We start from the raw sequence: 288358 nt of genomic DNA, 5'->3' as shown, positions 1-288358 counted from the left end.
TTGCTCTGGCATTGTCAGCTTGTACTGAGCTTGGGTACCACTATGACCTCCAGATTCTTTTCATACAAAAAACTATGAAACAAAGAAACTATGAAACATATAAAGAACCTCATTACTCTACACTCAGGCAGTCATTTTTCAAACCCATGTTTTCAAACATGGTATCTTTGTAAATTTTGGGTCTTCCAGCCAGCATCTCCACTCTCTTCTGGCTCCATGAAGTTAATAACTGAGTGTAGCCTAAGCAGCCCTGGCTGAAGGCAGAGCCTTGCAACACCTCACTGGAGACCTTCCTTAGTTACAATCTTTCAGTCACTGAAAGGCAGTGAAGCAGTAATCTGACCACTGTTCGTTGCTGGCTTTAAGGCACTGCTATCCATTGGTGCTGAGTGGCCAGAGTCCCTGGGCTGGCTCTCAGAAGGCATTGGAGACAGGCAGGAAAGGAAGTCAGAAAGACAGCCAGGGCATCAAGCCTCCCACCAGGGACCTCAAGAAAATACTGGTGGGACATGTGATCAGCCTCCATGGTCCTCAGAAGTCATGGCCAGACAAAGACATATTGTGCCTCTGCACAGTGGGTCCGCGGGCTGCAGGCCACCCAGGCCTTCAGTCCAGGCAGCCTGGGGAGGCTGCTCTGGAACTCACAGGATACCAGTGAGGCCCTACTCACTGCTCCTCACTGCAGGAAGATGCCTTTCCAACAGCCAGGCCACATCACACACACACACACACACACACACGCACGCACGCACGCACGCACATGCACGCACATTACCAAGGTCACCCAGGGGCTGAGAAGAGAGTATTAAATGAGAAAGGAGAAGGTTAGGCTCACTGTGAACTCTGCTAGGGGGCATTGAGGACAAAGGAGCAACTGCCATGCTAGAAGTGAAGGCTGAGCTCCCTGGATCCACTTCTTGCTAACATGCTGGCAACCCAGATTGGGCTACCTAACCTCTCTGGACCTCCTCTTCACTGCCCCTCAATTCATAGGCAGGAAGGCTGAGCCCAACTGAGCAGCATATCTGGACTGGAACTCGGTCCCCATCACCAGCCCCCAGCCCACTCTTTCCACCACACTGTGCTGCCTCACCAAGCCTGCACATAGTAGGTCATCGTCTCTAAGCTCTAGAAGCCTGCAGCCCAGAAACAGTTTAGCAGTTTCCTCAGGCTGTCATAACAAAATACCTCTAACTGGGTGGCTCAAACCACAGACATTTATTGTCTCAGTTCTGGAGACTAGAGGACCAATCAGAGTGTCAGCAGAGTTGGTGCCTTCTTGAGGGCTGGGAGCAAGAGTCTAACCATGCCTCTCCCCAAGCTTCTGGTGGTTTGCTGGCAATCTTTGGCATTCCTTGGCTTGTAGAAACATCACCCAATCTCTGCTTTCATCTTCACATGGCATTCTCTCTGTGTGAGTCTCTGTCTCCAAATTTCCTCTTTTTATAAGGATGCCAGTTGTACTGGAGTGGGGCCTACCCTAATGACCTCATTTTAACTTGATTACCTCTGTGAAGACCCTGTCTCCAAATAAGATCACCTTCTGAGGTACTAGAACTTAGGACTTCAATATATGAATCTGGGAAGGACACAATTCAACCCATAACATGGGGCTTCTGCAAGTCCTCTCAGGATACCTACACACACACACATACACACACACACACACACACACACACACCTACACACACACACACCTACACTCATACACCTCCACATACACCAAGGACTCCACCTCATCTCCTGGATTCCAAAAGGCCACTGTTCTGCCAAGGAAACAGAAACAGCTGGGATTCCCAGTGAGCCTTCAAACAAGCCCACTCACTCACTCACTCCTTTCCTTCACTCACACATCACTTGTGCTACCTATTTACCCAATTCATTCATCCTTTAAATTAATTCAGATTATTTACTTGCCAATCTATGCATTCATTCATTTATGCTAATCACAGATTTAAACATTGAATCCATCTCATTTATAAATTCAATAAACATTTACGGTCAGTGCCTGCTATGTGCTAGGCACTGTCCGAGGCTCAGGTGATACAGAAGTAAGCAAGACAAATAATTTCTGCTCTCATGGAGCTTCCAATACCAATATTTCAAACACTGACAAGTACAAGGAAGAAAATATTTCAGGGTAAATGGCCTGAGACTTTACCTCTGGGGTTCCCTTTGGCTAGAGGTGAGGGGTTCCACTTGTCTAGAGGTGCAGGGTTCCACTTGTCCCTCACTGGGAACGCTTCTCTGAGAAAGTGCTGGTCAGGCTGAGACCTTAAAGTTGAAAAGTAGCTGCCCATGTAAAGACTTGAGGGAAGAGCATAGTAGGCAGTGGGAACAGCAAGTACGGAGGCCTTAAGACAGATGATGCATCAGTCAGCATCCAAACAGGGAAGTAGGTAGCACATGCAAAACAGGAGAATTCAAGGAGGGTTTCTTTACAGAGGAGCTATTGCAAAAGACAAGGGTGAGGGTGTAGGGAAACACAGAAACAGCAAAGCTGTTACCACTCTGAAAGGAAGAGGGAAGAGGGTGGCTGGAATTCAGAGACGGCCTCCTTGAAAGACTTAATGGCCTTGGTCAAGGGACACAGTTAGCCCAAGATAGGGAGAGAGTCATGGGAATAAATATCCTTACCCCTCTGCTCCTTCCTTCTGATCTCCTGAGGGTGCCTCCCATTGACCAAACCCAGCTGGAGGCCCACTACAAGGGAAGTCTCTGTTGGACCGCACAAGTCAGCCCCCCTCTTCCCCCCTCCACCTCCCCACCGCCCTGGGCAGGCTGGAGAAGGGTGCATCTGGAGGGGGCTGCAGAAGCCACTCCCAGGCAGGAATGCACTTACTGTCCCCCCACCCCACCCCCCCACCCCACCCCCATCAGAGCAGCCAGTGTGTCTGGAGTGCAGGGGTGAGCAGGAAGAGGTAGGGCTGGAGGGCGAGCAGGGAGGGCCCCAATCATGTAGGGCTGAGGTAGGAGCCTGGGATTTTAATCTGCCTGCAATGGGAAAGACATTGAAAGGATCTCAGCAGAATGACATGGCTGACGAAATGCTCACCTGGCCTCTGTGTGGGAAGTCCACGTGTTCAATCAGGGGTTGCTCCCATGTATTCACCCATCCCTTCCTCACTCAACCTTTCCCCCCTCTTACCATCTTTCACCCCTTTGTGGTTTCAACAAACCCATCCCTGCTCAGTCCTCTGTGATGGCCCATGCCAGGTCCCATTCTGCACAGAGGTAGACGCAGGGACGCACAGACCTGGCTTGGTCCTCCAGAAGCTGCCATCTGACCTGGTGACCCCTAACACAAAGAGGAAATTGGGAAGCCCCCCTGCCGGGAGGGGTGGAATCAGGCTGAGGTGGCTGGGCTGTTTCCTGCTGGAATGCATATGCTATAGGCCAAGACACAAGGTCTCTGCCACCCACTCTCTATGTGACCTTGGGCAAGGTGGGCAGCTGCTCTGAGCTTACAAAACAGGGGTGCTAACACAGCCTGCCCGTCCTGCAGGCCTGTGAAGAGAAAGGAGTGGCTCTGGAGGTTGTGGCAGGGACTGCCTAGCTGTTCACCAACCACATTTCCGAGTCACCCTGAGCACACAGCTGGACCACATTTCCCAGCCTCCTGTGGCGTCAGATGTGCCACATGACGGTTTCAGTGATGGAATGTGAGTAGAGTGATGTTTCCTGCCCCCAAGGCCTGAGCCAGAAAACCCTCCATGCTTCTGCCCCATCTATCAGTGGAGTGCAGAGGGTCCAGCACCCTAGGGCAGTGGTTGGCAAACTGTGGCTTGGCAAACCACGGCTCGCGAGCCACATACGGCTCTTTGGCCCCTTGAGTGTGGCTCTTCCACAAAATACCAGCTCTTCCACAAAATACCGACTTCTGCGCATGGGCCACGAAGTTTCAATCACACTGTATATGCACGCCTGCACGTGGTATTTTGTGGAAGAGCCACACTCAAGGGGCCAAAGAGCCACATGTGGCTCACGAGCCACGGTTTGCCGACCATGGCCCTAGGGCAGGGGTGGGCAAACTTTTTGACTCGAGGGCCACAATGGGTTCTTAAACTGGACCAGAGGGCTGGAACAAAAGCATGGATGGAGTGTTTGTGTGAACTAATATAAATTCAAAATAAACATCATTACATAAAAGGGCACGGTCTTTTTTTTTTTAGTTTTATTCATTTCAAACGGGCCGGATCCGGCCCGCGGGCCATAGTTTGCCCACGGCTGCCCTAGGGGATGGCTGACCGATAGAACAGAAGGCTCCTGGGTCCCTGAATCACCACAAGGACCAGGAGAATGAAAGCAAGAAATCAACCGTTGAGCTAAGCCACAGAGATCTGGGAGTTGGATCAGTTGTAGCAGCCCCGGGGGCCTTCACTAATGCAGAAGCTGCAAGGGCTGCCTGATGTGAGGGGATGCTGAGGGCACTGGAGAGTAGGAGGAAGTGAGGTCAGAGGGTCAGCAGGGGCCCAGCCATGTAGGGACAAGGTAAGGACTATGGATTATATTGTGATTGGAGGATTTAAAACAAGAGAACATTCTGGCCCTAACTGGTTTGGCTCAGTGGATAGAGCATCGGCCTGCAGACTGAAAGGTCCCAGGTTCGATTCCAGTCAAGGGCATGTACCTTGGTTGCGGGCACATCCCCAGTAGGAGGTGTGCAGGAGGCGACTGATCGATGTTTCTCTCTCATCGATGTTTCTGACTCTCTGTCCCTCTCCCTTCCTCTCTGTAAAAAATCAATAAAATATATTTTTTAAAAAAAAGAACATTCTGCCCCAATTCCCAATCCTCCTCTTTAACATCAAGCCTGGCCCACCTACAGCAGCCCCAGAAGTTGATTCAAGTGCCAAATTGTGAGTCTCCATGCCTGCCGTGAGTCTTAATCCCTCCAGACTGGAGCAGTGAGAAGTCCAGGGCAGGGACAGGTTCCAAGGCGTCCAGGCTGGAGGAGCCCTTTCCCAAGGGGTGAGGCAAGAAGGACAATCCACACTATTTAAGGCAAAATAAGAGGCAGTCCTGCCATTGCCCAAGCCTACTGTTGAGGGGGTTCAGAGAGTCAGGCAACACAGACTGTCTAAGTGAAGGGACCTTCAGGGACAAATGACTTTCACCATACACGTGGGGAACTGAAACCCAAGACCATAGACATGCCCAAGATAACAGGAGAGTGAGGCCACGGGGGTGAGCTGAGGGGGGTCCAAGGACCTGGCACTGAAAGCAGGTCTTCCCTAGTCTACTCGTGACCTTGAGAATAAGACAAGTCACCTTGAATGGAACTGTGAGGGTTATGTGAGTTAAGGTGGGACGTGCCTAACAAATGCCTGACATGCAGAAGGTACACTGTACATAGAAGATGCTGCAATCTCTGCACTTCGGTGGGTCACCTTAAACCCACTGCTGCCCAGCTGCTTGATGGGAAACATTTGTGAGGCCTTTCTCCCCCCTCCTAGTACTCGAAAGGCTACCCGGGGTCAACCTGACCAGAGCACTTCCTTTTGTGTCCCCCCCCCCCCCCCCCCGCCTGCTTTACTACACTTTTACTGATAGGAGAAGGAGGAGGTGCAGAAAAAGAAGAAGGAGGAGAGCCAGGCTGGCATGCCTCAATGGTTGAGTGTTGACCTATGAACCAGGAGGTCACAGTTCGATTCCAGTCAGGGCACATGCCTGGATTGTGGGCCCAATCCCCAGTGTGGGGCGTGCAGGAGGCAGCTGATCAATGATTCTCTCTCATCATTGATGTTTCTATCTCCCTCCCTCTCCCTTCCTCTCTGAAATCAATAAAAATATATTTTTTTAAAAAGAAGAAAAAGGAGGAGAAAATAGAGGAAGAAGAAAGGCCCGCTGAGGTTGCTGACCAACAACTATTGAGGACAGTTTGCCCCTTTTTGAGAAATCACAGGAGACTTCTCTCTCAGGCCTCAACACCATGGGGATTTGTGCTTCTTCTAAGCAAAGGGCCTGTGTTTACCTCCGGACACAATAAATCGCATCCCTGCTTGTGCCCTCTGCTGGGAAGCCTGCAATGAAATGCATGACCCGCCTTTACAAGCATGCGGGACCTGAGGGCAGGAACCACTGAATCCGTCCTACCCTCCTACACTTTTTCACCTTTGCCCTGATGGCTTATTTTTCTCATATGTTAGTGTATATTTCTTTGTATATTACTTTCAGTCCGTTCTGGGAAATGGCTGTGAAGGGAGGAGGAGAGGACTCCACTCCCTGCACTGCTTGGACCAGCAAGACTCGCCTCCCTTACCAGGCCCCCTGCCTCTGTGAATGCAGCCACCAGCTGGCCTGCTCTCTTGCATGTGTGTCTAACTCAGTTTGCTCTGGACCGAGTTCCCCAAAGACCCCAGACTATTAGTTAGGCTCACAGAAGATCACCCTGCAGGAGACCTTCTAGGAAACTTTGGAAGGATGGCAGGAAGCAGGTTTGTGACTCAGCCAAGAAACCAGAAACTCCCCATAGCTCCATCCACCTCCATGACCTCCAAAGCCAGCCCTATACCCTCACCTGATGCCAGGAACTTACCATCCCCGTCCAGGCCTTGCACATGGATTTGGCTGGGCTCCTCTGCTCCCCATTCTTAGGCAGTGTATTAGTCCATTTGGGCTGCTATAACAAATTACCATAGATTGGGGGCTTAAACAACAGAATTGTATTCTCATGGTTCTGGGGGTTGGGAAGTCCAAGATCAGAGTGCCAGCACGGTTGGGTTCTTTGAGAGCTTTCTTTATGGCTTGTAGACAATGAGCTCTCTCTGTGTCCTCACAGGCAGGGGTGGGGGAAGGGGAGGAAGCTAGCTCTCTGGTGTCTCTTCTTAGAAGGGTGTTAATCCCATCACAAAAGCTCCACCCTCATGACCTAATCACATCCTAAAGATCCCACCTTCTAGTGCCATCCTTTTGGGGGTTAGAGATTCAACCCATGAATTTTGGAGGGGCATAGTCATGCAGTCCATGACAGGTATGGAGATGACAGATTGTAGGAAAGGTTCCATTTGACCCTTCCCCAGAAAGCCCAAGCAGGCCCTGTTCCTCTCTAGAATTCCACTGGTACTAATGGGCAAAACTAGGCTGATCCCTTCCACCTCTGAGCTAAAACTCTTACCTTTAAATGCAGGGCAGGTGATGGATAACCTCTAAAGGCCATGCCAGCTCTGCTCCTCCCCATCCAGCCTCCAGTATTCATTTCCTGAACACCAACCCTGTGTCTGGCCCAACTGCTAGAGATATGGGGACAACACAAGGGCATGAGAATGAGGTGCTGTTGTGGTAAAGAATACACACTGACAGATTGCTTAGGGAATCAGAGAGGCTTCCCAGAGGAGAAACATTTGGCAGAGCCTTGACAGATAAGTAGAAGTTTGCCAAAATCATAGAAAAAATGAGAATTTTTCTATAGCATTTTATTTATTCACTTCCAGGGTCTCTTCCAGATCCATGACTCAGCAAGCAGAGATTTAGAATCTATATACATATAAAAGGCTAATATGCTAAGTGTCTGTCTGACCAGTAGCTATGACACACACTGACCACCAATGGGCAGGCGTTCAATGCAGGAGCTGCTGTGATGCGCACTGGCCATCTACAGAGAAATGGCACCACAGACCTGGCACCCACAAAACAACACTCAGCTTCCCCCAAGTGGGACACAGGCCCCACCACCACCTCAGAGCGACACCCCACCAAATCACAGCCGACGCTGCCAAGACCCCATGGTACAAAATGCAGCCCAGCCCCAAAAAAACGGTTGCTGTGGGCGCTGGATAATGACATCACATAGCAACTCCCAGCTTCCTCTCCCTAGCAACTAGCCTCCTTGCAGTTCCTTCAGCCCAGGAACACCACTTGCTTTATAGCCAGTTGCAAACATTTTACACTTTAACCAAATGTCTGTGAAGCATTTTCCCAGGCCTCATCTCATTTGATCCTCACAGAAGTCCTGGAGTAGGTAGATAGGAGGCTTGGTGGAATCCTATTTTCTTTTCATTAGCCGGAAAACAGAGATTTAGAAAGCTTCGAAACTTAACCTGACTGAAAAGAAATAAGAAATGATGGAACTTGAAAATGACTTCAGGTTTTCTCACTGCCCAGAATATAGTCAAACACTGCTGCAGTTAAATATTTTACCCGTTGTTCTCCCTGCATGATCTACAATAATAATCTTCTTTGTGTTGATATTTACTGCTGTGTTGCTGACAATTACCTAAAAGAGAAGTTGGGGTGCTTTGCTGGGCTGGAAAAAGTTTAGCTACATCAGAAAGCAGGTCTAATTAAGCAAATTTATTCTATATATATATAAAAGGCTAAGTTGACTCGCACATGCATGATACATATAAAACTCTTGCTGGTGCCAATCGCACTCGTGTGTTTTAATCTGTCACTGTCGATCGTGAATTTGGTTGACACTTCTATTGTAGAGAAAGGGCGAATAGTGATATTAAAATAGTTCTTCTAATTAATTTCCTTTCAATGTGCACAAATTTGTACACCGGGCCACTAGTATGTAAATGTTTAGCTCTGGAAATCTCTTTAGATATTATTCTCATTTTCTGATTGAGATCATTGGGAACCAGAGAGGGAAAGAGACTTTCCCAAGGTCACACAGGAGGGGATTACTGAGCAGATCCTGAAATCTGAGTCTCTGGACTTTCAATGGAATCTTGTTCCCTCTGCAGTAGCCCACTCACTCCTTTTCCTTTTCCGACCAACCATCTGGCCTGACCAACTGCCCATCCCTCCCAGCAAGACTCAGGACAAGTTTTATAGAGAGGTAACTGATTGGGGTGGGGAGTGGGGAGAAGAAGGGAGAGTTTAACCCCACAATGTTTTCATACTTGAGATCTGAAAACATGATTTCCCCAGCAAAGAAGCTTAGCGTTAAGCGGAAAATCGGCTTGGAAGGATGTGATATCATTTATAACAGTACATTAAATGCAAGCTGAGAACCTGATATATTTTAGGAACATTCAGCACACTCTAGACTAATAAACATTTTACAATATTATTGCACATGTTCATTTCACTTTGTACAAATAATCATTCCCTTCACATCTAATAAGTCTGTTTGACACATAAGTGGTCTTGGGCAAACACCTCAGAGGGCCTTGTTTTTCTGTGCATCGATCATTTATTTGTGTAGCCCGCCGGGACAGTGACTAATGATTTTGAGGGTTTAAACGTCCTCAAACATCGTCTTTGTCTCCCCGCCTGTGATTGTATAAATGTAAAATAATTTCATTTTGGCCCCAGAATGTATTGTTTCTCATGTATGAAAAATGCCTGCCCCTTCCCTGCCTGGCATGGCATCAATCAGTTTAGAACAATATTTGGAGGAGCTCTGTTCTGCAGGTCCTCCAGCAAGCTCGCAAGGTCCCTGGGTGACAGGCCCAAGAACACCACTTACTGGGGAATTTCCAAACAAACCTGCCGCCACCGCTGCATGGGCCCAGAAGCCTTCTCTTCCTGACAGGTAAGAGCGGGTCCTGCCCCTCTGGGGCCCAGAGAGTTGAGGTTCACTCCTGATAGCCCTCTCTTGTCTGCTTCTCCTCTGTCTTTCTAGCCAAGAGCATTCACAGAGGTCTCTGGGGCCTGGTGCTGCTGTGCTAGGAGCTGGGGAACAGGGATGCATCCAACATGGTCCTGGCCCCCAAGAACAGAGAATCAGGGCAGGCTACCAGCAGCTCAGATAACTTCTGCGTGGGAAATAGAAAAAGGTGTCCCCTGTATGTGGGCTCAGCCACCTAAACTTGTCACTTCAAGAGCTGGTGCCCTGGTATGAATTAGATAAAAAAGCACTCTTTCCTCTGGGCAGAGGCAGCCCCTGTCTGGGCACATCCCTCAGCTGGATGTTCTCGGGCAGCGTGCAACCTAAACAACTGTACACACAGTCCCCCTTGGTGGGGTGGGAGTGGAGGTCAGTGGGTAATAGATAGACCCAGAAACAATGCTATGAAGTATGTGTCCCATAGTGAGACGAGCCATTAGGAGTGGAAGCCCAGAGGGATGTCAGTTGATAAGGCTGGAGGCCTCAATTCTAGAGAAGAGTAGGAAGTGATGGGCAAAGAAGGGGAACAATAGCCGCCCCCCACCCATTGAACAGAAGGAAGAGCTAAGGCAAGAGGCCAATGAAGGCCATTTAAAGATGCTGAGCATAAGGAGAAAGGAAAGAAGTAGGGGAGGGTGAGACAAGAAATGGGTGTTTGTTGAGTGACTAAGTGGCTGGATGGAGGGATAAACAAATGGATGCATGGATAAAAGGATGGATGGGAAACAGATTATATTAAGAAGTCTGGGATTCCTTGAGTGCCTTACTAAGAAATCTGTGTTTTATTCCATAAGCAGGGGGATGAGGAATTATTCCTAAGGCTCTTGACAAGGGGATGACACATTCAGAACTGTATTTTAGGCAAGCACTCTGACCCAAATGAACCGGAAAAAGGAAGTCTGGGTACTGAGGGGTCACTCAACTAGAATGACCATTTGAAGTCATCCCGTAAGAAAAAGAGAAGGAAGAAAAGTAATGTTTATTGAGCATCAGCAGCACTTTAGGGTGAATGATATATTCCCAATGAGCCATGGGAAAATGAGTCTGGGAAAGTGACTTGCCCGAGGTTACTTGTCTGTGCAGAGTCAAGAGTGGGCCCCAGTTGCCTGACTCCACAGTTTGTGCCTCAGGTTACCCGTGTGTGTCTGACTGGTGTGAGGCCTGAAGCTGGGCCTCCTCATCCCTCTTGCCCAAGGAAGCCCAAGCCTTAGTCACATCTGGTTCCAGCTGCTAAATACAGGCCACACTGGCTCTGTAGGGCCTCCATCTGCACTCCCTCCCTGTCTCCTGCCCACCATCTCCAGAAGAACTTGGAGCAGATTCACTGGTCAAGAAATCTGGGATAGGCTCTAGCTCTGACCTCTCTCCCCCAACACTCCACGCACACCCCCCACCCCCAACCACACACAGTTTGCAAAACAATGTGACATGCTATATTACCCTCAGTAGGCCTTTGCATGTGTTATTCCCTCTACATGACTCTTCCACTCTTTCTGTCTAGCTAATGCCTTCTTGTTTTTCAAGGTCAGCTCAAGTGTCCCCTCCTCCAGGAAGCTTTCTCTGACTCCCATGGGTGGCTTAGGGCCACCTCTGTGCTCCCACAGCTCCAGGTTAGGAGACTTTTTTCAAGATAGCACTTACATGTTTATATGTTTATGGTCTATTTGCATAATATCTGTCTAACCTACTGTGGGCTTCTAAAGAACAGGGATTATATTAGATTCTCTCTGGGTCCTCAGTTCCCAGTGCAAGGACTGGACCAGAATAGAATCAGTATTGGAAAGACAGATAAGTGGTTGGATATGTGGATGGATGGGTGGATAAGTGATTATATGAATAGATGGATAAAATGGATAGATGGAGGGAGAGAGACGAAGGGAGGGGGAGGGAGGGAGAGAGGAAGGAAGAGAGGGGAGGGAGTAAGGGAGGGACAACTTCTCTCCCTTAAGGGAAATAAACTTTAGCCTTGAATCCCCCACTTCCAGTAAGAATCCCCAAACCTGGGGAAAAAAATGTCATTCATAAAAACTGAGGCTCATGAGGGCATAGAGTAACTAAAGATAACAATGTATATTGTATAGGCACATAGACCTGCAAATCCAATTCATTCAACTTCAGTGAGATGAAGGCAAATGAGATGGGTCATTATTATGCAGGTTAGTGTTCAAAGGGTCTCCTTGACGTTTATCATGAGGCTGATGAAGAGCTGGTGGAGGGTTCGCTGGTCATCATAAGGAGTCATCAACATCTTTTGAGTTCTCTAAATGAGGATGAGATCAACGAGTCAGAGGCATCGCCCAGCTAGTGTTGCTCAGCGGTTGAGCATTGACCTATGAACCATGAGGTCATGGTTTGGTACCCAGTCAGGGCACATGCTCAGGTTGTGGTCTCCATCCTCAGGAGGGGGCCTGCAAGAGGCAGCCGATCAATGATTCTTTCTCATCATTGATGTTTCTATCTCTCCCTCTCTAAAATCAATAAAAATATATTTTAAAAGAGTCAGCAGCATTAACCTTAGGTGTTCCTCCCTGTCCGTTCTGTAAAAGCTAATCAGAAAATCAGAAGGTTTCCCAGACCTCAGGTCCCCATTCTGGGGCAGAGATGGATATTGTCAGAGTGACTTGGACATGAATCCAGGCCAGCCCCCAAATTTCCCCACAGCCCCATTGTATATTCTCCCCCAGTTCCCTATAGTTCTCTAGCCCTTTCTAATCCCTCTTGGACACAGATGGACATGCTATGTCGATGAGGGCTGGGAAACATACTGTCTTAGAAGTTGAGCCCAAGTCCTGCTCCAGCCTCCAAGCAGGTAGAGATAGGTGTCCACCAGCAGGTACCACATACAGGAGGACTACTCATATAAATCATTTCTTAATTCATTTAATAAGTATTCATTGACTACCTATGCATCCATCAGGAGTTGATCAGAGAAGCAGAACCACCAGATGATACATAGAATGAAGGATTTATTATAAGGACTTGATCTTACCCAATTGTGAGATCTGGTAAATGGTCTGCATGCTTCTGTGTCTGGTCTAGAACCCGAGGTCCACAGGGTAGACAGTGAGGAAAGGAAGATAATGGAAATAGAAGGAAGGGCATGCTGGAAGCACACAGATTCTTCCCATCTGGACCTCTCACTGCCATGACTGAATGTCCTCTAGGACAGCGGTCGCCAACCTTTCGGACCTCATGGACCACCATGGTCCTCGGACCACCTGTTGGCGACCTACCACTGCTCTAGGAGAAGTGGGTGCCCTTTGTCACGGAGCTGGACACACACCAGCCCTGGGATTCCAGGCAGCAAAGGGAGGAGATGGGGTCAGAGCTGGTGGAGCTGCTGGGCCCGGTCGCTGCCCCTCGCCCACAAGTCCAGCAGCAGAGAAGCGACAAAGAGCATGCGCTCGGGCCTTGCACTGACCTTCCCTGCACAAAAAGGAACACAGCTGCCGCTTCACTGCCACCTTCCAAATCTCACAATACCTCCGGCCACCCTGGCTAACCCAGAACTACCAGGGAAGGGAACTGTGGGAAACAGGGTTCCGGCTGAGCTGAGCTGATGATGGAAAAACCACGAGACCTGCTGGGTCCTGGCAGGGACTTGTCAATGGAGCCCCAGCAGACAAAAATCAGAGGCCCTGCCATTATAGAGCTTGATCTCAGGACAAACAGTCTTTAAAATGCCACCATCAGATTCATGTAACTAACTGCAAGGCACGTTTAGTTACTGACCGTCCACCACTGAGAAGTAGTGCATTCCTTAAGATTATGTTCATACACAATATAACAGCGTCTTGAACAGATTCAAGTTTCTCTCTGACTTCAAAGATGAACTGATGTGATGGCTCCTACATGGTCAGGGACCCAGGCCCTTCTGTCTGGTTGCTACAGCACATATGGCTTCCTTCTCCTGCAGTCACTTCATGATCCCAGATGTCTGCTGGCTGGTGCTGAGGCTCTTAGGTCACAATCCCAACCACCAGGGAGGAGGAAGGGGAGGGGAGAGGAGGCACATGCCCATTCCCTTTCAGGACACCTCCTGGCGGTTCCACATCTAACTGCAATTCACGGGCCAGAACCTGGTTACACAGCCATGTGGCTCAGCTAAAAATACTCTGAAATAGGGAGAAAGTGGGTGCTGTGGCTCCACCTCAGGTAGAGATTGCTACATAAGAGTGGTCAATACCCAGATTCTGGAGCCAAACAACCATGGGTTACATTCCCAGCTCTGCTACTTTCTAGTTGCATGACATTGAACAAAGCAATTACCTTCTCTTAGTCCCCGCTTCGCTAGGCACATGAGATCATTATCATCACAGCCAGGCACTATTCCAGGCACTTTTCACGGATTGTTATTCTTAATCCTCACAAGGAACCTATGAGTCAAGTAGTATTATCCCTGTTTTACAGATGAGGAAACTGAGAGAACTGAAATAACTTAACCGAGGTTATGTTCATTCATAAACACATACTAAGTGGGCGCCTGCTCAGTGCCAAGCTCTGTGGTGGGCTCTGCAGATACAGGAAGAAGTCAGAATGGCCCCAACCCTCCAAGGCTCCCAGCTGGGGAGAGGTGGTGCCTGGCCTGCTTTTTCCACTCTCACAGACTGCCCCGTGGCCCGTGTGCTGCCCGCAGGGAAAGGACAGGAAAACAGTACAGTAGATCCTCAGTTACGTCGGAGATCCGTTCCTACGGCACGACGTAACGCAATTTTCGCCGTAAGTCGGAACCCACCTACATAAGCACTTATGTCACTCACTGTGTATGCAGCATATACACAGCAGTAATGAAGTGAAACAGTAAAAATAATTTAAAAGAAAGACAACAATTCCTGACCTTTACTTGTGGTAAATAAATAATAAAAAAAACATAAAGCACATCTGTACATACGTCCAAATGACGGAACTTTTTTTTTTATAAATAAATGGGATGGGAGATGGCGACGTAACCACGAAACGGCGTACATCGAGTCCGACGTAACCCGGGGACTGCCTGTACTTTGTGTTGCCACTTCCCAGGGCTTCTATCCTGTGCCCACATTGTTCCAGAGCATCTTTCCGGCCCAAACTCAGCACAAACTGCTCCCAGACAGGCTGGCTGGGGTGAGTAGGAGAAGCCAGTCAATCAACTGTCACTCAAAAGCAGCTCCTGGAACAGCCAGCTGCAAACAGCATTAGTGACAGCAACCCGACATGCACCAGCTTAGACTCTCGGTCACAAAGCACTTTCACATCCACTATTGCATAAGGTCCCCGCTTTGTAGATAAGGAAACTGAAGTCACTTGCCCAAGATGACACAGGAAGTATTCCAGAAGGTAGAGCCGGATGTGTGGGAATGCCTAGTCTGCGTAAGAAATGACACGCCACTCCAGTGGCTGGGGCACTGCCTAGGGCAGTGGTCGGCAAACTCATTGGTCAACAGAGCCAAATATCAACAGTACAACGATTGAAACTTCTTTTGAGAGCCAATTTTTTAAAACTTAAACTATATAGGTAAGTACATTGTTATTAACTTAATTAGGGTACTTCTAAGGCTTAGGAAGAGCCACACTCAAGGGGCCAAAGAGCCGCATGTGGTTCGAGAGCCGCAGTTTGCCGACCACGGGACTAGGCAACAAGATGGGCACAAAGTCCATAAAGAGTTTGATTTCTTCCAGTTGGCAGCAGAGAGCCAGCCTCGGAGGTAGATAATGCCCAGTGGGAACCATGCAGTGGGGGCTGCACAGTAGAGGGAACTTGGAAAAAACAATCAAAATGTTTGCGCCCCACTTCTTAGACAGCACCTCGGGGGACTGGCTTGAGCTCTCCCAGTCACAGCTCTCGGTTTGCCCATCTGTGACCCCACGATGGTGGAGGCCGGGGAGAAAGGACTTTTGCAAGCTCTTAGAGACCCAGCCAGGCCTAGCACTTTGGTCCTCTGACACCCACTGAGGGACCCTAGCCCAGACCATGATGCTTTGGGGGTTGGGAGGGGGTGTTGACCACTTGGTGCTACAACCTGCAAAGTAGGGGATAGAGTCTGTCTTGAACATTCAAGAAAGCCGCCCAGCCACATCCCCATCGCATCTCCACTGCCTTCTGCTTTGAGGAACAACTGTGTTATTTGTGATTTCTGACATTTGCCCCCTCCCCAAACCCCTACCCCTTTCCTGTTTGGCCTGTGAACTGGAAAGGGCTGTAAACAGGCAAGCAGGCTCCTCGCCCCTGGGGCGGGCCTGTCAGCCAGCCAAGGGAAAGGTAGGGCCCAGGGGACCCCCACCCCCACCCGCCCCACGCAGCCCAGCTGAGGAGCTTGTAAAGATAGGATTTGTTTGTTTTTTTGGATCTGGCTCAGAATCTGGCTGAGGCTGGGCCCTTTGGGGAAAAGCAACTTTTAAATAAATGCTTCAAGATTGTGCAAACATTTCAGTAGTATTGGAGGCCTGGCGTTCTGGGTCAGGGAGGGAAAAAAATACCTGTCAATCATTCTAGAGATGAAAACCTGATAGCAGAGCAGTTGGTGAGGACAGGGGCTTGGGTTGCAAATCTCAGCTGTGGCTGGCAGGGACCAGCTACACTTAAAACCCTCTCTCAAAAAATCATTTGCATGTTAATCAATAGAGCAGCCCTGTTTGACAGGCACAGAGAACACAAGCAGCTAGCAACATGATCCATGTGAGGCGTGCCGAAAGGACCCAACTCGGAGGCACAGGATTTTAGCCCTGGCTCTGCCGCTGATTAGCTCTGTAGTCTTGGGTAAGTTATTTGGCTTTACTTAGCCTCAGTTTTCTCATTGGTAAAATGGGGTTGTAACATCAATCTCATAAAGATGTTGTGTGAATTAAATGCAGATTACAAAGCAAGAGCCAGTGAGAAATCATGGCACTATGAGCTGCCACTTACCGAACATCTTCTTGAGTGGGGACTTGCATACATTTTCAATGATCCTCAAAGCATGCCCTGCTTGGCCAGCCATGCACAAGCATATCCTATGCCCCTATTCCTAGCTCTCTCTTGGCCAAGGGTAGGCCTCAGCCCCCTGACCACAGGGACTCATGCTCAAGAAACAAAAGAGCTCAGAGGTGACATACTGCACACTGGGCCAGAGCGTGGAACAGAGAAGAGAGATGGGGTGTTCTGAGCAGAGTTCAGCCAGCTGCAGTGAAGAGGAGCTTTGGTCTAGTCTTAAAGGATGAGTAAAATGTCCACAGGCTGGCGTTGGGGCAAAGCATTCCAGATGGAGACCCGCTTAAGCAAAGGCTCTGAAGTTAAGCCCTGTATGCAGAAAGTTAGGATGTCAGGAAGAGGGGCATTAGGGAACAAAACTGACAAAATTAGGTCAAAGTGCAAAGAATCCTGTACCAAGAGGGTCCAACTCGGTTCCTTGAGCCAGGGGAGTGTCTCCTGCTCCCTGGCTTCTCCTTGTAAGTAAGGAAGTGGCCCCATCTCTCTGTCTATCCCTTCCCGATTACCTCAAAGGGCTTCTGGAGGCGACAGTTTTGAAAAGGTTAAAGTGCTCCACCGAAACTGGATACCAGGATTTTACATGTGCACACACACAGACACATATGCACACGTGCATACACATGCACACCAACACACACATGCATAGGCTCAAGAATCAGAAAGATGTGGCTTCAATCCCAGCTTCTGCACTACTTCCGCAGGGCCTGAGCAATGCAGGTATACAGTGTATATAAAGAGCCAGTAGGGCCTTAGCTGGTTTGGCTCAGTGGATAGAGTGTCGGCCTGAGGATTGAAGGGTCCTGGGTTTGATTCTGGCCAAGGGCACATGGCTAGGTTTCGGGCTCAATCCCCAGTAGGGGGCACGCAGGCGGCGGACAATCAATGATTCGCTCTCATCATTGATGTTTCTATCTCTTTCCCTCTACCTTCCTCTCTGAAATAAAAATATATTTTTTTTTAAAAGAGCCAGTAGGAGGCCAGGCACTTAGTAAGCATTCACAATATGGCTACCAGCCAATACATTGACAAATGAAAACTATCTGTTTCTACTTCAAGAAGAAACTGCCACCCACCCCAGTCAATTCACGAGACTGTGTGGCCCAGAGACCAGCTCCCGACCCCCTCATTGGACAAATAAATGGGGAAACTGAGGCTCAGAACAGGAAGAGAGCATCCAGCTTAGAAGCAGGGGCAGAAGAGTGCCTGGAGCGAAGCCTTCCTGGACGGCCCTTGTGCTGAGCCTTGGAGAGTCAGTGGACTCCAAAGGCATGGCCACGTGGAAAGGGCACTTCGAGCGGAGGGAACAGCATGAGCAAGTGCCCAGAGCCATCCCTGCGAAGCTGGGGAAAGACCAGTCACCTGTCTGTCAGAGTCTGTGCTGGAGTGGGACAGAGACGACGACGGGGCTGGGGAGGTGGGGTCAGGTCCTTGAGTCCAGGCAGGGAAGGCCAGGTGGGACGTATCTGGGAGCAGCAGGGCACCCTGCAGGGCAGCCCCACTGGGCCAGCGCTTGTGGAAGAGTCCTACAGGGTTAGAAGCAAGACTGGAGGCTTGACCCAGGGCCATGCCCAGAGGGAGGGTAGCAAGTGGGTGGATTTGGAAGACACTGGGGAGATACAAGACTCCTCCATGAGCGTTTGTTTTCTGGAGGAGAAAAGGGGAGATGGAGAGAGGGTGGACACAGAAGTAGACATAGTTGATGATTATAAGTCTGGCTGATTAAAGTGCAAAGAGCCACCTTTAACTCATCAGCTGTGGCTACATATGGGATTGTGAACAGAGGAGAGTACTCAGAACAGGGACTTCCTGAGGCCCACCCCGCACAACCAGCTGCTGCCCCACCTACATCCCACCCCATCCCCAGAAGCCCACCCACACTCCACTCCCTCTGCCCAATCCCAGAGAGGAAGGTGGAGGCCTGCAGGACAGGATAGAGGAGAAACCCAGCTCCCTTGAGGACTGTGCAGGGGTCGGGGACAGATGTAGACAAATCAGATGGCAGCGGCCCGACTTTTCCTCCAACTTTGTCTCCTTCCCCCTTTCTTCCGGTCTCCATCTGGCTCCATGCCCAGGGCTGCCCTCAGCCTCTATGTGTCTTGGAGCCATCCCCTCACCTCTCTGACCCTCAGTCTCTTCCTCTGTAAAGAGGAGATAACAGCACTGAGCAAGCAGGCGGCTGACATTGCTGGCAGGTGCCATCCCCAGAGGAGAGACTCAAAGGGCATCCGTTCCTTTCTCACAATAAATGAGCCCGTATTCTCCCTGGTGTGGCTGCCCTTACAAACCCTTTCATTTGCTTCAGCACAACAGCACTACGAGATGAGTATTATCGGGCTCTCTCAACTGACCATCTAGTGTGGGGCGAATTGGGATTTGAACTCGGGTCCCCATGACTCTATCCACACTCTCCCAATTAGTCCCCTTCTTCTGCACCCCGCTGTAGCCGCCTGCTCCCTCCTTTCTCCACCCCGCTTCCTCCAGCCCCCAACCCCCCCACTCCCTCGGTCTCCACCCCCTCCTCCCTCCCTTCTTCCCCACGCGCCCTTCCCTCCCCTTCCTCCTCGGCGCCGCCCCCTCCTCCTCCTCGGCGTCCTCCGAGCCCAAATACGCGACACCTGGAGCAATAGCAGCCGCCCGCGGCCTGGGCCTCGTTACCGCCGGCCCTTATCGCGGCGTGCATCACATTATTTCATTTCAAAGAATCCGCAGAGAAACCCGTCCCCGGCCGACAACAGAAAGTAAAAACACAGCTGACTCCCATTAGGGCCCTCTCACAGGCTCCGCGTGAGGTAATGAAATATGGAAGCGGTGAGATATGTAACGCTTTATTAAGCGGTCTCAGCTACAACGGCGTGCATGCCAATTACGCCTGCAGGCTACCGCCCGCCCCCGGCCGCGGACCACCCAGCGCGCGCCCGGCCCGCGCCCCCGCCGGCTGGCGGAGGGGGGACCAGGGGGAAGGAGAGGAGGGAGGGGCGAGGGAAGAGTGGGAAGAGGCAAAGAAGGAGGAAGGACAATGGGGAAAGGAGAGGGGTGGGTGGGGAGGAAAGAGGATGATGGGGAGGGAGTGGAGGGAGGGAAAAAAGGAGGGAGGAGGAAGAGGAATACCGTGGAAGAAGAGGGACAGTGGCTGGTGCCCAGCGCCATCTCTGGGTTCTGGAAAGGAGCAAAGGCATTATTAGGGGCGCGCACAAACACACCCACAGAGAGCCAGGCCTCTTCTCTCCACCGGACCAATGGGACCCTTGGCAATTTTGAGTGCCCAGAACAAAATTTAGAGGACTCGGGTTCCTAGAAGACCCAAAAGAGAATGGCGAAAACTGCGGCTCAGAGAGGGAAAGACACTTGTTGAAGGTCACACAGGTGAATCCTGGGCAACATTGAAGAGAAGCCAGGCCTCCTATTTCCTAAACTAGATAGTTTTGATCCTACCAGCTACCTATTATTCCCCCTCTACCCCACCCCCACCGCCATCCCCCAGTGATGACTAAATGGCAAAGTTCTGGTATTATTGTGTGGAAGAGAAACATGTTCTTTTTTTACATCTGACTCACATCCCTGAAATCCTCTACCCCCTCCCTCTAAGGAGCCTTACATGTTTGCCAGCCTTTGCACGGTTTTCTGACCCTGCCACTGCCTTGCGGTCTCTGAGAATCAGTTTCCTCATCTGTACAAGGAGGATAAAATTCCCATCTCCTGCGGTTATGATACAGAGTAAATGAGATAGTGTACAATGTGTAAGCACCCTGCAGTGACAGCTGTGGCTGTTCAGTATTACTTACCATGACAGTCATTCAACAGATGGTTCCCGCGTACCCACCTGGTGCCCAGGAATGTACTGGCTAATGTCCTTGCAAGGAAAAGGCAAGCAAGGTAATCGGACCCCCTTCCGGAAGCTCTGGTAAGGGTTCAGCTGCAGAGAGGAAAGTGAAAATTACTGGCTAATAGGGAATTGGGGATTATCTGGAGATTTGCATTATCCATACCAGGAGTTCTCAGCCATTTGTTCTCAGTACAAACAAGGGATGGTTCACTGCCTTAGGAGAGGGGGGTGGAGGGTGCATTGCAGTAGATGAACAGGGCTGCAGGGCCCCATGCCTATTCCTGATGCCTAAGCAAGCATTGCAAAAGGCAAGGGAGTTGGAGAGCATTTTTTAGAGTTAAGTAGAAATTCCCCTGAGTTTCTTAAAAGAAAAAATAAAATCCTTTGCAAATCTGGGTTCTTTCATTGGTTTTAGCAGCAAATTCCTTGTGAATCAGCATGCAGAGATTCCCAAGCTAAGATCTAACGGGAAGGAGTTTGCCATCAGTGCCCTCACCTCTCATTTGACCTCACCCTCTGCCAGCCCTTCCCCCACTTCTCTGATGCCTGGGGCTTTCCTTCTTCCTACCTATGGTATGTCTACCAGGAAGGAGATAATACACTGGCAAATACTTATGCACTGGTTAACCTCATGCAGGCACTAAGTTTTACATATATAGGGTGTCCCCCAAAAATGTATCACATACTTTGAATAATTATAAAGGCAGTGTTTATTAAAATACATTTCATTTTCAAAATTGAACTATCAGCTATTAAAGTGTGTATACATTTTGGGGGATAACCTATATCCTAATATATAAAAACCTTGGGTCCGTCAAGACCGGAGGCTCGACCAACCAGAAGTCAGTCCTGCAGTCAGTGCTGGGTTGCCATGGTGACCCAGCACTGACTGCTGAGGGGGCTGTGAACCAGGCCCGTAGAGAGGCCTGAAGAAAGAAGCAGGGTCTGATCCGTAGCCTCTATGGCAGCTATTGATCAGCACTTGCCTCTCCCTTCCTCTCCAGCAGCGGCACCTCCATTTCTCTCCAGGCCTCCACCAGGGCTGCTGATCAGCCCTGCCTTTCTGATCAGCCCCCGTTGATAGGCCGAGAGATGCTGACTGGCATAGAAACCAACCAATCAGAACCAAATCTGGGTGAAGTGTGAGAAGCCAATGGCTGCCCAGGAGGCAGAGCTTTTGACACTGACTGGCATAGAAACTGACCAATCAGAACCAAATCTGGGTCAACTGTGAGAAACCAATGGCTGCCTAGGAGGTGGAGCTTTTGACGTTGACTGACATAGAAACTGACCCATCAGAACCAAATTGGCCAGCAAAAAAGGGCAGTTGAGGGCAAGATCAGGCCTGCAAGGGAGGGCAGTTAGGGGTGATCAGGCAGGCAGAGGCAGTTAGGGGTGATCAGGCCAGCAAGGAAGGGCAGTTGAGGGTGAGATGAGGCCAGCAGGGAAGGGCCATTGGGGGCAAGATCAGGCCGGCAGGAAAGGGCAGTTGGGGGGGACCAGGCTTGCAGGGGAGGGAAGTTGGGGGCGACCAGGCCAGCAGGGGAGGGCAGTTGGGGGAAATCGGGCTGGCAGGAGAGCAGTTAGGTGTTAATCAGGCAGGCAGGGGAGCAGTTAGGAGCCAGCAGTCCCGGATTGTGAGAGGGATGTTGCAGATGAGGAAACTGGACCACAGAGAGGTGAACTGACTTGTCCAAGGTCAACAGCTTATAAGTGGCAGGTAACCCAGACAGTGTGGTTCAAAACACCACTCTTTTTTTTTTTTTTTTTTATTAAATCTTTATTGTTCAGATTATTACATTTGTTCCTCTTTTTTCCCCCCATAACTCCCCTCCTTCCAGCTCCCACCCCACCCTCCACCCTCACTCCCCACCCACTGTGTTCATCCATAGGTGCATGATTTTTGTCCAGTCACTTCCCGCATCTCCCACACCCCTTTTCCCCCCAAGAATAGTCATTCTATTCCCTTTCTATGTCCCTGATTCTATTATAATCACCAGTTCATTCTGTACATCAGGTTATTTATTCACTTGATTCTTAGATTCACTTGTTGATAGATGCATGTTTGTTGTTCATAATTTGTATCTTTACCTTTTTCTTCTTCTTCCTCTTCTTAAAGGATACCTTTCAGCATTTCATATAATACTGGTTTGGCGGTGATGAACTCCTTTAGCTTTTCCTTATCTGTGAAGCTCTTTATCTGACCTTCAATTCTGAATGATAGCTTTGCTGGATAAAGTAATCTTGGTTGTAGGTTCTTGGTATTCAGCACTTTGAATATTTCTTGCCATTCCCTTCTGGCCTGCAAAGTTTCTGTTGAGAAATCAGCTGACAGTCGTATGGGTATTCCCTTGTAGGTAATTGAGCCTCTTTCTCTTGCTGCTTTTAAGATTTTCTCTTTGTCTTTTGCTCTTGGCATTTTAATGATGATGTGTCTTGGTGTGGTCCTCTTTGGATTCCTTTTGTTTGGGGTTCTCTGCGCTTCTTGGACCTGTAAGTCCATTTCTTTCTCCAGATGGGGGAAGTTTTCTGCCATTATTTCTTGAAATAGGTTTTCAATATCTTGCTGTCTCTCATCTTCTGGCACTCCAATAATTCTGATATTAGTCCGCTTAAAGCTGTCCCAGAGGCTCCTTACACTATCTTCACACTTTCGGATTCTTTTTTCATTTTGCTTTTCCAATTGGGTGTTTTTTGTCGAATCTTTGTTTTGATTATTGTGCTCCTCTGGTCTGCTATTGGGTATAATATTCTTTATTTCAGTCCGTGTATGCTTACTTTCTAATTTCTTTATCGTAGCATCGAGGGTCTCATTAGTTTTCGTGAGGCTCTGCACAAATTTATGGCAAGCCCTCAAAATTGCGATTCTTAGCTCCATATCCTCCATTTCTGTCATGTTTTTTTGTCTCCGCATCTTTTATGCTTTCTTGGTGCACCCCCTTGTGGTCTCTGTGCACCGTCTTGTTCTAGCCAAGCCTTAATTGTTGTAGTTAACACTAGAGGGATTTGACCACCAGGCCGACTGGCTATAGGAATCAGCTGTATGGAAAACGTCTGCCTTCTGGGGAGGCGCTAATCCAGCCTTTGCCTGAGGCGATCGGCAAATGGCTGTGCGCAGGGTTTGGGCGGGGCGGGATCAATAGGGCGGGCGGAGGGAGCAGTTATGGCCGCGCTCAGTCCCGTTCCCAGAGGCTCTGCTTCTCAGAACCCCGGCAGCCGCTGCAAACCTCGGAGAGAAAGCTGCCCTCAGGTTCCAACTGATGCCGGATAATCCCGCTTCTCCCGTTTGAGTCTGGGTCCCTAGAGACTCGCCCGGATCTGGAGCCCAGAGTCTGAGACTCACTCCCGACAGAAAACGACAACCGCGCCCTCAGCCACCAGCCCGCTTTGCGCGCGCACCTCGGTACCTTTGTATTTTCCACACTGCGCCGCCTCTGAGCCTCGATTTGCTGTTCTCTTTCCTTCTAGTTGTAGAGTCTCTCTTCAGCCAGCCTTCCTGTGGTTCTGGGTGATGTCCGTTCTGTCTTTTAGTTGTATTTTTGAAATGGTTGTTTGCGGCAGCGGTCTCTGGTGTTTACCTACGCCGCCATCTTGGTCTCCTCTCCCGATGCATCAAAACACCACTCTTGATAACCATCCGATCAGGAATGCACAGGGAGAAAGCAGGGACAGGGAGCACCTTGAGGGATATGATTAACAGCAATAATATTTCTACAAAAGCCTCTGAGCTGCTATAACACTTATTTAATTCTCCCAAGACATTGAGAGAGATTGTTTGTTGCCTCCTTTACAGCTGAAGAAACTGAACCCCAAGAGGCAAAGCCTTAGCCCAAGTGTATTCAGCAGGTCAGTGCAGAGCTGTGATTACAAGCCAGGTCTGACTACCAAGCTGGTGTTCTCTTGCTCTCCCAGACCACCTTCAGACTCTCCACCACCAGAAAATAGCATTGTAAGAAGGCCAAAAGAAGGAATGTGGCTATCTAAATGGCAAAGTGCAGCATTATTGTGTGGATGAGAAAGATATTTTTTCTTTACATCTGACTTTCTAGCATCCCCAAAATCTACCACCACCACCCCCAACTGACCCTGCATGTTTGCCCAAGAATACCTCATTCATTAACGAATGCGGACTGAGCTCCTGCTCTGGCCAGTGCTGGGGAAACAAAAACGAAATACTCAAGCTCCTGCCCTAAACGAGCTCACAGTCTGGCAAGGGAAAAGGACACTTGCACCAATAAGAAGAAGGGGTATAAGGCCCTGATGGAGATCCCTGCTAATCATGGAGAGCCAGGGAGATCTGCCCAGAAGGTCAGGGAAGGTTCACCCAGCATGATGTCTGTACAGAATCTTACGGGATGAAGTTACCTTGGAGGAGAAAGTACTGAGAAACCTGCCTATGAGAAGTATGAAGTACTTGTTGGGAAAATTAGAAAAATACATACAAAAAAATGAAAATAGCCCAGCCAGTGTGGCTCAGTGGTTGAGTGTCAACATATGAACCAGGAAGTTATGCTTTGATTCAAGCTTAGGGCACATGCCCAGGCTGTAGGTTTAATCCCCAGTAGTGGGTGTGTAGGGGGCAGCTGATCAATGATTCTCTTTCATCGTTGATGTTTCTATTTCTCTTTCGCTCTCCCTACCTCTCTGAAATCAATAAGATATATTTATTTTAAAAATGAAACTAGACCACCATATACAAGAAGAAACACAAAATGGACTGAAAGACTTAAATGTACGACTTGAAACCATAAACCTCCTAGAAAAAAACCTAGGCAGTAAAATCTCTGACCTTTCTGTTAGCAATATTTTTCCTGACGTATCTCCTCAGGAAAGGGAAACAAGAGAAAAAATAAACAAATGGGACTACATCAAACTAAAAAGTTTTTGCACAATAAAGGAAATCATCAACAAAACGAAAAGACAGCTCACTGTATAAGAGAACATATTCACCAATGATACATCTGATAAGGGGTTAATATCCAAAATTTATAAAGACTCATAGATCGATATGGCTCAGTGGTTGAGTGTCGCCTTATGAACCAGTAGGTCATGGTTTGATTCCTGATCAGGGCACATGCCCAGGTTGCAGACTCAATCCCCAGTAGGGGGTGTGCAGGAGGCAGCAGATCAATGATTCTCTCTCATCATTGATGTTTCTATCTCTCTCTTTCTCCCTCTCTTTTCCTCTCTGAAATCAATAAAAATATATTTTTAAAAAAGAGCTCATACAACTCAACACCAAATAAAACAATCCAATTAAAAAATGGGCAAAGGATCTGAATAGATACTTCTCCAAAGAGGACATACAGATGGCCAATAGACATATGAAAAGATGCTCAAGGTCACTAATCATCAGAGAAATGCAAATTAAAACCACAATGAGATATCAGCTTACACCTGTCAGAATGGCTGCCATCAATAAATCAACAAGCAACAAATGTTGGTGAGGATGTGGAGAAAAGGGAACCCTTGTGCACTGTTACTGGGGATGCAGATTGGTGCAGCCACTCTAACAGTATTGAAGTTCCTCAAAAAATTAAAAATGGAACTGCCTTATGACCCAGCAATTCCACTTCGGGTATATATATCTCTGAAGAAAGCCAAGACACTCAAAAATATTTGCACCCCTAGGTTCATTGCAGCTTTACTTCTAATAGCCAAGATATGGAAGCTACACAAGTGCCCAAGCAGTGGTACATATGTACAATGAAATATAACTCAGCCATAAAAAGAGAATGAAATCTTAACATTTGTGACAGCATGGATGGAGGGTATTATGCTAAGTAAAGGGTATTTTGCTAAGGGTATTATGTGAAGTAAAATAAGTCAGTCAGAGAAAGACAAATACCATATGATTTCACTTATATGTGGAATCTAAAGAACAACATAAAAGAACAACCAAAATTGAAACAGATACAGAGAACAGACTCATTATTGCCAGAGGGGAGGAGGGTTGGGGAATTAAGTGAAAAAGGTGAAGAGATTAGGAAGTACAAATTGGTGGTTACAAAATAGTCACGGGGATGTATAGTACAGCATAGGAAATATAGTCAATAATATTGTAATAACTATGTATGGTGCTAGGTGGATACCAGAATTATCGGGGGGGGGGGGCACTTTTTAAAGCATATGATTGTCTAGCCACTATGCTGTACACCTGAAACTAATAGAAAATAATAGTGAATGTGATTATAATTAAAAAATTAAATTAAAATATATATATTTCTCAAAAGAGAAAAGTATGGAATATTAAATATCCACAACTCTTTCCAAGAAGTACTAATATTTTGGGGGGCCCACCAAGCAGGACAGGTGTTAGCTGGAGCTGAGTGAGAGGAAAGCACCAGAGGTTTTAAGTTGCACTATTTAAATCAGTGGGAAGGCAGGGTATTCAATCATTCCCAGGCATTGTTTTTCTTTTAAATCTTGCTCCCAATAGAATTTCTCCAGGTATTCATACTCCTTTGCACAGAAAGACCTTTGCTCATACATATATGTGACATTATCCCCACTTTATAGAGGGGAACGCTGAGAAGTCATTTATATCATACAGGAAAAAATATGACTTCCATGTATTGAGCACTTAGTATGTGCCAGGTATTGTACTCATTTGATCTCATTTGATCCTCAAAAATATCCAATGACAAAGTTTCCTAAAATTTTCTAACTTCTTTCACCTGTGATGTCTTTTATTTCTTCTGCCCCATAAGTATGCCTCTATTCTTACCTGGTGTACTATTTAGGCTTCAGACTAAATAATAGGCTTCAGATAAGAGAGCCAACAATACAGTGGTTCAACTAGGATAGAAGTTTATGTTTCTCTCATCTAAAGGTCTGGAGGTAGACCTATGGTCCAAGGTCAGTAGGACAGCTATGTTCCCCAAGGTCATCAGGGACCCAGGTCCCTTCTGTTTTGTTGCTCTGCCTCTGCCACCCCCTCATGGCCAAAACTAGTTCACCCACACTGCAGCCATATTCCAAACATGGAAAGTGTTAGCAAGCAATTTCAACTCTACTAACAATTAATAAACATAGTACCATCACTGTGTTGTTCTGCATAATTGCTGATAACCTAAAGGGGTTCAACAGAACATCAATGTTCCAGGGTACACCCAAACATTGATTGTGATTCTGAGAGAAAAAAATGAGCAATTGTACAGATAATTGTATGTTATCAGTTACTATTCTTAATTATGTACCTGTAATATAGCAATTCTCCCCCACCCCAAAGTGTAATTAAGTTAATAGGACATCTTATATGTAGTAGTGTCTTAGTATCAAGAAACTCCAGTTTGCACTTGACCCTAAGCTGTTCATTAGAGAAGAGGTGTTAAATGTGTCCTTAGCACCAGTCCTGACACTCTTTTCTAGCATTAAGTTCTCCCACCAGGATGTAGTAATTATAACACATCAATAGTATTAATGAATATTGGTATAGTATTTTATTGTTGCCCAAAGTACTCACACACATTTTCTTATGTCATCCTCAACTGCTTCACAAGACAGTTCTATTGATGTGGAAATGGGGCTCCAATAGATGACCTGACCCAGCCAAGGTCACACAGTATGACTAATTCCCCCCTCCAACCCTTTGCTCCTCTCCTCCTTCCCCTTACAACCCTGCCAACTTCCTTTCTCTCTTGCTTCATCCTTTCTCTGCCTGTTTCTCTTATCTCTCCAAGCATCTGTCTCCCTGTCTCTGTTTCCCTCTACCCCTGTCTTAGGGCTTACTTTTCTCTGTCCCTCTCTTTTCTCCTTATCCCCATCTCTCACTGTCTTAAACCTCGATGTCTCGTTAATTTTCTATCTTTTTATTGTTTCCCCTCTATTGTTACCTTCTTAGGCCTCCCTCTTCTTCCTTCTTCCTGAACCTTTCCCCTTTCTTCTACTTCTTACCCCCTGGCCTCCCCATTGTTCCTCCTTCTTCTCCTTTCTCTCCTTCCCTCTTTCCCTCCTCAACCCCTCCTCCCTCCCCTGGTTTCTTAGTGCCTGAAGATGACAGTTTTCTCTCCTAGTGGCCAGAATCTCCTCTCTTCTCAAAGGACAGACATAGGCAAGGAAGGAGGGAATGGGGCACGGGCAATGAGAGGGCGCCCAGGTCTTTGTCTCCCCCTAGACTAGAGTCTGTTCATGTTGCCCAAACCTCCTGCCCCAGGCTCATCCCCTGCAGCCCAATCAGCAGTTCCAGAGCAGGATTCCTTGGAGAACCCAGCCAGGGACCAGTCTCCACATATCCTGCCTGTGTGTGTCTGAAAAGGCCAAGTGAAATGGAAAGTTCTGGGCATCTTGACAGGGAAAGTAAAACTAATACCAAACTTGGAATTCCTGGGTCTGGGCTGGATCCTGGCTCTGCCAGTTACCAGCTTTATGACTTTAGGCCACCACCTCGTCCTTCTGAGCCTCTGTCCTCATCCGTGAGGTGGCTTACCATGCAAGGGCTGTTGTTGGGGATTAATGAAGGCCGTGATGGTGAAAACACCTGCCACATAACCTGAAATCCAGAGGTGTAGACTTAACAAAAGGGAAGCTGCTCAAGCGTGAAGAAGTGGAGAAGGGAAGGGTGTTGAGGGCACTGGGCGATTGTACATGAACCTCACATCGTTGCAAAAAGTGGCCACAAGTTCTCCCTTAGCCATCAAGAGGTTGAGTCTGTTTCCTCACACCTGGAATCCAGTTTGGCCATGTGATACTTTGGCCAACGGGGCATTAGCAAATGTGGTGCAAGCAGAGGCTTTAAAAGCACTGACACTTTGGTCTTGGCTTCTCTGGCTGTTTTGGGGAAGCCTGTGACTGCCACCATGTGAAGACCCTCGGGCTGGCCTGCTGAGTGATGAGACACATGGCCAGGTCCCCTGTCACCCCAGCCTTCAGCCAGCCACCCACCAGACATGTGATTGAGGTCATTACTGTCATCTAATCATAGATGCATGCGTGTTTTAGTTATTTATTGCTGCATAACAACTTACCCCCAAAGAAGCTTAAAATAACATTTGTTATCTCACTCAGATTCTGAGGGTCAGGAGTCTGGGTGCCAGCATGAGCAGGAGAAACCCGAGTCCACACCAGGCACACCCTGCCTTTACAGCGGAGCCCCATGGTGCAGCCCGGTTTACCTCCTGTGCAAACCTGCCTCCCCTCCCAGAGAACTGAACAGCAGCACCCCAGAACCCGAGGATCCTCGGCAGCCAGCCTCCCCAGCCCCTCATTAAACCTCTCTGTCACCCCCTATATATGCACTTGACTTCTCCTCCTCCTCCTCCTCCTCCTCCTCCTCCTCCTCACCTCCTCCACCACAAACGTGCAGCCGCAACGGGATTAACCTGGGACTCCTGCTCCCCACTCTGAGCTTGTTTCCCTGCAACCCTGGTGACACTTCTGTTTGGCACTGAATGGATTTTTAAATATCGCCCATCTGGGGCTCAGAGACCAGGCGAGAGCAACAAGGCCAGGAAGGGGAGTGGAGAACCCATTACCTGACCATCTCCCCCCACCCCCGGCAAACCCAGGACTTTGACCTCCACCCAAACCCAGACCTCACTGAGGCGCCCACCCCAGCTCTACTTCCCAAGAGGTACATGTCAACTAGAGAATATCCAAATCAGAACCAAGATCTAGTCTCAGAATCTTAGCATCCCAGGACTGGAAGGAACCCCCTCCTGGAATGTACTCCCTCCATGACGGTGACCATTCACCTCTGCTTACATGCTTCCAGAGACCAGGAACTCACTTCCGCCTGAACTGGTTGGAAAGAGCTTTGGGAACAGATCTACCTACATTCAAGTCTCTGTGACAGGCAGCTGTGCATCCTCTGATAAGTCATTTGACCTCTCTACACCTCAGATTTCTCAGCAAGACAGGAATAATGCCCCCTGAGCAGGGTTGTTGTGAAAATTAACTGAGTTTATAAATGTATGCAAATTTCTCAGAAAGTAATTGATATACAATTCTGATTGCATAGGCAGAAGGTGAGAACGGATCCTGCCTCTTAGCAGTGCCAGCTTCCCACCAAGTTTCCCCTCCCCCCACCCCAGGCAGTCAGGGCCATAAGAGATTCGGATCTCCTACGGTTTCTCCCCAGACATAGTCAGACTTCACCCATCACCTCGGGGACACAAGAAGGCACTGGGTAGCAGGGCAGCAGAGGGTGAGGGGGAGCTCTCAGGTGGATGGGCTGGGCCTAGGATATTCAAGGATGGAGCGGGGGGAGAAGGGAGAGAGAAAGAAAGAGAGAAGGAGAAGAAAAAGAAGGAGGTGGAGGAGGTGGAGAAGGTGAGGAGGAGGAGGAGGAGAAGTCAAGTGCATATATAGGGGGTGACAGAGGTTTTAGCAAGAAGTCGGTTCACGGCCCAGGTATTGGTGAGAGGAATCAAGAAATACCTCAACTCTGATGTGAAAATTAAATGAAAACCACTCATAGCATGTTCTTTCTCCAACATCCAAGTTACTCTGTATCTCTGGGAGGTGGAGGACGGGTTGGCAGAGGTTAGCAATGCTGCTGTTGTGAAATCAGAGAGTCTCAGGCCACACGGATGGAGAATTCAACACAGGGGGGCAGGGAACACCTCTCAGCACGAAAATCATCTGCCACAAAGCAAAATAAATTTGCATCAAATCACTGAGTGTGAGAAGTTGTTAGGGAGCAAGGGACAGGAAATGGAAATTCCTTATACCTTCCCATTGTCCTTCTACAATATGCAACTGCCACCAGATCCTTGGAATTTAGTCACCGCCTTTGCTGCCTCCATGGTTTATTGTGGTGCAATTAAACAGCTCTGGGGTTTTCCATGGGCTTGCTTTGGAGCTACCTCTCTTTCACGGTCCCTCCACAACCATTGCCCCTGCTTGTCCGGTGCCCCTGCAGGCTGCTCCCAGCCTTCACCTCAGGTCTAGGAGAGATAGCAGCTTCCTGAGTTCCCAGCCCCAGGCCACTGCCCCATACCTCGATGCTAAACCCTCCCCACACCTTTGTAAATAGCCCCTTTTAAAACTAACTTCCATACCTACCTAAAATAGGCAAATTCATAGAGACAGAGAGTAGAACAGAGGTCACCAGGGGCCGGGGGAGGGGTGGGCATTAGTGTTCAGTGGGTACAGAGATTCAGTTGGGAATATGGAAAAGTTCTGGAGATGGATGGTGGGACAGCTGTGCACAATGTAAATGTACCTAATGTCACTGAAATGAACACTTAACGTGGTTAAAATGGTAAATTTTATGTTATATATTCTAGCACAATATAAGAAAACAAAAACCTCACCTCCACGGACCAGCCTGAGGGTGCCCTCTGTTTCCTGCTGGGACCCTTCCTGACAGATACTTCTCCCAGCCCCGGTTTCCCAGTGGGTCCAAGACCCTGGATTTCTCCTCCCAGGGAGCTGACCCCAGAGGTTGGGCGAGGCAGCTGGATCCCCACCCTCACCACCACCACCACCCCCACCCCCGACACTCATGTTGAATGCAGTGGAGGCCATGTTAACTGAGCTGAAGAAATGCAGAAAACTGAGGTTCCTGGGAGGGTGCATGTTTCTGGGGGTCCCACACACACCCCTGGACGGGCAGCTCACAGGGAGGCAGTCATGACCTGGGACACCATCTGCACACCTGAGGCACTGAGACCAGTGTTTCTTGTTCTCCGATGGTTTCACATACTTGTTCTCGCTCCTCACACAACGAGGGTCCAGGAGATGGGGCCTTACTGTGCTAACATCTGTGTGAACTTAGGCAAGTCTGGCCTCTCTCTGGGCCGCAGTTTCCCCTTTTATACAATAAAGAGTTCACCAGTGGTATTCAAACTTCTCTTTTAACTAGCACAATCCTTGCTTCCAATAGGACCTTACAAAGAAGCCCAAAGGAAAAATACATTAAAATCTGGCTGCTTGGGCTAAGGATGGGATGGCAGACCCAGAGATCCCCTTCTTCTCTACATTCTGAGGAACCCTTAAGGTTCCATGAGGCACAGTTTGATGACCATTGTTCTAGATCAGTGGTTCTCAACCTTCCTAATGCCGCGACCCTTTAATACAGTTCTTCATGTTGTGGTGACCCCCCAACCATAAAATTATTTTCATTGCTACCTCATAACTGTAATTTTGCTACTGTAATGAATCGTAATGTAAATATCTGATATACAGGATATATTTTCATTGTTATAAATTGAACATAATTAAAGCATAGTGATTAATCACAAAAACAATATGTATTTTCTGATGGTCTTAGGCGACCCCTGTGAAAGGGTCGTTCGACCCCCAAAGGGGTCGCGACCCACAGGTTGAGAACCGCTGTTCTAGATGGTCTTGAAAGTCCTCCAGGCTCTGGTAGTGTCTGTGATGGGGACAATGCCGAACACGTGTACTCAGTGTAAATGTCTGTTAAATGAATGAAAGGCTAGCCTAGAAGGGTACCCCTCCTTCCCTCTTGCCTTCTGCATCATTTCTCTCCCCTAGCACCCAGGCCTGAAGCCCACTAACACCAGACCGCCCCTCCTCACCCTGCCAGTGACGTCTATGGACGAGAAATTGCTGAGCCCTCATGCCTACTGCCTGCTTGATGGGAAGCTTGCAGTTTCTTGGCTGGGTCAGCCTGTTGCCTCTGAACGCGAGCCGAGGGTCTGAGCTGAGGCCAAGAACAATATTGTGTCAATGAGTCTATTACGAAAATAATGGAATAAAAGAAGCCACCCTCAATGAGGCATGGGCAAGCATCCCTGCGATCCACCTCGGCCTAATGAGGGCTGAGCTAGCCCTTCCTGGATGGACGGTCAGCCAAGAGCTTTAAATAATCATTAAAAGCATGTTTGTGATTTATCGCTGGGGATCAGCCAGCAGGGAGCTAGCTGCTCACAGCCTGTCCTCTCCCCACTTCAGCTCTAGCACATGGGGACATGGGCATGGCCACCTTCCCCGTCCCATATGCCCCTGAGCTGTGGACGTCCCCAGGAGAGGAAGAATCTGGCTGTATAAGGTCTAAATCCCTCTCTCCGAGCCAAGATAAAGCAAAGCATGAGCCTATCTGATGTTCTCTGGGTGTTTAAGTGCATTGCCTCATTTGTCCCTCTTGGGCAATGCAATGAGTTGGGTTCTATCATGATTTGGCCCATTTTAAGACTGAGAAACTGAGGTGCAGAGATATAACTTGCTCACAGTAGTGGGTGGAGGAGTGGGAATTGGAACCTCTTGCGCTTGGCTCCAGAGTGCCTGAACTGGGATGCTTTGCTACCTCCCAGAGGAGGGCAGGCAGGTCTTTGCACCAGGATGACCACCAATCACTGCTGTCTTTGGTACCCTATGGCCTCTTTGCAAAGGGAGGCCCTGTAAGCCTCCCTCAGCCTCCAGTCCCACTGACCACTTACATCCCATGTGTGTGAGACATTGAAGTCCATTCTAAGCCCAGCTCTCCCTCCACAAAACCTCAACTTCAGACCCCTTCCTGAGCCTCTGCCAAGACAAGGGGCAGAGAAAATCCTCAAAGTGGAGGCTGGCCAACCAAAGAGTGGAGATTAACCCAAAGGCCACTGAAGCCAATGCACCTGCCACCTTGGGGCTCTCCAGGAAGCTCAAGCTCATGACCTTGGGCAAAGCACTCCCTCTTCCTGGGCCTTGGTTTCCTTTTCTGCCAAATGATTGCAAAAATTCTACTTTACTTCCCAAGGCTGGTAGGCAGATTAAGTGGGAAATTAGTTAAGTGGTGTCGCCGGTAGATGACTCTGTTTGCTCTATGGCTCCTTGCACAAATGGACAGACATTCCTGTCTCCCCCAGACACTGACCTGTCCCCTGGGAGGATGGAGGGACGCTGTGAGGCTTGAGCAGGCGATGCTTGGTCTGCCATAGTCAGCAGCGCCAGCCCCATTCCAGGAGCTCATCCTACTTCTTTGCCCAAAAGCTGCAATCACTGTTCAAGGTGCTTTGCTTCTATTATCTCATTAAATCCTCAAAGCCACCTGTGTGGTCTGTACGGTTAATACCCCATTCTACAGCTGAAGAAACGAAGGTTAAAAAGGATTAACAAACTTGGGCAGAGTTGAGGCTGTTCCTCCTTCTCCCAGAAGTCCATCATCCATTCATCCATCCTCCCTCTTACCCTTCCAGCCACTATCTCCATCATTCATTCCTAATCTCATATATTCATTCAGTCAGTCATCCAACATTCTCAGGTGCAGGACCCTCTGCTCAGCCCACAGAGTTGAATCAGACAAGGCCCCAGCCCTCGGGAAGCTCATAGTCCATTGAAACACACACTGAACTTTTGAGATCACAACTCTGAGCAGCACAGGGTGTGGTCAAAGACCTGGGTCCTGGTTTTGACTCTACCCTTTTATACCCCATTTTGGGTACCACCTCCCCTTATAATCATTTCCTCTTTACAGGCCATTTCTTCCATGAGATGCAGGGACCCTAAAGGACAACCATTAAGCTGAGCGCCATGGGAAGAGTCACATAGAACTGTGCTGAGCTCAGCTCACCACTTAATGTGGTGTTAGTGACTGAATTGTACCCCCGCAAAATTCATATGTTGAAGCCCCCAGTGTGACTATATTTGGACATAGGTCTTTAGGAAGCAATTAGTTCAATGAGGTCACAAATTAGTTAAAATGAGGTGGTTCCCTGATTTGATGGGACTGATGCACAAAGGCAATGTGAGGACACAGCAAGAAGAAGCCATCCACAGGCCAAGGAGAGAGGTCCCTGCTGGCACCTTGATCTCGGACTTCCAGTCTCTAGAACTGTGAGAAAGTACATTTCTGTTGTTTAGACCGCCAGTACTTTGTTATGGTGGCTCTAGCAGACTAATACATGGATTACCCCATTCATTTTCACAGTGATCCTAAGACATAGGGCCATTATTTTCCCCTTTTTATGGATGTGAAATCTAAAGCTCAGAGAGGGTAGATCAGTTGCCAAGGTGACACAGTTATAAAGTGTCAGAATCAGGACTCATACTTTGATCAGGCAAACACCGAAGTTACTGCTCTTAAGCCTCCCTGCACTGTCTCCCGTCGGTTGGTCCAGCACCAGCCAAGGGCCTGGCCAGCGTAGGAGCTTAGTGAATGTTTGCTGAGTGAGTGAGTGAGTAAGTGAGTGAGTGAGTGAAGGCATGAATAGTTGCCCTCCACAGAAACCATTTGAAGATGTTTCTTCTATCCCAGACCCTTTAAAAACATACCCACCCCATCTTGGGGAAGAGCCATAGCACCCAGACCAGCTAGGTCTCAGAAGGTGACATCCAAACCAAAAGAAGAAGTTAGAGAGAGCTGGATGGAGAGTGAAGGGGAGGCTGCTCCAAGCAGAGGTATGAATGTGAGCAAAGGCTGGGGGGCAGGAAACCAAGTAGAGTCCCACTAAGGGGACAGAGATGAGGGAAGGTGGGAAAAAGAGTATTAACAGAGAGGCTTTCCAGAGAGAAAAGTGGGGGGAGTGGGGGCCTGTGAACCTTGGAATCAGGAAACAAGAGAATTAAACAACTTTGAGAGTTGGCTCCCTGTTCCCAAATCCAGGAGCCACTGATCAGGAATCAGCTGACAGCTAGTCTGCAGCTCCAGAAAGATCTAAGGCAGATGGAGTTGTCGGCACATGAACTGTGTTTGGAATCATAGAAGGATCTATGATCCCCAGGTGGAGAAACAAGATGTATAAGGATGGGATGAGGATGAGGGATGGCCATCATTTTCCAAGCACTCCCTTGGGACAATTGCTTTACAACCCTGAGAAACAGCGGGTTTTATGCCCATTTTACACATAAGGAAATTGCAAACTGAGGTTAAGAGTAAGCCATTTGTGGAAAGGCACTGGGCTGGCAGGTGGTGAGGCTGAGACTGGCCCCCAGCCTGTCTGATCCTGAAGCTTGGCCCCTTATGTATACATTGTGCACAATTGAATGAACTTGGAAACTGTAACCCAATGATCCACGATGGGTCAGAAGACAGAGCTGTTAGAGACACTGTGCCTGGCACTGTGCTCATTGCACATGGTGCCCAGTCAAACAGCTCTGAGGAATCCAATGGCCTCCTAATTGCTTCCCTGACCTCTCTCCAACCTACATCTAGCCCTCCATCATCTCCAAGTGCTCCACCCCAGGAAGTCTTCCCGAAAACATTACAGGATCATTCTCAGGTGACATGTGAGCTCCTTGTCACTCAAAGCAGAGATGAGTGCCTTGGGAGAGGCTGGGCGAGCTGTGTAGTGAAGCTCGTTCTTGGGCTGCCTGGGTGCTCTCCCTCACTCTGCCACCCAGGAACCCACCACAGAGCCCCATTGCCTCTCTCATTGAACCTTAGTGCGTGTCCAGCTGTGGCTTATAGCTCCCAATTTTGAGCATCAAGGGGCTCCACTCCAGCTGTCTGTGGCTCCCGTGGCCTCTCTGCCACCCCAGTGCTGCCTCTGACTGTCCTCTCACCCCATTCTTCAAGGGTGAGCTCAGCTCCCACTGTCCAGGAAGCTGTTCCAACAGACTAGGGATAGCAGACCCCAGAAACAGCCTGGACACCCACCATCTGGATGCTTCACTGGGGTCCTTAAGATATTCTACCTTAAGGGCCTCATAGTCCATATGTATCCAACTTTCGCCAAGTACTTTCTTTGGGAGACAGCTCAGTGGGGGGTGGGGGGAGGGCAGGAACCCTGTCCTTGAACAGAGAAGCAGGGAGGAAGAGGGGGGAAAGGGCAGATGTGTAGATAAAAAACAAAATGGCAGCATGAGCAAGACACATGTCCTTGAAGATGAGAAGATAAGAGGATATATCATAACAAATTTGTGCATATAAATATAAAAATGTAGGTGAAATGAACAAGTTACAATTTGCCAAAATGGGCTCAAGAAAAAAATAAAACATCCAGATAGGGAAATAGTCATGAAATATTTTTAATCTCCAGTTTAAAATCTTTCCTCAAAAAAAGAATCCAGACCCAGAGATTTTGGTTGAAGGAACAAGTAATTCCAGTCTTGCACAGCTGTTTCAAAATACAGAGAAAGAGAGAATATGCCCACATGTCATATGAAGCCATCATAAGCCCAATATCAAGGCCTGATGAGAACAGTATGAGAAAGGATAACTACAGTTTAACAAAGAGGCAAAAATTCTACACAATACTGTAAAGCTGAATGAAGAATTTATAAAAAGGATAATGCATTATGACCAAGTGGATTTATCTTACTCATGAGAAAAATGGTTTGCTCATTTCATGAGATGCAGAAAAGGTGTTTGATAAAATTTAACATCCATTCATGATTTCAAAATGAAAAACTTCTTAGCAAATTAGGAATAAAAGAGAAATTTCTTAACCTGAAAAAGTTGATGTGTCATTCCATTAAGACTGAGGACAGCTCTGTTCACAAGTGCTGACTGGCTGACTTTGTCTCAGTTAAGGGATCTATTTCGCCAGGACCTCCTGGGAGCAGCAACTGCATGCAGAGGAGTGAGTCTAATGACAGGCATTTCTAGGACCACTGTAAGCAGGCAGAGGAAGTGATTTTGACAAGCCTTATGATGCTCTTCAGATCTTATTAATGTGCATAGACTATTATTTATGCACTTTAATTTATCTAATATATACTTATTAAATACAAAAAAGAACAAAATGTCAAACATATTGTACATTAATGCCTGATCTATGCTGCTCAAAATGGTGATATAAAGTCTATTCCTGCATTAGAAAAATATCTAAAGGATAAATTCTTTGTGGTAGAATTACAGGTAAATGTTATTTCTCATTAGAGCTGTTCCTTCATTTACTAAGCAAATATTTATTGAACATACCTATGCTAGGTCCTGGAATGAAAAGGAAATATAGAAAATGATTAAAAGTGAAGACTTTGGTGCCAGATTGAGTTTTCAGCTAGACTCTGCTACTCACTAGCTGTGCAAGCTTGGGTAAGTTATTTAACTTCTCTGTTCCTCAGTTTGTCCATCTGTAAAATGAGGACATAAAAAACACATGTAAATTGCCTGTACATGAACAAAAACAGAATTATTATTATTACCTGGAAGGAAAAAGTGACGTGTAGCCAAAGAGAGGGGCAGATGGAATGCTCTCAGTGCTCAGAGAAGAGACTGAGAAGACATCAGAGACAAGGGAAGGATGAAGAAAGGCTTCCTAGAGGAGGCAGAATCAGAGCTTTGCCTTGAAATTAAGTATTCCAATAGGCAAAGAAGAAGTGCAAGGGCATTCCAGCTTGAGTGCACAGCATGAACAAAGGCCCAGAGATGCGAAAGTGTTTGGGTTAAGAGCACTGGTCTGGTGTAGCTGAAGCACAGGGGTTCATTTGTATTGAGGCTGATTCTGGAGGCTTTGTTACGCTCCATGCTAAATGTTGCGTGGCAACCACACTCTTCCCCTTAGTTTCACCATCTGTAGATTGAGGCAGCTGGAGTCAGTCACCCCTGGGCCCCCAGCCCCTCCAGGACATTTTATTCACAGTGCCCAAGCCCCCAGACTCCTAAATGCTTCCACATGTCAACCCTGACCGGGCTCCTTATCTTTGCCAGCAGAAGCAGCCAGCCAGCCCTGCTTCCGGGCCTTGGACAGCCTCCCCACGGTCCTGGAGCGCACAGCTATTCTAGGGCCACCAGTCATGTGGCCCCTGCTCCAACAGAAACACTGCATTCAGGCCCTATGGAAACATCAGCCTCCCTTCTCCCCAGGAGCCTCGGCAGTGCCTGAGGACAGTGTGGTTTATTTGGGGTCTGCGGGATGCAGAGAATGTTATCATTCTCAGGGAACTCTGAGTCCCGTCCTCACTGCTTATTCTGGCCCCTCTCGGCAGATGCTGCAGGCTTTATCCAGCAAGGAGGTCTCTCTCCAGCTCTCATACCACCAAGGGTTTCCAGTTCCAAGAGAGGTTTCAGGTTTCAGAGAAATGAAGTAAGTGCCTTAAGGGGCAGCAGTGTCTAACTGCTGGAGTGAAGGGCGGAGGGTTTAAGCTGTGTCATTCCCCCTTGTGTCCTCTGACCCCCAATCCCACAGATGGCTGGCATTTGCTTTTTCAACTGGAGTCTGACAATTGTAAGATCTTCAAGCTAATGGCATCTTACGCTCCCAGGACCTTAAGAGCTGTGGAATCTTACATTTCCTAGAACCATGAAATTCTAGGATCTCAGAATCAGAATCATTCTGTCCAGGGAAGAGCTGAGTTCCAGCACTTCCTAGCTGTGTGACTTTGAAAAAGTTATTTAACATCTCTGTACCTCCATTTCCTCATTTGTAAAATCCTATATAATAAAGAGGTGATATGCAAATTAACCCTCATGCCCTCACAAAGATGGCTGCCTACGACCAGGCCAGCAGGGGGGTTAGTGAGGGCTGACCAAACGACTAAACAAGCAGGCTGCATGGGGCCACCAGGCCAGCAGGGGGGTTAGTGAGAGAGCAACCAGGCTGGCAGGGCAGGCAGTGAGGGGTAACTAGGCCAGTGGGGGGGGCAGTAAGGGGTGACCAGGCCAGCAGGGGGGGGCAGTGGAGGGTGACCTGGCCGGCAGTGGGGGGCAGTTAGGGGTGACCAGGCCAGCAGGGGGGGGCAGTTAGGGGTGGTCAGGCTGGCACGCAGAGGCAGTGAGGAGCAATCAGGCTGGGGGGGGGGGGGGGGGGGAGGGCAGTTAGGGGTGACCAGGCAGGCAGGCAGGCAAGCAGGTGAGCAATTAGGAGTCAGCGGTCCAGGATTGTGAGAGGGTTGTCTGACTGCTTGTCAGGGATCAGGCCTAAACCGGCAGTCAGATATCCCCCAAGGGGTCCTGGATTGGAGAGGGTGCAGGCTGGGCTGAGGGGACCCCCCTTCACTGTGCACGAATTTTGTGCACCGGGCCTCTAGTGGGATAATAATTGTACCTATTTCCTCAGGTCATTGTGTTGAGTTAAAACGTTATTATGTAATAATATGTGTGAAGCACAATAATACCCAGCACATGGAGAAAGCACCAGAGAAGTGATGTCTATGGCCCTAAGATCAATCTGCAGGGAACAGCAGAGTGGGTGCAACAGTCCAGGCCCTGGCCTCCCTGTCTAGAATGTTTTCCATTCAGCCACACCAACTCTCAAGGCAGTTAGGAGGGGACCAGCCTTGGGACCAGATAGACCCTTCAATGTTGGCACCAGCTCCCACAATAAAGATTCCACTGTGGAGAATTCCATGCAAGAGAAATTTTCCATCACCCAGAAATATACTAGGGAGAGCTGTATTTCCTCCCAGAACAAGGAGCATTTGGCAGGTGGAATCAGTAAAAGGCTCTAGGACAGTGGTTCTCAACCTTGGCTGCACATTAGAATCACCTGGGAATCTTTTTAAAATCCTGATTTCTGGGCCTCATCCTCTGGAAATTCTGTTTCTTTGTTACTAATGTTGTGGCCTCACCCCATAACAAAGAAACAGAATGTGATGTGACAAGTCTGCCTACCCTGATAAAGAAACCTTGTGGAGAAACCACTTGGGGCAGGAGAGGCCCTGAAACTCCATGAGCTAAGAAGCCCAGGATCCCTAGTGGCCAGCCCAGGTTCAATGTGAGTGTGGGCCACATCAGCTGTGAATACCAGGGGTGCTTTATCTGGGGCCATCTTTGGATACAAGTGGTCACAAATCTAATCAATTCCCTAAGGCCTAGACAGACCCCTGTGTCTGGCTACCAAGTTTCTAAAAGGCAAAGTATACTGCCATGGGAGGTAAACTGTTTCATGAAAGTTGCATTTGAAATCTTACCCTCACCCCTCTAGCTGAAATTCCATGCTATCGACATATATAGAAGCCTAAGCAACCGTATGACCAAACGACCAGTCTACTGGTTGCTATGATGCACACTGACCACCAGGGGGCAGGCGCTCAATGCAGGAGCTGCCCCCTGGTGGTCAGTGCGCTCCCACAGCCAACCTTCCATGGTGGGCCAACCTTCCATGGCCAACCAGCCAACCTCCCACAGTCCCTCCCCCTGGCCAGACGCCCAGCCCCCCCTCCAATTGGCCTGATCACCGGTCAGTCCAAGCGACCCCACCTGTGCACAAATTCGTGCACCAGGCCTCTAGTTTTATATTAATTCAAATCGAGCATGTTCTAACTAGAAGGATTCACAAGAGTCATCTAGTTTAAACTTCCCTATTTAGAGGATCTCAAGAGGGGAAGGGAGTTTTCTAGGTCCCACAACAAACCAGAGATCAGGGTTAGAACCTGGGTGTGTGGATTCTCAGCCTCCATTCTGTTCATTTTTCCTTGGCTCTCCACCTGTCCTGGTCCCTTGAGGGTTCTAAGTCTCATCTTTTTCACTCCTTTGTGCCTGTGAGACTAAAAAAAATCAGGAGTCTCCAGGAACTGAGCCCCACAATGCCTTCACCTCCAGAAGAGAACTGACAGGGTGGGGAGCTTCCCCCACACAGCCCACCCACAGCCTGGAGCTTCGGAGGGTACGCACCAGGAGCTGATTTCCACACTGTGTCCTAGTGTGAACCTCCCCTGACCCACCCTAGGATCTTGGGCAAATCACACTCTGTCCCCATCCTGCTTCCTTACTGTAATTGAGGACAGTGTCCGACCCATGAGAAACACAAAGTAGATAGCCTCTGAAGACTACAAAGAGTTGATTTCCTGGGCAGAGTTTTTTCCAAGGGAAACCTCAGCTCCTGCTTCATGATGAACTATCTCTCTCTCTCTCTCTCTCTCTCTCTCTCTCTCTCTCTCTAAAGGGCCCAATCCTCCTATCATTCCAATCTCCTTGCCCATCTCCTTCCCTTTCTCCAGGGAATTAGGAAGCCAAGGGCTAGGGCCTCCATCCCCAGGAATTCCCAGGAATTACTGTCCTTGCCCAAATGTCACCTTCTTAGAGAATCTTCCCAATGTTCCTATCTAAACTAGCATCTTTTTTCCTGTTTTGTCCTCTTCTCCAGCTCTTTTATTTTAAATTACATTTTTCACTACCTAAAATTATATTAGGCAGGTTAATTCATTCTGTTCATTAGATTCCACATATGAGTGAAATCATATGGTACTTTAGAGACACTCATAGATAGAGAGCAGGCTGACAGCTGTCAGGGAGTGGTTGGGGGGCTGGGTAAGGGGTGTAGAGGCAGGGAGAGAGAGAGAGAAAGAAAAAAAAAACCTCCTGGACACAGACAACAGTGTGTTGATTGCCAGAGGGAGGGGGCTGGGGTAGGTGGAGGAAGGTATAGGAGGGATAATTGGTGATGGAAGGAGAATTGACTTGGGGCGGTGAACACACAATACAGTGTACAGATGACTGAGGAATTGTGCACATGAAACATATAATTTGTTAACCAGTGTCATCCCAATAAATTCAATAAAAAGATAAAAGTCAAAATAAAATAAATTATATTAGGCATTTATTTGTTTATTTATCCTATTTCCTACAGTAAATGATAAACAAGGATCTCTCTGTTGTTCACCACCATAAAGAGTTTGAACCAAAGAATGAATTAATAGAATCAAGACTAATCACAGTGCAAAACTTCACTATTGCTCTAGGGAGGATCATGTCTGAGATACCAGTTTGTAAAATAAAGACAATAACATGCAAGAAGCCTAACCTTAGCAGCCCACTCCACACTGCCCCTCTCCCCTCTGGGTCCTGGTTGTACTTAGTGCCTGAACCTCTCATTGAACACTGATTTACAAATTGCTGATCCACTCCCTAGATTGTTGATGTTTTGGAAGGAGTATGTCTGTAGGTGTGAGTCTGGTCCCTCTTCCAAGTGTATTGAGGGGCATATGCATCTTTATGTCCCTCCTAGAGGGCCTAACGAATGCCATTTGCATCGTTTTCCCTCAATGAATTAATGAATTAGTGAATGAGTGAGTGAGTGAGTCAGTGAGTCAGTGAGTGAGTGAGTCAGTGAAATGATAGATGGCATGATTGGACTATTAAATGGATGGATGGATGGATGGATGGATGGATGGATGGATGGATGGAGAGAGAAAAAAGTGGGCATATTGATTGATGGGTGGATGATGTGTAGATAGTGGTGAATGAATAGATAAATGATAGATGGATGGGTGGATGGTGAATGCATGATGAGGTGATGGATGGATAGATGGATCAGTAGATGGATGGATGGATGGATGGATGGATGGATTGACAGATTTGATTTACTGTTTCAAAACCTCCAAAGTCATGGAGCAGAGGAAGCAGATTTGCTCTGTGGCCCTACAGGACAAAGTTAGAATCCCTAGGTCAAAACTACAGGAAAGCTGTTTTCAGGTCATTATAAAATAGAAGCTTCCGGTCCCACAGATGTGCACATAGAAAGTAAGCACCCTCATTAGGGAACTGGGGCATGCAAGAATTTAGATTTTGGTTGGAGTTTGAGCTAAGAAACTATGGGATTCTAGCAGAATCAGAAGTGAATGCCCCCATCATCCGTGTTTGGTGAAGGCTCAGCCCTCAGTCTCTACCCTGAATCCTGGGTTTCTTTATGTTGATACCTCTCCTCAGACTAAGGACAGATTCAATGACAATTAAGCTAAAAATGTGACTCCTTATTAGGTACACTTCTAAAAACAACCTGGGAGGTTGGGGTTGCTTCTCACTCTGCATCTGTCTGCTTCTTCCACTTTGTCTTGGCTGCCTTATAGACAAGCATACTAAAATCCCAGGATCTTAAAAAAACACAGATCAACTGTATAGCCTTGAATAAGTTATTACCCTCTCTGATCTTCAATGGCATCATATGGAAAATGGAGATAACAATGCCTTCTTATAGGAGAATTAAATGAAAGAATTACATAGTGCCTCATGCAGTGCTGAGTACATTGAAAGCCCTCAATAAATGATAGTATTGGAATGGATATTGGTTTTAGCATTGATGTCATTATTAAAATCCACATGTATATTTGTGTGCATATTACCATGGTATTATATATACTTTTAGTATTATATTATTACCATAGGCTCATAAATTTAGGACCACAGATTCAGAGATTGAAATAACAGATTATTAGAAACTGACCATTTCAGAAGTTTAGAACTTTAGAATTACCAAGCCTTGGAGCCATCAATGATTCATTTCTGCAACTCCCAGAAAAGGCAGGACCTCTGAGGTCATGAGTGCAGCCACCCCAAGCTGTCTCTCCCAGGGCAGATGCCTCCCTCCAATGTCCTTCATCCCACATCTTCAGGCCAAAACACCCTCTGAGCCACCTTGGGGTGCCTGGCTGGACCCCTGGGCCTCGTGCTCCTGTTCTCAGACAACTCAGAATCCCAGGAATTTGCAGCCACAGTGAGTGGGGGCTTGGGATTGGGCCCGGGGGATGATGAAATATGGAAGCTCCCAGAGTCGGGCCTGGTGGGGAAGGCCACATTTTCTGTGTCATGTTCTACTGCACGCCAATCAATTACAGTGTGCCCTATATAAACACATCATGAGGGCTTTGACAGGGGGCCGGGGTGAAGTTGGGTGTCAGGGTAAAACAGGGGATAATAAAATCACTGGAGATTTATTTCTCTAAATTGGAAACTTCATGCTTACACCTGACTAAATCATCAGGCTGAAATTGGAGCCGACTCCCACGGAAAACACATGTAACCTTATCCCATCTTTGTTTAACGGCGACCCATCAAGCCGCCTGATGGATTCTGCAGATGCGGCCAGCGTCCTCCTTTGGCTCCTTGGGTTCTGGGGTTCTCAATCAGATCTGTCTTCACTGTGCCCACCCTGCTCTCTGGTTGCTCTTCCAGGGCTGGCCAAAGCAGCCTCTCCTACAGGCGGGTGTCCATATGGATCTCCTGGCCTCTAGATAGCTTCCTTTGCACCAATGCCCAAAAGTACCCATTTGTATGCCCAAGATCCCACTACCTAAGATCCTCCTTTTCCATGAAGTCATTCTCCCTGAGGAGAGGAGAATGTTGAATAACAGGTGAGACAGCTGTGACATCAAGGAAAGAGCTCAAGCCATGGCCGGTGTTCTCAGTGGTTAGAGCCTCGGCCTCTGCACTTAAGAGTCGCAGGTTTGATTCCTGGTCAAGGGCATGTACCTGGGTTGGGGGTTCGCTCCCCACCCCCCGGCCAGGGTGCATGCAGGAGGCAACCAGTCAACGTGTCTCTCCCTCATATTAATGTATTTCTCTCTCCCTTCCCTCTTTCCACTCTCTCTGAAAAGCAATGGAAAAGAATATCCTCAGGTGAGGATTAACTAATAATCTATAATAATAAAAGCATAATATGCTAATTAGACCAGAAGTCCTTCCGTATGTCCTTCCAGTAGGGGCCGAGCCCCTTGCATGAATTTGGTGCATCAGGCCTCTAGTAATAATAATAATGAGAGTTCAAAGCTAGACTTTGTCTGCCCTGGGTTCAAATCATGGTTCTGTGATAAAATCCCTCTATCTGTCTGGGTAAATTGATTATGCTACTTCCTTTGATCCTGTTTCTTCTCTAATAGAGCTTTTATGAGTATTTGATGAGCTAATGGTTTAAAAGTGCTTTCCAACTTAGAAGTTGATGGTGTATAGTCATATAGAATTTTCCTTGAGACTCATGAAGCCCTAGATGTAGTACTGGGAGGCAGCATGAGTCACCCACCCTGTGTTAGAAGTTTCCCCTTTTCCAGGAGTGGCCAGTGAGGGGCTCCAAAGAAGAATCAGAAAAGAATCTAATCTTAAACCCCTTCTGTGTGCTGGGCATTGGGTTAGTACACCTCATACAATATTTCATGTGATCCCCACATCCTAATAAGAATTACACCCACTCCAAAGATGATGAATCAGGGGTCAGAGAGGTTATCTAACTTTCTCAAATCACACAGCTGGAATAGTAACCAGTATGTCAATCTAGATTCGTCTGACTCCAAAGTTCATTAAAATATATGACAAGTGCTCTGGGAGCCCTGAGGGAGAAAAGGTGGGCAGTATGTTTCAGGGCTCAATATGGGCCCTCCTCCTCTCCCAGCCCCTCCCTTCAAGTCCATAAATTCTTACACAGAGACACACTCACTCCAGTGCACACTGCAGGTGGTCAGTGGCTGGGAGGCTGCGGGCTAAGGCTCCCTGCTCAGAACAGGACTCCAGGCTCACACCTCCTCATGGCCCTTTGGGTGGAGCGAGGCAGGGAGAGCAGGAGGAGCCCCTGTGTGTCATTTTCGGCAGCAGTCAGCAGAGCCTTGCAAAGTGCAAGATGGCTTTTTTAGCCCAGCATAAGGATCTAGTTAAAAACCAATAAATCAGCAGTGAAATGTGCATAGCAGCCTTCTCCGTAAAATCAACATGGCTTGCTCCTCTGCAGGGAGCCCTCTTCCCACCAGGCTGAAGCCTGGAGCTCAGGCAGAGCCCTCCTCTGTCCCTCGGGGATCTTTGAGGACAGAGGTCTGTCCACATCCCCTGAGAAGGTGGGAGCCAACCAACCGGGGCCCTGCCTAGGAGGTGCCTACACTTGAGAAATCCTCTTTCTAGAAGCAGAGATCCAGAAACCTGTGAGCAGGGCCCAGACAGCCCTCACCTCCTCCACACCACTCGGCCCTGACTCAGAAAATCAAATTATGAGATGGATGAGCTGGGGCGTGGATGAGCCTGGAGAGTCCCAGGGCGGCTCCCCAGCACCAAATACAGAAAACCGACTGCAGACAGGGGCTCGGGACCCCCTTTCCAAGTCCTGTCCGGGGAAGACACCCGACTGACCTCTGACAGCACGGATGACCCAGGGCCTCCCTGCGCCCAGGCCGCCCGCCCCCGCGGGGGTGGGGACTTAGGGGGGCCCAGATCACCCTGAGGACGGTATTTAATATCTGTAAAACTGCCACTCAGGCAGCCAAGGTAAACAGCGTCCCTGGCAGTTCAAAGGTGAGCGGGTTTTAAATGTTTCCCCTTCGCCTGAAAGGAATCCGTGCTGGGCCTGTGGCAGCGGCGGCCCCCAGGGAGGCCGGCCCCCCCGCGCGCCGGCCCACGGCATCTGTGCACACAGAGGCTGCGTCTCCCACACAAATACTCAAAATTTCTCATTAAAACTTATGACTGTGTCAACAGCGCAGCCTGGGCCCCTAATCTGGAAAAGCCATTTCACCGCCCGCCCAGCCTGTCGCACGCGGGCCAGGCCCGGGCTGGCAACAGCTCCCCGCCTCCTGGGCTCCAGGCCACCGGCTCTGCGGTTGGCTCCCGCGCCCAGAGGCCGGCAACGCGGTGACACCGCCCGACGCGGGGTCCGCGGCTTTGGGCGCTGGCCGCAGGCGCCTCCGTGCTCGAGCCTGGGAAAGAGCTGGGAGGGGAGGCTTCAGGGTCGTTAATAACCCCGCCCCCAGCTGCACCCTCCAAACCCGTCCCCAGGGTTTCACTCTGCTCCTCTGGGAAGGATTAGCTCCCACCCACCTGATGCCACAGCGGAGCTGGCGGGCTGGGGAGGAGCCCCGCCTGGGAGGTGTGGGCGCACCTGAGCCAGGGGTGCAGGGGAGAGGCAGGCTGCTCCGCAGAGACGGGGATGAACTCCGCTCTCAGTAGGTGTCCACATGCAGACTCCAGTGGAACAGGAAAATCAGAGGAAGATTCCACCCTGGAATCCCACCTCTGACGTTCATGGTGCTCCTCTCTCTTCCTCTTTGAAATGGGACAACAGAAAGTCACTACCTGGACCCACCTGCTCCATCCCTGGCGAACAGTAAGTACCCCTACACCATAGTTACTGGTTAACCTGTATTTGTGAAGGTCCTCCTACCTAGAGCCATCAAAACAGCTAGCAGCTGAGGGGAGACAGGCAAGCAGTGAGAAGGAAAGAGGCTGCATGTTATGAAAGGAGACAGAGGGTGCTGAGTGAGTGCTGGAGGCAGAGATGGAAGACATTCCAGGCGAAGGAAGAGCCTGTGTAAAAGCCCTGAGGCAAAAGAGAGCCTGTGATCACTGGTAAAAGCACAGAAACAGAAATGAGGCTGAGGAAGAGGCGTTGGGAGAGTGTAAGTGCTTACATGGTAGGGGACTGCCAAGGAGCACTTTCAGATTTGGTGTGTGTGTGTGTGTGTGTGTGTGTGTGCGTGCGCACGCACTGATACACATGAGTTCACACTTAATGTACTTGTATGTGTATTTGAATATGCCCACAGATGTGCACCCACACAGTTGCCTGTTTGAAATGTGAATGTCGCCTGGTCAGTATTGCTGAGTGGTTAGAGCGTCGGCCTGTGCACCAAAGGATCCCGGGTTTGATTCCAGGTCAAGGGCACGACTTCAGTTTTAGGTTCCCTCCCTGCCTCTGGTGGGGTGTGTGTGGGAAGCAACCAGTCAATGTGTCTCTCTCACAATGATGTTTCTCTCTCTATCTCTCGCCCCCCCTCTCTTCCACTCTCTGAGAGGCAACAGAAAAAAATATCCTCAGGTGAGGATTAACAACAACAAAATGTGAATGTCTTGTTATATGTTAACTATAATTTTAAAAATAAATTTTAAAAATAACTAAATAAATAAAACAAAGACACAAAAGGTTAAAAATGTATATGTCCTTTAGGATGTGTGTACCTGTGCTTGATTAAACATTTAGATATGAATACGAGTGTATTTGTGAGTGTCCCTCTATATGTGACTGTGCATCCAGGCTTGTGAGTCTGAAGAAGGACACACAGTAGTGTTTGCATAGGCACTTGTACCTATTGATGCAAGTTTTTGTGTATGCACTTGTGCTTACTTTCTCTGGTATCTATATGTGGGAGCTGGTGTGGTCTGGGTCCTGAACACATCCTAACCTCCCACTGGTACTCATCAGCCTGAGGCCACACAGACATTCTGTTTGCTCCCCTCCAGGGAATCAAGAAAAGCATATTGAGACTTCCCTCCAGAAAGCTGAAATTCGGGCACCCACCATTCCCACCCCACCACCTACCTAAGTCAAGGTCTATGGGGACACTGCCATGTGGAAAGCAAGAATAACTCAGCACTGGGCATGGGAACTGCTGCCCCAACCCAGCCCAGCTGTGTTGATGAGCTGTGTGACCAGGGACAAGTCACTTTGCCTCCCTGAGCTGGAGAAAATAAAGACCAGCCTCCCTGGCTCTGTGGGTAGCTCAGTTGGCTAGAGTATCATCCTGATACGCCAAGGCTGTGGGTTGGATCCCCAGTCAGGGCACATACAAGAGGCAATCAACGAATGCATGAATGACCAGAACAACAAATCAATGTCTCTCTCTCTCTCTCCCTCTCTCTCTCTCTCTCTCTCTCTTCCTCTCTCCCTCCCTCCCTGCCTCTCTCTCCCCCCCTTTCCTTTCTCTAAAATAAATAAATAAAATTTTAAAAAATATAAATAAAGACCATGTTCCTTGACTCCTATATCTTTGGCTGAAAATGAACACAAACAGGAATGTGGCGAGATGGTGACCATCCCTCCATGTTTTCCACTGGATTAGCACCTTAAAAGAACAGAAAAAAAGAATCCTCAGAAAAGCCTCATGAAGTTCAAAGGGTCCAATACCCATGTTGCTTCCAAAAGGGCAAGAATTTTGCCTTTGTCACCTCTGTCTTCCCTACCCAGAACAGTACCCAGTGCATAGTGGGTGCTCAATAAATATTTGTTGAATTGATAAATTTGTTCATTGAGCTATTTGCTCATTTATTCACTCAAAAAGAATCCCCAGCCCTTGTTCTGTGACAGGCCTTACTTGTCCCCACCATAAAAGAAGGAACTCTCTTGCATAACTTCACTAAAAATCCTGGAGAAATCAGCACTACCTTAAATCCATGGCCGCCCGCCTCCATCAAGATTCAACGTGCCAGGAAAAGCAACTGTTTTCCTACTCCATCTCCTCCCCACAGTGGCTGTTCAAAACTTCCCCTGTCTCCTCAGAACCTCCAACTTCTCTCTTCCTCCCCCTGCCCTCTCCACAGGTGACCTGCACAGAGAAAGCAAAAACCAGCAACTCACAGTCACAAAACCTGTGTATTTACCTGTGCTTCTTCCAAAGCTCACCTCCTTCCTTCCTATTGGAATGACAACTGGGATCTCTCTTCCACGGGAAGCCAAGCACCTTCCCTCACCACTGCAGATGGCTCACCCCGCTGACTCCCTCCTCTCGGCCCATATATTCCTTCTACCTCCAGGTCTCTCAAACTGACCCTGGTGAGCCATTCAAGAAAGTCACAAATTCTAATTGAGGTAATATGACCAGCAGTTTTAAAAAGTAAAATAGTCTCTCGGCCTTCTGAATGTCCTCTTTTGAAAAGTGTCTACTTAGGTTCTTTGCCCATTTTTTGATTGGATTGTTTATCTTCCTTTTGTTAAGTTGTATGAGTTCTCTGTAAATGTTGGAGATTAAACCCTTATCGGTGATAACATTGGCAAATATGTTCTCCCATGCAGTGGGCTTTCTTGTTGTTTTGCCGATGGTTTCTTTTGCTGTGCAGAAGCTTTTTATTTTGATGTAGTCCCACTTGTTTATTTTCTCCTTCATTTCCATTGCCCTAGGAGCTGTGTCAGTAATGATATTGCTGTGACATATGTCTGCTATTTTGCTGCCTATGGAAAACATGCCCAAAGTCACTAATCGTCCAAGAGATGCAAATCAAAACAACAATGCGGTACCATCACACACCTGTCAGAATGGCTATCATCAACAAATGGCAAGTGCTGGCGAGGATGCGGAGAAAAAGGAACCCTCATGCACTGCTGGTGGGAATGCAGACTGGTGCAGCCGCTGTGGAAGACAGTATGGAGTTTCCTCAAAAAGTTAAAAATGGAACTCTCATTTGACCCAGTGATCCCACTTCTAGGACTATATCCAAGAAACCAGAAACGCCACTCAGAAAGGATATGTGCACCCTATGTTCATAGCAGCACAATTTACAATAGCTAAGATCTGGAAACAGCCTAAGTGCCCATCAGCAGATGAGTGGATTAAAAACCTGTGGTACATCTACACAATGGAATATTACGCTGCTATAAATAAGAAGGAACTTTTACTATTTGCAACAGCATGGATGGAACTGGAGAGCATTATGCTAAGTGAAATAAGCCAGTCGGAGAAAGATAAATATCACATGATCTCACTCATTTGTGGAATATAATGATCCACATAAACTAATGAACAAAAATAGATCCAGAGACAAATGGCAGGGGAGGTGGGGGAGTTAGAGATTAACCAAAGGACTTGTATGCATGCATATTAGCATAACCAATGGACATAGACACTGGGGCAGTAGGGGCTTGCCCTCAGCAGGGTAGGAATGGCTGGGGGCAGTCAATGCGGGGTGGGGAGGAAACATATGTAAAACTTTAGACAATTAAAAAAAAAGTAAGCCCTAACTGGTTTGGTTCAGTGAATAGAGCGTTGGCCTGCAGACTCAAGGGTCCCAGGTTTGATTCTGGTCAAGGGCATGTACCTTGGTTGCAGGCACATACCCAGTGGGGAGTGTGCAGGAGGCAGCTGATTGATGTTTCTCTCTCACCGATGTTTCTAACTCTCTATCCCTCTCCCTTCCTCTCTGTAAAAAATCAATAAAATATATTTTTTTTAAAAAAGTAAAATGGGCCCTAGCTGGTTGCTCAGTGATTAGAGTGCCAGCCTGCAGACTGAAAGTCTTGGGTTTAATTCCAATCAAGGGCACATATCTCAGTTGTAAGCTCAATCCCCGGCCCCAGTTGGAGCATATGCAGGAGGCAACCAATCAGTGTCTCACATGGATGTTTCTCTCTCTGTGTCTCCCTCTCCCTTCCACTCTCTCTAAAAATCAATGAGAAAAAAATATCCTTAGGTGAAGATTAACAAAAAAGTAAAATAGGAGAGGAAATACCAGAGTGTGTCAGACCCTTTAGTAAAGGTATTTGACGTTTTTGTTCCATGTGCATCTGTGTTTGTCCCGGGTCTGGAGGGAAATGTAGGTCTGACTGTGGACCACAGTGGGAAAGGCGCCCTCTACCTCTTTTCCTACTGCCTCCTTCTATTCAGCCATTAAACATCCTTAATCTCACAGCCTCTCCCTTAAGCCCATATTCTCCTCCAATTACTGCACCCGTTCTGTCCGACCACCCCCAAATCTCTTCACAGCCAGTCTTCTTCATCGAGTTGTCTGCACTAAATATCTACACAAACACCTCCCATTCAGTGCAAACGAGCACTCCTGCTGGAGCCTCCAGCAGCCCGCCCACTGCAGCTGCTAAATCCAGGGAATGCTCTGCCCGAGGCTCTCAGAGCACCGTTTCCTTATTTCCTTCGCTCCTGCCCTCCTCTTCTCCTGGTTTTTTTCCTCCCTCCGTGGCCTGCCTTCTTCATCTCCTCTGCGGGCTCGCCTGCTCGGGCCCAGATCTTCATGTGGGCATTCCTGAAGGTACTCCTACACCCTCTCCTCTTCACACACTCCCCTCAGATAATGCCCAACTACATCACTGTCTCCCAGCTCTCTTCCAGACCACAGGCTCATCTCTGCCTTCTGGCATCTCACTGAGTGTCCCCCAGGCCCCACTACTTCTTCCTGCACCCTCTCTAATGTGCCTTGTCTTGGCATCAGCATCTCTACCCACCACATCACCCAATCCAGAAAGTTGACATCATTCTGAGCTCCTCTGTGACCTAGCTGTCCCATCACCACCTCCCAACCTCTCTGGTATCCTTCACTCCTGTCCACCTTACATCACTCTCAGAATCAGAGCTGCCATCATTCTGCCTGAATTTCATCCCGGTCTTCTAACAAAGAAGCTCCAACCCGTCTTTCTAATAGGACCAGCCATGCTGCTCCCTGCTTTAAACCCTCCAGTATCTCTTTTCAGCTGCTGGAATAGAGTCCAGGCTCCTCACACACGCTTGGAAAGACGTGTCCATGTTGACCCCCTATCTCTAGAGGCCCAGGACTGGCTGGCCCCTCAACTTGCTTGGCCTCCCTAAATGCCCTTACTCTCAGGTTCCTCTGGCCAAGGCTGGGCTGACCCAGGGCACCCAAGCTCACATTCAAAGACTTAGCCCAGGCCCAGCTGCTCAGTGCCATAAACGGGGATTAGACACCCCCCTTTGAGGCGGGCGGGTGGGCTGTGAGAAGAGCTGGTTTGGTATAGATTTTATGACAGGATCACATTTCATCATCAGACCCCCCTCAGAAGCCAGCCAAGGGCAGGTCAGGGGCAGGGGAGCGGGAACTTGAGCCGCTCCATGAGTCCACAGCACAGAGCTGCTGGCCCGGGCAGGAGGGGGTGGGGGGGACGACCGTGGCTGGGACTCAGGGGCCCTGAGTTCCAGCCTCCCCTCTGCTGGACGCCCCCTATGTGAACTTGGACATGTCCTTTCATCCTCTGGACAGTAGTATGTAAAGCAGGTGCCTAGACTTCCATTTCCAGGCCCTCAGGCTCTCTCCCAGTTCAAGTAATAGCCCAAAAGGTTGCAGAGCTCTCATATGCTTACAAACTCACAGACTAGGCTTGCCAGATAAAATACAGGACGTCCAGTTAAGCCTGAATTTCAGATAAACAATAAATACTTCTCAGTATAAGTATATCCCAAATACTGCATGGACATACTTATATTAAAAACTACTTGTTGTTGCCGCTGGTGTAATTCAGTGGTTGAATGTTGACCTATGACATTCATCCAGGGTTGTAGGCTCAATCCCCAGTGTGAGGCGTGCAGGAGGCAGCTAATGAATGATTCGCTCTCATCATTGATGTATCTCTCTCTCTCTGCCTCCCTCTCCTTTCCTCTCTAAAATCAATAAAAATATTTTTTAAAAAACTACTTGTTGTTTAACTGAAATTCGCATTTAACTGACCATCCTGTATTTTTATTTGCTAAATCTGCCACCTATAACTTAGATTCACTGGGGTTTAAGGGCCATGGCTTCATGGTCCATCTAATGGACATGGGTTTTGACGGGTTAAGTGGCCTTGGGAAAATTATCAAGTTAAGCAGAGATCTGTGGTCAAGAGCCAATTTGGATTTGGTGGAAGGGTGCTCCAGGCAAAGGGAACAGCATAAGCAGAGGCCTAGAGGTAGGATGGTATTGGGCATGTTCCAGGAAAGGCTTACAGTGGCCCAAGATGTGGGATAAAGGCTATAAGTGGCAGGAGACACACATGGAAAGAGCAGCTGGAGTCAGATCACACCATATACAATCCTTAGTGCTACTGATATTAGGGGAGGGGGCCCAGAGGAGGTGTGAGCTGAAGTAACATCAAAATCAGACCTTGGGGTACAGGGAGCAGGATCTAGCCTCCCAGAAATTAGGAGAAGGGAAACTGGCATGGCTTAGAGCAGTGGTTCTCAATCTTCCTAATGCCGTGACCCTTTAATACAGTTCCTCATGTTGTGGTGACCCCCAATTTCATTGTTACAAATTGAACATAATTAAAGCATAGTGATTAATCACAAAAACAATATGTAATTATATGTGTGTTTTCCGATGGTCTTAGACGACCCCTGTGAAAGGGTCGTTCAACCCCCAAAGGGGTCATGACCCACAGGTTGAGAACCACTGGCCTAGAGGAAGTGACCTCCAGGACGGTGGCAGGGAACTTGGACTGAGATCTGTTCTGTGTACCAAATAAACAATAAATAGCAGTCAGTAAACAGTAGCTGTTGGGCTGTCATTTTTATCAAGCACTCGGTAAATGCTGTGGTTTGATACCAGCTGACCTCGCCCCAGACCGCCCCCTGGGGCCAGGGCCAAAACAATGGTAGCTGGACAATTCCCACACTTTTCCCAGCTGTGCCATCCTCTTTCTCTCCTTTGTCTACTATCAGTGATAGGTAAGTCATTACGGAGAATATTATGGGTGCAAGGGCATTTCAGAGGCCCCGGGTAAATTACCTAGGAAAGAGGGGTTGTTTTATAAGAGCCACTTCCATGAACATGAACCTCTCATGTCATTCTCACAGCAACTCTAGGAGGCATTTAAGTTCCATTTTAGAGATGTGAAAACCAAGGTTCAGAGTAGGAAAGTCTCTTGTCCAAGGTCCTTAAATAATAGTAGGCAGCAGCCAGGTTTAAATTCAAGAGCTCTTTTCCTTACTTAAGACTGAGTCTGTGGATCGAAGCAGCAAAGCCTAAACCCAGTGCCCATGTTGGGCTGTGCAGACACCACACAACGGCCCAAACCTCCCACCACCTGGTCCATCTTACCTCCAGGTCACATGTATGCTTCTTTCCACGCTCTGTGAGAAGACTGGAGAACCCAGAAACTTTGTGTCCAGTCTCCAGTTCCCCAGTTCTTGGCTACATGGTTCCAACTTTCTGAGCTTGCAAAAGGGGATAGCATTTAGCACAAGGGGACAACAATGCCTTCCCCCCAGAAATGTTGTGAAGATCCAAAGTGATAACATATAGCAAAGTGCTTTCTGAATTTGAAAGCATCGTGCAGACTTGTTTTATTATCCAAATCACAAATGACATCACCCTACAAACGTAAGAGATTTTTTACTTCAGATCTTCCACATTCTCGGGGAGGCCTTAGCTCTCTAACAGACAAGCCTAGCTCACAGCCCATTTGCTACACAAGTGTGATTGGTGACACTTCATTTGACAAAAATTTGCTAATCTCTTCTGAACAGAAACAAGTCCTTGCCCTTGGGCAGATGGTCAGGGGAGAGACAAAGACAGACAATAATGATACAGTTAAAATCAGTTAATATCTCCTTTGTAGAAATCTTAACTGACAGCCTTCTCTGATTCTCAGACAGGTTCACTTCACTTGTGTAAAATGTCCCCCAAATAAATTGATGTATTCAATACAGTCCCAATCAAAATCACAGTAGTCTCTTTCGAAGAATTTATATGGAAAAGCAGATGACCTAGAATAGCCAAAACAATCTTGAAAAAGGGCAGTTACTAGACTTAAGACTATTTGATTTCAAGAGTTACCAAAAAGCTATAGTAACCAAGATAAGTTGGCCTGTATAAGGATGGACAAATAGACCAATGTAACAGCATGGAATCTAGAATAGATCCACACATTTATCACCAATTGATTTCTGATCAAGTAAATTCAATAGGGAAAGGAAAAGTCTCCTCAAACAAAAGGAGTGCTAGTAAAAGTGGGTATTCACTGGGTATCCATACTCACTTCATGAAGAATTCATTCAAAATTGATTATAGTCCTAAATTTAAAAGGTAAAACCATAAAACTTCTAGAAGAAAACATAGGAGAATATATTTATGACTTTGAACAAGGCAAAAATTTCGAGCACCAACCATAAAGTAAAAATTTTGCAAAAAAAAAATTGCCAAATTGAACTTTATCAAATTTTAAAAACTTTGTTCATCAAAATGTATTAAGAAAATCAATATAGCTTGTCTATTACTTGTATCCAGAATGTATAAGAAATTGCTAACAAAATGACAAGCAATCCAATAAAAGCTGAGTAGTCACTTCACAAAAAGAAGACAAATAGCCAATAAGTGCATTAAAATGTACTCGATATCATTAATCATCTGTAAATGCAAGTTAAAATTACAAAGTGATACAGCCACACAGCCAGTAGAATGTCTAAAATGAAAAAAGACTGACCATTGCAAATGTTGGCAAGGATGCAAAGCAACCAAAATGCTCATACAGTGCTGGTGGGGCTGCAAAATGGTAGAACCATGTTGAAAAACTTTTTGACAGTTTCATATGAAGTTAAAAATGCATCTACTCCATTCTCAGGTATTTACGCAAGAGAAATAAAGACATGCCCATTTCTCTTAGAATAGATGTTTATAGCAGCTTTATTCATAACAGTCTCCAACCATAAACTACCCAAAGAAATGAATAAACAAACAAAAAAGGCATATCCATACAATGCAATACAACTCAGCAATCACAAAGAACAAACCACTAGTCCACCAATGACATGGATGAAGCTCAAAAACATTATGCTGAGCGAGAGAAACCAGATCCAAAAGAATACACACCGACTCCACTTGTGCAAAGTTCAAGAACAGGCAAGAATTCAAGTATAGTGTTAGAAGTCAGAACACTGGTTGCCTCTGGAGGATGGAATTGATTGGGAAGAGTCATGAGGGAGCTTTTTGGGTGATGGAAATATTCTATGTCTTGATTTGGGTGGTGGTTACATAGGTGCATACGTTTGGCAAAACTCATCCAATCACACTTAAGTTTAAAAAGATTTAAAACTTGTGATGAGATCCATGAAAAGCGTGCAAAGGGAGCACTAAGTGTCCAGGAAAAGGGGTGACCAGGGGAGGCTGCAAAAAGGAGGTGGCATTTGTACCTGAGTCTTGAAGAGCAAGAAGGATCTGGAGAGGAGTGTTGTGAGAACCAGAAGAGACGTCAGCTGTGAAGGAACTTAGGGAATGGCTAAATGTAAGGGTTTGCTTAGCTCAATCACGGATACCTCCTCAGAGCAAAAGAAAAAGACCAGAATAGGCATTTGGGGTGGGCAGTGGGGGTGACCACATGGAACTCAGTGCTGCTGGAAAGAAAGTGGTGAAGGCCAGATCCCGGAGACAGGGGTATGTGTACTGTTAGTGGTGTGTAGCAATGTGCCAGGGGTGATTTCGGCACCTCGTCCACTTCTGGGCGCATAGAAAGTACTCAATAAATATTTTTCAAATGAATGAAACATAAATAAGGCGCCGCTAACAGATCTGAGCCTGAACAATTGCTCGAAGCCCCAGAGAGGACTCGGGCTGGCTCTGGTTCACCCTGCAGAGAAGCCAAGCGCAATCCTGGAGTGCTGAACTTGGACACATTCTATCACGCAGCTCAAGCCGCCCTGGGGGCGCCATATAACTTTATTGTAAGCTCGTGCAATAACACAGGCAAATGTAATAACAATGTAAAGTTGGCTTTAATTAAAATGAAGGGTGTTTGCTTCTCCCTTCTTTTTGTCCTAAGCCAGGGCAGCCTGCTGAGCTGTGCTTAGCAATCAGAGAAATGTTCCCAAAGCAGGAGGCAGCCCCTACCCCCAAAGTTTGACTGGCCCTTCCCCCTCCCCAGCCTCCACACTCCTGCCTTATACGATCCACATGGCAGAAGGGCAGAAAGAAGGAGAACAGGAGTGGTGACGCTTTTCTAAGGCCACCGGGAAAGGGGAGAGGACACTGTCAGGCGGTGTGGGGAAGAGGAAGGTTGCAGCTCCAGAGGTCCCATCCACTGAGTCATTCTACAGATGCCTCCTGAGCTACTGTGGGCTAGACTTGTGTGTGTGCTGGAGCCATCCTCAAAGGATTCGCTGTCAGGGAGGCACTCACCAGGCCAGAGGAGGTATCCACCCAGGGAAACATACAGAGCCACGAATCAGGGCTTCATCTACATGTCCGGACAGCTACAAAATAGAAAAGTTGATGCTAAGACTTCGCATAACAACCCAATTAAATAGATACTCCTGTTACCCCCATTCTACAGATGAGAAAACTGAGGTTCAGAGAGGATAAGTTACCTGCCTGAGATCGCAGAGCTAGTAAGAAGCAGCAGCACGTAGCTATCATTTTGAATGCCCTCCTCTATTTTGATTATTTCCTGTATTAATGACTCCAACATTCTCCAGGTAGAAACCAGAAAAGCCTCATCCTCAGACCTCTTTGTGGCTCAAGTTTTCAGACTTGTGACCCAGGCGCCATCAATCAGACACACCTATGTGAAACCTGGATTCAGAAGGAGGAGGTGGTCAAGAGGAGTGACTGAGCATGTGGCCAGCAAAGTGGCAGAGGCTTCCAGTACTTTAGGGACAGGAGTGACAGAGCCTCTGACATCCAGCCCCACATGCCACAGGGACTGAGGGACAGGGCAGTAGTATTTTCATAAAAAAATGCCCCAGAGATTTTGCAGCCCACCAGAGATTCTGCAAGCTGGCCAACAACCTAGAATAAATTCTTCCTCTGCTTCAGCCAGCTAAAATGAACTCTGTTGTTTGCAAATCGAAACTCCAATAAAATGGTGGATACAAGGTTCAAACTTGGCTCCCTCTATTCCATACAGCTGCATTTTCTCCTCTTCCCAACTCTGTAACTGAGACTCTACTCCCATGCACAGATGAGGAAACTGAGTCTAAAGAAAACCAGACCAGCTGCCTGGTTTTAAATTGAGCCACATGAAACGGTTGCTAGTCAATAGTGTTTGGCTTAGGAATGGCAATTGCAGATGGTTGAACCCATCAGAAATAGGATTGCAGTCTAGATTTGACTGACTCCAAAGTACTTGCTGTGTCCACTGCCTGTGCTTTCTCACAGTCAAACTTGTTCATGGGATCTCGTGGGTGAGGAGTGCACTCGGGTGGTACAAGTAGAGGAGGTGAGAAATGGAAGGGTCTGCCTTCCTTCCAGTGGAACCTGAAAAACAGAAGAAGACAGCAGACTGTGCCTTCATCCTGACTCAGTACCCCTTCACGTGCATCTCCTTGTGCCCAGCCCTGAGCCTATCACTTCTGGAGAGGACACTGAAAAAGAGGACGTGGTCCCTGGTCAAGGGCTCTTGTTTAGGAAGAATTACGGGAGAAATAGCACAGGGCGAGGAGAAGAACAGGGATCCTGGGACTGTTGGTGTGCAGAAGGAAGGCCTCCTGGAGGAGGGGAGGCTGGAGTGGAGCCTTGAGGGGTGGGCAGGTTGGGGATGAGAGGAGGGGAGGGTGGGCAGTTTGAGGATGAGAGGAGGGGAGGGTGGGCAGGTTGGGGATGAGAGGAGGGGAGGGTGGGCAGGTTGGGGATGAGAGGAGGGGAGGGTGGGCAGGTTGGGGATGAGAGGAGGGAAGGGTGGGCAGGTTGGGGATGAGAGGAGGGGAGGATGGGCAGGTTGGGGATGAGAGGAGGGGAGGGTGGGCAGGTTGAGGATGAGAGGAGGGGAGGGTGGGCAGGTTGAGGATGAGAGGAGGGGAGGGTGGGCAGGTTGGGGATGAGAGGAGGGGAGGATGGGAAGGTTGGGGATGAGAGGAGGGAAGTGGCTGGGCATCAGGTTGCAGAAACAGCAAGACAAAGGCACAGAGGCTGGAAGGAGTGTGACTATGTGAAGGGAAATAAGAAAAGCAGCTTAGGTGACACATACATGCGTGAAGGGAAATAATAAGGGACCGAGTGAAAGAGAGCCTGAGTATGTCATTTGCATATTCTTCAGCTTTTCCTGGGCACCACTGTGTGTCAGGTGTTGTGCTAAGGATAAGGCTGGAAACTTTACAGACCCAGGTCTTGCCCTCATGGATCTTATCACCCACAGGGAAGCCATGTGCTGATTAGTAAGGACCCAGATAATTAACTAATTGCAGTTCACCTAGATTTTGTCAACATGAAGAGCATCTGACAGGGTGATGAGGCCTGGGAAAAGAAGGCTTCCTGAGGACATGACATTTAAACTGAGATGAAGAATGATTCAAACCTGCAATGAGGGAGCATTCAGCAGAGGAAGCAGCACCTGACAGGCCTGAAGTGGGAGGAGCTTGTCACGCTTCCAGACTGAAAGCAAGCTGGTGTGACTGCAGTGAGCTGAGTGAGGGCCCCAGGACCAGTCAGGACGGGCGCCCAAAGCCATGCTGTACACAGCCTGGGAGGTCATGGTAAGGAGTATAGATTTTATCCAGAAATCATGGAATGGGATGCAATCAGCTCTGAATTTCCTTAACAATCACCCAGGCTGCTCTGGGAAGAATGAACTGGAGAGATGGTGATCAGAGACCAGTAGGGAAACAGGTTTGTTGTTGTTGTTTTAAACAGTTAGAAGTAATTCAAAGAGCAGGAATCTGACCTGGGTGGGGAAATGACCGGGAAGATGGAGGGATGTGGAGTCTCCAGGTAGATTTTGAAGGTGAAATTGACCTGGTGCAGTATACTGTCAGTGCGATGTGATGTCACCTCCTTCTTCCCTAATTCTCAGTCTGTAAAATGGGGCTATAATAGGAGCTAACTGAAAAGTATTTGAGTTGATACACTATGAAGTATGTGAAATGGTGAGAGTCAGCTGTGATTGACACGGGCAGATTTGGAGAGAGGATGAAAGTCCCGCTGTGGATGCATTCAGTTGGAGAGGATGGTGGGACATCCTGGTGGGGACGTCAGAGAGACTGTGGGACCACAAAAGTGTACAGATATCTAAAGTCTCGGAAAAGGACGGCTTGTCCCAGGGGGAGGGTGCGGAGTGAGGCACACTGGCACACAGCTGAGTCCTGAGGCCTCTCTCAGCTTTGCATGCTGGGCTAGGACATCGGGGCTGCTCCTCAATCCCAGGGAGACTACTGAGAACAACAGGAGCTTTGGCAGTGCCCCTGGAGGCACCAAGCAATTCCTCCTGACTCTGAGGTCCCTCCCCCCCCCCCCCCCCCCACACACACACAGAGCAGTCTCAGCTGGTGGCCTTTCCTCGATTCCTAAGGGAGCCAGGCCTGAGTCAGCTCCTCTAGGCCCTGAACCTGTCTGAGCCTTCAGACCCACGGCTTAGGCCACTAAGCCCCAGCTCGTGCTGACAAATCCCTTCTAATGGGGAGATCAACCTTTCAATATGACTGCCGCTGCTTCTAGAGACACGTCCCAGGGCAGCAGTGGGCGGCCGGCACCATGGGTCTCCCCGGCCTCTCTGGCTTGTCACCACCCACTCCTGCAGCTGCAGGGCTCCCAGGGCCATGGCTTATCAGACTCACATACTGGGAGCCCTGGGGGGAGATGAAGAAAGCAGAGGAGCAAAACTCTTGTCCCCGCAGGGCTGAGACCAGGCTCCAATCAAAAGGAGCTCCAGAGCCCTGGGACTCTGCACACTCCCACACGCCTACCTCAGGGCCTCTGCTCTTCCCTCCACCCAGGTCTGAAAGACTTACTCCATCACCTCCTTCAAGCCTTCATTCAAAAGTCATCTTCTCGGGAGGTCGTCCCTAATTTCTCCACCCAAACGGTAAATAAACCCTCCACACTCCCTGTCCCCTTCCCAGCTTGACTTTTGTCTATAATACGATCACCATCTGCCATACTCTATATTTTACCTTATATTTGTGATTGTCTATCTCTCCCCCCCGCCCCCGCCACTAAAGAGAAAGTTCCACGAGGACAGATTCTGTCTGTTGTTCGCAGATGAGCCCCCAAAGCCTGGAACAGAGCCTGACACACAGTAGACAGTCAATAAATATCTGTTTATTGACTAATTCTTTAAAAGGTTATCTCTTGAGCAGGTCATGAACCCAGAATCAGAGTCCAGAATTTGAGTTATAATTCTCTCTTATACCTTTTGTCAAACGCTCCCCCTCTCAAAGCCTTAGTCTCCGCATCCATAGAATGGGCATTATGACACCACACCTGCTCTGGCTCCCATATAAAAAGAGGCTTTGAAGCCCTCTTTACTATATTAAATTATTATATTTTATCATCACTATTTAAATAATATTATTAAATATGTAAAGGAGGAACAGAGAAAGAGAGAAGGCAGCAGGAGCTGGGCCAGAGACTGTAAGGTCACCGTGCAGAGGTCTGGGGCACCCTGGTGGCTGGCGTTGTCAGCCAAAGGGTCAACTGGCCTGAATAAATTGGGGCGGGCTTGACGGGAGCTCCTGGAGGGCCGTCTGATTCATCTCTGAGGCCCCAGCATCCAACACTGGGGAGGTCCCTTCCTGGGTCCCAGCCCACTCGGAACACAATGTGCTCAGCAGGCCTGAGTCATCCTCCAGGGGGACTTCCTAGGAGCCGGGAGAACCCAGATGCCACATCCAAATGGCCCAGGCCTCTGGGAACGTAGGAGAGCTTCAGGGCAGTGGCCCAGCATTCTGAATCCCAGACACTAAAGAATTGCCGGCTCCATGCGCTAAGGCAGCTGTGGGGTTAAGCAGGACCCAATGCTCTAACCTGCCCACTCCCCTACCACCTGCCTGGTAGACACCCACTAATCTTTAGGATTTGACTCCAACATCACCTCCTCTGGGAAGTCTTCCTTGACAGCTCTCCCACTCCCCTCAGTGTACCCTAGACAGAACTGACCACTCCCTAATTTGTGCCCCATTCAGTTCAGTTATTCATCCCCCTCACATACACACACAAAAAGCTATTAATGGAGTGTCTACTATGTACCGGGATGTTCATTGACCAAAGACTGGGGATACAACAGTGAAGGGGACAGGTGAATGCAAGGCCTGCCCTCACAGAGTTTACAAACGCTACACAATGCTCTACCAGCCTCCTGGACCCATGCCTGTCTCTCCCACTGCACTATGATCTCTTGAAGGCCAAACCTCTGCCTGAAAATTCTCTGCACCATAGCCCAGGGCTCTTATATAACTGGTTCTGAATACTGAGATGTTTCTGTACTCAGCCTCCCCCCGCCCTGGCCAAGTACCCCCAAACTCCTTGGCCACCCACACTCTCCCCCGAGACTCCCTGGACCGGCCTCCATCATCTGAAGCATCAGTGGCCTTTGCCATAGCTGGTGATCTAATGATCTGATTAGTCAGCACTATTGGCTGTTGCTAAGTATTTTTAATGTCACTCATTCCTGCACCTAGAACCACGTCTAGCACACACGGTAGGCACTTGGTTGGTATTTGTTGAAGGGAGAAAGTTAAGAAGGAAGGAAAACAGGCACAGCTTCTGGCTCTTTTTATCGATGCACACATTGAGTTTCTCATTCTCATTACTCATGTGGGCCATGGACCTACAGCACCAGCCTCATCTGGGATCCTGCTAGAAATGCAGGTTCTCAGACTCTCTGATACAAGATCTGCATTTGAACAAGATGCCCAGGTGATCCGTGTGCCCGTTAACATCTGTGAAACACAGTTGTAAGCTATGAGGACGATAATGCCAGGCCTATTGACCTCCCAGGAGAGTTAAGAGGGTCAAATGGGATGACGAATGTGAAAACATTTTGAATATATTGGAACATGCTGGGCAAATGAAGTAGACAGCTATGATTTTTCTTATGATTAATAATAGTCCTTGCAGAAAAACCACTTTATAGTTCTGTCTTAAACCTCATTAAATTCTGTTCAAATGTGCTATTAAAAGTTATGTTCTAGTCCACTTAGTTTTGTAAACCCCAAGCCTTTTAAACAGAATGGAGTCTGGGCTCAAGGACAGGAACATAGGCCGTGCTCACGATGGTTGCCATGGGCATGATTGAATGCAAATTTATTTCCCACAACACCCTGCCAACTGATTGATCCTGGGGCAGGAGGAGATGTTGGGAAGGCAGATCCTCGGAGAAAGGAAAAACTAAGTAGAGGCAGAGGGTGGAAAAAGACAACCATGGGGTTTCACGCTGGTTTGTGGGGTGGAACTGCATGCCTGTAATCTTCTGTCTTTCAGCCTCTGCCAAACCACGTGGAAGGAAAAGAAGGGCGCTGAGGAGCTGGGAGCAGACTCCGGTGGGGAATTACCTCAGCCACAGGCTCGGGCAGTGGGCGGCCGCGCAGAGGCTCCCTCAGCTGAAGCAGCCACAGTTGCAGCTGCAAGTCAGTGCGAGGGCTTTTGATGAGGGGCTGGCCTGCAGCCCGGGGCCTGCCAACGGCCCCACCGGCTCTTGGCCCCAAGATAAAGGCTAAGAGTGAGTTAGGAAGATGCATGTTAGACTAAAGTCTGAGCAATGGGCAAGAAAAAGTAAGAACCAGGATTAAATTAGGTGGCAATTGATAACCAGTCAGGACTGGTGAGAAGAGCAATAAACACCAGGTGGGAGGCGCCGGCTCCCCGGTGCTCCCAGCTAGGTCTGCGAGCTCAGCCACGGCTGGCCACCACAGAGAGCCTCAGTGGGGGGACTTTCTAGCTGGGTCTCCAGACCGTGGCCTACCAACTTTGAATCTAGTGTTCCAGTCTCCTGCTCTGCTTACTCCTGGTTGGTCAAGTTCTGAATCTTCCGGCCCTCCACCTGGCTCACACAGTCCCCTTCCAACATGACCTCTCAACCCTTCAGACAACACTGATTCTCTCAGCCAGTCAGTCTTCATACATTCCCTGGACCTGGCCCTGTGCCACGTGCCAGGGGCATAGAGATAAATTAGCCCTGCATGTGACCCTCAAGGTCCCCACAGTAGTGGAGGAGAGAGATGATTACTACCCACTAAGATAAGCTCTGTTATAATGGAAAATGCAAGGGATTAAGAGGACAAAAGGGGAGGCAGAAACTAAGTGAGGGGAGCAGTCTTCCCAAGGGATGTGTACCTGTACTAAGACCGGAAGGACTAGCTGGACTTAACTCAGATAAAGAGGAAGGGGGAATGCCAAAAGGGCAAGCAAGTATAGGGGTGATATTCCACCTCACTCGTAATCAGAGATTTGCAAATTAAAACTATGAGATACCATTTTACACCCATCAGATTGTAAATGTAAAAGCTGAATAATGCCAAATGCTGGCAAAGACTCGGGGAAACCTGAACCCTTGTGCTCTGCTGGGGTCCAATCAGGCAGGGCTGGGGGAAATTAAACCCAGGCAAGAGCCCTCTGAGCAATGCTCCTCCTTGGTATTCACCACAAAGAAACTCTCGCCCTGACCCTGAGGGCACAGGTACGAGAATGTTCATTAGGGGACCGTTTGTGGTGGTGAGGGGAAGGGAAAGTGTCACTGGGGAGTGAGAGGGTAAGAAAAAGGCAGCGTTTGCATGCAGCACACATGCAATTAGAGGCAATGAACGAGACTAGAGGGACATACAATGATATGGATAGATCTTAAAAACATGTGTTAAGTGGGGAAAAATAAGAAACAGAAGGTGCTCTGAAGCAAAATACCATTTATATAAATTAAAAACATACACAAAGAAAACAACACCATATATTTTTCAAAGAAACGTGCATTTCCAAGGTCATATACCAAACACATTAGAGTGGAGACCTATAGGGTAGAGGGAAGTGGGAGGAGGGATGGGGACTGGAGGGGGGTAGGAAAGTCATAAATACAATAAAACAAGAGCAGGGGCTGGCAGGAAAGATGAGAATAATGGCTTTCCATGTGGAGAAGGTCATTAACTAAGCTTGGGTGCTTACCTGAGAAAGAGCAGGGAGGAGTTGAAGTCTAGGCAGAGAGAACCACGGTGCAGAGACCCAGAGGCTGTGGGGAGGCGGACGGAAGGAAACACAGGAGGCGCGCAGTGCAGAGCACGGAGGGCGAGGAGGCAGAGAGGAGGGAGGAGGCTCCCTGGGCCTCAGGTGAGGCGTTTGAACTTTGAACTTCGTCTTACATCCACTGGGCAACGCTGGGAAGGTTTCAGACTGGGGAGGGACTTGCTCAGATTGGGGTTGTAGACATTCTCATAAAACCACAGACCTGTGGAACGTTGTGAACAAGAGGGATCTAACCATCACACAGTCTGCCCTCCGTCCCCCTCATGCACACATTTCCAAGGACAGGAAGTCATCCCAGCACTTGCTTGTCCACAAAGCACTTTCACACACAACCTCACCAATCCCGGTAACACCCACAAAAGGGGCAAGGCAGGTGTTGCTATTCTCCTTCAATAGATGAGTTCATTGAGACTTAGGGAAGTTAAGAGAGCCTGGTACTCTTCAAATCATAGAACTGCAGCCTTCTTTTCCAGAGGTTACAAGATACAAAAAAAGGCTTGTCAAAGTTTAACTGAATTAAAGTGCAGTGAGTTAAATATGCTAATTAGGGTTCAATCAATTTGTATCATACCCAGTGGGATACATTCATTTAAAAAATAGTTTTTTAGGTGCTTACTGTGTGTCGAGTGTGCCAGGCGCAGGGTGTGCTCAGTCTTCTTGGACACGAATGGCACATCACAGGCTCCGGCAGCAGCGCCCGGTCCTCGGGGGCCATCAGGGGCTGCTAGAGCAGCTGCCCGCAGTGTCCCACCCAGAGCACCAGCAGCAGCTCCCCTCCCAGCTGAGCCCTGAGCAAAATCACAGCCATGCCTGGGCAAGGGGGACTTCAAGGTTGGGAGGGCCTCTTCTCAACCCCGTCTCCTGCCATCCACATGCTAGCCCCAAAGCCTGAGCAGGGCTGAGGGCTGGTTCTCCAACCTCCAGCCTCCTGACTGTAACCACCAAGACCCACTCTTGCCCACAGTGCCTTCCACCCATCCCAATCTTTGACAGGGTCTCCCCATCAACTCATGGAACTGGATAGGATTTCCTTGGGACCTTGTGGAGACCATGACTTCATGGAAGACATACACACACACACACACACACACACAATTACAGATGAGAGATGTGGTCTAGGAGCCAGGGAGTGACACCCTGGTTCACACTCAGAGTCAGTGGTGAGTCAGAACTAGAACTCAGACCCCCCTTCCCCCCGCCCCCCACTGCCAACTGCTGAGCCGGGGACCAATTCTTCTCCCACATCTGGACAAGCTGGTGTGGTCTCCAAGCAGGGGTACGGGAGTAGAGGGGTAAGCTCTAAGGCAGAGACTGATGTAAATTAGGGCTCCCTACCTCGTACTCCCTCCCTCAATTCTGAACTTCTCTCTTCCCAAAGTCACTGCCAAGGGCTGGGGCTGTAAACCCTTCCCAGCCCTAGTCCAGAGCATCGCCATCGAAGCCCCACTTGATTACCCGCTGCAGAATGACAGGCTTGGAGCAGGAAGTACCGAGCCTTCTGTGTATCAGAAACAACTATTCTGACAATTAATTCTGACATCCCAGCCTATGGAGCCCCTCCTCTTCCCCTCACTCTACTTAGAGGTGTCCATCCACTAGGGGCCAGGTCTGCAAGGGCATTTCCTCATTTCATCTTCATAAGAACAGACGGAGGTGGATACTATTATTCTCCCCATTTTACAGATTAGGAAATTGAGGGTTAAAGAGGTTAAATAGCTTGTCCAGAACCAAGCAGCCAGAAGGAATCAGGTAGGGATTGGAAGCCAGATCTACGTGACTCCAAAGCCAGTGTGCTCCACCACCTTCTGTCCCGCTTCCCTGAGCTTAACACCAAGGTCAACATACAGTAAATCTCACGGATCAGGGGGCCCCAAAGCCTCCATGAAAATATCAGGGGACACTCTAGAGCAGAGGGGAAACCTGGATGGTCAGAGCTTCAGAACTCAAGCCCAAGAACGTAGCTGTATATGCACATAGACTTGTACACAGACATGCACACGCACGTGCGCACACACACATGCACATACACACCCTGCCCTCAGTAAAAACACAGCCATCTCCATTGCTTTTCTATGAAAAATGTGTCTGACCAGAAGGTTCTGCTGCTAAAAATCATATGAGGGGCAAACCATCGCCTCCTGAGCCTCTCCAGGGAAGGGTGCCTGGTTCCCTCGTGGTTTCCTAGGGGGCAGGGCAGGGTAGCCTCGCCATGCCTCCCATTCTGGTCCCTTGGTGCCAGAGCAGGACTTTCGCTGACCCAGCCGATGGGGCTGGGGCTGGGGCTGGGCATTGGTGGAGAAGCAAGATCTGGTGAGGTCAAGGGCAAAGCAGGGGGCAGCAATGTGGGTCGATGATCCAAAGAGAAAGACAGAGAGGCTGGAGGCAAGAAGGGGTGTATTCCTGCCGAAAATGGTTATCTCAAATCTAATCTTAAGGAAACTCAGACAAATCCATTGGATTCACTTGTTCACTCATCAATATTAGTTGAGGACCTACTATGTACTGGGAGCTGGGATACAGTGATGGTCCCAGTCCTTGTAGAACTTACATTCTAATGAGATGTTTCACTAAATAACTGAGCTAGACTCCTCAAAGATGTCAATGTTGCCCTAGCTGGTTTGGCTCAGTGGATAGAGCATTGGCCTGTGGACTGAAGGGTCCCAGGTTCGATTCCAGTGAAGGGCACATGCCTGGGTTGCAGGCTCAATCCCCAGTAGGGAGCGTGCAGGAGGCAGCCGATCAATGATTCTCTCTCATCATTGATGTTTCTATTTCTCTCTCCCTCTCCCTTTCTCTCTGAAATCAATAAAAATATACTTTTTTAAAAAAAAAGATGTCAGTGGCATGAAAGATAACAAAAAAGGCTGGAAAATTATTCTAGATTAAAAGAGGCTGAATCAGTATGACAACTAAAATAAAATGCTCTAGAGGACATTATGTAGAAAATTGGGAAAATTTGAATGTCGACTATGTATTAGATAATAACATAGTATCAAAGTTAACATTTCAGAGCAATAATTCTATGGTGGTTACATAGGAGGAGGTATTTTTTTAAAAGATCATACTCAGCTGGAGGGGTGAGGTCTGCTATTTACTCACAAGTGGTGAGGGAAGGAGAGTGACAGGAAAGGAGGTGGGGAGAAGGAGGGAGGGAGGAAAGGAAGGAGGAGAGAATCGCTTCGTGACTGGTGGATCTAGATACAAGGGACCGGGTTTTTGTTGTGTGACATGGGGCAGCACGGGACTTGGTTGGAAAGTCTATAAGGAGGAATCTCCGAAAGGTCGGGGGCCTCTAGGGGGATCGTGCCAAAGGCAGCAGACCCTACTTTGACTTTTTCAAACAAGCCCCGTGCTTCCCCACAGTATGATTCTTCCTACTTATCTGTTCTTCACACATTTTCACAATAAAAGGAGAATGGCTACACTAAGAAAATGGGAGAAGGCACCCCAGAGCAGAGATGTGAGTGACCACCAGGTCGGTGGGGGAGACCATGGGGCCTTCATTAGGGAGAAGGGGAGTGAGAGGGTTGGGTTTCCTGAGCCAGATGACACAGGGCTTCGCCACCCAGGGGCGAGTCCAGCCCTGGACCCATGGAGCCCTGGGCGAAGGAGAGGAGAGAGACAGGTCTAAGTGTGGCTCACAGGGCAGCAGGGTGGGTGGAGTGATCCTGAGAGAGAGGGGCCAGAGCAGAGAGGAGCTGAAAGGGGAAAAGAGGCCTGGCCAAACCTATGGGACACAATGGACCAGGTGGGTCTGCGAGCTCCTGCACAGACAGGCCAGTCCCAGGGACAGGTGGGGAGCCCAGGGGGTGGCGAAGGTCCTGGGCTTGGACACCAGCTCACCCACAACACTGGCATTTTGTGGCACATGCACTCAGGGCAGCCAGGACCTGTCCCCCACCATTCAGTGCCTCCGTCTCCTCATCCAGGAAAGAGGATGCCATGCCATCTTAGGCATTAGTGATGTGAGCATTTAGTGAGCCAGTGGACGTGGAGTGCTCAGAAAGCAGGTAATAAATATTAGCCAACGCACTAACCGCCCCACTACCTCTCATCTTCGAGGTGAGGATGCCACATTCACTCAACACAGCACGGTTGGTTCTAGGTGCCCAGGACGCAGCAAATGCAACAGGCAGAAATCCTGCCCTCAGGAGAGACAGACACTGAACGAGATAAATGATGCTGGAAGGTGGTAGCAAATGCTAAGGAGAAGGATAGAGTGGGGGCAGGGAGACAAAGTGCTGGGTGGGGGTGGGGGGCTGCTGTCCAAGAAAGGGCTCACTGGAAAGGTGACCTTTGGGCAAAAATAACAAGGAGGGAGGGAGGGGGTCTGTCAGGTCCTGGGGCAACCAGTCCAGACAGAGGAAACAGTCGGTGCAAATCTCAGGCTGAGATGCCACCAGGAGGCCAGTGCGGCTGGAGCAGAGCCGCCAGGAGTGAGGAGGAGAGGAGGTTGGGAGGAGAAGGCGTGGGCCGGGCGCTGGGGACTAACACCACTGCAAGAATTTTACTCTGGCCCAGCCAGCATGGCTCAGGGGTTGGGCTCCGACCTATGAACCAGGAGGTTTCGGTTCGATTGGCGGTCAGGGCACATGCTGGGATTGCGGCTCGATCCCCATTGTGGGTGTGCAGAAGGCAGCCAATCAGTAATTCTCTGTCATCATTGATGTTTCTATCTCTCTCAATATATTTAAAAAAAATTTTTTTTACTCTGTGGCTAGGAAGTCATTGGAGGGCTGGGACCACAGGAGTGGCATGGTCTGAAGAACATTTTAACCGACCACTCTGGCTCCAGTGCTGGGAACATATTGAAGGGAGCAAGGGCAGAAGCAGAGACCAGTTAGGAGACTGATTTAATCATCCAGGAGTGAGAGGATGGTGTCTCTGACCCGGATGGTGGTGGTAGAGCCTGAGAAGTGGTTGGACTACGAGTAAGTTTCTACGTTGGGTCAGCAGGGTGTCTGACAGGCTCACACCTCCCCTGCCTGGTTACTGTGACGCCCAGAGAAAGTGTCTGGAGGGCCTCCATGTTTATGCCCTGCGGCAGGCCTGACCCCCCTCACCCAGGTAGCAGACACTCAATAAATGGGGCTGTTGGGACCAGTGGACGGCACCTGATCAGCAGCAGCATCCCACTGAAAGCCTCTATTGCAGCCAAGCAAGAAAGGGGTGTCCCCGGGGCCTCGAGGCCCCTCCCCGCCACTCCCTGCCTGGACAGATCTGCAGAGGCCACAGGTTACGGAGAGGGAGCTCCCACCCCGGCAAAGATTGATGCCTTTTAAACAGACCCAGAGTGAGAAGGACAGAGAAAGTCAATATTTGTCCGAGCAAGCCAAACAGGCAGGCTGGCCCAGGAATGTGAGGGAGGGAGGGAGGCCCAGCGCCCGGAGAACATTATTTCAACAGGCAGATATTTGGAAACCATCGCTGTCCTGGGTGTGGGGGAAGGAGCAGTTCATCCAGCCCTCATTTCTCCCCAGGGATGGATGGGACCAGGCCAAGCAGCCAGGTCTCGAGGGGAGGCAGGGACGGGGGAGACAGACTCACACAGTCCCCACAGAAGAGCTGGCCCACTGCTTCCCTTGACTAGAAATCAAGGTTCAGGGAGGGGAAGGGATTTGACCAGTAGATACTGGTGAGCCGCCCTCACACGCCCCGGTGATTCATCACAGCCTTCAGGTTAAACTGCAGACATCAGACATCACAGCCTGCTCTGTGGGGCTCCCCGTGCTCCAGACCTGCCAACTGTCCCCTCACCCTCACTCCAGCCAATCAGTGCAATTTATGGCCCCAAACACACCAGCACTAAACTCATTTTCACCACTGCTTTCGCCCACACCATTCCTCCACCTGACACACCTTTTGTTAACCTTGATCCATTCTTCAAAACCTGGTTCAAGTTTTGCCTCCACCAGCCGGCTTCTTGTATTGAGGTTAAGAGCTTGAGGCCTGAGACCAGGGAGTGTTGGATTTGACAATTATGGCTGAATGATTTAGGCAAGTTCTGTGACCCTTGTAAACCCTAGTTTTTCATCTGTAAGATGGGATGAGGAAATAAATAATGCCCCCCTCCCCCCAAAAGATGTCCACATCCTAATCCCTGGAACCTGTGAATGAGTTGCCTTACATGGTAGAAGGCAGTTTGCAGGCGTGATTGAGTGGAGGATTTTCAGGGGAGGAGATTAGCCTAGCGTATCCAGGTGGACCCAATGGGATCACAGCGGTCCCTACAAGAGGGAGGCAGGAGGGTCACAGGGAGAGCGAAGGATGTGAGGACGGAAGCAGAGATGGAAGTGATGCAAGGGCCGAGAGCTGAGAAATGCGGGCAGGGAAACGGGTTCTGCCTTCGTAGCCTCCAGCCCTGCCAACACCTTGACTTCCATCCAGCGCAACTGGTGATGGACTTCTGACTGCAGAACTGTAAGATAATAATTTTGTGTTGTTTTAAGCCACCGAGTTTGTGGATTACCAAACAAACTTGTTTGTTGTTACAGCAGCAGCAGGAAATGAATTCAGATGAGGGCAACATTCATGTCTACCCGCAGGGCCTCTTGTAAGGACCAAATAACATTTCACATAGAGAGCCTGTAGCGTGGCACCTGAGGCAGAGAAAGGGCTCCAGTTGGTGCTACCGTAAGTCTCTCCCCCTTCCCAGTCCCTGACCACGTGATCTTTTATTTTTTTTAATATATTTTATTGATTTTTTACAGAGGAAGGGAGAAGGATAGAGAGTCAGAAACATCCATGAGAGAGAAACATGGATCAGCGGCCTCCTGCACACCCCCTACTGGGGATGTGCCCGCAACCAAGGCACATGCCCTTGACCGGAATCGAACCTGGGACCCCTGAGTCCACAGGCCAACGCTCTATCCACTGAGCCAAACCGGTCAGGGCGACCACGTGATCTTTAATGGCTTGTTTATACCTTTGTCTGCCCCTCCCGACTAGGAGCAATTTGAAGACAGGCTCACAGTGTCATATCAGTCTTGATATCTCCAACTCAGCCACAGAGCAAGTGCTCAGCAAGCGTTGAATGAATGAGTGAATGAATGCTAGCATGTATCCATACATACTGTGGCTTTAATCATGCAATAGAATCCCAGAGTGAGACAAAATTCTAGAATCCCTGGGACCAAACCTTAGAACCCAAATACCAGAAGAGATCTCTGGAAATGGCTGGGTCCTTCCTGCAGGGCAGATGGGTGGATGTCCAACCTCCCAGCTGCTCCTGTCTTCACTGTACACTGCCTGAAGGCTTCTCCTTGCTAGCAGTGTTAGAAGCATTGCCCGGACACAATTTACTACCTCTGGATGCAGGTTCACACAACTGGCTGCTGCCTCCAGGTCAGAGGCGGTGGCTGTCAGGCAGCCCCCATGCTAAGCAGCTGCAGGCCTGGATCGTGTGGTGGTGAAGTAGCTGGCCACCACCTTCACTATGTGCCCAATATGGTGTGAAGCACTTTCCATCATAATTTCATGCTCAAGTGTCTAGTATTACTCCCAGTTACCAGGGAAATGGAAGTTCTGATAGGTTACACAATATGCCCAAAGTCACCCAGCTCACAAATAGCTGGGCCAAGATTCAAACCGCAGGCTGTTTGCCTTGAGAGTCTGTTCTTCTAACCACCAGGCTCCATTGCCTATCAGGCTACCATGTTCTCAGATTGTGTTGCCCCTTCTCTAGAAGCTGATGGGACCTCAGGTGAGTCAGCTCAGTGTACTTGTCTGTGTCCCCCTGTAGATTCATTCAACAAACAGAATTGGCCAAACTCTGGGTCAGGACTTACTCTGTGTACTGGGAACAGAGAGGCGACCCAGCTCAGTGAGGGACACAGACCCTGAACCATCACCGCCTGGTACTAAGGTCTGTGATAGGGGGAACCAAGAGGTCACGAGGACACAGGTGTGGGTATCAACATCTGATGGGTGTCAGGAACAAAGCTTCCTTGGTAACAGTTAAATACATGGTGGGGAGGAGGCAGGGGAGGGAGGCACAGCTTTGGAAGGGGCACTCCGAGCCAAGGAAACAGCATAAGCAAAGGCCCAGGGGCAAGAAATGCTACATTCAGGAAAACGCAGGTTAATTTGGGATGGCCAAAGGATAGTGCATCGGGGAGTGACAAAGCTGAGTGTGAGTAGGAGCCAAATGTAGACCCCAGCTCCGAGAATGCACTTGAGCCTGAGGACAATAGAATACTGTGGAAAGGGTTTAACCAAGGGAAGGACTTGGTCACATTTTATTATATTTCTATAATAATAATAATAATAATAATAACAATGACATCTATCACTTATCCGGTACTTGTTGTATCTCAGCCACTCTTCTAAGCACCCTACGTGGATTAAATCACATAATCCTCACTGCAACATCATTACTATCATACAACAGCACCAGTTTACAGATGAGGAAACTGCAGCACAGACAGGGGCAGTAACTTGTCCAAGGTCAGAGAGCTAGTAAATAAATAAGAGACAGGAATTAGATTTGAACCCATGCAACCTGACTCCAGAGCCCAGGTGCTCTCTTTGCCAAAATCTCCTCCTTAGGAGGCAGGGTTTAGTCCTGTCTGGATGACACCAGACCCAGAACTGGGCAAAGCAAAGAGGAGGTGTGCAGGAATTCTGTACCAGGTGGCCCAGCAAGTGGGCCTGGCTCAGGGAGAGAGATCCTTCTCTTCAAGCTGCTCCCAGCCCCAGGCAGCCATTACCTACACACATCCCAGCCTCCCAGGCACTTACTGCCCCAGCGCCACCAGCCCGCCAGCCCGCCAGCCCGCCAGCCCGCCCACGGTGCTGCCAGTTCTCAGGGCAGCGCCTTATCTTCCCAGATTTCTTTGGGGTTTCTCCCAGCTCCGCTTTTCTGGAAGGCCTTTCCGCTTGGCTACAGATCCTATCTCCCTGTATGTTTCCTATTAGCAAAGCGATTAGCACTCATCCATTTGCATAAGCACCGGACCCCCCGGACCCAAGTGAGCAGTGGCCTCCGCTTGCCTGGAAAGGAGCTCCTCTGCAAAACCTGCCTGGTGCCTTGTCAGTAGCTGCGTGTTGTCTGAGGTGCCTCGGTGTCCTCATCTTTAAAATGGGGACAACAATGTCATGCGCTTCACAAGGCTGTTGTGAGGACTACGTGATGATAAATATGAATGATATATAATCAGTAAACTACTATGCATAGGTGTATTATTATTATTATTAATGCTGTTGTCACTGCCATCCAAATAATCACTTCAATTAAAGAAAAAGAGGCAGCCCTAGCCGGTTTGGCTCAGTGGATAGAGCATTAGCCTGTGGACTCAAGAGTCCTGGGTTCAATTCCAGTCAAGGGCACATGCCTGGGTTGCAGGCTCAATCCCCAGTGGGGGGCATGCAGGAGGCAGCCAATCAATGATTCTCTCTTATCATTGATGTTTCTCTCCCTCTCTCTCTCTGTCTCTCTCTGTCTCTCTCTCTCTCTCTCTCTCTCTCTCTCTTCCCTTTCCTCTCTGAAATCAATAAAAAATATTTTTAAAGAAAGAAAAAGAGACAGAGTGAAAATTCAATTCTGTCATAGCCATTCTGAACAGCAAAAAGGACTACATTAATCACTGAGAGGCTGTTGACTGACAGGTGGTGAGCCAGGAGCTTTCACATGTTCTCCCATCTAATTCTCACAATTTCTCTATGAGGTAAGAACTATCCCCATTATACAGATGGGAAAACTAAGATACAGAGGTGTGAGGTCACTTAATCAAGGTCACAAACCTTGTAAGTGGCTTTGAACCCAGGTCTACCTGGCTGATGGCTCTCCTAGACCATGCTACCCGCAGACCCAGGTGTCCTCTGAAATGCAGTGAGGTCAATGAACATTTGTGGAGCTGCCCAGTCCTAAGACTCATAAGACAGACTGATAGAAAAAAAATAAAAAAGACAGACTGATGGGAAGTCTTGTGCAAAAGAATAAAAATGAGAGAGCCAGCATTTATTAGACTCTTAATAGAGTCCAGCATTCTCATGAATTCAATCCTCACAGTAACCCTCTAAGATAGGTTACCCCCCATTTTACTAATGAGAAAATTGAGGCACAAAGGGGTGGCATGACTTGCCCAAGGTCATACAACTAAAGTCAGAGCCAGGATTTGAAGCAGGATAGTCTGGCTCCAGACTTTATATCCTTAACCTTAACCTCTATACACAATACTGAAGATGCTGAGAGGTAAGGCATGTTCCCCCTGCACACACACACACACACACACACACACACAGTATTCCCACTGACCCAGGCCACTATGTCTGCTATGGTCCAGCCCCACCTTCTCTATTATACACAGGATGTCCCTGGATGTGAGTACCTGAGGGTGGTAAGTGCCCAGGTTCCAAGGCACCAGGTTCCCAAGGCCTACTGTGGAAGGAGCATCCCCCATACACAGGAGGTCAGGCAGCCTCGGGGCCCACTTCCCTGTCCGGCCTTGCTGCTAGATAGACACCATGGGCCTCAGATTGTGCCCTGCTCTTCTTCTCCAGGGATAATCCTGGAACCTGGCAGGCCCACCCAGAGCCATCTACTCCCATCCTCAGCATCCTAGGAACTGGGCTCCTCCCAGACCCAGGGGGTCACCTGAGAACTCCAGCACAGCAGCTCCAACACTAGTGGCCTTTCTAAGTGACAAAGCTGTTCTGGGACTCTGCTTCCAGGGACTTCACTGGCAGAACTGAACAGCGGAGGCCCTATCTACATCAGCAGCCCAGTTTGAAAAATGGAGCAAAAGAAACTCTTCTGCAGGTGTGAACACAGCTGCCAAGAAAATAGCCTATAAAGCGCTGAGCCCAGAAGCCCAAGCCTCCATCATCTCATTTATCCATTTCTTCCTCAGATCAATGCCCACTGGACAAAGACGCCAATGAACTGAGCCCAACAGGCGATCAGAATTCTAGCATCTGAGTCCTGTCCTATGTGACCTTAAGAAGAACCTTCCCTCCTGGGACCCCTGTGAAATACGGGCTTGGCCTCTGCACCCTCCTAGAACTGAAGATACAGATGTCAAGGGCTCTGGTCCAGCATGACTGCTGTTACCAACTCCAGATTCTTGCAGAAGCACTCACTAGAGGCCAGACATGACCATAGAAGGTGGTTCTTCCCCCATATCTCATTCTAGTTTGCCCACATCCGGTCCGTTCTGACTATGAGGCAGGCTAAGAGAACATTCATAGGCATCGTGGATCTGCCAGAGGGTGGACCTGCTGGCTGGAAGCTCCCAGCCCCTAAGCCAAGCAATTGTTCCCTTAATTAAAGACATGACCTGTGTTATGGAGGGAGCCAATGGGAACTGACTCATTTACACTCAGACCATGAGCCAGGCTCTGCCATGGAGGATCCTCTAGCTTAGGAAAGGAGGTGGGCCTTTTTATGAAAATGATTTGAGCTTTTTTCTCCTCAGGAAAAATAAGTGTGTGTGTGTGTGTGTGTGTGTGTGTTTGTGTGTGTGTGTGTGTGTGTGTAAACAAAACAGGATTCTGCTGTAAACTCCAAATCAAGAAGTTCAAGTCTCATTCCAGCCTCCTTCCCTGGTTTCCCTCCTCTGTGGGCATACAGGCTATGGGGACAGTGAGTCATAAGGGGACAGAATTCCTCAGGTAAAGCTGCAGCTTCTATAACCAGAAGCCCATGAGATATTTCAGAAGGTGGTGGGTCAGGATGGGTAAGAATCACCCCCTTCCTATGACCCATTGCCTCAGACACCCCATTGCTTCAGCTGCATGGTATGCTGTCCCCTTCTGAACCTCACTCTCTAGTCTAGAGAGGCCTAGACAAGGCCTCAAACTCCAGCCTCCTAGGAGCACCTCCAGATGTCCCACCAACACCTCAAGCTTAGTCCATTCAGCATTGAACCATGTGCCTCCCCAGGGCTCCCCACTGTCCTGCCAATCATCCCAGCCAGAAAGCCTGGCTTTCTCCCCAATTTCTCCCTCTCCCTTACACCCCACACCAAGTCCTTTCAATTCAGTTTACAACAAGCTCAAAGCTAAGTTGCCTGGGGCACTGCTGCTCCACCACACCCCTTCAGATCCCTCTGGCCTTCTAGTGCACCTCACACAGGACTACAGTAATTGGGCTACAGCCTTGATAGATGAAATGAAGCAGCTGCCATGGCTTGACAGGCCCTGTGGACATCTCCACATCTGACACATGCCATCCCACTGCATGCCCTAATAACGCTCATGTGTTTTGTAGCTCCCCACATCCTGTGCTTCCCATCTTATGCCTTTCCACATGCTGTTTCCTCATCCAAGAATGCCTTTCTCCCTCCTCCCATGAGCTCTATGTGGTAGATTCTGTGTTATGTATACAAAAATCAGTCTCTTTAATAGAATTACAGAGTGGAACCAAGAATGACAAAGTGATACCTAGCACTCAGCAAAAATGCCTGGAACAGACTCAGTATTCAATAAGAACTTGAATGAATGAGTGAATGAATTAGTGAGTGAATGAGTAAATGAATGAATGAGTGAATGATGAATGGAGTAGTAGAGGTAAACTCCAGCTATCTTTCCCCAGTGAACCACTAACCATCCAAGAGTGACCAATTTTAATCTCTTTATTAGTAAGTCATACTTAGAACTGTCCCTCTGTTCTTAATCTGTGATATATAAGTAATTTATTCTCCTAACAATAAAAATGGCCTTGCTGTGTAACCAGAATCACACTTGCTCCCTTGGATCCTCAATCCATCTTTTTCTTTCTAGGAAAGGCACGTTCCTCCCTGTGCAGTTCCCTACCCCTTGCCTCCTTGCTGCACAGTTGGACCTATTTGAACTTAATGAAAAGAACTAGACCCTTCCCTGGCCAGAAACTGGTCCCTGCCGACACAGCCATGAGAAGAGGTCTTCCTAACATCCTCACAGGACTTAGCTAGGGTCCAGATAAGCTAGGGTCCAGATCAGCATCTCTGCCCCAACTTTCCCTTGGGGAGCCCCCAGTCTGACAGGGAAGACATAGCCAGCCCACGCTAAGGAGAGGATGATAAGAAACCCAGCTCCACACACTCACTACAGAAATAGTGGCTGTAGCTGCAGTCACACATAGAGATGATGGGCCTTGAGGGAAGAAGGAGAGGGGAAAATGGGTAGGGAGAGGGTCCCTACTCATCCTATTCCCAGTGACCCAGGCAAGAGGCTTGCCAAGGGCCCCCTTCCACTGAAAGAAGTAATCAGGAGAATCACATGTGAATTTGCATAATGTTTGCATTCAATTTGCTTCTGATTTACATAAGTGCCCTAGCCTGGGCCCATCTTGGGCAGTTCTCTAGGTGAATGTGTCCCTTCTGTCCTGGAAAGTGCCAGCCTCGTCTCAGTACCTCTGAAGGCTCCTCTCTCAGCCTGCCTAAGTCACCAAGAGGGGTGGCTTCTAAAAAAATCAAGCCTGCCAGGCTGACCAAGGTTCTGTATAGGGACCCACAGCTATGACAGAGCCCATGGAGAGGTGGGAGGGAAGAAGAAGTGCCATCCGTCACCACATGCCACCTCTTCCTACTCCCCCTCTCCATCTCCTCTTCAGCAAAGTACTGAGACCAATAGAACAGGGGGTGGAAATTCAGACAAAATCAAGGGAGATTTCATGAAGCCAAGGAAGAGTAAGATGTGAATAAAGAAATGGAGACCACAGTGGTGAGGGACAGAGGCCATTCATCCACAGTGTGACTTAGTGATTCATTCAATGAATTGGATGGCTAGATGGGTGGATGGATGGATGGATGGATGGATGGAGAGAGATAGATGATAAATGATTGATAAGTAAAAAATAGATGATTGATAATAGATAAATGATAGAAAATACATAAGTAGATGATAAATGATGGCTAGATGCTGATGATCATAATGATAGACAGACAGGCAGATAGATAGACAGATAGATGTTACTGCTAGCCCAGCTCTCTGTACCAGGTATCAGAGATTCAGTGATGGGTTAAGTATGCTCCCTTCAGCCACTGAGACAGACAAGCAAGCAATTAATTAAAATTCAGAGTGGTGAGTGCTATGCTAGAGAGATGTACAAATTGTTGTGGGAGCACAGAAGAGGGGACTATTAACTCAGCTAGGAAAGGGGATGTGCAAGAGATAGTGTCACAAAAGACTGACATTTGAACTGAGTGTCCTGAAATAGATCACCAACAGGAGAGGCTGTAGGGAAGAGCACTCCAGAGGAAATATGGAATCAGAGGAAATGATCTGAGACAAAGCATGAAGGTATGAATTAAATACAAAAGGCCAAAGAGGGAGAATTCAAGCAAGAGACAATGAAATTGAAACTCTGGAAAGCAAACTAGACCAAGGAAGTCCCTATGGAAGGACAGCTGCAGAGTCCAGAGAAACCTCTGAGCTAGAAAAGGTGGTTACAGATGCTTTGTAGAAAGTACCTTCAGTCTCAAAGGAACATTTCTAAATCAGAAGGCTAGAGACTGGGAAGGTCACTCAGAGAAATAGAGTATACGAGGTGAAGAAATGACATGGAAAGGAAATGGTGACACATGGCTGGATGGAAAAGTGGATAGATGGATGGAAAATTAGGTTCCTTACCTAGCATATCATCTTATAAGTATTGGATGGGTTAAACTGGTGAATGAATGGTTGCTAGTGGATGGATCAGCATATATGTATGATGAAAGAGGAAAGAAGAAAAGATGGAAGCAAAAAAGAATAAAGAAATGAAGGAACAAAGGAACACAGGCCGATTAAAGAGTTGAGTGGGGATAAATGGATGACCCGGTATGGGAGAGGAGCCTACTCATTTATCAGGAGATCTAGGAGAACAGCAGATCCCCAGTGGATAGAAAAAATAATTTCTCACCTTGCGAGAGATAGAGACCCTATTCATAATAGTAATGGTGATGATGAAAGTTTACCTTTGAAGATAACTCTTAAATTTGCAAAGAATGCCTGCATACTTGTTTTGTTTAATAAACTTTTCAAAGATGTGAAGCTCCGGTTTAATGACCTATAATTACTGAATTTCAGCATACCTGGCTTACTCCAGCTCTAGGGAACAGAGTGACAACAGAATGCAATGTATGACATAGGTATTGTTCTGGATAATCTGGGAGTGGTAGTGGCTGTCAGTGTGGCTTCAGTCCACAACCAGTGACAGCAAAGTTCTGATCCACAGGGACTCTTTAGGTCAGGATGTGGGTGTGGGGAGGAGAAAGAAGTGTAGTGAGCGATGAGGTTATATGAAAGGACAAGTGGAGGTACATGCATACACCCTAGACCAAGTCCAGTCCAGGTAAGCCTGACATGACCAGAGCTTGGCAGAGTAAACTGGGGAGGCATCCTTCACCTAAGCTTAGGTGAGGGCTGGTGCCTTTTGCTGCAACAGGACACCAGAGGAGGGGGAGTTGGTGGATAGGCAGGATAGCGGGAGCTGAGGGGACACAGAGTTGGGAAATTATAAATTCACTTAGCCACCAATTGATCCTGAAGTCCTTCTGTCCATGCCTTTGCTTATACAGAATTTGCCACCTAATGGACCTACCCCACCCCCTTCTTTCCATCTGCTCCTTCTACCTAAAATCTTCCCATCCTTGGAGCTTGCCAAGGGCAAGGATGAACTGGTAGGAGGTGACAGGGACTGTGGAATAACAAACCCACAGCGGGAGGAAGGAGGCTCCACCCACACCATGGCTCCGGCTGGAGCTCACATGTCTTTTTGCACGTCCTGGGCCAGCTCAGCTGCCTTCCCTCTTCCTCTCCACCAGACTTCCCAGTCAGCATCCCAGCTGCCACACTCCCCAGCTCTCCTGCCCTAATTGGAAAGAATTCCTGTCTCCTCCCTCCAGAAAAACAACAACAACAAGGTTAGCTGGGTGACTATGTCCAAGTCAGGAACCTCTCTGGGCCTCAATTTCTTAGCCTATAAGACACATTTATTAATCCCATCCCTGCCTGCCCCACAGGGCTCTTATGACAATGACATAAAATGCAAATTGTCACCTACTATACATCTGTTAAAAGTAAACAGGTTTTTAATGTTTCGGTAGAAACCAAATACAACATAAGTACATTCCACTGATTTTTTTTCATTTATTTTCTCTTTGCTCATGGTAGGTTTTAATATTTTTACAGTGATTAAGAGTTATTTCAATAAGGTGGAAAAATTAAAGTTTGAAAAAATAAATTATACTTAGGAATTGAGAAAAGGTTAGCATTTTAAAATTATACCTAGGCAGTTCCTATTTTTCCACTTCTTGGATTCTCTGTTATAGCTCTTTGTATTGTTACCATCGTCATCATTGATTATACTAGGAGGTTATTATCCTCCTCTCACAGATGAGGAAACCGTGACTCAGGAAGTTTAGGCTACCTGCCCAGACACACATAGCCAGTCACTGGCTGAGCCAGCACTCAACTCTTTTGTCTCCACATCTAGTGATCCTCACATTAGAAACAGACAGACTTGTGTATGCCCTCTCCCTAGGGCTGACAGTGCTGGCATTCCAAGATTTCAGCCTCACGTGTGTCCAACTGCCACATGTCTAAATATACGGAATACACAGAAACTTCCTCTACCTAGAACCTTTGATTAAATGCATTATTCCGGATACCTGAGCTTTTAGATAGCTACAGATTCAAGCATCAACTCTTTTTTTAATTAACCATTCTCAGAAATTGTTCTTTAAAAATATGACACTCTTTCCATAACTTCTTAATCAGAATATACAGAAAGTCGTGTAACTTTCCTTAATGCCTCAAGGCAGCCATTCCTGCCCCAGCTTGGCCTGTGTGTGTGTTATCTCATCCTGTCCCTTCCTTCTCTGCCTCCATTTCCTCAATAGTAACAACTAACATTTATTGAGCACTTACCACGTGCATTGTCCTAAGTATCAGCGCGTGAGATTGTCCTAACCCCCGGAGGTGAATGTGGTCACTCTTGTTTTATAGACAAAGAAGGGGAAGCACCAACGTTAAATAACTTGGTCAAGGTCATGGAGCTGGCAGGCCATGGTGCCAAGATTAATTCCAGGCCGAGTGGCCCTGGTGATAGGACCGGGAGCTTCCAAGCCCCAAGAGGAGTTTGATGGGCACAGATGCCCACCCCCAGTGTAGCCAAGACTCTGGGGAGAGAGTGTACACCCTCCTCCAAAAACTCCACACAGCCTTCCACAGGCCACGGCAGAGGCTTCATGGAAATTCTTCTTTCTTTTTTACCCCCAGTTCCCAACTGTTGCCATAGCTGATGAAACTCAGAGATTCTCAGTCCTTCTGTCGGCCCTCTGGCCCTGCCAGTTCTGAACTTTACACCTTCAGCCTCTTTCTGGCTCTTCACAAATGGAAAAAAAATCATTCTTAGGATGTGTGTGTGTGTGTGTGTGTGTGTGTGTACCTGCTCATAAGAAAGAAAAAAAAAAAAAAGACATGTTTGGCCCTTTCCTCAACTCCCAGTTGCATAACACTGGAAGAGATGGGGGCTGGACAGAAACTCAAGGAGGCAGCCACATACTCCTGCCCACCCACCCCCCCCCCACCATGGGCCACACAGCAAACCCCTCTGCCGCCCAATCCTTTCCTCTACCCTTCTGCAGGGAATTACTGTCTCGGCCTCAAACCCAACCTGGAAAATGTAGCATTCCTGCCCACCTTCCAACCTCATCACCGCAATTCCCTGGCACAGGCCCTTTTTTCCAGACAAACCAGGCTCCTCATTGATCTCCACACATGGTTCATGCTTTCCTACCTCTGTGCCTTTGCCCACACTGCTGCTCCTCCAGGAATGCCCTCCCTTCTCCTCTCCCCATATCCAAATCTACCATTCTTCAAGGCCCGGCTGAAGACAAGCACCAGACTGGTACCTACTACGTGCTGCAGCACTGAGGATACACTGACAAATAAGGCAAGTAAAGTCTTGCTCTAAAAATAGTCATTAAAAAGTAATTCCTCAATTACAAATGGTGAAAAGTGTTCCCTGTATCCCCTCTGCCTAGAGTGCCACCACCATCACCTGGCAATGCTCAATAATAATGCCAGGCCAGCTGGCGTGGCTCAGTGGTTGAGCGTTGACCTATCAACCAGGAGGTCACAGTTCAATTCCCGGTCAGGGCACATGCCCAGGTTGCTGGCTAAATCCCCAGTGTGGGGCGTGCAGGAGGCAACCAATCAATGAGTCTCTCATCATTGATGCTTCTATCACTCTCTCCCTCTCTCTTCTTCTCTGAAATCAATAATAAAAAATATATTAAATAATAATAATAATAATAATGCCAGCCTCTGCCTTCCCCCACCATCTCCACTTATGGAGATGCTCTTAAATCTTCAACCAATGCCCACCTCCTCCAGGGAGCCTCCCAGAGTTCCCCTGTCCAAATGCAATCACTCCCTCCTCTGAACTTTACCCTTCGCTGGTTTAGGTGGACCCTCTCAGTGGGCAACCCTGAATCTCAGCCTTGCGCTTACACAGTGGGTGTGATCCCTGATCTCCACAGCTCAGGGCCTCTGACCATATCCCCTTCCACTTACCCTAGCATGCCAAACACAGACCATGATGTTGTGCGCCTGCCATGTTGTTGAAAGGTTTGGAAGCACATCGGTGAAGCCATGATGTTTATAGGGCCTGTCTGATGCTGCAGTGTGCTGCTGGTCAAGCCTTAAATGTCTGAATGTGAACTGCAGGCATCTAGAAATCTATGCTGCGCAGTGTCATTCTTATGGTGAAAGTCAGGTCATTTTTAATTTTTCTATTTTGTTCAAAATTGTCACCTTGGTCAGTTTTTTAAAAATATGTTTTTAATACTTTGTAAGTGGGTTGCTTGACAGACAAAACACAGTGTGGCAAACAGACATAGCTTCAACCAGCAAAAAATCAATTTGCCATTTACTGACCCCCAAATTGTTCAGAAAATGACATGATGAAAATTTTTACTAATGACTGTTGTTCCAAGATAATTTGGTAAGGCAAGGTAAAGTCAGGGAGGTAAGGCAGTGTTCATTGTAATTTTAAAAAGAGATGAAAGCTAAATCAAATTCTGTAAATTATGACAGGCCCTGAGGACAGGCCTTGCAAAGATAATGAAAAGCCAATCTGGGATGCAATCATGTCCCATGATCCTTGTTGTCTTTAAGGGGTTTTAGTTCTGCAGAGGAGATTACTGCTTGGCCCTCTTTTATTCTTATTTTTTTAACATATATATTTTATTATTGATTTCAGAGAGGAAGGGAGAAGGAAGAGGGAGAGAATGAGATGATAGAAACATCAATGATGAGAGAGAATCATTGATCGGCTGCCTCCTGCACTCTCACATTGGGGATCAGGCCTGTAACCCAGGCATGTGCCCTGGTGCTGAGTGAAGTGGAGGTATATGTTGCTGCCAGCTCAGCAGACTCCCCTGATGATCCCATGAGATGACCACCCAGGCAGCTGCAGGGGGTGTGCATGGACAGCATTCTGCTTTAGAAGCCACTGTCCAGATGTCAAAACACTTGGTCCCACATCGGAAGAGCAGGTCTTGTGATCTGGGAGTCACCTCCCTCTATAGACTGTACTTGAAACACCCCACACCTGTCTCTACAGGCAAAGAGGGCCCAACACTCATCCAAAAGACCTGTGACCAAAGGTCCATAGGTTGTGGGGAAGTAGAACACACCTGGAAGTCCTCTAAGATAGAAGAACTCCCTTCTGCTGCTTCCAGCCAAGCACCTGTCCATGATACCATAATCATAGACAGGACTCTTCATGGGTGAATTCTACATATAAAAGCCAATAATTGGAAAAAAAAAAAGCAGGACCACTCACATGAGCATTAAGAAAGAGGTCCTTGGGGAAAATGGAAAGCTGTAGAAGATCATAGTTATTATCAACTATTCTCATCATTATTAGCTTGAGGAAGAGGGTCAGAGAGATTCACTGCATCCTTAGGAAAGCTAATACTTGGTGCCCATCAAATGACTTGAGTCACGGGGAATGGGGTGCTGGAGAGCATGTTCTCTTCCATTTCTCTATGAACATCTTTCCTGGAATGAGTCTGATCAGGAAACATTGAACATGGCACAGGAGGAAGCCAACAAGAAAAACAATGCAATCATAAGACCTAGAGGATCTTGTAATAACTTTTCATAGCAATGGAGGGAAAGATGCTTGTTTATAGTAAGTGGTAACATATCAGGTTCTTTTGAATAAAAACACCTCAAGGAGGTATACAGTTCCAAGGGTGATCACAGTGCCAGTGTAGATAATGCAACAATCCCTCTCTTGTAAAATTAAAACAGGAGCTCAAAAAAAGTTGAGAATAGATGAAGCAAAGTCTTGGTAATAGCTGAATCTAAGTGGTGGGCCTATTCAGAATACATTGTACTGTTCTCTCTACTTGTGCATTTAATTGAAAATGTTCATAAGAAAACGATTTGAATAAGTAGTCTCAAAACTTCAGAGGCCTGATACAGCCACTGCTCCTACTTTTTTCTTTAATCCTCACCCATGAAGTAAGCATATTTTTTTCCCATTGATTTTTAGAGAGAGTGGAGGAGAGAGAGAGAGAGAGAGAGAGAGAACAACAACAACATCAATGTGACAGAGATACATTGATTGGTTGCCTCCCATACACAGCCTGACCAGGGGCAGGGATCGGACACTGAGCCATGCCAGCCAGGGGTACTCCTACTTTTTTGTGTGTTTTTTTAAATATATATATATTTTAATCCTCACCCAAGGATACTTTCCATTAACTTTTAGAGAGAGGGAAAGACAGAGAGAAATATTGAGGTGAGAGAAACACATCGATTGGTTGCCTCTTGCACATGCCCCAACCAGGACCTGGACTGAGGAGGAGCCTGCAACCAAGGTACGTGCCCTTGACCAGAATCAAACCCAGGACCCTTGGGTCCACAGGCCGACGCTCTATTCACTGAGCAAAACTGGCTAGGACTTAAATATATTTTTATTGATTTCAAAGAGGGAAAGAGAGATAGAAACATCGATGAGAGAGAATCATTGCTCAGCTGCCTCTTGCACGCCCCACACTGGGGATTGAGCCTGAAAACCAGGCATGCGCCCTGACCAGGAACTGAACTATGATCTCCAGGTTCATAGGTCAATGCTCAACCACTAAGGCAAGCTGGCCAGGGCTGCTCCTACTTTTTAAACACTGTTGAAATTTTTGTGGTTTAGGTAACCATTAGTTACACTAGCTTAAAACTACCCTCTTTATAGTAAATGTAAAAAAGATTATTGTGTGATTGCAGGAAAAAAAAGGAGGGGAGGAGAGAAGGAGAGGACAAGGCAATGCAGCGGAGGGCACAGCAGAAAGAACACTGCTTTCATATGAGCGGGTCCAAATTCCCATCCCAGTTCTGCCGCCTCCTAGCTGTGTGACAAGGGGCCAGTGTGTGGCCCTCTCTGTGCATCTTCTTCTGGAAAATTAGGACACTCCTCCACAGGCTTGTTATGAGTTTATAATTAAATAATAGATGTTGGCACACAGTAGGCACTCAAAACATCCTATTGATATTTTATAAATATCTATATGTTATGAAATGGATACAGTCAGGAGATTCTTTGCTTTACAAAAGAATTCACCACAGGGGCCCTTTAAGCCCTCAGGCCTGCTAGTGCATTTTCAATGGGATTGAGTTTGGAAAAACTCATTTACACATGACTTTTCAAGAAAGCAGCAGCCAAGGCGCTAATGAAGACAGACTCAGATCCTGTCCAGCAGGATTCTCTGAAAGACGGGAGTGAAAACATCTTCTCTGAAAGCCCACAAAGACCCCCTGGCCTCCCTCTGGGAAGCCTTTTGTCCATTCACATGTGGAAGGGCTGTGGTATCTCCAGCTGTGGTATCTCCAGCTACGGGTCCAGCCTTATGAAGACAATAGCAATAGGTTAACAACATTAGCTAATATGTATTGAGGGCTTCCTATGTGAGAGGCACTGTGTTAATTCCCATGCATTATCCTGCACGAGGCAACGAAAGCTAGTGTCTGTATAACCACAAGTGCTTTCAGATAAAAGAAGTTCCTATAATTCCTCACAAAGATCTCATGGAGTATTATGATCTCTGTTGGTTGGTTGTTGTTTTTCTGTTTCCGGATAGAGGAGCTGAGGCACAGAGTAGGTAAGGCATTTGCCCAAGGTTACCCAGGTGTGAGTGATAGATGATCAGAAGCAGTCTGAAGCCCACCCCATTACAGACCCACTGCTCTGTGCCCCATATCCCCTCTCCACCAGGACTAGATCCAGCAGAGAGAGGATTGTAGGGCAGAGTCTCCCTGCTGGAGGCACTGCCCCTCTCGTCAACCCCTCCCCATCTCACTTAGCCCTCCACAAGCTGTTGTCAATTGCACTGAAGTATTTACAGCAACCAGCGCCCGCTGACACCTCTGTCCACGTGGGCTATAATTTGATGCTCAAGTTGTTAAACAGCCGCTTTTGAGTGCTGAGCTCTTCATACATGAGTATCCCTCCCAAGAGCCAGGCTGGCTGCCTCTTGGCTGCTCCTGATGCTTGCACACCTCTCCTGCTGGCCCCAGGCGTGCACACATACCAAATACACCATTGCACAAACACCTCCTCATAATTCCCAGCACAAAACGATCCCAATTCCCTGTTCAGGACACATCCACCGATATACTTGATATGTATCCAGACTTCCAACCCACCCAGTTCACACGCCTCTTGTCATCAACACACATGACATGACAAAGGTGATGGCTGAGGGTATTCTGTGTAAAGCAGACTGCACAAGTGAGTAGTTACTAGTAATGCTCATCCCAGGCATACTCTCCCCACATCATGATTTATGGCAAAACCACCACATGCTCAGTTCTGCAATAGTGTCACCAGAAATATACTAAATACATTTTCCACTTAGTTATGCTAAATGCAGTTTTATCTAAGTGGTGGGTGTATAGAGTCCATTTCCAATACTGTGTCAGTGCCTGCGTGTGCTGGGGGGCAGAGGGGCTGTGCATGTGCTCACACACTAACACACCTGCCCCCATGTGTCTGTTTGCACAGAGCAGACCCAGCTCTTCAGCTCTGTTGAAGGCCCTCTCCCCGGGGAGTCTTTGCAGAGTAGGGCTGCTCTCCGCATAACTATCCAAAAGCAAATACGTGGAAACCAGATCCCCACAGAAAACCCCCTCTCATTAATGTAGCAATGGGGGGAGGCGGTTCTGAAAGAAGTGAGGTTATGGGGGTAAGGGAGGGGAATGAGATGGGGTGACGGCCGAGGAAGAAACTGGGGCCCATCATCCCAGAAGAGAATAGATTTGGAACACTTGCTCATCCATAATCACTGAGGAGATGGCCAAGGGCAGTGGGAGCTGACAGTTTGAGGGCCTGAGGGGGGACACAGGTTTGCAGCTCATCTTGGACCCTTCTGGGTGCCCTGGTCAGTGAAGACAGGGATCAGCCTTGGCCCACTTCCTGGAGGTGCTGAGTAGGGGTGCTGAGAAGGTTCCAGGGGATGGAGGCAGCAGAATGAGCCTGTGCTGAGGCGACGCCCTGCAGAGCAGTCTGCTTATAAAAGTCAGGCCTCCTGAGACAAGGAGAGTCAGACTGGCACAGAGACAGGTCTGAAAGGTAAATGGGGAAAGAAAGAGAGGAAAGAACAAGGGAATGAAGAGAATGGGAGGGGAGAAAGGATGTAAGTAGGGTGGAGGAGAAGCTGAGGCCAAAGGAGACTCAGGGCTGCCCTGAGAGATAAGTGATGGGGACCCTCTTGCAACAGGAGCCAAAGGGAGGAAACAGCTCAGGACCAGGGTGTGTCCTGCCACCTTAGCGAGCCACTGATGAGAAGCAGCCCTGCCTGTGCAGCTAAGCTGCTGAGTCCTCAAGGAAACCTCCCTGGGGCCTGATCCAGGCAGAGCAGGGGTAGGGCGAGCATACCTCCCTCAGCCACCCTGCAACAGGGCCTGACTGGTGGCCCAGGGAGGAACAGCAAGCTGGTGGGGAGAAGAAAAAGAACACCTCAGAGTGGGAGCGGGAAGCATGGGGACCCATGGAGTCAGAAGATCAGAGTTCAAGTCCTGATGCTATTTACAGTGGGACCAGCCATGGAATTGCAGCGTGTCTCATCCGGAAAATAGTGGCTCCATGCCCATCTGAAGGCGCTGTGAGGACTAAATGAGACAACTGGGATAGGAATGCCTTCTGATGAGATCTGTGAGCCGCCTCACTGACGGAGCTTGCCAGTAGGGGAGTAGTCAGGAGATTCAGGTAGAGATGACAGGGAGCAGTTACCTGCCCACATGGAGATTTTATTGTTAATACGTATGTGTGCTTGTGCGGCCTGCCTCATCCCACAAAGGAACTGAGTTGGCTGAGAGGGAAAAATTACTCACAGGCCAACTGCAGAACAGATGGATGGGTAGAGGAATGAAAAGAGAGGTGATAAGAGGCGCAAGAGACCTCCAGGGAAAGAAGGTCATTCATTCAGAAGTTCAAATCAGCATTTACTTAGTAAGCAGCTACCAGGTTTGGTTTCTGGTGACTTTACCCAGGGACAACAGTGTGGCAAGTGTGAGCTTTTCTTCTCCCTTCCGCACACACTCACAGGAGCCTCTTTCATGGACCGTGTGCCACATTCCAAAAGATGGATCAGTCCCAAGGAATCCTGATGAAGAGAGAGAGCAGCAGATGGAACAGTGTTGGTCCATGGGCGGGTCTCCATCTGGGCATCCCACAGCCTGCTGGAAGCCAAGGCTGTTCTGAGTCACCTCTCTGCACAGGGTGGGACATGGCAGGGCTGGGGTGAAAGCGGGGAGGGGAGGGCTACTTGGCTCTAGAAGCCACTCAGCACAGACAGAGCCAGAGATCTCTGTGCCTCCAGAACTGGGCTTACTAGACTTCAGACTAAGGAATATCTCTCTTCCTCCATTTTCCTTTCTCTCCTTTTCAAGATAAAGAGATGATGCCCTCTGTATTTTCCAACAAAGCCAGTAGCAGCCTCTGACCTGGATCTTTAGAAATGGGACAGAAGACTCAAGAAGGAGGTGTGGCACGTCCTAGCTGGCTTTGCTAAGTGGATAGAGTGTCGGCCTGCGGACCAAATGGTCCCAGGTTCAATTCTGGTCAAGGATATGTACCTCAGTTGCAGGCCCCTCCCCAGCCTGGGCCCTGGTTGGGTCTGGGTCCTGGTTGGGGCCCATGCAGGAGGCAACCAATCAATGTGTTTCTCTCACATCGGTATTTTTCTCTGTTTTTTCCTCTCTCTTACACTCTTTCTAAAAATCAATGGGAAAATATCCTGGGGTGAGGATTTAAAAAAAAAAAAAAAAAAAGGAGGAGGAGGTGTGGCAGAGGCAATGTTGTGTGGTCACCAAGCCCCATTCCTTTCTTCCTGCACACGCAGCTAGAGGAACTTTCCCAGTCTCTCTTGTGGTGAGGTAGAGCCATCTGACCGGGTTCTGGCCAAGGAAAGTGGTCAGAAGTGATATTTACCACCTGCAGATCTGGCTCTTTTTAAATCCCCCTCTCCCCCAATATTCTGTTCTTTCTCCTCCTCTGTTAACTGAGGTAGGAAAATCCAGTGGAGGATGCCCAGGGCCTAGAACTGGGGTCCACAACCCCCAAGGGATCAGTAGATAGAACTTGTTGGGTGGGTGCTCCATAAATTTGGATGGAAAAAAGTTTTATCTTTACTTTTACAACCTCTAAATTGAAATTCAGCATTTTATTCAATTATTGAGGGAAGCAATAAATCACAGTAGTATTCCCCATACCTGTAAGTTTGTCACCCATAGAAATCGCAGGTATTTTTCTATATCATGTTAAGCTGTTACAGACATATCCAAAGGCCATTTATGTTGAACTGTAATTGTACTGTTAATCTTGTTGCTATTCTATTATTTAGCTTGTTATATTATTATTATATCATGAATTATTCTATTTTTTATCACATGTACTGTTACAATTGATTCCTTTTGCAATCCTATGAACTGGATGTTATACATTGAAAATTTTTTATTTTTAGGGGTCCTAGGCTTCACTTATCTGCCCAAGGGGGTCCACAGCACACACAAAAAAAACATAAACACTCCTCCTCTAGAGAATGCTGGAGTCCCGAGCCAGAAGGCCCTGGGTCTCTGAACAACTGTGTGGAACAAAGTGCCCCACCCCTGCTACCACCAGCACTGAGCATTTGGATTATGAGATGGATGAAAAATAATCTTAATTTGTTAAACTACAGGAGGAATGCAGGGTACACCTCTCAGCTCAAGTTAACTTTGGGCTCACTTTTAGCTCTCCTAAATACCCTTGCTCATAAAGGATGGGATGCCCTGGATGCCCACACCCACGCTTCTACTGTCAGGTTTCTCCCCAACCTTCAGGGCGCAGCTCTCATGCCACTTCCTCCAGGAAGTTTCCTGTGCCTCCTCCTGACCTGAGCACCAAGAGCTAGCAACATCAGCCTGTGAGTTTCCCCAGGGGTAAGAAGTTGGATAAATTCCCTTGTTGTTCCCTACCCTACATTCCAACCCTATGGTGAGCCTAGTCCAGTAGGGCCAGTAAAAGTTTGCTGCATCGCCGAAACTGGTTTGGCTCAGTGGATAGAGCGTCCGCCTGCGGACTGAAAGGTCCCGGGTTCGATTCCGGTCAAGGGCATGTACCTGGGTTGCAGGCACATCCCCAGTGGGAGATGTGCAGGAGGCAGCTGATCGATGTTTCTCTCTCATCGATGTTTCTGACTCTCTATCCCTCTCCCTTCCTCTCTGTAAAAAAATCAATAAAATATATTTAAAAAAAAAAAAAAGTTTGCTGCATGGGAGGCAGGTGGGTGGTCAGGGAATTATCTGATTCAGCTCTATCCAACCCCGCCCCCCTCAGCCTGTTCTAGGTCCACATAGAATATGCATATTTTTAAGGGAAATATAGGGGTGGGTAAACGTAGGTTTACAATTGTGATTACATGAAACACAGAGTTTAATCTTGTATTATTTATATGTTTACTATTGTCTTATTATTATTAACCTACTTTTGCCCACCCCTGTATATGATGGGAGGGGGAGACTAGTGCTTTCCCACATTGAGGTCTTAATTTCCTTTTCTGAGATGAGTTCTGCCCCAGTCTGGATTTCCAACCAATATTGTCCTCTAGGTCTGTGTAGATTGGGTAGCCAAGGAGACTGGACGTCACAAAGGAGTTAAAAACAAGATGAATCCTCTCCAACCCCAGTTGAAGGATACCTCCTGTGGGTCCCAGCTGAGTCAGCCTCTTTGTCACACACCCTTGAAAGCCTCTCCCTCTGCCCAGCCCCCCTTCCTCTCCCACCCTGCCCCACCCCCAACAAGCACTTGGAGCCTCTGCCCTTGGGCCAGGAGAGCTCATCTTTGTGCAGCTCTGGAAACCCCGACAGCTGCGGCACCATGGGCAAGCGGGGGTGTTGGGAAGGTGGCTCTCTGGCCCCCTCCTTCAGAGGGTGTCTGTCAGCCCTCAATCCTTTCGGAATGGAGATGAGAATAGATGCAACTGAGCTTGAGTAAAGGCCCCCACTCTCCCTTCAGGTTACCTTGCTACACCGAGTTCAGCCCCTGCCTCAAATACTGCTGTGTTACTCCCTCTCTCCTACTACACCTGTTTTACTAAGGGTCAGACTTCTGAAGAACTCCACTTGCCTTTGGCAATGTGACACACTTTTGGAGCCCTTCAAAACACGCGGTTGATTTATTCACTCACATGCTAGGCTTTGCACCAGGACAGAGTGATTGATGTATTGGACTCAACTCTTGCCCTCGAGGAGCTCCCAGGCTGGTGAGGAGGGTGGATCAGCGAACAGAAAATAATACAGAATACGTTCTTTAAAAGTGCCAGGTGTTGTAGGAGCCCAGGGAGAGAATCTAACCCCCAGTTTGGGAGGTAGGAGTCAGGGCGGAAGGAAGGCTTCCTGGAGGAGGTGACACCTGTATTGGTGGTGAGCCGGTTAGAAAGGGGGAGAAGGGACAATCAGATTCATGAACCACAGAATCATTGGTTCTTAGGCTCATCAGAGGGTTGACTGGACTCCTAAAATTTTTCTTTTAATGAACAACTATTTATTATGTCAGATACCATGGTGGGTAAAAAGATCTCAGACACAGGAAGGCACTCCTAGGCCTGGCCCCCAGGATGTCCCAGCCTCCATGGGATCAGATCCCTTTAGGAATTCTCTCTCCCCACTTTCAGTCATCTTCTAGACATTATACACTCCTTGTCCCAGGGCTGCAGGGCCTGCCCAAGCTTCTCTTCAAAAGGAAGTCGCAGAACTGTCTTAAAGGGCCAGATGGGAGAGGGAGGGAACAACAACCAGTGTAGGAGGAACTCTGCTTTTGTGCCCGAGCTGGGAACCTACCACAGGGACTCAATCTGTGAAGTGAGCCTTGAGAGGGAGTGCTCAAAGCCCGCCCGGTTAGCCCACGCACTCACAGTCAGCGTGGATCTTCCCCAGTCAGGTTAGGGACCCGCCTGTGAGCACAGCACAGGTCAGGCCCGCTCAGAACTGGGTCACCCCGTTAGCACAGGGTCAAACCTTTCAGCGCTAGGTCGACTCACTTTGGAACCAGAGCGTCCTGGGTTGCAGAGTTGGCCTCTAACAGAGGGTCAGACCCAGCAGGGCGGGGCGGGGTCACCTGGCTCGGCGCCGGTGAGCTCCTGGTACTTTGGGGCCAGCGGCGCCCCCAGGTGGCTGGGTCCCGACAGCGATCGGAATCCGAATCTGGAGAATTTCAGGAACCTCGCTGCTCTCATGCTCGCTCCTCCGGCAGGAAGCCGCGGGGACTCAGATCCCGGGCCTCAGCCCTCCGAATTGCTTCTGCTTCCAAATTTCCTTTGCACGCATGTTTGGGGCTCTTTCTGTTCATAGAATGTAATTTGGTGCGTGAGCGCATCTGAGAGCGAGCATCACAGATGCAGGTGGAGAGACCCTCATCAGGAAACTCCAGCCCCAGCGGCAGGGGAAGCAAAGACAGAGCTTGGCCCTTTCTGTCCCGTCCTCCCCACTCCCTGGGTCCCTGTCTGTGAACCCACCCTGAGAGCGGCGGGTTCGTCCCCCACCCCCACTTCCTGATACAATCTCACAAAACCTGAAATTCTGTTTGTTTTCAGAGGGTGACATTGGGAAAGAGGCAGAGTCCCAGCCTCTTCCCCACTCGGTTTGGAGACTTTGGGGACTGTCTCCCCACACCAGGACCACCACCTACAGAGGCTGAGTTCTCCAGCTCCTATGAAGTGCCAGCTGCTCTCACCTCCTGCTAAACAGTCAACCGCTCCCCAGGGCTTCCCAGAAAGGGGACGAAGGGGCTGGGTGAACAGAGACCGGGAGTCAAGGGAGCTGGGGGAGGCTCCCTTTCACATCTCTGGCCAGCCTTCCCCGCCCCCCCCCCCATGCCACCCTATCCCAGTGCCCACATAGAGACACAATTTACTTGCAAATTCTGATCATTACCCGGAATCCTTCCTCAAAGTCAAGCTGGTGCCCAACCTCCTTCGTGGCCTGGGACTGGGGGAAGGATTCAACCGCCTTCCCCAGCCCAGGAACCCAGAGTAGGGTGGAGTGCAAGATGCTACTGCTCACCCATGGTCCTCCCAACTGCTGCCAGCACCCCAACCACATGAGGGCACCCTATTTCATGCCTGCTTTATCCAGATAATTGTCTGCTCTTTCACACCTTGACCAACTTTCCTCCCATCCTGCCACTGGAAAGGAAGGATGACTCAGAAACTTCCATAGCCCAGACAACACTTGAGATTTCCCTAGAGTACAAAGAGAAATGCCAGGTTTTAACTTCCCTCAAAATATCTAGTCAAAGGCTTTAATGATCCATGCTGGTCCACAGAGGCTGCAGGTTCTAACGCTCCATCTGCATCCTGCTGTGCAACTTGGGACAAACCCCACCCTCACTCCTCCTCCAGACCTGTCTCCCCATCCATTCCATGTGAGCTGGGAACCTTGCACGCTTTAGTGTTACAAGCGGCACCCACCCTCTCGCTGCAGAAAGTTCAAGACGGAGGGGAGGATCCCAAACCCTCTGGGATCACTGGCCACATCCCTCTGTGCGGTCTGGGAGGGAGGGTGCTTGCAGCACTGTCAGGAGAGCAGTCCAGAGTCCAGATAATGGGGCCACTTGGTCACTCTGGCACAATCTGGATCCATCCCGAACCCCAGGCAGGCTAAGGGGGCTGGACACCCGCAGGAAAGGGAGGAAGCGGGCGCTGTGGGAGGAGGCCAGCCTGCTCCACTGCTGGCCAAGTCTCTGTGCCCCTCAGTGACTTCACTCACTGAGTGCTCTGAGTTCCAGCTTTATCTGCAGTGGGGAAGGAAGTAGGGAAGGTGGGCAGGTCCCAGTCTTTGCTAGAAGAATAATGGAAGAGGCTCAGAAATTGGGGCCTCCTCCTCCCACCCCTGCTAAGACCCATTTGTAGTGCTTTAACCCCAGTCCTCCATACCCACAGCCCTTTAACCTCTGCCCCAGCCAACTCAAGAAGAGGGGACCACATTCTAGGATTCACACTGATACAGTCACAAATATACGCAGTAGCACACACAGTCACTCACAAATACTCACTCGCAAGCACAGTCAGCCATACACGCTGACACATACCGGTCCCCTCTCACACACAAACATATACACAGTCACAGACCCTCAAGTATCCCAAAAGCACACACACCTATGAACTGTGATACCTGGAACCATCATCATAAAGTGGAAATCTACCATCATTCACCCTTAAAACACCACTTTTGTTTTACCTCAAATATTGTGGTAATCAGTTGTTTTGCCTTTGCTTCGGCTCTCAACTTCCAGAGTTAGACCACGTGTAATGAGGCTAGGCAGATGTTTGCTGCTTGCACCTCCAGTACAAATGCCTAGCACACAATAGGTGCTCGATAAATATGTGTGGATAGAAGGAAGGAGTCAGACAGGAAAGAGCTCTCCCGGACTAGAGGCAAATTAACTCTCCTGTGTTTGATTCTTACTACGCAATTCTCAGACGAGAAAACTGTTCTTGGACACAGACAGCCCAAATGCTGGCCTCACACTCTTTAGATGATCAGTAGAGACACCAAAGTGCGAGGTGCGGTTCAGAGGCCAGAGGTACACCCAGAAGTGGCCTTGCAATCCATCGGCCCTCGCATTGCCATACCAACCACCCACGGGTTTGCAAAAGGATACTCCGAATGGTCCTCCATCCCCAGCCTGTCTGGCCTCCACAAAGCCTGACTGGTTGGGAGAGGGGGTGGGAGGACGGAGGTATGGATCTGGGCACAAAACCCACCCACCAGAGCTTGGAGCCCTGAGATCCAATTCCTTGTAAGGAGAGCCCAGGTCCTTGGATCCACTCCTCCGCTCTGCGACCGACCCCCTGTGAGATCTCAGCCTGGTAAGCAGAAAGTGGAGCCGTTGGTCTTCAAGCCCCTCTAAACTGCTGCCTTCTGCGCCTGAGATTAATTTAAGCGATAACCTCACCCGCTGCCCTTTGACTGGGGTGACGGGGCCAGCGGGAATAGCTCAAAAACATGGGGGCATTTGCATGGCACTCGCCACTGAGCCTCGAACCCACAGGGCCCTAGGGAAGGGCGGCACACAACGCTTTGGTAGATCAGGGGTGGAGGGGCGGTGGGCTCCCCTAACCCTGCCGGACCGACACTTCTGCATCTGAATGGGAGGGGCATCTAAGCAAGGAGTCCTAAGGCACCGACACCTGCTGGGGGAGAGGGCAGAAAAGCAAGGCCCCTTTGTAAGCATCCCGGGAGTTAATTGGGACAATAAGACCCACTCCCATACCCGCCCTCACACACACACACACACACACACACACTGGCAGTGTCAACACAAATCATTTGAAATACACTTTTCAGGACCTCCGTGATTTTTACGGATCAAAGAGACGAATTTAAATGTTTTGCCCCCCCCCCCCTCCATAATTCGTTCTTTTCAGTCCTAAGATCCGTGCAACCGCAATTCCAAATATACTTCTAACTGCACATGGACAGACAGAAATGCCCCTAAGGTGAGACCAGCCTGAGGCGATTTTCCATTTTCGGGAAACGAGCGCGAAGGCCCCAGCTCCCCGCGACAAAACGCGCGGGACTCCTGTAGCGGCAGCTCCGCGCGCCCAGCCTGCCGCCGTGGTCCCGGGTCTGCTGCGCCCCGGCCCGGAGCTGCGCGCGGCCTGGGAGCTGGGCTGCGGAGGGGCCGAAAGGGGACCGGGGGCGGGGGGGGAGGAGGTCAAGCCCTAGAGCCTGTCCACCACCTCCAGGAAGACGAAATTACCGCGAGGAGGCTGGCGTGGCCTTGGGGAGGACACCCGGCGCAGACCCCTGCGGCACCCAGAGAGGTAAAGGCGCGGCCGGCGAGCGACTTCCGCTGAGTCCGCGTGGAGCGAAAAGGGAGCGCTCCGCAGACCCGGGACTCGGAGCTGGGCGCCGGGCTCCGAGAGTGTCGGCAACAGCCCGAGGGCATCGGCGCCCTGTCCAGCCCGGGGGCGCAGACTCCAGAGGGGTCCCTTCCTTCGCAGCGGCCGAAGCCTCGAAGCCTCCGGCCTCCGCCGCGCCGCAGCCTCCCGCCGCCAGGCTCGCTCCGCTACGACAGGAGGCGGTGCCCGCTCCGCCCCGCGCCGCGCCCACCAACTGGCGGAAAAAATCATTCTCGAAACCGGAGCTGGGAACCTCTGTCCCCCTTACAGTTTTATGTTGATACGTGTCTATGCCGACCTTAAAGAACAGAATAATTTCTCTCCAAAACTCCAGTTAACATTTGGTTTGCTCTCAGGTGCCCCGATAGACAAAAAGCTTAGGCGGCTTAAGTATCCTGCGCTACCTCTGCCCACCGTTTCTCTAGAAATCACCAGCCCCCAGGACAAATGTCAGCTGGGTCTCATCCTTCTGGATGGTCCTCCTGGACGCATCTCCAGGTCCCAGCCTACGCAACCCTTTGAACCACGTATCCGAGTCATTTAGGCGCAAAACCAAACTCTCCTCGCTTCTCTTGGGCCGGATGCAAGAGAAATTCCGAACCCGGTCCGTAAAGACCCTACACGAGCTGCCCTCCTCCCATCGCCTCCTAAGCTCAAAATCCTATGAGGCACGCTCCACACTCGAAATCTTTCCTCCCTTTCTTCTGCAAGGTCCCTCGTTTAAACAGCGTCGGCGCCTTTATTCGCCTAACCCGACGCGGTGGAAAACCCCACTGATCGGTCATTGTCTGGTCCGCGACCGCTCCCATCCCCGCCGCAATCAGTGTCACAAAACGCCCCTTTCAACAGATTCCAACCCCTCTTCACCCGGGCTCACCGAGCCTTCAACTTCATTAAGTGCGCGCTGCGGCGGTGCTGGAGGAGGCGAAGTTTAAATAAACCCGAGGGGAGAAGGAGGAGGGGCGGGCCTGGGGAGGGTTGCTCGCTGAAGGGGAGAGAGTGAAGTGTTTTTGAAAAGGGGAAAAAAGTCATCAGGGAAAAAGCGCTTTGTAACCACGAAGACGCGCCTGCTGTGGCGAGAACAAATTGGATCTGGAGGGGAAGTGTCCGCCCCCACCTCGACTCCCGCTCCTGGGTGGTCCGGGGTGCCCCGGGAGAAAGAAAGATGGGGAAGAATCGGCGGTGAAAAGAATTCACCGCTTTAATTGGGCTGCAAGAGAGAAGGGGGAAGAAGAGGCTCATCGGTGTGCCTCCATCACCCCAACCAGATATCCTTCACTGAAATAAAATAAAACAACTGCCCTTCGCCGTAACTGAAAGAATATCAACGTTTGAGAATCAAGGCTATACTTGGCCATAGAAAGTAAACCTGCAGGATGGGGGAAATTCTGCCCGGAAAGACCCCCTCCCCTTTCTTGTGGCCTGGGGCCTCCCGGCGCAGGATGAAAAGGAATGAAATTGAACGAAATTGAACGAAATGAAGTGAAATTGACCAGTGAAATTCGCCAATTTTCTTCCCCTTTAAACTGCCCGCTCGGCAGCACTCTGTGAACCCCCCAAGCTGATTTCTTAGCATTTTTTTTCTCACCTCGAGAGATGAAGGTGTTCCCTGGATATTTTCTTATTATTGTCACCGATTGTTGGGGTCTACTGGGGCAGCGGCTCAGCTGTCTCCACACAGACAGTGGGGGGAAGCTACAGGAGCCGCTGGAAGTGGGATGGCCTATTTCTCCTCCCGGAAGGCTGGCCTTCACTGAACACCCAACCTGTGCACCCACAGGCTGGGAGGGAGCCACTTACCAGCCAGTCTGGCCTGCAGGGGGTGGGGTGCCTGAGGATGCTACCAGACAAATCTGCAATTCCCTCATTCTTCTCCTTGCTTCTCCTCACAGTCCAGGTCCCTGGTGGGTCCTTGCCATCTTCTAATTAACAAGTTTCTGGCCCACACAACCCGAAGCGGTCCCAGATTCAAAACACCCTCCTTCTCTCCTGCCTTCAGCCCACAGATCGCTCAGCAATCTTTTTCTGATGTTTGTCAAGGCCAGTTGGACACAGGTGGCTTCTATCTGGACCCCGGTACTCAGCCATTATATCTGGCCTGTACTTGGCCTTCTGGGAAACTCCGGTTGAGTCATGGGTCTGAGGTCCCAAGCTCCACAGAAGCCCCTGAAAGGGTGTGTCTCACTCATCCCCAATCCTCTTATCTCTGCCTTTTCCTGATATGGACGGACCCTCTGACACCAAGCAATACACTCAGATAAATTCACACACACTTTCACAAAGACAAATTGAGGAAACTGGGAGGATTTGCTGCTTCTTTTGGAAAAGCAGTTGTGGAAGTATCTCATCTATCCATCATCATATATGAATTCTGGCTGACTTGATTTTTCTCTCTTCTAGAGAGGACACACCAATTGATAAAACCTTTACTTGAAGCTCCAAACTAATATCTGGAAGTGACCTATTCATGGTAAACGGGATCGTGTAAGCCACAAAGTGCTTTATTGTGGGCAAACGCACGGTCATGTTCAATCTTCCTCAAGTGAAAAGAAATGAAATAAAACTCAGCAATGGAAATCAACCAAGCAGCCAGCCAGGGGTATCCAGGTATCCATAGTCAGCCCCTCTTGTGACCATTGCATTTAACCTTACTTCTCCTGGACTGCTTGATAAAATCATGGGGAGGTGGCCCACTGCATGCACTCATTTTCCCTCCACTTCTCAGTCTCTCAACAAGATGAAGGAGAGGGCACCTCAGCCCCTAGCCTTGTCTCTCCTCCACTGGGGAAGCGGCTGAGACTTAGCAGTCCCAACCACTCTCCCTCAGCCCTGTGCAGTCTTCCACCCTGACCCCCTTCTATAGGGCACTGTCCACTTTCTCCTCCTTCTTTCCTACTATTGTCAGTGCCCAGGAATCTGGTTAAAGAGACCTGTATGGCTTCTCCCTGCCTGCCCCTCTCAAGTTCTCTCCATCTGTCTTCTTCCTTCTCTGTCTGTCACTTGTCTGCAAACCCTCTCCCTCTCCATGTGTCTATTTTCTGTGAAGGCTGAACTTCCTCTTTTGCACCTCCATATCACTCCTCCTCGCCTCTGACCTTAGTTGAATGTAAGAGAAAAGACCTACAAAAGCATCTCCTCTAACCCAACATGCTTTGCCAGTCTGGCCACAGGGAGTCCCAGGCGCAGGCAGTGAACTGGAGGCTCAGTTGGTTTATGGAAGACACTAGCCTATGCGCAATGGCTTTGCACTCAAGCAATAGGTTCCAGCTATAGTCATGGGTCAAGGATTGAGGAGGTTGTCCCTAACAGAATATGACCACACTGACTCTCTACCACATAGCACACCTCTAATCCCCTCGGACTGGGAAAGAGAGTTTCTCTTTTCAAGCCATTCACTCTATTACGTGGGTGGATCAAGGAAGGCGCTACAGTGGCATCAGAAACCTCTCTCCTTCTAGGGACACAGAAATAGACAGTGACAGAAGACCACAGACACACGTTCATGGTCACACATATAAATTAAAACACAGATATCCTGAAGTACAATCCATCTCCCCTAAAAAGGACAACAAAACACAGATCACAAGCTCCTTAAAAGTCCCCACACATAGAAACACGCAGAAAATGCATCAAGAGACACAGACACTGAAACTGTACTTAATGAGTACAGTGTCCATGAGTACTGGGCACTCAGACCTGCCCCAGGCTAAAGTCTGAACTCAGAGAAGATGAGAGTCCCCAGGTGCATTTGAAACAAAACCTCTCTGCAGAAACCCTCCTGGACCAGAGCGAAAATGAAAGCACTGGAGGGGTCACAGGCCTCCCAGAGTCCTGGCCCATTAACAGCAAAGGCCGAGGCCATAGTTTCCCCCACACCCAATAGCCCAAGCCCACTTCTGCCGGCCTGGGCTGCCCAGGACCCTTCCTCAGTCCACCTCTGCCCGCCTGGAAGCTGGTGGGGGGGGGGGGGGCCTTCTGGGAGAACCCTGACTACGTAAAAAGGGGAGTGCAGGCAAGCAGACAGAGCTGGTGACTGCTGGAGTTCACATACATTTATTCAATTGACACCAATGGGGAGGAAAGGGAGACAGGTTTTTCTTTTCTTCCACACAAACCATCAGAGGATTTCACAGTCTCCCCACAGTGGAGAAGTCTAAATCAATGCACACCCAGTGGACAGAGAACGCAGATAGCAGCCGGCTGTACAGATATTTACACATAATTACAGGACCCCCTGCCACAGGATGTGCCCTCACCCACCCCACCCCCACTTCTCCAGTCCCTGACCCAGACCCTCCTCTCCCACCCTAAACTCATTGCCTTTAGCGATAATAAATATCCCAGGGCCTGGGACAGAGTAGAACGCTGACGCTGACAGGGCGGCTGGCCCTGGTTGGCGGGACCCAGCCAGCTCTGGGGAAGGGGAACTGTTCCTTCAAAGGCACCCCAACACAAAAGGGGAAGGATGCTCCCCAGTGGAGTGGGATCCAGGGTTTCCAAAGGGATTTCGGAGACACCTCGCTTCTGCTCTCTGCTCAGCTTCACCTGTGTAGACACAGCTTTGGGCTTCGGCGAGAACGAACTTCCTGGGAGAATAGCAAGGAAAAGAGTTGAATTTTTCTTTTAAGTACGAAGCAGATAATAGGTGTCTTTAAATTATAATAATGAACAAGCAAGATCTCAAAGTCGGGGAAGGACTGAAGGAGATACAGAGAGGAAGACCTCTCTGCGCGGTTGGTGTTTCTGGCGGGATCCGCAGGGCCTGGGAAGGCACCGGGAAAGCCTTCTTCCGGGGCTGCCAGAGGCGCAGAGGCCGGGGAAAAGCGAAGGCTCCCCCCATTCCCCTCTTGCTGCTCAAACTGGAATGGAATCAAAGCTTGCGACCTCGTCGCGGAGACCCGGGCTCTCCCTGAGCGATGGAGCCCGCTTGGTCCCAACCATCGCCGATACTCTGAACGCAGAGCCAAGTTGCGCGCGCCGGCCCAAGGTCTGGAGACTCTTCACGCATAGACTCCCTGAGTTCCGCGGGGACCGCAGGAGCTGCCGGGAGAGGCTGAGTGCGGGCCCAAGTGGCCCAAGTGGCCCTGAGCCCGGCGCGGTCAGAAGTGGCAGCCGCTGAGACCGGCAACTTTGCCGGCAAATGGGGGCCCTGAGGACAGGAGGGCTTCCCCGGGGTGCGAGAGGCGGATGTGGCCAGCCACTGGAGCCAAGGCAGGCGCAGTCAGCATGGCCAAGACTTGGGCTTGACCTCCAGGACCCGCCGCCGCCGCGAACGGCGATCCCGGCGAGCCCTCGCCTCCGCCCGAAGGTGCAGTCCCGCCGCCACCGTGGCCCATGATGTGGTCTATAGAGAAGGAAGGCCTCTGCCCAGCCCCGGCGCCCCCGCCGCCCGCGTCTGTCTTGAGGCCCTGGCGCAGGAGTGCGGTGGATAGACCGGTCGCGGTGCCGGCTGCGGGAGGGCTCAGGGACGCGGGGTAGAAGGCTTTGGCGCAGCCCAGCTCTGCGCCCAGGAAGGCGGGAAGGCCTGCGGGTCCCGAGCCCGGCCCCGACGCCGTCCCTGGCGCTGGGGCCTGAGCCGAGGCCGCTCCCGCGAACACCGAGGCCGTCGGAGGTCCGGGTGGAGGCGCAGCGGCACGGCCAGGGGGGACCGACAGCTGGCAAGGCGCGGTGGCGGCGGCGGCGGCGGCGAAAGCGAAGGCGTGCGGGTGTGGATGCGGATGCGGGGCCGGGCCGGGCGGGGGGGCGCCGTAGGCGGGGAGCGCCAACCCATAGCCGTAGCCGTAGGCGCCGTAAGCGGCGAAGCCCGGCAGGAAGGCGCCGGGGTCCCCCGCCGCCGCCGCCCCGCCACGCAGCAGCAGCTCGGGGTGAGGGTGTGTGTGTGGATGCGGCGGCGGTAGGGGCTGCCGCTTGAAGCGCTTGCGGCGCCGCAGGAAGCTGCCGTTGTCGAACATGTCGGCCGACTCCGGGTCCAGCGTCCAGTAGTTGCCCTTGCCCGGGTTGCCCGGCTCGCGGGGGATCTTGACGAAGCAGTCGTTCAGTGAGAGGTTGTGGCGGATGCTGTTCTGCCAGGCGGGGAACTTCTCCCTGTAGTAGGGGAAGCGCCCGCTGATGAACTCGCAGATCTCGCTCAGCGTCAGGCGCTTCTTGGGGCTCTGCAGGATGGCCATGGTGATGAGCGCGATGTACGAGTAGGGTGGCTTCACCAGCGGGCTCCGTGTCGCCGCGCCCCCCGACGGCGGTCCCGGCCCGGGCCCCGCCGCGCCCCGGGCTGCCGCCGCCCCTGGCCCGGGGCTCCCCGCTGCGGCCGCCGCCCCCCGGGGCGCTAGAGCGCGGGGCTCGCCGTCAGAGCAGCCGCCCGACTCCTCTTCCTCCGCGGCGTCCGCCTCGGCTTCCTCCGAGGGCGGCTCGGGGCCGTTCGGGAGCGCGTCCCGTGGGACCCGGGGCCCGGAGCGGGCGAGGAGCTCCCCCCCACCGCTGCTGCCACCGCCGCCGCCCACCACGTCTATGTCTGCGTCCGCCTCGGACAGCGCGGCCGGAGAGCTCTCGGAGGACATGATCTCGCAGCAGCAGCTGCCCAGGGTCATGGTGCCGCCGCCGCCGCCGCCGCCGTTCTCCGGCTCCGCTCCGGCCGCGGCTCCGGCTCCGCTGCGCTGCCTCTGGGGCGAGTATGTTTTGCGCGCGGGCGGGGAGGGGGCGGGGGACTGAGGCGGACAGGGAGGGGTGTCCCCCAGCTCCGCAGCGCCCCCTCGTGGCCTAACTCCGCGGCTCTCCCCTCTCGGCGGGCACCCGACTGGCGGCCCTCTCCGCCTTCCCGGGAGCCGGAGCGAGGCCTGCACCCGGAAGGAGCTGAGGGGTCCTTCCACCCTAACCAGTCTCGGCCCCGGGTCCACCCGTGCTGGGGGGCTGGGGAATTCGCCCTCCCGCCTAGAGGCTGCCCAAGGCGGAAGAGCGCGCGCCGGAGGCGGAGCTCCCCGAGCGGGTGGGGCGGGGCGGGAGGGGGCGGCCGGAGTGGCTCCGCAGAGGGGCCCGGCGGGAACCAACAGCCGCCGCGGCTGGAGCTCCGCTCGGGCGGGAGGTGGGGTCCTCCTTGTCCCCGAAGACCCCGCCAGTCCTCCGTTCCCTGGAGCCGCGGCCGCCTTCAGTGCGCGCAGCCCCTGGATATTAAGGTTCACGCGGGTGCCAGCCGGAGCCAGAAGAAGTGGCGACAGCCCCCACCCATCATCTCTCCCCGAGGCAGAGCCGGGGCCACCGAGGCCGAAGTTCGGTTGGAGAGCGATCGGGGCCCTGCGACGCCAGGACGGACGTCACGGGAGCGGGGCAACTGGAGCCCAGTGGCTGCCGGCCCAAGGGAAGACGCACAGGAGTCATCGCGAGGAGCAAACTTTGGAGCTCTCAGCCTCGGGCCTCGGAGAGGTGAGAGATTCCGACTTTTCGGTCTTTTTCTTCCGCAAGGCTGGGACCCCGCCACCTTCCGCTCGCCGCGCCGCTGGACTCCGAACGGGGGATGGTACCCCGGCGACCCAGGTAGTGCGCCGCCTGCCCGTCACCCCCCTCCCCAACCTACCCCCACGCTTCTGTGCGGCGCCCGTATTCCCGGGAGCGCGGTCCGCGCCTTAGCTCCGAGTTTGCCTGTACTTTTTCTGTCTCCGTATCCGTTGTGATTCTGTGTCTTTCTCGCCTTCGGTGAATCCTTGTCTCCGTCTTCTGCGGAAACCCTGCATTTGCCTGGATGTCTGTTTGTGGGTCCGGGAAACCCTGGCTCAGTTTTCCTCTCTCCCCCAACCCCAGTCGCACTAGAGGGCTACCCCCCCCCCCCCCCAACTTTCTAGCTGGACTTGTAGGTTCTACAGACAGGCAGCAGGACTGCCATGGAGACCTTCTTCAATGAACCCTGACCGCAGTCCGGGCCAGTGTTGCCTTCATCTCTCACGGGTTGGTCCTGTGCCCTTTTTCTCGCCAGCTGGGTTCCTTTCCATCTCATTAGGCCTGTCTCTCCCCGCGTGGTCTCCCACCAGGAACCCAGCAACGGATAGCACCCGCTCAGACTGGGCCCATCTCAGCCTCTGAGGGGTTAAAGGGGAGATGGGCCCTGGAAGTAGGCACGAACTGAGCATACGGGCTGGCTGCTGTCCCGACAGCGCCGCGCAGTGGTCAAAGCTCAGACGCTCGCGGCCTGAGACCCAACTGAACTCCACAGTCTCGCTACTGTATATGACAGCCAGCAGGTTACCTTCCCTTCCCAGCCTCCGTTTCCTTCTTTGCTTAGTAATTAAAAGCAGGAAGCCTGGAGTCAGGTTTCTGGAGTCCCAGTCCTGTACTTACCAGCTCTGCCATCTTAGATAAGTTTCCTAACTCTTTATGCCTCTGTTTCTTCTTCTGTAAAAATAAGATTAACAACACCCTGGTCATGACTAATATGTAAAAGTAACCAAATCATTCTGGGTTACTTTTGAAGAAGGTATTGTGAGCACTTGGAAGACTCCTGGGAAGAAAAGAAAAGGAGCCAAAGGTGGTGTATTCTCCCACCTCATCTCAAGCCCTGGTGCAGCCCTCTGACTCGGTGGGTTACCACTGCCACACCAGTCACTGTGCAGAATTAGGCCCCTTGCAGATAAGCACTGAGAAGAGAGTGGGAGGCAATTTGCAGCCCCTGCAGGCTGTATCTCAGCAGAGCCTATGTGAGGGTGGGTGAATTCTCACTTTCATCTAACAGCAGCCTCCAATATATGGAATAATCTAGTGTAAGTCTAACTTTTCAATTCCACAGGTAGGGCAACAAAGGCCCCAGGAGAGAAGGGACTCCCTGAGGCTCTCCAACAAGACAAACTAGGGTCAGATGCAACTCTTGTTACAGAATCCTCATGATAGAGTTCTCCATCCTCCTGAGCCAAAGGAGGGTAGAAAGCAGGGCTGGCTGCTCATATCCTGTGAGAGCAACTCCTCTGGGCTCCTCTTTAGGCCCTCAGACAACGGGGGTCCACCTAGTGTGCTGGGCTGCATAAATACTGTTCTTGGGGAAAAGAGAAGAGGTCTAGTCCTTAAGCCATGGACAGGAAATTGGGCATGGACTAGTGGCCCTGGAATCAGAATTTCCTAGGTGATAAGGCTTTGTGGCAGTGTGGGGGCCCTTTGGAGAAAAATTCTTTCATGACTCCAGAACTCACATAACTAGGGTTGCTAGATTTAGCAAATTAATTTTATCTGGCAACTTACACATACTCCCAGCACGCTCAATCTCTCTCACTTCACAGACACTCTACACTGTCTACCACACAACTCCAACCCAGCTCAGTTCTGCGAGTGTCTAAGTAAACGGAGAGAAAAACAAGACTGGCACTATCCTATTTTATCTCACCTTCTAAATGTCTTCATTTCTAAAATGGCAAATATAAGTAAATACGTAGCTTCCTTCCTTGCCAGAGTTCTCCTGGTTCCCCAGGCTCCAGTCCCCTACCCAGCTTCAGGAAAGACTGGCTGAGGCATTTGCTTCCCAGATAGCCTGGTTCTAATGCTGCAGGCAGAGCTCTACAGAGCAGCTGCAGCTGCCACTCCCTGCCTCTGCCTGGCCCTGCTCCTCAGGACTGCTGCTGGGACTCAGATTGCAGAAAGGGAACCCATGCCCTACCCTCCTCTGCAAAGTGGGAGTGGTGCATGATCTTAAGGAATCATCACCCAGACCCTCCAGAAACACACACACACACACACACACACACACACACACACATACACGAGGCCCAGGAGATCACATGACTTTCCAGGCTTTTGAAGGCTCCCATTCCCCCAATTAGGTTGGACCCAGGTGTCTGAACTCCCAGCCCAAACCTGATCCGTTTACCCCAATGACTGCTTAGCCCCTGGCCAGGCTCCATTCTTGCCTGAGGAAAGGTTTTCTGGGAGCTTCTCATCCCTTCCAAGGTTCTGGGCCTATTTGTTTTGAACAATGCACTGGGGGCTGGGAGAAGGGCCACCTAGGTTTGGAGATTCCTTTTGTTTCTGCCCTTCTCCCCTGGCTTCAGCCCTTCCTACTTCTGCAACCTGTGTGAGCTTGTCACTCCCACCTGGAAAACCTGGGTGCTTTTCCAGAAGATTGGGGCCCAGCACCCATGCCTGCAGCCTCAGAGAAACGGGTGACAAGGCTTGTGCCCAGCCTCTTTCTTTGTCTGCCTCACTATTTGGCCACCTCTCATGAGCAACCCAGAAACGACTGGGAGGAAGCATTTGCCGGGGGTGGGGGAGGGGATCCTTTTGGCAGTTTTCTACTGTAAAATGTTCTGATAACCTGGAGAGGTTGTTATGTGTTTATTGAGATGTGTTGCTATCAGCGGGTCTCTCTCCATATGGCTCCTCCCTCCCCTCCTTGTGGTCCATGTATGTAGACATGCTCTTAGAGCTGGGGGACAGGGGGACAGAGAGTCTTCCATGATTTTGAGAATATAATTAAATCAATCGTGAGACTGGCAAAGAGTGACACTGAGCAAGCTAGAGGCGGGTGGCTGCATTGCCCTCGGCCGGTCCAGGTTGAGTTCAGTGAGCGCGGAGATCCATCCCTCAGTGTGGCCGGGCTGCAAACCGTGGCCTTAGCTGGACCAGGGGACAGACACGACGTCTGCACACTTCTCTCATTTTATTCACAAACCTGACCAGCCTGGGGGGAAGTGGCGGGACTTGCCGCAACCACCCTCTTCCCGTCCTTCCACCGGGCTGCCGCTCTGGAACTAGATGGTGTTTGGACGGAGTTGGTAACATCTTTCCACCCCAGATCTCCGCCTGCTCCAGGGTGATGGTGCCCTCAGCCTGGCTAGGAGGCAGGAGACTCGAGGTCTGCAGGGCTAACCTTAGGCGGCGGGCTCCCTACACACAGGAGCGGGACTCAGATCAGGGTTCTAGAAGAGGCCTGGCCCTCTGCAAGCACACCACTAACCCGGCCTCCATATGCGCCTGCACCGCTGAAGCCCACCTCCCATCCCTAGGCGCCCGCTCAGGGTCGGGCGCTTCTGCGGCACCCCCCACACCGGTGTCTCCTCCACTTCTAGAAGGAAACGTCTCCTTCCTTCCATTACGCCTGACCACAGTCCCCTCCCAGCCCCACCTACCCGGGACTACGTGGTGGGGGCTCGCTTGAGCACCCGATGGCCCGTGCAGCGTTGAGACCAGGGCGAGCAGCGGGGCCTATGGACTTTCGTTCGTGGGAAGAGGGTTGCGAGCTCAGGAGACGGTGAAAACAGCGCGGCTCCCAAACCGCCCGACCTGGGGACCGGCTTCGCAACGACCATGGTAGGGTAGGCTCCACATGCTTGGGAGACCTGCGAGGGAGTAGGGGACGCTTCCAGGTGTATGGGAGCTAGCGCCCCTATGTCAAAGTGTGTCCCGGGCTTCCGGGTCAGCGGGTCTGTTTCCCTGTCCGCGTGTGAGTTGTTTGTTGGGTTGATGTGCCCCTCGGGGCAACAGTGGCTCTGGGTGCCCCACTACTTCCCAGAGCAACCAGCGCCCGTCCTGAGTCCTCCCCTTCGGGACGCACGATCTGTGCGGGGACTGCCCTGGAGGGCTTGCCTTTAACCCCAGGGCCTGCAACGGCGTGACCTGGTTGGGGGACTGCAAACCCACTCCGAGCCCGCGGCGAGACTCTGGCAGGGAAGGAGGGCCTGAGAGGGTGCGAGCCTGCATAGGTGTCTGGGACGATGCGTACAGGGACTACGCTGTGGACAGCCCGGCCCACTGCCGCGGCGGCCTCCTTCCGACCAATTACATGCTGCCTGCAGGAGCAGCAAACTTCGGGAACCTGACGCCCCTCCGGAGCCCTGAATTGGGGCAGGGCAGGAGGGAGAAGGGTACAGAGCTGTCCGAACTTGGCCCCCTTATTTCACACGCGCACGCGCGCACTTAGCCTTTCCGATCCCGAAGCAGAGGTGGAACCGGTAACGCTCCTCTGGCCAGGTGTCCGAGGCCTCTGGAGCGGCCCCGAGCCGCCGAGTCCCACTCCAGCGGAGCGAGGAACCAGCGGGAGTCCTGGCCTTGCAGACGCTGATTGCGGATTCCTGGGGAGCAGCGCCCCCTGGAGGAGCCGCGCATCCACGCAGTCACAAACTGGACGCCGAGGTCCCCTTCCCCATCTACTTTTGCAAAGTCATTCAGGGACTCATAACCTCCGGACCCTTTTTTTGCGCAGGCTTACTTCCTTTCCCAATCTGTACCTGTACCTCAGAACCCTGCTCACATCCCGCCTCTTCCAGAAGGGAGCCTTCTCCAGAGCCCAACTATCTTCCCCCTTTCCTGCTCTGAGTACCCCAGAGCCTAAAGCCTGAACCCTCAGTTCCAGCACTGCACAGCACAGCAGAACTGCTTCCAGCCTCGCCTTTCTCCAAAAAGACTGTTAATTCATCCATTCCACTCACCCTTTACGTGGGTGTGCTGCTGTTCTTCTCCTCCCCCTCCCAGTAAAATAAGACTGAAGTTTATCTGCACTCCACTCATACCTGATTTGCTCTCTCTCCCCTCTTCACCTTTGCACTCTTCTCACTCCTAATTCTTTGTCCATTTCAAATGTCAAGCTTTCTGCACAACTTTCCCCCGCAGCACCCCACAGTGGCCAGGCTGAGAGGGCCTCCTGCCTCTGTGCTCCCCAAGACTTAACTCACTCAGTTGTCATGATTTGTTTTCCAGTCTGTCTCCCTCTGTCCACTGTAAGCTTCTTGAAAACAGACACTATATTGTTTTCATCTTCCCTCCTCCACAAAATCAGGATAAGAATTGTACCTACCACGTTGAGTTGTTGTGAGGATTAAGTGAGATAATGCATATAAAGCACTTAGCCCAGCACCTGATACTTTGAAAGAGCTCAATAAATATGTATCATCATTATCATCATTATTAATCACTCTACCTTCTGCAGGCACAAAACCTAACACATAGTAGATACTCAGTGTTACATATGTGACTTGGTTAATGTTACCTATGTGACTAATTAATGTTAGATAATGTTAGATATATGAAGGAATGGTGCAACATATCTCTTCCTCATGTCTGAGACTCACCAGAAAGCTAGCTTACATCGCCAATAGAAATATGTGCTCTGAGAATAGACATTGCTTCTATTCTGAAGGGAGGAAAACCTATCTCCCTATCAGAGAGAGTTTTTCCATGGTCCCCGATTCCAGCAATCATTGAATATCTCTTTTGTGCTTCAGTTTCCTTCTTTGAAATGACAAACTTCCAGTTATAAACTAGGTAATGGGGATGTAATGTACAGCATAGGGAATAGCATCAATAACATTTGTAATAACTATACAGTGACAGATGGTTATTAGACTTGTGACCACTCTATAATGTATACACTAGTAAATGTTGAATCACTGTATTGTACACCTGAAACTAGTAAAATACTATATTTCAATTATAATTTTAAAATAAAATAAAATTTTAAAAATAAAATGGTTGTGACCAATCATACCAGCCAAACCCTGCCAAAATCTTCCAGAGGCTCCCATGCTTAAAATTTAAAACTCAATCTCCTTAATATGGTGAACTGAGCATGTATACAATTTTGGGGTGTCCCACTTCTCTGTTGGGAAAGACCTCCCCTCCCATATCCTTGTGGTCCTGATGCGACTGTACAATCTCTGTCCCGCTCACACTTACCTCCAGGAGAGGACAGGCAGCCCAGCTGGATGGAACATAGTATTGCAAGTCCAAGGCCCAGTAATTGGTCCAGGCAGGAGTAAGTGACCTAACTGAGCCAATCACTCCTTCTACAAGATGTGATATATGGACTCTGGGACTCTGGGACAGAGGGTTCTCCTTTTGAATCAGAAGATAAGCACATGGGCTTAGCTGCCAGCAGCCATCCTTCCTGCCATGTAAAGTGCTGTTTGACATTGAAGCCCATCCACTGAGGGAAACAACCCGAAAAGACAGAGTTTAATAAAAGTATTGAGTCCCCATGCTTTGCCTGAAACTAGATCCTTAGACTTACCGGGCATTCTAAAGATATTCCCCTTTTTGCTTAAGCTGGATTGAATTGAATTTCTGCTAGTTTGAGTTGAATTTCGCAAACAGCAAAGCCACATGAGAGAAGGATCCTGGGTCCCTGTGACCCCTGAGGTGCTGTTTCACCCCGAACTGCCTGCATAGACTTTTATTCAAAAGGGAATTACACTTCAGTTTAATTTCATAGACTCGATTTCTGTGACTCTCTGTAAGGAAAACATTCCAACTGGGCCGTCCCTCAGATAAGCGATAGGCTTCTTGGACGGTACCATCGCTAGAAATGCGTGAGTAGGCAAGGTAGTCACTGGGTAGGAATCTTGGAGGCAGCAGAAAGAGTAAGAGATCTTAGAGCTGGGTTCAGATTATGCTTCCCCCACTTATTAGCCTTAGACAAATATCTATCTAACCCTCAGTTTCCTTATTTGTAAAATATTCAGATAGCTGAGTTGGAGACAGAGACCAAGGAAACCTCCTAGCCGCCACCTCTCAGGGACTGCTGACACCTAGTACTCTAGTTGGAGCCTAGGTCAGGGTGCCTCAGTGAGGTTCCTCGCTCTCCTCTCCAACCTTAACATTTTTTAAGATTCCTGCTCCAACCTGCCAGGAAAATGCACCTCCCCTGGTTTGTTCATGCAACTAAAGACAGTGGTGGAGCCTGAGTTGAGAGGCCTGGGATCTACTTCCAGTCGTGCCCCTGCCTTCCTGTGCAACCTCTGACAGCTCCTGCCCCTTCCAGAGTCCTCAGTTTCCTCATCTGATCTGTGCGAAGTACATCCCTTCTTCTGGATAGTCTGGCTCCCGAACCAGGGCTCTTAACTACTGTGCCTAACCCACAGTTCCAAGTGGGAGCAATTGCCATCCACAGCAATGATAATAATCATGCTCTGCACTGCCTTGCCCTGTCCAGGCTCCTGGTCATCCTAGCCTGGGTCAGCCCCAAAGGGTGCCACCTGCCACATGAACTGACATCACAGGTGCAGGCCAATCCAGAGCTTCCCAGGCTTCTGAGGATCTTGTTTGCAACCATGGAGTTTGGCTCCCCCTTAGTCATGTGCATGCCTCTCACAGGGGGCTCTGCGTAATGGTCCCTCCTCTACTTCCTTCCACAAAGCTGGAGCCACTCAGATCTGGGGGGTTAGAGGCAATGAAATGGGAAATCTGAGGCCAGAGAGGAGCAAATCTTAGAACATGATCCTATGATCAGAAGAAGGAAGTCACAGTTGGGGCCCATATGGGAAGGGTAAAAAGGGGGAGATGGTAGCATTTGGCAGGAGGCCTGGAGGCCTGATGGTGGAGATCCAAAGGTCTAGCTCCTTACACCTGCCACTGGTGCCCAGGCCTTGGAAATAGAAGGGAAAAGGAGCCATCACCCCGGACAGGGCACAGACCCCACCTAGGATGAAGGTGGCAAGTGCCCAGGCTTCCCAGACCCAGAGGCCAAAACACTTGGGAGAAGCCCTGGTGAGATACTGATGGGAAGGCTACTTGGGAGGAGGGCAGTGAGGTTTGAAAAGGAGAAATTCTGAACCCACTCTCCAGGGTCCCTTTGGGAAATAAAAGAGGACAGCTGACAAAAGAGCCAGGATGAACACACAGGGAGCTTGGTGCCTGGCCAGGGCTGCGTGGAAATGCACTTTAGGAATTTTCCTGCAGATCTACCTGCACACAAAATGTATGCACAAGGTCTCATTGCAGCCGGTTTGGGAATGTCAAAATGTTGTAAACAATGTAAGTGTCTATCAGTAGGGGGCTGGTTAAATAATGGCACACCTATGTACGGGGATAGTATGCTGTGTAAAATAGAATAAAGAAGTTCTTTATGTGTTGATCTGGAAAGAGCTCCAAGACATATTGTGGAGTGAAAAAAAATCAAGATATATAACATTGTAAACATTATGCTTTCAGGTGTGTGTGTGTGTGTGTGTGTGTGTGTGTGTGTGTATTTAAAGGAGAAAATAATGTATATTTTTTTTGGTTTATATATGCAAGAAAAATAGAAGCATGACTAAAAAACTAATTATCTGTTGGGGCAGGGGTAGTATCAGATGCACCTCTGAGTCATCAGCTGAGAAGAGGGACACAATCCAGGAGCTTGGAGAGAGTTGTGACTTGCTGTGGACACAGAAAAGAAAGGCCTTGCCTAAGTGTTTGAACAGGGACTTAGACCTCAGATTTCCTGACCCCCAGCCCAGCACACTTTCCTCTACTTCCTTTGTATAGAGTGGATCTCTGCACCTAGGACTACCCTCCCCACCCCTTTTCCCAACCCCCTACAGGGGAAGGTTACCAAAGGCTTCCAAGAAGAATGGGGAGGGGGGGATCTGGGAGGACTTCCCAGTGGAGGTGGAAAATGCAGCAGTTTTCCTCTCACACACCAAACATTTGGGCTCCCACTGGAGCAAATGCCTTTCAATCACCAGAAGCCACCCCTGGCCCCAAATACCACCCAAATGGATCCTGGCTTCATTCCACTGATTTCCTGATCAAATCAGGTGCATATAAGGTGGCCAATTGGTGGCGCTTTTGTCTCCACAAAATTGTTGAGGGGCGAGGAAGGGAGGACAAGAGTACAGGGAAAGGGGAGGGAGAGGAGAAGCATGTAAGAGGGAGGAAGAGGAAAACTGAAAGCAAAAGGAAACCAAAACCTGCCACTTGGCTTGGAAAGGTACCTTTCCAGATCCAGATGGTGGGTGTGAGTGGTTGGGGAATATTGGGATGATCTGAGGAATTTTATCGGTACCTAGAGCTCTCCGTCCAAGTTTCTACCTCCTGGCCTCTTCCTCAGAGAAGGAGGATGACCGGAGTCAGGCGGACGTGGATCAAGTTCTGAATCAGTCATTTTGCAGCTTGACCTGGTAAGTCACTTAGCCTTTATGAGCCCCAATTTCATTATCTATAACATTGAGTTAACATTTCTAATGCTACCCTGCAGTCCAGGATAAACTGTATTTGATCATGCCTTTTTGTAATGTACCACCAGAATCAATTTGCTGATATTGAATCTTCTTGTATATGTGAGACTGGCTAGATTTTGTTTGCTCAACCCTCTATCAGGTTTTGATAATGTAATTAAGTAGATAGAATTGGGGTGACTTTTATTTTTCTGGGTTCTGCAACTGATTGTTTTCCTACCTTTGGATATCTACTTTTCTCTATCACTACTGCTACCTCCACCAAACCAGCATCCTTTCCTGCTTCGATACTGCAGTAGCCTTTTAATTGGGCTCCCCACCCTACCCCAGATCCCCTCTAATAGCGTATTTGGAGCTATGAAATTTCCTCTGAGCACATCCTATGGGTTTTAATATGTACTGTTCTCACCTTTATTAATTTATAAATAGCCTATAATTTCCATTTTTCTCTAACTTAAGAGTTATTTTGATAAAAAGTGTTTTTAAAATTTCAAGGGCTTAGTTTAAAATGTGGTCCAAGAATGTATTCTTATACACGTAGGAAATATGAACACGTTTAAATGTTGTGTATTCATTGCAATAAAAATCTTAAAACACATTCACATAAGCCCATTCTGGATCACTTAGATGACCTCCTGATATCATAAATATCAGAGATCAGATATTTGGAGTCCTCATTTGCATTTGTTATCAAGTAGTGCTACTTTAATCTTGAGATAAGGCTAAAAACAATGTGGAATGAAGGAACTGCTGTGTTTGGGCCAGTTGATGGCATGACTTGCTGCTACCTGAAGGAATGTGGACAGTTCACTCAAAAGACAAAAAAAATGTTGGACGAATTTACTCCTCACATGGCTCCAGGCACACCAAACTCAAAAGACCTGAAATAGAGCAGTCAGGGTCACATTCAAGGTGCAAGTGATTTGGTTTCAGTAAAACAATATTTTATATTTTATTAATATTATGAATTTGAAAGTTTATTTTGTAGCTGTTTGCATTTAATTTATAAAGATTGTTTTATAGTTGCATAACAGATACAAGTCTAAGGATTTTATATCTGCCCATACTAAATGGCATTAAAATTTTTTAAAGTTAAAGTCAATACTTGAGGTCACCAGAATTTTTTCCTTTTAAAAGGAGACTACTTTAGCCCCTGTATCTTGCTAAATTGTCCTCCACCCCCACCTCATACTTCTAAGATCTCCCAAAGGGGTACTGCACATGGGCTTAGCACCGACCCACGCACTATGGTGAAGAGTCCACATTGTTTGTTTGGCCTTCTGCCTTCCAGGTGAAGCCCATGGCCTGAAGAAGCCTCTCAGCTGTTATTCTTCCCGTTTCCCTGCCAAGGAGGTCACTTCCCTATGTACTCAGTTGTCCATGTGTAGGGTGGTCTTGGCCTTTCTCCAGCAGCCCCTCTAACAAGCTCAGCACCATCCTGGGCCAAAAATCATCCTTCCTGTGCTCCAAGTCCCCCCAAATCAGAAAGCAACCCCCTCAGCTCACTTACTCCTATGAAGAACTCAGAACCATCCCCCTGCCTTCATCCTCTAACCAAAACATGCATCCCTCATTTCCATAACACTGAGCCACCTTCTCACCTTCCTAGGAGTTAGTGCACACTGAACCCAGAAACAACTTCCCATTCTCCTCTTCCTCAGTCCCCACTCCCAAAGAATATAAGGCTACAAAAACACAGCTTTAACTCAACCATTTCATTGTCAAAGTGCACACTTAGCTTCTCACGCTAAAATAATCATCTTAATTTCAGATGTGCAAAATTTCCCCCCAAACTGACCTTGACTGAAACAAAGAGACCAGCAAAAAGGAAGATATGGAATTCAAGAAGCAGAGAATCCAACACAGGATAGAGATGGAGGGAATTCCAAGGAAAACAGTGAAGGGAAACGTCCACATCTGTGCAGCAGACATGGAGAGCCATCAGCCCAGGCTGGAGCTGGAGGACAGAGGGCCACGGGAGAGGTGCCCCCAGGAACAGAAAACACAACAACCCAAAGCAATGATAGATTTCATGATAAGTTTGACCTCATGAAAATTAGGGGAGATTTAGCTATGGATACAAAGAAAGGTAAGTAAATGAAAAAATAAAGCACTGAATGAATTCCAGAAAAAATGAAAAGTTGTACTCTCCCTCCAAAAGGAATTGTAGTCACGGTACACTAGCAGCTATCAGAGAACAATATTTATATAGTAATAATATGTGAATTATTATTTTAACCAAAAGTTGGTGATTTGGGTGGGAATAAGAAGGGATAGAGATTTCAGAGGTAAATGACAATCTATCATAACAGGAAGTTAATCATTACCGTTGTGAGAGAGTAGTACTAGTATAAGCATGGAAATACAGAAGTGTATTCAAAAAGAGACAGATAAGAATTGAAAGTAGATGGTTCTAGGATACAAAACAGGGTCCTGAAAATTGGGCTAGGCACCATTAAACCCTTGTCATTGTTTTTTGGACTGTTAGATTATATGCTTGTTTCAATTCAATAAAAACAAGAATTAAGTGTTAAAAACCGTGTCTTCAGATTAAAGATGACTTCCAGGTTTCTACAAAAATGAAGGGGTATTCCCTTAATGTTTCTGAAACTTCCATTCAGATTATCCTCCCCCCTCCCCCCCCCAAAAAAAAGGAGAGAGAGGGAGAAAAATAAGACTTCCATATTGAAATCTTGCTTCTAGATTAAAAGTGTTTAGTGCTGCAATCCACTTGGGTCCCCTCCCTGCAGCAGGGAGCTTTTCTGTAATAAAACTTTACTTTCACTCAAAAAAGAAGAAAAGTTTTTAGTGCTTTGTAAAGACAGAATTGGAGTAGAGCTTTGTTTTGTGTTTTCAACATCTACCCAAGTGTCAAAATTCTTAGGGCATTCTATGACATATAGGTTTCCAGATAATGAACTTTGATGGCATCAACAGTCTCATATTTGTATCTGTAGGGGCCCAGCACAGGGCCTGGCACAGAGTAAGCCCTCTATGCTGTAGAATGGAAGAACATTAAAGAGGCATTTCAAAATAAAATCTTTCTTACTTTCCAGTTCAGTGGCCTTTCTAGCATTTCCATGCAGACACTTCCCACCTCCTCATCACTGTGCCAAGATCCCAGGGACAGAGACCTGCAGGGCCATGGTGGCAAGAATGAAATTCAGAGCTCAAGAAGCACTTCCTGGCTTCAGCAGAGTGAGAAGGAACGTCTCCTTACCTGGAAACTTCTTGGATTTGGAAGGAATTTATCAAGAGGAGCTTTGAGGCAGGAGGAGAGGCTGTAACATCATTTGGAGCAGAAAACGTTTGCATTTTGATCTTTGTAGAGCTATACTCCTTAGAGAACCAGGTTGAATCTTTGCTACCTGCTGGGTCCCAGGGAAGGGCAATTTTTTCATTGGACAAATGGGGAAGTAGCCTTCACCTTCACCTCTTTTGAAGGTCACTGTGAGGATTGCAAGTGAGAATGGAAAGTGCCAGAGTACTGTCAACCCAGTCATTAGTCACTAAGTCAGGCACAATCGACACTAGGGATTCATTCAGTGGGCCAGTCGTTCAACAAATACTAAGTGAAGAGATGCTATGCATCAGGCAAATGTGATCTGACTCTTGCTCAAAGGGGTTAATAGCTGGGGAGGGAGTCTAACCAGGGTGTTTCATACCAGACTGTGCAGAACTACTGTCCTATCTCTAAAGACTGTCTTCCCTACCTCATATTTCCTGCACCTTTCTCCTCCATGAGCTGCCCACTTTCCACCCTCACCCTGCATCACCACCCCAGAGGTTTAAACTCTTGTCTCTAAAAGAGGTGCATCAGGCTTGTGCAACATGCAAATCACATTCACCCTGGACTCAAGGCACACTGATCCCTTCCCACCTTTTCCCACACCTAATCTCGACCCTACTAAACTGGGAGCCCTGGGGCAGAGGAGCTTGAGAAACCCTGGTGCTTAGCATTTGGGTCAGCACGGAAGAGTAGGACAGGGTCAAAGGCCAACTCATGCAGCAACCTCTGAGTCTCTGCTCAGTGGTGCCCTGTCGTTGGTGCTGGGACAGTCCTGAATCAGTTCAGGTCCCTGTTGCTCCAGCTCCCAATTTAGCAAAGGATATGGTAAGACAAGGGGCATAGTTGATGGCGCAGGGCCCAGCTCCGAGGTGTGGAGGAGGGTGTGGTTCGAAGCCTGGTCCTGCTCTTGAAATAGGGAGCTTTTAAAACTGAGCCTCCAGCTTTGGCCCAGTGTCTTTTCTCCAGAATACTGTGCAGAATCTGATGACTCAGTGGGTCTGAAGTGGAGCCTGAGATTCTGCATTCCTAACAAGGTGATGCATTTCATCCCAGGAGCTGGCAAAGGTCCGGGGACTGCACTTTGAGTCCAAGGCTATAGAACACTTATCTCATTTCTCTGAGGAGTGATTGGTAATGTCTCTTCCCCAGTGGTCCCTAAGCACCATGACGCAGGGATCTTGCCCATTTGTTTAGTGATATAGTTATTCCCAAAGCCTAGGGCAGTACTTGGCACATTCAGTAAGTACATACTTGGAGGAGTGGCCAATGCTCCCTCATCCATGGGAGCTGGGAGCAATCACAACAGCACACGAACCCACTAGCCAAATACATTCATGTGCACACCCATCTCATCTCTACCAGCCTCTGGGACGCAGCAGGTGATGGCATTTACTAAGCCTACTATGTGCACATCTATGGTTAATCACGTCCTAACCCTACTGCATGAACTGCTGCCTGATGCTTCACCAGGGGCTCGCCCTATATGAACAACCAAAGATCCTGAACAAAGCCCGCACACTCTCCCCAGGCCACGCCCCCAAGTCACCAGCCAGCACACCAAGCCCAGAGAAAGCTTTCTTCTTTCTTTTTAATCAAATCAGTTTTAATTTAAAAAAATAATAATAACCTAATGAGCCAACTCTAAATCTTCCAGATGGTGGGTAGCCCACTAAGTCTACCCTTTCCGTCGGGAGCCCGTGGTGCCGCTGGTCTGAGAAATCAAGAACTGTCTTGAGGCCTGGAACAGCGCAGCCAGGTGTGTGTGTAAGAAACTGAGGACAGACAGGGAAGTGGGGTTGGGGCTCGAACTTGTGGGAAACGAAGGGAAGAGAACCCGGGAGTCTGGCCTCTACTGTGTTGTAAGAACTCCAGGGAGGTTGAAGAAGTAAGGAGTCCGTCAGGGAGGCGGCTTGAGATGGAAAGCCTGGCTTCACGGGAAACCTGGCGTGGGGGCTCATGGGTGGCGACTGGGCGCAGGGACAGGGGATCAACAAGGGCACCGGCACCGGGGAAGCGCACAGGTGGGGACTCACGGGGGGCGGGGAGAAGAAACGAGGGGCTCACATAGTGGGGTAGGGAGGGTTCAATCCGGTGGAGAGACGGTGAGATTCTCCCCATGGAAAGAGGTAACAGGTGTGCTCAATCCAAGAGGCAAAGTTGGGGAGCTCAGCGCCCCAGTCCTGGTCTCCAGGTGGCCCCTGCCTGCGGGGAAGAGCTCACAGGTAGCGCTCCAGGCCCGGCAAGTAGCCCGGCGGCCTCAGGTAGGCCTCCCCCGGGCCCAGCGGGCCGAGCGGGCCCAGCGCTCCCGGCGGCCCGGCCAAGGCCAGCAGCGGCTCGGCGGGGCGCGGGGGCAGTCCCGGGCGCTCGGGCGCGGGCGCGTAGAGCGGCGGGAAGGCGGCGGCGCAGGGCGGGAAGGCGGCGTCGGGCGCGGCGCAGCAGGGCGGCTCCGGGGCGCCCAGCCCCGCCAGCTCGGGCGGCAGGCTCCCCAGGCTGTCCACGCCGAAGAGGCGCGCGGGCGGCGCGGGCGGCGCGGGCCCGGGGCCGGACGGGAAGGGCGCGTAGGGGCCGGGCGGCACGGGCGGCGGGGGCGCGGGCAGCTCCGCGCGCTTGAAGCGCTTGCGGCGCCGCAGGAAGCTGCCGTTGTCGAACATGTGGGCGGCCGCCGGGTCCAGCGTCCAGTAGTTGCCTTTGCCCGGGTTGCCCGGCTCGCGGGGCACCTTGACGAAGCAGTCGTTGAGCGTGAGGTTGTGGCGGATGCTGTTCTGCCACTTGCGCGGGCTGTCGCGGTAGAAGGCGAAGCGCTCGGTGATGAAGCGGTAGATGGCGGCCAGCGGGAGGCGGCGGCCCGGGGCGTGCGCCAGCGCCATGGCGATGAGCGCGATGTACGAGTAGGGCGGCTTCCCGCGCTGCAGGGGCCGCCGCCGCCGGCGGCCCGGGCCCGGTGCGGGCTCCGGCTCCCCGCGGCCCGCGGGCGCCCCTTCGGGCTCCGGCCCGGGCTCGGCTCCGGCGAGCGGCGACGGAGGCGGCCCCGACGGCGCGACCGAGGGCAGGGCCGGGAAGCCCAGAAAGGAGGCGGAGGGCTCCATGTCGCTGCGCCCAGTCCTCGGGAGGCCGCAGAGGGGCCACCGACCCGCCTTATATGACAAAGCGCCCCTCCCCCGCCCCCATCCAGGCAGAAGGCTCGGACCTTCCCCTCTGGCCAGCGCCTCCCCCTACTTTGTTTTCCCGGTCCCCTTACCATGCCCCCAGTCCCCAGGCCTACATTCTGCCCCTCCCTTGGTCTCCTCCCTTCGGGTCAGCCTTTTCCAGACCCAGCCTGATCCCTTTCCCATCTCCATGGAGTCAGTCCAACCGAATTCATCAGCTTCCTTTCCTCTAAGATCTCCCTCAACCTCCTCCCTTATGGGTCAATGCTAATCAAAAATCCACCCAATCACTGGGGCCCCTCCCCATTATGGTTCTCCCAGCTGAGTCCTGCCTCCTCCCACCTGGGGCAAAGATGAGAGCCACCAGGGCCTCCCGGCCAGCCTTCTGCATCCTAACCTGTGTTGGTCAGGGAAGTGTCAGGCCCACCTCAGACATGAGGCAATGGGGACGCACAGAGCCGGGAGCTTGGCTTTGTCTCAGGGGCTCAACGGACACCATCACCTCTCTCTCCTGCCTCCCCCGCAACCCTGTCCCATCCAGGACACTTGTGAGCATCCTTTGAAAAGGAGCAGAAGACGGCTTTAAACCAAGAGCCCTGAGAATCCTTAACTTGGAGTTGCCCTTCTGGCTTCCCCTTCTCCATGTTCCTTCTGCTCTAGAAAAAGGGCTCCCGCGCGCGCGCACACACACACACACACACACACACACAGTCGGCCCACTGGGAAGATGCACAGAACACAGCCAAGAGTTCCAAGGAACAGGTACCGGCCAGAGAGAGACCCCCAACTGCTTCCACAGATTGGAGGTCTGAAAGAGCTGGGGACTGATACCGAAATGCTACACTCACATCTCAGTGGGGCTGGGGAGGAGGGGCAGGCAGGGTTCTTAGCAGTTTTTAATAAATACTCACTCTGGGAAGTGTCATCCACCATCACCATCCAGAGGTGATGCTACCCTGAGCCTAGTTCAGGAAACCTTTCTAAAATGACAGGAGAGCCAGCCCAGACTTGGAGGAAACCAAAGGACAAAGGAGCTTTGTCTTAAAAGGCTATGTCTTGGGTACAGGCAAGATCATGGGAGCAGGGCTGGGGGTAGGACAGGCAAGTGGCATTCCCAAGGCCTCAATTTAAGGGGGCACTCACTCTCAGGGTGGTGCAAGTGCAGGGTCAGTACCTGTGAACCAGGGCCTCCTTAAATGTGGGCCCCTTAGTGCCTCACCCCAGTTTTGGCCCTGATGTGGAATGCCCCTGGGTACAGCAGGCATAGCCCAGGGCTTCAAAATCCACAGTAAGACTTAAGGGCCCACCTCTCAATTCCAGTCTCAGCTGATAATATAACAGCCATCATAACTGAGCATTTTGTAAGTGGCAAACTTACAAAATGCTCACTGACGTGTGAGCACCTTGTGCTATAGGCGGTCATTCCTGTTTTGCAGATGAGGAAACTAAGGCTCTGAGAGGCTGAGTGACTTACCTGAATTCACACAGCTGGTAGCAGAGCTGGAATTAGACCCAGAGTTCAGAGCACCAGCACCATGACTTCTAAGAACATCGTATTTTAAAGCTGGGACTGCAGAAATAATTTACTATAGAGTTCTTCCAGCCCTCACAACTTTAGCTGCAAAATATGCCTAGGTCAGCATATTCCAAAGTGTTCACTGCACATCACTCTCAACCTAGCGTACCCCCGACCTGCTCCCCTTCCTGTATCCAGATTCCGCAAATGGGCCCCTTTCCCCTCACCACCCAGATCAGAAATACAGACATCACTTTGGGCTCTTACCCTCCCCCATCACTCCCACACCCAAGCAATCTGCAAGTCCTGTCAATTCCACATGGATTCCAAGTCCACCCCGCCTTCACTTCTCCTGCCTCGTCTTAGCCACATCATTCACTGAGCACATGTGCCAGGCCCTTTGCCAGCACTCAGGGAAGACAGAGATGAAGAGACTCGCAGTCTGGTGGAGAGAGACACAGACAGTTTCCCCTTTGAGAGAGGTGGGTGCAGAGGGCAGCGGGGGCTGTAGAAGATAATCACCCACCCCACAGCAATGAAGAGTCAACCGGTTTATACATGAATGGGTCTCACCTCATGCCCTCTCCCCCTAGCATTCTACTGCCCGAGCACAGGCCGTACAAAACACAAGGCAGTGCTGTCACACAAACAGCTCGCCAAAGAAGGCAGGCACGCAACTGCAGCAATGGGATCCTGCTCCCAGAGCTGAGTGACCTGGAGCCAGTTGTTCATTTGAGCCTCAGGCGGGACAATAACAAACCCTCAGCATTATTATGAGATTTAAACGAGACCATGTAAGAAAGGGCCTGGCCCACACTGGCACTTGGTTACAGGAGATCCAGAATTAAGCCAGGAGGGGAAGGAGAGAGGCAGAGCCAGAGAAGTCATTGCAGAGCCTGGGTTTTTCAACCAGGTGTAGCATAATGAGGCAGTTAGACTCAGGAATAGACCAAGAGCTGCCATCTTTCCCACCTTCCCTAGGTCTGAATCCAGTCCCATCTGAAGCTCCCTACCACAGCCTCTGTCTCACAGCTCCAAATGTGGGAGAGGGATGGCTCTTATTATCTCCCAATGCAAACTGCAATTTCTTGTACTCTCAATTTTCTGATTCATGTGCAGAGCCTGGGACATAGTATATGTTCAATAAATGGTACTGAATGTGCAGTTGACTGCGCTAATCCTGGGGAGGTGGGGGCAGGGAGCTCGGCCAACGGGTGAGAACCCAGACTTCATCAGTTCTCTGTGCCTGCATGGCCCCCTCCATTGGGCCAGTGTCGGGGTAGCCCAAGGGCTAATCCGTGTTTTCAGCGTGGCTGGGCCCTCTTTTCACAGGCCCTGGTCCGGATGGGATGTGGCTGAGCATCCGGGCATAAGATGGCCAGTGAAGGCAGCCCCTTTCTCATGGGTCTGGATTCCAGGCGGCCCAGTGTCTGAGTGGAGCCCCTGGGGCGGGAGGAACACAGTGGCTGGGCTGGGCAGTCCTTTGTCTGACCATGCTGGGTGAATATTCAGACTGGCAGGAGGGATTAATGGCCAGGGATTGGCCCTGGGGCTGGCCTTCCCACTGCCCTTTGGAGGCCAAAGGCCCAGGTCAGGGCACACAGCATTGATGGCTCCCTAGATAGGAGTGGAAATTCCCATTGTGTGCAAAGCTGTTAGAATGAGCCCCCAAGGCTCCCTGCCCCAGCCCCACCTTAACAGAGGCAGCACAGCCAAGATGCACTTCAAGGCAAAGAGCAGAGGGTGGGAGCCAGAGCCTCCCAACCACTGTCCGGAAGAAGGGGCTTAGGTGTTCAGGTCTTTACCCTGAGATTCACAGCCCCTCTAGAAAGGCCCTATGATTCCCCGCCCCCCCACCCCCCGGAGTGCTGGAGAGAAAGAGCTATGTTAACCCAACAAGGGCCCAAGGGGCCAGCCTAAGCTGTTGCCAGATCCCATAAGGCTTTCTGGAACATTCCTCAGACACCTCTAGTTTGAGACTGCTCCATAGTCATTTATTTCTAAAAGCCCCCATCACAACGTCCACTTATCCCATAGCCCAACAGCTGCAGAAGGGGCTCAGGAAACAAAAGAAATCTCAGAGACACCCCCACCCCACCCCCTGCCACCCAGGCACCCTGAGGGCTACTGCAGGACCTCTCCCTCTTACCCCCACAACAGTTTGTAGCTGGCTTTATTTACCAGCCCAAGGAGCTCAGATCTTTCTAGAGACAACAGGGAGACTTTGAAAGCTCTTCAGCAGGGGAATGAGACGATCACATCCCTTGTTCAGATCAGTGTGGCAGTGCATAGGCCAGACAGGGAAGAGGCTGGAGGCTCAGGGAGCAGCGGGGAGACTGAGCATGTGATGAGGTGTGAACCGAAGCTCTGGTCTGGGGGTACACTAGACCAGTGGTCGGCAAACCGCGGCTCGCGAGCCACACGCGGCTCTTTGGCCCCTTGAGTGTGGCTCTTCCACAAAATACCACGTGCGGGCGTGCACGTACAGTGCGATTGAAACTTCGTGGCCCATGCGCAGAGGTCGGTTTTCGGCCTGGGCGAAACAAGTATACAAGACGAGTGTGGATGGGAGAGTTGGAAGGGGTTGACCTCAGCGAACGTACCTCAATCAGATTGAGGACGTTTTTAGCAAAGGCCAGCTTAAGAGTACCTTAATTAAGTTAATAACAATGTACCTACCTATATAGCTTAAGTTTAAAAAATGTGGCTCTCAAAATAAATTTCAATCATTGTACTGTTGATATTTGGCTCTGTTGACTAATGAGTTTGCCGACCACTGCACTAGACCCTTCGTTCCCATTCACTCCAGACAGAACAGAGAGAGAACCTCCAGCCATCCATCTCAGAGAAGGGCTTAAACATCGAGTTTGTCACAAGTTAAGAACTGATCATCTTTCTCTACTCCTTTCTCTCTCTCTGACCACCTCCAGTCACCAAGACCTGTCAGTTCTCAGAAATTTCTCTCAGATCCATTCTGTTCTCATGTTCCCTGTCTCGGTCCTTATTCGGACCAATATCCATACTCACACAGCCAATTGCAGCCACCACCTGGCTGGGTTTGTGGCCTCCCCCTCTGATTCCTCCTCTACTCAGCAGCTACTTAGACACCTTCAGTGGCTCCCCATTATCTCAGGAGTCAGACCAAGTCATTAACAGGGCTGGCAGGCGCCACGCAACCTGACCTGCAGGCCCTCCTGCCTCATTTCTCACCACCTCCATGTACCCCGCTTCCCTGAAACACACAGGGTCTATAAGAAGCTACTTTTAGCCAAAGGCCAGGTCCTCCCCAACTCTGAGCCTTTGCTAACCCAAATGAGCACAACCCACTTTGCCAGCTTCGCATACAAATACAATCTCATCTGTTTTTCCTACCAGCCCCTCGCTCTCCGAAGATCTGCAGTAACAAGAAGTCCATCTGTCCCTCTGAAAGATTGCACCTCCACATTGTCAAACAAGTGAACAAAAATAACCCTGAGGGTTTTCCTGTTTAGATGCCGAGAAGGTATTCACCCTTCTCCCACCGCCCCTCTGCCAGGAGCTCCAGTCTCCCCTGACCTGCTGGTGTGCTCCCCCTTCCTTTGAGAATTGCTCACAGAAAATAACCACTTCATTCTTTAGAAAACATTTTCAATTTCTCCTTTCTTTCTCCTTCCCCAGGCAAAATGCCCGCTGGCCCCTCTGGCCGGACGGTACCGGGAGATTTCATTCCAGCACAGGCTCTGGCTTGCCTCCCTCTGTGTCCAGTTAGTTCATCCTTGGGTCCTATGCCAGGCTGCAGAGCTGCACACTTCTGAGCATCTCTTGAGTGACTGACTACCTTGCTGAATGAATAGATGAATAAATTAATGAATGAACGAACAAGCTAACAAATGCCCAGATGTGTCTGGAAAGACAAAAGTAGCCTGTGCCCGATTTCCAGCTAGGAATCTGCCTCCTGCCCTTGCTGCCTCTCTGCTCAGCTCTGCGGCCCAGAGCGGAGACCCCCACCATGCGGTCCTTGCCTTAGCAGGGCCCAGACTCAGACAATGGTGGCTCAGCCCTGAGGGTGTAATTCCAGCCCCTCCTAAACCACATAACTGCATCTGAAGTATGTTCCGTGTCATTTGGGGCTGTCAGCGTACTGCATTCTGCCATCTACCTCTGCCTGCACTCCAGGCAATCTCAGGGCTCTTGGGCCTCCCTGCTTCTTATTCCAGGGAGGCTGTCGGGGAGAGGCGCTGTTAGCCAGGCTGGCTGAGCCAAGGGAGCCCCGGCTGAGGAGAGTGCACTGGAACCCACACTCATTTGTCGTGTGATCTTGAGCAAGTTGTACAACTCCAGTGGCCATTATTAGATACATCAGTTCCTTGAGCCTGAAGAAACCTGAGATGATCTAGGTCAGTGAATCCCAACCAACGGGCCCCTTAGAGAAAGCCAGACATCTGGAAACCACGTGGCACCCAGGGCTGTCTGTAAAAAGGATGCACAATGTGTCTCACACACACACAAGTATTAATGTATTTTGAATGGTTGTTGCTGCTGCTGTGATTGTTAAGTGCCCACATTTCAAAACTTCGCAGTGGATTTTGTTTTTAAGCCATTAGTGGATTAACCAAAAGTGCAAATACTGTCCAGAGTAGCTGAGAGATATTTTCAATCCCATTCTTCAGCTACTGCTCTAGTCCAATATGCCTTCTTACAGTTTTGGATATTAAGGTCCAGAAAGGGGAGTGACTCGCCTAATGTCCCCACGCAAATTAGTGCAAAGCCCGAGTGGAGTGTAGGGCTTTGCCCCCTAGCTCCTTGTTCTTTGCATTTATTCCACAGTATTTCTACGTACCTGCTTTGTGGCAGTTACTCTCTGCTCAGCACCAGGGACCAGTGATGAAGACCAAGGATCCTGTTCTCTGGGGCTGACATTTGTCTAGGAGGGTGTAGGTGTTCTTGAGGGACAGGAGACATTGAACAAGGCCTTTATCCTAACTGCTAAAACTGGTTATTGGTGGATGGAGTCAGGGAGTGATGTGATAAGAGCCCTGTTGTATAATAACCGCTGCGTTTGCAAGGTGGCTATGATGGACCAGAAGGATCTTAACATTTGAGTAACAGAAAACCTTGACTCAAAATGAGTTAGGATGTAGGGAAATATATTTTCTCCTTGACAAGTAGGTCAGAGGCAGGATGTGGTTGGGGCTCTGGCACCCTTTTGCAGTTTTTCTCCTCCTGACTGTGCTGTCCCTCAGGGGTTGGCTTTATCTTCGTGCTGGTGACAAGATACTTCAGCACCCAGAACTACAGCGCCTGAGTTCCAAAGTAGTCAGAAAACAGGTGTCTCTTTCTATGCCTACATTTCTTAGGAAAGCTCCCCTTCCCCAATGTTGCCTCAGCTCTCATTGGCCAGAATTGGGTAACTTTGTTGTGCCTAAGCCAATCACTGGCAAGGAGGAAAGTATTACCAGTTTGACCAGGACTAATCAGAACCTACTTACTCCAGGAACTGGGATGGGTCACTTTCCCATCACACAGATTGCTGTGTGGAACAGAGTGGATACTGGGAAAATGGGTCCCCTTAGGAAGGAGGAAAAGGACCCTTAGCAATGTCTGCTGCAAAGAGAGGAGAGAGGAGTCTGGCAGCCCAGACTGAAGTGACGGAACAGGGCAGCTTCTTCAGAGCACTCACCTCTTTGCTTTGTATAAACCGCTCGTAGGTGTCTGCCTCCTCACCTGGCTCCCAGCTCCTTGAGGGCCAGGCCTGGGACTCATCGCTTGTGGATCCAGGCACAGGAGTCCCCAAAGAAGTAGAGGGGTGGTTAGAAATGACCACGTACGCCCTGACTGGTTTGGCTCAGTGGATAGAGCATCAGCCTGTGGACTCAAGGGTCCCAGGTTCGATTCCGGTCAAGGGCGTGTACCTTGGTTGTGGGCACATCCCCAGTAGGGAGTGTGCAGGAAGCAGCTGATCGATGTTTCTCTCTCATCGATGTTTCTAGCTCTCTGTCCCTCTCCCTTCCTCTCTGTAAAAAATCAATAAAATATATTTTTTTAAAAAAAGAAAAAGAAATGACCATGTATTTCCATAGTAGGAAGCATGGGTCCCCATCTGAGAAGTTCCCCAAGCAGGGACCAGGGAATATGCTCTGGGAAAGGTCATCTGGCTGGGTGACCTGGGCAATCATCTTGACCAACTCCAGCTTTACTTTCTCCCTTAGAAAACCAGGAAAGGATGTTCTCATTCTTTAGGAACAGTCGCCTACCACAAATGTTCAATGTCCTGTCACCTTGGATGAGTCTCAGAGTGAGGATGACAGGGGAGGGGTTAAGAGGGAGACTTGGGCAGGTCGAAGAGTCCAGAACTCCTCAGGCAGGAAGAAGGGAGAGCGCTCCCGGAGGCAAGCAGCAGCATCTGGAATGGTTTAAGCCTTCAGAGCAGGCATGCAGTCATTAGTAGGGCTTTGGCATGTTTGGGGGCAATAACTGCATATTTTCTCCAGGGTGCATTGTGAACAGCCTTTGCTCAGAATGTAATGAGTATGTTTCCTACGAGGGGGGATATTTATGCTCCTCCCAGGCTGCTGGGCTGCTTCTCCGCTGTCTGCTTGGTGTTAGACTCCCAGCCTTCCTATTTTTAGATGGGCCCAACAGACGTAGGGCCAGCTGCTGGATGCGGCTGTGAGCACGGCTTCTCTGGGGGGACTGAGGACCATGGGGCAACCTACTGGGGAAGAATCATCCGCTCCAGCGCTTTACTGTGGTCAACAGTCACTTCTTTTCATCCCTGTTCAAAACTCCACCCTGTGGGCTTTCCAAGCTTAAAAAATGAGTGCTTTTTTCCCCCCAGAAGTTACATGGGTGGAAAATACAAAAAAGTTCAGCTCTTGTGTCTCCTATCCTCTGGCTCCAGGCTGCTGCTTTCTCTCATTCTCTTTTGGTCCCTTACAGAAGTAGGTTCTTCTGCCTGAAATATCCTTTGTCCACTCTCCACACCCGCTCCCATCTGAAAAACTCACCTCAGGCCGCCTCCTCCAGGAAGCCTTCCAAACAGGGATACGTCTACTCTGACTTCCCACAGCTCTGATACTTCTCTTAGTCACAGCCATTTACCTCAGTACTGAATGCTTAGTTCCCTCCCCGACCTAACTCTGTGAGTCTTGAGACATGGGAAAGTGGATTCTTTCTTGAGCAAGAATCCCAGGACCAGGAACAGACTAGCTGTCCAATGGGTGCTGACTAATTGATAGAATGAATAAATTGATGACTATGGTAATGAAGCATCAGAGATGAAGGAGGCAGGCAGAGGCTTAGTGAGAGAAGGGAGGATGTATTATCAGGAGTCATTGGTTGCAAGTGACAGAATACCAACGCAAACTAACTTAAGAAAAGTAAGCGGGGATGTTGGCTCATAAATCATGGCTAGGATGAAATTGGATTTAGCGATATCTGGAACCAAGTACTCATATATCCTCTCATCATATCAGAGTCACTTTCACAGACCACTTTCTCCACAAGGTTGGGAGCCTGGCTGTTGGCAGCTTCATGCTCCCATCCTTACAGTTCTGCAGAGGGAGATAAAAGAGCTGGAGTTAGAAAAAAAGCTTAAAAAAAAAAAAAAGAAAAGAAAAAAAGCTTCAGAGAAGCACTTTGAGGGATCCATGCTCACCCTGGACAAGTCACTGTCGGAAGACGGCAGTTCCCAATTAGAGGAGGAACAATTCTTCCCAACACATGGGGGTATCCCAGCCATGACTCAGGGAAATCGTTGTGAGCTGGGAAGCCACCCCAATTTAAATCTACTAAAGTCACTAGCATTTCTTGAGCATCTCTGTATCCAAGCCATGTTAGGTATTTTCATTCCCACGGTCTTACAGTAACTCTGAGGTGGATCACATTGCTCCCATTTTAAAATGACTAGTAAACCTGAGGCTCCAAGAGGGCACGTAACTGCCCCAAAGTCCCAATAGAACATTTAGTCCCACCTTCCTCTGTGTACAAATAAACTGCAGCCCCAAGAGGAGTAGGACTTGCCTGAGTAGAATAGTCTGAAACTGGAATTCAAGAGCATTTAGCCACGTGACATTATAGATATGTAAGAGGCATCTTTGGGGTACCTGCTTGCTCATGACACTTTCTCTTCTCTCAGAACAGCCCCCAACCCCCATGACTACAGGGAATAACCCTCAGAAGAGCTACTGGCAGCCATGTTAACACTATATGACCCCACTCCTCTTCCACCTGCTTCAGTTGGGCCAATCCCCTTCCCTTGGGAACTGAGGGGTTTTTTTCAGGACCTGTCAGGCACTGTGAGCACTCATATCTTCCCCAACCTGATCAGAGGAGCAGAGAAAGCCGGTCTGGGAAGAGAAAGGACAAAGAGTTAGAAATAGAGACAGGGAGGTTCCTCATCCCCTGGGTTTTACAATCAGGTTGATTAGGCGCCCCCCTTCCCCCACCCTCTCCACTTACTTACACCACTCCCCAAGGCTCATGTGGGACCAGATGAAAAGAGACTGGATGTTAAGAGGTTTGACAAAAGGAATGGAGCAGGACCTTAACTAGCACTTACTGAGTCCCTCAGAGTCCAGCTCTGACATGTTAACATTTCAGCTCTTTCTCCCAGTAGCATAAGAGCTACCTGTCCCTTCTCCACCTCCTAGAGGAGGAAACAGGTACTGCAGCACTGAGGCAGCTTGCTCCAGGGTGAATAGTAGAGCCGGAACTGGAACCTAGTGGGCAGAGGGCAGCCTTCTTGTCATGGGGTCCGTTGCCTGTAGAGGATCTAGGGGTGGCAACCTGAGCTTCTCCAGCACCTTTTCCTCCCCGAGCTTCATGGCCCCAAACCCTCATCACCCCACATGTGCCATCCTCTCCAACAGCTCTCCCAGGCTCCACAGTCAGAGCGTCCTTGCTGTACCTGTACTTTCCCTCCTGTGTTTATCACAGTGCTGTTCTCAGTCCTGGGGGTGACTGTCTGCCCAGTGTCTGCCTCCACCATGAGTTCCATGAGGGTAGGGGCTTTATCTTCTTCACTGCTCTGTCCTCATTTATTTATTCACTCAACAAATACTGAGTTCCCACTATGTGACAGCCACTAGGAGGTATTAGGGATACAAAGAGAATAAGTATGACAGAAATTCCTGCCCTTTGGAGCTTACCTCCTAGTGTAGAAAGACAGGCAATAAGAAAATGTTATAATCTTTGAAAGTAATAAGTATGACAAACAAACAAATAGAGGAGTATAATTGAGAGGGTTGGGGCACAATTTTATATAGAGGTCAGGTAGGGCTAAGAAGGAAGGAAGGGAACCATTTGGCTACATGGGGAAGGGCATTCCAGGCAGAGGGAACAGCAAGTACAGAAGAGCTGAGGCAGGAGGGTTCCTGGCATTTTATGGGAATAGCAGGGAAGCCAGTGTGGCTGGGGCAGAGTGAGCAAAGGGCAGGGCACAGAGTCGGCAGGATAGTGGAGGAACCTGGCGCTCCCTTTGATTTGGGAGGCCACTGGAGAGTGACAGGGAGTACCTTGATCTGATTTAGGTTTGAAAAGAACCAGTCTGGCCACTGTGGTAAGAATTGATCTTTCTGACACACATTATTGGTTAATGAAATATTTTTGAATGAATGAGTAAGGAAGAATGAGAGGAAAGAGACAAGACTCGCTATCAAGGTGAGAGCTGGAGAGGCAAACCCAGAGGACACTTCTAACCTTGACATTCAATGATTCTGAGTGCTTCTGAGGAAGTCAAAGGGAGCAGCTGTCTGCTGAGCTGAGTGAACCTTTTTGTTGTTAGGGTATCTTAGTAAATGTTCCAGAGGTCAGAACACCTCTTGTAGGTCAAGACTAGATGGCTTCAGCACCAGCCGGTTTGGCTCAGTGGATAGAGCGTCAGCCCGCAGACTGAAGGGTCCCGGGTTCAATTCCAGTCAAGCTACCTCAGTTTCAGGCTGGATCCCCGTTCCTGGGCAGGGTGCAGGTGTATGTAGGGTGTATCTCTCTCACATTGCTGTTTCTCTCTCTGTCTCTCCCCCTCCCTTCCACTCTCTCTAAAAATCAATGGAAAAATATCCTCAGGTGAGGATTAACAACAAAAAAAGACTAGATGGAGAAACTATGAGCTGTGGTCTCCGTCTGTACTTTTAGCTCAGTGTTGCAAGTGGACTCACAAGGCTCTTGTGTTCTCCTGCAGGTCCTCCATCCAACCCTCAGGGGCAGCAGGCCTTCCTGACCCATCTGGTCTACCTCCGTAGGCAGTACTACAGATAGAAGAGGCCCAGGCAGCAGGCCTGCTAGGAAACATTGGCAGCGGAGCATTGTTTGGCTGGGGCCAGGAGGCTGTCCAGGGTGGCAGGCTCTCTGTGGGCAAAGTCCTGGATTCCAGGGAGCCAAGGCCAAGGAAGGCCAAGAATTCCTCGCTTTAATTTTGCCTCTAATTCCTCCCAGAAATGAGGCGTGTCAGTCATCAAATTCTCTGGTTTTTATGAGGCGATTATGGTGATTACTATATGTTGCTTTCAAAGAGGCAATTAAGTGGAGGAACCAGACACTATTTTCATTTCTCATTAAGTGATTAGGGTTTGTTTGGCAAATCCCAACATCTGTGGCTAGAGGCGGGCTCTGTTGAGCTTGACTTGGGCACTGCACAGCCTCTATGCACACGAAGCATCCAGCACCTCCTTTCTTCCCTGGCTTCTCCTCGCCTGAAGGAGCTGGAAGGAATCCTTTCATTGTACAGATTATGAAACTGAGGCACAGAATGGGGAACTGACCAGCCAATATTGCATCACTAGCAAGCAGTAGTGTCAGGTTCTGCCTCCCCGAGCAAGACTCCAGCCATTATACTATGCTTCTATTGAAAGAGGGAGCTTTCGAAAGACTAGGAGGAATCGAAGATGGCGGCATAGGTAAACACCGGAGACTGCCGCCGTAAACAACCACTTCAAAAATACAACTAAAAGTCGGAACGGACATCAACCAGAACCACAGGAAGGCTGGCTGAGGAGAGACTCTTCAACTAGAAGCAAAAACAACAGCATTCCGACGCACAGAGGAGGCGCAGTGTGGAAAATTTAAAGGTACGGTGGTGCGGTGGTGAGGTGGTGCGCGCGCAAAGCGGGCTGGTGGCTGAGGGCACGGTTGTCGTTTTCAATCAGGAGTGAATCTCAGACTCTGGGCTACAGATCCGGGCGAGTCTCTAGGGACCCAGACTCAAACGGGAGAAGCGGGACTGTCTGGCTACGGCCCCTCCGAGGTTTGCAGCGGTTGCCGGGTTGCCGGGACAGAGAGGCAGAGCCCCTGGGGACGGACTGAGAGCGGCCATAACTGCTCCCTCCCCCCGCCCTGTGGATCCTGCCCCGCCCAAGCTCTGCGCACAGCCATTTGCCGATCGCCTCAGGCAAGGGCTGGACTAGCGCCTCCCCAGAAGACAGACGTTTTCCAAACAGCTGATTCCTACAGCCAGTCGGCCTGGTGGTCAAATCCCTCTAGTGTTAACTACAACAATTAAGGCTTGGCTAGAACAAGACTGCGCACAGAGACCACAAGGGGGTGCACCAAGAAAGCATAAAAGATGCGGAGACAAAAAAACATGACAGAAATGGAGGATATGGAGCTAAGAATCGCAATTTTGAGGGCTTGCCATAAATTTGTGCAGAGCCTCACGAAAACTAATGAGACCCTCGATGCTACGATAAAGAAATTAGAAAGTAAGCATACACGGACTGAAATAAAGAATATTATACCCAATAGCAGACCAGAGGAGCACAAGAAACAAACCAAAGATTGGACAAAAAACACCCAAGTGGAAAAGCAAAATGAAAAAAGAATCCGAAAGTGTGAAGATAGTGTAAGGAGCCTCTGGGACAGCTTTAAGCGCACTAATATCAGAATTATTGGAGTGCCAGAAGATGAGAGACAGCAAGATATTGAAAACCTATTTCAAGAAATAATGGCAGAAAACTTCCCCCACCTGGAGAAAGAAATGGACTTACAGGTCCAAGAAGCGCAGAGAACCCCAAACAAAAGGAATCCAAAGAGGACCACACCAAGACACATCATCATTAAAATGCCAAGAGCAAAAGACAAAGAGAAAATCTTAAAAGCAGCAAGAGAAAGAGGCTCAATTACCTACAAGGGAATACCCATACGACTGTCAGCTGATTTCTCAACAGAAACTTTGCAGGCCAGAAGGGAATGGCAAGAAATATTCAAAGTGCTGAATACCAAGAACCTACAACCAAGATTACTTTATCCAGCAAAGCTATCATTCAGAATTGAAGGTCAGATAAAGAGCTTCACAGATAAGGAAAAGCTAAAGGAGTTCATCACCGCCAAACCAGTATTATATGAAATGCTGAAAGGTTTCCTTTAAGAAGAGGAAGAAGAAGAAAAAGGTAAAGATACAAATTATGAACAACAAACATGCATCTATCAACAAATGAATCTAAGAATCAAGTGAATAAATAACCTGATGTACAGAATGAACTGGTGATTATAATAGAATCAGGGACATAGAAAGGGAATAGACTGACTATTCTTGGGGGGAAAAGGGGTGTGGGAGATGCGGGAAGTGACTGGACAAAAATCATGCACCTATGGATGAACACAGTGGGTGGGGAGTGAGGGTGGAGGGTGGGGTGGGAGCTGGAAGGAGGGGAGTTATGGGGGGAAAAAAGAGGAACAAATGTAATAATCTGAACAATAAAGATTTAAAAAAAAGAAAAAAAAGAAAGAGGGAGCTTTCAATAAAGTTGTTCCCACTGAGGCAGCTTCGCTTCTGGGAGGAGCAGTGAAGGCTCCTTCCTTAGTATGGGGCCATTTTCCAGCTGATTCTCCTTTCTCCTAGAACAGCCACCACATCACAAGTATAGCAGATACTGTGGGTTGTCCACCCAACAGTCATCCCCAGCCTCCTTTTCTTTTGCTTACCTCTCACCAAAGAGAGGGCACCCAGCCTTTCTAGTGGTTAGGAGAGGCTACCTGACCCAGTTCTGGCCAATGAAATAAATGGGGGATTCTCCTGGGGGACTTCTGGGTAAGATTTTCTTCCCCTTCCAAGTCGCTTAAGAAGAAAGCCTTTGCTTCATACTCACTTCCTCACTCTGCTTTTAGATGTGGTTGCTTACAAGGATGCCTGGAGCTGAGGCAGCCACCTTGTAACTTGAGGCAACATGCTAGCGGAAGAAAGCCAACTGTTCCAATTATCTATTGCTACGTAGCAAATCACCCCCAAAATTCTGCATCATAAAACAATTTGTTCCTATCTCTCACCATTCTGTAGGTTGACTGGGCTCAACTAGATGATGCTCACTCAAGGTCTCCTGCATGGTTGTAGTCTGACAGAGCTGAGGCAGGAGTCATCTAAAGGCTTGACTGGGCGGAGTGTCCTGGATGGCTCACTCACACACAGGTGGCAGTTGATGCTGGATGTCCCATGGGGGCTCAGCTAGGGCTCTTGACCAGGATACCTGCGTGTGTCCTACAGCATGGTCACTGGTCTTTCAGGGCGTGTTTAAGCATGAAGCATTTTATGTATGTATGTATGTATGTATGTATGTATGTATATTACTCCTCACCCAAGGATATTTTTCCCATTGATTTTTAGAAAGAGTGGGAGGGAAGGAGGGGAGGAGTAGAAAAAAGAGGAGAAGGAGAAAGAGAGAGAGAGAGAGAGAGAGAGAGAGAGAGAGATCATTGTGAGAGAGACACATCATTTGGTTGCTTCCTGCATGCATCCTGACCGGTTTGGGGCCGGAAATCAAAACTGCAACCCAGGTGTGTGCCCTTGACCAGGAACACACCACTCTTGAGTGTGGGGAGCAACGCTCCAACCACTGAGCTCACTGGCCACTTTAAAAGGCCCAGAAGCCCTGGCCTGTTTTGCTCAGGGGTTAGAGCATCAGCCTGTGGACCAATGGGTCACGTATTCAATTCCGGTCAAGGACTCATACCTGTCAGTTGCAGTTTCCTCAGCCCATGCAGGAGGCAATTAATCAGCAAGCTTTTCAGTTCTTCATTCTTGGATGCAAGTGGACAAAAATCACCAAACATTTGAGGAAAGCCTCAAATGAGAGTAAGACAAATAAAATGACCTCAAAGGAAATGGAAATAATGAAAAAAAACTAAAACTAAAAAAAAAACACAGCCCGGCCAGCATGGGTCAGTGGTTGAGCGTCAACCTATGATCCAGGAGGTCACGGTTCGATTTCTGGTCAGGGCACATGCCCGGGTTGTGAGGTCGATCTCCAGTAGGGGACATGCAGGAGGCAGCCGATCAGTAATTCTCTCTCATTGATGTTTCTATGTCTCTCTACCTCTCCCTTCCTCTCTGAAATCAATAAAAACACATCTAAAAAACAACCAATAAATAGAAAAGAACTAAAAAATTGTTTACATTCTATTAATAACCTCACCGAGATTAAAAAATAACCTGGATGGTATGAAGAAAAAAGAAAGAACCAGACAACAAGTGAGAGCTCTTAAATATTTAAATATACAAATAAATATGTATTAAAAATTGATAGATAATAGAATGTTTTCAAGTTAAGAAAATTTCTCAGAGAGTGAAATAAAAAGATAAGGAAAGATGAGAGACATAAAGGAAGTTAAAAATCCAACAACTGGAAATTCCAGCAAAAGCAGCTTAAAATGGAGACTTACTTAAATGTTACATAAGAACATTTCCCATTAACAAAATTCATAAAGTCTTTTAATTAAGAGAGTTCAATATGTGCCTAAAAATGGATGAAAAAAATGACCCACTCTCAAGTACAATATCCTGACATTTTTTAACACAGGGATAAAGAAAAGATCTAAAAGCTTTCTCTCCCTCCTCCTCTCCCGAATCGAACCTCAGACCCCTCAGTCCGCAGGCCAACGCTCTATCCACTGAGCCAAACCAATCTGTGCTCTTCTCCTCTCTTCTTTTTCCCTAGAAGAAGGAAAAGAGAAAGGCAGAGGGTTTTGAATCCACACCAAAAGGAGGGATAAAGAACTCTTCTTGGACACAGAGCAGTCTAAGTAAGACCCCAGAGGCTTGAAATAGTGTACAAGGTGGGGAATTATGATGTGTTCCAACCATAAAGTGAAAGAAAGGATGGAAGGAGATGAGGTTGGAGAAAGGGGTCTCAGGCTGTCCTCACATGGAAGTCATTACAAAGCCTCTTTCCCACAATCCCTCTTCACTCTCTTTCTCCCTTTCACCAGGTTCACCTATTTGCTTTAAAATAACCCCTCAATTGAAAATTGAAAACAATTCAGGCCTTAGTCAGGATTTTCACCTTTATCCTGAGAACAAGAGGAAACCATTTGGCAGACTTAATTAAATGAGTGGTCAGAGCAGGTTTTCTTTTTAAGTTTATCTCGTTGCTGCATTGAGAATGGTCTGAGAAGGAATGGACAAGAAAGATTTCGACAGAGCAGTCAGGTGGTGATAGGTAAGAGAGATCATGGTGAACTGAAGTGGTGGTAGCAATAAGATAGAAGGAGTATTCGACAGATGTGGAAAGTATTTCTAAGGTAGAATTGATAGGTCTTGCTGATGGGTTGAATGATCTTTTACCCTCTCTGCATCCACCCCCTTGGGAATTTAACTTTGAAGTGTCCTCTGCCTCTGTCTCTGGACTTGACCATGTGCCTGGCTTTGGGTAATAGAATAAAGCAGAAGTGCAAGTATGGTGCTTCTAAGTCTATAACTTGAGAGGCCTCGCTCTTTCTTGTGTTTCTGTCATCTCCATGAGGACATTCCTGAGGTAGCCTACTGGCATGGAACAGATACGTGGCAGAGACTTGAAGTGCCCAGTCAGCCCAGCTAAGACTCGTCTAGAGTCTAGAATAGCCGTGGGCAAACTACGGATCCGGCCCGTCTGAAATGAATAAAACTAAAAAAAAAAAAAAAAAAAAAAAAAAGACCGTACCCTTTTATGTAATGATGTTTACTTTGAATTTATATTAGTTTACACAAACACTCCATCCATGCTTTTGTTCCAGCCCTCCGGTCCAGTTTAAGAACCCATTGTGGCCCTCGAGTCAAAAAGTTTGCCCACCCCTGGTCTAGACAAACATGGAAATAAATGATGAAAGATACTAAAGCCATCACATGAAAAACACAATATATTCATTTCTAACTTTCTGGGTACACCTATAAACAAAGCACAGAAGACTTGATTGTCCAGCTGGTGACAGAAAGGAAGTCAGAGATTCCAAGAATGAGGAAGATTCTATCTGCCTTTGTTGTCTGGGAAATGGAGGGGCCACGGGAGAAGGCCCTGAGCTCAGCCTGTAATGGTGAGAGTGCCCCTCTGGTACTAGAGGCCTGGAATTCACGGCACCTCTCCTCCGATGCAGACCAGGCCCTCCCACCCCAGCAGCAGGACCATGGCAGCGTGACCATCAGTCCTGCAATCCCGAATTCTGCCAACAGTGCGGATGCGGTTGGAAGTGGATTCTTTCCTAAGCCTCCAGATGAGAGCCAGGCCCAGCTGATATCTTGATTTCACGTTGTGAGCTGTGAACAGAGAACCCAGACTTCTGACCTACACAACTGTGAGGTAACTAACATGTGGATGTTGTTTAAAGTTGCAAAGTTTGCGATGACTTGTTATACAATAGGAAACTAATACACCTGGCATGTCTTCCTCTCCCTCCCCCCCATCTGCCCCCAAATTCTTACTTTGTTTATGTCATAAGAGGTGTTTTGGCCTAGTGGTTAAGCTCCCAGAATGCAGATGGGCAGACCTGGCTTAGAATTTTTCCTCTAGGAGGATTAGCAGTCACGAACACAATAAACATCCAAAAAACAGAACTGTAATTACTGTCCTTATTCATTCCCTGTTCAGCTCTCCCTCCCTCTGTAAATGCTTCCCTGACTCCCCGCCTCACTCCTCTGGCAAGTTCACCACACCCTCCCCTGAACTTTGTACTGGCTGTACTGTCCCGTGCTGAACTGGTTAAATGCCCTGGCCGGGATGTTCACTTGTTGAGCCTGCCACCGCCCCTGTTATGAAGGAGCTCTGAAAATGTTTATGGAGAAGGATAGGAACTTTCTAGAAGTCCAAGCCACCCAGGGAAGAGGACTGCTCAGGGAGGGGCGAGTTCTGTGTTCCTAGGGTAGCTCCCAGTCAGGGATGCTGAAAGTGACTGACTGGTGCCGCCTGGGGTCTTTCTGCCCTCGCTTGTGTTTTGAAGCCAGGATTTGTTTCACAGAATCACACACGGAAAAGCTGGGTGCTGAGGGGTGAGAGGCTTCTCCAGCTGGGGTTGGGGGGGAAGGCAGAGAAAAGTGCTCAGCTGGGCATTAACTCATTCATTCAATACTTTTAAAAAATATATTTTTTATTGATTTCAGAGAAGGAGGGAGAGGGAGAAAGAGAAACATCAATGATAAGAGAGAACCAATGATCGGCTGCCTCCTCCATGCCCCACACGGGGATGGTGCCCACAACCCGGGCATATGTCCTGACTGGCTGGTTCATAGGTCAACGCTCAACCACTGAGCCACGCTGGCCGGGTGTTCAATCAATACTTTTAACATTGTTCACTTTTGCAGTCCATCTTTGGGAAGTGCTGAAATAGACTGAAAAATAGGTGGGATGTTGGCAGCTGCTCCTGAAAGAGAAGCTTTCTGTAGAGGCCACGTTATGATAAAGACCTGACAGATTCAGTTCTTGAAGGAGCGGTCTTGGGACTGAGCAGGGACTCTGATGTATGCATTCAGCTAGGAGGGAGGAAGGCTGGGGAGCTGTGGTTGTTTCGGTGGTTTGGGAGAGAGAAAGGGTGAGAATGGATGCAGTGGATCCTAGATGGCTGGGGCTGAGAGCAAAGAGCCTCAGAGTTCCGCAGAGGAAGGTGCACGCTGGTGTGTGCAGAAACAATCCACCGGCTGGCAGAAGCAGCGGAAGGTGAATGCAGGATGGATCCTGGGCGCCCCTTGGTGGCCGGAGTGAGTAACTACACTTAATACCACCGAGACAGACAATACCCAGCTGATTTGGTACTTCATTTACCTCAGGACTGGGAGGACCACTCTCCCACCCAGGAGGGACCACCTGTTGTAGTAAAAATGATTTGTGGAGTGCATGTGCCTGGGGTTATGTGGTTGTGTTACCCAATTGTGTAAGTGTATACACGCATGAGTGTACGTATGTACATTGGTGTGTGTCTGAGAGCATGTACAGTGGAGCCAGTAACTGGACATGAGAGTTGTGTGTACATGTATGTACTAGGTGATAGTATGCAAGCATGCATTGTGAGCCAAAATGTACATCTATATGTTTGTATGCATATGTATCTGTTAGTGTGATTGCTTGTCTGAGTGCATGTGTGTTAAGGTAACTTTTGGGGCCTTGGCTTTCTTTTTTCTTACACATTGAAATAGTTAAGCATTATAATCGTATTGTTTGTTTAAAGTTTGCTCTTGGATGCAGGCCTGTTCCAGAATAACTAGCAGATGCGAAAAGCATCCATTATGTATTTTTGCAATTAGCCGAAAACCCAGAAACTTTTCTTAAATAACAGACACAATTCTGTGGGTTGCTTATTGCTCGGAGCCACCTCCTTTCTCCAGCTCGGGCGAGCCAGCCCTGGGCCCAGCCCCACTCAGCTCAAGCCAGCGAGGGTTTGCAAACTGTCCTCAGTGAGATGGAAAAAACATTAAGGGTTCAGAATAGAACTCACGGTACAGCTTATGGCAGGGGGAGAGAGAGAGGGGAAGTGGAGCAGCCTCCGAAATCAGAGAAACCTTTGTCAAATGGGCTCTTACAGCCTCACAGTTACCCAGCATTCTATTGTGGACCCAGCTAGACAGACACGATAAACCCACACTCCTCTACCTGTTGTTGAGTGCATTTCCTCGCCTTATCTTTGTACACTCCTACCTCCCACTGTTTGGTACATGGACCCCCATCCCCTCCACAGAGGGACCCCCCCCTCACTCGCCCTCACTGCCATGCTTTTGCTAGTGCTATTTTCCTCTCCCGAATGCACTGCTTCTCTCCTCCAATACACCCAGGAGCCTCCTGACCACCAGTAGCATGGCCGCCAGCAGCACAGCCACCGCAGCTTTGTGGAGTGCCCACCCCAGACACTGGGGAGGGCACCGGGAGGCAAAAGCAGAAGCTTGAGGAAATTTCCCAGTATTTGGGTCCTTATGGGAAGACACAGACTCTCACGATGTTCCTTAGCCTTTCCTCCCACTTCCATGGGCCGGGAACTGTTGTGTCCTGGGTTACAAGAGGGCCCAGAGAATGTGGCTGGGGTTCCAGGTGGACTTCAGACTTAGTGACAACTGGAACAGGATGGCCCCAAACCACAGAATCCCAGAGCTGGCAGACTAAAACATCCTGCCAAGTAGACATCCGGTCTCTGCTTGCACACCTCCAGTAATGGGGAATCCATCATTTCCCCAAGAGCCCAGTTCACTGTTGGGCGGCTCTAAGTTCAAAAGATCTTTCTTGCATTACTTCCACTGCCCTTGCTCTGTCCTCAAGCCACACTGACCACATCTACTCCATCTTCCTTCAGAGTTCTGGATATCGATGGTGGCCTCCTGGGCTCTCCTCAGCTTTTAGGACAGTAGCAGCTGCTAAGTGAGATGAAATCAGCCCTACTATGTCAAGTTGGTATTCACTGACAACTTCTTTAGTGGGAGAACATTTGTGATCCCCTTGCAGTACTTCTTCCCCCTCAACCCACAACCTTCAAGGATGGCAGATTAGGCAACTGTATTATTACTGAGCTTTCCTGTTTGTTGTTATCAATTTATCAGTTTATCAAACACTAAAGATCTACTTACTCTATGCTAGGCAAGAAGGCTTGGTCCTTCGCCTGCAAAGACACAAGGCCGGGAGTTCCCAAATATCTGCTCTGGTCACTTTGTTTAGTACAGTGGTTCTCAGCATATCAATATCAGCATCACCTGGAACTTTATAAGACATGCAAATTCTTAGGCCACACCCAAGATCTACTGCACCAGAAACCCTGGGGGTGAGCCCAGGAATCTGGGTTTAACAAGACATCCAAATGATTCAGATACACTTGAAAGTTTGGGAACTGCTGGTTTAGATTCACCTGGGAGACTTTAAAATTAAGTTAGAATTTCTGGGGTTGGGGCTGAAAGCATTAGTTTGTTTCTAAATATGGTCTCAAATACATGCCCAGAATACTGAATGAAATGTCCCTGGACCATCACAAGATCTTACTTTGCTTTTCCAAGTCCTTCTTAGGAATGATGGAGGTAGAAGCATGCGACTGTGGAGGAATGAAGCTGGGAGAAAGGAAAACTGGGTGCTAGGCCTTGTTCTGTTTCTATCTGGAGGGCTTTGAGGAGGACACACTCCTTTAAATATCCAGTAAAATGTATAGACAATGTAGTAATAAAATATATTAAGAATCTACTCTGTGTAGGTCATTAAGAGAACTACAACGATCTCTAAAACCTTTCCCAAAGACTCCATTGAGCAAGAACTACAATGCGTAACCACGGAGGAGAAAGTTGCTCACTTCCTTCTTCCCAGCTAGTCTTTTCTACTGGAAGTCTTAGAAGGCTTCCAGTAGAAAAGTACACTAAGAAGTTTCAGATCCGTAACATGAACCACAAACTATCAAAAGTCTTCATAAAGCAGAGATTTTCTATGTCATAACACGGTAACATTAAAAGAGGTACAATAGGTAAATATCTGTCAACTAGATTGAACTATGGATAGTTGGATGCAATTTTCACCAAAACATTGTTTTCTGGTCCCAGACTTTCCTTGCTTTCTTCCCAAAATAGTCACACTTTAAATCTTTCTACAACTTGTGTGCTAAAAGTAAAGAGAGATTGATGGGGTCAAAAATTCATCTTGGCTCCCGCCCCCAGGACTTTATGGTTATTAGCTTCCAATCTTCAGGCGGAATGAGAACAAAATCCTAAGGAGATTGCAAACACACCCAGTTGGGATCCAAAGTTCAGTGATGCAAACTATAGCTACAGTGACAGCCAAAGATAATTTTCCGTTTCAATTTATTTTTTCAACAAATATTTACTGAGTGCCTACTATGTGCACTGGGACACAGAGATGAAGGCAGACATTTTTGCTGTCCTGGCTCTTATAATGTAGCAGAGGAAAGCAACAGTAAATAAGCAAAGCAATTTCACAAATTGCACAAGTGCAATAGAGAAAATAAATGAGGGCAATAGGCTAGTGACTGGGGAAGCATGGTGGGGTATTAGAAGCCGCCTAAAATTGGGCTCTATTACAGGCAGGCCGAATGGGCTGTGAGAGACAGGAAACAGCTCTCTAAGGCCCAGAGACCTGGGTTCCAGTTTTAGACTTATAGCTAACTAGCTGTAAAGACTTTTCCTTCATGTAAACAAACAAACAAAATTGCTTAGAATCAAGGCATACTTAATTTAACTGAAGTATGCAGGTTGGCCAATTGCCTTGCGCTCCTTGGGCCTCAATTCATTAATTCATGAAATAGGAAAAGCACCATATTAATCCCCCTTGTTGGAAAAACTAAATGAGATCACACAGGTAAAAAAGTTTGCATAAAAGCATTAAAAGCACTATATAGAAATACAATCCTTTTAAGAAACCACTGGATTTGAGCTTAACTAGTAAGCATGTTGAGGGCAAGGGTTGTGTATTACTTATTGTCGTATCCCTAATAAATCTGTCTCAAACATATTTTCAATGAATGGCCAGCCAATATTTTGTAACTTCAGCATTTTAGTGCTATTCTCTCCTGGTCTAGTGACAGACACACTGCTTAAGGAAGATGTAGATTTCCTGTAAAAACTCTCTGATCTCAGTCACAAGGGTTAGCATCTCTGAAATCTCACTTCCTAACGTGACCAGTCCGCTAAATTAAGATGGCAGATCCTTGCATGAATGTAATTATAGACTGTAATAATGCCTCCCCTATGCACCTAGCTATTATTACTTTAGCAATTGGCCATGACCTTGTATCATCATTTAGCTGACTAAATTTAACTGCTACTTTCTTAAGTCAAATATACCACCTGAACTTAGAAATAGCTATAAAATTACTCAAATCACAAGTTAAGGGTAAATGGAGACAGTGTTAAGGAGTCACATTCCTGAAACTCATTTGCAACAATAAAATAATCATGGAGAGAAATGGGAATGTGGTCTATGACCATGAAGACTTTTGGGCAGATTAAAGAATGGTGTTTGGTGGGAGTGATTATGGGTAGAATTAAAGTGAGTTCTTCCAAGAGCCAATGTGTCTGAAGTAGAACTGGACTGAACCAAATCCTGCTCCCTATTCAAGTGTTTACACTCCCCACCCTCATCCCATCCCATCCCCTGGACTTCTGAATCTTCCATTAACACACAGCAGCAGCAGCCTCAGCCCCGTAGTTACCCTCTTTCCCCAAACAGCACTGATCCAGATCTAAGACCTAAACAGAGGGAAAAATACAGATAGACTTTGCATTGACACATTTAAAACAAGCGGAGCCCAGCAGGTGTGGCTCAGTGGTTTAGAGCTGACCCATGAACCAGCAGGTTGCCATTCCATCCCTGGTCAGGGCACATGCCTGGGTTATGGGCTCAATCCCCAGTTGGGGTGTGCAAGAGGCAGCAGATCGATGATTCTCTCTCATCAATGATGTTTCTATCTATCCCTCTCCCTTCCTCTCTGAAATAAAACATAGGGGGGTTGTGATGCAACTGTTTTAACTTGGTTTTTTCAATGTAGGACTATTTTGACCCAATCTAAAAGTTAGCCATTAAACTTTAGCAACCCCCCCACACCCTCCCCCCCGACCCCCCAAATAACGTGTCCATCTTGACCACTATCCCAGTTGAGGCTAGAACAATGGTAGTGCCTCCTGTGTACGTTACCTGGCAATTAAAAAGAAAGTTTTCATTTTGACAGGCCATTGTGATACAGCCTCATCACAATCAGATACTTGAGCCTAGTTCTCAAAGCTGCTTTGGAGCCACTTGTGGGAATGTTCCTCTATAGCAGCTCCTCGAATAACGACTCAGTGTCATTTAGTTATAATGTTGGAACCTGACTCGTTTATATCAATTAGCCTATGTTAAAATTGACTTCATTACATATCATTTCACTTACAATTGTTAAGCGAGGACTTACTGTATAAAAATAATAAACCAAGGGTGAGCCATGCACAACAGCTTTGTGCTTCCAAGTACTAACTGCTGAACTGACTCAATGTCTTTCCCCTCTGGCTCTGGGAGCCCTCAGAGCCAGGTGAGTGAGGACTAGTTCCACTGGAGTCCTCAAAGAGCTGCAGGGTTTTATAAACCAGCAAGGAAACCTATTCAATCCAGGGCTTTTCTTGAAAGTCCATCTTGAGTTTACTATCAATTCCCCCTATCCCCACACCCAATATTTTAGAAGCAGCTACTAAGAGTGTATTTCTTCCAAGAAGCCTTCTAACAGGTAGTATATGAGCATTCCTTAAAGTTCACACATATGGCTTTATTTGAATTTTACTTTCTCTTTTTAAAGGTGGTTACTCAACCAAATGAGAATACATCTGCTATATATATGGTATGCTGCTTAACGGCTTCATTCCACTGTGTAGAAGATAGCTCTTAAAGTTTGCCTCAATTATCTCCTTTAGGGCTAGAATGTAGAGGTACCCCTGCAGATGCTTTTCCTCTGGTTGATTAGGGCATTAAAGGCCAGCTAGGAAGCTGCATAGTTTCTTGAGAATGCATCATAAACAGAAAACAATTTTCTGTGGCTGAAAGAACCTCACCTGGAGAAATGTTGATCAGGAACCCTGTCTCCCTAAACAGTACAAAATAATTAAGCCCTCTTCTCTTATGTCAGGGTCTTATGAGGACAGTAATGAAAAAAAAAAAAGCCTCTTTGGAAAAGAGGGACCCAAGAGAAGCAGGTTCTGCTCTAATGAATGGGGGCGCGCAGGGATCCCATACAAGTCTGAGCAGACAGCCTATAGTCGGTATGGCTGACATGGGGTGTAGGGTGGGAGCCAGAAATTCAACTGTTCTCTTCAGCTCTCGACAGGAAAAATGGTGAGTACAGAACTCAGTCGAGGTCCAGAACTAACATCACAGTCACAATAACCATACCTGTTCAAAGGAAAGCAGGCCTGGATCCAAGAGAGTGCTTACACTGGAGTCCAGGATGACGAAAAAAGGGAAAGGAGATTAGGACCATTTTTACCTTTTTCCTTTGGTGCATAATAAATGAGCTTCCTTTCTTTCATTAAAAAAAAAAATACTTAGAATGAAAGAGTACTGAATTTAGCAGAAGTATACATGAAGGCTAGTGAGAAGTGCAGTAGACTATATGTCAGCCAACCAAGACAGCTAAAAGGTCTATCCGCATCAGTGTTAGTTTTAGATAGAAAGTTCTTGGAAGGCAGAGAATGTGTTTGTAGTACTATGGCTTGTGCAATTAATGTGTGTTTGAAGAGGAAAGACCAAACCTCCGGGACCACTGAAATGTCAGACAACCACTTAAATTACATGGACAAAGCCACAAACCCACAAAAAAACCCGCATCCTGAGACACACTACTTGCCTGCTACCAATTCCCCTCTCAAAGAGACAAGGAATTGCCAAAACCGGTTTGGCTCAGTGGATAGAGCGTCGGCCTGCGGACTGAGGGGTCCCGGGTTCGATTCCGGTCAAGGGCATGTACCTGGGTTGCAGGCACGTCCCCAGTAGGGGATGTGCAGGAGGCAGCTGATCGATGTTTCTCTCTCATCGATGTTTCTAACTCTCTATCTCTCTCCCTTCCTCTCTGTAAAAAAATCAATAAAATATATTAAAAAAAAAAAAAAAAAAAAGAGACAAGGAATTGATGCTGCAGGCTGGCAATGAAATAGGCTACTTGTACCTCAATCCAGATTACTTCTTGAAGGAAGGGGATAGTAATGCTTTCTGCTTAATTCAAGATGCACAAACATAATACACAGAGCAGAAAATTCTCCTGGATCCTCAACTCTGCTTTTGCTATATGAGGATGCACATGTTAAGTCTCCCATATGCTTGTGAGAACAGAAATCTGAACCAGCAAACAACAAAGGCCACAGCACAAAATTTATTGGAATTATTTACTAAATAATCCATATATATCTAACATCACTGAATGGAAATAATGTTAATTTTTTATTTTAAATAGCAAGACTTCCACTGGGTTCTTTCAAGAAAAGTCAAAAACTTCTTGGTGACTGTGTCTTTAACAAATGGAATGACCTAACTAGTGAATTTAGATGTATCTCAATCAGCTACTAAACTCAATATTGCTGACATGTTTTTCTATTTAAGCAAACAAAAAACAAAGCTTCATAGTTTAGTAATTATTATGTTTCTTGGTTTTGGTTCTCAAATGCCACAGAAAGATATTTGATGAAAGGAAGCAAAGCACCTAGTCTCAGCAGTCTCCTTAAAATCCACACGTTTAAGGTTGCTTTCACAACACCAATATAAATATTTAGATCCCCATCTGATAGGTTTCTTCACTTATGTGAGGAGGAACACATTCAAAACCTTAAGTCTTCACTCTTGCTTCATACTACAGCCATTTTATTAAATTACCCATAAAAGCCCTCTGTCCTGGCTGGATGGAATCACTAGATAAGAATTCATTACAACCTCCTCCACGAAACCAAGATGTCAATACAAATTTTGGTGGCTAATATGCTATAGTACTTATGGATACTTTGTTGTTTTAATGGCAAGTATATTGCAAATTCATCATTAATAAGTGAATTTCATAATATACATAGAAATAAATAAATCTATTACAAGACAGGGGTGGTGAACAAAAGTAGGTTTACAGTTGTGAGTACACAAAACAGTTAATAAAGCTATTGTAATAATCATAATGTGCATGTCTTTTTCCATATGAACTTTAAACCTACTTTTGCCCACCCCTGTATAAGAATATACACAAATTGTCCTCACTATTCCCAATGGCTTTAAATATAAAAATTTAATTATATTAACAATTATACAAAGTCAAATTTTAATTATGTTAATTATACAAAGTCAAAAAGGTGCTGAAGACGAGAAACATTTTAATAAGAACCTTGATACCACTTTGCATTGGTGATGTCAGAAAAAAAGAATGGAGAAAATAAATTCCTCAAAGATTTTTAAAGGAAGAATAAATTTAAGGAAAAATTCCTTTGGACTCTACAGCCTTCTTTTTTATTCTGTACCTTTCCATGCTTCAACATATGCCAAAAAATAATTTACTGAATAAAAGTAGCCAGGAAGGAAATCAAACATTTATAAGATATATTTATTATTTTTCTGACCAAAGTGCAGTGATTTTTAAATCTTCTTAAACAAATAACTATGAAAAAATATTCAAGGAAATAAAATACAAATGGGAAATTTAACCATTAGATTTCTTCTACTTTATACTAACCTTAAATTTAGTCTAGAAAACAAACCAAAAAAAACCCCAAACCATTTTACCGTAAATCTAGTACATGCATTTCAAGGTTTCACTGCTAGGAATTTTGTTGAGATCAATTTAATCATTAATAACACTATATAATAGAGCATAAGGAACACATGTCATTAGATATGACCCTTGCCCCTTATCCTCAGATTTATGTCAGAATAAAGCTGACAGTTCTGCCAGGCTCTGAACCCCCAGTGCCCTCATCCCAATCCCTGGAAGCAGACTATGCCATGTCATACAACTTTGTACAAATTGTATTAAAACTAAAACATAGCTAAGTTTTCTTACCTTTTTTATAGGATATAGTCAGTTATTGGATAAATACTAAAACACTTCTAGCAATTCATCTTATGAGTTTGTTTACCAAACACATTGTGCAAGAACTAACTACACAAAAAGTTCCTTTGGAATTTGGTCCACAAATTCACTTAACAGGTTGGAAATTTAAAACCTGCAAGAAAAAGAGGAAGTGAGGAATCCCTAATCCTGACATGTTGTAATCACTAAAGGGATATATGCATACTAAAAAGTTTTGCTCACAGAAGGCACAAACTATAAAAGGGGTATCTTTATCGAATAAAAACAAAGAACTAGCTAATGCCCTTCCTTGTTTTGTGAGCACCATAGCTAAGACAAAGTTTAGACCCGAATTCATTGTCTACTCCTGTGACAAAAAAAAAAAAAAAAAATTGAAGATAAAAAATTTAACTTGTCTTACTATATACTTTCTGGCCACTAATTGTGATGTAATTATGAAAGATTAAAATTGCCTTAAAAAGGGATTGTGATAGCAGCTATCAAAGCAATATTCAAGCATGATTTCAAGGATGCTTTCAGGTTTAGTTAGCCTTCTTTGTCAAAAATCTTCACAACTTCATCAAAAACCTGTAAAGGAAAAAGACAGGAATAATTTTAAAAGCAGATATTGTTAAAATACCATGTGGCTTAGAAGTGTATCAATTTTATATTAATTTCCAAAGTAGATAATTAAAATACACATTATGATTTCTTAGTTTTATTTATTTTACTTTTGACAGTAATATAATACCATAAATAATAAATATAAGCCCTGGCCGGTTTTGCTCAGTGGATAGAGCATCGGCCTGCAGACTGAAGGGTCCTGGGTTCGATTCCCAGTCAGGGCACATGCCTGGGTTGCGGGCTCGATCCCCAGTGTGGGGTGTGCAGGAGGCAGCTGGTTGATGATTCTCTCTCATCATTGATGTCTCTCCCTCTCTCTCCCTCGCCCTTCCTCTCTCTGAAGTCAATAAAAATATATTTAAAAAATTCATATAAAATTATGAACATGTTGCATTCAATTTTAGGACAAAATAAAACTTCTTAATCAGCTACCAAAAATTGATAAAATGGAAGTGGCTTATCTTCCTAGTTCTGATTCTAAAACACTAAAGTTTTCTGATATATTACCTCACCACTATACAAAGTGGCAATAGATAAAAAAAAGCAAAAATGACTATACAATAACAAAGAAAGGTCCAGAGGAAGAAGATTCAGGTAATCAGGGGATGACCGGGTGAATTAAAAAGCACTAGAAATAGTTGCTGGGCACTGAGGGCTTTCGAACCACAGTTGAGAGAAGACAGCTGACTTATGAAGGAAGAGAGAAGTGCTGAGCCACGGACACTGTGCACCTCTGGAGCTACGTGTTTTTATTTTTTTTCCTTTCCATTGAATTTATTGGGGTGATACAGGTTATCAAAATTATACAGGTTTAGGTGCACAATTCTACAACACATCATCTGTACACTGCATTGTGCACTTACCACCCCAACTCAAGTCTCTGACCATTAATATTTATCCCCACTTTCCCCCACTCCTGCTGCCCCCTGGAGCTCTGTGCTCTGTGACAAAAGAAATGAAGGCAGCCTCGGGCTCCTGAGCTAGATAACCTGCAATTCATATTATGGATTTTTTTTAATGCTCATGGTCCAAAGCATAGTCTCAAATGCCAATTTTCCAGTGTTTGAGAAATGAGGTTTGGAATTAATAAACCACCCACTTCTATGAAGACAAGTCTGAAGTTGTAAAACCCATTTTAGACTATTCAAAAAGGAGAAAAAGCCTAATTTTTCATTTAATCTCAGTGTCTTGAAAAGCAAACTGTTCTGTCATACTATTTTTTTTCTCCTGCCTATGCCCTCCATCACATTTTTACTTGACTTTTTTCTTTTTAAGGCAGGATAGGGATACTCACTTCATCAACAGATTTAGAAGCATCTATTTTCTTGACTTTTCCCATTTCTTCATATAAGTCAATAACTGGCTTTGTTGACTGAAGATAGGTTTGAATTCTGGAAAAAAAAAAAAAAGGCAAATATTGCAAGGTTCTAAGTATTCATCCATTCTCCTCCATGTTATAGGATAGCTCAGAGGAGAACACTGGATCTGACCCAACTGACTCCCTTAGCATCTTCTTAGATAAGCCATTTCACATAGTTAAGCATGACATTATCTTTTTCTGGACCAAAATGAGGCAAGTATTTAACCTGCTATTCAAGTTCCAAACTGAGATTGAGGTGGCTTATTGTATAAAAACTGCAAAGTACCTCTTTTCCAAGCTCTCTCTGTTGTCATCACTCCTACCACTACTCTTTCCCCTCTCAAGGCATCGTTCAATACAGATCTAAAAAGAAAAATAAATACAAAGTTATTATAAAAAAAGAAAGATATGAATTTGTCAATCTTTTAACCTGAAAAGAAAATAAAGTTTGAAGAGTTAAAAAAAGACCCTGCATTAAACTGAAGGTATCTAATTCATTAATCAACATGTAAAGTCCTTTTAAATTTAAACATGTGGTTCAATTTATATAAACTAGATTAAGTAAGTACAGAGCATAATACGAATTCATTCATGACTCAGTTTTTCCTGTGTATTTTTTTTTTCAAACCGCAATAAAAAGATCTATGTGTGCATGGGTCCATCTAGGATACATTATTAACTTATTAGGTATGAATTACATGCCTCTGACTTGGTCCTATTTTTGCTTACTTTTCAGTAATTCCATAAATATCCAAATATTGAAGAATCAACATATTTGCATTTGAATAAAGTACCCCTTGTTAATCATGAATAAACATTCCTTAGTTATAAAGCTGTGGTAACATTCTAAAGTTAACTTTGAAGAATAAGTGAAAACATATTTTTGGGGGTTGGAAGAAGAGAGTTACATTTTAAAACAACTCAAAGGCTTCAGCAAGTCCCTCCACCAGAGGCACATTTGCAATTCAACCAGCCAACTTCCTTCAAAGCAGAACCTCAGATTCTTATTCTTTCAGGCTGTTGACATTAATTTAATGAAGTTTACAGGTGTGAAAGGCCTTTTAATTAAATGAGTCCAAGAAATTAACTCAGTTAGTCAAAGGTATGTCTAAGTATGCTATTGGAAGTGCCAGAAAGAAAAAGAATGCTTTCCTGCTTTTTTTCAAGATCATTTTACACTATGAACACAAATCAGGCTATCTTAACTGTTGCCTTAAAATAGAAAGTTTTCCCAAATTCCCAGAAATATGTGCTTCTTTTCCAATAAACAACCATCCCAAGGCAAGATACACTGTCTAATAGTGCATACCTCAGAAGTAACAGGGCAGCTTCATTACCTAACATTATTATACAAGTCAATTTTTACTTAAAAACAAAGCAAAGAAAATTCTTATTATTTTCAAAATAAAGCAAATTTTAGGTCCACAAGATTGCTGATGCCAAAAAGTGTTTAACACTCCAAGAGCAAGACAGTGCTATTCTGTCCATCCAATGTTCCAATTCAAAAAAATACTGCTGACAATATAAAATGGAATATAAGTAAAAAGTGACTGCATTTCTCTAATCATTGAATCAAGTTGTTTAAAGCCCATGTGGGCAGATGAAGATGTTCATTACCTCATTATCACAATCAAAAAACAGAACGAAAGATACATCTGCCTTCCCATCCATGGTCTTATTCCAACCTTGAAGGTTGTCTTCATTTCTTGGAAACCCATCGATCAAGAATTTATTCTTCTGAGCATTGGCAGCCATTATCTGATCCATTTCCTAAAATAAAAAGAAGACTTAGGGTCAATACTACATTAACAATTTCTTAAGGAGGGTCGTGGATATATTGGTGTTTCTTTTATTATTCCTTAAATCAGAAGTAAAGCATGAAGGATGCATAGACAAAAAAAGACTTAAAGAAAATGACCTGCCCTGGCTAGTGTGGCTCAGCTGGTCATGCCATGCACCAGAAGGTCGCTGGGCTGATTCCAGGTCAGGGCACATGCCCAGGTTGCGGGCTCCATCCTCAGTATGGGGATGTGCAGGAGGCAGCCAACTGATGTTTCCCTCTCACATGAATCAATCAATCTCTCTCTCTCTCTCTCTCTCTCTCTCTCTCTCTCTCTCCCCCCCCCCCCGTCTCACTTCCTTTTCTCTAGAAAAATCAATAGAGATATATATTTTTTAAAAGAAAATGATCCAATTAGTATTACCAGTAACATGGCTGCCTCGAGCTAGTGGAATTATGGGTATGTATCCTTCCCCCATTTTATGCACATTCACATACAATTTGTGGGCAGTTTCCAAATGTTCTACAGTAAGCATGTATTACTTTCACATACACATTCACAGCATAAAGAGAAATATAAGTATTAATCAGTATCTTTGCTTCAGCACTAGAGACCCTATCCAGCCCTCCCCCTCCCCTTCCCAAATCATCTTGCTGTGGTGAGAAGTATGCTGCATCTAAAGGCACTCAGATTCTCTGCAATAATTCAAGTCCAATTGCGAAAATATAAAGAGACTGCTAGCATTAATGATTAGTATAGGAGTTAATATTCTCTCTTTTTTTAAACTGCAGCTAATTAAACCTAAATGTCACTGGCTACCCCAAAACACAGGTAGCAAAGAAAACAATACATTCAGAGAGACAGCAGAACACCTCACCATCCTCTTCCAAAGTCTGAATTTAGGTAGGAGAATGTGGATATGTGAATGGGAGATGCAGATCTCTGATCTCCAAATCCTTACCACTACTAATCCCCACGGGCTAATAAGCTCAGATGCATGATTTGGTCAAACTCCCAAGGAGCCTCTTTTCCAAGGCAAACCAATATCTAGTCCCATAAGTGCTCACATTAAGACCCCTGATTCCTTTATCTGAGTGTTGGCTTTATCCCAGCATCTAGCTTCTCCAATATTCACAACACTTCCACACAATTCTTTTGGACTTCTATTATAGCATTTCTACCCCAATTATGGTAGTGGAAGATATCAGAAGAGGTACATCCATATTCTACTCACTCAACACACATTTGAGGCCAACTATCAGGGAACATGAAAAGCAAGGTCATGGCCCCTGGGGAGCTCGAAGTCCAGTGGATAACAAAATGTAATTAAATGTGCTAAGTTCTATGATGAGGTATAAAAGGATGCTATGATAAAACAAAGAAGCAAGCACTAACTATCTGGGACATTCAGAAGCTTTACCCAACAAGGGCACATGTGGGAGGCAGTCAATCTATGTGTCTCTCTCACAATGATGTTTCTCTCTCTTCTCCCTTCCTCCCTCCCTTCCACACTCTCAAAGTAAATGGGGGAAAATATTCTCAGGTGAGGATTAACAACAACAACAAAATTCAATACTCTGAATATTTTCATTACTCAAAGAAAAGGCAGATTTAACTTATCATTTCCTTGCTTATTTAAATTGGTTGGCATTCACATCCCTTACCCTCTTTAACAAACTGATGGTTATCTCAACTGGCACAATCTTTCCGTCTTTAATGTACTTTTCAATGAGTTCACCATACTGTGAATCTGGGTTTTTCCTTTCATCACGAAGAAGTTCTCCTGCAGAAAGGTGTGTATAGCCATATTTCTGAAAGAAACAACACATAGGAAAAAAAAAAATCATAATATATTCAACCTAATAGAACTATTGTTTTTTTCCCTTCATTTTAATTTCTATACTCTATTTCTTTTCTTACAAAAAAGAAGTTTGGTTTGTATATTAAATAATTTAATATTTTAAGAGAGATTTCATGCGATCTCTCAGTTTGCTTAAAAATATACTTTACCACTCAGCCAGTGCGGAGTAGTGGTTGAACATCAACCCATGAACCAGGAGGTCACAGTTCAATTCCCAGTCGGGCACATGCCTGGACTGCAGCAAAATGATGACTCTCCTCATTGATGTTTCTATCTCTCTCTCCCTCTCCCTTCCTCTCTTTGAAATTAATAAAAACACATTTTAGACATATACATTTATTTATTTTACCTACATAGGGCATGGTAGCTATAATGGTCACAAACCATGAAATCCTCCCAAAATTTATCTAATTATTCAAGACATTAACACCTCATTATATTTCTTCACAAACACTATCAACAATCAATGTTGAAATGTTATTAACCTTCAAAAAAATGCCTAACAAGTATCCATAAGATTCAAGGCAAAAAAACAAAACAAAAATCTTGGCTGTGTTTTTTATATAGCAATGCAAATGTTCAGTGAAACACCAACAATACAATTGCTCTTTATGGATTGCCTCTGTTATATGAAAAACAAATTCCATTGTTTAAAACCCACATTCTATAAAATCTGCTTCCCTTCCTTAAGCTCAACATGTCTAAAGTGAACTCATCAGCATTTACACAATCTCCATTCTTCTGTTTTATTCCCTTTCTCAGTAAACAGTATAAGTCCTACACAAAATCAGCTTTCCTGGCCACTCTGGTCACATCAAAAAGCATCTTAGAGTATCACTGTCTCTCCACCTAGACCAGCATCTTCCTTACTACTCTCAAATGTCCATTTCCTACCTCTCTAGTGAGGTCTCATTAATAGGGAAATACAGTTACCTATTTTATATGCTAGTGGAATGAATAAATGAGATAATATATGGAAATCGCATACCAGAGAGCCTAACACATAGTAGGGGATAAAAGCCATCAACTACAAATAATCTGGAATCATATATATATATATATATATATATATATATATATATAATTTTTATGTTATAATATGTGTATATATAGTCAGTGTAATGGTTTTGATAGAAAAACTAATCAAGGTGTTTAAGTGAGATGATGGATATGAGTATCTTATAAATGGTCAGTAAGTATAGTTTCATGACTGTGATTATCACTATTATTAAGGACTTACAAATGATGTATTAGGTCATAGGTCACATTATAGGGTAGTTGAGCTGAGTCATATACAATGCTATGGTATTGTTCTGCCATTTCCCCAAGGTCACAATGAGAAAACAATATAGATCTAAGAAATAATACTGAAAAGCTTTCTCTACTGAACTTGCACATTCCCTTTGATTAAATCAAAAGAACCGTAAAATCTATTTTTAAAATATTTTTACTCCCAAATATGACGACACTCAGAACTACATTCAATATTCAGTTACAACAATCATATCATCCTAAATTCTTAAGACTCCCTAAGTGGGTTTTATCTTATCCATAGTAAGTGAACAATAAACAGTTGATAACTTAAATCTTATCTTTTCTAAATATATTTTTATTGATTTCAGATAGGAAGGAAGAGGGGGAGAAAGAGATAGAAACATCAATGATGATAGAGAATCATTGATCACCTGCCTCCTGCATGCCCCACACAGGGGATCGAACCCACAACGGGCATGTGCACTGACAGGGATGGAACCGTGAACTGATTAATAGGTCAATGCTCAGCCACTAAGCCACCTTGGCTGGGCTTAAATCTCATCTTTAATTTCAACATTAATATCTGAGGCAGCCCATACTCCCACCCTCCTTTCAAAGTAGTATCTCAATCGCACATTTTACAAAAATGAACTCTTTCAATTACCCAGGCTATGGTGAGTTTTTTTTCTTTTTCTTTTTTTTTTTTTTTTGGATTGCAGAAGCCATGTTCTTTACCCCTTTTCTATTTCCAAAAATTGTTGGCAAACTTGTCCTTGCTTATTAAAGTAAGTTAACAGTTAGGTAGTCAGCAAATACTAAATAGTTTATTTGCTGACTAAAATTTGGCATAAAGTTCGGTCAGAATAAACAACCATAGTATAATTCATGTCTCTTAGTCATATAGCTCCTTCCATTAGAAGAAATGACCAAACGTGTATTTAGTTGTTGTAATAGGCTTTTAAAAAATTTCTAACATTTACAGAAAAATGAAATATGAAAGTGTTTAATTATTTAAACTGTTATTTTAAAATTATTTCCACACCACACCATTTTAAATGCTTACTTTGTTCACCAAGTATAAGCAAACTTTTGAAAGATGGGCGTAGAAAGGACTTTATAAAAAATGAAGTGTGACATACTTTCCCATTTATTATGTACAATTTTCAAAAGGTATTTTGCATATACTGTCAACAAAATTTTATAGCAGCTTCATTCCCCACTGCTTACTTTGGCTCCTGCTTGGAAGTCTATGCTTGCTGGTTGCTCTCAGCTGGTCTAGAGATTACAGCATATGGTAATGTTGAATAATGCAGAGACAAACAGTACTAAACAATGCAAATGTTCAGTGAAACACCAGCAATACAATTGCTCTTTATGGACTGCCTCTGCTATATGAAAAACACGAACATTTAGAAGCCCAGCTAGTGATTTAGAAATTAGTACATACATTGTTTGTTTCCTGACACTGCAGAACTCAAATCTGTAAGCTTTATGTTGCATTAAAATGGGTTTTGCATACCATTTTTAAAAGAGAAACCAGCTGCAAACTGTAGAGGTATACAAATGGTATTTTAAAAAAATAATTAGTCTGTCAAAAGAGAGAAAACAACCTAATCTGCAAAGTCCTAGGAAACAAGGAATTTAAATAAATATAACCATGTCAAACCTACATGTGTCTTTCTATTTCTCATCCACATTCCATTATTTAAAAATCTTCCATTTATCAGTGATTTTTTATACTATATTTTTCTTAAGGATTTTGCAGTTTTCCTCTTAACACAGAGTTTCTACAAAAAAAAAGCAGCTATTACTTACATATTAGTTATTATAGTATTTTAGTAATAGCTATACTTTTTTTCCAGTGGGATGACATTTATTTTTTTAATTTCTTTATTGATTAAGGTATTACATATGTGTCCTTATCCCCCCATTACCTCCCATCCCCCCCACTCATGCCCTCATGCCCATTGTCTGTGTCCATTGTTTAGGCTTATATGCATGCATACAAGTCCTTTGGTTGATCTCTCCCCTTTACCCCCACCCTCCCCTACCTTCCCTCTAAGGTTTGACGGTCATAGTTATACTTTAAAGAGCGTGTTTTCAAAGTATTCTGCTTTCATTAAGTAATCACTGATGCCAATTTTAAAGGAAGCAAGAATGGGTATTTCCTAGGCTTAACCAAAACATTTTTACATTCTCTGAAATTTCCAAGCAATTAAAACCCAGTGGTCACTAAATACAGTCTTAAGAGCAACATTCAAAACCACAGCAAGTTATAAATACTATAAACTACAATAACTACCATGACATAAACTACTATTCAACTAAAAATAGTTTTCTAGTGACAAATGTATAAACAATTCATTTAGAGTAACTGTCTTTATGTTTTACTTTCATTTTCTTCTTTAAGAAGTTAAAAAACAACTCTCGACTTTTATGAATCACACACTAACATTTGGAGGGAGAAAAAAAATCGCTATGTTCTCAATAAGACAAAATGACATTCTATATTACTACAACTAGGCAAATGTTGATAATAATGATATCAAACCTCAAATTATCTTGATCAATTTCTCTCACTTCCTAGCCCTAAATCCTAACTAACTCTAACCCTGTCTTTCCTTCTTTCTAAATTTAGCTAATGTGGTTCTATGTGAACAAAATAAACAACAACAAATAAAGAGTTCAAGGTAAATGGCAAGTCCTTGGAGGCAAGAAGAGATCCACTGGACTGCTACTGAGCTTTGCACTACATAGAGGGAATATATATTAGATACAAATATATTTTTAAACAAACCAGAAAGAAAGAAGAAAAACTGTCAATATTTATATATGGCATGATATTGTATATAGAGAAACCTAAAGATGTGAAAAAACTACTAGAACTGATAAATGAATTCAGATTACAAAATAAATATCCAGAAATCAGTTGCATTTTTATAAACCAAAAATGAACTATCAGAAAGGAAAACTAAGAAAACAAGCCCATTTACAACTGCATTAAAAAAAAATAGCCAGGAATAAGTTTAACCAAGGATACAAAAGGCCTAAACTTAGAAAATTATAAGACACTGAAGAAGGAAACTGAAGAAGATACAAATAAGTGGAAGCATATACTGTGTTCATGGATAGGAAGAATATCATTAAAATGTCCATACTACGCAAAGCAATCTATAGATTCAATGCAATTCCTATGAAGTTACATTTAATGGCTATTTCACAGAACTAGAACAAAAAATTACATGGAACCACAAAAGCTCTAGCTGGTTTGGCTCAGTGGATAGAGTGTCGGCCTGTGGACTGAAGGGTACCGGGTTTGATTTTGGTCCAGGAATCATTGTAGGCTCCTCCCCCGCTGGGGCCCTGGTCGAGCGCATGGGGGAAGCAATCAATCGATGTGTTTCTCTCACATCGATATTTCTCTGTCTTTCCTCTCTCTTCCACTCTCTCTAAAAATCAATGGAAAAATATCCTTGGGTGAGGATTTAAAAAAAAAAAAAAAAAAAAAAGACAACCCACTGAAAGGGAGAACATATTTGCCAATGGCAATCTGATAAGGGGTTAATATCCAAAATGTATAAAGAACTTATAAAACTCAACACCAAAAAAACAAACAATCCAATTTAAAAATGGGTGAAGGACCCTGAATAGACATTTCTCCAAAGAGGACATACAGATGATCAGTAGACATACAAAGATGCTCAATGTCACTAATCATTACAGAGATGCAAATTAAAACCACAATGAGATATCACCTCATACCTGTCAGAATGGCTATCATCAATAAATCAACAAAAGTGTAGTTGAGGATGGAGAAAAGGGAACCCTCGTACATTGTTGGTGGAAATGCAGACAGATGCAGCCACTGTGGAAAGCAGTATGGAGTTACCTCAAAAAGTTAAAAATGAAACTGCCTTATCACCCAGTGATTTCACTTCTGGGAATATATCTGAAAAAAAAAAAAAAACCCGAAACACTAATTTGAAAGAATATATGCACCCCTGTTTTCATGTCAGTGTTATATACAATAGCCGCAGCCCAAGTGCCCATCAGTAGATGAGTGGATAAAAAAGCTGTGATAGATTACACAGTGGAATATGACTCAGCTGTAAAGAAGGAAATCTTACCTTTTGCAACAGCATGGATGGACCGAAGAGTATTATGCTAAGTGAATTAAGCCAGTCAGAGAAAGACAATTACCATATGATCTCACTTATATGTAGAATCTAATGAACAAAATGGAAAACAGTCTCATGGATACAGAGAACAGACTGACAGTTGTCAGAAGGGAGAGGATTTGAGGGGCTGGGTGAAAAAGATGAAGGGATTAAACAAAGAAAAGAAACTCATAGACACAGTCAACAGTATGGTGATTACCAGAGAGAAAGGGAGTTGGTGGGAAGTAGAAGAGGGTAAAGGGGGGATAAATAGTGATGAAAGGAAACTTGACTTGGGGTGGTGAACATACCATACAATCCTATATAATAAAAGGGTAATATGCAAATTGATCAAACGGTGGGTGGAAGGACTGGTCACTATGACGTGCATTGACCACCAAGGGGCAGACGCAGGAGCTGCCCCAAGCCAGCAGGCTCCGATCACCTAATGGTGAACAGGGAATCGGCGGGGGGAGGGGGGGGGTGTGGCAGCAGGGAACAGAAATGGCCAACCTCTTGGTCCCTCCCTCACCCTCCCCCCCCTCAGCGGGAGGCTGTGATCACCTGATGGCGAACAGGGAACTGGCAGTGGGTGGTGGCAGGGGGTGAGGCTGGCTGCCAGCAGCCAGGGAAGATGGCCCTGGTCGCAGGCCAGGCCTAGGGACTGTACTGTGCACAAATTTCATGCACCAGGCCTCTAGTATACAGATAATGTACCATAGAGTTGTACACCACAAACCTATGTAATTTTATTAACCAACATCACCTTATAAATTCAATAAAATTTTTTACAAATAAATTTTAAAAATAAGTAAAACAACTGATGTAGTTACAATTATTGGATGTCCTTTAAATAGTTGATACGTTTATGAAGCATTTAAGACTAAGTTTACTTTGCATTCCCTCTAAGATCGGTGAACCTTAAAATCTAAATTGTGGTTATGTACTATCAACAAAGCACTTTTAGCAGAACACCTGGAAATGCTGCAGGTACTATTCATAGCCATCCAGACTCACCAGTCTGGTACTTGTTGCAAATAGTAACTTTAGAGCCTACAGCACCCCAGCAACAATTTGTGTAGGGCTCTCATTATTTCAAAGGCATTTCCAATAGAACTTTTTCCAATTACTGGGTACACTAGGTGAAATGTCTGGTAAGGACTTTCTAGGAACAGTATCTGCCAGTCTTAGGGAACTTTTCTTTGACTGCAAGTGTACACAGATAGTACTTAAAACTGATCAATGGTTTAGAGGGTTAGAAAAAGGTCTTTCATATAATCACCATTAGAGAAAGGCTAACATTAAAAAAAAAAAAAAAAAAAAAAGGCTATCCAGTGGGAAAAAAACTTAAGTGTAATATTTGACTTAAATTGCTAGCAGGGAGAAACCAAGATGGCGGCATAGGTAAACACCGGAGTTTGCTGCCTCAAACAACCACTTCAAAAATACAACTAAAAGACGGAACGGACATCATCCAGAACCACAGGAAGACTGGCTGAGTGGAAGTTCTACAACTAGGAGGAAAGAGAAAAGCATACCGAGGCTCAGAGGAGGCGCAGTGCTGAAGTAAAATACTAAGGTTCGGAGTGCATGCGAAGCGGGCTGGCTGCTGAGGGCGCGGTTGTCGTTTTCAATCAGGAGGGAGTCTCAGGCTCTGAGCTCCAGTTCCGGGCGAGTCTCTAGGGACCCAGACTCATACGGGAGAAGCGGGACTGTCTGGCATCGCTCAGAACCCTAGGGCAGCTTTCTCTCCGTGGGGCTTACAGCGACTACTGGGACACTGAGAAGCAGAGCCTCTGAGGGCAAGACTGAGAGCAGCCATAATTGCTAACCCCGCCCTGTTGATCCCGTGGGACCCGCCCCGCCCAAGCCCTGCAGGGAGGCTTTTGCTGGATAGCCTCAGGCAAAGGCTAGATTAGCACCTCCCTAGAGATCCAGGAGCCAGGAAGCACAGAGGTCAGAGTGGGACCATCCAGTTTGCAGCTCCGTGGAACCATCAAAGACACACTCAGGGGGTAGACTCAGTGAGCACCAAAGCCCCACTGAAGCAAGTCTAGCCCCAGAGGGGTGTCTCCAGCACAGAAATTCTCCCACTGCAGACACAGCTGATTCTCACAGCCAGTTGGCCTGGAGTTCAATTCCTCACAGTGATAACTACAAAAATCAAGGCTTAACTACAACAAGACTGTGCACAAAGCCCACAAGGGGGTGCACCAAGAGTGTCTACCTCAGGTAATTGGGACACTTAGTACAGAAAGGCACTCTATCGACACAGCGAAGCATAAAAAATGCCGAGACAAAGAAACAGGACACAAACGACAGAATTGGAGGAAAGCAAACTGTTGGATATAGAGTTCAAAATCACTCTTTTAAGGTCTTTAAAGAACTGTCTAGAAGCCGCTGATAAATTTAATAAGGCCCTCGAAAAGACTGGTGAGACTGCCGATAAATGTAGTGAGATCTTCAAGAAGACTGGTGAGACCGCCGATAAATGTAGTGAGATCCTCAAGAAATCTAATGAGACCCTTGATGTTGTGATAAAGGACCAACTAGAAATTAAGCATACACTGACTGAAATAAAGAACATTATACAGACTCCCAACAGCAGACCAGAGGATCGCAAGAATCAAGTCAAAGATTTGAAATACGAAGAAGCAAAAAACACCCAACTGGAAAAGCAAAATGAAAAAAGAATCCAAAAATACGAAGATAGTGTAAGGAGCCTCTGGGACAGCTTCAAGCGTACCAACATCCGAATTATAGGGGTGCCAGAAGATGAGAGAGAGCAAGATATTGAAAACCTATTTGAAGAAATAATGACAGAAAACTTGCCCTACCTGGTGAAAGTAATAGACTTCCAAGTCCAGGAAGCGCAGAGAACCCCAAACAAAAGGAACCCTAAGAGGACCACACCAAGACACATCATAATTAAAATACCAAGAGCAAAAGACAAAGAGAGAATCCTAAAAGCAGCAAGAGAAAGAAAATCAGTTACCTACAAGGGAGTACCCATACGACTGTCAGCTGATTTCTCAACAGAAACTTTGCAGGCCAGAAGGGAGTGGCAAGAAATATTCCAAGTGATGAATACCAAGAACCTACAACCAAGACTACTTTATCCAGCAAAGCTATCATTCAGAAGTGAAGGCCAGATAAAGAGCTTCACAGATAAAAAAAAGCTAAAGGAGTTCATCACCACCAAACCAGTATTATATGAAATGCTGAAAGGTATCCTTTAAGAAGAGGAAGAAGAAGAAAAAGGTAAAGATACAAATTATGAACAACAAATACACATCTATCAACAAGTGAATCTAAGAATCAAGTGAATAAATAATCTGATGAACAGTATGAACTGGTGATTGTAATAGAATCAGGGACATAGAATGGGAATGGACTGACTATTCTTGGGGCGGGGGAAAGGGGTGTGGGGGTGAGTGAAGAGATTAGACAATAATAGTGCACCTATGGATGAGGACAGTGGGTGGGGAGTGAGGGCAGAGGGCGGGGTGGGAACTGGGTGGAGGGCAGTTATGGTGGGAAAAAAGAGTAACTAATCTAATAATCTGAACAATAAAGATTTAATTTAAAAAAATTGCTAGCAGATTTTCAATCTCATTTTTAGTCTGCCCTCATTGTATTTTCAAATGTGTGCACTGCATTTGACCATACCTATTTAATTGCAAATCTACATATTAATATAAACTATGGAAGTTTTAAGCCCATCTAAATCTTTTCTTAAGCAAAAAGTTTAACAGGGTGATTTAATAGACAGACTCCAGATTAACATGAAGCATACTTCTTCCTCTAATTAAAGAGTGATATTTTAAAAGCTTACATCCTGTAAAGGAGAAATGAGGAAGGATATAAATCAATTCAACTACAGATGATTACAGCACTATTTCATTTTCCTCAAAGTTTTGCTCTTCATATAAGAAAACCTTAATTCAGGCAATACTTGGAACTTATTTTAAATCCATAAATATTTATTGTCTACAAGATGCCAAGCAATGTGTTGTTTCAGGGAAGGTAAAAGATTATATTCTCAAAGGATGCTTAGGATTTGCATATATAAAGTGACTTGAACCCTATTATTAATTAATAGAGGCAATTCTTCACATATGCATAACTTTTGCTAAGGAATTCAGTCTTGACCAGCACTGTCTTTCTGGGGAAGAAGTTGATTCTGCAGAGACAGTGGCAAGAAGATAGAACAATAAATAAAACTTAAATGAAGGATGAGTTAGAAGCCACCAAACAGGCTGTTTCCTCATTTGTGTAGACCTGGATAGCTCTCTAACATTTTGCAGAAGGCTTCTCAGATAATTGAGGATATTTTGTATCTGATGTATATACCAAAAGGCCCCCAAATCAACTATGATTTGAAATGGTCACATTCCCAATTTCATTCCAGTTGGTCATTTCCAGTATTTTTATTTCTTTTATCTCAGCCCTTCCTAATCGAACTACATTCCCTATAGCAGAAGGGGATAGAAAATAGCCAAAGATGAAGACCAGGCCCAGACTCCCCCAGGGATTCCATGAACTTAGAGGCAATAATTTGAAAACGTCTAACATTAATGGAAAGGTACAGAGGTCTCATTGATCTTAGGAAACACTAATTTGATCTTGTTAATTAAATGACCAATTTTTACTTAAAGTCACTGCAGAGCCTACAAGCTATACACTCATATCACTACAACCCAAATATTGTAGGTGGTATAAGAGCTGGGAATTCAGTCAATTTAGTTACTGTGAGAACACTGGAAGGACATACATCAAACCACTCAGCTGTACCCCTAGTCTTTGAGCTTTCACCTTATGGAAAAGAGGTTTTGTTAAACACTAAGTAGGCCCTACTGTACATTTATTCTTATTTTAAAAGGTAAATAACATTAAAATGAGAGTATCATTTACCCAGGGAATACCAAAAGAAATCACCCTAAGAGAAATAACTACTTGAGAATGTAATTTGTAAAGAGCCTCATCACAAAATAACCACATTTTAATAGCTCAGGTTCTCTTTGAGAACTAGAATTTATTTGGATTACAAATCAGCACTTGAGAAAAATGTGCTAAGGACACCAAAATCTGAATTCAATAATATGTGCAAACATGACATCTGAGCATCGCCCAAGTTACCAAATGAATGCAGAGATGCTTTTAGAGAAACACACAGAATTCAGCAAGGATCACAAGAATATAACCTTGCATAAAGTCATCTTCTATATATATAAAAGCCTAAGTGACCAACCGACTAAGTGGCCGGTAGCTATGACATGCACTGACCACCAGAGGGCAGATGCTCAATGCAGGAGCAGAAACCACAGGCATGAAAACATGGAAGAGACTGATGAATCTCAGAGGTAAGGGGGGAAGGAAGAGGGTGGGAAAAGATTAACCGAAGATTTTATATGCATACTAGAGGCTCACCTGTGGGGTCCCTCGGCCTGGCCTGTGCCCTCTCACAATCCAGGACCCCTCGGGAGATGTCAGAGAGCTGGTTTCGGCCCAATCCCCACAGGCCAGGCCGAGGGACCATCGGTGCATGAATCCATGCACCGGACCTCTGGTATACTTATAAGTTTTATAACTACATTTTGTCACAACCCAGTGTGACACTGGGAAATGTATTTAACCTTTCTTAGATCTCAGTTTCTTATTTGTAAAATAAAAATATCTACACTACCAGAAATAATATCTACACTATATAGTAAATATCATCAGATGTATTTGAATGCAAATGTATTCTTGCATAGCTGTTAGAACTAGAAGCATCTCCTGAAGAACATACTCTTAGAAATGTGCTCTGTGCTAACAGATTCAAGACCTAATGTGAGAGTACTCAGATAGGTCAGGGAGGAGTCAAACTCATACAGGTTAGTCCTAGAGCAGTGATGGCGAACCTTTTGAGCTTGGCGTGTCAGCATTTTGAAAAACCCTAACTTAACTCTGGTGCCGTGTCACATATATAAATTTTTTGATATTAGCAACCATAGTAAAACAAAGATTTATATTTTTGATATTTATTTTATATATTTAAATGCCATTTAACAAAGAAAAATCAACCAAAAAAATGAGTTCCCGTGTTATCTCTGACACGCGTGTCATAGGTTCGCCATTACTGTCCTAGAGCAAAGTCCAAAATAACCAGTGGCTAAACTACAAATTACATACCAATAAAGGAACAGAACCACTTAACTGGCTCAATAGCAAGTGAAACATATACAGGAAAAGAGTAATGTCAAAGAATAACCATAGAATAAGTAAGAGTATGCTATATAAAGATCCAATTCACTATGCAAATAGTCTCAAACACAGAGGCTCCAAAAATTGGCATCACAAATGTATTTGAGTACATTAAAAACCTTATGAGAACCAACAAGAATTCACCTTGCTTTCTATCTTTTTATAAACAAACAGATCAATAGCTTTCACAACTAAGAATGACTAATTAGAAAATATACTTTTAAAAGATCCTATTCAAGTCAATTATACCTAATTTTAAAAAAAATCCTATTCTAAATAGCAATAAAGACTTAAATTAATATCAAATCCGAAGAGAACATCAGAATGAAATTCAAAGTAGCCTCACATTAAGGATAAAAAATTCCTATATAATCAGCATTATCGCCCTTGGTCAGGTGGCTCAGTTGGTTGGAGCATTGTCCCATGCACCAAAAGGTTGCAGGTTCGATCCCTGGTCGGGGTGCATACGGGAGGCAACCAATTGATGTTTCTCTCTATCCCCCCCCTCTCTCCTTTCCTCTCTCTCTCTAAAAAAATTTTTTAATCAATAAAAACATATTCTCGGATGAGGATTTTTAAAAAGCATCATCTAATTTCAAGAAAAAAGAGAAACAGTGCCTGTACAATCAAAAACTTATTTAAAATCTAAAACAAAATAACTGCAGAGAATAGCAGCAAAAATCAATTTAAATGTTTGTATAAAAATTTCTCTGAAAAGTGATCCATTCTTTAAACAAAGGAGAAACAAAAGTATAACATAGCAACACAAAAACATACTGCATGGGCATAAAGTCAACAGTTATAGGAGATAGAAAACAGTCCAGTTTTATAGCCTAGAAACAGATGGAAATTTAGAGACACACTGTTGAGAGGATCTAAAAGGCACAGCAGCAAAGATTTAAAATAAAACATATTTCAATGAAGCCCTACTCCAGACAGTAGAGTTCAAAATTATAAGCAAGATGTTCTGGAAATGACACTTCCATGGCTAAGACAATATATCCACACTACTTCTAGTCTCCAGAATAAACCCTTGGAGCACTTTCAGAACTTCCTTGTGTAAAGCAACCTCTCTTAATTAACATTTTAGAGAAAATTACTCTTGCTAGACAACAAAGAATATCTTCATTTATAGTCTACCAACCTGTGCTAACAGAAGTGTGAGCAAAATCATTATTTGGCTTTAAAACGTAGTATATATTAGAAGTCGCAGGTGTGACCCAGGAGAAAATTAAGAAGGAGCTGGAGAGGCCTATGGATGGGGAGAAGACATGCCCATTGCTGCTGCTGCGTGTCTTCACCACCAACACCTGGTGCCACTACCGCATGGACGAGTTCTCCAGCGGGAACATGCTGTCCAGTGAGCTGCAGATCTATACCTAAATGGATGCACTCTTGAAAGAACTGACTGGCTTAGTAAATGAAGTCTACCCAGAAGCTAGAAAGCAGAGGATACACTTCAACTTTGCAACTGTTTTCACAGATATTAAAAGACCTGGCTATTGAGTAAAGGAGATTGGCACATCATGTCTGGGAGAAAGGGGCTGAAGACACTTATGAATGCATTTTGCTCAATCTCTAAGAAGATACATTTTGGATGGCATCAAATCTTAGCCCAACCTGGGATTTAATGTTGACCATAGATAACTGCACCCATCTATATAATGTAGAGCAGAATACTATAAGGGACTCCTGATTCTTGATTAGAGCCTATCTTTCATGTAAGGAAAATGTCCTAAAAAGTGCTAAGTTTATGGGAAATTGTATGGAAAAAATTTTTCCCTGCCATAACTATACAACAGGAAGAATGCTGGATACCATTCTGCAAAATAGGTAACTTCTCCCACCCCACTAGTCTAATTTAACTTAAATCCAATTTGATCTGGAATCAGTCAAGGAAGTAATAAGAACCTTTTACACTCTTCCTTTCCATCTACCACTATCCCTTCTCTTTCCACTCCCAGCTCTTAGTCTCAAGTATAACATAGACACTTACAAACCTCTTTTGTAGTTTTGGACTCACTTATCAGTCTTTTGATCTCTGCACCATAGGCAATAGAAAAGTGTGGACCCTGAGAATGAAGATACCTACTATGAAGGGCTCCTGATGGCTAACTGGGTTAAAAAACAAAAACACACCAAAAACCAGAGCCTTGCAGCCATTTCTACACAAACCCTACTTCAGGGAGAAGCCTGCACTAAGCCACCCACCTCCTTCCGTGCTCCTTCAACTGAACTGCCTTCCTGCACTGTTTCTGCCATCTGAGCATCTTCACCAACCAATCAAACTGGGAGGATTTGAGTCCTCATTTGCATGAGGACATACCAATCAGCTCCCCTCTGGCTGGGAAAGCTACTTTTCCTTTCCACCAAAGACAGAAGATTGTGTTTCCCCAAAGATGTCTGCCAGAGCAGAACAGAGCAATCTAACTAGAAAGGGGGCTGGCCCCAGGGCTGTCTCACAGCAGTACTGGTCCCTCAGCTGTTCTGCTTCATAATTATGCTGTAATACTATGAGCTGTTTCACAGCTTCGCTGTTCTCACATTTGTGCTGTATCACAATTGAGCTTTCTGCACTGATTTAAGCTTTTTCACCACACCCCAAACTGGGGATTCCTTTGGCGCTGATTTGGCACAGGCTACAAGTATACTATGTCCTAATTAACACACAAGATGTAAGGCCTTATCAAAATTTAAAACTTCAGTGCTCTCAAGGACACTACCAAGAAAATTAAAAGATGGGAGAAAATATTTGTAAATCATATCTGAATAAGGGACTTCTATCTAAATTATATAAACAATTTTACAACAATAATAAAAATATAAATAACTCAATTAAAAAATGGGCAAAGACAACTTTTAAAATACAATATTCAGGGTGAGGGGGGTGTGAGGACAAAGGATCCAATTAGACATTTCTCCAAAGAAGATAAACAAATGGTCAGTAAGTATAGGAAAGTTGCTCAACATCATTAGTCATCAGGGAAATGCAAATCAAAACCATAAAGATACCACTTCACACCCACTAGAATGCCTCTTAAAAATAACAACAAAGAACAGATAAGTGTTGGCCAGTACTTAGAGAAACTGGAACCCACCCATCTTGCAGGTGGGAATGTAAGATGGTGGGGCTACTTTGGAAGTCAGGCAGTTCCTCAAAAGGTTAAAAATGAAATTTCTGCACATGATATATGTGATATGGGCTTAATATCCAGAATATATAAAGAACTTCTATAAGTCAAAAACAAAAAGACAAACAAAAATTTTAAATGGCTCAAGGACAAGAATAGACATTTCTCCAAAGCAGGTATACAAATAGCCAACAAGTAAATGAAAGATGCTCACAACATTAGGGAAATGCAAATCAAAGCCACAATGAGATATCACTTCGCAATACTAAGATGGTTAGAATTAAACAAACAAATGGAAATGTTGGTGAGGATGTGGAGAAAATGGAACCCTCTTTGCACACTGCGGGTGGAAATGTGAAGTGGTTCAGCTACTGTGGAAAACAGTTTGGTGGTTCCTCAACAAGTTAAACAGAATTATCATATGACCCAGCAATTCTACTCCTAGCTATATACCAAAAAGAATTGAAAACAGGGCCTTAAACAGACACTTGTATGCCAACATTCATTGTAACATTATTCACAATAGCCATAAGTTGTAGTAGCCCATGTTCATTAACAGATGAGTGGATAAGCAAAATGTGACATATACATACAATGAAACATTGCTCAGCCATAAAAGAAATGAAGTTCTCATACATGCTAACATGGATGAACCTTGAAAGCATTATACCAAATGAAATAAGCCAGATACAAAAGGACAAATACTGTTTGATTCCACTTATATAAAGTATTGGAAATAGGCAAAATCATAGAAGCAGAACGTAGATTAGAGATTACTAGGGGCTGGAGGAAGAGAGGAATTGGAAGTTATTACTTAATGGTATAGAGTTTCTGCTTGGGGTGGTGAAAAGTTTTAGAAATAGTGGTATTTGCATAACACTATAAATGCAATTAATGTCACTGAATTGTATATTTAGAGTGGTTAAACTGGTAATTCCATATTTTATTTTGCCACAATTTTTTAACAATTAATAATGTAATATAATAAATCATTAAATCGTACTTTAAATGGGTGAACTGTATCTTTTGTGAATTGCTATATTTCATCATTTTTTGAAATTTATTTATTGACTTTTAGAGAGAGAGAAGAAGGGAGAGAGTGAAGGAGAAGGAGAGAAAGAGAGAAACATTGATTTGTTGTTCCACTTATTTATGCATTCATTGGTTAATTCTGTATGTGTCCTGACCAGGAATGGAACCAGCAACCTTGGCATATCCGGACGATGCTATAACCAACTGAACTACAGAGCCAACGCCTCAAAGATATTTTTTAAAATATATATATATATATATTTATTTTAGAGAAAAAAGGAGAGGGAGAAAGAGATAGAAACATCAATGATTAGAGAGAATCATTGATCGGGCTGCCTTCTACATATCCCACACTGGGGATCCAGCCCGCAACCCGGCCATGTGCCCTAACCGGAAATCATAGGCCCACACTCAAACCACTGAGCCACACTGGCCAGCCTCACGTTATTTAAAACATAAAACAAAAACAACACAGAACACAATTTCTGAAAAATCAGAAACAACAAAATCTCCAAAGTAGAGAATTAAATAATGTACCTAGTCTATAGATTATGATATTGTTATATGGATTATATGGTAAAACATTTATTAACATGTAATACGTTTACAACTTTATAAGTGAAAAGCAGGTTTTCGGAGAGTATGAGTCTACTAAAAAAATATATATATATGTATATATATATATTTTCCTGGAAGACTATACCCCAAAATTCTGAATATTGGTGGTTTTCTCTGGATGACAAAATTACTAGTAGTTTTTATACTCTTCTAATTTTTCTATAATGTATGTGTATCACTTATATAGTAAAAAATGAAGCCAAATAAAAAGTATACACATCTTTAATAACAGGACAATTAAGGTATATATACAGTATTAGCTATAACACTTTCTGATCATTAAGTCATTTGGCATCTAATAATCCATTTTAAATATAATTAGCATTTATACTATAAACTTCTCCTTAAATCCACTTGTCCTTTCTAGAATTCTTAAGTGTTAAGTTAACTACAAACATTTTCTCTAAGTAGAAAAATCTTTCACATTCAATACAATAGAAAAGAGGAGAGACCAAGATGGCGGCATAGGTAAACACCGGAGATTGCTACCGCAAACAACCACTTCAAAAATACAACTAAAAGACGGAACAGACATCACCCAGAACCACAGGAAGGCTGGCTGAGGAGAGACTCTTCAACTAGAAGGAAAGACAACAGCATACCGAGGCTCAGAGGAGGCGCAGTGTGGAAAATATAAAGGTGCGGTGGTGCACGCGCAAAGCGGGCTGGTGGCTGAGGGCACGGTTGCCATTTTTAATCAGGAGGGAGCCTCAGACTCTGAGCTCCAGATCCGGGCGAGTCTCTAGGGACTCAGACCCAAACAGGAGAAGTGGGATTGTCTGGCATCAGTTGGAACGTGAGGGCAGCTTTCTCTCCGAGGTTTGCAGCCGTTGCTGGGGTTCTGAGAAGCAGAGCCTCTGGGAACGAGACTGAGAGCAGCCATAACTGCTCCCTCCGCCCGCCCTGTTGATCCCGCCCTGCCCAAGCCCTGCGCAGAGCCATTTGCCGGATAGCCTCAGGCAAAGGCTAGATTAGCACCTCTCCAGAGGACAGAAGTTTTCCCGTGGCAGACACAGCTGATTCTCACAGCCAGTCGGCCTGGTGGTCAAATCCCTCTAGTATTAACTACAACAATCAAGGCTCAACTAGAACAAGACTGTGCACAAAGACCACAAGGGGGTGCACCAAGAAACCATAAAAAAATGCGGAGACAAAAAAACATGACAGAAATGGAGGATATAGAGCTAAAAAACGCAATTTTGAGGGCTTGCAATAATGTGCTAGGAGCTGCCAATAAACTTGATGAGAGCCTAACGAAAACTAATGAGACCCTCGACGCTATGATAAAGAACCAACTAGAAATGAAGCATACACGGACTGAAATAAAGAATATTATACAGAGTAGCTGTTATCCGCATCCAGAGATCGGCTACTAACCCGGAGGCAACAGCTCTCAAGCAGCGCGACTACATGAACTCAGAGGAGACCTGCTTCTCCCCACGGAAAGCAGATTCAAGCAACAGCGGCCTCCTGATCATCACACGCTCTGTCTGGGGAACAGTTACTGTGTGTGAAGCCTCCCTCCACCAGCCAGAAGAGCCACCACAGCTGTGAACAGCACCCACCAGAGGCCCTGCTACCAACAGAGGAGCAGCTGCTACCACAACCGCCCAAGGAGCAACCACAGCCCGAGGAGCCACTGCCACCCAGGGAGCAGCCACTGCCACCCAGGGAGCAGCCACTGAACGACTCAACAACTAGATATGTCAGTGAGATCAAACATGGGTAGACAAAGAAACCCCCAAAGGAAAGAAAAGGAGGACTCGCCAGAAAAGCAGCTAAGTGAGACAGAGGCATGCAACATGACGGAAAAAGAATTCAGAATAAGGGTCCTAGAGTACATGCACCGGATATGCAAGAAGCAAGAAGAAACAGATGAAAAAATCAACTACTTATGCAAGAAGCTAGAAGAAACAGATGAAAAAATCAACAACTTAAGTAAGTCCCAAGAAGAAATGAAGAGCGACATAGCTGCAATAAAAAACACCATTGAAAGTATCAACAGTAGACTAGGAGAAGCGGAGGACCGAATTAGTGAATTAGAAGACAAGGAAGCAAAACACACTCAAACTGTACTGCAGTCGAAACCGGTTTGGCTCAGTGGATAGAGCGTCGGCCTGCGGACTGAAGGGTCCTGGGTTCGATTCCGGTCAAGGGCATGTACCTGGGTTGCGGCCACATCCCCAGTGGGGAGTGTGCAGGAGGCAGCTGATCGATGTTTCTCTCTCATCAATGTTTCAAACTCTCTATCTCTCTCCCTTCCTCTCTGTAAAAAATTAATAAAATATATTTAAAAAAAATTAAAAACAAAACAAAAAAAACTGTACTGCAATTGGAGAAAAAAATTAAAAGACAGAAAGAGAGCCTAAGGGAGCTTTGGGACAACATGAAACGAAACAACATACAAATAATAGGGGTGCCAGAACAACAGAAAGATGAACATGGATTAGAAAACCTATTCGAAGAAATGATATCAGAAAACTTCCCTGAGGTGGGGAAGAAAAAAGTCACACAAGCCCAGAGAGTCCCAAACAAGGTGAACCCGAAAAGACCCACACCAAGACACATCATAATTACCATGGCAAATGTTCAGGACAAAGAGAGAATCTTACAGGCTGCAAGAGAGAGACGGAAAGTTACATACAAGGGATCTCCCATTAGGTTATCGAATGATTTCTCAACAGAAACACATCAGGCCAGAAAAGAATGGACAGAAATCTACAAAGTGATGCAAAGCAAAGGACTGAATCCAAGAATACTCTATCCAGCAAGGCTATCATTCAAAATTGAAGGGGAAATAAGAAGCTTCACAGACAAAAAAAGGCTAAGGGAATTTACCACCACCAAGCCAGCCATGCAAGAAATGCTAAAGGGACTGGTGTAAAAAGAATAACAAGCTCAGAAAGAAAACAGCCACACACAAAAAAAGAAATGGCTACAAACAAGTACCTTTCAATAATAACTTTAAATGTAAACGGACTAAATGCTCCAACCAAAAGACATCGAGTGGCTGAATGGATAAAAAAACATGACCCATACATCTGCTGTCTACAAGAGACCCATCTCATTAGAAGGGACTCACACAGACTGAAAGTGAAGGGATGGAAAAATATTTTTCAGGCAAATGGAAAGGAAAAGAAAACTGGGGTAGCAATACTTATATTGGACAAAATACATCTCAAAGTGAAGGCCATAACAAAAGATAAGGAAGGCCACTTCATAATACTAAAGGGATCAATACAACAAGAAGATATAACCCTGGTAAACATATATGCACCCAATGCAGGAGCACCCAAATTCATAAAAAAACTCCTGGAAGATATCAAAGGAGAGATCGACAACAATACAATCATAGTAGGGCACTTTAATACACCACTGACATCACTGGATAAGTCCGCTAGACAAACAATCAGCAAAGAAACAGCAATCCTAAATGACTCACTAGATCAGATGGACTTAATTGACATCTTCAGAACGCTTCACCCCAAAGCTTCGGAATATACATTCCTCTCAGGTGCTCATGGGACATATTCAAAAATAGACCACATATTGGGTCACAAGCAAAGTCTCCACAAATTCAAGAAGATTGAAGTCATAAAAAGTTTCTTCTCAGACCACGATGGCATAATGTTAGAAATAAACTACAATAAAAACAACCCAAAATACTCAAACACTTGGAAGCTGAATAGCATGTTATTAAATATTGATTGGGTTACCAATGAGATCAAAGAAGAAATTGAAAACATCCTGGACACTAATGACAATGAAAACACAACAATGCAAAACCTATGGGACACAATGAAAGCAGTCCTGAGAGGGAAGTTTATAGCTCTACAGGCCTATCTCAAAAAACAAGAAAAAATGGTAGCAAATCATCTAACTCTTCAACTCAAAGAATTAGAAAGAGAGCAGCAAGAAAACCCCAGAGTGAGCAGAAGGAAGGAGATAATAAAGATTAGAGCAGAAATAAATGACATAGAGACCAAAAAAACAATACAGAAAATCAATGAAACCAAGAGCTGGTTCTTTGAAAGGATAAACAAGATTGACAAACCTCTAGCCAGGCTCACCAAGAAGCAAAGAGAGAGGTCCCAAATAAACCAAATCAGAAACGATAGAGGCGAAATAACAACAGACCCCATAGAAATACAAATGATTGTTAAACAATACTACGGACAACTCTACTCCAACAAACTAGACAACCTGGAGGAAATGGTCAAATTCCTAGAAAAATACAACATTCCAAAACTCAATCAGGAAGAATCTAAAAATCTCAATAGGCCAATAACTATGGAAGAAATTGAAGCAGTCATCAAAAAGCTCCCAGCAAACAAAAGCCCAGGACCAGATGGCTTCTCAGGAGAGTTTTACCAAACTTTTAAGGAAGAAATAAAACCTATCCTCCTCAGACTACTACAAAAAATTCAAGAGGAAGGAACACTTCCAAGCTCATTATCTGAAGCCAGCATCACCCAAAACCAAAACCAGGTAAAGACAACACAATGAAAGAGAATTACAGGCCAATATCCCTCATGAACATAGATGCCAAAATCCTCAACAAAATCTTAGCAAATCGGATCCAGCAGTACATCAGAAGGATCATACACCATGACCAAGTAGGATTTATCCCAGGGATGCAAGGATGGTACAACATCCGTAAATCAATAAACGTAATACATCACATAAACAAATTGAAAGAAAAAAACCACATGGTCATATCAATTGATGCAGAAAAAGCATTTGACAAAATCCAACACCCATTTTTGATAAAAACTCTCAGCAAGGTGGGAATAGAAGGATCATACCTCAACATAATAAAAGCCATGTATGACAGGCCCACAGCCAACATCATACTCAATGGACAAAAACTAACACCATTTCCCCTAAGAACAGGAACAAGACAGGGATGCCCATTCTCACCACTCCTGTTCAACATAGTCCTGGAAGTATTAGCCATTGCAATTAGACAAGAAGAAGAAATAAAAGGCATCCAAATTGGAAAAGAGGAAGTAAAACTGTCCTTATTTGCAGACGACATGATATTATACATACAAAACCCTAGAGACTCCATCAAAAAGCTACTAGACTTAATACATGAATTTGGCAATGTAGCAGGATACAAAATTAACCCCAAGAAATCTGAGGCATTTCTATACACCAATAGAGAACTTTCAGAAAGAGAGATTATAAAAACAATCCCATTTACCATCGCACCAAAAAAATTAATATACCTAGGAATAAACTTAACTAAAGAGGTAAAAGACCTCTACTCAGAAAACTACAGGACATTGAAAAAAGAGATAGAGGAAGACATAAAGAGATGGAAGAACATACCATGTTCTTGGATTGGTAGAATCAACATCATTAAAATGTCCATACTACCCAAAGCAATCTATAAATTCAACGCACTTCCCATTAAAATACCAATGGCCTACTTCAAAGATCTAGAACGAACTCTCCAAAAATTCATCTGGAATAAAAAAAGACCCCGAATAGCTGCAGCAATCCTGAGAAAGAACAAAGTAGGTGGGATCTCAATGCCAGATATCAAGCTGTATTACAAAGTCAATGTCCTCAAAACTGCCTGGTACTGGCACAAGAACAGACATATAGATCAGTGGAATAGAACAGAGAGTCCAGAAATTAGCCCGAACCAATATGGTCAATTAATATTTGACAAAGGAGGCAAGAACATACAATGGAGCCAAGATAGTCTCTTCAATAAATGGTGTTGGGAAAATTGGACAGATATATGCAAGAAAATGAAACTAGACCACCAACTTACACCATACACAAGAATAAACTCAAAATGGATAAAGGACTTAAATGTACGACAGGAAACCATAAAAATTCTAGAAGAATCCAAAGGCAACAAAATCTCAGACATATGCCAAAGCAATTTCTTCACTGATACAGCTCCTAGGGCAGTTGAAACTAAAGAGAAATTGAACAAATGGGACTACATAAAAATAAAAAGCTTCTGCACAGCAAAAGAAACCATCAACAAAACAACAAGAAAACCCACTGCGTGGGAAAACATATTTGCCAACATCATATCTGATAAGGGCCTAATCTCCAAAATTTATAGGGAACTCATACAACTTAGCAAAAAGAAGATAAACAATCCAATCAAAAAATGGGCAAAGGATCTAAATAGACACCTTTCAAAAGAGGACATTCAGAAAGCCAAGAGACATATGAAAACATGCTCAAAGTCACTAATCATCCGAGAGATGCAAATCAAAACAACAATGAGGTACCATCTCACACCTGTCACAATGGCTATTATCAACAAATCAACCAACGACAAGTGCTGGAGAGGATGTGGAGAAAAAGGAACACTTGTGCACTGCTGGTGGGAATGCAGACTGGTGCAGCCACTATGGAAGACAGTATGGAGTTTCCTCAAAAAGCTGGAAATGGAACTCCCATTTGACCCTGTGATCCCACTTCTAGGAATATATTCCAAGAAACCAGAAACACCAATCAGAAAGGATATGTGCACCCATATGTTCATAGCAGCACAATTCACCATAGCTAAGATCTGGAAACAGCCTAAGTGCCCATCAGTAGATGAATGGATTAGAAAACTGTGGTACATCTACACGATGGAATACTATGCTGCTGTAAAAAAGAAGGAACTCTTACCATTTGCAACAGCATGGATGGAACTGGAGAGCATTATGCTAAGTGAAATAAGCCAGTCAATGAAGGAAAAATAGCACATGATCTCACTCATTCATGGATAATAAAGAACATTACAAACTTTTGAACAATAATAGATACAGAGGCAGAGCTGCCTCAAACTGATTGTCAAACTGCAGTGGGAAGACCAGAGAGGGTTGTGGGGCAGGAGGGAGGGGAGTAAGAGATCAACCAAAGGACTTGTATGCATGCATATAAGCATAACTAATGGACATAAGACACTGGGGGGTAAGGGAGGGCAGGGGATTGTCAAGGGCGGGGGGCGGTGTGAGGAAGAACACATATGTAATACCCTTTGTAATACTTTTAGCAAAAAAAATAAATAAATAAAAATTTTAAAAAAAGAATATTATACAGACACCCAATAGCAGACCAGAGGAGTGCAAGTATCAAGCCAAAGATTTGAAATGCGAACAAGCAAAACACACCCAACCGGAAAAGCAAAATGAAAAAAGAATCCGAAAATACCAAGATAGTGTAAGGAGCCTCTGGGACAGCTTCAAGCGCACTAATATCAGAATTATAGGGATGCCAGAAGATGAGAGACAGCAAGATATTGAAAATCTATTTGAAGAAATAATGGCAGAAAACTTCCCCCACCTGGTGAAAGAAATGGACTTACAGGTCCAAGAAGCGCAGAGAACCCCAAACAAAAGGAATCCAAAGAGGACCACACCAAGACACATCATAATTAAAATGCCAAGAGCAAAAGACAAAGAGAGAATCTTAAAAGCAGCAAGAGAAAGAGACTCAATTACCTACATGGGAATACCCAAACGACTATCAGCTGATTTCTCAACAGAAACTTTGCAGGCCAGAAGGGAATGGCAAGAAATATTCAAAGTGATGAATACCAAGAACCTACAACCAAGATTACTTTATCTAGCAAAGCTATCATTCAGAATTGAAGGTCAGATAAAGAGCTTCACAGATAAGGAAAAGCTAAAGGAGTTCATCACCACTAAACCAGTATTATATGAAATGCTGAAAGGTATCCTTTAAGAAGAGGAAGAAGAAAAAGGTAAAGATACAAATTGTGAACAACAAAAATGCATCTATCAACAAGTGAATCTAAGAATCAAGTGAATAAATAATCTGATGTACAGAATGAACTGGTGATTATAATGAATCAGGGACATAGAAAGGGAATGGACTGACTATTCTTGGGGGGGAAAGGGGAATGGGAGATGCGGGAAGAGACTGGACAAAAATCGTGCACCTATGGATGAGGACAGTGGGTGGGGAGTGAGGGCGGAGGGTGGGGTGGGAACTGGGAGGAGGCGAGTTATGGGGGGGAAAAAAAGAGGAACAAATGTAATCTGAACAATAAAGATTTAATTAAAAAAATACAATAGAAAATGCCATTCCAGATTTTTTAAAATCTGTAAACTGTTTAGTGAGTAAACATTTTTTATGCTGTAGTAAACAATGGGAATATAATGCTCCCCAAAACTACTTTTCCAAATTACTCTTTGAATTCTTTCCTATAGGTCTTTTCTAAAAATAAATAAATAAATGTTACCATGAACATACTTACTGAGTGCCACGTTCTGTGCTAAATACTGTAGAAGCATGATCTCATTTCATGTTTATAACAACTCAGTGAAGTTAGCATTATTATCATCACTTTACAAATGAAGATACAGAATCAGAAGTTAAGCAGTATAGTCATAGGTGGTGGACTAAGATTCAAACAAACATGTGACTTCAAAGTCTACATTCTTTTTAATACTATGCTATATTGTAAGAAAATTGGCCCTAATATCCCATTTCTTAAATCTTTTAAATGAAAAACCACGTACATACACAATTGTTCTATTTCAAAAAACTTATTTCTTCTCCCGCCTTTACACATTCTTTGTTACCATTCTGAAGTTCTATGAAAACATGAAATATAGCAGGAATTTATAACTACAATTCCTTGTTGCTCTCATTCATACAACATAGAATGGCAAAGAAGATACATATTCATATGATTGGATAATTTGCCTCGAGTGAGCCTACATTGGATTGTACGGTATATAACACTGACATCTAGGATACAGATCTGTTTCAGGGCTGACAAGACCACCTGCTTCCACACCCTCATTTACAAAGAGGGAAATTGAGGTAAGCTGACTTGCCAGTTAGAGCAGAAAAAACTGGCACTTGAAACTAAGTCTCCTGACTTAGTGACTCTACTCCTCCACAGTGGGTCCCTGAGGTAATTCGTAGGTGACAGATATGGAGGCAGTCTTTTGCCCTCAAGCTACTATTACCTTTGAATACAGAATCCGCTGATGGAAATTAAAAAGGAGACTCAAAGTTGATGGACTTGGTCATTTTGTTGTATCCTAGGATGGAGATGTGATCAGGAACTTTATCCATACACAAAGAGCCAGGCATATTTGACCCACCATTCAGCCAGACTACAACCATCCTTGCTTCATTTGCTTTATTTTTGCCATTCTCCACTTCTGATAGCATTTTCCACTTTCCACTTGTCTCACCCAATAATCATTAATTAAGTAGCAAATAAGATTTTTCCACCATTTAAAACCTAATTACATAATCAAAACATCATCTGGGCTGTCTCTCTACACCCAGTAGACACAATAGAAATTCACGTTATCTACCTAACCCTAAATCATAAAGATAAGTCCTATAGTTCAAGTTAAATACAATACTTTCCAATGGCAAACATCAATGACTAATACATTATGGAAGTTCCAAACAGGGCAGGGAAGCAGTCTTTTCTGTGCCTCAAGTTAGGCATATTTAATTGCTTTTTGATAGAGAACACAATATAGCCTAATGATGAATGGAACCAACTTATGGGTCTTCTGGAGAAGAGTGATGGAAACCAGGCATGGAACATATCATTTCCTGGAACCCAAGCCTCAAAGTGAAAGTTTCTGAGAATGATAGTTAAGAGCAGATGTTTTTTCCTTTACCAATATGATGTTTTGTTAGTTTTGTTAACCAGGCAACACTGTTAGCAAACAATAAATATAGCCAGTTACACCTGTTTTTATTAGGTTCTAAATGCTCTTATCACATGTTCAGTCTGTAAAAATGTTCTTGATTTTTCACGTTAAAGTAACTGAAATGATAGAGCAAATACATTTTCATATGGCAACTGGGCTGAAAGTATTAGCTTTTAAGGTAAACAAAAGTTAGTGTGATCAGGCCAACATGACACAAAGAATAAGATAGTTCTCCCCTGTCTCCACCCTTTCTACCTTGGTCTAAAAGTCCTACTACTAGAGCAACTTCTCTGAAAAGCTCTTAGTTTCAATTCAGAAAGACAATCATTAAAACACTGGAACTTGCTCTGGAAACACTGGAACTTGCTCTGGGTGAGTCGGTGAGTGAGTAGTGAGTGAGTGTGAAGGCCTAAGACATTATTGTACACTACTACAGACTTTATAAACACTGTACATTTGGACTACACTAAATCTGCAAAACATGAGATTAAATAAAGCACAGGAGAAAATAACATAACCAAGACATGCCGTAAACATGAGATGTGGGAGGCTGCTGCTCACACAGCAAACTTTTTTTATATAAGTAGAAAGAATAGACTCTAAAATAACAGTAAAAACAGTATGTGCTATACTTTTATACAACTGGCAGCCCAGCTATGTTTAGACCAGCATCACCACAAACATAATGGCTGTATCACCAGGCAACAGGAATCGTCTGACTCCTAATAAATAATATTATGAGACCACCATCACATATGTGGTCTGTTGTTGACTGAGTGTCATTATGCGGTGTATGACTATATATATCAGAAACAAATTTTGGTCATCTAAATGACCAAATATATATTTTTCTTATAAATTACAATATCACAGAGAGACAAATAATTATAAAAATAAAGGGTGAACTGCAAACTGACAAATGTTATAAAGAACAACAGAATTAAAAACTGGGCCCTAGCCAGTTTGGCTCAGTGGATAGAGCGTTGGCCTGCGGACTCAAGGGTCCCGGGCTCGATTCTGGTCAAGGGCATGTACCTTGGTTGCGGGCACGTCCCCAGTGGGGGGTGTGCAGGAGGCAGCTGATCGATGTTTCTGACTCTCTATCCCTCTCCCTTCCTCTCTGTGAAAAATCAATAAAATATGTATTTTAAAAAACAAAACAAAAAAAAACCTGGTAAATATTGAAAGATAAATATCACATGATCTCACTCATTTGTGGAATATAATGAACATTATAAACTGATGAACAAAAATAGATACAGAGACAAATAAGCATCAAACAGACTGTCAAACTTCAGTGGGAAGGCAGGGGAGGGGTGGTGGATGGGGGTAAGAGATCAAACAAAGGACTTGTATGCATGCACATAAGCATAACCAATGGACACAGACACTAGGGGGGCGAGGGCATGTGCTGGGGGGCGGTTGGCTGGGGGAGATCAATGGGGGAAAAAGAAGACATATGTAATACTACATGCAATACTTTAAACAATAAAATAAGACTTTAAGAAAAAAACAAAAACAAAAAACTGGTAAATACTATCAAAGACAACAAAATTACAAATGGATAGATGTGATGAAGTGCTCTGAGAGTATATAGTAGAGAAATCTGACCTTGTCTAAACATGCAAGGGCCAGTTTCAAAGGAAACTTTTGCTCGTGGTTCCCGAGCTATATGCCAAAGTGCCTGGAGTACAGCAGCAAATTCACAAGTGTGCCCTGGGTTTAAATTTCTAAGGGATGCCCTGACCGGTTTGGCTCAGTGGATGGAGCGTCGGCCTGCGGACTGAAGGGTCCCGGGTTCGATTCCGGTCAAGGGCATGTGCCTTGGTTGCAGGCACATCCCCAGTGGGAGGTGTGCAGGAGGCGGCTAATCGATGTTTCTTTCTCATCGATGTTTCTGACTCTCTATTTCTCCCTTCCTCTCTGTAAAAAATCAATAAAATATATTTTAAAAAAAATTTCTAAGGGAAATAGTAATATTTGATGTCTGTTAGATAGCATGTGAACTAGAAGCTCAGGGTAGTTCAATTTCAATGTTAGATCATGGCACGTTCTTTTTGAAGACACATCTCTGTGATACTGATTTTTTGGTGGACAGTTGCTGTGATAAAAACTAGCACCACATGGAAAAGGAAATGAGGATGGAAGTGTCCAATCTGATTCCAAGGTATGAGAAACTACAGTGCCCAACAGGCATTTACATCCCATTAGTAAGTAATTGTGGAAAGAAAATTGCCACTTTTTGTTTTAATTAATATGTATTATTTCTTCAAACAGCTACTAAATTGTTAGAAAATATTTATTAAGTACTAGAGGCCTGGTGCATGAAATTCATGCACGGGGGGTGGGGTGGGAGGGTGTCCCTCAGCCAGGCCTGCACCCTCTCCTATCTGGGATCCCTCTCACAATCCGGGACTGCTGGCTCCTAACCACTCACCTGCCTGCCTGCCTGATAGCCCCTAACTGCTTCTGCCTGCCAGCCCCTAACTGCTTCTGCCTGCCAGCCTGATCGCCTCCTAATTGCTCCCCTGATGGCCTGATTGACGCCTAACTGCTCCCCTGCTGGGCCGATCGCTTCCAACTGCCCTTCCCTGCCAGCCTGATTGCCCCCAACTGCCCTCCCCTGCAGGCCTGGTCACCCCCAAATGCCCACCCCTGCCAGCTTGGTTGCCTCTAATGGCACTCCCTTGCAGGCCTGGTCCCCCACAACTGCCCTCCTCTGTCAGCCTATTTGCCCCCAACTGCCCTCCCCTGAGGGCCTGGTTGCCCCCAACTGCCCTCCCCTGCCGCCTAATCGTCCCCAATTGCCCTTCCCTGCTGGCCTGTTTGCCCCCAACTGCCCTCCCCTGCCAGCCATCTTATGGCCACCTGCCACCTAGGCTTTTATTATATAAGATTGTTTGGATCTAATTTAATAAATAGAATTATTAGATACAGTATTTCTTTTGGACTAGCATGGTTGTGAAAATATTTACTGAGATGCTAAGGAAATCTTTAGCCTTTGGGAGTCTCTGTATTAAGCTAAGATCTGAAGGATGAATAGGCATTTCAAACACCAGTAGAAGGAGCAAAGGACAGAAAAGACAGGGTTCCCAGTCTTAAAGACATTATACTCTAGTTAGGGAGGCAAAACTAAAAGATAAAAAGTTTTAAAACAATTTAATGTTTAATATTTGCAAAAATCTTTCATATCTTTTCTCATGAAATTATATTGTGTGTGTCTATTTCCACTCTAAATTGAGAACCCCTAGAAACTTATATCCCTGCATACAGATACAACACAGTTTGCATTCAGAAAGTATTTCTGGGTCAATCGCACTTCTTTTTTTTCTCCAATAGCAATTTTATAGCTTTAGCCTATGTTACGCTTTTCTCAGAAATGAAACCTCCAGCCCTGGCCAGTGTGGCTTAATGGTTGAGCATCGAACTATGAACCAGGCGGTCAAAGTACGATTCCCTGTGAGGGCATGCCCGGGTTTCAGCTCGATACCCTGTAGGGGGCGTGCAGAAGGCCGATGATCAATGATTCTCATCATTGATGTTTCTATCTCTCTCTCCCTCTCCCTTACTTTCTGAAATCAATAAAAATATTTTTTAAAAAGAAATCAGGTTTCACTGTATTTGCATTTTAAAAATATATATATATTTTTTATTGATTTCAAAAAGGAAGGGAAAGGGAGAGAGAGATAGAAACATCAATGATGAGAGAGAATCATTGGTCAGCTGCCTCCTGCACAACCCCTACTGGGGATAGAGCCCGAAACCTGGGCATGTGCCCTTGACTGGAATCGAACCTGGGACCATTCAGTCCACAGGCCAACGCCTTGTCCACTGAGCCAAACAAGCTAGGGCTGCATTTTTATTTCTTAGTGATTTCAAATTAGAGAAGATTAACTTTCCCAACTAGTATGTAACTTTGGTAACTTAAAATAGAAAGGCAAAAAGAATGAGAAAGCTTTCAAAAGTAAGGATAGTAATATCTGAATATAGTCATTCCTCCAAGTTCTTAACAAATAAGTCCTATGTTACAACCACTTCTAATGAAAAGGTGCTTCAGAAGAGTCAAGAATTCTGTGGACTATCTCTACCAGAGATCATTTAAACTTCCTTAATACAAAGCAAAACAGACAAACAAAACCCTATCTCTTACTCTATCTTATCCCATCAAAAAGAAAAAGGCCTCTTTTTAAACAAGTTTAATGTCCATTGGATCTTCTCATCTAGTTCCTTCTATGAATGGTAATCTGCTTCAGGGATTTGTAATCAGGAGCTTGGAAATTTTAGAATGCTCAGATTTTCACAACCATACCATTTATTCACTGAGAGTAAACAGAAGTGCTACACAAGAAACTTGAGTAAGACAGAGCTAGGTTTCCTTCAAACCCTTCTATCTAAAATTGGGAGAATTGCAACTTGGGCGCCCCCTGGGGATCAAATTTAAAAAATGTTTTACATCTTTAGTTTAAACTGTATCCTCTAAAAATATTCAGAGCCCGCTGGTATGGCTCAGTAGTTGAGTGTTGACCCATGAATCAGGATGTTACGGTTAGATTCCCAGTCAGGGAATATGCCCAGGTTTCGGGATTGATCCCCAGTAGGTACTGTGCAGGAGGCAGGCGACCAATGTTTCTCCCCCTCTTCCTTCCTCTCTGAAATCAATTAAAAAATATATTAAAAAATCAAAATGTTCAAAGAATACTTATTAAGCACCTGCTGAGTGCCAGGCACAATGTTCAACACCTGAGACACAAAAATAAGTAAAATCAAGTTTCTGATTTCTACATGCTTAAAGTCATTATCACCCCAGTCTAAGGACAGTAGGTAGGATTACCAAAGTATGAGTTACCCGAAAAACTTGGACGTTATGACACAGAAGATAAGAATTTTGTTGGGGTGCTATAGAAAGCAATTTGGCATGGATATATACTTGAGTATAATTTGTTTATGTAAGTAAAATGTTCACCATCTTTAAAAGAGTTGGTTTAACCATCTCTTCCTGCTAACACATGCAAAATTGTAGTTCTTATTTTCAAAGACAAGTTGAGGTTATGGCACCATAATTTTTCTTGAGTCAAAACAATATAAATAAATTTTAATTTAAAAAATTCAAAAATAAGGCAGTATCCTCATCATGATTTTTTAGTAACAAGTTATTTCACAACAACTCTACTCTGAACACTAACTCTAAGAGGACTGCACTGATTTTAAAAAAACAAATTGAGCCCAAACCGGTTTGGCTCAGTGGATAGAGCGTCGGCCTGCGGACTGAAGGGTCCCAGGTTCCATTCCGGTCAAGGGCATGTACCTGGGTTGCGGGCACATCCCAGTGGGAGATGTGCAGGAGGCAGCTGATCGATGTTTCTCTCTCATTGATGTTTCTTTTTTTTTTTTTTTTTTTTAATATATTTTTATTGATTTTTTACAGAGAGGAAAGGAGAGAGATAGAGAGTCAGAAACATCGATGAGAGAGAAACATCGATCAGCCACCTCCTGCACATCTCCCACTGGGGATGTGCCCGCAACTCAGGTACATGCCCTTGACCGGAATCAAACCCGGGACCTTTCAGTCCGCAGGCCGATGCTCTATCCACTGAGCCAAACCGGTTTCGGCTCATCGATGTTTCTAACTCTCTATCTCTCTCCCTTCCTCTCTGTAAAAAATCAATAAAATATATTTAAAAAAAAAACAAATTGAGTATGAAAGGGCACAGAAAATAGAAACAAATAGTTAGAAAATAAAACAAAATTGAAAAAGACCAGTACAAATAAAAGGGAAAAGTCAAAACTAAAACCCCTCAAACCTTTCCTTCCCAGTTCAGAACACTTTCAGAAGATACCGTATCAGATTTGCCCTTCCTTCCTCGAGATCTGGGAGAGCATGTAGTAGAGGTAGAATTCCTCTTCAGAAAGAAAAACAGATACAATCTTCCCTCCAGTCACACTCTCATTCCTAAAAGCAATGCCCCATGACATTAGAGGGTCAGATAGTTGTAGGTTCTGTAGCCAGGGCTCTAAAATGTACTTCTGGCAGCCTGAGTTGGAAATCAATGTACTTTTCCCAACGAAACAATTCTATTTCAGCCATATTTCAGGGCTCCACAGGGGTGAGCTAAATTAGCATTGGCATGATAGTTGGAAAATTTAACCTTGTTTATAATGCTTTTTCCCTAAAGGAAAAAATTTAGTTCCAAAAATTACAATCTTTTGGGATTCAGCTATTGTTTGCCTATATAATAAAATATTCAATCAAAATACAAGGGACTCATAAAGAAAAGAATAAAAAACCTCCGATTTAACTGACCATAGACTTCTATTGTTTATTTCATCAACTGAGGGGCAGCAATTACTAAATTATAAACTGTTTGGAATCTGTAGATATCAACTTAATGTTTATGGCAATTGGAATCAAGAAGATAACAGTTTAAAACAGCTTAAGCTCATGTAATTGCTCAAATCTTAAAGAAAAGGATAATAAACTATAAAACATATCTCATCAGGGAAATCTTGTAACAGGTTTAAAATGTCATCAGCCCTTACTGACCAGAAATAAGAATAAATACTAGTTATAGAATGTGGAGATTATTTTTAAACCAGTGCAGTAATACGGGTATTATTAGTTGGGGTGTGGACAGTTAAAGCCACTTTAGGATTCAGAAACAAAATATTTAAATGCATTCAAATATAATGGTCCTAAGTTTTAAAAAGTAACACTACTACGAAGTAAAAATAACCAATCTCATAAATTAAGTACAGGAAGTCTAACACTGAGAAAGAAATTATTTGCATCTATGTGTGCCAGAGATTTTACTTCATTTAATATTCACAAATACCATACTAGATAGAAATTAATTCCCGCTTTTTACAGAGAAACTCAAGCTAAAAGTAACAACTTGTCTGGGACTAAAGAAACAGTAAATGGCACACAGACTTTGACCCCACATCTGTTTCTTAAGTCTTTGCTCCTTCCTCTATCATGCTATGTACATATGAGTCATTTCATACATAAAACAAAAGCTTGAAATCATCCAATGGTCCACTTGTCTTCTAAAAAGTAAAAAGAACCAACAAAAATGAGAAAAAATATTTATGTGTTTTTTTTGGTTGAGTTAGTTCCACTTTTATCCCTAAAAATAGTCAATAATGATAAATGCAGCTATAGAATATATAATGAAGTAGATGTCACCATCTGACTTTTTCTGGATGTTCTTTAGAGAATAATATATAGGACAGGAGTGAATGGTGTGCACACAGAGGGAGAGGAGTAGAGGCCCAAAGCTAAAAGAAGCCATATGCAACAGAGAAGGGAATTCTATAAGTTCTGTGGCAACACTTTCGTTGGTCACCGAGTTTCACAGGGAATTCTGTCAGTGTTTTACAGCACGCTGGTCGCCTCTTATGTGTTCTATGTATCTTGTTTTCCTTCTCCCCCAAATAGTCCCCCAGACTCTCCAATAAGCATTTCTCGGTGTCAGTGTGCAAGTAACCGAGTATCTGTTTGAAAATTGTTAACAGAATTGAAATGGTAAACTTATCACCACTTGAAGAAAAAAAAAAGAATTAGAAAGTAACACAATTTCACAATTCCAGAGTTGGGCGGTATTTTATACTGAGTTTAAAACTGATGTACAGCCTCTTAAGTTCTAGAGGGGGCAACTGAGACTCGGAGGCAGTGACTTGGCCATGGACTCAGCGTGAGCTGGCAGCAGGGCCAGAGGTTGACGCTCAGAACTGGGCTCCACGGCTTTTCCAACCACACGAGCTCGGGCTGTCAGGGCTGGTACTGCCAACTGAAGGGGCCAGAACGGGCCACTGGCGGGTCACAGAACACCTAACCTAACAGCCTGTCCGCCGGGATTCCTTTCTAGGCTGATTAGTTGCGGGCTCGCCGTTTAGAGAGCCCACGGGGAGGGGCAGAATAGAAAAACCGGTTTCTTCTTCAGCCCGGCAGCTGTGGGCGCACGACGCCTCTGACCTAAATCCGGCTCCCGCTGCCTTCACTGACTCCACGCCCAGCGACACGCTGACCTCTGCGCTGAGGGCCCCCGAAAGCTGACCCTCTCGGAGTCCCTCTCCCAGCCCACTCTCAAGACGAACTTTGTCCCAACATATAAGGAAAGAGGGGTGCAGGAACAAAGCGACCCCAAGGAGTCCCCATCCATTCCCGGCGCCCCCGAGGAGGGCGGACGTGGACTACCAGTCCCGACATGCCACGCGCCGGCGGACCCCCAACCACCGCTACGCGGGTGGCGCGACGGTCGCCGGGATTCGTAGTCCGCGGCCCCGCGGCTCCGGGGGGCGCGGACCTCCGGGCACGACAGGACAAGCCGGCCCGGCGTCTGGTCAAGCCTACAGACCGCCAGCTGCCTGGGCCTCACCTCGACGATGCGGGCGCACTGGGTCCCTTTGCCGGCGCCGGGACCGCCAAGAACGAACACGACCAGCGGCTTCATGAGGCGGTGAGGGCAGAGGAAAAACGGCCGGCGGGTCACCAGCGGGAAACGAAGACCCAGGTCGTGCAGCAGCCGGCGGCCGCAGCGGTTCAGCATACACTGCGTCTCTGACAGCAGCCCGGCCGGCTGAGGCGCGGGGCGGGACGGGGCGGGACAGCAGAAGGGGGCGGGCCGAGCCGGCGCCCGCCACGGCCCCGCCGCCAAGGCTGCCGGGGCGTCCCCGTCGCGGCCGGAAGGGGAGGGGCTCCCACTGCTGGGGGTCGGCGGCGCTAGGGCTCTTCCTCGGCGGGGCGGGGCCTCCTCCAACCCGCTCCTTCGTCCGCTCATTCATTGGTTCAATCCGTGGATTCTTAACCTGGTGCATCCTGTGTCAGGCCCGTGCTGGCGTCTGGTGCGACCCAACGGGAGAGCAGAACCTATTGTCTCTGTTCACAAGGAATTTAAGTTCCAGTGGGGAGGCAGCCGACCTGAGCAAGTCAACACACGAATAAGTAAATAAATGCAAACAGCAACAAACAAAGAAAAAATAAATACAAATAGCAATGTGAGCTTTGAAGGCATAACAAAGGATGAATGTAATTTGGGTAAAGTAGTCAGAGAAGACCTCTGAAGAGGTGACATTTAAGCCAAGACGTAAGGATAGGAAAGAGCAAAATCAGGCAAAGACTAGATTATAGTGTCCCACAAAAACAGAAAAGGTGGCCCTAACCGGTTTGGCTCAGTGGATAGAGCGTCGGCCTGCGGACTGAGGGGTCCCAGGGTCGATTCTGGTCAAGGGCATGTACCTTGGTTGCAGGCACATCCCCAGTAGGGGGTGTGCAGGAGGCAGCTGATTGATGTTTCTAACTATCCCTCTCCCTTCCTCTCTGTAAAAAATCAATAAAATATATTTTTTTAAAAACAGAAAAGGTGTGCAAAAACCCCGGTGTTAGAGAAGACAGACCAGAACTGTATGAATGACAGGGAGAACAGAAGGTGGAAGAGTTAGACTGGTGGCAGGTCATTCAGGCCCTTTAGTTATGGAAAGGAGTTTGGATTATAGTCCAATTGCACTGGGAAGCTCTTTAATTATAACTCCATTTCTCTGCCCCCTGCATGAAGGAAAAATCTTAAGAAAGAAGAAAAGGAATCTAAGGAATGAGTCTTGGAACACAGACCTTTAAAAGTTGGAGAGAGGAGGAGGAGCCTGACAAGGAAGAGCCAAAAAAGGTAGGAGGAAAACCATAAGAATGTGGTGTTCTAGCAGAATATCTGGAGTAGGATTTTGATGATGCATTGGTGAACATTGTGTTATACTAATAAATTGGACTTGGCATCAGGGAGAATTTAGACTTATGAACTCCATGGTGTCACCCAACGCAGATCACACACTATATTTAATTTGAAACTAGATTGAAAGAGGAGTGCATAGGAGGTGAGGAGCTGAAGACAATAGAGAGAATAAGGGTCAAGGCTTAGTTTATTAGGATGTCATTAGGAGTAATAATGTCTAATATGGTAGCCACTAACTAGCCACATAAGGCTAAATTAATTACGTTAAATACAATTTAAAAATAATTCATTTCCTCAGTCATACTAACCACATTTCAAGTGCTCAATAATCACATGTAGTTAGTGGCAATTGTACCGGACAATGTACATACAGAACATTTCCATCATCACAAAATGTTCTATTGGACAATACTGTACTAGAGCTTCTATTTAAGCTACTAAGATTGATATGAAAGAAAGGAACAGAGATAATCCCTTGAGAAGAAAAATCACATGGGTTCCAAAGGGCACATGAAGGGCCTTAGATTACTTAAAAGGACTCAGAGAAAACGAAGTTCATTTATAATAGGAGTTGGAAGAAAGGTATAGTTATAGGAAAGTTTGAAGATAAGGAAGCATTCCTGTCTGATAACTTTATTTTCTCAGTAAATAAAAGGCAATATCAGCTGAGGGTAAAGAGAAGGGAGTCAGGCGTTTGAGAAGACAGAAGGTATGAAACAGACATCTTTGAGAGTGGGAAATTGGTTTTCTAAAGAAAACTAATCAGCAGGACTTCAGAGCAACATTAGGAACTCATTTGGTGGTTGAGTTCGTCAACTATCAAAGAGAATCAATTAGGTATTCCAAAAAGGATTTATTCTGGAGAAAGAAAGGATTGTAACCCAGTATTTACAGACATAGCAGCATGTGCACAAACTATCGTGAGTTAGTCCCTCAGTCAGGCTGGGACTCACAACCTCAGCATCACCCACAAGAGCTCCTCCCTGACCTTTGGGTTAACACTGACCATGCTAAGAGATTGCACTGCTCTAGAGCTCCTTCCCAGGTTCTAGCTCCTTCCACAGGCCCTACTATTGATTGATTATATGCAGGTTAAAGTCTCTGTCATAAATTTTATCAAGAGCATGGATTTAAGCCCTAGCCGGTTTGGCTCAATGGATAGAGTGTCGGCCTGTGAACTGAAAGGTCCCAGGTTTGATTCCGGTCAAGGGCACATGCCCAGGTTGTGGGCTCAATCCCCAGTGGGGGACTTGCAGGAGGCAGCCGATCCATGATTCTCTCTCATCATGGATGTTTCTATCTCTCTCTCTTTCTTCCTTCCTCTCTGAAATCAATAAAAATATATTTTTTTAAAAAGATCATGGGTTCAAAATATTTGAAGATGTTTGACTGTTCAGATGCAGGCATAGAGAAGACAGTGTTGAGTTTAGCCAGGGTAGGAGTTTTGCCAAACAAGCACAACAGAAGGAGAAAGGACCGAGAGGGTATTTGCAACAGAATGTGTATGATGATGTATGTGAGCTCAAACCATATAGAAAGCATTTGGTAACCAGAAGCGTTTAGTAGTGTGAGTAGTTTTGTGAACAGAGAGAGGAGACACATGGAAGAGTTTTTCAAAAACACCTATCTTACCACACCATGTAGTCACATGAATCCAAGGAGGCTAGGATTCATGAAAGACACCATGCTACTCTGATGCTTGAACATTTAACTCCTTCTTAGCCTTATAATAGTGCTCCTACTCCTTGGCGGTGGCAGAGAAACAATGAGTACCACCTAAATGCAGACAACAGACCTTCAATAATAATATGACTCCATAAATATATATTGAATAAGTGGATGTTACCCAGTAGAGGGCCATTTCTTATCTGAATTCATAGATTGAATCCATAGATTAAATAAATTGAATGAATATGTATTGAATATCCACTGTATCAGGTATTTGACTTACATTACATTTTCTGAGGCTACAAGAGGTATCCTCAAAACCCACTCCTACCTATCTGTGTTTATTTATCATCAAGTACATTTCACTTACGTTACCATTTAATAATCATTACAATTGTAATATCTGTAGAGATTTCTGGGCCAGGATTTGCTGTCCTGGGCATCAACCCTCTAATTGTTGGATCATGGAAAGTCATTGATGTCCTAGGAGAGGAGTGAATGGTACACAAAGTGCTCATATATACCAACTCATATGAAAATAATTCAGTATTTTAACCATCAATAGAGTCTTACAAGTAGTGTTAGCTAAACATCAGCCTTGCCTTATAAAATCCTTGTAATGCTGTGAAGTTAGTACTGTCCTTTTGCAGATGGAGAAACGAAGCCAGAAAGTGGAAATACTTTAAGACCACGTAACTAGTAGATCGCAAAGTGAATTTCAAACTCAGCATGTATGGCTTCAAAATCTGCATTCTTTCTCTACAATACTGCCACCTTAGGAGATGAAAAGTTTCATATTCACAAAATCCCTTTAAAGTTAGTGTTATTACAGATAAGAAGACTGATTTCAGAAAGAAGTATAACAAGAGGTATCCTCAAAACCCACTCCTATCAATATGTGTTTGTTTATCATCAAGTACATTAGGTCTTTTGGGCATATATTCAATGCATGCATACTATTCCCATATATAGTTAAGTTCCTAGAAAAGTCTGTAAGAGCTTCAGAAATAGGGCCTCGTCACCATTTATTTGTCCTATTGATCATAATTGCCCTTTAGAGATAGATCATCTGTTCCGATACCTCCACTTTCCCATTCTTCACCACATCTCTTTGCTGGTATATGCTATTCACTTTTCAGGATTCAACTCAGATTTTACCTCCTCTAGGAAGTTCTCTCTAAAATTTCAAGACTGGGTTAGGTGCCCCTCTTTTGGGCTTTTACACATACCACCTCCCCACTTACTGTGTCCCTTGTTTATTTCTGTTGTAGCACTGTGGTGTATTGTGTATCTCCACACTAGATTTAGAGATCCTTGAAGGAAGGGACTATGTCTCATTACTCTTTATACAGTATTACAATGTATTAATTGTTGTAACATGACTCACTGGTGTGTGTTTTTTTGTTAATCCTCACCTGAGGATATTTTTCCCACTGCTTTTCAGAGAGAGCGGAAGGGAGGGAGAGAGGAAGGAAAGAGAGAAAGAAAGAGAAACAGTGATATGAGAAAGACATATTGACTGTTTGTCTCCTACATGCACCCCAACTGAGGCCTGGGAGTGAATCCACAACTCTGGTACATGCCCTTGACCGGGCATCGAACCTGCGCGCTGATGCTCTAACCATTGAGCCAGGTCGTGATTCACTCTTTTAAAGGAACTCCAAGGTTCCTGGAAGATTTGGACTAGAAATAAAGATATGTTACAACTAATACCGCAGAAATACAAAAGATCCACTATGGATAACTATATACCAAAAAAGTAGACAACCTAGAAGAAATTGATAAATTCGTAGAAGCGTACAACCTACCAAGACTGAATTTTGATGAAATATAAATCTGAACAGATAGATTACTAACAAGGATATGGAATCAGGAATCAAAAACCTCCCAACAGACAAAAGTCTGGGACTGTGAATGGGATCTGGAGAAGGGGCCGCATGCAAATGAAAGAGATGAGACAAGAAATAATAATTTGGAAATATTGAGGGCCAGGGGAAAGAACTTCCACTGGTGCCCAGGCCTTGCCAACCTTTTATTCAATTTTGGATACACATCTAGCTCTTAGGCACGTAATTGCAGTAATAGACAGACTATCTTAAAGGTCAGTAAATATTAGAAAGATTTACTCTGAGAATATTTGGTCAGGAAATAGCTTGAGCCCTCGTCATCTGGAATAAACAATCGGTGCATAGCTCTAGCCCTTGCCATGGGCTCAAGGTTCACCAGGTTCCGGGATCCTTGTTTACACTTCTCTGATAGTGAAGACACGGGACCTGACATCTTCACTGGTGAATTCTACCAAACATTAGTACCAATCTTTCTCAAAAAAAAAAAAAAAAAAAAAAATAGAAAAGGGGAACTATTCAAACACATTTTATGAAGCTAGCATTACCATAATACCAAAACCAGACAAGGATGCCACACACACACACAAAAATATTACAGGCCAATATTCCTGATGAATTTAGATGCAAAAATCCTCAATAAAATATTAGCAAACAGAATTCAACAATACCTTAAAATATTTTATACCATGACCTACTTCTTATTCAATATAGTATTGGAATTCCTAGCCAAGAGCAATTAGACAAGAAAAAGAAATAGGCATACAAATTGGAATGAAGCCCAGCCAGCATGGCTCAGTGGTTGACCCTGTGAACCAGGAGGTCATGGTTCCATTCCCGGTCAGGAAACATGCCCGGGTTACAGGCTCCATCCCCAGTGTGAGGCATGCGGGAGGCAGCCAATCAATGTTTCTCACTCATCATTAATGTTTCTATCTCTCTCTCCCTCTCCCTTCCCCTCTGAAATCAATTAAAAAATATTTTAAAAATATTTTTAAAAATTGGAAAGGAAAAAAGTAAAACTGTCACTATTTGCAGATAACATACTATTATATATAGAAAACCCTAAAGATGCCATAAAAAAAAAAGTTAGCCCTAACTGGTTTGGCTCAGTGGATAGAGCATCAGCCTGTGGACTGAAGGGTCCCAGGTTCGATTCCAGTCAAGGGCATGTACCTTGGTTGTGGGTACATCCCCAGTGGGGGGTGTGCAGGAGGCAGCTGATCGATGTTTCTCTCTAATCGATGTTTCTAACTCTCTATTCCTCTCCCTTCCTCTCTGTAAAAAATCAATAAAATATATTTTAAAAAAAAGTTAGAATAGGCAAATTCAGTAAATAAAGTTGCAGGATACAAAATCAATACATAATGTTCTGAAAGAGAACAATCCCATTTACAATTACATCCAAAAGAATAAATTAAAATTTCATCAGGGATTTGAAAGACCCAAAAACTGAAAACTATAAGACATTTTAATTAAAGAAGACACAAATAAATGTAAAGATATTCTGTGCTTATAGATTGGAAAAATTAATATTGTTCAAATGTCCATACTACTCAAGGCATTATACAGATTCAATGCAAATCCCTATTAAAATCCCAATGGTATTTTTCACAGATATAGAACAAATAATCCTAAAATTTGTTTTGAACCACAAAAGACTTCAAATAGCCAAAGCAATCTTGAGAAAAGAACAAAGCTTGAAGCAGCACACTCCCTGGTTTCAAACTATGTTACAAAGCTATGGTAATTAAAACGGGATGGTATTGTCATAAAAACACACACATAGATCAATGAGACAGAGTAGAGAACCTAGAAATAAACCCATTTTCTTATAACACTATTTGTGCAACAAATTTATACAAATTCACATATGGCCATTTAATTTACAACAAAGGAGCTAGTTTTCTTGAATACAAAATTAGGATGATGGTACATTAACTCAGATTAGCAAAAACTTTCAGAGAATTTACTGGTGTGTGTTATTTACTTATTCTAGTCTTTTTCTTTTTTTTTTTATTTTTTACAGAGAGGGAGGGAGAGGGATAGAGAGCCAGAAACATCAATCAGCTGCCTCCCGCACACTCCCCACTGGGAATGTGCTCGCAACCAAGGTACGTGCCCTTGACTGGAATCGAACCTGGGACCCTTGAGTCTGCAGGCTGACGCTCTATCCACTGAGCCAAACCGGCTAGGGCTACTTATTCTAGTCTTTATTTCAAACAATCCAAGCTTTAAAAAATAAGTAAAATAAGTCAACATGAGTTAACACATAAATTGTTATTGTCACCTCTAACAAGAGGCTTAAGAATCTTTAAGGAAGTTTGCATAAATTGACAGATTAGCAATTCCCCTTAAAAATATGATGTTCCTTAAAAGTGAAATTGTAGTTATTTTTTAAAAGCAATCAGTTCAGAAGTGTAAATAGAGGAAGGGAAAGTTGGGTGTTGGAGAAATTTAGTAAACGAGTAGCAGAATTGATAACTGATTCCAACTTCCCTGTTCCTGGTGATAACAAGAGCTCTTTAATTCCCAGAGCCAGCCTGTTAACAGGAATGTCAGCATTTATAACACTAAACATTTACCTGGTCTAATCATAAGGCCATGTCATATAGATAGTGACTAAAAAGGAAAATGAAAAAAAAAACTGAAGACAGTTGATATGTTAGGATATAGAATTTTGGATGATCCTCTTTTCATTTGCAATTTTTTCTTATAACATTGTGCAACAAATTCATATGTTAAAAAGTGTATCATAGTTCACTGGGAAGAAAATTAAAGAACCTGCAAATTTGAAATATAAAACTGGTAGCTTTTCTCTGTTAAGGCCAATAGCCATAACAAGTTTATAGTGTCCTGAAATGACATAAATGTATATAAACTAGAGGCCTAGTGCACAAGAATTTGTGCACTCAGAGGGGTCCCTCAGCCCGGCCTGTGCCCTCTAGCAGTCTGGGACCCCTCGGGAGATGTCCACCTGCTGGCTTAGGCCCGCTCCCCAAGGGATTGGGCCTAAGCTGACAGTCAGACATCTCTCTGGCAGCCTGGGAGCCCTCGGGGGATGTCCACTTGCCAGCGGAGAGCAGGCCTAAGCTGCAGTCGAACATCCTTAGTGCTGCTGAGGCAGGAGAGGTGCCCACCACCACCGCTGTACTGGCAGCCATCAGTCTGGCTTGTGGCTGAGCAAAGCTCCCCCTGTGGGAGCGCACTGACCACCAAAGGGCAGCTCCTGCATTGAGCGTCTGCTCCCTGGTGGTCAGTGTGTGTCATAGTGACCAGTCATTCCCAGTTGTTCTGCTGTTAGGGTCAGTTTGCATATTACCCTTTTATTATATAGGATAGAGGCCTGGTGCATGGGTGGGGACCGGCTGGTTTGCTCTGAAGGGTGTCCCGGATCAGGGTGGGGGTCCCGCTGGGGTGCCTGGCCAGCCTGGGTGAGGGGCTGATGGCAGTTTGCGGGCTGGTCACACCCCCTTCAGGGTGGGGGTCCCCACTGGGGTGCCTGGCCAGCCTGGGTGAGGGGCTGATGGCTGTTTTCAGGCTGGCCACACCCCTTTAGGGTAGGGTGTCCTCACTGGGGTGCCTGGCCAGTCTGGGTGAGGGGCTGAGGGCCGTTTTCAGGCTGTTCAAGCCCGCCAGCGATGGAAGCTCCCAGCCTCTCCTTTTTTTCTTTTCTTTTTTTTATTCTGGGATTTATTTACCTTCTATAATTGAAACTTTGTTGCCATCACTGGAGCTCAGAGCTGGCTCCTGCTGCTCCAGCTTCGTGGCCATGGCCGGCTGAAAGCAGGTATCTGGGGTTTATTTACCTTCTATAATTGAAACTTTGTTGCTTTGAGAGGAGCTGAGAGCCGGCCACGGCAGGTGGGAAGTTGGCTTCCTCCATCACTGGAGCAACCAAGTCTCCTGCTTGCTTCAGCTCTGTGGTTGCTGGCTGCCATCTTGGTTGAGTTAATTTGCATATAGTCGCTCTGATTGGCTGGTGAGCGCCAAGCCACTTAAGGTGTAGCAAAGGTACAGTCAATTTGCATGTTTGTCTTTTATTAGATAGGATAGGGATTAAAGAATAGCATAGCATATATTCTGTCTATTTAAACTGGCTTACAATCTAATAATAATACATATTTGCTTTGGATTATTACCTCTTATTACCCTGTCTATAAAATTGTACCTTATTTGTTCTATGCTTGTCATGTCCTTCCAATTCTCCATTCATGCCACATTGCAGGAAGCTAACTGTGTAGTAGGTCCTTGTTATAGCATTTGTAGATTTTATTTCAATACATAAAGTCCTAAAATTTAGCTTACTTTTTCTCTTTATTCAACTGAAATAGCATCTACACTATGCATATTGTTAAATGTATATCCTGCTTAAAGTCAATAAAATGTTTAATTGAAGTTCTTTTTAGTATTTGAGTTATTAAACAACAATAAGATATTTTATTTTGTTCAAAAAAATAGCATATGCTTCAACTCTCCTCTTGCCTTCCCCTTTTCTTTTTAACCAGACTTTATTTTTTATAAATTTTAGATTTGCAGAAAAAATGAGAATGTAGTACAAGTTTCCATGTAGCCTATATACACACAGCTTCCCCTATTATTAATATATTTAGTATGGAACATTTATTACAATTAACAAACCAGTATTGGTACAATATTACTAAAGTCCTTCATTTATTTAGATTTTCTTAGTTTTTAAAGTAGTGTTATTTTTCTGTTCCAGGATCCTATTCACCATCCCACATTAAATTTAGTTGTCATATCGCCCTAGGCACCTTGATTAGTTTCTGGCTTCCCTTGCTTTTGATAACTTTGACAGTTTTGAGTACAGGTCAGGGATTTTATAGGATTCCTCATGATTGGAATTGGTCTGATGTTCTTCTCGGGACTGAGATGTAGGTTATTGGAAGGAAGACAATAAAATGCCATTTTCATCACAGCATAAGTGTACATACTATCAACATGACTCATGAGTAATGTTAGTCTTGATTATGTGGCTGAAATATATTGGTCAGATTTCTCCACTGTAAATTTACTGCCCCCACCCCCCCCACACCCCCCCGAAACCCCCCTTCCATACTGTACACTTCGGAAGGATGTCACTATGTCCAGGATTAGGGAATTATGTGTTATGCTTATCCTTTCTTCTTGTCTAATTCATATAATCTTACATTTCTCTTTCCGGTATCTTAAAGTAGTTCCAAAGAAAATTAGAGGAAAGTAAGTGGCATTTCAAATCCTGACTCACTAGCTTGTGCGATCTTTAACCCTACTTTGAGGGTTAGGACAATTGTGTAAGAAAATGGCCGAGTACGCCTAATTAACCAATACTGTGGAGATACCTATGAATTGTCACACCAGTATTAATACCATAGGCCACATAATATACACATATGCCATATATACTACATGCCATTAATGTATAAATAAATTTTTTTTTAAAGATGTTTGTTATGGAAAAGAGAGGGCGTTTCTTAGGAAAACACTGGGAGGAATCTAACTTCCTCTTTTGCCCATTCAAGGAAAGGGCTTCTCCCGCTTCCTAGTCGCGGAAAGACGACAAAGGAAACGAGCACTTCGTCCGCCAGGCTCATCTCGGCCAGGCAGGCCTTTTCATTGCGCGTCTGCAAGGCCCGCCCCACCCCGGAACTTAATCTTTTAAGAAAATCAAGTGTTTAAATCCTCCGGAACCTGATCCTGGAACCCCGGTGTCAACCTCATTTCTCCAAGGAGGCTTGGGATTGGTCGAACGCTGTCTGGTTCGGGGCGCTGATTGGCTGGTTCCCAAGTCCGTCGCGAAGAACGTGCGTAATGCTTCTAGCACCGCCCCTGCGCCCTGATGGGTCGGGCTTCTGACCAGTCAGCGGGCGCGGCGCGGGTTTCGGTTCGAGGAGCTAGTGTTTGCCGCCTCAGTTCCCGCGACCCCAACGTCTCAGGGCGGAGTCGGTGGAGGCGTTTCCTGGAGCCCACCTCTGTTTCGGCCCAACAAACAGATCCGGCCTCAGCGAAGGTGGCGGTGACTCGGGCTTCATGCTTCGCCTTCCACTTGAGAGGCCGAAGCGGGGACCGGAGAAGGACCGTGGGCGACGTCCAGGACCCCGCGTTGGATTCAGCCCTCCAGGAGCCAGGGCTGACTCCGTGAAGGGGAACTAGGGGGAGAAATAAGCGGATCGCGGATTCCTGGAGCATCATTTTTGCTTAGGTATGTGGAAGAGGTTTCCAGTGCTGTTTAGAGTTGTTTTCGCTGAGAAATTTTCTTGAGGACTGAAACCCTGTATGCTCGTTCTTAATTCCTCATTATCTAGCTCAAACAGCTACATAGTAAGGGATCGGTTAATGTTTGAAGTTCGTGGTCCGCTGTAAATAATGTGTAAACAAGCAAGTGTGAAAATGCTACGTGTATGAACACGGGCGAAAATAAAATCACCATGATGTGTAGGTAGGAGATGGTTTCACAGAAGAAGGAGAATTGGGAGTTGGGCGGTGAAGGATGTTGGAGGGTTACCCGGCCATTCCGAGCGAAGGGCACAGACAGGCTGTGCAGGTACTCAGACTCGGGGAACTGCAAGCAGTTCCGTTTGAATGGGATGTGGGATGAGTGGATAAGGGACACCGTTGGAATAATAGGGTGGACCAGATTGTGATGGTTTTTTATTCTGTATATAAAGAAGAGCCATCAACTTTTAAAGTAGGAAACTAACTAGGTCAGATTTATGTAGAAATAACCTTATAGCAGCACTGTGGGGAGTTTACAGTAAATCTGGTGAGTTGATGAAATCAGGAATTAGGCGGAGATGGAAAGACAGACATTTTATGGGGATGAAAAAGAGGTAAGGATGACTTGATGATTTCTATGTGATACAGGATGCCATTGTCCAAGGAGAATATATTTTGCTAGGTATAGGTGTTATGTGGTTTTAGGTTCCCCAGCTTTAATTACTTGGGTGGTACTGTCAGAATAAACTGTCTCATGTGTATTTTTTTATATATATACTAGAGGCCCAATGCATGAAATTTGTACCAGAGGGTCGGCCCCTTGCAGCCCAGGCTTCCTCTGGAAGGTCGTCTGGCTGTCCGGTCTAATTATCATATTACGCTTTTATTATTATAGATTGATTTCAGAGAGGAAGGGAGAGGAACATCAATGATGAGAGAGAATCATTGCTTGGCTGTCTCCTGCAGGTTCCCCACTGGGGATAGAGCCCGCCACCTGGGAATGTACCCTGACCAGGAATTGAACCCTGAACTCCTGGGTCATAGGTCAACACTCAACCACTGAGCCATGCTGACTGGGCTGTATTGTTTTAAATGAGAAATGGATCAACATTATCTTTTTACCCTAAGTCATAAAGAAAGAAGAGACATATATGGAGTTTTAAACCTCTTCTGCTTAATGGCATTTTATATACTTCCCATAGTTACAGTTATCAAGAATCTAAATATTGTTATCCATGACAACAAAGCATCATAGAAGGGCTTTAGAGTTTAAAACTTGCATCCACAGAAGCTCTTCACAAAGTCCAGATACCTCCAAGAGGATCTTAGTCAACCTTACAACGGCACTTTCAATAGAATTTTGTTCTTGTAAATGTTTTCAGCCTCTGAGTTTATCTAAAAAATATCTTCTAGCCCTGGCCGGTTTGGCTAAGTGGTTAGAGCATCGATCTTGGGTTCAATTCTGGTTTAGGGCATATACATACCTTAGTTGTAGGCTCAATCTCCAGCACAGGTCGGGGTGTGTGGGAGAGGCAGCCAATCAATGTGAATCTCTCACATTGATATTTCTCTCTGTCTCTTCCCCTCCCTTCCATTCTCTCTAAAAACCAATGAAAAAAGTATCCTCAGGTGAGGATTAACCAAAAAATAATAATAATAAAAAGTATCTCCCAAATAATGAATAGATATAATAAGTAACCTAAGTTTGTCTGTAATTTGTTAATAAGTGGTTAAATCATGTTTTCTTATTTTATCATTCATTAATAATACTCTTTTCTTTAGGATACTGAGCATTTGAAATTTAATAAATCATTCACCAGCTATCGTGGAGCCTCTATATCCTCGTGCAGGGTCCCAGATGAACACCAGGTATAGAAATATTTTTATACAACTTTTTTACAGCTGCTCACATAACTTGGAAAGATAGGGTGAAATAGAAGGGGGGAAAAACTAGAATCAGGAAAATCTGGGTCTGTATTTCAGCTCTGCCATTTATTAGGTGGATGACTTGGATCAAATTAATTAACTTCTCTAAGCCTCAGTTTCCTCATCTGTAAATTGGGGTTAAGTAATTTCTTTCTAACAGAAGATTTTTTGTGAAGGGTTAAATAAGATTACTAAAGGGTCTGGCACATAGTAGGCACTTGGTAAATTTTAGTCTTATTCCCTCCTTCCCTTATTTTAGTTTCACAGAGGATCTTTTTACTGATAGAAAATAGTACCTAAACTCTTAAGGCTAAAAATTTATTTATATCCTAGACAAGTGGGAAAGTGGTTGGGTTCCTTGCTTCTTCTAAACCCTAATTCCTTGGGAAAATTTTCACATTGGAGATACCTAGTTTCCTTAAATGTCCCTAAGCCTTTTTCCACTCATGTGGAGTAGGAAGGAGGAGCTTGCCACCTGTCTCCAGTTTTCTCAATCTGTCAGTACTAAGGGGACCATGCAAATTGACTGTTATTTGCTTCTTTGGATCATTTATTGTTCTTTTTTTCCCTTAGGGAAGAACAATTAGTGCTGACAAGTGAATTTTTTTTCTTCTAAACTAGAATTGCATCCATGAGTGACCTTTAGTCTCTGTATTGCCTTTCTTTATGCCAGATGTTCTTGATGAAGACAATGGAAACGTGACCCAAAGAGGCTATCATATGTCTTTCGATTATTTTTGGCCCTTCTGTTCTACTGCCATCTCTTATTCTTTGAAAATTTGTCCACAGTTCTCTTTGCTAACTTATTTTTGGGTCAAATTTATTCCTTATATTCTTGGTAAAATAGTATATCTATGTGTTTTAAACTGATTATTCCTGGCATATTCAATTCTAGTATTTTTGTGTGTTTTTAAAAATAATATTCAACTCTAGTTTTCTTTTGGTTGGTTGGTTGGTTTAGTAAAACCTCTGGTTTTCAGTAACTTATGGATTTTAGGACAGTAATTTTGAATTATTTTGAAGTTACAAACTGCTTTAAATAGCTGGTAGCCATGAATTTCATTTCATGAGAAAAAGTTCTTATATACATACATGCAAAATTTTGCACCCAATTTAAGGGTGTTTTTGTCTCCCCTGCCTCCAAAGTCTAAGTGTATACCTTAGATTAAGCAAAAGACTAACAACATTTATTAAAATCTTGCTATGCCAAGTGCTTAGTGTGCATTCTTAATTATTTTTCACAAGAAACGTATGAATTCTAAGTACTATTATTATCTTCCTCTTTTTTTTTTCTTAAATGAGGAAACTATAGCCTAGAGAGGTTAACCAAGCTAAAGTTATACAATTGGTAAGTGGTATAGCCAGGATTTAAACCTGATGTGACTTCCTCTATACTACGATGAAGTAAACCTGAAGTAGTGTAGATTGGGCTTCAAAGGTACTATGGACTACTGAGAGCAAAAAGAAATACCTAACATTAATATTTATAATAAGCCAGGAATTTTTCTAGAATACTGATATTATGCTGTTTAACAGGTGAGGAAACTGACGCACACAGACATTAAATAACTTGATGAAGTTCACACAGCTAACAAATTTTGAAGCTAGTTTTCAGACCTAAACAGTTGACCTCCAGACTTTTTAAAAAATCCTCTCTGGAGGAAATACTGATTTTAGAGGAAGCGGGAAACATGATGTGCCCTGACAAGGAATCAAACCCACAACCTTTTGGCGTACAGGACGATGCTCCAACCAACTGAACCACCCAGCCAGGGCCGTCTTCAGACTTTTTTCTTTTCTTTTTCATATATTTTTATTGGTTTCAGAGAGGAAGGGAGAGAGAGAGAAGAGAAACATCAGCGATAAGAGAGAATCATTGATCGGCTGCCTCCTGCACACCCCCTACCTGGGATGGAGCCTGCAACCCTGGGCATGTGCCCTGACCAGGAATCAAATTGTGACCTCCTAGTCATGGCTTATACTGTTTTTCTGTTATTAAAAGAGGATTTTATAGGACTAGTACTCCTGGTTCTTTTTAAAAAACTTGTATGTATATAAATTTATGTATGCATAAGAAAAAAGCTATACCTAAATTTATAGTGCTGCTTCTCTTGATAGTAGTTACACATTTTTTTCTTTTACTTCTTAAAAATATTTTCAACTCTTCTAAAATAACAAAAGTAATCTGCAAAGCTTCATCATATAAAGTTAAACTTTCTTATAAAGTTTCTAAGTTTGCTTTTCATTGTTCTTTGATTTGAAAATTTTCTTTTAAGGTTTTCTTCAAGCAGGATGGTACCATTTTACTTTCCTCCATCAAAATGTGCACTTTGGAACCCAATGCCAATTGGAGATTTCATCCATTTACATCTTAATTACTACAGGTATAAGATGTTTCTCTTTTCAATTCATAAAAACAGGAGTCAAAACAATGTTTAAGGCAACATTGATTACTGTGACTAATTTTTTTTTTTACTTTCCTATTCAGAATTTCTTCCCTTCTGCTCCTTCTTAAATATATTCTTCATGCTTTTGAGAAATAATTTCTGTTTAAATAGTCTGCAAACCTAAAGTTCTAAGTATTATAAGAATTCAAAAGAGACTAAATAATAAAAACTGAAAGGATTTTTCATAATGCTTCATTTCAGCATGATGTCTTTGTATAGCATTAAAAAGATTGAATTGATTTTGAGTGATTAGACCATATTAGAAGGGATATATAATACCATAAATATGGCCAGGTTCTTGAAAGAAAGACAGAAACTTAGGCTTAAAGTGTTAGAAAATACAGATCCATTGATAATTTTTTATATAAGGGGGTTACTTGTTAAAAGCAGAATTTTAAGGATGGATCATAGTAGGGAAAACTCAGAGTCAGCCTAGCTGTGAGATGGTTTTGCTGTTATATAAGAAACATAGATTTATGCCATATTGGTTTAAGGAGCTATAACGAATCAGACTGTATAGAGGCTCAAATCCTAACTTTACTATTTCTTATTTATGAGACCTCAGTAAAGTAGTTAAGGATCAGTTTCCTTATCTATACTAATAAAAGGGTATATGCTAATTAGACCAGGAGACCTTCCGGACAAAGCCATGGTGGTAGGGCCAAGGCAGAGGCGGTTGGGGGCGATCTGGCCAGGTGGGAGGGCACTTGGGGGTGATCAAGCCGGCAGGGGGGAGGGGGCAGTTGGGGGCGAGCAGGCCGGCAGTGGGGGTCAGCTGGGGACAAACAGCCCGGCAGTTGGGGGCCATGAGGCCGGCAGGGGAGGGCAGTAGGGGGCCATGAGGCTTGCGGGGGGGGGGGGGGGGGGAAGGAATTGGGGATGAGCAGGCAGGCAGGGGCAGTTGGGGGTGAGCATGCCAGCAGCGGGGGGAAGTTGGGGGTGAGCAGGCCAGCAGCGGGGGGAAGTTGGGGGTGAGCAGGCCAGCAGGGGGTGGGAAGTTGGAGATGATAAGGCCAGCAGGCGGGGCAGTTGGGGATGATTAGGCTGGCGATTGGGAGGGAGCAGTGCAGGCGAGCAGGCCAGTGGGGAGGGGCAGTTGGGGGTGAGCAGGCCAGCAGAGGGGGCAGAAGGGGGTGAACAGGCTGGCAGGGGGGCCGTGGGGGCAAGAAGGACAGCGGGGAGGGCAGTTAGGGGCGAGCAGGCTGGCAGGCAGAGTGGTTAGGGGCAATCGGGCAGGTAGGCAGGTGAGCGGTTAGGAGCCAGTGGTCCTGGATTGCGAGAGGGATGTCTGACTGCTGGTTTAGGCCCAATCCTGTGTCAGACATCCCCTGAGGGTTCCCAGATTGGAGAGGGTGCAGGCCGGGCTGAGGGACACACACCCCCATGCACAAATTTTGTGCACCAGGCCACTAGTTTATTTATAAGATGGGGATGATGATACTTGTTCCGTAGTACTCTCGTAAGGATTAAATGAGTCACTCTGTAAAGAATCAGTCAGCACAGTGCCTGGAACATAGGAAGTATTCAATAAATAGTAGCTTTTATAAGGGTTTAGAGGAGTATTGAGATCAAGAGGAAAGAATGAAACAAGGTGGCTTTGAAGAAACAGTTTATAGCATTTGATGATCTACTGAATAGAGGAACTAAATGGAAGATACAAGTCAAAGAGTATTTAAGAGAAAGGTGGTATCTGACAGAAACAGTCTTGGAGAAGTTCAATTAAATATTTGTTAGGCTTGTTCATTTTTCCTTTTCTATATTTCCTATTATCTTTCTGTGCTACATTTTGAGTAATACCTTTTGTTCTTCAACTCTACTAATTTTCTTTGTAGCTGTGCTTAGTTGCCATCTAACCTGTTCATTTAGGTTTTTTAAACATGGAAGTATAATACACCAGTATGTGAAAGACTGTTTATAATATACTAGAGGCCCGGTGTACAAATTCCTGCACTGGTGGGGTCTGGCCGGCCCACCCCAATCAGGCCAATGGTGGGGGCGGGGCCATGGGCAGTTGGCTGTCCGGCCCCGCCCCCTGGTCAATCTCCCAGTTGAACTCCTGGTCAAGGGGACAGTTTGCATATTAGCCTTTTATTATATAGGATATGTATAGTTTATAGAATAATAAACATTTGTGTACCTATCTCCAGTTGGTTATATAGGGTGTCCCAAAATTCACGCAAGATTTGCAATTCAATTCAATTGCAAATCTTGTGTGAATTTTGGGACGCCCTATATAATACTCTGAGTTTTTAATTGATTCTGTTTTTAAGTCTGCAAGTTTTTTGTGTGGTTTTTTTTTTCAAATTGGCCAGTATTTTTTAAAAATATATATGTATATATTTTTTAAATACATTTTATTGTTTTTTTTACAGAGAGGAAGGGAGAGGGATAGAGAGTTAGAAACATTGATGAGAGAGAAACATCGATCAGCTGCCTCCTGCACACCTCCTACTGGGAATGTGCCCGTAACCAAAGTACATGCCCTTGACCAGAATCGAACCTGGGACCTTTCAGTCCGAAGGCTGATGTTCTATCCACCAAGCCAGACTGTTCAGGATATATATATAATATATATATATATATATATTTTTTTTATTAATATATTTAATATTGGATTGATGAGAGAGAAACTGCCTCCTGCATGCCCCCTACTGGGGATCAGCTGCCTCCTGCATGCCCCCTACTGGGGATCGAGCCTGCAACCAAGGTACATGCCCTAGACCGGAATCGAACCCTGGACCTAACAATCCATGGCCCGACGCTCTAACCACTGAGCAAACCCAGTCAGGGCTAGTATTTTTAATACTATCTTATTCCTTGCTCATATTTTAGTCCCTTTTATATTTCTTTAAACATTTGGATAATATTTATATTTTATATTCATACTAGATAATAAGAAAACAATGGATGTGACTATTTCAATCAAATCTTACAAAAAAAGGAGGCTAGCCTCATAGTTTCTCATCCCCTGTTCTGATTCATTAAAGTAAGCAAGTGCCTAGAGAACAGATATAACCTCAGTGTCTGCTTATTGTAGTTCTGATTTCCTGGCAGCCTTTGACCTTGGGATTTTCTGACAATGATTTTTCTGTACATTTTTAAAGATGTGAGTTATATTTCAGGCAGCATTTCATGGCAGGAGGGTGTTTTAGGATATCAGATCCACTGCCTTTATAAAAGACTTGTTGTTTTTCAGAAATCCAAAGCTTGTGGTAACTGAGAAGACAATCCGACTTGCTTGTCGACATGCTAAGCAGAATAAAAAGAACCTGCCATGTTTTTTACTTGGTTCTCTCACAGTAGATGAAGGTAATATACTTTAATAAATTGTTTTTATTACTATAATAGAGTTTCTGTTTACTGATCTAGCCAATTATTGTAATGTATTTTGTGCTAATGTTCTTTGCTGTATGCCAGTGATGAAAAAGAATAAAAGTTGACACTATTCATCACAGAGTTCACAGTCTGGTCAGGTGGAAAAATATATGTGTATGCTAAGAGTTTGGTGTTACCATTAGTATGAATACAGTGTTTTGTTATAATGTATGCTTGCTTGCTTGGTTTCACATTTTTAGTTGGCATGCTAAATAATAATTGCTATTTTTGTACTTTAGATGAAGAAAGTGTGATATTGACAGTAGATCGCTTTGATCCTGGTCGAGAAGTACCTGGATGTTCTGAAAGAACCCCTACTGCTTCTCTTCCTGGGGACTTTGTGATTCCGTGCAAAGTCCAAACTAATGGACTTTGTTCAAAAGAAATAATAGTTCACAATGCAGATGACTTCAGTTCAGCTTTTAAGGTGAGATTTGTTGACAACTTGATTATTCTTAATTGAACACAAGAATCAAACTATGTTGTATTTTAATAAATACATATTTACTAAGTATTCGTAATAATTTGTTGACCTAAAATGCAATTAAACATGGTTTCTAAGGGCAGAAATCCTAGATAGGTAATATGGGTGGCATTCCAGAAAAGGAAGCAGTGTGACCAGGATAGCTAAGTGCAGTATATGCTCAGGGTGATTTTACTGGTATACATTTCTGCTGGATTTGTGTGCAGTCAGACTGGAATATTAGTTTGGCCAGATTATAGAGAGCCTTGCCTGCCAGGTTAATGAATTTGAACTTTGTCATATGGGTCATGTAGAGTCATTGAGAGTTTCTGAAAAGAGGAAATGTTAATTGTATAATTCTTAAATAATTGTATAATGTTGATTCCTCAGGCTCTGCAGCACCATGTACGTAGCAAAGATTCCTTGGATTGTAGTAAACTGCTTTCCTTAAGAGCTCATATCACTTCCAGCGAGAGTTTGGACAATGTGGATTTTGACTTACACTGGGCAGCAGTAACTCTAGCAAATACCTTTAAATGTATACCGGTGAAGCCCATCTCCATTATTCCTACAGCTCTGGCAAGAAACTTGAGCAGTAATCTGAACATTTCTCAAGTTCAAGGTATCTATAAATATGGGTAAGTAAAAGATCTATTAATCTAAAATTTTAAATGTTGATCACATTAGTATATTTTCACGATATGCATATAATCCTATATAATAAAAGGGTAATATGCAAATTGACCCTAACAGCAGAACAACTAGCCGCTATGATGTGCACTAACCACTAGGGGGCAGACACTCAAGACAAGAGCTGCCCTCTGGTGGTCAGTGCGCTTCCACAGGGGAAACGCAGCTCAGCCAGAAGCCGGCTCATGGCTGGCCAGTGCAACAGCGGTGGCAGGAGCCTCTCCCACCTCCGCCTTCGCCTCTGAGGCATCCCTAAGCCATTAGTTGGACATCCCCTGAGGGGTCCCAGACTGCGAGAGGGCACAGGCCAGGCTGAGGGACCCACTCCAAGTGCATGAATCTTTGTGCACCAGGCCTCTAGTATGAAATAATTGTGTAGTCAGTTTACATGCCAGAGATCTGCAGTGCTAGATAAATAACCAGGGAAGATGAAAATGGAGTTATTAATTTTTTGCTCAGTATAGTTTTCTTTCAAAGAGTTGCGCCTACCATATCCAAAAAATTAGTGGTAAAAATTATATTAAAATTGGCAGTATTCTATGATTTGAAAATATAAGGAAAATTATTCCCTATAATACCATTTTATTCCTTGTATTTTGCCTAGGTTTTAGGTCATCTTTTTTTTACTTTGTCTTTTTTCCTCCTTGACTTTAGTAGTGATTATGAGCCTAAAAGAGGCTTTAGAATTCCTTCATTATTAAATCATTTAGTTATTAATAATGAGCATTGCAGATAGAGAAAGGAGATAAATAATAATTTGTAGTACTTTTGCTTACCAAATTGTCAACCACTTGAGGGTGGAGTTTCCTCACATAGCTGGAGCAGTATCCTCTCCAGCTTCCTATCAGCACTCTTAGTTTCTTAGGAAATGTAAGCCAAATTGCATGCTTTCTGCTCCTCAGCAGGGCTGCTTCCCTGAATCCTCATCTACTTTCTTTACCCATTGTCTACGGAGCTAGATTAGACAATGTAAGCACCCTCTGCTTTAAAGTCTAAGCAGTTCACTTCTGGCTTCCTTTCCCACTAGACTCCACCCTAGTTCCTGTTAGGTCTCTAGAGCCAGAAATGTTTGCCAAGGTACACTCAACTCCAAATCTTATTCTCTAAAAAAATGCCTCTTCAAAAGAGGATAAGGAGAAGGGAGGATTTTCTTTTCAAAGGGTTCCTAGAACAGCAAGAAAGATCCCATTTTGAGTCCCACATGCTGACCTTTCTGGTTGGAGTGGCATTAAAAAAAAAAAAGTGTTGGTATATTCCAGAATCATGGAATGGTTAAATGTGATGGTGATAAAAATGTCTGAATTAAGTGTAATGTTTAATTTACATGGAGTGTCCTGGCCGGTGTGAGCAACTGAGCAGCGGGCAGGGGTGGGCAAACTTTTTGACTCGAGGGCCACAATGGGTTCTTAAACTGGACCGGAGGGCCGGAACAAAAGCATGGATAGAGTGTTTGTGTGAACTAATATAAATTCAAAGTAAACATCATTACATAAAAGGGTACGGTCTTTTTTTTTTTTTTTTGGTTTATTCATTTCAAACGGGCCGTAGTTTGCCGACGGCTGGGTTAGAGCGTTGGCCCGAGGACCAAAGGGTCTCGGGTTTAATTCCTAGTCAAGGGCACTGGATTGCAGTTTCCATCCCCAGTCCCACTTGGGGTGAGTGTGGGAGGCAATCACTGTATGCATCTCCCTCATGTTGATGTTTCTCTCTCCCCCTCCCTCCTTTCCACTATTGCACTCTTTCTGAAAAGCAATGGAAAAATATCCTTGGGAGAAGATTAATAAAAAACAAAAACAAAAAAGTAATTTCCTTAGAGTAGTAAAGTTGGGACATGGGAATTTGTGTTAATTAACAAAAATATTAATTTGTTTTCCTTAGTACCCATGCCCACCTACTAGTGAATTACCTTTCTCTAAATAATCCTTCTGTGACCCCTTGGCATGCTACCAGTAACTCATGATGTTCAATATTCTAATTTTCCATTCTCCTTGCCCCTTATTTTCTATAATTATGTATTAAATTTATGACATTTGCCCTTTTCCTTGACCACATCCATTTGTTTACCCTAATTTATTATGATCCACTAGGGGCCCGGTGCACAAAAATTTGTGCACTGGGGAGGGGGTTTCCTCAGCCCAGCTTGCCCCCTATCACATACTGGGAGCCCTAGGGGATGTCCTACTACCTGCTCCCTGCTCCCCTTGGGGAGCGGGCCTAAGCCACAGTCTGGCCTCCCTTTGTGGAAGGCGACCGGGCTGATCAGGGGAAGGCAACAGCCCCATCACCCCGCTGCTGCAGCCACTGCCAGTCACCGCAGCCAGCAAGGTGTTTTCATCAACACGGACTCCAGTCCCTTTACCATGAAAAAATGACAACTTTCTTTAGGCATTTTCAAGAAGTGTCTTTCATAGGATATGACATTTCTTTCTTTCTTTATCCTCACCTGGGGATATGTTTCCATTGATTTTTAGAGAATGTGGAAAAGAAAGGGAAAGACAGAGAGAAAAACATCAAAGTGAGAGGAACACTTTGATTGGTTGCCTCCTGCATGAGCCCTGACCTGGGCCGGAGCCAGGGAGGAACGTGCAACCTAGGTACATGCCCTTGGTCAGAATTGAACCCAGAATCTGCGTTGGGCAGGCCGAGGCATTATCCACTGAGCCAAACTGGCTAGGACAGGATATGACATTTCTTAACCCTCCAGCAGCAGACCTTCATTTTTTTCTCCAGGAGTGTGGTAAAAAAAACCCTAGATCACTTTTTGGACTCTTATTACCCAAGTTACTAAGAATATTACCAGTGGCATAGAGAGAGCTTAACCAATCAGAGGTCAGAAAAGGTGTTTCCTCTGTAGTTCACACCAATTGCTGGTTTGGCCCCTGCCCAGGCCTAACGCCTCTGGCGAGTCATTAGCCCTGGGCCAGGGCACCCTCAGCTCCAAGCCACCGTGGCCATCAAGGATCGCTGGCTGGCTGCGCCCGGGTTCGGGCCGCCACCACCATCAAGGATCACTGGCTGGCTCCTCCCCGGCCCAGGCCTAAAGCCTCTGGCCCAGGCATTAGGCCTGGGCCGGGGCACCCCCAGGTCCCCGCCACCGCAGCCATCAACGATCCCTGGCTGGCTCCTCCCTGACACAGGCCTAAAGCCTCAGGCCGAGGTTTTAGGCCTGGGCATCTCGCCGCCTCCGAAGATTGCTGCTGGCTGGCTCCTCCCCGGCCCAGGCCTAAAGCCTCTGCTTGAGGCTTTAGGCCTGGGCCGGGGCACCTCCAGCTCCCGCCGCAGCTGATCGCTGGCTGGCTCCTCCCCGGCCCCCCCAGCTCCCCGCCGCAGCTGATCGCTGGCTGGCTCCTCACCGCCCCAAGCCTAAAGCCGCCGCCGCAGCTGCTGCCATGGAAGATCGCTGGCTGGCTCCTCACCGCCCCAAGCCTAAAGCCGGCCACCATCTTGGCTGACAGTTAATTTGCATAAGGATATGCTGATTAGCCAATGGGAAGGGTAGCGGTCATACGCCAATTACCATGTTTCTCTTTTATTAGTGTAGATTATGGAATAGGTATTATGTTAGACACTGGAATTAAATGGATTTTTAAAAGGCATACTTATTGTCCATTAAGTATATTAATGTGTAAACATGATGTGGGTAAAGATAATAGGGGTTTATGTACAGTGTGGGGGAAGCAGGAAGGTATGTGTGAATTGCCTGAGAAAATCATGGAAAACCTGAGCTGGTTCTTAGAGAGTAGGAATTTATCAGGTAAGCAAGGCAGAAGAGCTTACAAAATATGTGTAAGTGTGTCACCAATAAATCCCCTGACAACTCAGGCTTAATCATCTTGTCACATGGGCTGATAAATTCGTTATCTTTGTTTTAGGGTTATTATAGCAATTAAATATATCCTCAGTAGACTATTGAGACTTAATATCACAAATAGCATTGTTTTAATTTTTGTATTTTAATGCCATACCAATGAAATTCACTCGCCACAATTCTACTGTAGTTATTCATATCCTTAAAACTTACTGTAAGTAATAAACATAATAACAAAGTATAAATATATTATAATATCCTTTTAGAGACTAGTGAACTTTTGAGTTCTATCATGATAGTTCCAAAGTTCTGTGATAGTGGTTGGAGGACTATAGTACATGAAGGTTGACTATATCTCACCTAATTCAGCTTCCTTCAGTGAGAAGTTACATCTGTTGCAGTCTTATCAAGTCACCTGGATGTTTGAACACTTACAGTAAAAGAAAATTCACTTCTCCCTGGGAAGCCTATATGGTTCTGAAATTGTTAGCCTTGATTTTAATAATTTTTATTAAAATAAGTTGACACTTTTAGAGCAAAACCTTTTTAAAGGGTGTGTAATTTTCAATGACCATTTTAATAGATTGAATTTTAAGATATTGAATATCTTTAATCTCCTCTTACTGGAGTACTTTTTTATACTTTGAACTGTTTTCTTTGTGTACATGTGTGTGAAAGAAATTATTCATTTGAATTATCTCCCCTGCCTAAAATGTGCTTCAGCACTCAGATGATCTCTTTTAAAGGTAAAAAGTACATACTTACAATTGTTTTTGCATGAATGTTTTCTGTTTAGATATCTTACCATGGATGAAACACGCAAATTGTTACTTTTGCTGGAATCTGATCCCAAGGTTTATTCTCTACCATTAGTGGGAATGTAAGTGTTGCATTATTTATGAAACCTTTTCAGTCACATATGTGTTCAAATGTGTATGACAAACATACTATGAATATGTAATTAATAGTTAGATTACCTTATAAAGCCACAACAGCCAATGATTCTTAAGCTTTCTTATTTTAATAGCAGAATCAGTTAAAACAAGGTTTTTGTCCAATCTTAGGAAGAACTTCAATGTATAAAACGTAAAGTTGGGCTCTTCTGATTGAAGTCAAAGCGTTGGAGCACGGTTTCTTTAACTTCACTACTCGTTGTCCTTAAGGCACGTTGAAGAACACAGGGCTAGAATAACACTTTAAATTCATTGTTGGGCAATTTTTTAGAACTTCCCCTAAAATGTTAATGGTTTCCTCTTTTGAGTTAGTGATTAATGACATTTAAACAAATTATTCAGTCAGAAATTTATATTCCATATTTATTGTGTGCTTATCATAGGTATAGTATTATGTTTGGTGCTGTATTAAGATTTAAAGCTCCTCAAGAGATTTATAATCAAGGCAAGGTGGTAAAATATTCAAATATTCATGCATAGAGAGAAAAAATAAGGAAGTATATGATTTGCTATGAAATGAGCAACATATCAATAGTGAGCATTATTAATACTTGTAAGAGGGATGATGTGGACATTTTCTTAGAGAAAGTACTCTTGAGCTGGACCTTTAAGTGTTTGGATCATAGAAGGGAGGATTGGTGAGGAGGGAACCCATGTGAGAAAATAGTATGTGCAAAATTTAAAAACGAGAATACACAAATGTCCTGTGGGTCATGAAATCTACTTAATTCTGTTTGCTTTGCTTCTGCTATTGGCTCTGGGCCTTTGATGCTAAGTGAATATTTTTTAATTGAATTTATTGGGGTGGCATTGGTTAATACGATTATATAGGCTGCAGGTATATAATTCTATTATACATCATCTGTATATTGTGTGTTTACCACCCAAGTCAAGTCTCCTTCCATCACCATTTGTTTCCTGTGCCCTCTTATACCTCCCTCATTCCCCCTTTCCCTCTGGTAATCATCATACTTTTGTCTAAGACAGTGGTTCTCAACCTTGGCTGCACGTTAGAATCACCTGGGACTCTTTTTAAAATCCTGATTTCTGGGCCTCATCCTCCGGAAATTCTGTTTCTTTGTTACTAATGTTGTTGCCCCACCCCATATCAAAGAAACAGAATTTCCGGAGGATGAGGCCCAGAAATCAGGATTTTAAAAAGAGTCCCAGGTGATTCTAACGTGCAGTCAAGGTTGAGAACCACTGGTCTAAGAGTTTGTGTGGCTTTTTTTGCTTTAATCTCTTCACCTTTTTCACCCAGTCCGCCAACCCCTCTCCCCTCTGACAACTGTCAGTCTGTTTTCTATATATGAGTCTGTTTTTCTTGTTTGTTAGTGTATTTTGTTCATTAGATTCTACATATGAGTGAAATCATATGGTACTTTTCTTTCTCACTAAATGAATATTTATTAAGAGCCTTTTATGTTTCAGGCTACCTATGTATGTTACAGTATTTAATCCTCTCAGTAACTATTATTTTGGGCTTGTTAACCATTTTCTCTCCCACCATTTTCCCTTCATCTCAGGTGGAAAAGGACTGAGAGAAAGAAGCTCTCTATTTATATATTTGTACCTATTCTCTCTCTTAATTATTATCATGGTCTAGTGTTCATAGATTTCTTATTTATGAGTCTTTAACGTATTGCTGGTGAATGCCAAGAGTCTCTGTCATATTACCCTAACAAGATAATCTAAAGTATATTAAGTATCAATTTGTAAATGACTACAGTTTTTTATTTCTATTTTTTTTTTTTTTTTAGATGGCTCTCTGGCATTATGCATATCTATAGTCCTCAGGTGTGGGCTTGCTGCTTGCGATACATGTTCAATTCCTCTATTCAAGAAAGGCAAGTGATATTGTGGTATTTTATTTTGATCTTTTCCTCCATTCATATTTTATTGATCTTAAAATTCATGCGAAGCCTAACCTTTTATAATACTTATAAACTAGAAGAACAAGTACATTAGAAAAACAAACCTTATATTAAATAGGAATAATACCAAAGGTGAGGTCGCACTATATTTGGAAATATGAAGGAATTTACTTGCCTAACCTCAGAACTGTAACACAGAAGATACACTTTTTAGGAGTGGGAGGAAACCCTAGACATCATCTATTCTAGCTTCTATTTTATAAATAAAGAGATTAATTTTCAGTGAAATGGCTGAAATGAATTTGAATTTGTTACAAGTGTTTTATTAAGTTACACAGTGATACTACTAGCACTCTAAGAAATTTTTGAGAGGAAATGTTTGATTTTCTTCCTGGAACTAAAGTACAGGCATTGAAATTAATAGGGACACTTTATTTCTAACCTCACCTCCTCATTTAATTTTGTTACTTTGTACAAAACTTTTAAAATTCTCACTTGAGGATACCACTCTTTGCCTCTTGCCTTCTTCTTCTATTAAATGAAAATTCCACGGTGTGTTTCTGTCTACCTTGGGTGGCTATGATGCACTTTGGAAAAAACTTTATTCAAATATATAGTAATAAATCAGACAGACATAAATTAAGATACACAATAAAAATATCTTCTACTACATTCCACCAGACCCTAGCCCCAGAGACAATCACTATTAAATAGTATTTTGTGATTCCTTCCTGCAACATGCAGTGCACACGCTGGCCTATAAAAATTAAGTCACAAATGGGAGCATACCATTTTTTTCTGTATATTGCTTTTTTCTCTATATCATTATTCTTTGTAGATCATTACATCTTAGCATGTACAGATTTAACACATTTTAAAACTGAATAGTAAATAATATATACCACATTTTAAAAACTTGTCCTTTTTGCATTTATCTTTGTGTGCATATCTTGGAATATTTGTAGAATAAATTCCTAAAAGTGGTCTTTCTGGTCAAAGAGTATAATTTTAAATTTTGGTTGACAATGCTAATTTGCCCTTCAGAAAGACTGCCAATTTATTGTCCCGCCAGCTTGGCTCAGGGGTTGAGAGTCAACCTATGAACCAGGAGATTTGATTCCTGACCAGGGCACATGCCTGGGTTGCAGGCTCAATCCCCAGTGTGGGTTGTGCAGGAGGCAGCCGCTCAATGATTCTCTTGTTTCTACCTCTCCCTCTTCCTTCCTCTTTGAAATCAAGTATAACAAAGAAACTTTAAAAAAGAAAACTGCCCTAGCCGGTTTGGCTCAGTGGATAGAGTGTTGGCCTGTGGACTAAAGGGTCCCAGGTTCGATTCCGGCCAAGGGCACATGCCTGGGTTGTGGGCTCGATGCCCCCCAGTAGGGGACGTGCAGGGGGCAGCCAATCGGCGATTCTCTCATCATTGATGTTTCTATCTATCTCTCTCTCTCCCTCTCTGAAATCAATTTAAAAAAATATTTAAAAAAATAAATAAAATAAAACAGAAGACTGCTAATTTATAATTCTTCCAACAGTGTTTGAACAAATACTTAGTGAGCACTTATTATGGACCCAGTACTGTTCATGATATTGGGAATGAGGCAGGAAGCAAAATGAAGACCCTGTAGATATAGACAGTAAATAGAACATAAGTAAAATAAACAATATTTAACAAGGTGATGAGTTGTGGAGAAAAATAAGCTGGTGAGGATGTTGTGTATCTGGATGGTAGTGGTAGGTAAAGAGTAACAATTTTATATAGGGTAGACAGGCAGGCAAAGACTTGAGGTGAGGGAGTAAACCATTTGGCTGCCTGGGGCAGTCCGAGGCAGGGGATACATTAAGTCCAAAGACCATGGTGGAACCTCACCTTGTATCTTATTTTTTTTTAAATCTTTACCTGAGGATATGTTTTTATTGATTTTAGAGAGAGAGGAAGTTGGGGGGGCGGAGAGAAACTGATGTGAGATAGAAACATCCATCAGTTGCCTCCCCAACAGGGGATCGAACCCACAATCTAGGTATGTGCCCTGACTGAGGATTGAACCCTCAACCTTTTGGTGTATAGGTCGATGTTCCAACCAATTGAGACCTGGCCAGGCCTCACCTTGCATCTTAAAGGAACAGTAAGGAAGCCAGTGTGGCTGGAGAGGAGTGAGGGAAAGGGGAGGTGGTAACAAGACTTCAGAGAGGTAATGGTAATGGTCTTTTCCAATGTTTTATAACCACCTTCTGGGAACTTGTTATTCATGTCTCCTGCCATTGTTCTCTTGGATTGCGAATCTTTTCACATTGCTTTGAAAGAGCTCACTACCTTTTTCTCACTCTATTTAGTCATGTTCCACATAACAACATTTTGGTCAACAACAAACCACACATAGACTATGGTATATCATAGTGTGTAGTAGGTTATACCATCTAGGTCTGTGTAAGTACACTCAGTGATGTTCACACAACAGTGAAATAGTCTAACAATGCATTTCTTAGCATGTGTCCCTATCATTAAGCAGTGCTTGACTGTGTGTGTGTACATGTATGTATGTATGTATTTGTAGAATAAATTCCTAAAAGTGTTCTTTCTGGTCAAAGAGTGTAATTTTAAATTTTGGTATACAATGCTAAATTGCTGTTCAAAAAGACTGCCATGTATAGATACACACACTTTGAATAATTATAAAGGCAGTGTTTATTAAAATACATTCCATTTTCATAATTTAGCTAATGGCTATTAAAGTTGATATACATTTTTTGGGACACCCTATATATGTAAAATATGTAGAGAAATAATATTTATATTTATATGGCAAAACTTTTTTCCCTCCTGCTTGTCATTTGACTTAACTTTGGTTAATGATGTTTTTTCTAAACAGACTTTTTTTTTTTAAAAAGTCATATTTATAAATTTCTTTCCTATCTTACTTAGAAAGGATTTGCCCACTCCAGGAGTATTTATTAAAGTGAAAAAAATCTCTTGTGCTTTCTTCAGATGCTTTTAAAGTTCTACTTTTTACCTTTTATTTTTAACTTTACAAGATAGTTTTATTTGCAATAAAAAAATGTTCATTTTAGTGTATTTTTACAGTTATTTGTCAATGACTGGGCTTGCTTTAAGTTCTTACTGACAGTAAATGCTCAGTAAAATTAATTTTGAGGCTCAGTATGTGTTCAGTCTGAAGCATTAAGGAATTTCTTTAATACTTGAATTCTTTAATTACTGCTAACCCTTTCAAGGAAGGTTTGAACCAGAGAGGAGTCAGCACTGCTTAGCGTAGCTTAGGTACTTTAGAGCATTCTGATCAGTGATCTTGGCTAACCCCAGAGAAAGAAGTTGGGCAGAATAAGCATTCTGCCTCTCCAGCCTTCGCTGCTTTGTTTTGTTTGTAGTGTAATATACCCCCAAACTATTTCTTCTTTTAACATTTTATAAAGTAGGGACAACTACTGAAGGTATTATTAAATAGTTGGTTTTAGTATATATTTTAAAGACTCTTGATGACTTTTTGTTATGTAGTAAAAAAGTAAATGTTCACTTTATACGTGTTTATAATAGTGAAACATTGTAAGTAAAGTCTAGGAAAATCAATAATGGCATATCTAAAATCATAATACTGGTAGTTGCTAAAAAAAGAATAAGGATGTCTGAGGCATAATATTGAATAGTGACATGGAAAGAAATCCAGGATAGTTAAATAAGAAATAGCAGTTGCAAGTCATGTGTATCGTATGGACTCGTTTTTGTTAAATTGTATAAAATGTCCTTGTATGCCTAGGAGAAAATCTGGAAGGATATATACTAAACTGGAGACTGGAGTGGGGTAGTTTTCATTTTCTATTTTATATTCTTGTCTTGTTTGAAGTTTTTACAAGACATTTTTTTTTTCATAATAAAATGTATTTAAAAATTTAAAATTGCCCTGGCCAGGTAGCTCCACTGGTTAGAGCATTGTCCCAATATGCCAAGGTTTCAGGTTTGATCCCTGGTCAGGGCACATGCAAGAATCAACCAATAAATGCATAAATAAGTGAGATGACAAATGAATGTTTCTCTCTCTCTCCGTCTCTTTTTCTTTCTCCCTCTCCTATTCCCTCTCTCTCTTATTCTCTCTCACCCTCCCCTTTACCCCTTCCTCTCTCACCCTCCTCTCTCTTAGAAAAAAATCAATGAAATTATAAATTAATAGCATTAAAAAGTAAACATGAATTTGCTCCCCAGTTTTCTCCCCAAAATTTTAGTCAGTCTATTAACTAGATTGAGAGATTCATACAGAGTTCTTTGAGTATACTCTTGTTATCCTCCGTATATTTTAATTAAATGACATTTTTTCATCCAGGGTTTTTTCAGAATCTGGAAATTTTATTATAGTTCTATATTCTGTGACACATAAGGATCCTGAGTTTTATGAATGCCTCCCTTGTGATGGCAGGTTACCTGACCTTCAATTCCAGCTACTAACCAGCAAGGAAACATTACATCTTTTTAAAGTAAGTGATTTGATTTGATTAATGATTGTTTAGAGTTGCATGTTGTCAGGGTGTTTTTTTTTTGCATGTTGTCAGTTTAAGCCCAATATCCAAAGTAACTATTAGGCTTTGTGTATTTATAATCAATCTTACTAAATATTACTTTATTCATTTATGGTTAATTTTGCTTCATTAACTTTAGGTCATATTTCCAGAACTAAATTATAATACGGGGTCAAAGCTATCCACAGAATAGCTTGCCTTTTTTTCTCCCTAAAACCTTTGAACAATAATTTATATGTTGTATCATTTTATGATATGGAGAGTTAATTTGTAATTTTAGTGTTTTCTTTGTCCTAATTATTACTTTTAAAATATAGGGGTGTAACTGATGGTTTCTCACACTTAAAAGTCAGTGTTAATCACACTAGTATATAATCCCAGAAATCAGAATATATTGTTGCTGTATCTAATAAATACGTAAAAATACGTATGTGTCATTTTGTAAAAACATTCAAAAACCACTTTTCAGTAAAATGATTAGTTCTAGATCTCAGATCAATAATAAAAAAATTCTGCATTTTATTACAAAAAATATTGAGTAACTAAATAACTATGTGTTTTCACTCAGATCTTATTTTGTGCCTGATTTCATTTTACTTATAGGTTGTATCAGTTTATGAGTTAAGTTTTTGCATTTTAATTGTAAATATAATAATCTTAAACAAAATCTAATTTATTTCTATTTTAGAAACATCATTTACTCATTTTATTCTTTAGGTTGTATCAGTTTAAAGTTACCCTTTTAACTGAATCCCTGTTTATTGAGCAAGTTATATAATACAGGTGATTAATACTTTACTTTTGTAGCAGGGACATGGACAGTATAAAAGAGGTAGTTACATAAAAACAGAACTACTGTGCAATCCAGCAGTTTCACTGCTGGGTATTTATCTGGAGGAAATGAAAACACTAATTCAAGAAGATAACTACACCCCCATGTTCACTGCAGCATTATTTACAATAGCTGAGGCATGGAAGCAACCCTAAGTGTCCATCAATAGATGGATGAATAAAGAAAACATGGTACTTATATATAATGGAATATTATTCAGACATTATAAACAAGAAAATTTTGCCACTTGTCACTTAGCATGAAGGCATATGCTAAGAAATAGACAGAGAAAGACAAATAGCATATGATCTCATTTATATGTGGAATCTAAAAAAATAAAATGTAACTACAGAGAACAGATTGGTGGTTGCCAGAGGTGGAGTTAGGAAGGTGAGAGAAATGGGTGAAGGCACTATAAAGGTACAAACTTCCAGCTATAAAATAAGTAGGTTCTAGAGATGTAATGTGCAGCCTGATGATTATAATTACTATATTGTATACTATCTATCTATCTATCTATCTATCTATTTATTTACTTATTCATTTATTTTCAGTTGACCAGTGCAGTTCAAACCCACACTGTTCAAGGGTCAACTCTGAGGTTGGGAATCTGGGTATGCCAGAGGTCCAACTATTGTTATATGTGTATTTTCCTGCTCAGGATGTTGGCACCCCTAGCCCCTATTTTGTTTAAGAGTCAGTTATATTTGAAAGTTGCTAAGAGAGTAGATCTTAAATGTTCTCATCATAAGAAAACAAAAATTGTACTTAACACCTATTATCTATGTGATAATAGGTGTTAATACAATTACTGTAGTGAGCATTTCATAATTATACAAATATCGAGTCTATGTTGTACCCTGAAACTAATGTTATATGTCAATTATCCTATATAATAAAAGCCTAATATGCAAATTGTCCCTTCAGACCAGGAGTTTGACTGCTAGCTATGATGTGGGCTGACCACCAGGGGATGGCGCGGAACATGGCGGGCGTTGGTGATGCACTGTGACCTCTCGCCGGCTACCTGGGGGCGGGGTGGTGACGGGGACGGAGGTGCGGTGAGAATGCTGGGTGTTCTCCAAGCTCCCTCTCACTCCCCCTGCTCCCCTCCCCCAGGACGCCAGGGCTCGTGCGCTGGGGAAGGCCCCATGCTCAGGTGCTGGGCGCCCTCAAGGAACCCGCCCTGCACCCACATGGCCTCTTCTGGGTGAGCCAGGCTCCCCATGGGTTTGTGCAGGAGCTGGTCTGCGAGGCTGGCCGAGAGAGAGCGCTCTGCCTGCTTGGCGGTGCCACTGGGCGGCCCAGAGGCCCACGCTGCGCCCCAGCCCGCTACATGCGGTTGCGCTCACCGCATCTCCGCTCACTGCATCTTTGCGTGGGAACTCAGGTGCTGTGACTCAGGCGGAGGGGGGGCACAGGGGCCCGGGGACCCAGGTGCTACCCAGGGCCTAGAGGTCAGCTGGGACCTGCCCTTCCATGCCAGACGCTTGCACTTGGATCACCAGCCAGGCCTAGGGACTGCACCCATTCATGAATTTCATGCACTGGGCCTCTAGTATCTCAATAAAATGCTTTTTTAAAATAAAAGGTTACAGTTATAGAAATCAGAAATCTCCCTCCCCCCAGTGATTCAGAGCTACTTTTCATCTACTAGGTGTACCAGTTAATAATGCAGATTTTTTTCAATAGATGGAGTTACACATATGTTGATATATATGCAATTTGATATATATGCTGTTTTGTTGTATTGACAGCAAGCTTCAAAACTTAATATGTCAAATTTGCTGAAGGTGTTAACATCATAGATATTTTTACACTTAGAAATGTCGAATTTTGTGCCCAAAAAAAAGCATTTGCAGGAAGTTATAATTCATTATTTTGAAGAAAAAGTTATTATATATTTCGGGAAGTTATGGTGAACATGCTCCATCTGAAGATACTTGTGAAAGCTGGTTTAAATGCTTTAAAAGTGATGATTTCAATGTGAAAGACAAAGAACGTCAGGTCAACCGAAAAAGTTTGAAGACCAATAATTACAAGCATTATTGATGAAGATGTGTGTCAAAAACAACTTGCAGAAAGATTAAACATTGCTCAGCAAACAATTTCTGATCGTTTACAAGCAATGGGAAAGATTTTAAAGGAAGGAAAATGGGTGCCACTTCAACTGAACAAAAGACAAATGGAAAACCGAAAAGTCATGAGTAAAATGTTGCTTCAGTGGCATGAAAGAAAGTCTTTTTTGTATCAAATTGTGACTGGCAATGAAAATAGATTTATTTTGAGAATCCCAAATGCACAAAATCATGGGTTGATCCAGGTCAACCATCAAAATCAACTGCAAGGCCAAATGGCTTCAGAAAGAAGACAATGCTCTGCGTTTGGTGGGATCAGGAACGTGTGGTGCATTATGAGCTTCTAAAACCAGGTAAAACCATTAATACTTATCGCTACCGACAAAAAATAATCAATTTGAACCACACTTTGATCGTAAAACAACCAGAATGGGCCAGAAGACATGGCAAAGTAATTTTGCTTCATGATAATGCACCATCACATACTTCAAAACCAGTTAAAGACATGTTAAAAGATCTTGCCTGGGAAGTATTAACCCACCCACCGTATTCACCAGACCTTGCTCCTTCAGATTACCACTTGTTTTGATAGATGGCACACGCACTTTCTGAGCAGCACTTCAAAACATACGAAGAAGTGGAAAATTGGGTCTCTGAATGGTTTGCCTCAAAACAAGAAAAGTTCTGTTGGGGTAGTATCCACAAATTACCTGAAAGATGGGGGAAATGTGTAGCTAGCGATGGACATTACTTTGAATAAAGCACTTTTGATGTTTCTCTTGAAATTATCCTGTTTTCTTTGATTACAAAATCTACCATTATTAATTGGTACACCTAGTAAATAGAATTCTCTGGTGTTATACATGTCAAATTACACATCTCAAAATATGACCTACTTTATTTCAGAATGTTGAACCTTCTGACAAGAATCCAATACATTTTGAACTGAGTGCTAAAAGCCAAAATGCAGAAACAGAGTTTTTCAACAAAGTTTGTAAGAATCTTTCAGTTAAGAGGTAAATGATACACTTTTATTATCTTTGTACTTTGAAGTTATTTTCATTAGTTTTTAATGAGTAATTAAATTAACTCCCCAATTATTTCTGATGAAACTGTTTGTATATCTTATGTATCATATGTTTTTGCTTTAAGTGCATTCCTTCATACTCAGTAGTTGGATGATAATTTTAATGAAGTGGCAGCTCTAATACGGTTATTATTTGAGTTGATTTTTTACATAAAGGGAAAAAGTATTTGTCAAGCAGTTATCTTGCTTAGGAAGAAGTATCCTGTTTTTGGTTAGTTTGCCTTTTGCTTGTTTCTTCCCTTCCTTGTAGTTTTAAAACTTGGGCCTATCAGATAAACTACTATACAAAAATAATTTCTCTACTTAAAAAGAAATAGTTTGTTTTAAAATTTTTAAAGTAAATACACTTGGGGAATATTAATTAAATAGCAGTTTGTGACTTTGGGGGTCAGTATATCATCCATCCATGCTGCCTGCTGTCTGCTGAGGTATTTTAATTTGCATCTTGGTCTTTGACAGTAGGTTCCTGTTGCAATGCGATCTATCTCTTTACCCTGTTCAGGTCACTGGCTCTCTGTGTCGTATCCATGCTGCACTGCGGTGTATGGCATATCATTCTGCATTCTCCATGTCATTCTTGGGTGTGTTTAAGACAGTGAATACATATTTATCACCAGATTATAAAGTTTTTGATGGCAGGTGCTATGCTTTATTTATTTCTGCATTCCTCCAAGTGGTTAAACAAAAGATGCTCAGTAACTGTTGATTTCTTGTAACATTAAGAATAACTAGGTTACTAGTAAATATGCCATATTCAGGCAAAGGGATATTTTATTAAGCATGAGTCCGATTGGGCCAGCTGTCCTGGGCAACTAACATAGGCCTGAAAAATAAAATAATCTGGTTGTCAGACACTAAGTTAAATGATCCAGGTATGACTGTGGGTTACGAAAGCACTTTCTTCAACTTCAAAAAGAAAGAACAAACACTAGATTACTGAAGACTTTTTCTTATTTCCCCTCTACTCTTTAGGTCTGCCCAAAAGTTATCTCCAGGGAAAATGCCAATAAATGATCACGACTCTGGTGTTGAAGATGAAGATCTTTCTCCAAGACCAGTTCCTAGTCCTCATCCAGTGAGTCAGAAGGTATCACTGAACTTAAAAAGTACTCACCTTGGTGGTTAGAAACCTAAAAGTCTCTTCATGTTAAAGCACTCAGTAATGCAACCTAAAACTTATTGAAATTTTATTCTAAGATATATCTACCTATATGTATGTGGCTATATCTATATATATTCCTCACAGGTAAATATAATTATTTTATGTAGATACATGTGTCATAAGTACATATTATTCCCAGAGAAAATTGAGACACAGATTGGTTAAGTTACTTGCCCAGTGTTACATAGCTAGTAAGTAGTAAAACTGGAATTCTGATTCAGAAGGTTTGGTTTCAGAATCTGGTGCTTTTAACCCATATTAAAATATCTCAAACATATTTTCTCAACATTCCATGCTATATCACTAAAGCTTGACATTGGGCCTTTATACCATATTCTGAGAAAACATGCTGTTTGCTTTTGGAGATTGCTAATATCTCCTGCCATAATTTCTTTATTGCAGCCAACCAGTGGGTTATTTTAGAATTGTTGTTCCTTAATTGGATTAATGGCTTATTAGAAGGAAAAGGAATGGGAAAGATTTTTTTAAAGTAATATCAAGTTATAACCAAATTTAGCACAGTGAATATTTTGTTTACTCTTTCCTGCTCTCTTCCAACTCTTTTCAGTTGGTATCAGTAAAAAAATAACAATAATTTTGCTGAGTGGGGAAATATTCTGAAATATTTATTGGAAGATTCCTTGTTATTCAAGATTCAGAAACATTATTTGCTACTAAATCTGTTGAAGCATTTTGCTTGTGATAATTTTTTTGCAGAAAGAGTAAAAACGTCTATTGTAGAATAGTTTCTCATACTGTGATCTGTGACCTAAGTAATGTTAATTAGTGTCCCAATAAAAGGAGTTCCATCATTATATAAGTTTCTGAGATGCTTAGTTTCATTCTTTTCAGGCAAGCACCTTGTTTATTTTGCTCACAATTGTATTACTAGTGCCTAGCACATAGAAGATGCCCAGAAAATATTCTACATAAAGAATAAACCCTTTTTGATAAGTAACTGTATATAATGTGGGAAATACTGGTCTACGAAAAGAGAAGCATATGTCTTCCTAAGAAATACTTTTCCTCTTTCATTTTTTTTCTCATTTACAGGTTTCTAAGATCCAACCATCAGTACCAGAACTGTCACTTGTGTTGGATAGCAATTTCACTGACTCAAACCCTCTGCCTAATCCTTTGGAAATGGTGAATAATGAAAATCCTCCTTTGTTGATTAACCAGTCTGAACACTTGGAACCACTGCAATCCCAACTTTATGATGAGAAACACAGCCCAGAAGCTGAAGTTGGAGAGCCTTCCTTGAAAGGGCTTCCAAATCAATTAAGCCAGGGCACTACTCCTTTGAGACACTGCAAAATTCAACAGCTAGCTACTTGCCAGAATGAGAACACCCAGATAAGGAACAGTGTTAAACCATCTTCTCTTAACGGGCCACCTTCTAATGCATCTGAAAAGCTTCAAACAGTTTCTTCTGGAAATGCACACAAAGAAGAGTATTCTATAAGAGCTTCCACATTTAATTCCAGGCAGTCTTCTCATGCCCCACAGTCCCACCCACACAATTTTACTTTTTCACCTCATAATTCAGGAAAACCAATGGAATTTCAGATACCTACTCCTCCATCACCATCTTACTATTCCACAAATGTTTGCACTTGTTGTCAGCATCATGGCCATATTCGGTATAGTCCAATAAATTCTTGGCAAGGAATGAATACCGTAGGATCCGTTCAAGACCTCCAGTCTGAAGCACTTCAAAAGCATACGTTATTTCACCCAAGTGGATGTCCAGCTCTGTGTCATAATGCATTCTATTCTTCAAGTAGTCCTGTAGCCTTGAGACCTCAAGGAAGCATGGGTGGTTGCTCTCCCCACAGCAATGTAGAGCCATCGCCTGTAGCAAGACTGCCTTCACATGTGGACCCCTATAACCTGCGGCCTTGTGCAGTGTGCATGCACACACCCAAGGCTGAGTCAGATAATGGAATGATGGGACTATCTCCAGATGCATATAGGTTCCTCACAGAACAAGACAGACAGCTGAGACTACTTCAGGCACAGGTTTGCTGGGAGCTTTCTTAGTTCTTTAAAATTTCTGGCATTAAAGTGGTTTCTGAAAAATAACCAGCAACTCTTCAGTGATTATATGTTATGGAGTGGAATTGTAGAATGTCAGAACTAGAAGGAGCCTTGGAAACTGAATTCTGGCCCTTGTTTTACAGATAAGTAAAATGAGGATTAGAGAGAGAAAATAACTTACCTAATGACACATTGCTAATTGGGAGTAGAATCAGGACTAGAAAACAAGCCTTCATTTTTCTGTTTTGTGCATATCCTAACCTACAACATAATTGTATTTTTCTTTTCATTTTTTGCTTCTAATGAAAAGTCTATATACCTTACTAAATTTTTATGGACAACTAAATACAGGGTAGGGCAAAAGTAGGTTTACAATTGCTCATATCCTATATAATAAAGAGGTAGTATGCAAATTGACCATCATGTCCTCACACAAGATGGCCGGCAGGGGAGGGCAGTTGGGGGCTATCGGGCTGGCAGGGAAGCAGATAGGCGTCAATCAGGCTGGCAGGGGAGTTATTAGGGGGTGATCAGACTGGCAGGCAGAAGCGGTTAGGGGCAATCAGGCAGGCAGGCGAGTGGTCAGGAGCCAGCGGTCCTGGATTGTGAGAGGGATATCCTACTACTGGCAGTCGGATATCCCCCGAGGGGTCCCAGATTGGAGAGGGTGCAGGCTGGGCTGAGGGGCACCCCTCCACCCCCAGTGTAAAATAATAATACAAGAATAAACTGTGTTGCACGTACTCACAACTGTAAAGCTACTTTTGCCCCACCCCGTATAAGGGCTGCACAATGTATTCTGATACAGCTCTAGTTTGTGAACCCTATATAGTATGTATACTTAACCCTAAGAGAAGAGTTTTAGAACCTCTTTAGTGTACTAGTATCTATAGTAGGCTTGTTCCACTCATTTTATTCTGAAAGTTTCCTTTCCTCTGGTCTTTATGGCAAAGTTCTTAGTCTTTTAATGATATTCTTGCACAGTCAAGTCTTTAAGTATTGCCTTTTTCCCCTTTTCTTACTGACAGCCCTCTTCTGCATACCTACCCCAGATCATTCCTTCCTTTCTTTCCCCCCACCCTAGTGCAAATGGATACAACCCAAAATATACAAATTTAAGAACTTACAGAAGCTAAAAATCTCAGTTAATTGGGATTTATATAATCAAAATGTAAATTATAGATTACTGGCTCTAATCTCAATTATCTGAATCACTATACTTGGATAATATAAAATGTGATATAAAAAATGCTTCTATGCTAAATACATGTAGTATTTTGCTCATGTGAATTTTTTGTTATTAATCCTCACTTGAGGATATTTTTTCCATTGAGGGAGGGATGGAGAAAGAGAGAGAGAAAGAAAGAAAGAGAGAAACATCAATGTGAGAGAGACACATTGATTGGTTGCCTCCTGCATGTGCACATCTAAGAGTGGGGAGCAAATCCACAACTCAGGTTGATGCTCAACCACTGAGCCACACTGGCCAGGCGAGATATGTATTTTTCATAATTCTCAGATGTCTGGCCCCATATAAATATATTGAATAATATATTTTTTGTTAATGATTTAGAAATGCATTTGTATTGTATGATGAAAGTATCATGTGTTTACATCTATTTTGGTGCTGTATTCTGCTCTGTTGATCTGCCTATCTATTCTAGCACCAATACCATTCAGTTTAATCACTATAGCTTTATAATCAATCTCCTACACAGTGTTTCATAGGTGATTTCTCTAAACCTCACTTTATCATCTGTAAATTTTGAGTAGTGATTACTATTACATGTACTCATGCGTATTATACATGTACTAGAGGCCCAGTGCACGAATTCGTGTGTGGGTGGGGTTCCTCGGCCTGGCCAACAATCAGGGCCGATTGGGGCAGTGGAAGGTCCAACAGGGGGAGGGCCCGAAGGAGGTTGGTCAGCAGGAGGTTGGCTGTGGGAGTGCACTGACCACCAGGGGGCAGCTCTTGCATTGAGCGTCTGCCCCCTGGTGGTCAGTGCACATCATAGCGACTGGTCGTTCAGTCGTTCGGTCACTTGGGCTTTTATATATTTAGATAAGTACTTAGTGTAGGACCTGGCTATAGTAAGTACTCATCAAATTACAGCTAGTTTATCTCCTAAAAATACAAAAACTATTTTGTATTAATGCAGTTTAAATTTCTACTGATTTTAACAATTTATTAATAATACTTATTTTTCTATACTAATAAAGTTAACCTAAAATTAATGAGATGAGATGAACACAATAGTATAACTTATAGGGAAGTAGAAAATCACATTGTTTAGAAAGGGAGGCTCTTCTACTCTTAAGTATATATAAAAAATAAATATTCACACAAAAAATTGTATATAAATGTCATAACATTATTTATAATAGCCCAAAATGAAAAACACCCTAAATATCAATCAACTACTGAATGGATAAACACAATGTGACATATACATGCAATGGGATATTATTCATCCATCAAAAGGAATAAAGTATTGATAGACACTATAGCATGAATGAACTTTGAAAACGTTATGCTAAGTGAAAAATTAAGATTATAAGGCCACATATTGTATGGTTGTATGTATATGAAATATCCAGAATAAGTTAATCTATAGAGACAAAAATTTTTGGTTGCCAGGGCTACAGAGAGAGACTGCTAGTGGGTATAAAGATTTTGGGGGGATTGATGAATATAAACTTCATAACTATACTAAAAAAACACAGAATTGTATACTCTAAAGGGATGAATTTTATCGTATGTGAATTATACCTCAATTTAAAAAGGAGGAGGGGACGTTTTTGGTGGTGGAGCCTCAGTTTTGCTACTTTTTAATTATGTGATCTTGGGACTTGTTAATTTTTAAGTTTTCTTATCTATAAAATGTATCTAATATAGTATGTTCTTCATAGGTTGTAAAATTCTACATAAAAGCTCTTAGGATAGTGTCACGTAAACAGGAAGCACTCAGTAACTGTTAGCTATTATTAATATTTCCAGTTTCAGCATGGCCAAACATGGGCAATTCTGATTAACTTTATAAGAAGAATCTTGTGTAAATATGTTTAACATTTGGTACATGGAGTTGAGATATGCTTTCTACCATACTTTTAATTTTTAAGTGAAATTTTTAATGAAATGTCGGATTCAATTGTTAACATTTAAGCTTTTCTACATGAGTGTCAATTTAAGAATGCTAATCCAAACACTTGTATGTTTTCAATTTTAAATTTATATATAGCCCAAAGTGTTTCTTAATAACAAATGATAATGATTCTCTACATTGAATAAGTTTTATGGTACTATCTAGTTGAAATGTTAGAAAATATACTTAAAGTTCAGTTATATTTATAACTGGGGCACTATGTAATTCATATTTAAACTCAGCTGTCAATTTTGTTGATTACTTCACTGTCGGTTTAAAGTATGTTTTTAATTGTTACAGATTCAGCGTTTATTGGAAGCCCAGTCTCTTCAGTCCTGTTCCCCTCAGACAACTACCGTTGAAAACACGGGGCAAACTGCAAGACAAGTGGAGTTGGTTTCCACGGAAACACAGTCACCCCCTGGTTTACACATGAGAAAAAGTGTAAGCATTGCTGTGAGCACAGGTAATTTTTTTTTTAATTTGTAAGGAGTTTTTAAAAATGCTTTTCATGTCTACTTTAAAATGTTTTTATATTGAAATTGGTGCATGGTACAAATAGAACCAAGACCAAGGTAATGAAGTATGACTTTTTAAAGTTTTTGTGTTATTTTCCTCTTGATGAAGTAAAAGTATACCTGAAAACAGTTATGAAACTACATAACATAATACATTGTTTTGCTACTTTCCCAGGCTGGACCCAGTTCTAATAAGATAAACCATCTGTAGTGTGAGAGATCAGGGAAGGTTTCATCAATGCACTGTTATTGAATCTGGGCCTTGAAGGGTATGTAGAATCTTAGTAGGTGGAATTCAGAGATGACAGAACAGATTGGGTAGAGAAAATAATATGGGCTCAGTAAAGAAACACAGGGCGCTGAGTTGTTCAGTACTCTACATTACAATGTTAAGGAGAGCCTTTTTTACATCTTTTACAAAGGACTGTCTACTTTATTTGGTAAGCAACATTGAAGGCACAACCATGAAATCTTCAAGAACAACTTTGTGTCCTCAGGTTCCAGCAAGATGTCTGGTACATAGGGTAGTGATGATAAGAACGAAGAGGAAGAGTCATGTAAGATGTTAATAAGTTTTGATAACTGATTGAATATACCCATTGAGGAAGAGGGAGATTCAAAGCTAAATGCAGTGTCATATCTTAAATTGGATCCTGGAACAGAAAAAGAACATTAGTGGGAAAATTACTGAAATCCAAATAAAGTCTCTAGTTTTAGTTAATAGCAAATGTGCCAATGTTAGTTTCTTGATTTTGAAAAATGTATCATGGTATTATAAGATGTTAACATCAAGGGAAACTGGATGAAGAATATACTGGAACTCTCTATTACCTTCTCTATAAGACTAGAATTATTCTAAAATTAAAATAAAAGTTACCCCAGGATTTTAAGCCTGGATGATAGAGGGAATGGTGATAATATTGAACAGAAGGAGGCAAGTTAGAGAAGCCAAGGAGAGAGGATGAGTTTAGTCCAATCTGTTGAGATTGAGCTACTTTGGAAATGAAGAGTGGAGGTGAGTTGATGACATAAGACTTGCAAAAGTGACAGATGAAGATTTCAGCCAGAGAAAAATCTAAGAGGGATAATAAAGAATGAAGACAGATTTCTATATTCTTTTTCTGGAGGGGAGCAAAGAGTTAGGGTAGCAAAAACTTCATGCACATTCATAAATTGCATTACTCAGTGTAGGTTCTTTGGCTACAACATAAACCACTTTGAACTAATTTAAGCAAGGAAGGAGAATATATTGCAAGAAAATGGGGATGTTTCATGAAAGCCAAGTCCAAGAATGGGGCTAGACTTCAGGAAAAAGACAATTAGAAACTAGAGTACTGTTAGGACCACCCAATTATTCTTTGTGGCTCTTTTACTCAACTCTTTCTGCAGTCTTCACTGCTTTACATTACAACATATAGCTCACCCAGAATTCCAAAGTTTATGTGTTACGTAGTTCTAGCATAAGCACAAACCAAGTCAATCCCAGCATCAAATTGCAGAGAACCTGCCGTAACCGGTTTGGCTCAGTGAGAGCGTCGGCCTGAGGACTGGAGGGTCCCAGGTTTGATTCCGGTCAAGGGCATGTACCTTGGTTGTGGGCACATCCCCAGTAGGAGGTGTGCAGGAGGCAGCTGATCAATGTTTCTCTCTCATCGATGTTTCTAACTCTCTCTCTCTCTCCCTTCCTCTCTAAAAAAATCAATAAAACACATTAAAAAAAAAAATTGCAGAGAACCTGAATGGCCAAGTTTGGGTTAGGTTTTATTGTCTGATTCAATGGTAAGGGCATTGAGAATCACATAACAGGAACATATCTCCTGGGGTTCCATCTTAGTTAATTGCAGGGGTGACAGTTCCCAGGGAAAGTGTGTGTGTATGTTGTAGAGGGATGGTGGTGAAGGAGCTGTGGATATTGTAAGCTAAATAAACATACCAGAAGTGCAGTTTTCTCTTATGCCCTCTTGTAAAATTCTGTACATAACTGTATTACAGTTGTTTATCATCTGAATATGTCATAAACTAAGCATCTGGAACAACCTAACACCTAAATGTGTGCTGAATAAGTGATAATCAAGTAAAGTTACTCACATTTGAACTTATATTCTGAAATGATTTGAAATGTTTTCAAGCATGATATATATAGAATTCAGTATTTTAAAACTTTATGTATTCGTATTTGGAGTTGTTACTTATATGCAGAAAAATAAATTATTATTTGGATTAAATGGCTCTTAGAAGCACATTTATTCTATAATAATACCTAATTCCCCAAAGAATATATAATGATACATATTCAGAAAGAGTAGCAGTGCTTATGTAACTTTTTCAAAATTGCCCCTAAAACTTTTTAATGTTTAGGTGAATACAAGATTAAATCATTCTTGTATTATTTTCATAAAATTATCCAAGTGGGCCACAAAATAGATTCCACTTTGACTTGGATTTACTTTTTGGTTTTAACTATTTAAATCATTTTATAAAGCCGTATTTCCTGAATTGTAGAATGTATACTGCTGAGTTGAAAAGATGACTTGGGGTGGTATACAGATGAATATTTTACACTTTGTAGGTATATTCTTAGAAGTATTGGGAAAAAATATAACTCTTCTAATCGATGATTTCTTGGAAATGAAGAAGCTAGGTGAAAATTAAGTGAGTTGACAAAGAAAAATAGCAACCAACTAATACATGCAAATAAATTATGCAACTGATCCATAAAATTAGGGAAACATTTGATTTTTAAATATATGCCTTATATATGTCTGATACATCCCTGATATAGCCTTATAAATACTGCATTTAAGTATCAAAATCAGAAAGCCTAGGGATTTGTATTTTATATATTTTCTGTTTTTTAGAGCAGCAGTTATCAACACACACACACACACACACACACACACACATACACACACACACACCCCAAATTGTATTCAGAACCTTAATATGTAAAACATATCACTTGAGAGCCATACCTCTTGAACAGCAGTTCTCAAGCTGTAGGTCGCGACCCCTTTGGGGGTCGAACGACCCTTTCACAGGGGTCACCTAAAACCATCGGAAAACACATATATAATTACATATTGTTTTTGTGGTTAATCACTGTGCTTTAATTATGTTCAATTTGTAACAATGAAATTGGGGGACACCACAACATGAGGAACTGTATTAAAGGGTCGCGGCATTAGGAAGGTTGAGAACCACTGCTCTTGAAGAATCAGGGCCCAGAATATGCCCTTCCCCCTTTGTACCCCAGTTTTCTATCTTTTCACCTTCCACTGAACACTTCGTGACATTTCTAAGGAAATATAATCTGAAAACAGTTCTAGGTAATTTTGTTAAAATAATATAGATAGTCTTACGTAACAAAAGTTTGTCAGAGAATTATTTTTGTAGTGGAATATTTGTTTCATTATCTGCTAAAACATTTAATCTCCAGGTGCTAGCTTGTTTTGGAATGCAGCAGGTGATCGTCAAGAACCTGACTCTCAGCTGAAGCAAGATGATACCAAGATTTCCAGTGAGGACATGAATTTTTCTGTGGATATTAATAATGAAGTCACAAGTACTCCGGGTAGTGCATCTTCACTAAAAGCAGTTGATATACCCAGTTTTGAAGAGAGCAACATTGTTGTGGAAGAAGAATTTAATCAGCCACTTTCTATATCCAAGTAAGGTCTCTTTGACTCAAAATTTATCCCACTTTTTTTCTTTATATAAATTCTAAGATTCTTTTGGTGATCTAACTCCTATGTGCATGTTAACCCATGCCTACATCTACATCTACATTTTTTCTATATGTATCTATCTGTATTTGAAAATCCTTGACTTCATTCCAGTCTTCTGATTCCAATCCTACACCCTTTTTTCTTATTTAAAACTTCTTTCCCCAACAGTGAAAAACCTGGCTCTTGTTATGTACACTACACTTACTTAGTCTTTAGTGTACACATAAAGTAGTTTCAGCATTACTAAAAATCCTGAATTTTACTAGAGTAAATTTACTAGAGTATGTTTGTGTATAGTTTTTATCTTTAGCCTTACAATATTCAGTGAAAATACCTTTTTTTAAAGTTATTTAGGTTATTTTTTCTTCCCTATTCCCTTATGTTGTTTTTTTGCATTGCCATTAGGTGTTACTATTTGTACTCCATTTTGAGGTCCTTCCATATTCTGGTTGATTTTGTTTTTTCAGTGTGTGAAACATCACTCTGGTTCTAACAAACCAAGCTATGTAAAAAGATATACACATAGGGAATTGTTTCCTTTTCATCTGGGCTACCTTGATTCTAAATTCTGCTTTTTCCATTTCTTTTTTTACATCGGATCTCTTTAGTTACTGGCTTATCTTTCCTGTATTTCTTTTGTACAAATGAGCTTATATATCTGTATTTTACGTTATTTCTTTCTTACATGAAGTATAGAAAAGTAGCATGCCATAGATACTCTCCTAAACTCTTTTCACTTGGCAGTGTATACTGGAAATCACTCCAAATTGGTTCCTAGAGATCATTATATAGCAGAGATGTTAGCTGATTGTGGTATATTTTGTGAATATTTTCTTCCTGTTTGTCAGTTATCTATTGACCTTATTTGATGTTTTTTGCCATGTAATGGTTTTTTACTTTAGGTAATCAAATTTATTGACTTTTTTTTCTTTAGAATTATATCTTAACTGATATTTTACAGAGATTCATTTCAGCGAATAGTTTATTGAGATTATCATGTACCAAATGAATGCTTGGCACTTCATATCAAGTTAAAATTAAACAGTATGGAAAAAATTGAAAATAAGCTGAGTTTTATTTTTTTTTATTTTTAAATATATTTTATTGATTTCTTACAGAGAGGAAGGGAGAGGGATAGAGAGTTAGAAACATCGATCAGCTGCCTCCTGCACACTCCCCACTGGGGATGTGCCCGCAGCCAAGGTACATGCCCTTGACCAGAATCGAACCTGGGACCCTTCAGTCCGCAGGCCAATGCTCTATCCACTGAGCCAAACCGGTTAGGGAATAAGCTGAGTTTTAAAGAAAAGGTATGGTTAGAAAAATTCATACCCTATCTATAAAATGAAATATTATATAAAGATCAAAACTTGTTTTTAAGAAAATTTAATGAAATGGAAAGATACTATGATGTAATATTAGGTTTTTAAAAGCAGCTTCGAAAGCTATAATATGGTTCAGTTTTTTAGAGAAAATACATATTTATAGAAAAAATATAGATGGGAACACTGAAAAATTAACAGGTTATCTCTAGGTATTAAATTACCTGTGACTTTTATTTTCTTTATACTTGGTGTAACTTTAAGCAGTTACCTAGCTAACCTCTGTGCCTCAGTTCCTCATCTGTCAAATTAGGATAAAATGTAGTATCTATCCCATAGATCTTTTTGATAAAGAGTATCTGAGATGATGCACCTGAAAGAGTGTATGGCCCTTTCTGCCAGCTATTTATTATTACTTTTCCCTATTTTCTACAATCACCACATATTACTTTTCTTATAAGAAATGTTTTTAAATAATGCTTTCCATAGTTATTTTTTAAATATGTATTCTAATTTTGAAAGTAATAAATGCTCATTTGAAAAATACATAAAAGCATAAAGAGGAAAAATACCACCAAGTACGTAATGTGATTATAAATGTCAACTTAGGAACTCTCGTTTGACAAGGATCTTAACTGTTTTAAGACTTGAAGTAAACAAATAATATATTTAAAATTTTCAGAGTATCTAAAAAATATGAATTAAGCCTTTCCTATCTTTAAATTCTAAAAAGCATCTAGTTCAGGAGAAATCAACAGGTTGTTTTCCAACTTTCCAAGAAAGCTGTCTAAATATATTATAAATAACGTAACTCAAAAAGGTATCATGACCCAGCTTATATACAGCCTATCAAGATGAGATGTTCATCACTAAGAACTAAAAATGCAAACCAGAATACTGCTTGTGTCTTACCTCTTTCTTCCAGAGTTACTATACTTCAAATATATGTGAAAGGTACCTTGAGAACTAACACTTACATCATATACTTATATCCTTTCAAGCAGCTCTTCTCCAGTTGTAAGAAAAGAACCTGATGTGCCTGTGTTCTTTCCGAATTCCCCGCTGGCAGAGAGCACAAGCATGTGCTTACAGAGTGGACCAACAGAGGGTGCTAGTAACAACTCTGTAACATCAGAGGAACCAAAAATTGAGCAAGTAATGCAACAATCCTTGCCTCATCAAACATCAGATAACCAGAAAATATACCAGGATTTATTGGTAAGAAAATGTAAAGCATTTCATCTCTTGTGAGATAGTTATTTAGTCTAGGATATACTAATCAAGCCTTTCCTACCTTTAAAACTAATTGGAACCTTGATATAAAAAATTTTTCTGCAAATTAATGATATAATTTATTTCTTTTAGCTTTTCATAAATTATGATAATGTGAATTCAGTAATTTACTATAAGTTTTCTAGTTGTCAGGTACTTAGATAGCCAGGAAATAAAGCCTTATTTTAAAAATAAAAAAGTTGATATTAGGCCAAATTCAAACTGAAGTTAGTACCATAAAAAGCAAGCAAGAGTTTGCAGAAAGTTTGAACATTGGAAAGAAATAGAATATTTGTGATAATATTTACTGATTTCGGTTTAGGTAAGCAGCGTTTTATTGAATACGTAGCCTAGTCTATGAAAGTGAACTAAGTAAAATAGATAATATAAAAGATGAATATGGCAGTCTCTGCTTTTGAGAACCCAGGGGAAATAACACATGGATACCAGTAACAAACAGCTCTAGGGCAGGTGGAGAAGTGCTGTAAGCAAAGGCAGCACAGACCAAAAAGGGATAATTCTGGTTGGAGGAAATAGATGTCTTGGAAAAGTTAGAATGTAAACTGGAACATAAAGGTCACATAGCCCTGGCTGCCACTTTCATCCAAATTGTAGACTTTGGAACATTTGATTTCTTCATTTAAAATTGAAGGCTAATTAAGCTTACTTCACAGGGCCATAAGATTTCCTCAATGAACACACATTATTTGCCTGCTAGGTCCTAGACTGATGTGAGCAGCTGTGTGCTTAGGAAATGAAATGCGCTTTAATACCAGGAGGACAGAGATGGTATTCATTCTCACTCAAAGTGAGAAAAGGAAGAAGTCAAATTCTGAAAGTAGCAAAGATCTACAAAATGTATAATTGAAACATTACCATTTTTAAAATGAAAGCATAGTTTAAAACTTTTGTTTATAAAGAATTTACTTATAAGTCCTGAAAACACTGGAAAATAGTACTCAAGCAATTTTAAAACTGAAAGTTTTAAAATGAACAAGTTCTGAACAGACATTCTTTTTTATATATATATATATATTTTATTGATTTTTTACAGAGAGGAAGGGAGAGAGACAGAGAGATAGAAACATCGATGAGAGAGAAACATCGATCAGCCGCCTCCTGCACATCTTCTACTGGGGATGTGCCCGCAACCCAGGTACATGCCCTTGACCGGAATCGAACCTGGGACCCTTCAGTCCACAGGCCGACGCTCTATCCACTGAGCCAAACCGGTTTCGGCTCTTTTTTCTTTTTAAATCAGTACTGAAACTTTATTCACAGATATTGAGAATTTAATTATTTATTTTTAAATTAAGTTTACTAGGGTGGCATTGGTTAATAAGATTATGTAGGTTTCAAGTGTACATTCCTATAATACAGGATATATATATTGCATTGTATACTCACCCATGAATAGATATTCTAAGTTTCCTCTAGGGTCTGATGAAATTATTTATTAGGATGGGCTGCTTTTATTAAAAAACCGATAATACTTGCAAATGTACTTACTTTAGAACTTGGGAAGATATTATTTTGCTTTTCTGTGGCCTTACTTATGCTATTATTTCCTAAGATTGTTAATAGTGATTTTTCAAGTATGTCCTTTTTTTTTTCATCAGAGTCAAGTGAACCACCTATTAAATAACTCATCCAAAGAAACTGAGCAACCATCTACCAAAGCAGTAATTATCAGCCATGAACGCACCAGAACCCAAAATGTTTACCATGCAAAGAAAAAAAAACATGATTCGGGACTGGTGGACAAAGATTGTGTTCTTAATGCAACCCTGAAGCAACTAAGAAGCCTTGGAGTAAAAATTGATTCTCCCACTAAAGTGAAGAAAAATGCTCATAAAGTGGATCATGCCAGGTAATTTTAAAATTTGTTCTAAATGATGAATAAATTTTAGATGTATTGCAGCAGTCTCGTGAGAACAGGTATAAGCTTGCCATTCAGTTCAATTGATTTATCATTTATTCAGTGTCTGCTATATGTGTGATGAATAAGAAATCATCTCTACCCTTTAGATTCTTCATTTTAGGAGGAGAGAGGGTTATGTAAGTAATTACAGAGATATTGTGGGATGTCTCCTGGTTAAAGATGTCAATGACATCTCTGGGAGTCCTGGGAAAAGAGGAATGAGCTTTTATTCATTTTGGTGTCTGGAAAGTCCTCCTGGAGGGATAGTGTCTATACCAGTGATGGCAAACCTTTTGAGCTCGGCGTGTCAGCATTTTGAAAAACCCCAACTTAACTCTGGTGCCGTGTCACATATAGAAATTTTTTGATATTTGCAACCATAGTAAAACAAAGACTTATATTTTTGATATTTATTTTATATATTTAAATGCCATTTAACAAAGAAAAATCAACCAAAAAAATGAGTTCGCGTGTCACCTCTGACACGTGTGTCATAGGTTCGCCATCACTGGTCTATACCAGCATCTGGATAGTAGGCAGTTGTGCCATCTAAAAGGCAAGAGTATAGTCACGTGAACCTTACCAGTTCCAGCTTGTATGTTCTTCTGTTCAGATCCTGCTTCACCAAAGTTAACCTTAGCAAATACTTGTTTTTAAAGATGATAAAATCTGGAAATTATATTAAAGTTAGCATGTTTTCTGTTCATTATTTTTGTTGCTGTAGTTTAGTTACAAAAGTAATAGTCTCATGATTTTAAAAAACATCAAATAATACACAAGAATATCAGATAAAATACAAAAGCCCCTACTCCCCAAACTTCTCAGACTCCTCCAACAAGATTATTTCTCTTGTTTGTTTTATATTCTTCTAGAAATATTCAAGTATATACAAATGGTGATGAGTGTTGTGATTTCGATTTTCTTGTTTAACATTTACAGCTTATTTTTATAGGCATATGCAGTTCTTCCTAATGCATTTAAACAGCTGCATAATAGTCTGTGGGACCCATGTACTATAATATAGTGAACCCTAGTCCTCTATTAATGGCCTTTTAGTCTGAATCTCTTATTTCTTATCTCAAGCAATGCTAAGTGAAATCATTCTACAGGTACTTGTACAAGTATCTTTGCAGGATAAATTCCTACATAAGTAGGATCAAAGGATATGTGCATGTGAGGGTTTGGTAGATGTTGCCATTGGCCACCAAAATAGTTGTACCAGTTTATATTCCTTCCAACCGTTTGGGAGAGTGAGGTAGCATTTGTGACGTAGAAGCTATATAACGTCTGTTAGAATGCACAGATCACCTGCTATCTATATAGAACCCTTACATTTTGGTATGGCTGCCTTTAGGGAATAGTTTTTAGGTAATATATTTCTTCACAGTGGCCACCCTATTTTAATGTCTCTAGGGTGAAACATTGAAATTAACATTTTAGTATATAATGAACTTACTGAATTAGAAGTTTATTTTTCAAATTATTTACATTAGTATTATCTATAGATATGTATTTTTCTGGTTGTGCATGTTTTCTGACTTAATATGCAAATTGCTTATAATTTTAGTAAATAAGCAAAGAAAGTAGAAAAGGACTTATATTCAGAAGATATTACCACTATAATACATCATAAAAGTATAATGTCTAGATAAATCGGTAGTGTGTATTTCGTCTTATTCATTCTCCAAAGTATTAAGTACCAAGAAGGTTAAGGAAGAATTCTTTATAAGGACCAGCAGTATTAAGCACGTTTTCCCATTGCTTGGTGATGAGGTCGCTGGTTTCAGGGAATATTAACGATGAGAATGAAAATGCCTGATAGTTACTTGGATTTTGTAGAGGTAAGGATGCACATAGTGGCTGGCACATATAAAATGGCTGAATTTCTTCATTGAATTATATGGAAAGTCATAGCTTATTCTTTGCCTAGAACAGTGGTTCTCAACTTTCCTAATGCCGCGACTCTTTAATACAGTTCCTCATGTTCTGGTGACCCCCAACCATAAAATTATTTTCGTTGCTACTGCATAACTGTAATTTTGCTACTGTTATGAATCATAATGTAAATATCTGATATGCAGGATGTATTTTCATTGTTACAAATTGAACATAATTAAAGCATAGTGATTAATCACAAAAACAACATGTAATTATATATGTATTTTCTGATGGTCTTAGGCAACCCCTGTGAAAGGGTCGTTCGACCCCCAAAGGGGTCGCGACCCACAGGTTGAGAACTGCTGGCCTCGAATATACTGTTTACCACAACAAGTAGTACACAAAGGGCTCTAATTTTTAGGGAACAGAAAAACAGATAGCAAAAATACAAGTTGCTGAATACAGTATAATAACCAGTGGTTATAGAACCCCAGAAAGTAAGGCAGACCTGATCTCAGCTTGCCTGTTACTAGCTGCTCAACTTAAGGAAAATAGTTAAAAATCTCTATTCAGTTTTCTCAACTGTAAAATAAAGGTAATAATAGTACCTACTCCTTTTATTCATTTGGTAAATTATTGAGTACCTGCTACCAGGCACCAAGGGATACTATAACGAGGACAGAAATTTGTGGACTTTCCTGAGGGAGCTAGACAATAAATAAGAAATGTAAGTTAATAGATAGCCATAAGTGCTAAGGAGAAAACAGAAAGGTAGGGGAAGGGAAATGTGAGGTATTAGAGTGGACAATAAAGTTGAGATATTTGATATGGAAGACCTCTCTGAGAAAGGTTTCTGTGAGGGTTAAATGAGATAATGTTTAGCAGAGTGCCTGGCACATAATAAGGCATCCATAAAAATTAGCAGCTATTATTGTATATATGATATAAAGGGAAAGGCAAGTCAATTAGTTAACATTAATGAGATAACACTAGCCAAAGTGAGTTGAAGGTTATATCTAATGAAAGAAAATCAGTACACACACACACACACACACACACACACACACACACACAGTAGTCCATATCCAAAGACTGATTGATGTTTATTACAAATAGAATCTCTTCAACTATGAAAAATTTAATATTCTTAGTTATTTACCAGAACTTGTTATGTTATATTATCAAATATGTTTTCTATTTTATTTATTTATTGTTTTATACTTGACCAATATTTACTTTACCAATGACTTTTACATTTGGGGGTCTGTATTTTCTCTTAAAACCATGACTGATGTTTAAATTTAGGAAAATTAATTTGTGTTTTGTGTTCCACTTTCAGTCTGTGAATCATGGATTACCTTCTAGGTTATTGTATTTATCCCTTGAATATATCTGGGTCATCAAGACTTAGGTGTTTGAGCACTCAGATAAAAAAGTACCATAAGCCTTAGAGCTGAAGACCTTTTGTTACTTAGAATGGAATACATTTAGAATAACACTATTTGGTACTCAAAATAAGATAAAATGATGGCCTACTCCATTTTGTCTTTCAGTGTGTTGGCATGCATCAGCCCTGAAGCAGTGATCTCTGGATTGAACTACATGTCATTTGCTAATGTTGGCATGAGTGGCTTAAGCCCTAACAGTGTGGATTTGAGCATGGAGGCAAATGCTATAGCTCTGAAGTATTTAAATGAAAATCAGCTGTCACAACTGTCTGTCACTCGATCAAATCAAAATAACTGTGACTCATCCTTTAGCTTTCTGCATATTAATACAGACAGAAGCACCGTGGGGCTTAGTTTAATTTCACCAAACAACATGTCGTTTGCAACCAAAAAATATATGAAGAGATATGGACTTATACAAAGCAGTGACAATAGTGAAGATGAAGAGGAACCTTCAAAGAACACAGATAACAAGAGTGAACATTTATTGAATCAGAATCCCACATGCATACCTGAGCAACTGGATTGTCAGAAGGAGCCTTTTAGGAATGCCTGTGAAATAATTCATTGTAATAACTGTGAATCCTTGGGCACCCCCACAGATATGCCAGTATTGAGAAATATTACAAATGAAGTTGTTCAGCCAAAAGCAGCACAGCAGTTGAATGAAAACCCAGCTTTTTTATTAAAGAACCTTAAGTCAAGTCCTACAGTGAATCTCCGAACTGGAAAAGCAGAGTTTACCCAACATCCTGAGAAAGAAAATGAAAGGGACACTCCATTTTTTCCTGAAAGTTTGAAACCTTCTGAAACTTTAAAGCAAATGAATAGTATGGATTCTGTAGGCACCTTCTTAGATGTTAAGCGTCTCAGACAGTTGCCAAAATTATTTTAAACCTTTTAACCCCCTGCCCTGTTATGAGGACTAGGTGTCTTCTGAAGATACTTAGAGAAGCCAGAGCCCTTTGGTAGTTTGGGGATTCCTAATTAAACATGGGTCATCCTGTTGTTTTTTTATAACAGCTGATTGCAAAGAGCTGAACAAGTGACCTGATTGTAAGATGGCTGGCTGGTAAGAGGGCTGAGTTCTCTGTTAGAGAGCTTTCAGTGTCACTGAAACCTTTTTAAAACAAACAAACAAAAAAAACCGCTAAGATTAGTTGTTTCAACAAATTTAGGTAAACAGACACCATCCAACTCAGGATCTTATCTGCTCTTTATACTATACATTTTGAGAAGTAAGTCTGTTTTCCTAGCATGTTGCATCTCTACATCTGCCCAGTATCACCTAAAAGAACATAAAATAAAGTTATCATGACCCTGACTAAATTAGCTAGATCAATCCGTACTAAATTTAAGGGGAAGTTTTGTAAAATAATTTAAGATCTTTTTATTCTAGGAGTGTATATGTCCTCTTAAGATCCATATTTGTTAAATCCTGTGGAAGTAAAACTTTTGCTATATGGTGGGTTATATATTACCTATCGCAGAATAAGAAAATTATTGGGTATGAGTGTTTTATAAACTTTGTGAGTTTTTCAAATGTTTTAATTTTTTGATAGAACTAAAATACCTATTAAATTTAATAAAAATGTCTAGATTGACTGTTCTCCTTTTTTCTCTGCTATAGCATATCCTTCTCCACTTTAAAAAAAAGAAAAACTTTTAGGCCCCAGAAAGTTACAAAAATAGTAAAGAGTATACACTGCACCCAGCAACCCCCAAAGATAATATCTTACGTATCCATGTAAATGATTAAAATCAAGAAATTGACATTGGGTATAGTATTAATAATTAAAACAGACCTTCCAGGTTTCAGAAGTTTCTACATGCATTCATTAACTATACCATTATCACATTAGCTCTATGAAATTTTGTCATCACAATCACCGTAAAGAAAGAACTGTTCCATTACCCCAAAGAAACTAATTGTACCCTCCTTCCAACCCTGACCTCTAACAACCAATGGCCTATTCTCCATCACTGGAATTTTTTCATTTTGAGAATATAAATGGAATCATAGTATGTAACTTTGAAATTGGTTTTCACGCAGCATAATGTCCTTGAGATCTATCCAAGTTGTTGAATGTATCAATAGTTGCTTCCCTTCTCCCCTCATCTTCTTAAATATTAAGTTTTAAATTGTTATTTCTGGATATAAATGAAAAAAATCTTCATTCATTTGAGAAATAAAGCTGCTGAAGTTAAATGAAGATAGTGCCTTATAACAATATCTAAGCTTGATGTATAAATTGGAAAGATACAGACTTTGGATTTCTAAATACTTTCCAACCCAGCTGGGGCTTTCTGAGATAATAATCTGATTAATTTATAGTTAGCAAGCCCAAGTATAGCTCTCTGATAGCTCTCTGCTGTTCCCCACTGGAGCCAGGGACCCATTTGTGCATCTTTTCCTTCAGTGTTGCTCTTTCAGGCTAAAAGTAAGATGAGTAAATAGCAATGATGATTGTGTTTCCCTTTGTTTCCATAGGCATTGTTTGAAGCTTTAGCTATTTTAATAAGTAGCATGAAAGTCCACCTATAGACTTCATTGGAGTAAAAATTTAAAAAAAAATTTTTTTTTAATGTTTTTCTTGATCTCAGAGAGGAAGGGAGAGAGAGACAGTAACATCAATGATGAGAATCATTGATTGGCTGCCTCCTACAGGCCTGCCCCTCACTGGGGATCTAGCCCACAACCCAGGAGTCAGACCATGACCTGGTTCATAGTTCGACACTCAAGCACTGAGCCATGCCAGTCGGGCATTGGAGTAAAATTTTAATGGAATTGTCAATGCCACACTTTAACAGAGCACTATGTGCTCTGTTTAACTTTAGCCCTCGGCGTTTCACCCAAGAGAGTGTAGGTACAATTTATATTGCACATTAATGAACAAAAAACTAGGGGATGTTACTGAATTAACTGACAACCTCATTAACAATACCATTATCACTGGGAACCCACACCAAATAAGCTCTCTATCTGAACAATAAAAACTGAAACTGAAGCTTGTTAGGCAAAATCAAATTCCATCACCACATCTAATTTAAGGCCTCTGGTAGGATGCTTAAGCAGTTTGGAGAATGATTTTAGACTGCAGATTAATTCAACAAAACATGTCTACTAAATGCATTTCCAGAGAAGAGGGACCATCACTGAAGCCTTACTACAGAAAGTTCTCTAAGAAGAGTGTTTTACTATGGTAGGTTACTTGGCAAGCTATTGCTATGATAGCATTTAGGCATCTTTGGAAAAAGCATTAGTACTGAGAAAATTGGATTAAAAGACTTTTGAGATGATTGTCTCTCAAATGATATTTCTTTGAAATTTTTTCATTTATCTAGTCCCCACCATGCTGTTTATAGATATGGGTGTGCTGCTTCAAATGAAATAAGGAAACAGTGGAATTTCTGCATCCAGAAACATACCCACTAGTTTGGGTCCTGGCCAATTGGTCTCTCCACCCGCCCCCCCCCCCCCGGCCCCCCATCTCCACACACACATACTAAATGTCTGCTAACTCAACCTCTGAGCCCCTTGGTGGCTAACTGCTCCATGGTCATTTGTCCTTTGCCTTGCCCTGCAGAAGTGGATGTAGACATGTTAGACATGAGCCTTGCCCTTTGCCAGCTGTGAAGACTAGGGAAAAGATACACCCTGAAAGCAGTCACACAACAGTATATGATGAAAAGACAAAATGAGTGATCCAGATGAAGCCACAGCAGTGTAATCATGATAGCTTCCACCTTTTTAGAACTCACTATGCAGAGTACTTAATATGTGTTAGTTCATTTAAGTCCCTGCTGACCCCAACTGGTGATTGTCATCCTCATAGATGGGGCACTGCCTTAGGGAAGTAACTTATCCAAGTAAGTTGCTAGGAGAGACTCACACTTAAGTATAACTCCAGAGCTCAAGTTCTTATTAAGCCACTGGGAAAACAGCTTCCCTGAGGCCTGAGGAATTCAGGAAGAGCTTCCTATAAAAAACCAAAAAAACACAAAAACAGATGATTTTGAATATTATAGTCAATGCTGTCTTCAAATATACACTGTCCTCCACGCTGCCCTGCCGTATTTCCCCCTAAGAAGGCGTCCCCTTGCCCTTTAGCCATGACCAGAAATGACTCTTTATTTTTTTACCCAAGAGCCCTGAAGGTGGCCACCCCAGCTATGTTATGTTAATATTAAAGGATTCATTTCAATGATTTTCTTCATGGTATCCTCCTTAAGTCTACTGTTAGGGCTCCAGGAAATTGAAGGAACAAAAGACTTTTCTGTGCCCTTGTTTTCTAGACATTACTCAGAAGGGCAGAACCTTTGCTAGCCTCCTAGATGAGAGAGGCCTTTATGCCTGCAAAATAAATTCCATGATAATGTCTTAGGTTGATAGACTATTTCACATATTTTTCAAAGTGTGCTTTCCTACATACTTCCTCTTATTAATACTTACAAAACCAGACTGAAATATATATGGCAGTATCATTAACCCCTTTTTTCAAATGATAAGACAGACACAAATAAGGTATAACTGGATCAAGGTCACATACTTATAGTTAACAATCTAGTGTCCTTCCATAGCATCTAGCCCAGCAGCAGCCATTCCCTCCACGCTTCCGATCCCCATCAGCACCATTTTCACTCCTAATCATCCCACGGGTATCTAATGTTGGTTCTGCTGGGCACTGAGCTAGGTGCTGAGCATAAGGTGATGAACAAGACAAATTTGCCCTGTAGGAACTCTATCTAATGGAGCCAGACATGCAAACATTAGCAATGCTGAGAAGTCGGTGCTCCTATATGGGAGAATAGATGAAGAGAAGCTTGGAGGAGGGTTATTCTGACAATGCTGGAATTTTCCAGAATCTTGCAGGAGCAAGAGGGAAGAGAAGGGAAAGAAGTGATAGTTCTAATAGAGGGAATAGCTTGTTGGAAAGCATGGAGATATGAACAGGTACAGCATTGGAGGAGGGGGGTGGGGACAGGAAAGCAAAGATAGGTAAAGGGATAAAATATACAAGTAGAAAGAACACTGAATTAGAAGTCAGCAACAACTGGATTCTTCTCGTTGCTCTGCCCCAAGTTCTGTGACATTGGGCAAGTCACCTCATATCACTCGGCTTCAGTTTCCCAATTTTTGAGGTGAAGGGGTTAGCCATGTGTCTCTGACATGCTGTGATTATATAAACAATGATTCAGAAACAGGGTATGAGGAGTGTTTTATAAGTCCAGAGGAGGGGAAGGCTTCCATAAAAGATCATTAGAGTTGGGCCTCCATAGGTATAGATGAGGAAAAGGAGATTTTCCTACTTTTTACAATGCTTAATGTATTTCATAATTTAAAAAGAAAAAGAGAGTTCCCTTTTCCCCACCAAAATGTTGATTAATAATATCTATTCCAAGGGATACCAAGATGCCTTTTTCCAGCTCTGAATTACACATTCCCTATTTTTAAGGAGTTCAAAGTACAGTGTGAAAAAACATCAAACCCATGAAAAGGGGATTTAGGGTTTGGAAGCCTGGGTGATGTTCCTTATCTCCTCTCTGCTTCCCAAACCGGAACTGTCTGGGTCACCGAGAACATCCTCAGAGGAAATCCTGTTTTCCCACTTCCTGGTCAGAGACTGAACTCCAGGAAAAGGAGAGATTAGGGGAGAGCCCTGTGTCCTGTCTCTTCACGGGAGGTCTGGGACCAGGAGGGCAAGAGGGACTAATTAAAAACATAATGGAAACAATGACGTAAGGTATCCAAGCTGCAGAGCTCTCAGAAATCACTTGGGTCCTCATTGTACGAATGAGGACCCTGGGGCCCAAAGAAGAGGAGGGACTGTACAAGTTCACACAGCTTAGTAAGCACAGAGCTGGGACTGGAACTCGGGAAGCTAGCCTCCCAGCATACCATCATATGCCACGGTATTTGAGTCAGTAAGTTAGGTATCAAGCAATCAAACCTTGCCCCCCCCCGACCCCCGCTACCCTTGATACCATAAAGGAAAGAAAGGGCGCACACACACACACACACACACACACACACACACACACACACTTCTTGCTTTGCTCACATTGCTCCCTTTGCCTCCAAACCCTCCATAGGTTCAAAGCCTTGTGTACCCTTCAAAACCTAGCACTTTTGCTAACTTGCTTATTCCTCACAACAACTGTATGAGGTACATACTTTTATTAGCCCCAATTTTATGGAGTGGAAAATAAGAGCAGAGGTGAATTAGATTTTCCCAAGATCACACAGCCAACATGAAGAACCAGGATTCAAACTCTGGCAGCCTCACTCCAGAGCCCTTGCTCTTAACCTGATCATTAGGTTGGGAGTATGGAGACTCAGGGGTAAAGTGATGTGCCCAAGGTCATACAGGTGAAGTCAGGATTTGAACTCAGGTCTGTCTGACCTCAAATCCCATGTTCTCTTCTCCTTCTCCTTTCTCTCCTCTTTCTCTCTCGAGGGCAGAGGGCTGAGGTAAGTATGTGTTTCACTTCCCTAAAGCCCAATATTCCTACCTTGGGAAAGTGATACCAGGTCATAGACACTGGCTGGTTGGAAGGGAAGCAGGTACATGAACCAAAGCTGAGTCCATTCCTGGTGAGTGACTTGCTCCAAACTTCCAGAATCACCCTTAGAGCAGTGATGGCGAACCTTTTGAGCTCGGCATGTCAGCATTTTGAAAAACCCTAACTTAACTCTGGTGCCATGTCACATATAGAAATTTTTTGATATTTGCAACCATAGTAAAACAAAAACTTATATTTTTGATATTTATTTTATATATTTAAATGCCATTTAACAAAGAAAAATCAACCAAAAAAATGAGTTCGCGTGTCACCTCTGACACGCATGTCATAGGTTCGCCATCACTGCCCTAGAGGGACCTGCTCTGTGACTCTCCAAGCGCCCTGCCTGTGTTCCCCACCCCACCCAGCACAGAGAGTATCTGTGAAAATAGGGAGAGTCCACTGCCCTCACCCCAATCAAGGCCTGCGTGTCTTCACAGCTTGTGTGATCTTGGAACCATTCCTCTCTCTGACAGGGGCCTTAAGGATGCACTTACATGTTCCCTGTGGCTGGTTTTTAGGACCAGGAAGGTTGGCCAGTTCCACTTCCTCTAAGTTCATGGCCCAGATTCCTGCTGGATGGTGTCCCTCTCCCTCAATTTCTTTCTCCAGGTTCATCTCTGTCACTCTTATTCAACATGCATTTGTGGTGTTCCTCCTCTGTCTGTGCGATAAGCCGGGCCCTTCAAGGGGCTTGGTGGGGTACACAAGCACCCAGATACGTGTGGTCAGCACCATGTTGGAAGGATGTTTAGTAGACACAAGAGGAGGAACTAGAGGCAAAACTTCTTTTCTGCTGGAAGTTTTCCATACTCTTGTCTCTTCCATAATGTTTTAAAAAATTTTTTTTTCTGCTGAAACCGGTTTGGCTTAGTAGATAGAGCGTCGGCCTGCGGACTGAAAGGTCCCAGGTTTGATTCCGGTCAAGGGCATGTACCTTGGTTGCAGGCACATCCCCAGTAGGGGGTGTGCAGGAGGCAGCTGATTGATGTTTCTCTCTCATCAATGTTTCTAACTCTCTATCTCTCTCCTTTCCTCTCTGTAAAAAATCAATAAAATATATTAAAAAATTTTTTCTTTATTGATTAAGGTATTATATATATGTCCTTATCCCCCCATGGTCCCCTACCCCCTCCACTCAGTGGTACATCTACACAATGGAATACTACGCTGTGGTAAAAAAGAAGTAATCCTTACCATTTGCAACAGCATGGATGGAACTGGAGAGCATTATGCTAAGTGAAATAAGCCAGTCAGAGAAAGATAAATATCACATGATGCATAATGTTTTCTAGATTATTCTGTATTTTTGCATGTATCAGTAGTTTGGTTCTTTCATATGGCTGGGTAGTATTCTATTGCATGAATGTACCACAATTTGTTTATCCATTCACCTGTGGCCGAGCATTTGGATTATTTCTAGTTTTTAGCTACTATGAATGAAGCTGCTATGAATATTTGTGCACAAGAGTTCTTGTAGGTATATATTTTTCAATTCTCCCAATTAAGTATGTGTTTATAAACTGTTTGTTGACAAGGAACTGCCAAAGTGTTCTTCCAAGTGGTTGAGTCAGTTTTGCATTCTGTTCAACAATGTAAGAGAATTCCAGTTGCTCCACATCCTCACCAATACTTGGTACATCAGCCTTTTGTGGCAGAGTTATCACAGTTTTTAGTTGCATTTCCTAGTGCAAGTTTGCACATCTTTCCATGAGATTTTCGGGTATTTGTTTATCTCCTATAGAGTCACTGGGTGTTCTCTGATAGTCGCTCAACCTGTCTGTGCTTCAGTTGGTACCTACAAAATGGAGCCCCCTGCTTCACTGGGTTGTTGTCAGGATCAACTGAAGTAATCTTTAGGAAGTGGTTAGGTCAGTGCCTGGCACCTGGCACTGCCATATAAATGCAGCTATTGGGAATTAGCCTGGCTGCCCACCAGAGCACACACAGCACATCTCTTAGAGGACAAGCTCAGGGGAGATTCGCTGGAACCCAGAGTCAGGGGAGGGTGGGGCAGAACCACTCGAAAGCCTAGAATTTGGAGTTGAGGGAGAACTCAGCCTTGGGGAAGGGGTGGGGAACAGGTCAGAGAGGGGACAATGCCTCAGACCCAAATCTTGGCTGGGCTGTTCTCTCCAGGCTGCTCAGCCCCAGGACCAGACTCCAGACCAACCAGTCTGGGTCCCAACCTCCCCTCCGCCTTGACACCCCAACCGAGGAGCTCCCGGGTTTCCTGCCTGACATGGCCCCCCCCCTCGGGGCTGGAGGAGGAGGGCTGGCATTTCCTGGCGGGGCCACAAGCGGCGTCACCTGCTCCTGGACGCTGGGACCACGCGCTGACCGACAAGCACCAGATGCTATTTCGGGCGGCGCCCAGCTCAGTTCACAGTTTCCGTTTTTCCACTGACTGGTCGGTCGGAAACAGGGGAGGGGGAGGTGCAGACGTCACCAGCCCCCAGCCCCAGGAGGGAGGTGGTGGGGCCTGGGGGACAGGTTGGGACCAGCCGGCAGACTAGAATGGGGAGGTGGGGGGATGTCTGGGGCAGGGCTGACAAAAGGCTTGCCTCCCTGTTTCTTCTTCACAACTCTCTCTCTCGGACACGTCGTTGCCCCCTAAGTCAAGACAACAGCCTGTTGGTGCCTCAAAGGCACCCAAGTCAAGGAATTCAAAACCAAATGCAGAATCTTTGGGTGACCATCTAAGGCAGCGGTTCTCAACCTGTGGGTCGCCTAAGACCATCAGAAAACACATATATAATTACATATTGTTTTTGTGATTAGTCGCTATGCTTTAATTATGTTCAATTTGTAACAATGAAAATACATCCTGCATATCAGATATTTACATTATGATTCATAACAGTAGCAAAATTACAGTTATGAAGTAGCAACAAAAATAATTTTATGGTTGGGGATCACCAGAACATGAGGAACTGTATTAAAGGGTCGCGGCATTAGGAAGGTTGAGAACCACTGATCTAAGGGAAGGAGAACCAAAAACCCCGAGGGTTCCTGGATTTCTCCTTCCTCCTCACCCTCCAAATTCTTACAAACACGGTTTTGTATCCTAAATACATGTCATCTTCATCTGCCTTTTGCCATCTCTTCTGCCAGCATCCCAGTCCACACACCTTGGACCAGGACATTGGCCTCAGAACCTGTCTTTCCACATCCTTCCCACCCACACACACCTCTTCTCCACCTTGCAGTCAAAGACATTCTAGAAATGCAAATCTCTTCATAGGACCCTACACCTACCCTCAAACCAAATGAACAAAAGGGTTCTCTGAAAATCCTTTGGATTGTCCATAGGCTTGGTCAAGCCATCAGACTATTTTCTGTTCCTTTCATGAACCTGAGTCCTTCTGCTTTAGCCCTTGGCCCACCTGGAAGGCTCTTGATGCTCACTCTTCCACTCACCCTTCAGATCCCACTCTTAGGTCTGAGTCCAGGCATCATTTCTCAGAGAAGCATTCCCTGGCTGGGCTCTCTGATATGGGAATGGCCAGCCCCTTTTTTACAGGGGCTCAGAGACATGAAATGACTTGCCCAATGGTGCCACAGCTCAAGTGTAGCAGAGCTGGGCTTTGAACTTGGGTGTAGTGCAGGTTGTGGGGCTGATGGATCAATATTTTGCTCTCACCTCTCTCTCTCTCTCTCTCTCTCTCTCTCTCTCTCTCTCTCTCTCTCCATCTCTCCCTCTCCCTCACCCTCTCTCTCAAAATAAGAAAATCAATAATACCATGGCACCCTGATTTCCACCAGAGAGCACAGAGGAACACGGGGACTGACAGGCTGCACTGAATTAACTGTATCTTCACGGAGAGCTGTCCCGATGGCCAAGGAGGAGACAGGACTCACTGCAGCCACACTCTGGGGTTAGTCCTTGACTGGGATTCAGTCTGTGACCAGGCTAAGGGCTTTTCCCTAGTTCTCAGGTCCCAAAAGGAGCTCAAAACCAGAGGATCTGGAAGGACAAAGCAGCCTGCTCCTGGGGGATTGAGCTGTGGACTATAAGCTTTAGCCAAGCCACATCTCTCCATGCTTTAATTTCTTTCTCTGTATTAATAGCCCAACCGCCCCCCCCCCCCATACAAGTGTACATATGTTATCCTGGGCTCTGGGATGGGTGAGATTTCATAGATGACTGTCCTCAGCACCACCACCTTTCAGAGATCATTTTATTTAATCCTCACAACTTGGCGAGGTAGGTATTATTTTTCCATTTCACAGATGAAGAAATGGAGGTTCAGGGCTAAGTGACCTGTAAGACTTGAACCTGTTCTATTCCACTCCACTATAAAAGAACGAACCCGGACACCTTCCATGAGCTAAGCTCCAGTTGCCCATGTCTCCCGGAGCCCAGATTTCTACCCCCCAGAACAGATTTCATTCCCTCTAACGAGCTGAGCCCAGATTCCTGCTCCAAGCCTGGGCTCTAGCTGCCCCTTTTCACCAGCTGGGCTCCAAAGAAGGTTTGGTGCTAAATTTGCTTCAAACCCACACTCCACCACTCACTGAATATGCAACACTGGGAAATTTTCTTTTATTCTCTGTGCCTTGGTTTTCTTGTTTGTAAATTGAGGATAATAATAGTCCCCACCCTCTTTGGATTGTTTATGAAAGCTAAATGAGTTAATATTTGTAGAGTGCTTAGCAAGATTAAAATGTTTAAAAATATTGCGAGAGGAGGGATGTTCCTGGGCTCTGGGCTCGGCCTGAAACAGTAGAATGGACATTTTAATCTCTCCACTGACACCAGTTCTGCCTCCATACATGCCCTGGCGTGAGCCCAGTAGGGGACATTCCAGGCAAGCGGCTCCATTTTAGAGCAGAGGAGTCAGGGCTGAATAGGACACTGGAGAAATAATAAACGGAGTTGCAGGGAGGGGTTGGGAGTGATGGTTTTGGCGTCCTGGTCTTCCGAGGCAGGGACAGGGTGCTGGGATGGGAGTCGCTGGAGAAAGGTGCCTGGGAGGCCGTGCAGGGACTGAGGTGGTGGGGGAAGCCCGTGTTTCCCAAGAGGCCTCAGGATCAGAAATGGGGCTGGTCCCGGCGGGTCCTAGACAGCGCGCCCGACTCTCGGCGCAGCGCATTCCGGAGCCGGAGCCCGTCCCAGCTACACGCAACCAGTCCCCATTCCCTCCAGTGAAATTGCCAAATTAAAATGAATCATTTGGCCCATAATGGCCGAGGCGCTTATCGAGGGCGAGCGGACCCGCGGCAACGCCTTATCTCCGCGGCGCACACGGCCCCGGCGCGCCTGGGCCCATGCTAACGAGGCCTGGGACGTGAGCAGGATTAGAGCGAGTTAGTGGCGGAGCCGGTGCGGCGCGCGCGCGGGCGGGGCGCGGGGGAGGGGGGGACGGAGCGGGGGAGGGCCTCCGCACAAGGACCCGGCCTCAAAATGGCCACACGCGTCCCCCCGTAGCTGCAAAACGTGAGCATTCTAGCCTCTTTCTAGGGGGACAGCAACCTGCGGCCTCCCAAGGAATTCCCAGTATTTTCCTCCCTCTTCCCCCGACTCGTAGGAGAGCTCTCCGCTCCTGGTCCCTCGGTTTCTTTCGAGGGGGAGGGGGGCATTTTCCACGGACGCCGTCGCGCCTGCCGCCGCCGCCCCTCCCGCCTTGGAGACTCTCTTCCTTCCTTCCCTTTTCTCCTTACGCAATATACAGCAATGCGCGAGGCGGTGGTTGGTTTCCATTTCTTCTTCGCGGTTGTGTGCATGCGGTGGGATTGTGAGAGCGCGCGTGAGCGCTGGGCAGTGTGGGCTTCTTCCCCGTGTGGTCTTCTCGGCGATCGGTGGTGGGGTCCGAGTGGGATGGTGGCTGCGCTGTTTGGGTGTGTAGATTTGGGTTCTTCGCGGTCCCTCTGCGTTTTCAGCGGTGTCTGTAATGGTTAGCTTGCCTCCTCAGTTGGAGTCTGGTTCTGTGGGTGGGTTGTGTGGCCCTGGCGATGGCGTCTGGACGGGTTCGGTGTTGTGTTCGGCATGTGTGATCGCGACTAGGTGGGGCTGCGTGTCACTGGGCGATTGCGTTGGACCGATTTCGTTGTGTCAGGCTGGACAATGCGCGGGCCTGACCGCGTCGGTGTGTGGGGCAGAGTGGCGTTGTGTTTACTCTGCTCCCCTTCTATGGGGCTGGACCGTGTGTGGCCCTGTCGCCTGGATTGTGTGCTGCGTGCTGTGTCCTGCAGGAGTGCGTTTGCACATCGCTGGCGGGTAGCGGGAAAGGAGAGCGAGAGACGGAGGCGCACGTTGAGGAGGTGTCGTGGGGGTGCGGGGAGGGATTTCACATTTTATTCCAAAGGATGTGTTCGGAAGCCACCGATGACTTCGAGGAGCAGACGGAGCTGCTCTGTCCGGAGGCCGGTCGGTGCCCTGGCGTTTCAGGGATCTGCTGATGAGCCGGAGGCTCTTCCAGCCGGGAGCCCTGGGCTCGGGCTCCAGCCGCACTCGCATTCGGGCTTTGTCCATTTCTGGTCAGTTTCTCCGGTCATGGCTGCTGGACGCTGCGAGAGAGGCCGGGAAGAGGCAATGGGCACATTCCCCAGGCCCGGCGCCTCGGGTGGGGACCCTCGGGATCATCTCCAAGGAACATTTCCCATCCCTTCCCTGGTGAACGACATTCCCGCGTGGGTCGGGTGCCCGTCGCATCGGTGTCCGGGTCTGGGCTCCGAGGGACCGAGTCAGTGCTGCCCTAGCTCCGGAAGAAATGGTTTTGTTTTGCCAGTTATTGTGGGTTCTAACGTCATCATCACCATCTTATTTTAATTAAAATAATGGTTCAGGAGCGAAGCGGCTTTTTTCTCCTAGTTTCTTTGGATCTATAACAAAGCCGCGCGGCTTCGCCCAGCAGCCTTCTGGTCTTTTAAGCTGCTGGGTTTAGGGCAGGGAGGGAAAATGGAGAGGGACAAACACAGAGCTCGATCTACAGCAAAAATCAACCTCGCCCTAAGACACGGGGAATGGGTGGATTCCTTCGGCCTCCCCCGCCCCCATGTGCATTAGAAGAGGAGAAAGAGAATCTCCCACAGTGGATTGAAACCGCTGGGAAGAATTGTTCCTATATTTCCACCAAAGTCGGGGCAAAAAAGAAAAAAAAGGAGGCCTTTGCAATTAATCCAAAACTTCCATGAGTGCTCATAAACTGGGTGATTTAGGCAAAATAAATTAAACAAAACCCTTTGGGGGGAGGAGCAAACTAAATCTGGCTACTGCTACACCCTGGGAAGCAGCAATGGGTTTGTTTTTAACCCTCCTTCCCCTCTTGTTTATTGCTGCGAGGAATTATTAGAATCCTCCCCTTCTCTTGCGGCTCTGAATGCAGAAAAATAGAAATTCGTTGTGTAGGGATGGTTGAGGGGAGGTGGCATTTAAGTCTTTTCTTTTTTAAAAATTAAATTTATTGGGGTGGCATTGGTTAATAAAACCATATAGGTTTCAAGTGTCACAATAAAACATCATCTGCATAGAGCACCTGGCGCTCGTCGCCCAAAATAGTCTTTCTGTCTCCATTTTCTCTTCTCTTCTCTTCTCTTTCGCCCCTTTCTTTCTTGATTTCTTTCTTTCTTTATTCCTTCTTTCTTGGGTTCTTTCTTTCTTCCTTGATTTTTCTTTTTCTTGATTTCCTTCCTTCCTTCCTTCCTTCCTTCCTTCCTTCCTTCCTTCCTTCCTTCCTTATTTCTTAATCAATAGGAAGAAAAGGGTCCTGGATAGAGCAAATACCCCTATCCCCCATTCCTCTTGGGTCCCCGCGGTTCCAACTCCATTCAGGCAGGAAAAGTCTTTGAATTGGGTTCTGGTTTCGTTTTGGGCTGGAGGTAGGCAGGTGGGGGTCCTGGAGAGAATGGGGCTCAGAGGTTCTGCCCCATGGACCAGGGGTCCGAAAACGGGATTCTCCTTTTCCAATACACATGCCCCCACCCCATTCCCCAACACACACCCCCAGGCCAAGCTGCAGACGGCTGCTGCTCCCCCTGACCCGGTTCCCCGGCCAACCGCGTAGACGCGTCAGTGCTTCGCACACGCACTGGCTCACACTGAACCAGACGCCCAGGCTGGAGGGTCCGAAATGCTGGGGCGGCCGGCGGCGGGCTGTTGTTGTGCTTGGGCTCCATCGTTATCCCTGATTGGTCAGGTGCGGGTTCTTCTTTATGGGGCGGGGGAGGCTTCGAGCACCTGCAGATGCGGGGCGGGACGCAGCTCGCGATTCCCTGGGCTGGCGAGGACGTGAGGTAATTCCCAGCCATTGACCCCCATTTCTCTCTCGCCCTCCCTCTCGCCCTCCCTCTTTCTCTCCACCCCCATCTTTCCTGGAAACTCGATTTGGGCGCGGCAGACCGCCCGGCACCACACCGCGGCCTAACTGCCGGTCTCCGGGCGAGAGCGGGGCAAGCAGACACCCCCGCCCGCCGCGACCCGCACCCGGGCTCCCGCCCCCCTCCCGCGGAGGAGTGGACAGCCTATGCAGAGGGGCCGGTCTCCCTAAATATGCCCCAGGTGAGTTTGGGGGGGACGCTGCCTGTGGAAATGGTTTCCAGGAAGGCCTTGGGTTCCGGCCCGTGTGGGGAGGCTCAGGACGGAGGACGGTCCAGGCTCCGATGGAGGGAGAAGGGGAGGACGGGCCCAGCGGCGGGATCCGGGACCTGCCTCCGCCGCGGACTGGCCTCTGGGCCTCGGAGGGTTCCAGAGGCCTTTCCTTGTTCGACCCTCAGCAAAAACAGCTCGTTTTTTGTTTGTTTGTTTTCACAACTAGTTAACCAGAACCACAGTCCCCGGGCTGCTACCATCGGTTCTGTGGATGTGCCCCTAACCGTGGGGCGGCTGGATCCCTAGATCCGGGGGCGCGGGCTGCCTGCGCCCGCAGATCCGGCGGCAGGAAGAAGGCCGCAGCCGGCCTGGCGAGCGCGGTCCCAGCTCGGTGGGCCCCGACCTGGGCTTAACGCCAGAGTGGGGCGCGCTGGACTCCCCTCCTCCCCACCCCGCAAGCAGCAGGGGGAGAGCGGTTCTATTTACTGATGCTGTCGGTTCTCGTGCGAGCTTGGGGCTCCCCCAGGGGGTCAGGCGGGTGTGGGTGCAGTGGAAGGACTGGAAGCCCGGTCTCCGGCGGTGGCCTCGGACGCCGCAGAGGCTGTTTTATATGAGCAATTCTCCGTATGGGGAATGGGGAGTTGCCTGAGACCCGATGCCTCCCCTCCACCTCCCATACCCAACCCCAGGAGCGCCCCAGATGCCCTGACTTGTTCAGGTGCAAGGACACCTTATGGCGGTTGGCAGCTGGAGATGAAAACCCGGGGTTGGGTGCTGCGAGCTGGGTCTTGGTTGCACAAAGACAGATGCATTGTAATGGTCGAATTCGCTAGTGCCATTCCGTTTGAAACCTTCTCCCTCTCCCTTCATCTTCCCCAAATAAAAACAAGTAAACAAAAATCACTGGGCTTTCTTGTTAGTAATCTTAAACGAAGCCAAGTGATGGGGTCTAGTAGTTGAAAACCGACAACCAAAGTTGCGTGTGAAGCCTCCTGTGGCATCTTCTGGAGCATAGACCCCGGCCTGGATGATATCAGTTGCAGAAGTGCCTCGTGGATTTTCCTGAGATCCCTGGAGGGGCGGGGAGGGGTCCACCACAGACCCTGGGGACCAATCGTAGGTTTCCCACAGGGAACCTGGGAGATACAGATATTTCTAGGCATCTAGAGAGGGCATTTGAGGCAGGGTCAACTCATCTGGAATATGGACTCTCCTCGCTCCTCTGGGATTCACTCCTACGCTGAGCAGGGGAGCCTGGGATTAATCAGAGGGTATAAATGTGTCATAAGGAGAGCCTGAGCTCAGTCCTGCGATTGCGCTGGGCATCACTTGTCACTGGGCTAGACACTGGGGCTGAAGCACGTGTCACTGGGCGCATCACGCATTGGGACAGTAAGGTAGGGAGCCGGCACCTGGGGTCTTGTGTATTGTGTCACAGAATGGTCATTTCTGGTGCATTTCACTGCTGCGGGGGAGCCAGGAGGACCTACAGCTATACCTTGGGTACATTTTTAATGGCTAGTGTCGTGGTGGTTCCATTCTGTGGATACAGATCTATTGTTTCCACCATGATCGTAAACTCGCTTCCCGTGAAGCCTTGTGGACCCATTGCTTTTGCAGCTTGTCTCAGGGAAATTTGTTGTTTCTGGGCCGGGCTTCAGGGCTGGCAGACCCAGGGAAGGAGTGCAATCTGAACGGCGATTCTCCACTGGTGTGTGTGTGTGTGTGTGTGTGTGTGTGTCTGGTGGCAATTGAGCTGATCTTCGGAGGAGGTTTCAAAAAGTCGGGTGTCTCCTCTGGGGGTGGGGGGGTGTGGGCAGGGGAGGATTGTGGCCAGGTCCACTCCGGTCTTGAGCAGTGCAGTGACAAAATGGAAGCTCAGTAGCTGCGGTGAATGATGAGATGGACTCTGCTGGGGCTGAATTGGAGTTTGGGGTATTTATTTTCTGCTACAAAATACCCCAATTATATAATTCTGAGAACAAAAATCTTACTTTGAACATCTTATGAAGCCTGTCGAGTTGATTATATTTTTTATTTATATATTTTAAAATAAAACAACTTCAAGGCATCCCCAACCTCTGAGCCCAGAGTCTCATGGTTTTTTTGGTTTAGTTCTTGATGGGGCCTGGCTCCACTGGCATCAGCGCGGGGTGCTGGAAGGAACGGCAGGAGTGCTCTGTGGTGCAGTGGAGCCTCTGTGATGATCCTGGAGTATGGTTGTGAGGAGAGGAATGGCCTGAGCTCCAGGGACACACAGGGAGGGCATATATGGAGGATAGTGTAGTGAGATCAGAGTTCTGGTCTTGCTCTGTCACAAATCAGCGTGGCTTTGGGCAAGGCAGTGGTCCCCTGGGCAGCCAGTCTCCAAGTCAATAATAATGTTTACTCGAGCCATTGTGTAGTGCTTTTAAACGCATAAGGAGGTATTTCCTAGAGGACAACGCTAAGGCAGAAGGGGGTGGGGGCGGGCTGGAAGAGTTCAAGGGCCTTTAGGACACCTCTTCCCAGGTGTGGATGGAAGCCCACACCCCATAGCCTCAGGGGCACCCTATGAATGTGTTGGCTCTGTACTGCCTGGGCCGGGCCTCCCTTCCAGACCCGACCTCACTTCCGAGTCCAGCTGAGCAGAAGAGGGGAGTGTGCAGGGAGGTAGGCCAGGATCTCCATCTTCCCTCCCTGATGTCTCACCTCTAGTCCTGGGGGGAGTAAAGGGAGGCTGGGGTTTCCAGCAGCTGCACAGAAGACACCCTCGCGGCGGGTGAATATATGTTGAAATGGGGTGCTGGTTCCCTGGGATAATTCTCTGGCAGCTCCAGCAGCGTGGACCCCAGGCTCTGCAGCCTCCATTCCCTAAACTTCCTACTCGCACCCACCACGTTTCTAGGTACGCGTGGCGGTAGGCTGGAGGCGGTATTGCTGAGAGCCTCCTAAGGCACCCCCACCTCCGCGGGGCCGATTCCCCGCCAAAACCCAAGGGGAGGGGGGCCGGGAGGAACTCGGTTGGGGATTTGTTCCCTCCTCTTCCCTTGCGGCCTGAGAAGGGGACGGGGTGGTATTTCTCTCTCGTCTCTTTCTACATTTCCTTCCTCCTTTCCCCCTTCTGTTTTTCCTCCGCTGACTCTATGCCTTTTCTTCCAAAGTCTCTGCTGTCTTTCTCCACCTCCGTCCTCTTGGCCCCCCGTCTCTGTTTCCCAGGCACCCTCCCCTCTTCTCCCAAACTAGAGACCCCCCCTGTCCTCCCTCCCCCGGCCCGCCAGGGCGCTAGGCCCCGTGGGCCAGTGTGCGTCCACGTGGCTCTCCGTCTGTCGCCTTTTCTCACTCGGTGCGTGAGTTTCTTTTTCTGCCTTCACTCCCTGACCGCATCCCACGCGTGTCTGTCCGTCTGCCCGCAGGATGACGGAGCGGCCGCCGAGCGAGGCGGCACGCAGTGACCCTCCCCAGGAGGGACGGGAGGCGGCCGAGGCCCGCATGGCCCCCCCGCACCTGGTCCTGCTGAACGGCGTCGCCAAGGAGACGAACCGCGCCGCCTCGGCCGAGCCCCCCGTGATAGAGCTGGGCGCGCGCGGCGGCCCGGGGGGCGGCCCCACCGGCGGGGGCGGTGCCGCGCGGGACTTAAAGGGCCGCGACGCGGCGGCGGCCGAAGCGCGCCATCGGGTGCCGACCACCGAGCTGTGCAGACCTCCCGGGCCCGCCCCTGCGCCCGCGCCGGCTTCGGCCCCGGCGGAGCTGCCCGGCGACGGCCGGATGGTGCAGCTGAGCCCGCCCGCGCTGGCGGCCCCCGCCGCCCCCGGCCGCACGCTGCTCTACAGCCTCAGCCAGCCTCTCGCCTCGCTCGGCAGGTCAGTGCCCGGCGGGAGGGCGCGGGGAGTGGGCAGCGGGTAGGCGCTCCCGGCCCCGGGGCTCCCCGTGTGCACCTCGGGGATGCTTGGCTGAAGCGCGTGAGAGAGGGGGGTGTTCTAAACTCATGGGCGTCAAAGCCGAGAAGCCCCGGGTGCGAGTGAGAAATGAGCCCGCTGTGAGCTCGTGTGGAAGCGCGTGTGCGGGCAGATGTGGGGGTGCCTTGTGACTGCGGAGCGCCTGGGTGTGGTAAGCCGAGGAGGGAGAGTGCAGGCATGTGGCTGGGTGCGAGCAGAAGAGCCGAAGTGCCGTGTGCTGTGTGGTTGGGAGGGAGGGGATGGCCGGAGGGAGTCCCGTGAACGTGAGTGCCAGGCAAGAGTGTGTCTGAATGTGCTTCGCTGTGAAATTCTTCTGGAAGCGGCAGCCTTCTGGGACAGGATCTGGGGGTGATTGGGAGTGAGCCCCCTCCTCTGCCTCTGGATCTCTGCTCTAGGGTCCGGACACAGGTGGTGAAGGCCTTGGGGGGCGGGAGGGCGGGGGCAGGCGCGGGCTAGAAGAGGTCAATAGGGGAAATAGGGGGACATGTGTAAAAGGGGGACAGTCTGTTTGGGGAGTGGATCCCTTCCTCCCCTCCCCAGCCCCTCTGCCCCTAGCTGTGGTCCCTGGCCCCAAGCTTTCCACCCCTTGTCATGAGGGAGTCCATTTCCCTGCTGAGGCCACTGAGAAGGTGGAGAAAGGGAGGCAGGATTGGGATGGAGATAGGCAGATGATACAGGGATACAGTCAATGAGCCTGCAGGAGACTCCAGAGAGAAGCTACAGAGAGCCCAAAGTGGGCATTGGAGGGTGGGGGCGGGGGTGAGTCAGGGTTTCCTGTCTGTTGTCTGTCCACAGGCCCCATGGGGCCAGGATGGAGGTGGGGGGAGGTTGGAGGGAGGGAGCAGTGTGCCCTTTTGTGGTGCTGGAGTAGCACACCACCAAATGTGAAGGCCATGTCTGCCTGAGTGAGCACCTGTTTGAAAGTGGAGGTTGTCTGTGGATTGTGTGGCTTGTATTTGGGGGGGGCGGGGGAGAGTGTGTCTCTCTGTGGGGTTTGTGTGTGTTCATTTTTGTGTTTGTTCCATTCGTTCACCTCTGATTCTGTGTGTGTGTGTGTGTGTGCGTGCGCGCGCGCGCATTTCATGCTTCTTCTATTCCCAATTCAGGTATGAAGGGACCAGGGATGCCCTTGTTTTTCCAGGGGTGAGAGGCTCAAGGACATGCAGGGGGGTTGCTAAGGAGCCTCTGTCTCATGTCCACCCTAAATGTTATCTTGTGATCTGCCTGCTCCTTCCCACAGTGGGTTCTTTGGGGAGCCAGATGCCTTCCCTATGTTTGCCACCAACAACCGAGTGAAGAGGAGACCCTCCCCTTATGAGATGGAGATTACTGATGGTGAGTCTCTGCCTCCACCTTTGCTATTTGCCCCTCATGCTGGTTATTGCCTCCTGAAGGAGGGATCATGGGGACTACTCCTAGGTGTCTCATGTGGATGGGCAGGCTATCTTGGGACCCCAAACTGCTGGAAGTTGCCTTGCAGCTGAGCTGGGATTAGAGAAGAGAGGACATGGGAGTGAAGACATGTGACATTTAGCCCAAGCCTCTAAGGGTCAGTTGCAGTCCCCACTCTAGCTCCATTCCTACACTTGGCAAGGATCCCGGGGAAGGGCAGAAACACAAGGTGCTCCCACACTAAGCACCAACCTCAGGGACTCCCTGCACTTCCTTCCAAGATCTCTTCAGTCTAGTCTAGAGTCTGGCATTTGCTCCTAGCCTGGAATTGAACCTGCAGGGGTCTCCTTCCAAGTCCCTACATTGTGGGGCCCTCTTGTCCCTTGTTCCACACTCAGGGCTGAGACCTGGAGTTCCCTTCCTGACATTATAGATTCTACACTGCCCCTTGCTTCCCCAGAAGGGCCCTAGCCCTGCTATTACACACTGCCCAAGTAACCTTTGGCTCTGAACTTGGGGGAGGGGGTTAAATGAATGGGAAATTTGGAAGACTCCTTCCCTCTTCCCAAGGTTGACCTTGATGTGCAGATGGGGCCCAGCACCAGGAGGCAGGAGAGCAGGCTCTTTAGAGTCTAGGGATGTGGAGGGAATCACTGGAGCTCCCAGTGCTCAGCCTGGCTGGAGCTTGGGCTCCTGAAGGAAGGGCACCTGAGGCCTTGGAGCCAGGCTGAGATTTCTGCAAGGGACAGGTGGGAGGGATGGGTATTGGGCAGGAGCTTCTGGAGGGGAGCCCACTGTAGTCTTCTGGAGAGGAGAGAGGCTAGAGTCTGGACAAGGAACAGACCTCAAAAGACCCAACCAGCCTGGGGCGCAGGGGTATAGGGCCAAGAGGGAAGAGTCATGGAGTGTCAGTGCTGCTAGGTTAGAGAGGGATGGTAGGTATGCCAAATAGGAAGTAGCCTGGACCAGGCCTGAAGTTCCCCAGGAAAGTGGCATTTTCTACAAAGGACAGAAGCACGGGGAAACTAGGCACAGAGGAGAGGAAGGAGATGGGAAGGGGGCAAGGGTTCTTGGTGAGTGCAGGAGGGTTAGGGAAGCCATTACCCATATGTTACCAATATTTGCTGAGCACCTATTCAGTGACTGGCCAGAGAGAGAAAGAGGGCATACAGGATGGACATTCTGAGGAAAGAGGAAGGTGTGAAGAGGTGGGTAGTTCTCTTGGAAGGATAAACAGAAATGAGGGTGAAGGGGAGGTTCATGAGGGTGTAGGATAACTCCATGGACTTTGAAATCAGAAATTTAACTAAAAAGGGTTATGTACAAGGTCTAAAGTCAGGATTTGATGTGGTTCCTGTTGCTGAAATTCTCTGGTTCTCAGTTTCCTCGTTTGTAAAGTGGGGAGAATAATAGCTTCCTCACATTATTGAAAGTACACAATGGGGTAAAGTGTTTTTAGGGCCTGCTCGGGGTAGGCGCTCTTTCTGGGGCCTGTCTAACTCTAACTGTGACAGCAGCCATACGTACCCACCTCCCCCACACACCTAGGAGATCCCTCAAGATCAGCCAGCATTAGTCACGGAGCAGGGGCTGGTGCTCCCTGTGCCACAGCTGAGGGATTCCTCTCCACCTGGCCTGGAGGGTGAGAACAGCAAGTTATTTCGTCTGAGGCACCTAGGGTAGGACTTCCCAGCAGGTGTGCTGTGTTCTTCCCAGACTGGGTTTGGTCTGGCCTTTGGCAGAGCCAGCTGGGCTGGGGCCTGTTGGGGTTTGGAAAGACAGCTTCAGAGGCACTGTAGCGGAGAATGAGTGACCCTCCCTGGGAAAACGTGTGTGTGTGTGTCCATGCCAACACTTTCTGCTTGATCATCTCTCTCCTACACACACACACACACACACACACACACACACACACACACACGTAAGAGAGAGATGATCAAGCAGAAAGTGTTGGCATGGACAAGCTGGGTCATAGACTGACCTTGGAGGCAAGTCCTCCTCTGTCCTGGCCCCAGGCTTCTTAGCTGTGAAATGAGGAGTAGGTCTTAGGTGATGTCTTGACTTTTCCTTTCTTCTTCTCCCCTACCCAAGTTTCCACATTCTGAGGTCTGGTTCCAAGGATCATAGGAAGAGAACGAACCAATAGGCTAGTACTGGCAGTTCCTCCAGTGTGCAGAGCTTCCTGAGGACTGCTGGGCCCCAGCTCTGTGTTGGGGAGGAAGCAGCCACGGCCCAGGAGCTCAGGAGCACTGGCAGGGCCCACCTCTGTCTTCCCTGGCTTTGGAAATCCCAGGTCAGGCTTGGACATAGCACAATGCTTTGCACACCATAGGTGCCAGATACATGCATGCTGGTGTCTGTCACTGCTCTGCAAGTCTTAGTACACAAACGCAGTGAATATTGATCAGTGCATATAATCAGTGCATTGTAGACATGGAGAGACTGAGGCAGTCCCCAGCTGCCTGCCTAGAGCCTCAGGCTGAGCCTGTGCATGGCTGTCTCTCCACTCCTCTCAGGGGGGAGAGAGCCTGCAGGGTAAGTCCTTTCCTTCTGTTCTCTTCTCTCTCCTCCATTTCCTTACCTGCCAGCATGATCAGTCAGCAGACATTTTACTAAACCCTTATTCTGTGCTTTCTATCACCTTTACAATAAAAATCCCCACACCTTACTGCAGGGCCTTAGGAATTGAACTTAGCCTACTCAGATCTCACCCACTTCAGCCATTTTTATTTATTTTTTATTATTTATTTATTTATTTATTTTAGCTCAGGGCCTTTCCACATGCCATTCTCTCTTCCCATGCCTGGCTGGCTCTTCTTCAGCCTTAAGTTCTCATCTTATAGATGTCATCTCCTCCAAAAGGCTGCCCCAACCAACTCAACTAAGCACGGTAGCTCCTTTCTGTCTTTTATTTACATCCAGCCTCCTGTCTGTTTATCTGTTTGCTTCTTGTTCACCAGCTGTCAGCCCCATTAAAAGGTAAGCTCCAGGAGGGCAGTCACTCTGTCTGTTTTGTTCAGCATTATTCCTTAGTGCTAGGCCTACTGCCTGGTTGTTAGGAAATAACTGATGCACAGATAATAATAGCTAACATGTATTGACCAAATGTTTAATCTGAGGTTGGTATTGTCTTAAGTACTTTGCCTGTGTTAGTTGTTAGATCCATGTGATAATTTTATTCTTGAGTGATTAGTATTATCTCCATTTTACAGATGATGAAGCTAAGGCAGAGAGTTTAAATAACTTTCTCAGAGTCACTATCTAGTGAGTAATAGTCAGCAATTGAACCCAGAAAGTCTGGCTCCAGAGTTTGTCTTTGTAACTAGTGCAATATGGCCTCTTGGTACAAGTAAATGAATGAATATGTGGTCCTTGTCCTCAATGTCTCACAGTACAGAGAGATAAGCATAGAAGCATACAACGATGATTAAGAGTAATGGAGATCCAGGGATTTGTAAGGCCGTGGTGGTTGGTTAGATCTCTCTGGAGGGGTTGAGATGAACTAGGTTTTGAAGGATGAGTAAGAGTTTTCTAAGTAAAAGGAAAGAAGGTATTGTAGGTTTCCCAATAAATGTTTTTTTTTCTGCTTCCCCATAGGAGAAGATCCTTGGTAGATTTCCAACCCATTCTCCTAACCCTTGTCCCCTTGTCCTCCAGGTCCCCATACCAAAGTCGTAAGGCGCATCTTCACCAACAGCCGGGAGCGATGGCGGCAGCAGAATGTGAATGGGGCCTTTGCTGAGCTCCGCAAGCTGATCCCCACACATCCCCCAGACAAGAAGCTCAGTAAGAATGAGATTCTCCGCCTGGCCATGAAGTACATCAACTTCCTGGCCAAGCTGCTCAATGACCAGGAAGAAGAGGGCACCCAGAGGGCCAAGCCTGGCAAGGACCCCATGGTGGGGGCTGGCGGAGGAGGTGGAGGGGGAGGCAGTGGTGCACCTCCAGATGATCTCCTGCAGGATGTGCTGTCCCCCAACTCCAGCTGTGGCAGCTCCCTGGATGGGGCAGCCAGCCCGGACAGCTACACTGAAGAGCCTGCACCCAAGCACACAGCCCGCAGCCTCCATCCTGCCATGCTGCCCGCCACTGAGGGAGCGGGCCCTCGGTGATGGGCCTGGGACCATCCTGGGCCAGCCAGGAGGGTGCCCTCAGGCTGCTGGGACCGTGGGCTTCAAGGCAGGTGGGCAAAGACTGGGTAGCTCTGAAGTAGGGCAATGGACTTGATGAACTTTCCTTGATGCCTGAACTTTGGGAAGCCCAAACTGCCCTGGGGCTGGCTTTTCACTTCCTGCCTCAGTAGGAGAACAGAAAAATGGAGCAAAGTGGTAGGTACTTTTTATGAAGACGGCACGGTCTTGCCCCTTCCCCAAATCCCTAAGACTTCTCATGTAAGAGGCTTGAGTGGCGCTGCTTTTGGCCTGGAGCTTGGGAGCCCTGTCTTTGCTGAGAGCTGGGGTTGTCATCTCTCACCTGAGGCATTCAGCAATCTCTGCCTTGCCTTTAGCCCCCTCCTAAGCAGGCTGGGGTGGCTTTGCTAGCCACTCTACCCAAATATATAGGTACCCAATAGCTGCCCATTTCCTGAGCCCCATCTTCACCCAGACCCATGTTGGTCCATTCAGCTTGCCAACTGCTGCAGAGTCAAGCCTCAAGGTGCCTTCTTCAGGGCCTGGTTGAAGAAGATGGCTGGTGGACCACCTGCTCCGGGTTAGCTGGGCCAGAGGGGCAGAAAAGCCAGGGGACCGAAGCTTTGCTTTCTCCCCACTGAAATTTGCCTTCCTAATCCTTGCGGCTGTGGGGACTGAGTGTGCAGCTGTGAGCATGTCCTTTGGGCTTCGGGTGAAGGCAGAGAAGGAAAACAATTGTTAGAGGGAATTGAGCAAATGCTATTTGGGGCTCGTGGGCTTCCAATCCTGGTAGTGTCTCAGAGCTACTCATCACTGTTCCAGCAGTGAGCAGATGCCAGTGTGCTGATGGATGGGCATGTGTTGGTGCTGAGAGGAGATGGGAGCCCGATCTGTGCATTCTCCAAGATGCTCAGAGGTCCCGCCCTGCTGCAGGATGTCTGTTAGCTAATGGTCTGGTCGGTGTTCTGAGTGGAACTGAGCACACACTCTGTCCTAGGAATTCCTGGCATTTGGGATTTTTTTTTTTCCCTGGCACTTGGGATTTTTTCTTTCTTTTTTACTTCAATTGTTGGTGGGATCTTTAGGTAGATATGACCCAGGATCCAGCTCCACTTCTAGGACATGGTAATGCAGTCAGAGACCAGGCCCCAGCTGAGACCCGAATGGATGCACATTCACTGAGCAGAATCTTAAACACCTTTGACCGTGTAACTTTCAGTCATCACGGGTGTGAATGGGAGGCTAGCTTAATGCAATGGGAGTGCCCCCCTCCAAAAGTTGTACATGACATTTTTGTAAATCAAATCCTTATCCTTAATCTTTTAAAGAAATACTACTGCAAGTCCTTTTGTAAGTGAAGAATCCTTTTGTAGAGTGGACCACCGCCCCTCGTTGATCTCCTGTGTCAATCCAAGTGTCGGGGTGTGGTTTTCTTAAGGCTAGGCCTGCCTGTGACCCGCATTTCAAGCCCATGGAACAAACTGCACACAAGTCCTTCATACCTGTCATTGTATCCTCAAGTCACCCCAGCCGTCTCCCACCAGGCTCTGCCTTTGAGGTCAGAGGGGAATGATCCCATGGCCCGGCCCTGTCCATGGCCATGTGGAAGATCTTCACATGTTTTGGGTTTCAGCTCAGGCCTTGCCCTCACTGTGATGGGGCCTTGGGTACAGCCATTTGCAGACAGGGAATGACCCCTGCTCCCCTCCCTTTCCTTTTAAATTGTGAGGATGGGAGCACTATGGTTAACCCTTGTCGCTCTCTGTCTATCTCATGTCAGCCAAAATCACATTTTAATGAACAGCTCCTGTGAGGCATCCCATCTGTAAAGAGGGAACACCTCTCCTAAGGCTGTGCTTGCTTCCCGGTGGGTTAATTTGACTTCGGGCCACAGTGGGGATAGGTGGATGGGTTTAGGAGATGGATCACACATTCTGTCAGGAACTCAAGCTTCTGGCTCCCTTTTCTCTCACAAGTTATCTCTAAGTGTCAGTTTCCCGTCAATACCCTGGCTCTCTGCTCCTAGGACTGAATGGACATGAAAGTAGAAGCGTTCTGAGACCATAAAGAACTCGTTTCCTCTTAAACCTGAGGTGGGGTTTCCAACCCTGAGTTCAGGGGCTAGGCAGTGGGCCAGGCTGCCTGACTACACAGCTTGGGATAATTTAGGTTCTAACCCACTTTTGCCTGAGTTATCTAGATTGTTCTCATTTCTCATAATTGACCTCATGTCTGGCTCATTCCAAGGCAAGGTACAGGAATGAGAATGGATAAGAGATATAGCAACATGGGTAGAATATGTAAAATGTAATGCAACCACTTACCACAGGCCTGGGTAGGGAAGCACAAGGCTTTAGGTTTTTGTAAGAACTAGAGAAGATCCATACTTTATTTTCATTTCCAACCCTTCACCCCATCCTACTCTCTCCCTCCCCTGCCTCCTCCTCACCCATGAAGAAATGGCAACATTCCAAGAATAATATCTGTACAAAAGGGAAAACATGGGAAGGTTTAAAAACATGAGAATAAAAATGATGGGGGACTCCCATCTTTTAAGAAAAATGTATATTCTTTTATTTGTAGTGGCAAACGACAAGATGGTACAACCTTTATCTTTTTCCAAAAACAAAACCAAGGGCACAGAATCTGTAGTCAGCCGACAACTATCTCGGCCTTTGGGGGTGGTCTGGTCGTACTTGTGATGCCAATGGTACGTGGCCCCCGCCGAAGGCTTGCCCCTGCCCATGTACATAGTGCAGTGTTCCTGTGGGCGGGCCCAGCACTTTCCGTCAATGTTGTACTGTACGTGATGAACTGATGAATTACGTTGGTCTCTGCATTTTTCTGCAGAAGAGGAGTAATCGCTCCAGGTACCTGACCTTTGTACAGCCCAGAGGCCAACACTGTGGGCGTGTGACTCTAGCTACAAAACCCATGTGGTGACGATGTGTGTGTATATATAAGGATATATTGGGAAGATTTCTAAATAAAAGTTTTACAAAGGGGATTGGACTCTGTGCTTGCATGTTGCACCCTAGGCCTGAGAGTTGGGACATTAAAAGGAAAGGTATGGCAAGAACCTGTCTCTCCTGAAATGGGGACCTCCAGGACTCAGCTGTCCTCTGAGGGGGAATCCCCCCTCCCTGAGGCTTCCTCAGTAGGGTTTCCATTCTTTCCCCCCTTCTCAGCATTTTGCACCCACGCTTTCCACCAAGAGTGGCCCCACGGATATTGCACTCTGTGTTGGGTTCAGCTTCTGTGGGTGGGCAGTTGCTTTTATCATAGGTTCAGGACAGATTCAAGTCTCACCAAGGTAGGCTCCCAGGTTCCCTGATGGCTCAGTTGAGGCTACAGCTCTAATGCCTGGCTCTTGAGGATTGAGGGGTACAGGTCTCTCACATGGGGCTCAGGGAAGGTGGTTGAGGCTTTGGGGGTAGTGAGTGGAAGCTTAGGGATGGGAATGACATTCAGAGGTGGGACTCTGGGTTATTGGGAGGCCTCTACACGTGGACTGTTGGATCTTCAGTAGGTCAGGCGGGCATTTCCAATGAAGTACCAATCCTCCTTTATTATATTCTTTTAGCAAATATTTAGCGAGCACCTCCAATGTGCTGGGTATTGTTCTAGGTCTTGGGGATCCAGCAGTGAAGAAAACAAAGATCCCTTGTGTAGCTTAAATTCTAGCAAGGAGACAGTAAACACACACACACACACACACACACACACACACCCATCACAAATGTGTTAATTATATGGTAAGTTGGGAGGTGATTAGTATTAAGGAAAAGAAATGTGCCAAGAAGGGAACTCAAGGTGCCCACAGCTCCTTTGGGTGAGCTTATCTCATCCCGTCAGGTTTGGATCTTGACCACTCTGTCCTGGGTGTTTCCAACTGTAGCTTTGAGGGCAAAAGCACAACAGTGTTTGGGATCATGCTCCGGCCTGCAGGGAAGCTCTTTGGGTTTGGGAGACTGTGTGTCTCTCCCTAGCTGAGGGCTAGGAGGTCCCCAGGCAGCTGGGATGGTGAGACTGAGCTCTGGGGCAGGGAGATCAGCGGGTCGTGGTGGTGGCAGTGATGGGTGGCCCGGGACCCAGCGCCTGACCTGTGCTCACAAGTCCGAGGAGCAGCATGATGAAAGGATCAGAGACAGAGGCTGACACAGCAGTGAGAGAGGTGGGAGGACAGTAGGAGAGGTGGTGGTTCAGAGGCTAAAGCAAATATGTATGTGGGATTAACCAAGCCCCATGCCTCTGAGAAGTCAAGCAAAGAAAGGCCTGAAGTGTTGCCTGGATTTGGCAATGTGGAGGTCGCTGATGACTTTAGTGAGAACAGGGTCTGTCACGGGGAGGGGTAGAGGCAGCAGCCTGGCTGTCATGAAAGAACACCCATTTCCAGAAGGTCCTTTCCCAGGAGAGGGCGAGGCTGTCCGTGTCTAGAGAGGCCAGGAAGAGCCCATCAGCTCTGTGGCACCAAGGAGGAGACTATGAAGCTGTGGATTGCCCAGGCTGCCCAGGTCCCGGGGATCGTCTGGGCTAGCGTCCATACCTCCACATGGGAGATGGAGACCCAGAGGGGAAAGGAGTCTTCCCAGGCCCACATGTCCCATAAACAATGACAGCTGTGGCAGACAGGGCAGGACCAGGCTTCCTGCCTCCCAGGACAACCTGTGCCCACCGCAGGGAAGGGACCACACCGGGGGTCATGCCTGAATGGCCTGCTGATCTTTCCAGCCTCCCTTCACCACTCTTCCCTTCATTCTCTTTGCTCCTATTGTCCTATCCTTTCTGTTCCACACTGCAATTTTTTCTCTTTACAGCTGTCCAGTTTTTGCACTTTTTGTTTCTACCCATCCTCTGCTCCCGCCCTCCTTTCATTTGGTTAACTTGTCCTCACCACCCAGGAGTGTTTATGGGGTCAGCCACTTCCTATGTGTCCCCACAGGCTCTCCTTCCCTCTGTGTGTCTGCTGTTTGTCCACTTGTCTGCTTCCCGATTCAAACCCAAGCTCATGAGGGCAAAGCCATGTCTGACTTGGCTCTTCCTCTCTGGTGCCCTATGTCAGATCTGGCCCAGGTCCCTTTCAACATTTGCTGACTATTACCCTGTATGGAATATTCTAGACGGTTTTGAGGGCAACATGAAATGAAAAAGTGAGGGGAGGTGGATGGGTGGGAGACAGGGTCATTTCTACAAAAATGCCTGCTTCATTTCCCCCTCCCCCAACACCTTGGTCCTGGGCTGGTAAGGGGCTGGTGGACAGCTCTGCCCCTGGGGTGGCAGAGGGTCTTGGGCTGCTTTTGTTGGTAGGGGGAGTAGGGAGGCAGGATGTGAGTTTTCTCAGGCTAGACACACCAGTAGCCTGGTTATCATATTGGACCCGGATGGGGAGAGGTGGGGGGTGATGAAGATCAGGAGGCTGTTTATCTGATCTGCTCACAGCTGCCTCCTCATGCTGCCCACTACCCCCTTCCTGCTTGCAAAATGGTGAATAGTCCCCCAACATCCAGGACATCCCTCTGGCCTATGGCCCATGTGAGCCAGGCAAACACCTCTGACCAGCCTGCTGGGGACAGGCCCTGTGCTGGGCACCGTGTCCAGCAGTAGAGGCTCCGTTATCATGAGTCAGAGTCAGAGTCAGGAAAGGACTAAGTCAAGATGGCCCAGGGCATCCTCTCCATTGCCCAGAGGAGGAAATGAGCGGATAGGGGCTTCATCAAGGGGACCTAGGATTTGAATTCTGGTCTGAGTCTAGAGCCAGTGCTCACTGCCCCTCAGGAGGAGAAGAAGTGCCCAGTAGAGAGTTAGCGGCTTTAGAGCAGATAGGCCTGAGCTGTGCCACGGGGAGACAGCAGCTCAGTTGGTCCAGCCATCTGCCTAGGGTCACGACAATCAGTGTGGGTTCTGGAGAGCTTGCCTCCATCAAGTTCTGCTTGAAGACAGGCTCCTGGGCAATAAGGACAGTTGATGTGCTGTCAGCTCCAGGAGGGAAAGACCAGGGCACAGGTGGATTGAGCAGGAAAGGCGGCTGGGCCCCAGGAAGACCCAAGCCTTTGGGTCAGACTTACCTGGGTTTAAGACCCAGGGCTGCCACTTACTGTACCTGCTGTGTGACTTTGGGTAAATCATTTAACCTCTCTGAACTTTAGTTTCCTTGTCTGTTAAATGAAGATCTTAACACCCATCTACAAGGCTGCTATGGGATTTCAATATAATATATGTAAGGAAGGTGTTTGTGTTTCATAGAAAGCAGCCGTATTAAACCCAATGCTGGAATGGGGCTGGGATAGGGCTGTACGTGGGAATGGCAGAAGAAAGGAAAAGGACAGAGGGAGAAGTGGGAACATTAGCCGTTCACAGCAGCAGGGATTCCTCTGGCCTGTCCCATGCTGGGCAATGCTGGGGGGCCAGCTTGAAGGAGCTTGAAGAGGATGATGGGCAGGCTTCTTGGAGGAGGTGCTATTTCCTTTCTTCTAGGTGCCTTTGCAGGGAGTTACAGCCTGTCCCGAGCCCCAGCATCTTCTCTCAATGGCAAATTCAAGTTGCTCCAGGGATACTGGTCCTCCCTGCTGGGTACCCTACTCCTGCCCAGGCCACCTGGGGTCAGGCAGGGCTGCTGGAGCTACCCACTGCCCGCTGCGACATTCTCTTTGGCTCCTCCTTTCTCTCCCCACTGGCCTGGTCCGAGCCCTGCCTCCCTCCCCAGCTCCTGGCCTTCTCTGTCCACACAATAACAGGATGTGATCCGTTCGAAGGGAGGAAGTGGGGAGGAGGGCAGTGCTGATAGTGCATTTCTGACTCCCCACGCCTCCCCTCCCCCTTGAACCAGCCCCTGCGGCTGCCTCCTCCCCAAGGCCCTGCCCGGGCCTCTAAGCTGGGTTTGGGAGGGATGAGTTTGGGATCTTCAGGCTACAGTCAGACCTTCGTAAGCCCCTGGAAAGATACACATGGGCCCCCTGCAGGACTTGCCCTCCTGGCTCTAGCTTTGCTGCCTGAAGACAGTGGAGACACTCAGGGAAGCCTGCCCAACAAGCTCCAGGTTCTACGGTATTTTTGTAAACTGCTGGCGCCTGGGGATGGCAGGTGGGTCCCTCAGCCTCCACTGTTTCCCCAGGTCCACATGGTACTGACCCAAAGTGGTGGGGAGGCAGAATCAATCAAAAGGTCCTTATCAAGCATTGACTGTGCCCTGCCTTACACAGCGTGAGGGATGGGTTGCACCGATGAGGAGACTGAGGCTCTGAGAAGCAAAGGGACTTGTCTAAACTCAGCATGAACTACGAGCTAAGCTGGAGCTAGAACCTAGATCTCCTGACTCCCAAACCGCACTCTCACCCCTTTAGCCAGTGCGGTCGAGTCGAACTTTCTGTGATGATGGACATGTGCTATATTTGCCCTGCCCTGTGTGGTAGTCACTAACCGCAGGCAGCTGTTGAGCACTTGGAAAGTGGCTAGAGCCGCTGAGGAACTGAAAATTTTATTTTGTTTAATTTGAATGAACTTGCGTGTAGACCTATTAAAATGCCACTCCCCCGGGGTGAAGAGATGCTCTGTGGATCGTCAGTGAAGATCAGGGTGTGGCAGAGCCAGCCGAAGGCCCCAGATCCCAGACCCCGGTAGCTGGGGAAGAGGATGTGGGTCACCACAGGTCAGCCTCACTGCACTTATCCCAAAAGACTGCACTTTCAGTCCTGCGGTCTCACGTTCTGTATCTCCCCAGAACCCATTGCGAGGGGACAACCACTCCCATTTTACAGGCGAGGAAACACTGAGCTCAGAGAGAGTAAGTGAATCGCCCAAGGTCATGTGGGAGCCAGTTCTGTCACCCCATAGCTGGTGGAGCCATGAACCCCGCCAGGATCTCAGGGAAGGACCACACAGTCCCAGCCCTTAGGACGGGACCATTCTGAGGGGAAATCATGGGAGGCCGCCCATACACTGGGGGCGGGAGGTTTGGCTATTTGTTATTTTGTGTTCCCTGATTCTTGGAGAAGACACGATCCCTCCTGACTCGGTCTATTATGCAGATGGCAATCTGACAATAACATCCTTTCTTCCTGTCTGCCCCCCCCCCCCCCCCCCGCAACTGCCATCCCATTACTGAGCCCCCCACCCCTTCGGGACCCCTGCCTTTCTGAGACCCAGTGGAGCGACGGGACCTGGGTGGAAAACCCTTTCCCACCCCTTGCCTGGTGACAGCTCAGCCAGCTGAGACCCCCGAAGCCCAAGGTCTGCAGCCCTTCCCAGCTCACCGTCTGCAGCCTGGGACCTGTGGTGCTCCTGGGTCCCAGGCTCTGTTGGGATCTCCCGGGGCCAGGCCTTCTGCCCTCTGGCTGTTCCCACACAGGCTGGCCAAGGCTCCTGCTCTGAGCGCTCCGCCCCTCTCTCCAGCTGTCCCCTGGGAGCTGCGTGTTCAATGGGCTATCAGGCTTCCCCATCACTCTCACGCCCCCTCTCCATTACCCCTGAATAGGTGGGATTCAGACAGATACAGGCATTCCCAACCCCAAGCCCCCAGGCAATCTCGCCCAGGATGGCCTGGGATCTCATAGCTCTGATGTGCTACCTGCCTTGCCCTGCTCAGGGCTGAAGTCCTGGGAGGCTGCAATTCTGTTGTTTGGTGAAGGCGTGTTCTAAAGCAGCAGCCTAAACGAGGTCCCAACACGCTGCGATTGCCCTGGTCTATGATGCTAAGATTTGACAGTGGGTCTAATGACAATGGAATGTTGAGGTCTCTAAGTCCCTCAGATTGTATCCCCCTAGGAGCCATCACTGAGGGATTGTAGCTTCTCCACCTCTCTCTGGCTTTGCTGCCTGCAGCAGACCACACAGCAATGTAAGGAGAGGCTTATGAGGCAGGCAGGACAGGGTGGTGGTTGCCCGGCTTCGTTATTTTTTGGGGAGCAGGGCAGGATCGGCCACAGGACCCTTCCTGGCCCACATCTGCTCAGTTGGGGCTCTGCCAAAGCTGGGCTGGCCTGTCCAGTTGCCTGGCTGCCATGAGCTGGCAGGTTTTCTGTATGATGCTAATGAGGGCAGTGGCAGGCGAGGAGGGGGAGGGGATGCTTTTGTCCTGCACTTGTCCTTGTTGGAGGGTCCTCGGAGAGAGACAAGGGGCCTCCTCAGACCCAAGGGGCCATGATTAGCCTGCCATCACTCACTCTGTTGGCTCCCAGTCTCTGGGGGTATGGACAGGGATTGGGGGGATTTTGGAAGGGGGAGCAAGAGTGGCCACACTAATTTAAAGTCAGGATGAAAAAATGCTGCCCTATTCTCCTCTTAAGGGGCTGCTGAGCTCCCCGAGTGCTCCACATCCATCATCTCTTACTCTCTCACCTCTAAGCCTTTGCACACCGGAGGTGCCTTTCCGGCAGACTCCCACCACAGCAACAGTTCTGTGTGTGAAACTATCTGAGATGCTGCATCTGCTGGTTCCCCCCATGGATGGGGTTCTCTCCTGTTTCTGAACTCACAGAGCCTTGGACCATATCTGGCTGCTGCTCACCAGCTGCCTGTATTTGAATCCTTTAGTCTGTGAGCTGGTCAATGCTGGGACAGTGTGCCACTGGCCACTGGTGGCTCCATCATGCCCAGTGTGGGGGAGCTCAGAGGATGTGCTCAGTAAATCTTTATTGAATTATTTCATCAGACCCTCAGGATGAGTGGTTACAAATGGACCATTACCTTTATTGTAATATATATACAAGGTGGGACAAAAGTAGGTTTACAGTTGTTCTTATGAAGTAGGAATAGTAATTAATAATAATACAAAGATAAACTCTGTGTTTCATGTACTCACAACTGTAAATATACTTTTGCATATATATGGAGGGGAAGAGAGAGAGAGAAAGAGAGAGAATAATGTAATGTGACATAAATCCATCCATCAACACAACAATAATTCACTTGGGTAATCTTATTTCATTGAAACCTCCATTCCTCCCCACACTCCCTATTCTTGAAATACATTATTATTAAGCAAATCCCATGTTATTTCATCCATACATTCCGTTAAAATCTTTAATAGTTGACTTAATTAAAAATATCTACTGAAATCCACTCTGTCAGGTTGTGTGCCACATTCTGGTAAATTCTTAGTCATCTTTCAAAGTTTAACTCAAATGTCATCTCTTCCTGGAAGTCTTCCCTGATCTTTTCTTCCTCCAGGGGAGTTGAATGGCTCCTTCCTTGGGGTTCTAATTGTATACCTTTTTAGTAATTGATATATTTTTTTTTATTGTGAGGAGAAAGCATAATATAATACTTAAAAGCATTAGTGTCAAATAGACGTGGATTGAAATCCTGGATCCACTTACTAAGTTTGATGTCTCTGACCCTCAGTGTTCGTGTTGGTAAAATGGGGATATAGCAATCACCTCATAGTGTTGTGAGGATTCAGTGAGCCATGGATCGGAGGCACGGAGAATAGTGTCTGGCACACAGTAAGCATATCTTCAAGAAGCGGCAGCATTACTAAAGCTACATGTCTCTCTGCCACCATGGATTGAGCAGGATGGCAAACTCAGGCACTTCCTACGTGTGTCCTGGCACCTGGAGGCCTCTCCAGAAAAGCAGGAAGGGGCAGAAAACAGACAGACAGGCTCTGCCACAGAGTCCTAGTGGCCCTGCCTGGTTAGGGGCAGATTCTTTAGCAAAGAGAGGCTCTTGGTTAACTTTTGGGCTATTTAAGAGCACTACTAAATATGTAGAAAAGTGACCTAATTTTGCCTTTTTAGGAACATTTATTTTTGAATTATGAATTTTGTGACACACCCTTCCCCTCCTCCCCCAAATAAACATTCCTTGTTATAGAATTTCTGGAAAGAACAGAAGAAAATTGAATCAACAAACAAAATCACAAATTCAGCCCAGTTCACTAATGAACTTTTGTTGTTCATCTAGAAAAAAATCTACATGCTTTTTAAATTGTGGAATTATTTGCATTTTGTTTAACTTTTGCCTGCAGCTCCAGCCTTTTACAGTGATTTTCATTTTGAAGGTCAAAGTCTGACCTTTCAGACAAAAGCTTCAAGTACGAAATGGTGCCCTGGTTTGGGTGTGGCTTCTTCTAGACTGAGTTCCAGGCGGTGAACATGTTGGCCAACGTGTGGCTTGCAATGCCTCTCACCGCCCTGCTGGGGCTTCTGCTCTGAGAAAGGACTGGTTTGGGACAGGCAGTGTGGCTCCAACCTGTGATGCTCTGTTTAGATCTGGGCGATCCTAACACTTACCAAGTGTCCACGCCAACAAGGAGTTCAGATGAATTATCCTCCAGCCAGTTCAGTGCAGCATTGCTGGAAACAGAGGCTCAGAGAAGGGAAGAGACTTGCTCAGGTGACACAGCTAGTGGTGAGTGGGGGTCTTGACCTCAGATCACCTATCCTGGGCTCCAGGAACTCCAGCATTAAGACCATGTACCCCTGCCCCTGCCCTTGCTGTTCTCTATTCCCTTCTGCAAGCTCATAGCTCCTACTTGCACACCTCTGGGGTGGGAAGCTCATCACCTTTTAGGGTCATCTCTGCCATCACTAGACAGCTCTTTCAGACAGGCCTTTCTCTCACTGAACCAAATCCAGCCTTTCTGTCTGCTCTCATCTTCTCCTGCTCCAGGCCCAGAGACACAGAGCACAGTTTCTCTCCCTGATCTGGGACAACCCTACAAATATTTGGAGAAAGAGACCCTCCCAAGGCTGTTCCTTTTCAGACTGAAAATATCAGCTTCTCCAAATATTTAAGAGATTAATGGCAAAATTAGTAACAAGGGAAGAAAACAGTTTTGGTTAGGATAAATTATAACCAGTCCCATGACTCCAAAGGCCCTGAAATGTGAGGCATGCTTAATGCTTGTGGTTTGATCATAGTGGTATACAGGCAATATGTGTTGCTTCTTTATTTTCCCTTCATTTCTGAAGGAGATCTGCTCCCAGTCCATTTCTTAGGGCTGGGTCCTGGCCTGACTTCTCATCCTTCCCTATCCTGGCCTTCAGTCACTATCCACAAACTGCTGAATCCTCAGCCTCTATTTCCAGCTCAGATGTCTCCCAGGAGTGCCAGATATACACACTGAGCTGTCTGTGAACTCAGCCCATCTACTCTGGAACCCAACATTGGGCTCATTGCTCATTGCTTGTCTCATCCACTAACATGTGAGTTCCCTAGGAGGGGGCTGTGGAGCTATAGTGCTTTGAATGGTGCTTGGCCCAGAACAGACACTTCAGAAAGTTGGTTAAATGAATTAATACATGCTTTCCCCCCCCCCCACCCCCTGAAACCTGCTGCTCTTCTGGTATTCTCATTTAAAAACATGGCACCACAACTCAACATCGGGAAGACAAACAATCCAATTAAAATTGGGCAAAGGACCTGAATAGACACTTCTCCAAAGCAGATATACAGATGATCATATTCATATGAAAAAAAAAATGCTCAACATCACTAATCATCAGAGAGATATAAATTAAAATTAAAATCCCCTCACACCTGCCAGAATGGCTACCACCAATAAATCAACAGACAACAGGTGCTGGCATGGATGTGGAGAAAAGGGAACCCTAGTACACTGTTGGTGGGAATGCAGACTGGTACAGCCACTGTGGAAAACAGTATGGAGTTTCCTCAAAAAATTAAAATGGAACTGCCTTTTGATCTAGTGACCCACTTCTGGGAATCCTATATCATAAAAGGGTAATATGCAAATAGACCAAACAGCAGAACAACCGAACAACCAATTAAAGCATAATATGCTAATGATATGCTAAGACTGCTCAACTGCTTGCTATGACGTGCACTGACTACCAGGGTGCAGATGCTCCAACCAGTAGGTTAGCTTGCTGCTGGGGTCCGGCTAATCGGGACTGAGGGAGATGGGCAGGACATGCCCTGGAAACCTCTTGTGGTCACTCCTTGACACGATCGTGCACTGGTTGGGTCCCTCAGCCTGGCCTGCACCCTCTCCCAATCCGGGACCCCTTGGGGGATGTCGGAGAGCCGGTTTCAGCCTGATCCCACAGGCCACTTCCCTTGGGAGGGCACCAGACGCAGGGCTCATGGCTGGCAAGTGCTGCAGCAGCAGCACAAGCCTCTCCGGATAGGCGAGAGTCCGCGGCAGGCATGGTGGGGCCAGAATGAGCGGGAGTGGCAGGTAGGACCTGCAGGTGGCGTTGGACTGCAGGTTTCAGCCAGATCCCTGCAGGCCACCCAGAGGGACCCCACCCATGCACGAATTCGTGCACCAGGCCTCTAGTATATAATAAGAATTCTGAAATACCAATCAGAAAGAATATATGCACCCCTATTTTCTAGCAGCATACAGGCAGTCCTCGGGTTACATACGTCGTTTCGTGATTATGTCGCCATCTCCCATTTACAGTATTTATAAAAAAAAAAAGTTCTGTCATTTTGACATATGTACATATGTGCTTTATGTTTTTTATTATTTATTTTCCACAAGTAAAGGTCAGGAATTGTTATCTTCTTTTAAATTTTTTACTGTTTCACTTCATTACTGTTGTGTATGTGCTCCGTGTGAGTGATGTAGGCGCTTACGTAGGTGGGTTCCGACTTACGGCAAAAATCGCATTACATCGCACAGTAGGAATGGATCTCCGATGTAACCCGAGGACCTTCTGTACTTACAATAGCCAAGATCTGGAAATAGCCCAAGTGCCTATCAGTAGATGAGTTGATAATAAAGGTGTGGATACATTTACACAGTGGAATAGTATGTGGCTGTAAAAAGGAAGGAACTCTTATCTTTTGGGACAGCATGGATAGCTAGAGATTATAATGCTAAGAAAAATGATCCAGTCAGAGAAAGACAAATACCATATGATCTCACTTATATTGGAATCTAATGAACAAACTAACCTGACAAACAACAAACAAACAAACAAACAAACAAAAATAGCACCAATATCCAAGCATTGTCCAAGATGGGAGACTTGGTCCCACCTTTATTCTTCTGCATCCCTCACTCCCCACATTCTTAGTCTGCCAGTTGTACCCCTTAAGTTGCTCTTTGATCCTCCCACTTCTCTTCATGCCACACCATCTTCTAGTCCCAGCCACACCATCTCTCTCCTGGACCCACCTCCCACCTCCACTCCAACCCAATAAAACAGCCCACTCAATGCTCACTGCCCTGTCTAATCCATTCTTTAAGCCATGGTAGGGGAGATCTTGCAGAAATGCAAGATTGCCCCTGTCACATCCTTGCCTAAAACCCTACGCTGGCTCTGCATTATCTGTAAGGTAAAAATCAAACGTCTTCACAGGTCCTGCAAGGCCCTCAAGACCCCTTTACAACTATCCTCTGCTATCCAGCTAGGCTGATCTCCCTGCCTGCACTCCTTCCCATCTGCCCTTCCCCAAGCCCAGCAATTCAGATCTCTCTGTGTCCTGGGAGCTCCTCCATCGCTGCCCGACTGCCGGGGTCCAGCCTCAGTGGTCCAGGGATTCCCAAAGGTGTGGATGGCGTCAGAAAAGAATGAAGGACACAGAGACAGCGTTCAGATGATCAGTATAGTTAGGTTCTTCTTTTATTGTCCTGTTACAGCTGTATTTATACTATTTGATTCTATAAGCATGCCTCTATAGTTACATCATGGTATGTTTTGGGTCCTCCTTTGACCTTCTACAGTTCCTTGTTTTATGTTTATAGTTCCTTATCTGACCTTTGCTAAAAATCTTATCTCTATCTAGCTCTGGTGATTTTAATCTTATCTATTGTCTATGTTTCTACATTCTATTCTAAAGGTTAGTCTCTGTGTTCCATAATAAGGGCTAGTTTGTTATTTCTATTCCAAGGTCACTATTCTACTGCTCCAAGGAAATAACTGAAGGAGATTTTCCTGTTCTATGGCCTAAGTAAAGGTTATGTCCTTTTAGCCTTGCTGGTGGTCTTCCTTGGGACTGCCCTGCATCGGTGGGTTTTTAGAGGTCTAGGCTTTGGTACTTTCTCTGGTGGGTAGACCCCTGGGGATGTGGGCCTAGCAAGTCCTAAATTTATTGCTAACAGTCTTAGTCTAAGTTCCTCATAAGTAGTACATGGTATTTCTGTAACACTAGGGGGTTTTACTGATTTATTCCCTTCCCTAGTCCCGTTAATCCCTAACTCCAGGGAAACATTCCCACCTGGGGAAATAACCTTTCTCGGGGAGGTGGCCCTGATTAGAACACATAGAAGGGGAGCAAACATATTAAGAACAGTATGCCATATACGCCAGGTCCCTTGGAACATATACCGTGCAGATGTTTCTTCCCTGCAGCCACTGTGTCAAGCAGCAAGGATGGAACGGCTTCCAGCACCTGACACCTCCTAAATGCAATTCTCCAGCCTGGACCTCGCCTCTGAATTCCAGACTCACACACCCATCTCCCAACCAAACTTGTGACTCCTGCACCCCGAACAATAGCGCCCTGTCCTTCCGGAACCTCCCCATTGCTGTCTATCTCACTGAGCAGACTCAAACCTTGAAACCACCCTGGCTCCTCTCTTTCTCTCACATTCCAAATTATGTTGGCTTTACCCTCAAAACACAGCCCTCTCCCGCCCTCTTCCCTCTGCCTCACTGACACGCCCTTCAAGCTCTTTCCTTAGGGCCTTTGCACTGCCATTTGTTCACCTTGAATGTGATCCTCTCCTCTCCTCTCTGGCAGCGAAGCATCTTGTTTCCTCACTTCTGTTCTCAGACGTCACCTCTTAGAGGAGCTTTCGCTGACTAATCTATGTGAACTAGTGCCCCCTGCCCTGCCAGCACTCCATTCTCCTGATCCTGTCTTGTCTTTCCCATCTCCCCATCTGACCCATTTGATCTATTTGTTTGTTTGTTTCCTGGTTGACCCTGATAGAATGTAAGCTCTCTGAGGACAGGGACTTGTTTAGTTTATTGCTGTATTCCTGGCATTTCCAATAGTGCCTGGTCCACAGGAGGTATTCAATCTATATCTGTTGAATGAATGAATAAACTTTAGACTTACTACTGCCTCCCCCACCCCCAGACTAGATGGTATCTCCATTATATACTTTTAGCACCCTTTTATCTCCTTTGAAACATTTGGTGCAGTTGTAATCAGATAATTGTATAATGTAAGCTCTGTCCTGTTCACTCCTGTGTTTCCAGTCCCATAGTAGACACTGCATATGTGTTGAGTGAATGAATGAAAGCAGACCAGATGCTGTTTGGAAAACTGACCAACCAGTTGGTGCTTGACAGAGGGACTGAACCCTGGACGCAGGGATGCCTGGGGTTCAGCCCTGTCTCTCCTACTAACTCACTGTACGACCTTCAGGTAGTGACTGTCCCTTTCTGTGCCACAGAGTCCCCAGCTGAAAAATGAGGAGCAAGATCATGCTACTTAGGATATGCCGTTATGCCAGAAGGAACCCCTTGTTCCTAGAAACCAGCACCCCTTGATCCACAGCCGGCCTGTGGCCTTGGACAGGCCAGCGGGGCTGTGCTGGAACCACTTGGTAAAAAGTTGGCCTTGGGACCTCTGCTGGCAGGCAGGGCTCCTGGCAGAGCCAGCCCGTCAGTGTCTTGGCTGAGTGAGTGGGCGGTCCTGGCCATAAATCTCACTGGCCCAGTGGAGTAGCCTAGGACCCAGGAGTCACAGATAGTACATTCCGGCTTGGCTGGCTCTGAGGGCTGTTTGCTGCCCCTTCTAGCTCCCAGGCACAGGTTCTCTGTGGGGGGTGAGCACCTATTCAATCTGACCATAGTTCCCAGCTCCCAGTCCTAGGAAACTTCTGTCTAGAGTGTGCCAATCTCTCTCCAGTGGCATTGTTTTCTGCCAACCTGCCACAGGCTCCCAGGTGGGTCAGAACTTCTTAACCCTTTTTGTGCCTTGGGCAGTTTGGGGAACCCCATGAACCCTGAGAGAGAGAGAGAGAGAGAGAGAGAGAGAGAGACATTGATTGGTTGCCTCCCACAGGCACCACAACTAGGAATCGAACCTGTAACCTGGGCATGTGTCCTGACCAGGAATGGAACTGGCAACTTTTTGGTGCACGGGACTACACTCAACCAACTTAGCCACACTGGCCAGGGCCAGAGTGACATTTTTAAATGCATACAATAAAATGTGTAGCATAGCAAAGGAAATCAATTATATTGAAATACAGTTACCAAAATATTAAAAATATAAGTTTGTAATATAGTAAGTCATGTGTATCTTTATACTGTATTAAACAATAAGATCTAGTGGAAGGCCCGGTGACTGCTATACTTCCATAGTGATGAGCATACATGATATCTCCAGATATTCGCCACAATGCATGGCAGTATGAACATACCACAGGGACACTGTGGTTTGTTGCCTTCATTCCTAATGGAAGAAAATGGTAACTTTCAGTTAGAGGTTAGTGAATAACAGTTGTGATGTATGCAAGTTCATGAATCTCTGAGTTCTGCCCACGGGCCCTTGTGAAGGGATTGCTAAGTGAAGGGGAGCCAGGTGGATGAAATGCTGAGTCTGCGGGGAGACAGAGTCCTCACCGGCCCACTTCCTCAGAACCTGACTACAATACAAAAATCTCCTCTAATCTGTTAACAGAGTCACAGAATCACAGGCTTCCAGAGCTGGAAGGGCCAGACCCCTTATGCAGATGCTCCTGTTGCATGACCGGGCTCTTTGCTTCTGCTTGCACACCTCTAGGAAGGGGGAGCTCACTCTCACTCTGGACTGGATAGCTTCAACTTCTCTGAGCTATGATGACATACAGAGATGAATCAGACCTAGGCTCTGTCCCCACAGCTAGAGGATAGAGAAAGAGAAGGATCCAACTAGCGCTAAAATGCTTTATTTACTCAAGCATTCTCCGAGCTTCCACCAGCTGCCAGGCCAGAGATGGGTACTGAATATACTGAGACTTACTTTCATAAAGCATTTTCTGAATATGTGCTCAGGCATGGCGCTCTGTACCTGGGGAGACAGACAAGTGAGGGAACACAGAAATCAATATGTACTAGTAATTGCAGTTTGTGATAATGGCTGTAAAGAGATGAGCAGGGAGGACTCACAGAAGAAGTAACTTCAGATGGGGGAGAGGAGAGGTAAAAGAAAGCCTCTTGGCGAAAGTAACATTTAAGCAAGACTTGGAGGATCTGTTAGCATCTGGCGGGCAAATGGGACGGGAAGACCAGTGCAGGCAGAGGGAAGAGCAAGTGTGGAGAGGCCTGATGCAGGAGAGCGTTGGGCTACTGTTAGGACTGACAGGAGGCACGGGGGCCAGATGAGGCTGGAGAGGAAGGTAAGGCAGGTTGTGGGGTCTTCAAGCCCAGGCTAAGGAATTTGCATATTATCTTAAGAGCTATTGGAAGCCCTAAAGGGGTTTAAGCAGGATCTCTTTGAATGAATAAAGCAAAGTCTCCAGGTGCTCTTAGGCTTGCAGCAAAGACATTAATGAGACAAAATACTATAAGAATGAGCAAGAAAAGCTTTTATTTTTGTGCTCTCAGCACCCTTCTTGAATGTACTATCTATCCTGCTTTCTCTTGCTACCACCAGTCTGGGATGGAGCTGGATTCTGCCACCTGCTGGCAACAACTGGAATGTCAGGCAGGAGGAGGTGGGCAGAAAGGTGACTGGGGGAACAGTCTAGGCCCGCTCGGGCTTTTCTGAAGGGTAAGCACACAAGGATGAGCTCCATGGAGGGCCTAAGGGAGCCTGATGATTCAGGATGGCAGATGATTCAGGAGGGCTGGGAACAGGAGGAAGGAACTGAGCATTGATGGAGCAGCAGCTCAGAGATGAGGACACAGGGTCCACTCCTATGGGGCTGCTGAGGTCTGAGTCCAGATTTTGGCTCCAAGCCAGACCAGTAGGGGGGGCCCAACCTGTTGCCATGGGGACCCAAGACTGTGTCCATACAGATGGGGAGATGACCCCCCTCAGCTGTATGAGGACACCCAGAGAGCAGGGACCAGCCTCAAAGCCAGTGTCCACCCACATTCCCCTTTCCGGAACAACTTGTTTTGCTCTAAAGCTTGGGACTTTGACCTGGGAGGTGTGTTTTCCTCCTGTTGGTCACCTGATGTCCTTCCTGCTTATCCCACTCTCCACCACCCCCAAAGCATGGCCCAGGGAATCCTTGTACTTCCCCAGGCTTTTTAGGGAAGTAGGTGAAGGACCTGGGACTTGGGGACTGATGGGAAAGGCTGGGCTGCTCTTGTGAGTCTCTGGCTGGAGGGGGCTCACAGCAGCGACTTCCCTGTCCATGTCTTTTTGGATTCTCCTTTCTGGGTTTCTGGGACACCCCTTCCTCTGGGGTTTCCTCCTCCTGCTTCATCCTGACTCTTCTTTCATGAAAGACCCTTATGTGTTGGGCTGTGTCCTGGCTTCTCACTGCTCCCTCCCCGCCTCCCTCACACACACACACACACACACACACACACACACACACACACATGGCCTGGCAGACTGCCACTCTCATGTCTCAGTTACCCGTGCTGTACCACAGATGGCTCCTGGATCTAACTCTATTCCTGGGATCTGACTGCCTTCTGGACCTTTTCCTCTGGAGGGCCAACAGGCACCACAAGCTCATCATTCCTCCCCACGTCCCGAAGCTTGCTCTGCCTTGTCCCGGGCACCACCTTTCACCAGCGACCCAAGCCAGAAGCCAGGAGTCATCCTCAGCTCCTCCCTGTTTCCACCCACTCCCAGCTAGTCACCATGTTCTAGCAGCCACGGCTCCTCATAAGGAGGGCTTAGATCTATTCCTACTGCCCTCTCTGGTGCAGGCCACAGCCCTGGCTGTGTGGCTGTTGTACAGCCTCTCATGTTCTCCCTTTCTCCAGTCTTTGCATTCCCCTTTCCTTCTCCACTCTCTGTCCAGAGGTGTTTTCGAAAGCAAACCTGACCGGACGCCCCTGCTTGAAGCCCTCGAAGAAGGCATTGTGGATGTTTGTTAAATGCAACCTCATTCCTGGCATTCCAGTCAGTGAGCCTGTGGCTGTTCATTAACATGCATGGTGCTGGTTCTAGACAAACTTTGTGCCAGAAGATTCTGAGGACACCAAGCTGGGATAGGGAGGCAGAGCAGGATATCCGTGTATGGAGGGGCCACTGGACTATAAGCCAAGCCTCCCTGGATCACCTTGA

The 288358-nt window shown here is 45.6% G+C and overlaps 5 protein-coding genes and 1 long non-coding RNA gene across 9 annotated transcripts; 3 read left to right on the top strand and 3 right to left on the bottom strand.

The window, feature by feature from the left end:
- Positions 1-103595: 103595 nt before the first annotated feature.
- On the bottom strand, positions 103596-105080 carry FOXD2 (forkhead box D2). The gene has a single exon (XM_070403318.1). It carries the CDS (start codon positions 105078-105080, stop codon positions 103596-103598), a length of 1485 nt encoding a protein of 494 aa, XP_070259419.1.
- A 458-nt stretch (positions 105081-105538) lies between these two features.
- Positions 105539-120298, top strand: LOC139001784 (uncharacterized). Its single transcript, XR_011470103.1, has 4 exons — positions 105539-105909; positions 115265-115334; positions 117163-117480; positions 118448-120298. It is a non-coding gene; the product is annotated as an uncharacterized lncRNA (long non-coding RNA).
- Positions 120299-120896: 598 nt separating this feature from the next.
- On the bottom strand, positions 120897-132146 carry FOXE3 (forkhead box E3). Its single transcript, XM_070403713.1, has 3 exons — positions 132084-132146; positions 123301-123326; positions 120897-121782 (listed from the first exon to the last, which is right to left on the bottom strand). Exons 1-3 carry the CDS (start codon positions 132144-132146, stop codon positions 120897-120899), a joined length of 975 nt encoding a protein of 324 aa, XP_070259814.1.
- A 16198-nt stretch (positions 132147-148344) lies between these two features.
- Positions 148345-190366, bottom strand: CMPK1 (cytidine/uridine monophosphate kinase 1). The gene is made up of 6 exons (XM_070405066.1): positions 190141-190366; positions 155460-155606; positions 153632-153784; positions 152301-152377; positions 151949-152045; positions 148345-150618 (listed from the first exon to the last, which is right to left on the bottom strand). The coding sequence occupies exons 1-6, from the start codon at positions 190309-190311 to the stop codon at positions 150577-150579; spliced, it is 687 nt and encodes a 228-aa protein (XP_070261167.1). The 5' UTR covers positions 190312-190366; the 3' UTR covers positions 148345-150576.
- Positions 190367-203015: 12649 nt separating this feature from the next.
- On the top strand, positions 203016-245229 carry STIL (STIL centriolar assembly protein). Of its 2 annotated transcripts, none has more exons than XM_070403317.1 (16): positions 203016-203084; positions 205418-205525; positions 208785-208897; positions 209203-209390; positions 209817-210064; positions 214721-214804; positions 216638-216724; positions 221083-221233; positions 225092-225201; positions 226245-226359; positions 227488-228456; positions 231921-232086; positions 235575-235806; positions 238190-238403; positions 240077-240327; positions 243810-245229. In XM_070403317.1, the coding sequence occupies exons 1-16, from the start codon at positions 203074-203076 to the stop codon at positions 244597-244599; spliced, it is 3837 nt and encodes a 1278-aa protein (XP_070259418.1). In that variant the 5' UTR covers positions 203016-203073; the 3' UTR covers positions 244600-245229. The 2 variants fall into 2 exon arrangements, with proteins under 2 accessions (XP_070259418.1, XP_070259417.1); XM_070403316.1 differs by having other exon boundaries at positions 238187-238403.
- A 10420-nt stretch (positions 245230-255649) lies between these two features.
- Positions 255650-271258, top strand: TAL1 (TAL bHLH transcription factor 1, erythroid differentiation factor). Of its 3 annotated transcripts, none has more exons than XM_070405064.1 (4): positions 255665-255708; positions 262194-262640; positions 263977-264071; positions 267786-271258. In XM_070405064.1, the coding sequence occupies exons 2-4, from the start codon at positions 262195-262197 to the stop codon at positions 268238-268240; spliced, it is 996 nt and encodes a 331-aa protein (XP_070261165.1). In that variant the 5' UTR covers positions 255665-255708; position 262194; the 3' UTR covers positions 268241-271258. The 3 variants fall into 3 exon arrangements, with proteins under 3 accessions (XP_070261166.1, XP_070261165.1, XP_070261164.1); XM_070405063.1 differs by lacking the exon at positions 255665-255708 and adding an exon at positions 255976-258768; XM_070405065.1 differs by lacking the exon at positions 262194-262640 and having other exon boundaries at positions 255650-255708.
- Positions 271259-288358: the final 17100 nt, after the last annotated feature.

Source organism: Myotis yumanensis, unplaced genomic scaffold, assembly GCF_028538775.1.
Source record: "Myotis yumanensis isolate MYYU_CA2020_CCGP unplaced genomic scaffold, mMyoYum1.0.hap1 SCAF_2, whole genome shotgun sequence".
Taxonomy (NCBI): Eukaryota; Metazoa; Chordata; class Mammalia; order Chiroptera; family Vespertilionidae; genus Myotis; species Myotis yumanensis.
This window is presented reverse-complemented; position numbering and strand designations above follow the sequence as displayed.

Excerpts from the sequence above, each read along its gene's own strand:
- FOXD2 (XM_070403318.1), bottom strand. The coding sequence starts at position 105,080 with ATGACCCTGGGCAGCTGCTGCTGCGAGATCATGTCCTCCGAGAGCTCT.
- FOXE3 (XM_070403713.1), bottom strand. The coding sequence starts at position 132,146 with ATGAAGCTCGGGGAGGAAAAGGTGCTGGAGAAGCTCAGGTTGCCACCC. Across the intron at positions 123,327-132,083 it reads CACCCCTAGATCCTCTACAG|CTCTGCTACCAGCTGTGTGA; the intron begins GCAACGGACCCC and ends GTCTAATTCCAG. Across the intron at positions 121,783-123,300 it reads TACCAGCTGTGTGAATTCAG|GACTGGGCGCAGCGACATGG; the intron begins GTAAGTCACTCA and ends CGGCCTCCCGAG.
- CMPK1 (XM_070405066.1), bottom strand. The coding sequence starts at position 190,311 with ATGCTGAACCGCTGCGGCCGCCGGCTGCTGCACGACCTGGGTCTTCGT. Across the intron at positions 153,785-155,459 it reads CCATCAGTTTGTTAAAGAGG|GAAATGGATCAGATAATGGC; the intron begins GTAAGGGATGTG and ends TTTTTATTTTAG. Across the intron at positions 152,046-152,300 it reads AGAGAGAGCTTGGAAAAGAG|AATTCAAACCTATCTTCAGT; the intron begins GTACTTTGCAGT and ends TTTTTTTTCCAG.
- STIL (XM_070403316.1), top strand. Across the intron at positions 205,526-208,784 it reads TTACATCTTAATTACTACAG|AAATCCAAAGCTTGTGGTAA; the intron begins GTATAAGATGTT and ends GTTGTTTTTCAG. Across the intron at positions 209,391-209,816 it reads ACTTCAGTTCAGCTTTTAAG|GCTCTGCAGCACCATGTACG; the intron begins GTGAGATTTGTT and ends TTGATTCCTCAG.
- TAL1 (XM_070405064.1), top strand. The coding sequence starts at position 262,195 with ATGACGGAGCGGCCGCCGAGCGAGGCGGCACGCAGTGACCCTCCCCAG. Across the intron at positions 262,641-263,976 it reads CCTCTCGCCTCGCTCGGCAG|TGGGTTCTTTGGGGAGCCAG; the intron begins GTCAGTGCCCGG and ends TCCTTCCCACAG. Across the intron at positions 264,072-267,785 it reads TGAGATGGAGATTACTGATG|GTCCCCATACCAAAGTCGTA; the intron begins GTGAGTCTCTGC and ends CTTGTCCTCCAG.